The 265,905-nt window shown below is 44.0% G+C and overlaps 1 protein-coding gene across 1 annotated transcript; it reads right to left on the reverse strand.

Moving 5' to 3' along the window:
- Positions 1 to 92,821: 92,821 nt before the first annotated feature.
- TRAPPC8 (trafficking protein particle complex subunit 8) lies at positions 92,822 to 239,256 on the reverse strand. The gene is given in 30 exon segments (XM_040354114.1): positions 92,822 to 93,729; positions 96,088 to 96,177; positions 98,012 to 98,157; positions 98,272 to 98,373; positions 99,495 to 99,590; positions 99,592 to 99,669; positions 100,748 to 100,806; positions 100,918 to 100,989; positions 105,842 to 105,938; positions 107,339 to 107,486; positions 111,721 to 112,163; positions 117,993 to 118,150; positions 119,597 to 119,720; positions 119,890 to 119,964; positions 121,468 to 121,625; positions 123,961 to 124,155; positions 150,987 to 151,095; positions 153,965 to 154,189; positions 159,508 to 159,639; positions 168,385 to 168,490; positions 172,738 to 172,838; positions 173,026 to 173,176; positions 177,313 to 177,428; positions 179,942 to 180,192; positions 187,778 to 187,868; positions 190,318 to 190,471; positions 192,254 to 192,428; positions 196,184 to 196,273; positions 222,899 to 223,093; positions 238,956 to 239,256. Coding segments are annotated over 30 exon segments (4,329 nt in total). The 5' UTR covers positions 239,113 to 239,256; the 3' UTR covers positions 92,822 to 93,494.
- Between the last annotated feature and the right edge of the window lie 26,649 nt (positions 239,257 to 265,905).

Consider the following 265,905-nt stretch of genomic DNA (forward strand, 5'->3'; position numbering starts at 1 on the left):
TGCACCAGGGGACACAAGCCGGCGTACTTTACGTTGGACGTGTCTGGCTGGGCGTAGGTTACGTTCACGGCGTACGCAGTGATCTGGCGTAGTTTAGGCAGTTGTTCCAACCTGGTTGTGAGCATGCGCAGGGGGATGCGTCCACGTTTCGGCGCATGCGCAGTTCGTGATACGTATCTGTCTGGCGCTCGGCCCATCATTTGCACGGGGTCACGCCTCATTTGCATGGCTCACGCCCACTTCCACCTACGCCTTTGAAACCCAGCGCAGTTTTGGGAGCACTGGCTTTGTGAATTCCATGCTTGCCGAGCTTGGAAACTCCCCTGAATTTTGATTCGCCCCTCCAATGGACAAAACATTTCATTTGATATGAACGGGAAGTGCTCGTGGATTCAAAGCTTACAGACTTGCGTCTCCCATAGCTGTTATGAAAACACACGTTACACCTTTTGCAGGGATAGTAGCCATTAAGGTGCTCAAAAAAGACAGGTCTCACTGGGGGGTCAACTACATTGGGAGCAATGGCTCCACTTAGATATTGCACACCACGGTAGATGACTCCAGCTCTATCGGGCAAAACAGGACCGAGAAATCTGTCGTTTTTGAGGACCTTCCAATGTCGAGAAATTATGTCTTTGATCTGTTTGTGTTGTCTCGAGAAAGACGTTATAAATGACCATTTATGTCTGTCATTAGATCTTTTGCTATTCTGATCAGAAAGCAACACCTTTCTATCCAATAACGACACTTTTATAATTTCCTCCTCTATATCTACAGGATTATAGCCTTTCTCCTCAAAACGTAATTTGAGGACAGAGGCTTGGTGCCTGTAGTCCTCTATATCAATACAGTTCCAACGTAATCTCAAGAACTGGCCACGAGGGACGGATTTTAGCCAGGAGGCATGGTGACAACTGTCTACCGGGATATATCCGTTCCTATCCGTAGGTTTGAAAAAGTTTTTGTGACCAGCTGTTGATTTCTAATTGAGATTTCGAGGTCCAGGAAATGAATTGAGGTAGTACTGGCATCATACTTCAATTCGATACCTCTATTGTTGTTATTGAGTATAGTCATAAACTCGCTCAAAGATGCTGTGTCACCTTGCCATAGGAGGAGGACGTCGTCAATGTAGCGTGCCCACAGAACCAATTCGGGCCTGTTGAGGGCATAGACGATGTCCTCCTCCCATTGGGCCATAAAGAGATTGGCCAGGCTGGGGGCAAATTTTCCCCCCATAGCAACTCCTCTCTCTTGCAGGTAGACATTGTAAGGTCCTCAAAAATGACAGACACTGTTTTGCCCGATAGAGCTGGAGTCATGTACCGTGGTGTGCAATCTCTAAGTGGAGCCATTGCTCCCAATGTCGTTGACCCCCCAGTGAGACCTGTCTTTTTTGAGCACCTTAATGGCTACTATCCCTGCAAAAGGTGTTACGTGTGTATTCATAACAGCTGTGGGAGACGCAAGTCTGCAAGCTTTGAATCCAAAAGCACTTCGTGTTCATATCAAATTAAATGTTTTGTCACCTGTTCCACCCAATACATTGTTTATCTTATCACTTGCCCGTGCAAGAAGCAATACGTTGGCTGTACCATTAGGACATTTTCAATAAGAGTTAATGAACATATAGCAGCCATAAAGGAAAAGATAATCACAGTGTATCGAGGCATTTCATCGAATGCCACCAAAAAAAAACCCTTGGTTCAAAATTTCAGATCATTGACAGATTCACGCCCCTTTGGAGGGGCGAATCAAAAATCAGGGAAGTTTCCAAGCTCGAAATGTTCTGGATATACCAGTTAAAAACATATGTGCCCCATGGAATGAACATAGAATGGGACGTGAATGCCTTCATTAATCAATCTTAGAAGTTTACCTCACGCCCACTCTTCTGCTCACTATCTAGTGATCGTTCTCTCTATACTACTGGGTTTTTTCTATCATTTGTTATCATTATATTGTGTTGATAACAGCTCTATAGGTGTTGCTGCCACCTACTGGTTAGTTTACAAGTAGCCAGGTGATTATCACGCATACATGACTCCTATTATATTGAGTGATGTATGAACTGTGAATTCCATTTTGATTTTATAGTTTGCATGGCTGGTGTAATAGATTAATTCTTACTGGCTCCCAGTTGATGGTGGCCTCACATGTGCATTCTCTGACCAGAAGTGCATTCTTTGATCAAAAGTGCCGGAGTTAAAAACCTGGAGTTTGCTATCAACTGCTTCTGTTTGCAAGGGTGGATTTTTTTCCCCTCTTTTTCTCTGACACTTTTTAAACAGCTTTTTTTCTTTTTCCTCTCTGCTAATTAAGGGGAGGGTTTAATTGTTCACAGGTGTGGGTTTGTTCACAGGTGAGTATAAAGTGGCTGTACCAGCTCCCAGAGGAGCTGGCTCCCAGTTGATGGTGGCCTCACATGTGCATTCTCTGACCAGAAGTGCATTCTTTGATCAAAAGTGCCGGAGTTAAAAACCTGGAGTTTGCTATCAACTGCTTCTGTTTGCAAGGGTGGATTTTTTCCCCCTCTTTTTCTCTGACACTTTTTAAACAGCTTTTTTTCTTTTTCCTCTCTGCTAATTAAGGGGAGGGTTTAATTGTTCACAGGTGTGGGTTTGTTCACAGGTCTTCACAGGTGAGTATAAAGTGGCTGTACCAGCTCCCAGAGGAGCTGGCTCCCAGTTGATGGTGGCCTCACATGTGCATTCTCTGACCAGAAGTGCATTCTTTGATCAAAAGTGCCGGAGTTAAAAACCTGGAGTTTGAAACAGGAGGTAAGACAGGAGTCTTCATTATTTTTTCCAATCACCGATACAGAACAAGCTTGCAGCTAATAAAGTTGGAACTCTTGATATACCGAGAGCCCCCGGCGGCAACTCTGTATTCCCCGGTTTGGCGCCCCCCCCCGATACACCATTCACCTGCCAGCTGCACATCAATCCCCCCTGACACCAGCAGGACCCCCCTCTTCCCTAGGACCAGAACTGCATCCCGGCAGCTACCGGCGTACGCTTCCTAGGAGTAGGACGTGTGGCCCACGGGATGTAGATAGGTAGGGCCCCTTCCCCCTCCCTTTATCGCCGCGACCGAGTGGCTCCCCACTCTTCCCCTCCAGATACCAGCCTGCTACCCCCTTGTAATTGGGTCACCTACCACCATCTCCTAACTCAATAACTACCAGTTGTCTATCCCCCCCCTGCCCCCCCCCGTGGAGGTCACCACCTTGGCTCTTTGCAGCCGGAGTGGTGGCCATCTTGCAACACCCTAGCCCCACTCCCCCTCTCTCAAATACCATTTGTACTTGATCCAGGGTTCGCCCGATCGCCTCTCAAGGGGTCAGGAAGGAATTTTTTTCCCTGTCGTAGCATATTGGCGTAGCACAACCAGGGTTTTTTTGCCTTCCTCTGGACCAAGTCAGGATCGAGGATTAAGTTAATCCTTGATTAATCCCCCCTCCCTCCTCCCCCTGGTGTTTGGCGACTATGGTTAATCTGCAATATTCTGCAGAAACCATTGGGGATCTGAGACAATTTGCCGCAATACTACCAGCCATCACTAAAAAAGCCCTAAGAACTGAGCGACTTTTGAGAATCGATCGACGATCGACTATCAAAAATCTCAGCCGTTTACCCCAGCCTAAGCATATATCGTGTGCTTTGATCAACACAAGATCGGCAGTAAAACACCGACTGGAAATCCATGATTTCATTCTACAATATGATTTAGACTGCCTCTTTATTACAGAGAGCTGGCTTACAGCTGACTGTTACACCATTCTCGGAGAACTGGTGCCAGAAAACTATTGTATCATAACTGAAAACAGAATAGGGCAAAGAGGAGGAGGACTGGCGGTGATCCATAAGACTCATCTTGCAATCACTAAACCTGTCCTTTAAAACCCTCTTCCATTTATGGAAACCCTTACCCTGCAACTACAAACAAACTCCCAGGAGACCGTCCGGATTCTACTCTGCTATAGGCCACCTGGCCCAAAATCGCAGTTTCTCCCATCAGTGACGGACTTTATCTCCACCTATAGCCTTAACAGCAAACACCTTTTGCTGCTCGGGGACTTCAATCTCTGGGCCAACTCCCCGCAAGACCCCGTTGCCGACGCCTGCATTGATCACTTCGAAGGATTAGGGCTACAACAACTAGTATGTGAGCCCACACATGCTTCAGGTCACACACTCGATCTTATTTTCAGACAAGATCTGGAAATAAAAATCTTGGAAAATGAACCATTGCCATGGACAGATCACCATGCAATTAAATTCATTATTTCCGATTTCCCACCCTTAACTAAAACATCAAATCTAGTGACAACACACTGGACTAGATGTCAGAAGAAGCTCCACTCGGAACTCTTCAAAACCACGTTAAGGAAAAAAATAAATACAATTCAGCCTCATCAAACGGCTGAAGAAACGCTGGATACCATAAACACAGCCCTATTACAGTCAGCCGACTTAATAGCGCCGAAACGTAAAACCCGCATCCGGAAAAATAACTCCAGCTGGTTCAACAACCAACTGGCATTACTGAAGCAAGAGCGTAGAAGGGCGGAAGCCGCCTGGAAAAGAAGCTCTTCAGATGAGAACCTTATCGTCTACAAAGCAACAACAAGAAAATACCACAAAGAAATCTACGAAGCCAAGAAAAACTATTTTTCCGAGGCTATCAACAGCGCCCTTAATCGCCCACGCGAACTCTTTAAATTGGTCACTCAGACCATGAATCCAAGATGTCTTGAAGCCCCCAATTCGGACAAGAATTTTGCAGTGAATTGTCGGATTACTTCATTAATAAAATCGAGGAGATCCGACAAAGCATTCAGCAAAATAATTCCCCCCTCAACTCTCCCCGTAATGATTCACACAATACCTGCAGTAATTCACCACAACCAGGTAAGTTCACGCTGGAACCTATCTCTATCCATGCCACTAAAAATATCATCGGTACTCTGCGTAACAGCACCGCGCCGAATGATATCATCCCCACTAAACTGCTGAAGGAATGCGCCGACATCCTGGCACCTCCTATCACGCAGCTTATCAACCAATCCTTCAGGGAAGGCATAGTGCCCTCCCAGTTGAAGGAGGGTATAATTCGACCCATCTTGAAGAAACCCAACCTGGACCCCAAGGACCCACTCCACCGTCGTCCAATAACAGGTCTAAATGTACTCTCAAAGGTAATGGAAAAAGTAGTGGTACAACAGCTGCAACATCATCTAGATACCCACAACCTACTTGACCCATTTCAATCGGGATTCCGGCCTGGACACGGGACAGAAACCGCATTGCTCAAAATATGGGACGACGCTCTCGAGGCCGCAGATGAAGGAGAATCTTGTCTTCTGGTTCTGTTGGACCTGAGCGCAGCCTTCGACACAGTAGACCACAAGCTTTTATTGACTCGGCTAGCTGAAGTAGCCAGAGTCACAGAAGGCGATTTATCTTGGTTCTCCTCTTTTTTGGAAAACCGATCGCAAATAGTGAAGTTAGGACCTTTCACTTCTGAGAAACGCACGGTATCATCCTCAAGGATCCCCCCTGTCGCCGGTGTTATTCAACATCTATCTTCGCCCTCTTTTTGAGATTATTAGCAGTCAAAAACTGCTCTACCACTCATATGCAGACGACACGCAACTATATTTCCGCATTTGCAATAAAAAGGATCATCACCTCAATCTAGAGACATGCCTCTCTTTGATAGAGGACTGGATGACAAAGAGTTATCTTAAACTCAACGGAGAGAAAACAGAACTTCTCCTGTTTCACGCCAAGCGTATGAATCAACCTACAACAACTTGGACCCCCCCGCCCATTCTGGGCAAAATCATCACCCCTAGCGCCAAAGTCAAAAGTCTCGGGGTCATCTTTGACTCTCACATGACATTGGACGCACAAATAGGGTCAGTAGTCAGCGGTTCTCACCATCTGCTGTGCCTACTACGCAGACTTACTCCTTTTATTCCCAAGGAAGACATAGCGGTCGTGGTGGGAGCTATTATAAACTCAAGATTGGACTATGCAAATGCCCTTTACCTCGGACTCCCCAAGTACCAAATCGCTCGTCTACAAGTCGTTCAAAATACGGCCGCTAGACTTGTGACTGGGAAAAAACCTTGGGAATCAATCTCACCTTCACTGAGAGCCCTTCACTGGTTACCAGTAAAAGACAGAATCACTTTTAAAGCACTCTGTCTAACGCATAGATGTATCTATGGGAATGCTCCCCATTATCTATGCGAAAAAATAAAAGCTCATAAACCCAATCGCGTTCTGCGTTCCACCAATCAAAATTTCCTCCAGATACCCAAAGCCAGATACAAATCCAAAGGAGAAAGGAGATTCGCGGTCCAAGGGCCTAGACTATGGAACGCTTTACCAACCAGCATTCGGTTGGAGGAGAATCACTTAGCATTCAGGAGAAAGATCAAGACTCATCTCTTTTGATACCAAAGGAGACAGGAACAACAAGCGCCCAGAGGCGATTAAATTCGCATGTGCTGCGCTATATAAGTTTTCATTCATTCATTCATTCATTCATTACTTAGATACATCACTCCAACATTGGTAATGTCTATCAATATGCCCACATGATCCAGGCCCGTCCAATAGTTCTGCCCTCCCCCCCCCCCTCCATCTGACCTATCCGGCATATGTCTGGCGCTATGCAGAAGGGAGTTGTCTTTGCTGTACACGACCCGCCGGCTTAGACGTATTTCGGGGTGTGTCTTTCTATCCTAGCCTATTGAGACATGAGCTTGAGCTGTGATTGCCGCCAGCGGTGATGCGATGATTCATGGGGCGGTGTCTACACTACGAGCTCCGATGTGATGGGCTGAACTCGATGACAGATTGACGCCGAGCATCGATGGGCAGGCACTCTGACCCAATGAAGCTGAGCCTCTCGTTATCATATCCTGATTGGCTATTTGCACACATGCCTCCAAGAATGGTTGCCAAGACTTTTGATGACACATCCGGCTTGATAAGCTGTGAGTGGTTATCCAGAAGGAGGCTTGAGGTGCAAACTGACTCCACATGTCAGGAAGTAAATGTCAGAAGGAGGCTTGAGGTGCAAACTGACTCCACATGTCAGGAAGTAAATGTCAGAAGGAGGCTTGAGGTGCAAACTGACTCCACATGTCAGAAAATAAATGTCAGAAGGAGGCTTAAGGTGCAAACTGACTCCACATGTCAGGAAGTAAATGTCAGAAGGAGGCTTGAGGTGCAAACTGACTCCACATGTCAGGAAGTAAATGATCAATTAGACAATTATCAGTGCAATAGTATTTAAGCGCAGAAGCAGCAGGCTGAGATACACCCCTGTAGAAGTCCTGTAGGACGAAATGCATAGGGTTCTATGCTTTGTTGCTTATCCTGCGCCTTTTTTATCAGTGATCACCATTGTAACTATCGCTGGATTTTTACAACCATTTATATTTTATCCTTGTTTTTATCTTTGTTCTTTTTGCCTTGTGTTTCATTTTAATAATCCCTTGGGTTTACTTTTTTGACCTACACTATGTGGAGGCCTTTTTTTGTTGTTCCTTTTTATGCCATATCATAAATCCCTGGAGGGATAATACTTATTTTTGGATCCTTGCTATCCATAGCACGGCTAGGGGTTATTTGCCTTCTATTTGATCAACCAGGGAGAGAGGATTAGCTAATCTTCCTTCCCTTTGCCAGTGAGAACCCTCCCTGATAAAACATCTGTCTCCCCCCCCCCCCTCGGCGTTCGCCGACCATGGTTAATCTGAGATACTCTGCAGAAACCATTTGGGGGTCTAAAGCCATTTGCCGCAATATTGCCAGCCATCACCAAAAAAGCTCTAAGAATAGAACAACTGTTGAGAATCGATCAACGATCAACTGTCAAAAATTGCAGCCACTTACCCCAGCCTAAGCACATATCATGTGCTTTGATCAACACAAGATCGGCAGTAAAACACTGACTAGAAATCCATGATTTCATCACACAATACGATTTAGACTGCCTCTTTATCACAGAAAGCTGGCTTACAGCCAACTGTAACACCATTCTGGGAGAACTGGTGCCTGAAAACTATTGTATTATAACTGAAAACAGAGTTGGGCAAAGAGGAGGAGGCCTGGCGGTGATCCACAAAACTCACCTCGCGATCACTAAACCAGTCCTTCAAAACCCTCTTCCATTCATGGAAACCCTCACTCTGCAACTGCAAACCAATCCCCAGGAATCCATTCATATTCTACTCTACTATAGACCACCGGGTCCAAAATCGCAGCTTCTCTCACCTTTGACAGAGTTCATTTCCACGTATACCCTAAACAGCAAACATCTTCTGCTGCTCAGGGATTTTAACCTCTGGGCCAACTCCTCACAGGATCCCGTTGCCGACGCCTGCATCGACCATTTGGAACGATTAGGGCTGCAACAACTAGTAAGTGGGCCCACACATGCGTCAGGGCATACGCTCATTTTCAGACAAGATCTGGAAATAAACAATCTGAAAAATGAGCCGTTACCATAGACTGACCACTATGTAATTAAATTCATAATTACCAAAAACGCCCCCTTAACAAAAAGGTTAAAACCGGTGACAACGCACTGGACCAGATCTCTGAAGAAGCTCCATTCGGAACTCTTCAAAACTACATTAGGGAACAAAATAAAAACAATCCAATTACATCAAACTGCCACAGAAACTCTGGATGCCATCAACACAGCTCTACTACAGTCAGCCGACATAGTAGCGCCAAAACGCAAAACCTGCATCCGGAAAAACAACTTCAGCTGTCGTTGCTGAAGCAACAGCGCAGAAGAGCGGAAGCCGCCTGGAAAAGAAGCTCTTCAGAGGAAGACGACGCCATTTACAAGGCAATAACAAAAAAATATCACAAAGAAATCTTTAAAGCCAAAAAATTTTTTTTTTTCCAATGCCATCACCAATGCCCTAAACCGCCCTCGTGAACTCTTCAAGCTGGTCACCCAGACCATGAATGCAGTCTGTCTTGAAGCCCCCAATTCTGATCCCCAAGAATTTTGCAATGAATTATCGGATTACTTTGTTAACAAAATTGAAGAAATCCGTAAGCATTCAGCGAAACAGTACCCCCTTTAACCCCCCCCCTCAATCACTCGCCCAATACCCACATAAACTCACCGCAATCAACAAAGTTCACGCTTAAACTCATCCTCATCGAGGCCACCAACAATATCATTGGTACTCTGCGAGACAGCACAGCGCCTTATGATACCATTCCCACCAAACTGCTGAAGGAATGTGCCGATATCCTGGGACCACCTATCACGCAGCTTATAAACCAGTCCTTCAAGGAAGGCATGGTGCCCTCCCAATTGAAACAGGGCATAATAAAACCCATCTTAAAGAAACCCACCCTTGACCCCGAAAGACCCAAAACATTGTCGTCCCATAACAGGCCTAAACGTCTTCTCCATGGAGAAAGTAGTGGCACAACAGCTGCAACAGCATCTAGATACCCATAATTTGCTCGATCTTTTTCAATCAGGTTTCCGTCCCGGTCACGGGACAGAAACAGCACTGCTTAAAATATGGGATGATGTTCTCAAGGCCACAGACGAAGGAGAATCTTGTCTTCAAGTACTGTTGGACCTAAGCGCAGCTTTCGACACGGCAGACCACAAACTACTACTGACTCGGCTAGCTGAAGTAGCCAGAGTCGCGAAATGTGATCTATCCTGGTTCTCCTCCTTTTTGGAAAACCGATCACAAATAGTGAAATTGGGACCTTTCACTTCTGAAAAACGCACAGTGTCATGCAGGGTCCCGCAAGGATACCCCCTGTCGCCGGTACTGTTCAATATCTACCTCCGCCCTCTCTTTGAAATCATCAGTAGCCAAAAGCTACTTTACCACTCTTTTTGCAGATGACACACAACTGTACTTTCGCATCTGCAACAAAAAGGATCATCATCTAGGGCTAGAGAAATCCCTCTCTTTGATAGAAAACTGGATGACAAAGAGTTATCTTAAACTCAATGGATCGAAAACAGAACTGCTCCTGTTTCATGCCAATCGAAAGAATCAACTTGCAACAACTTGGACACCCCCGCCCATTCTGGGCCAAATCATCACCCCTAGCACCAAAGTCAAAAGTCTCGGTGTCATCTTCGACACTTACATGACAATGGATGCACAAATAGGGTCAGTAGTCAGCGGATCGCACCATCTGCTGCGCCTACTACGCAGACTTATTCCATTTATTCCTAAAGAGGACATAGCAGTCGTGGTGGGAACAATTGTTATCTCCAGACTGGACTATGCAAATGCCCTCTACCTCGGACTCCCAAAGTACCAGATCACCCGACTGCAAGTCGTTCAAAATACGGCTGCTAGACTGGTGACTGGGGAAAAAACATGGGAATCAATCTCTCCTTCACTGAGAACCCTTCATTGGTTGCCAGTGAAAGACAGAATTACTTTCAAAGCACTCTGGGCCAGATTCTCATAGAATCGGCGTTGGCGTAGTGTAAGCCATTTACACCACGCCACCGCAACTTACTGGAGCAAGTGCCGTATTCTCCAAGCACTTGCTCCGTAATTTGCGGCGGCGTAGTGTAAATGGCCCGGCGTATGGCCGCATAATTCGAAGGGGGCGGCTTGTATTCAAATTAAGCGTGCCCCCGCGCCGATCGAACTGCACATGCGCCTGCCCAGTGCGCATGCTCCAGCTCACGACGGAAAACGTCAATGACGCCGACGTGAGCGTCATTGACGTAAAGTCGTATTCAAGAACGACTTAGTAAAACGACGTAACCGATGGAAAAAGACGACGCTGACCCGACGCCATACTTAACATGGCATACGGCGGACTGGCGTAAGGTTACCCCTCATATAGCAGGGGTAAACTTACGCTTACGGAAACGACGACGACGCGGCGTTCGGGAAATTAGTTCGGGAATCGGCGTATCAGGCTCATTTGCATAGTCAAATGAGAACTGAACGCAAACGCCACCTAGCGGCCAGCGTCGAATTACATCTAAGATCCGACGGTGTAAGTGACTTACACCTGTCGGATCTACGCCGTATCTATGCGAAAATGATTCTAGGAATCATGAGCATAGATACCCGGGGCCAAAAACAGAGATGCGACGGTGTTTCCTGAGATACACCGCCGTATCTCTTCTGAGAATCTGGCCCTCTGTCTGACGCATAAATGTGTTCAAGGAAATGCCTCCCAATATCTATGCGAAAAACTAAAAGCTCACAACTCCAATCGCGTTCTGCGATCCACCAATCAAAATCTACTCCAAATACCAAAAAACAGATACAAGTCCAAGGGAGAACGAAGATTTGCGCTCCAGGGCCCCAGACTATGGAACGCTTTACCAACCAGCATTCGGTTGGAGGAGAATCACTTGACCTTTAGGAGAATGATCAAAACCCAACCCACCCATCAGAGGCGATTTAGTTTGCATGTGCAGCGCTATATAAGTTTTTCACTCACTCACTCACTCACTCACAACATTGAGCTACTGGGAACCAGTGATTGAGTTTGGAGCTTTTGAATTTCTGGAAAATATCGGGGAACAGATGGAAGGAACTTCCGGATTATACCAGAGATGACCTTTGGAGGTGCTGGAGATACTATCACTCTTACCTTTGCCTATTTGACCCATTTCTGAGAGGTTTTGGGTCCACGCCACACGGTAAGGCCTCGTACACACCATCGAACATGTCCGATGAAAACGGTCCGCAGACCGTTTTCATCGGACATCTCCACTGGGAGATTTTGGTCTGATGGCTGTACACACCATCAAACCGAAATCCCCGCGGACAGACAGCGCGGTGACGTGGCGGTGACGTTGACGCCACCACGTCACCAAACCAGGAAGTACAATACTTCCACGCATGCATCGAATCCATTTGATGCATGCGGGAGATATCTGTCCGCTGGTTAGGTGTACTAACCAGCGGACATGTCGGACGGACGGGTTTCCAGCCGACAAGTTTTAAAGCATGCTTTAAAATTTGTCTGCTGGAAAAACCTGTCTGCTAGGCTGTACACACGGTCGGATCAGTCCGCTGAAACTGGTCCACGGACCAGTTTCAGCAGACATGTTCGATCGTGTGTACAGGGCCTAAGAGTACCCATCTTATACCTTTTCTTGATTTATGTTTATTTACATGTTGGTTTTATCATCAAGATTGCCATCATCATCACTGTTCCATGCCTCATATCTCACCTTGCTGGCGAGGATTACACCTGATTGACATCATTAACCGTTTACATGCACCCTTTTCTGAAGTGAGTCATGACCAATTTTTATAATACTTTTTAATATTGGAATACATTTATTGTCACTTGGTTTTTCACGCATATTTACCTGCTGCCTCAAGTATATTGTTTACACACTATTTATATATTTTGTGCATATTTGGTCACACCTTTTTTGTACATGTTCACATCATGACCACACAGGTCTAGATTTATTCATTAGCGCAGCATAATTTTATATTTTACTTTTCTCACATATTATCTGTATGTTGTGTGCTGCCCTCATTGTCTTTAGCAGCGCGGTTTTCTCTCCCCTATTTTATGTGTGATAGAATGAATGTGATTATGAATATGAATAACTGATATAATTAAATCCTGCAGTAAGCACAAGTTTAAATGTAAAAGATACTGAAAATACCTATATATAGCTAGTGGAAATTATTGTAATTAGAGAAAGGCCAAAGTTCCCTCACTAACTATGTGGTGTACTGTACTCATATATTCATATGGTTAGTGTCATAGACGAAAGGCTAGAAAATAAATCGTTTAATTGTAGTGCACAACAATGTGGGTATAGCAAGAGTAAGTGTGGTTGTAAGTAAGTGAACATACTTTATTATAATTTAAGAAGTAAAAAGTTTGTTTAGACTGCAAAGATATTCAAAGGCCAACTACTCCTTTGGTTTATTAACCAGCAGGCCCACACTTGCCGTAGGGCACACCAGACATTTGCCTGGTGGGCCAGGACCACTGAGATGTATATTGGGGTGGACTGGGCCTCAGGGTGGCAATTGTCCCCCGAACCACTCTGATGCTCCAAAATAAGGCTGCAGTACTAGTCCCAGCTGAGGCCTGGGTTTTGCTGGTTCCACCGTTGGCCGCCACTGACCACGGTGTGGTTGCTAGGACCACCTAGTGTCTAGCAACCAGTGAATGTCACATAAATCAGAGAGAGGCCCCAGCATTCGGAGCAGAGAAGGATGTAACTTCTTCCTCCTCCTCATCCTAGTGATCAGCTCCACACACCCCCTCCAGCCTCTGTGGCAGCAGCCCTACTGCTCAGAAAGGGAAAGGAAGTTGATTTGAGAGTCTGAGGTGAGGCCAGGGGTGGGACCTGTTGGGCTGTCATGAGGGTGCTGAGCAGAGATGCAGGGACATAGAGGATAGCCGTTGAGCTGATGCTGGATGACAGATGACACCCTTGGAGGGAAAAAAAGGGGAGGAGCAGGTCACATCCTTAGATCTCAGGGGTTTGTGCTAGGACTTGTAGTCCTTCACTTCTAGGGGATGTGACCCCCCCGAAAGTGAAGGACTACCAATCCCAACTTGAGCCCTTCACCCAAATAACTGAGGACCTGACACCCCCCACCCAAATCAAAGAGATGCCGGCTACAACAAAGGGAACGACCCCAGGCACCCCGCAAGAGATATGGGGCAATAGCCCCAGGCGCCCAAGCTTGTGTCCCCCCTGCTAGACAAGGCAGTTCTACTTGGCTCCAGGACACAGGGCTGGTTCACACCATGTTCAGGGAGGGACAGTAGGCTGGTAACCTAGGCAACCCATTGGAGGGGGAATAAAGATGTATTAGGCTACGCACATCACATAGGATAAGCAACATGTAGCCAGATACTGTCTTTATAATTCTTCTCTGTTGCTGTGCTGGTCTACCGCCCACCAATAAGCCTGCAGGGGTCTTGGTCCTCCTCTCACAGTAAGGTTTTGTTTTAAAAAAAAAATGGGCTGCTCAGTCTAAAATACTCAGGCCTATTTTTTGTCCCAGTCCGGGCCTGCCAGCAAGTGTAAGTTCATTTCCCATAACACCATAGACTCCTGGACACACCCAGGAAAAATATATTTCTCTGTTTTCCTCCCTCAACAGCTTAGAGAGGCCACACCTGATGAGACAGAGGTAGAGGGACAAGTGACCTGCAGCCAAATGAGCAGTCCTCCACTGTCGGAATCAGTGTGTGCACAGCCAGGCAGGATTCTAATAGTAAGCAGCTTCACCAAAAGACCCAGTGTTCAGTACTCAGTACTACAGAGCTCTAGTGGCTTGGCCCTTGCCCATGGACCCATGACCCCTCCAGCTGTTTGCCTATGTTACCACAGTTTGTTTTTCAAAAGATATGGTTTGAGATTTATATTCTGAAATTCTGTACAGGGCAGTGTTGAAGTTCTCACTCATTGGTGATTGCTGTGAAAATGTGATATCTTTATTTCACAAATTAACATGTAACACAAGGCGAACCAATGATACTGGTATCAAAATATATTATGGGTTTCTAAAGAGAGCACAGCAGAAGAGCTTTGCTTTTAGACTCTCTCTAAATGAAATTTAAAAGGTCCTCATCTGAACAGGGCAGCCAGGAAGGGGAAAGGATTGTGGACGAGTTGCACATCTGATTCATTTAGTTGTATGTAGATTTGAGCTTGAGCTATTGAACACTGTAAACAACAGGTGTTTCTTTTTTAGTAAAGCAGTTAAAGATAGCTTGACAATTGTGGAAAGGAATTTGGATCCCAACCTGCTAGCTGTAAATGTGGATGTAAAATATAGATACTTATCTATAATTTTAATAATTTAATTTTTTAGTCCTTAACATAACAGGAATATATATATATATATATATATATATATATATATATATATATATATATATATATATATATATATATATATATATATATATATATATATATATATATATATATATATATATATATATAATATTCTTTTAAAGCCTGTTAATTTGCTAATTTTCTATTATATAAAAATCTGATGTGATGTGTTGTGATGTGATGTGTTAGTAAACTGAAGTGCACACACTACCATGCAATTATTATTGAAACTGTATCTAACCAACTGGAAACCTTGTAGCATATGGAGAATTTCATGTACCTTCGTATTTAGTGGTTACACGCTCTGTTTACCAGCAAAAGCAGGTGGATATTCAACAGCATGCTGACCTGTTACCATACTGGGAGCTCTACTATTGAGTTCACATGAACAGTGTTTTAATCTTTTAAATCTAATTGTTGGAATTTTTTTCTCAATTACTGCAAATTACCAGACTATGTGCCATTGCAAATTTTGTAATTTGGCATTAGTTTTAATGTATTTCTAAGTTCTGAAATATAGTATATGTAGTTAAAAAAATAAAAATTGTACCATTGCTATATGTTAAAGGAAAGCTCTACCTAAACAGGTGTCCCCAGAGGAATATTTTTCTATTTCTTTAAGATCCCTCTATTCATATGACAAATATAACATTTGGAAACTTTCTATGGCAATGACAGTTATCACTCAAACATTAAAGAGGATTAATATCCCCAGCTGGAACAGAGACAGTCATGAAAACCCAAGATTCTATCCTATCCCCACTTCACACTTTTTTTTAAAAAAAATGGGTTTTACGTATACTTTAAAGTTTAAACAATTTAAGTTAAAATATTAACAGCTGTCTTTGTATTAAATACTTGTAGAATTGCACAGTGTCAAATATGTTTACTATACTAAACTAAGTTATCTGGCATGGAAGCCTACACCACAAACTTGTAACATAATTGCAGATCTTTTGGTAAGATAGGTCACATACAGTATATGCCCTTCAACTGCTGTTTTTCTCGTACTCATTAAAACTTAAAAAACTGTTTTAAATGTTACTCATGTACCATGGAAAATTCATGTGTTAGATTAGAATCTTAAATAGGAAAAATAATTCAGCGCTGAAAAATATGTAACAGTAAATAATGGTTGCAAGCCAGCACTCAAGGTAAATACATATAAAATCCCTCAAGAAATATAACAATAAAAGCAGTGCAGCGCAACCTAAAATGTAAATTTTGGTGTCATCCTACCTTGCGCTGATGAAGTCCCACCTACGGACGTGACGCGTACAAGGGGGAGGAGTCACGACAGACGTCGCCCACAGCCATTGCTGTTGCAATTGTTTTCTATGCTGTCTGTAAGCACTCGCATTTGAATGCCATCTTTGTGAGTAGTTTCGCTTTTGTTTTATCTTTGCAATTAAACACTCCTTATACAGAGAGCACTAGATTGTCTTCATTTATGTTTCATATGCACGTCGGCAGTGCCGGCCTAAGACATTGTGCTGCCTGGTACCAAGAATGAAATGCTGCCCCCCCCCCCCAAAAAATAAAAAATTACACCCACCAAAATGCCCACACATCCATTATTTTATATCATGATAACTAAAGTGGACCTATCATGGCTCTATACATGTATATAGGAGTATAAAAAGGACCTGTTATGGCTCTATTCATGCAATTAACCCCACAGTGGAGCAAAGAGCGGAACGGGAGGAGCGGTCGGGCAGTAATTAGCCCCACAGTGGAGTGGAGAGTGGAGCTGGTGGAATGGGATGGCGTGCGGGCAGGAAATTTGCTGCCCCCCTGAAAGTGCTGCCTGGTACAATGGTACCATCGGGTCCCATGGTAGGGCCGGCCCTGCACGTCGGAGACAAAGCTCAGGACCTTGATCGACACCTTTGGTATGCTGATCGATTGGATGTTCTAAGTAGTTATACTGGGAATGATTTACATGCCATGTGACCTATTATAGGTCGAATCAGTGAGGTGAGAGGCCACTCTGTGTGCGGTGGAGGGATTTCTGGCCACGTTTGATCCAAATTGCATGCCATCATTTTCATTGTGCCTTTTCACAATCACTTGTGGATTGTTTCTTCTCATGGACATTATTTATTAGTGTTTATATTTACAGTTTAGGTTGCGCTGCACTTCTTTTATTGTTAGATTAGAATCTTCACAGCCTTTTAACTGTAAATGTACCTGTTGGTCTGGAGTTTTCCTTTTTCTTTTCTAAGGCAGGCCATAGATTATGCAATTTTCTTTGATTCTACCATGAGTAGAAGCAAAGAAAATTGATTGATTAATCCTGTCATCAACACAGTGCTGAGGGGGAATCCCTCCCACAGTGCTATTGTGTTCTGCTGGTGGGGAGCCTTGCCTGCCAGCAGAACACAATGATTAGTTTTTCCGTCTACAGCTGTTGACACTAATAGTTTGGCTCGACAGGCTGGTTGTACACAAGTCGAGTGATAGATCGATTTGAGTACAACCAGGGTGCTTGTACATGGATCAAAATTTGGCCGGTCCCTGCTAAACTGACCAAACTTTAATCCATGAATTCACAAGAAAGATAGGCATTGTATTTCCGAGTGGAACCCTCAGTTAGGTGAAGAGGGCAAGCTGCAGCATTTCCACTTTGGAGAACATAGGTACATTGTTTAATTGTAATCTTCACTTCCTTCCATAAAGATCTTAACTTGGGGCAGTATCAGAAGATATGAGATATTGTACTCACTGCTTAGCAACAGAGCCAGGAGAGCCAGGACATTCTGGTCCATTTTGTGCAACACATAAGGAACCCAGTACCATCTGGACAAAATCTTATATCTTGTTATATACAGTATACTGCTGAAGAGGTTACCAATGTTTTCTCAGATGCCCACCTAGCCAGTTGTCCCCTGGATCCTGTTCCCTTGCTACTAATATGGTCACCCTCTTCTATCCTGTGCTCTCTCACTAACATCTTCAATCTCTTCCTCTCTACTGGCACCTTCCCATCACCTCTACATCATGAAGACAAAATAGCCCTAAGGCTGACGCTGCGCTAAATATTGAAAAAGTGATAACATTTATGAGAAACAGCAGCAAGCACAAAAGTTCAGTACAAAAAACTAAAATACGATATAAAACACAGAGGAGTGCAGCGCTAATAGTGAATTAAAAAAATTGCATAAACAACAAATCAGTGGTAAACCTGAATGGAATAAAACTGTACAAAAGTGAGTAAATTGATGATAAACACTCTAAAAGAAAAAAAAACACAAAAAAAACAAAAAATTAAAAAAGAAAAAAATGAGTGTTAGGAATAGAAAACTAAGGCAGTGTCCCATTCATGAAAAGTCCATGTGAAGAGTTAACTTCAAAGGTGATATAAGTGATTCCAGAGAGAACAATGAATGAACACCAATCTTCCCAGAAGAACCAGAGTTTGTGTCTTCAAACACCCAAAAGTGTGGTTGCCTGCTTACCAGAAAAAACGACTGTGTGAACCAGTCTCATCAAACACTGGGATATGGGTCTCCCAAAAACCAATCAGGTCGGCAGCTAATACATCCAGGGATAGCTCAAAGGATAAAAGACAAGTAGCCAGATTCAGAGAGGTTTACGCCAGCGTATCAGTAGATACGCCGTCGTAACTCTGAATCTGCGCCGTCGTAAATTTAAGTGTGTGCCGTCGTATCTTAGCTGTCTATTTAGGCCAGCCGCTAGGGGCGTGTACGCTGATTTACGCCTAGAATGCCTAAATCAGCAAGATACGCCTATTCACGAACGTCGCAGTAAAGATACGCCGTTTACGTAAGGCGTTTTCAGGCTTAAAGTTAGTCCACCAAAAAGATGGCGCAGCCAATGTTAAGTATGGACGTCGGTCCTGCGTCAAATTTTTAAATTTTTACGTTGTTTGCGTAAGTCGTCCGTGAATGGGGCTGGGCGCAATTTACGTTCATGTTGAAACCAATAAGTCTTTGCGGCGTAATTTGGAGCATGCGCACTAGGATATGTCCACGGACGGCGCATGCGCCGTTCGTTCAAAATGTCAATCACGTTGGGTCACGATTAATTAGCATAAAACACACCCATCTTTTCACAATTTGAATTAGGCGCGCTTAGGCCGGCACATTTACACTACGCCGCCGTAACTTAGGACGCAAGTGCTTTGTGAATACAGCACTTGCCTCTCCTACTTGCGGCGTAGCGTATATGAGATACTGCCTAACGTTAGGCTGATCTACTTGAATCCAGCTAAAGATCTTTCATAGCGCAATAAGTTGATAAAAAAGCATTTAATGAAAGAAGTAATGCACTTACATCAATGATGAGTAATCCAGCATGTCAATAAATATATAAATCTGCGGCATCTCCATCTGCTCACTCTCGCTTCCTATGTGTCTGTAACACCGCCGTCTCAATGGACAGAATGCAATGACGTCACCAGCACCCTACGCACGTTTCGTCTCAAGAGGACTTCTACGGGGGATTGGCTGAATACAGGCGTCATCGCGAGAGGTGTTTATATACGCCCCCAGACTCCATCTTGAGTAATGGCAATACAAGGGGTAAATTAGAAAAAAACGGCTCTACCATCTAAAGTAGTGGCCGCTGGGAAAATAGAGGATGGTAGAGGAGAATAAAAGCAGAGCCATCTTGTGGCACATAAAATGAAGACTAACAGCGATAGCAGACACACAGAGAAGGAGAGCAAGTAATTGGAATAATGGAGACTCCAACAAATAAAAAAAATAAAAATAAAAATACTATAAAATTGACAATATCAATATATTAATAAAAATAATCAATAATGCTGAATATAGAATAGATTAAAAATTAATTCTCTTGGAGTATTAAATAAGAAAGAGACAGCTTTTCTGGTGCCCTCAGCACCACGAATTCCTATTATGTACTACCTGCCCAAGGTGCATAAAAACTCCACCCACCCGCCAGGGCGCCCAATTATCAGTGGTTTGGATTCAGTAACGGCACGTTTGGGAAAATATATTGACGAGTTTTTACAACCTCTGGTCATCACTACACCATCCTATTTGCGGGACACAACACAAGTGATTAATTTGCTCAATGATTGTGGTTGGAAGGATGGTTATATCCTCGCAACTGCGGATGTAAATTCCTTATATACGATCATTTCGCATGACGATGGACTAGAGGCTGTTCGTTTTTATATTCAACAAGATTCCACTCTTTCTATTATCCAAAGAGATTTCATTATTAATTTGTTGATTTTTGCAACCACTCATAATTATTTTTGGTTCGGTAAGAATTTTTATTTACAAACAAGAGGCGTGGCTATGGGGGCTAAATTTGCCCCGAGCCTAGCGAACCTTTTTTTAGCTTTTTGGGAGAGGGATCTAATAGACACCAACCCCCCCAACGAGCTGAGGTTGTGGAAAAGATACATCGATGATGTTTTGATAATTTGGGAAGGAGATCTCCCTTCTTTGGAAAGTTTTTTTGCCAGATTAAATGGGAATAACAAGGGCATAATTTTAACGTATGAGGCCAGCAATTCTGAGATTCATTTTTTAGATCTAAACATTTTGGTTCATGATGGAGTTGTTAAAACCACAACCCATTTCAAACCGACAGATCGCAATGCCTATATTCCTCTGAATAGTTGCCATCATGCCCAATGGCTTAAGGCCATACCTAAGGGCCAACTCCAAAGGATTAGGCGAAATTGCACATCATCAGAAGATTATTTTCAACAGGCTGACATTTTAAGAATTAAGTTTTTGGAAAAAGGTTATGACCAAGCCACTATTGACGATACCATTCAACAAGTGGGGACAATTGATAGAAATCAATTACTTTGCACCAAAAATGCTCCGAGAAAAAATATAGATCCAAAATTTAGTTATGCCATGATCACTGGTTACTCCAATCAGCACTTTTCTGTTAAAAAAATCTTAAAGAAACATTGGAAGATTTTAAAAAATGATCGCATTTTGGGGGCAGTTATTCCGGATCAACCAGTTGTCATCTTTAGAGGAGCACCCCCATTGCGTTTAAAAGTTGCCCCGAATGTAATTGACCCGCCAAACACAATAGGGTTTTTCCAAGACATGAAAGGTTTTTACCCTTGCAGAAAGTGCAATATTTGTAAAATAAATTCTTTCCGCGGACGTAAGCTTTTGTCTTTTCAGTCCACTCAGACCAAAAGGACATATAATATAGACTCATTTATCACTTGTACTAGTGATCATGTAGTCTATCTTATACAATGCCCTTGTTCTAAACAATATATAGGACGTACAAAACGGGCATTACATGTCAGATTGGAAGAACATGTTGGAAACGTAGGGCGAGGATTTTCTAAACACAATCTGTCTAAACATTATGCCAAATACCACAATAAACAGATTGCAGGGTCTCTATTTCTTCCTATCGAAAAACTTAATGCTCCCTGGAGAGGAACAAATAAAGTACGTTCTATATCCAAATGTGAAACTCAATGGATTTTTAATATGAAAAGTTTTGTCCCCTTTGGGTTGAACGTAGAGTGGGATATAAATTGTTTCCTCAGTAACACATAGCTTCTCCCTTTTTTTACCGTATTTTTATAATATTTTTACAATATTTTTTAATATTTTATATATTTTAATAATTGAGACATATATATAAATGTTTTAATTAATTAATTTTATTCAATTAAAGATATTATTATAGATTTCATACTGTTACATTAAGATATTCAGGTTTTTAATGCTCTTGTATTAATGGACTTCTATTTGTCTAGTCCATTTTACATTTTGCACACTATGTCCCATTCGTTTCCTATATGCCGTGTTTCAGTGTGTGGTAAGACTCTTCTCCTATTTTTCCACAAGATGGCAGTCATCTGCATCTTGATTCGATTCTCCATCAGTTCCTTTTTAGTGTGTATACAGCTATTTCCGCTTGCCCTTAGCGTTCGCCCACAACCAAAATGGCGGCCGGACACTATATAGTGCTCTAGCGTTGGCCGGCGCGCTATTGGTCCATCCCCGACGACGTCTTACGACGAAACGTGCGTAGGAGTGGCCTAAAGCGTACCTTGTCATCGCTTGTACGGAGAGAGTTATACACACTGAACACAGCCACCAGGATTCGATTGTCAGTTCGCGTTGCATGCGCTGGGATTTGTGACAAGCCTGTCTATATCGTCTGAATTGTAAGTGTTACCATCCCCTCAATAAATCAACCTTACATACAGTACTTCACTATGGAGCTTTTTCTCGTTTCTTCTCTTTGAATATATGAGCGTATCCTTATTCCATCTGGAGCTTTGGAGCAGTAGATGATCCGATTATTTGATCTGTGTAACCTGTTGTCATATAGTCCACTTGAGAGGACTCTAAAAGATCTCTGGGCTTTATCTGACCGCAATCACGGTCAGTTAATCTGGTAAGCAGATTGGAATACCATCACACGGGTGTTTTACTTGGTGGAAGACTAAGAAATAAGAATTTGCCTTTTTTACCATTGGACTCTTTCTTCACTGATTCATATTTGCTCTTTTTGTCACTTCACACTTAATTTCTGATTGGTGAAGGATCAGTACATTCACTTTTGGATTTTTTTATGAACTATTTTTATCATATCTAATTTGTTTATTCAGTCACTGATTATTTTTCATAACTGTATTGTTCATTCACAATTTGTTTCATTCACATTAGCGCTGTACCTTCTTTTTGGTTGTAATTTTTTTTGCTTTGGGTATTTAGAGCAATAGGTACCAGCTGCTTTTGTCACTCATTATTTTCACAATTTTTCATCACGTATTAGCGCAGTGTTTTCCTTTGGTTTTTTCCTTAGGATTTTTTTACATTTGTTTTTTTTCTATACCACAACATTGCTGCTTACTGTCCATCATGGATATTTTTGAATTTCGCACTCAATATAAATTGAACTCTGAAGGTGTGTTCGATGGTGTCAGTGCCATCCAGACGGATGAAATAGGAGGAATTTTTTTGCGATTGAAAAATTTACTTGTTTCAGAGTTACACACCGGTTGGGACATAGCCTATCTTGAGCAATATGTGTCCCAAAAAATGGTACCGCGAAGCTTAAGATGGGAAGTTAGCCCACAGAAGGGGGAAACTGACCTTGATGGTTGGCATGTATATTTCAATGATACAGGTGTCAGATTTTTAGAGTTTTTGATTGATAAGAAAAAGGGGAAACTTAGATCACTTAATGAAGAGGTCATTTTATTGAAGGAGAAGCTTATCCCTTTTAAAGAACTCGACACTTATAAATATAAATCCGATACCTTGAAAACTTATTTAGAGAAGGAAGATCATGAACAGAAATTAAAAAAGAAGAAAAAATACAATCGAGATTTTCTCGATTACTCCAACGGTTTGGTTTTCAAATGGCAGGCCAAGTTAGTCGAGGAAATGGAGGCCTCCTCTGCCCCTATTTTACCTTCGTGGATTGGCACCCCGGTGGTATTACCTTCTGAACAGGGAGATCAACGTTCAACGGTCTGTCCTGCCATGGACATGGCAGGACCGGCTGTTTTCAACCCTCCAACTCAGATTCCACCGGGTTACACCACGGTGAGACCTAAAAATAATAAAGGGAAAAAAAAGAAACCTGGCCCTCAATATGACCACGCACACTACAGTGAGAGCCCTCGGGCCACTCATGTTCGAGGACCACCGAACAGTGATAGAGGATATTATGTGGAAAGGGGCAATGGTCGCCGTGGTCCTTCTGACCATGATGATTATCAGCGCAATAGAGGACATACAGATTATCGTGACGACCATGGCTCCTTTTATGGTAGACAGCCGGAATACAATCATCCTAGAGATGACCATAGGGACCACTCTAGGGATCGCAATTCCAGGTTTTATCCTAGGGATAATAGAATCACCACGCATAATAGATTCTCACCTCTTATGCACCATCAAAGAGTTGAATCGACAATAGATCCAACCATTTCTAGACACCCGGTTCAATATATCAATCACTCCACCAGATTCAGACGTGAACATGACTCACCGTCTATGCTGAATAGAAATGAGTCTGTTCATTTTTTTCCCAGGGCCAACGCCACCCCCAAAAGGGCTCACGACGACAGAGGGGCCTCAGAGGGGGGAGGCGCATCAGGGCCAAAGAGAAGAAAACAGTGAATATCAGCGGGGTGTTTAATTTGAGTTCAGCCCAATTAACTACAGGCGAACAGTCAGTGTTAAGCCATGGCCTCAAGTTTGCACCCCCACGAGCATTGAATAAATTTGAGACCTTTATCGATGCACACAAACTGATACGCAAATTGAATATAAAACGACATTTTATGCTCAATCCACATGGGAGTTCAGTTACAACTCAACTTGTTTCCCATAACACCGGACTTCAGCCTAGGACTTCTATTTTGAACGATAGTATTGTTCCAATTAGGCATTCACGTTTATCTAACGCGTCTGTGTTTAACCCTCCAGGATTTATTGCCCCATCCATTCAAACTTTTAAAGAGCTAGTTATGAAGGATATAATTGACCTTAAAATCCCGAGGATTAAAAATAATACTGAATTTCACAGCAATTTAAAATCAATTTGTGCACGTAATGACATCGTCATACGTCCGGCGGACAAAGGCGGTGGAGTCGTGATATTAAATAAAGCTGACTATATTTCTGAGATGGAAAGGTTGTTGTCTGATACTGCTACTTATAGCAAGCTCGCCATCAACCCCACAGTTAAATTTAAAAAGGAACTTAAAACTTTGATTAATGAGGGTTATTCTCTTGGAGTATTAAATAAGAAAGAGACAGCTTTTCTGGTGCCCTCAGCACCACGAATTCCTATTATGTACTACCTGCCCAAGGTGCATAAAAACTCCACCCACCCGCCAGGGCGCCCAATTATCAGTGGTTTGGATTCAGTAACGGCACGTTTGGGAAAATATATTGACGAGTTTTTACAACCTCTGGTCATCACTACACCATCCTATTTGCGGGACACAACACAAGTGATTAATTTGCTCAATGATTGTGGTTGGAAGGATGGTTATATCCTCGCAACTGCGGATGTAAATTCCTTATATACGATCATTTCGCATGACGATGGACTAGAGGCTGTTCGTTTTTATATTCAACAAGATTCCACTCTTTCTATTATCCAAAGAGATTTCATTATTAATTTGTTGATTTTTGCAACCACTCATAATTATTTTTGGTTCGGTAAGAATTTTTATTTACAAACAAGAGGCGTGGCTATGGGGGCTAAATTTGCCCCGAGCCTAGCGAACCTTTTTTTAGCTTTTTGGGAGAGGGATCTAATAGACACCAACCCCCCCAACGAGCTGAGGTTGTGGAAAAGATACATCGATGATGTTTTGATAATTTGGGAAGGAGATCTCCCTTCTTTGGAAAGTTTTTTTGCCAGATTAAATGGGAATAACAAGGGCATAATTTTAACGTATGAGGCCAGCAATTCTGAGATTCATTTTTTAGATCTAAACATTTTGGTTCATGATGGAGTTGTTAAAACCACAACCCATTTCAAACCGACAGATCGCAATGCCTATATTCCTCTGAATAGTTGCCATCATGCCCAATGGCTTAAGGCCATACCTAAGGGCCAACTCCAAAGGATTAGGCGAAATTGCACATCATCAGAAGATTATTTTCAACAGGCTGACATTTTAAGAATTAAGTTTTTGGAAAAAGGTTATGACCAAGCCACTATTGACGATACCATTCAACAAGTGGGGACAATTGATAGAAATCAATTACTTTGCACCAAAAATGCTCCGAGAAAAAATATAGATCCAAAATTTAGTTATGCCATGATCACTGGTTACTCCAATCAGCACTTTTCTGTTAAAAAAATCTTAAAGAAACATTGGAAGATTTTAAAAAATGATCGCATTTTGGGGGCAGTTATTCCGGATCAACCAGTTGTCATCTTTAGAGGAGCACCCCCATTGCGTTTAAAAGTTGCCCCGAATGTAATTGACCCGCCAAACACAATAGGGTTTTTCCAAGACATGAAAGGTTTTTACCCTTGCAGAAAGTGCAATATTTGTAAAATAAATTCTTTCCGCGGACGTAAGCTTTTGTCTTTTCAGTCCACTCAGACCAAAAGGACATATAATATAGACTCATTTATCACTTGTACTAGTGATCATGTAGTCTATCTTATACAATGCCCTTGTTCTAAACAATATATAGGACGTACAAAACGGGCATTACATGTCAGATTGGAAGAACATGTTGGAAACGTAGGGCGAGGATTTTCTAAACACAATCTGTCTAAACATTATGCCAAATACCACAATAAACAGATTGCAGGGTCTCTATTTCTTCCTATCGAAAAACTTAATGCTCCCTGGAGAGGAACAAATAAAGTACGTTCTATATCCAAATGTGAAACTCAATGGATTTTTAATATGAAAAGTTTTGTCCCCTTTGGGTTGAACGTAGAGTGGGATATAAATTGTTTCCTCAGTAACACATAGCTTCTCCCTTTTTTTACCGTATTTTTATAATATTTTTACAATATTTTTTAATATTTTATATATTTTAATAATTGAGACATATATATAAATGTTTTAATTAATTAATTTTATTCAATTAAAGATATTATTATAGATTTCATACTGTTACATTAAGATATTCAGGTTTTTAATGCTCTTGTATTAATGGACTTCTATTTGTCTAGTCCATTTTACATTTTGCACACTATGTCCCATTCGTTTCCTATATGCCGTGTTTCAGTGTGTGGTAAGACTCTTCTCCTATTTTTCCACAAGATGGCAGTCATCTGCATCTTGATTCGATTCTCCATCAGTTCCTTTTTAGTGTGTATACAGCTATTTCCGCTTGCCCTTAGCGTTCGCCCACAACCAAAATGGCGGCCGGACACTATATAGTGCTCTAGCGTTGGCCGGCGCGCTATTGGTCCATCCCCGACGACGTCTTACGACGAAACGTGCGTAGGAGTGGCCTAAAGCGTACCTTGTCATCGCTTGTACGGAGAGAGTTATACACACTGAACACAGCCACCAGGATTCGATTGTCAGTTCGCGTTGCATGCGCTGGGATTTGTGACAAGCCTGTCTATATCGTCTGAATTGTAAGTGTTACCATCCCCTCAATAAATCAACCTTACATACAGTACTTCACTATGGAGCTTTTTCTCGTTTCTTCTCTTTGAATATATGAGCGTATCCTTATTCCATCTGGAGCTTTGGAGCAGTAGATGATCCGATTATTTGATCTGTGTAACCTGTTGTCATATAGTCCACTTGAGAGGACTCTAAAAGATCTCTGGGCTTTATCTGACCGCAATCACGGTCAGTTAATCTGGTAAGCAGATTGGAATACCATCACACGGGTGTTTTACTTGGTGGAAGACTAAGAAATAAGAATTTGCCTTTTTTACCATTGGACTCTTTCTTCACTGATTCATATTTGCTCTTTTTGTCACTTCACACTTAATTTCTGATTGGTGAAGGATCAGTACATTCACTTTTGGATTTTTTTATGAACTATTTTTATCATATCTAATTTGTTTATTCAGTCACTGATTATTTTTCATAACTGTATTGTTCATTCACAATTTGTTTCATTCACATTAGCGCTGTACCTTCTTTTTGGTTGTAATTTTTTTTGCTTTGGGTATTTAGAGCAATAGGTACCAGCTGCTTTTGTCACTCATTATTTTCACAATTTTTCATCACGTATTAGCGCAGTGTTTTCCTTTGGTTTTTTCCTTAGGATTTTTTTACATTTGTTTTTTTTCTATACCACAACATTGCTGCTTACTGTCCATCATGGATATTTTTGAATTTCGCACTCAATATAAATTGAACTCTGAAGGTGTGTTCGATGGTGTCAGTGCCATCCAGACGGATGAAATAGGAGGAATTTTTTTGCGATTGAAAAATTTACTTGTTTCAGAGTTACACACCGGTTGGGACATAGCCTATCTTGAGCAATATGTGTCCCAAAAAATGGTACCGCGAAGCTTAAGATGGGAAGTTAGCCCACAGAAGGGGGAAACTGACCTTGATGGTTGGCATGTATATTTCAATGATACAGGTGTCAGATTTTTAGAGTTTTTGATTGATAAGAAAAAGGGGAAACTTAGATCACTTAATGAAGAGGTCATTTTATTGAAGGAGAAGCTTATCCCTTTTAAAGAACTCGACACTTATAAATATAAATCCGATACCTTGAAAACTTATTTAGAGAAGGAAGATCATGAACAGAAATTAAAAAAGAAGAAAAAATACAATCGAGATTTTCTCGATTACTCCAACGGTTTGGTTTTCAAATGGCAGGCCAAGTTAGTCGAGGAAATGGAGGCCTCCTCTGCCCCTATTTTACCTTCGTGGATTGGCACCCAGGTGGTATTACCTTCTGAACAGGGAGATCAACGTTCAACGGTCTGTCCTGCCATGGACATGGCAGGACCGGCTGTTTTCAACCCTCCAACTCAGATTCCACCGGGTTACACCACGGTGAGACCTAAAAATAATAAAGGGAAAAAAAAGAAACCTGGCCCTCAATATGACCACGCACACTACAGTGAGAGCCCTCGGGCCACTCATGTTCGAGGACCACCGAACAGTGATAGAGGATATTATGTGGAAAGGGGCAATGGTCGCCGTGGTCCTTCTGACCATGATGATTATCAGCGCAATAGAGGACATACAGATTATCGTGACGACCATGGCTCCTTTTATGGTAGACAGCCGGAATACAATCATCCTAGAGATGACCATAGGGACCACTCTAGGGATCGCAATTCCAGGTTTTATCCTAGGGATAATAGAATCACCACGCATAATAGATTCTCACCTCTTATGCACCATCAAAGAGTTGAATCGACAATAGATCCAACCATTTCTAGACACCCGGTTCAATATATCAATCACTCCACCAGATTCAGACGTGAACATGACTCACCGTCTATGCTGAATAGAAATGAGTCTGTTCATTTTTTTCCCAGGGCCAACGCCACCCCCAAAAGGGCTCACGACGACAGAGGGGCCTCAGAGGGGGGAGGCGCATCAGGGCCAAAGAGAAGAAAACAGTGAATATCAGCGGGGTGTTTAATTTGAGTTCAGCCCAATTAACTACAGGCGAACAGTCAGTGTTAAGCCATGGCCTCAAGTTTGCACCCCCACGAGCATTGAATAAATTTGAGACCTTTATCGATGCACACAAACTGATACGCAAATTGAATATAAAACGACATTTTATGCTCAATCCACATGGGAGTTCAGTTACAACTCAACTTGTTTCCCATAACACCGGACTTCAGCCTAGGACTTCTATTTTGAACGATAGTATTGTTCCAATTAGGCATTCACGTTTATCTAACGCGTCTGTGTTTAACCCTCCAGGATTTATTGCCCCATCCATTCAAACTTTTAAAGAGCTAGTTATGAAGGATATAATTGACCTTAAAATCCCGAGGATTAAAAATAATACTGAATTTCACAGCAATTTAAAATCAATTTGTGCACGTAATGACATCGTCATACGTCCGGCGGACAAAGGCGGTGGAGTCGTGATATTAAATAAAGCTGACTATATTTCTGAGATGGAAAGGTTGTTGTCTGATACTGCTACTTATAGCAAGCTCGCCATCAACCCCACAGTTAAATTTAAAAAGGAACTTAAAACTTTGATTAATGAGGGTTATTCTCTTGGAGTATTAAATAAGAAAGAGACAGCTTTTCTGGTGCCCTCAGCACCACGAATTCCTATTATGTACTACCTGCCCAAGGTGCATAAAAACTCCACCCACCCGCCAGGGCGCCCAATTATCAGTGGTTTGGATTCAGTAACGGCACGTTTGGGAAAATATATTGACGAGTTTTTACAACCTCTGGTCATCACTACACCATCCTATTTGCGGGACACAACACAAGTGATTAATTTGCTCAATGATTGTGGTTGGAAGGATGGTTATATCCTCGCAACTGCGGATGTAAATTCCTTATATACGATCATTTCGCATGACGATGGACTAGAGGCTGTTCGTTTTTATATTCAACAAGATTCCACTCTTTCTATTATCCAAAGAGATTTCATTATTAATTTGTTGATTTTTGCAACCACTCATAATTATTTTTGGTTCGGTAAGAATTTTTATTTACAAACAAGAGGCGTGGCTATGGGGGCTAAATTTGCCCCGAGCCTAGCGAACCTTTTTTTAGCTTTTTGGGAGAGGGATCTAATAGACACCAACCCCCCCAACGAGCTGAGGTTGTGGAAAAGATACATCGATGATGTTTTGATAATTTGGGAAGGAGATCTCCCTTCTTTGGAAAGTTTTTTTGCCAGATTAAATGGGAATAACAAGGGCATAATTTTAACGTATGAGGCCAGCAATTCTGAGATTCATTTTTTAGATCTAAACATTTTGGTTCATGATGGAGTTGTTAAAACCACAACCCATTTCAAACCGACAGATCGCAATGCCTATATTCCTCTGAATAGTTGCCATCATGCCCAATGGCTTAAGGCCATACCTAAGGGCCAACTCCAAAGGATTAGGCGAAATTGCACATCATCAGAAGATTATTTTCAACAGGCTGACATTTTAAGAATTAAGTTTTTGGAAAAAGGTTATGACCAAGCCACTATTGACGATACCATTCAACAAGTGGGGACAATTGATAGAAATCAATTACTTTGCACCAAAAATGCTCCGAGAAAAAATATAGATCCAAAATTTAGTTATGCCATGATCACTGGTTACTCCAATCAGCACTTTTCTGTTAAAAAAATCTTAAAGAAACATTGGAAGATTTTAAAAAATGATCGCATTTTGGGGGCAGTTATTCCGGATCAACCAGTTGTCATCTTTAGAGGAGCACCCCCATTGCGTTTAAAAGTTGCCCCGAATGTAATTGACCCGCCAAACACAATAGGGTTTTTCCAAGACATGAAAGGTTTTTACCCTTGCAGAAAGTGCAATATTTGTAAAATAAATTCTTTCCGCGGACGTAAGCTTTTGTCTTTTCAGTCCACTCAGACCAAAAGGACATATAATATAGACTCATTTATCACTTGTACTAGTGATCATGTAGTCTATCTTATACAATGCCCTTGTTCTAAACAATATATAGGACGTACAAAACGGGCATTACATGTCAGATTGGAAGAACATGTTGGAAACGTAGGGCGAGGATTTTCTAAACACAATCTGTCTAAACATTATGCCAAATACCACAATAAACAGATTGCAGGGTCTCTATTTCTTCCTATCGAAAAACTTAATGCTCCCTGGAGAGGAACAAATAAAGTACGTTCTATATCCAAATGTGAAACTCAATGGATTTTTAATATGAAAAGTTTTGTCCCCTTTGGGTTGAACGTAGAGTGGGATATAAATTGTTTCCTCAGTAACACATAGCTTCTCCCTTTTTTTACCGTATTTTTATAATATTTTTACAATATTTTTTAATATTTTATATATTTTAATAATTGAGACATATATATAAATGTTTTAATTAATTAATTTTATTCAATTAAAGATATTATTATAGATTTCATACTGTTACATTAAGATATTCAGGTTTTTAATGCTCTTGTATTAATGGACTTCTATTTGTCTAGTCCATTTTACATTTTGCACACTATGTCCCATTCGTTTCCTATATGCCGTGTTTCAGTGTGTGGTAAGACTCTTCTCCTATTTTTCCACAAGATGGCAGTCATCTGCATCTTGATTCGATTCTCCATCAGTTCCTTTTTAGTGTGTATACAGCTATTTCCGCTTGCCCTTAGCGTTCGCCCACAACCAAAATGGCGGCCGGACACTATATAGTGCTCTAGCGTTGGCCGGCGCGCTATTGGTCCATCCCCGACGACGTCTTACGACGAAACGTGCGTAGGAGTGGCCTAAAGCGTACCTTGTCATCGCTTGTACGGAGAGAGTTATACACACTGAACACAGCCACCAGGATTCGATTGTCAGTTCGCGTTGCATGCGCTGGGATTTGTGACAAGCCTGTCTATATCGTCTGAATTGTAAGTGTTACCATCCCCTCAATAAATCAACCTTACATACAGTACTTCACTATGGAGCTTTTTCTCGTTTCTTCTCTTTGAATATATGAGCGTATCCTTATTCCATCTGGAGCTTTGGAGCAGTAGATGATCCGATTATTTGATCTGTGTAACCTGTTGTCATATAGTCCACTTGAGAGGACTCTAAAAGATCTCTGGGCTTTATCTGACCGCAATCACGGTCAGTTAATCTGGTAAGCAGATTGGAATACCATCACACGGGTGTTTTACTTGGTGGAAGACTAAGAAATAAGAATTTGCCTTTTTTACCATTGGACTCTTTCTTCACTGATTCATATTTGCTCTTTTTGTCACTTCACACTTAATTTCTGATTGGTGAAGGATCAGTACATTCACTTTTGGATTTTTTTATGAACTATTTTTATCATATCTAATTTGTTTATTCAGTCACTGATTATTTTTCATAACTGTATTGTTCATTCACAATTTGTTTCATTCACATTAGCGCTGTACCTTCTTTTTGGTTGTAATTTTTTTTGCTTTGGGTATTTAGAGCAATAGGTACCAGCTGCTTTTGTCACTCATTATTTTCACAATTTTTCATCACGTATTAGCGCAGTGTTTTCCTTTGGTTTTTTCCTTAGGATTTTTTTACACATACAGTATATGCCCTTCAACTGCTGTTTTTCTCGTACTCATTAAAACTTAAAAAACTGTTTTAAATGTTACTCATGTACCATGGAAAATTCATGTGTTAGATTAGAATCTTAAATAGGAAAAATAATTCAGCGCTGAAAAATATGTAACAGTAAATAATGGTTGCAAGCCAGCACTCAAGGTAAATACATATAAAATCCCTCAAGAAATATAACAATAAAAGCAGTGCAGCGCAACCTAAAATGTAAATTTTGGTGTCATCCTACCTTGCGCTGATGAAGTCCCACCTACGGACGTGACGCGTACAAGGGGGAGGAGTCACGACAGACGTCGCCCACAGCCATTGCTGTTGCAATTGTTTTCTATGCTGTCTGTAAGCACTCGCATTTGAATGCCATCTTTGTGAGTAGTTTCGCTTTTGTTTTATCTTTGCAATTAAACACTCCTTATACAGAGAGCACTAGATTGTCTTCATTTATGTTTCATATGCACGTCGGCAGTGCCGGCCTAAGACATTGTGCTGCCTGGTACCAAGAATGAAATGCTGCCCCCCCCCCCCCAAAAAATAAAAAATTACACCCACCAAAATGCCCACACATCCATTATTTTATATCATGATAACTAAAGTGGACCTATCATGGCTCTATACATGTATATAGGAGTATAAAAAGGACCTGTTATGGCTCTATTCATGCAATTAACCCCACAGTGGAGCAAAGAGCGGAACGGGAGGAGCGGTCGGGCAGTAATTAGCCCCACAGTGGAGTGGAGAGTGGAGCTGGTGGAATGGGATGGCGTGCGGGCAGGAAATTTGCTGCCCCCCTGAAAGTGCTGCCTGGTACAATGGTACCATCGGGTCCCATGGTAGGGCCGGCCCTGCACGTCGGAGACAAAGCTCAGGACCTTGATCGACACCTTTGGTATGCTGATCGATTGGATGTTCTAAGTAGTTATACTGGGAATGATTTACATGCCATGTGACCTATTATAGGTCGAATCAGTGAGGTGAGAGGCCACTCTGTGTGCGGTGGAGGGATTTCTGGCCACGTTTGATCCAAATTGCATGCCATCATTTTCATTGTGCCTTTTCACAATCACTTGTGGATTGTTTCTTCTCATGGACATTATTTATTAGTGTTTATATTTACAGTTTAGGTTGCGCTGCACTTCTTTTATTGTTAGATTAGAATCTTCACAGCCTTTTAACTGTAAATGTACCTGTTGGTCTGGAGTTTTCCTTTTTCTTTTCTAAGGCAGGCCATAGATTATGCAATTTTCTTTGATTCTACCATGAGTAGAAGCAAAGAAAATTGATTGATTAATCCTGTCATCAACACAGTGCTGAGGGGGAATCCCTCCCACAGTGCTATTGTGTTCTGCTGGTGGGGAGCCTTGCCTGCCAGCAGAACACAATGATTAGTTTTTCCGTCTACAGCTGTTGACACTAATAGTTTGGCTCGACAGGCTGGTTGTACACAAGTCGAGTGATAGATCGATTTGAGTACAACCAGGGTGCTTGTACATGGATCAAAATTTGGCCGGTCCCTGCTAAACTGACCAAACTTTAATCCATGAATTCACAAGAAAGATAGGCATTGTATTTCCGAGTGGAACCCTCAGTTAGGTGAAGAGGGCAAGCTGCAGCATTTCCACTTTGGAGAACATAGGTACATTGTTTAATTGTAATCTTCACTTCCTTCCATAAAGATCTTAACTTGGGGCAGTATCAGAAGATATGAGATATTGTACTCACTGCTTAGCAACAGAGCCAGGAGAGCCAGGACATTCTGGTCCATTTTGTGCAACACATAAGGAACCCAGTACCATCTGGACAAAATCTTATATCTTGTTATATACAGTATACTGCTGAAGAGGTTACCAATGTTTTCTCAGATGCCCACCTAGCCAGTTGTCCCCTGGATCCTGTTCCCTTGCTACTAATATGGTCACCCTCTTCTATCCTGTGCTCTCTCACTAACATCTTCAATCTCTTCCTCTCTACTGGCACCTTCCCATCACCTCTACATCATGAAGACAAAATAGCCCTAAGGCTGACGCTGCGCTAAATATTGAAAAAGTGATAACATTTATGAGAAACAGCAGCAAGCACAAAAGTTCAGTACAAAAAACTAAAATACGATATAAAACACAGAGGAGTGCAGCGCTAATAGTGAATTAAAAAAATTGCATAAACAACAAATCAGTGGTAAACCTGAATGGAATAAAACTGTACAAAAGTGAGTAAATTGATGATAAACACTCTAAAAGAAAAAAAAACACAAAAAAAACAAAAAATTAAAAAAGAAAAAAATGAGTGTTAGGAATAGAAAACTAAGGCAGTGTCCCATTCATGAAAAGTCCATGTGAAGAGTTAACTTCAAAGGTGATATAAGTGATTCCAGAGAGAACAATGAATGAACACCAATCTTCCCAGAAGAACCAGAGTTTGTGTCTTCAAACACCCAAAAGTGTGGTTGCCTGCTTACCAGAAAAAACGACTGTGTGAACCAGTCTCATCAAACACTGGGATATGGGTCTCCCAAAAACCAATCAGGTCGGCAGCTAATACATCCAGGGATAGCTCAAAGGATAAAAGACAAGTAGCCAGATTCAGAGAGGTTTACGCCAGCGTATCAGTAGATACGCCGTCGTAACTCTGAATCTGCGCCGTCGTAAATTTAAGTGTGTGCCGTCGTATCTTAGCTGTCTATTTAGGCCAGCCGCTAGGGGCGTGTACGCTGATTTACGCCTAGAATGCCTAAATCAGCAAGATACGCCTATTCACGAACGTCGCAGTAAAGATACGCCGTTTACGTAAGGCGTTTTCAGGCTTAAAGTTAGTCCACCAAAAAGATGGCGCAGCCAATGTTAAGTATGGACGTCGGTCCTGCGTCAAATTTTTAAATTTTTACGTTGTTTGCGTAAGTCGTCCGTGAATGGGGCTGGGCGCAATTTACGTTCATGTTGAAACCAATAAGTCTTTGCGGCGTAATTTGGAGCATGCGCACTAGGATATGTCCACGGACGGCGCATGCGCCGTTCGTTCAAAATGTCAATCACGTTGGGTCACGATTAATTAGCATAAAACACACCCATCTTTTCACAATTTGAATTAGGCGCGCTTAGGCCGGCACATTTACACTACGCCGCCGTAACTTAGGACGCAAGTGCTTTGTGAATACAGCACTTGCCTCTCCTACTTGCGGCGTAGCGTATATGAGATACTGCCTAACGTTAGGCTGATCTACTTGAATCCAGCTAAAGATCTTTCATAGCGCAATAAGTTGATAAAAAAGCATTTAATGAAAGAAGTAATGCACTTACATCAATGATGAGTAATCCAGCATGTCAATAAATATATAAATCTGCGGCATCTCCATCTGCTCACTCTCGCTTCCTATGTGTCTGTAACACCGCCGTCTCAATGGACAGAATGCAATGACGTCACCAGCACCCTACGCACGTTTCGTCTCAAGAGGACTTCTACGGGGGATTGGCTGAATACAGGCGTCATCGCGAGAGGTGTTTATATACGCCCCCAGACTCCATCTTGAGTAATGGCAATACAAGGGGTAAATTAGAAAAAAACGGCTCTACCATCTAAAGTAGTGGCCGCTGGGAAAATAGAGGATGGTAGAGGAGAATAAAAGCAGAGCCATCTTGTGGCACATAAAATGAAGACTAACAGCGATAGCAGACACACAGAGAAGGAGAGCAAGTAATTGGAATAATGGAGACTCCAACAAATAAAAAAAATAAAAATACTATAAAATTGACAATATCAATATATTAATAAAAATAATCAATAATGCTGAATATAGAATAGATTAAAAATTAATCTAAATGAGAAACATTGAAATAAATTGAATATATCAAATCTAAAAAAATGTATCTCTTGATGGAAAGCGGGGGCTGCACAAGTTAACAAGCAGATACTTGGTTGCTAGGATGCAGGGCAGTCCTAGCAGCCAATCACCAGCTTGCAGCTCCCGCCCTCTGGTCAAACCTCTTGTGCCTCCCATCCTCCTCCCTGTCTGTGTAAGATAAGACAGGAAGGGGGGGGGTGTGATGTGGTTTAGGACATTAATGGGATTGCTGAAAACTGTAGGGGGATTTAAGGGGGGAGCTCAGTTAAGGGGGTGCTAAGGACAGTTAGGGGGAACTCAGGACAGATTTAGGGAGGGCCCAGGACAGTTAAGGGGATGCTCAGGACAGTTAAGGTGGAACTCAGGACAGTAAGGGGGCTCAGGACAGTTAAGGGGGGCTTAGGACAGTTAAGGGGGTTCAGGACAGTAATAGGGGGGTTCAGGACAGTAATAGGGGGGCTCAGGACAGTAATGGGGGGCTCAGGACAGTAATTGTGGGGCTTAGGACAGTAAAGTGGGGCTTAGGACAGTAATGAGGGACTGAGGACAGTAAGGGGGGCTTAGGACATAATTGGGGTTCCTGATGACTGTAATGGAGAGGCTGAGGACAGTAATATGGGGGGGTGAGGACAGTAATGTAATGGGGGGCTGAGGACAGTAATGTAATGGGGGGGGGTTGAGGACAGTAATGTAATGGGGGGGTTGAGGACAGTAATGTAATGGGGGGGGGCTGAGGACAGTAATGTGAAGGGAATTTTGATGTGAAGGGGAGTGACTGTGATGTGAAGTGAGGACTGAGGATGTGGATGTAAAAACAGGATTGTAATATAAGGCTCAATTCAGATCTGTGCATATGCATTTGCATGCGCACATCGTGGGTAGGGCAGCCCATTCAATTTAATGGGCTGCCCTACCCATGAGAAATGTAGGGAAATAAGTCCCAACCCTTTCAGATAAGATGCAGAACCATGTGATTTGGTGCTCACCAAAAATGTGCTGTAGATGCCGATGTACGGGTGTGCCATTAAGACTTAATGGCACCCCCACGACTCTGCTAAAGAGTAGGCATTTCTCTGTGGGTCGAGAACGCATGCAATTTTGCACGTTTCCCAGCCACAGAGATGTCAACCTAGCCTTAGAAGAGAGGGATCCGAGTTATCGCACAAACATGCAATTCAGATTCCTGCTGGAAGAAAATTTTACTAACTGGACCTTGGCAAATTTTATTTCAATACCCTTGTACTTGACCTTTCTGAAGTTTTTGATACTGTTGAGCACCCGATCCTCCTCAATAAGCTCCACTCCCTTGGCCTCCAAGTTTCTGCTCCTCCTATCTATCACAGCGCTCCTTCAGTGTTACTTACAACTCTGTCTCCTCCTCTCTGCTTCCTTTTCTGTAGGGGTTTGCCCAAGCTCTGTTCTTGGACCCATTCTCTTCTCTATCTACACATCTTATCTTGGTCACTTGGTCACTCCCCACTTCAATCTGCTAGTCTCCTCTTGTATTACTAACTTTCTTACTGACATATCAACATGGATCCTAACTCGGTTTGCGAGTGTTGTCTCGCAAAATGAGCAGGATTCAGGCCAAAGCAGTACCGCGTTTGGCCTGAGGTGGGGGATCCCAGCTGTTCGGCGCTGTCCGGAAATCCTCAGAAAGACAGGAAAATACTCAATTCCCAAGCCTTTCTGAGGTTTGCAAGGTCAGCCAAGCTGTCCTCGGGCCTTTCCAGCTGTTTCCAAGGCTCTCCGGTGCCCCCCACCTCTGGCCGCATGTGGTATTGCATGGCATTGAAGTCAATGCGGAACTAATTATTTTCATTTCCATTGACTTCAATGGGGTAACTCGCATTGATATGCAAGTATTATGGATTACGAGCATTCTACTGGAACGCATTATGCTTGTAATCCAAGGTTCCACTGTACTAAAAACATACAAAGCTATTCACAACTCTGCTCCAAGCTACAGCACAAATCTTGTCTCAAAATATCACCCAAACCTTGGGTTGCCACCTCATCCCTTTAAAACTGAATACATATTAATTAATTGATTTGGGTCATAATTAAACTCACTTAGTGCCCTATCTGCATAAAATTTGCCTCAGAACACGTGTAATTTATATGTGTTCGGTTTTAAAGGGATGAGGTGGCAACCTTACCCAAACCATCCTCCCTGCTTCTCCCAAGACCTCCTGCTCTCTAGCTCTCTTGTCTCCTCCACCCATGCTCATCTCCAGGACTTTTCCACAGCCTCTCCCATCTTCTGGAACTCTCTGCCTCAATCTGTCTAGTTATCTTCTACCTGCCTTTAGGTAATCCCTGAAAACTCCTCTCCCGGGGAAGCCTATCCCACCTCCATCTAACAACTGAACTGTTAATCCCTCCATCAGCCCATCCCTCACAGCTATTACCTTTATTACCACTTGCTTCACCCTATTAGAATGTCAACTTTTATGAGCAGGGCCCACTTAACCCTCTTGTATTTTATTGCATTGCAACTGAACTGTCTCCCTGTATATTGCAATGCGCTGTGCAAACTAAATCCTCTATAATAATTAAAAAAGGATATTAAAGTATATTATATATTTATCTATTCTATATAAACACTTCAGTGATGTCTTATCAATGCACTGCAGAACAGTGTGAAATGTTTTTTTTTCCTATTTTTGGCAGATGTGATTTTTACATCCAAAATAATTTTTTTACCTTGTAAAAGGTTTCATCGGGTTTAAAGATCGGATAGGAATTTGTGCCTTAATGGGGTTGTAAAGGTTTGTTTTTTATTTTCTAAATAGGTTCCTTTAAGCTAGTGCATTGTTGGTTCACTTACCTTTTCCTTAGATTTCTCTTCTAAATTTTTTTTTCTTTATCTGAATTTCTCACTTCCTGTTTCTCCTCAGAAAGCTTTCCCCCATCATCCGAGTGGTGGTTAGTCAGCCAGAACAGCTTACTGAACAGCTTACTGAGGAGGAACAGGAAGTGAGAAATTTGAAGGAAAAGGTAAGTGAACCAACAATGCACTAGCTTAAAGGAACCTATTTAGAAAATAAAAACGAACCTTTACAACCCCTTTAACAATACATGAACATTTTCCCTAAAGTACTCCAGGCATTAAAATACCCAAAACATATTCCTGAATAGGATCTTATTATTGCATCTGCTAATAACACTTTTCGCATGCCCTGTGCTTCATGCATTGGGCCCTTTGTGCAATAGTTAAGGCAGCTGTTGATTGCAATAGCGTTGTTATAAATAGTCAGAAGAGTGGCAACAACAATGAAGGATGACGATCCATTTAGAAGGACACAGTTTCTAAACATGCATACGAGGAAAGGGGAGAACTACAGATGCAGAGATGTGCCTACCTACAGGCTATTGTCCCTGGCTCGTGAATCCTTCCTAGATTTCTTTAACAACTATAATACTTCTTTTGCTGGTACATACAATGAGCATCACCTTGAGACTCTGCTTTTTTGGAATCCTAAGTGTAATACTCTAAAAGGCACTTATCTGTAATATATATATATATATATATATATATATATATATATATATATATATATATATATATATATATATATATAGTTTGTACATATAGAAATATTGGCATGAGCATGAAAAAATACATGAAATACATGAAAAAATGCATGTTGTAGATGCTGCACATCCCATGGATGTTTAGATATGTATAGTTATTTTTGTAGATAAAAACAATAATTAAAACTATTAGGTGTCCCTTAGCTTTATGGTGTGCTGTATTATGAACATCCTCTGCAATCATAAATTAAATGCTATTGAACTGCTTTCTGAGTCTAATTAAAGATGATGCTTACCTTAAGGTGAATGTTTTCATTTGATGCTCCTAGGAATGTGTCACAGGTGAGATGGAGCACAGGTCCAAGCGGCTGGTGAAAAGAGCTGTGCAGGGGGGTCCTATGATATGCTGTGCAGAGAGGGTCTTATGTAGGGAATTCTGAAACAAGCTCACTGCTATCTGTGCATATGAGCAGATACATCAGGACTGGCTGCTCTGCTTCAAGCGATGAGAGGAGGATGCTTTGTGCCTGTGTCTTAGCGACTTGTTGCGCTCTCCTATACTGTTAATTCACCAATGCAGAAATCAGAAGGATAACATATCAAAAAACAATAAAGCAATTGTTAAGCAGTCATTTAAAGGAAGGAAAAGAAGAGGCTTTCAGTATTGATTTCCTTTAATTTATTCTCTGTTAAAGTGAAGCTTCCAACCCTTTCACAAAATCACCAATTAGCATGCACCCTTGCAATTATTGTGTTCCTGGCAGTGGCGAACGAGGATATCTAGCACTGGGGGGGGGTGCTCGTTTTTTTTTTTTTAATTAAAATGTTGGGAATTATTAAAGTGGTCCAAGCTCATATCCGCCACACTACAGATTTCCCCTAACATTCATAAAAATCCCCTCCCAACCCCCCCACCCCCAGCACAGACCCCTCAGTACAAACTGACCCCCCCCATACAACACACCAGCACAGACCCCTCAATACAGAAACCCCTCCCTAGTATAGACCCCCCCAGTACAGACACCCTTTCCTAGCACAGACCTCTCAGTATAAACACCCCTTCCCACCACAGACCTACCAGTAGAGCTGCATGATTCTAGAGAAAATGAGAATCATCATTTTTTTGCTTAGAATAAAGATCACGATTCTGAAGAACTTTTTAATTTGAAAGATTTATAACCCCTGAACATTAGGTTATCAAACAAGATGGCAATAAAATAAACATAATACTCTTTGCTTCAATCAAACAAGATGACAATAAAGTACGACATAATACTCTTTGCTTTAATCAAATTTAAAGAAAAATATTGTAATGTGTAAAGAAATAGAAAAAAAATAATTACCATTACGTTATATTAGGGTCTTTAATTTTAAGAACTCGCCGATACGAATTACCGATACCTACCGCAACCTTTTTGTTTATACTTCAGCTGTCAGCAATGGTACAAAGCGCTGAAAAGTATTTTTTACAAATTTTGTGCTTTTTTCAATGTAAAACGTGTAACTATATGTAAAAAAAATTGATGAACCAAAAAAAAAAGTTTTAATTATTAACAGTTTTATAAATAGAAGTAAATAAAAAGGAAGGAAAATAATAATTAAATGGAGAATAAGGAATGAATAAGGCCGATTAGAGTAAATTAAGGGTTAATAAGGGGTTAAACATAAGAACAATTCAATAAAAACCAAAAGAAAAAAAATTACAGAAACCCCTTCCCAGTACAGACCCCTCAGTAGAGAAACCCCTCTGTACAGATACTTTAGTAGACCTCAGACCAACCGACCTGAATGAAAGAAAAAGGTTATGGCAGCCTCTGACCCCTTTTTCCCATGGGAAAGTGGCGGAAGGGGTTTTTAATTAATACTATTAAATTAGGATAGTAAAGGATAGGGCAGTATTATCCCCTCAGGCGGTTTTGGCGGGCTCATGGGTTGCTGGGGAGAAAAGGTTCACTGACCTCTGTGACTTAGGAGCCCGCTCAAAACCAGGCCACTGATAGGTCAAATCCTGCTGCCAGGCAGAAATGAAAAAGACCGCCAAAAAGTAGCCTGAACTCGCCTGAACCGGCTGGGAGTTAGGGCTATAAATACGGAGGTCCGTGGCTCACAGCTCAGTCGCTCCAGAGGACGGAAGAGCTGTGGTGTTCTCCGAGTTCTCTCGTTTGAACAAGCAGTGTCCCCTGGAGCAGGAAGATGAGCCTCATCCGTCAGCTGCTGGAACGGGCCGGAGAAGACGACGGAGATTCGTGGATCCGGCGCTGCCTGAACTTACCTCGGTCGGCGGGTCAAGAGGCTCCGGTGGGAGCTGCAACTGCTGACACATCGCCGGTGATGTTACGGACGACGGTGGAGCAGCGCGCCGACAGCATCCGGGGGTCCGAGCCGGAGGAAGAGGAAGCCGGAGGATCCGCAGCAGTTCCGGGTCGTCGGCGAAGGAAGAGTCCCACCCCCGTCCGCGTCACGGAGACGCCAAAGAGGAGGCGCACTCCGCGCCAAGGGTACTCCCCTTCCCCTCCCCGAGCTCCAAGAGCTAACAGAGCTGGTCCTTCTCAGGACCGAGTGACACGATCGGGAGGCGGAGCGAGAGGCGGGGCTAGGCGAGGAGCAAGAGGCGGTGCTAGAGGCGCATCAGCCGGAGGTATTTTTGTTTCCCCCAACAGGTCACAAGGAGCAAGCAGGATCAGCGCTGCAGGGGCGGCTGGAGGTGGTTCTCAAGACGCAGACAGGCAGGATGGAGGCTCGGAAAGCGGGGCTACACAGCAGACAAGTTATCGTCAAGAATCAGCGACAGACAACAGACCAGTGCCTCTGCTAGATACTAGGGACGGCCAGTCATCTGCTTCAATCACCCAGCAAGGTATGCATGAATCATCCTCTGGGGTACTACTTGCCAACATTGCTGAGCTTTTATCTAAACTTGCCAGGGACATGCATTCCTCACATAACAGCGTTTCTATTGATTCTCCTCACTTAGATGTGTGGGCACCATCTGGTGGTGCATTAGCTAATTGCAGCCAAACTTTAAAAATTACTGATAACCCTCAGAATGAGGTATTTTCACGCAGCATTGAGAATCCAGGTTATTCAGCTATGCGAACGCAAAATCTACCTGAAACCTGTTTGAAAGCACCGATGCCTTGCGAGGTTAACCCTTTAGGTTTCCATTTGCCTAATTCAGTTAAGGAGAAAATCTGGCGGGGAGAATTTATAGATATACTATCCCTACTCCCGTCAGCTAAAGATTTTGTGAATAAATCAGAGAAAAAAGACGAGGATGACAGACGCAGGCCGGTACAAAAATCTTTTAACAATTGGCTGCAAGCATTTTGTATTTTCTCGGGTATCATTTGCGAGAAGTTCCCCGAGAAGAGTCCCGGCCTCTTTCAACATCTGGACATTGTCATTGAAGCATTTAGAAATTTCGGTGGTGTAGCATGGTTCAGCTATGATGAAACATTTCGTCAGAAATTATCCGTGCACCCATCTCTTAAGTGGGGAGTCAAAGATGTTGGCCTATGGCTAAATCTTTTTCTGCCACAAAGGCAAGCATTTCCCAGACCTGTCATTGGTCCACAAGTCGCAGGTAACTCAGGATACAAAAAAGGCTTGTGTTTCAATTTCAACGATAGCCAGTGCAGATGGCCAAATTCATGTAAATACAGGCATGAATGTGCTTTCTGCGGTGGTTCACACGCAGTATCCAAATGTTTCAAAAAAATGGCAGCAACAAGCCAGTCAGGGAACTTTTCAAAAAGCAGTCACGCCGGTGAAGCTTCTAAATATGTTGCCATGGCTCAAGGAGTACCCAAACCGACAGAAAGCGCGCCTTCTCATTGAAGGTTTTAGTGAGGGTTTTATGTTGCCCATATTTTCTGGACAAGGATGTGCATTAGTCAATAATCTCAAATCGGTTAGTGAATTCCCCAAGATAGTGCTTGAAAAAATTAATCTCGAGGTTATTCAAGGGCGGGTGGAAGGTCCATTTTCCACCCCTCCTTTTGAAAACTTTAGGATTTCCCCTCTAGGTATAGTCCCAAAGAAGGATATAGGTTCATTCAGGCTAATTCATCACTTGTCTTTCCCCAAAGGCAAATCCCTGAATGATGAGATTGAGGATGAATTGTCATCTGTATCTTATGCCACGTTTGATGACGCTCTTGTTAAGTTGAGACGCCTGGGTAAGGGCTCTCTCTTGGCAAAAGCCGATATTAAATCTGCTTTTCGGTTATTACCTATCAACCCGGCATGCTTTAATTCCCTGGGGTTTTTCTTTAATAATGGGTTTTATTTTGACAAATGCCTGCCCATGGGTTGTTCTCTGTCATGTTTCTACTTTGAAACATTTTCTTCCTTTCTAGAATGGGTAGTATCTTTTGAATTAAGCTCTGATTCCCTCATCCATTACCTGGATGATTTTCTGTTCTTTGGCCCCCCAAATTCTTCCAAGTGTGAAGAATTGTTGGGAACATTTTTTAAGTTTTGTCAACATTTTGGTGTCCCGCTTGCTATGGATAAGACAGTATTACCATCCACATGCCTGGAATTCCTGGGTATCGTTATTGATACGGAACTCATGGAATTCAGGCTTCCTGAATTGAAATTGGAAAAAATAAAATTTTTAATTTTATCTTTGATTAGAAGGAAGAAGCCCCTTTTAAAAGAAGTTCAGTCCTTATTAGGTCTTCTAGCTTTCGCAACTAGGATTCTCCCGATTGGTAGAGTCTTCTCAAGAAGACTCTATCTGTCCATTTCCGGATTAAAATCCCCATTCTCACATGTTCGGTTGTCACATGACGTAAAGGAAGACTTACTGGTTTGGTTACAGTTTTTATATAATTTTAATGGTAAAGCAATTTGGCAGGAGGAGTTCATTTTGGACAAGGAATTTTGTCTGTTCACAGACGCCGCAGGCTCAGTGGGTTTTGCCGCCATTTGGCGAAATCACTGGTGTGCTGGTCGTTGGGACTCCTCTTGGCAAGCTAAGAATCTTTTGAAAAATATTGTTTTGTTAGAATTATTCCCAATTTTAGTGGCCCTGGAGATCTGGGGACCTTTCTTTAAAAACAGGAGAATTTTAGTTCGAACTGACAATAAGGGCGTGATGTACGCCATAAACTGTCTATCATCGAAGTCTCCGCCAGTCATTGCTCTGTTAAGATTTATGGTCTTCAAGTGTTTAAACCTTAATGTTTGGATAAAGGCAATACATGTAGCAGGTAAGGACAATGACTTGGCGGATGCTTTGTCTCGTTCACAGATGGAGCGTTTCTTCCGGCTGCTCCCAGAGGCGGACAAGGTGGGAACGTTATGTCCACCTTTCCTATGGGGCTTGGTTTAGGACCTATGTCACAGTTCATTATTAACTCAGTGGCCCCATCTACCTGGGCGGGATATCAATCCGCTTGGTGGTTATATATAAGTTTTTTGAATATGACGCAAGAATCCCTTCACATATTCAATGAAGATAGAGCGTTACGTTTTTTACAATTTCTCTTCGCTAAACAGTATTCCTGGTCTTACGTCTCAAAAACATTGTCGGGTATATCTTTCTTCCTTAAACTTAACGGACTCCCTTCCTTCATGCATTATTTTACTGTTAAACAGGCCTTAAAAGGTTACAAGAAGGAACATTTTTGGCTGGATACTCGAAAGCCTATTACCCCAAAAATTTTAAGAGAATTGTGTATAGCTACGGGTAAAGTCTGTTTTTCGCATTTCGAGTCTGTACTTTTTCAAGCGATTTTCTCCCTAATGTTTTTTGCAGCACTGAGAGTGTCCGAGCTGGTCGCTATCACAGCGACGGATGTGGTGCTTACAGATAGGTCGGTTAGAATTTTAATCGGGAAATCGAAAACTGATCAATTCGGAAAGGGATCTTGGTTACAACTTGAAGCATGGGTCGGTTCACCCACATGTCCTGTGCATCTGATTACTGAATTCTCGGCCATCAGGCCTACGGGGTCTGGTAAGTTTTTTGTCCATGGTTCAGGCAGGCCATTGACAAAATTTCAGCTGACCAGTGTTCTCAAGAAATGTCTGAAATCATTGAACTTAGATCAAGCAGGTTTTACATCACATTCATTCCGAATAGGTGCGGCCACTGAGGCATCAAGGTTGGGTTTGGATGTTAACAGAATTAAGAACATTGGTAGGTGGAAATCAGATAGCTATCGGCTTTATGTCCGCCCTAACATTTCTTTTTAATCTTTTTAGGGCGTATTAAAATTGTCTGGATCGTGGGACATTCTTTCATCCATTGGGCCCACCTCAGAGCACAGAAAAGGTGTTATACTGTCAATCTGGGTCTAGATACAAACAAGTACAAGTTATTTTGGGGCGGTAAACGTGGTATGCTATGGTCAAATCTGAACTCAGAGTTATCTCGACTTATGTGTCGCTTCCCTCCCCCGGATGTAGTAATCATTCACCTTGGGGGGAATGACGTCGGCCAGCGCAAGACGCTGGACATTATTTTTAGCATTAGGGACGATCTCCTTAGGTTTCATCTCCTTTTTCCAACAGCTAAAATCGTTTTTTCTGAAATAATTCAACGTTTAGTTTGGCTTCCCCCTTTTTCTAGGCGTCCTTTGGAAAAAATTAGGAAGAGAATAAATAGAGCAGTTTCTAAATTACTGGTTGAGTCAGGGATTTTTTCATTTCGGCACACTGAACTGGAAGGGGGCTATGCCGGGCTGTATAGGTCGGATGGTGTGCATTTATCCGATATCGGCCTTGACATTTTTAATGCAGACCTGGGTTCTTGCGTGGAGGCGGCCGCTTAGTGGGGTTGGTGCCAGGTGGTTTTATACCACCTGCCTTTTGGGTAGTTTGCAGCCTGGGCCGTAGTGGCTAGGATTGCTAAAGCTGTACTGATTTCTATATATTAAATTACCAATTACCATATTTATATTATTTATTTATATATTTAATATTTATTTATTTATTATTCAATAAAACAACAATAAACATCCGCGGCCGTTATTATCCAGCAAGTGGTCTGTGTCAATTCTTTTATCTTAAGTTTAAGGTAAACTGTCTCCATCATTACCGTCTGCTTTCCCATGAAAGAAAAAGGTTATGGCAGCCTCTGACCCCTTTTTCCCATGGGAAAGTGGCGGAAGGGGTTTTTAATTAATACTATTAAATTAGGATAGTAAAGGATAGGGCAGTATTATCCCCTCAGGCGGTTTTGGCGGGCTCATGGGTTGCTGGGGAGAAAAGGTTCACTGACCTCTGTGACTTAGGAGCCCGCTCAAAACCAGGCCACTGATAGGTCAAATCCTGCTGCCAGGCAGAAATGAAAAAGACCGCCAAAAAGTAGCCTGAACTCGCCTGAACCGGCTGGGAGTTAGGGCTATAAATACGGAGGTCCGTGGCTCACAGCTCAGTCGCTCCAGAGGACGGAAGAGCTGTGGTGTTCTCCCCACCCCCCCCTCCCCTTTGTTCATTATGTCGCGGATGTTTTTGTGTGTTGGGGTCACCTTTGCTTATGCATAGGGGGACGTCTTGATGGTTATAAGTTTATGATTTCAATAAATAAAATTAAAAAAAAAAAAAAAAAATATATATATATAAATGATTATAGGAGGTTGGATGTGGAAAAGATTGGTTGGGTAGTTTGCAGCCTGGGCCGTAGTGGCTAGGATTGCTAAAGCTGTACTGATTTCTATATATTAAATTACCAATTACCATATTTATATTATTTATTTATATATTTAATATTTATTTATTTATTATTCAATAAAACAACAATAAACATCCGCGGCCGTTATTATCCAGCAAGTGGTCTGTGTCAATTCTTTTATCTTAAGTTTAAGGTAAACTGTCTCCATCATTACCGTCTGCTTTCCCATATACCAATCTTCTCGACATGATGTGCCTTTGAATGTCTCCTCCAGTACTACAAGCTGGTTGACACAGCTTAAGCTGAAATTCCCTTAGTGGGTGGCCTTGCAGGCCCTGCTCTGTCTAGCTTTTGTTGGAAAAACCTGCTGGAAAATTTTAAACCAAACAGTGGTTGCATCTAATCAGCTGGCACTACCACAGGGAAGATTCATTCATCGGCAGGCTGATTGAAAAAACTATTAGTATGTGGTCAGCCTAAACCAGTACAGAACAGCCAAACTTTGATCCATGCATGGGCACCCTGTGTATACACAAGCAACCAGCTTAGCTATAGCTGGCAACACTAATCATTGTGTTCTACCAGTAGGGAAGGCTCCTCGCTGGCGGAATGCAACAGCACTGTGGGAGGGATTCCTCCATCAACACTTACTGTGTTGATTGGGCAATTGAGTAATTTTCTTCTCTTCCACCCTCGGTGGAAGGATGGAAAATTGCACAATCTATGGCCTACCTAACAGTGAGCAGAATAAGGTAAGCTTATTTGGCATTATGGGAGGCAAGCTTATGGGTGGGGCCTACCGCCCTGCACATAGTGGCACCATTCCTCGTGTATGTACCCACTAATGTCTGGGACAATGCGGGGTTGCAGTCACATGCACATCAACATTAAGGTGGAATCCTGACTTAGAAATGAGCCATACACCTTACACAGCTGTGTAACAACATATAGATCCCTTCTGTGAAACACTCTGTCCCATGTCACTGCACACCGTGTATTCTGAATGTAGCATTTAGAGGGGGACATCGCTGAGCTTGTGCATTGCTCCACCTGTCCAGATTTTTGCCACCTCACTGACAGAATGAGGTCTCGCCGTGCACTAAGCGCAGACCTCATGCGTGCACTTGATTAACTCCTACAGCTCTCCCGTACCATGCGACTAGGTCTATGGGGTCTCCATAACGCGGGTTCGATCCTGATTGCTTTTGTGGAACCGAATGCTGTGGACGGAGCCAGTGCACTGACTCACTACCATCAACAACTCTCTGTCTCTGCTATTTCATTCCCATCAGTTCATGGTTACCCGTAGCAACTCCACACTTCCTGCAAACGCCTTTACTGAGTTAACCCTTTGTGACGGCCTTCCGTTCCTTCCTCTTCACCCCTATATGTACTTATAGACAGTGTTCATCTTTCTTTAAAAAAGTAATTTAGTTACAATTACAAGTTACTTGTCCGAAAAATTAATTGAGTTAGTGACTCAGTTACTTTATTGGCAAAGTAACTAGTTACTCGGCAAAGTTTTTTTTTTTATATTCTACCAGGCCTAAGGCCTTACTAAGCCAGGACGGTATGTACAGTAGCTGCCACAAGGCCCACAACCACCTGACCCACATTAAGTACCCAAGAAACTTATACTGTTTCAAATTTCACCCTAAAAAATCTTGCACCACAGGCTGATACACATGCATCCCACAACATTGCCATTGTCATCTCCAACCAGTGCAAGTGCACACTCCAAGATCTGGACTGATGCGCCTAGAATCTAAAACGATAAATTCTTAATCCCAATATGTCAATGCCTCCAAATCCTGGAGGTATGGACTAAAAGCTTGAGCACAGAACACTACAGTCCATAAAGGAACCCTAAAGGAACCCTATAATTCATAAAAGATACAGGCTAATATTGATGAATTATATCCCCTCAAAAATATTACTTTGCCTAATTGTAAAGCTTAAAATACTGCAATTATCTGTCTATAAATATATAACAGGCTTATACACAGATAAATTGAGTCCTTTAAGCTTTACAATTACAAGCAATATCAGCAGCAGTCACAGTGTCAGCTCAGCCAGTAGCACAAAGTTCATATTTTGCCACACCAGACCTAAAGCCTTAGGCTAAGGCCTTAGGCCTGGTGTGGCGAAATATGAACTTTGTGCTACTGGCTGAGCTGACAGTGACTGCTGCTGATATTGCTTGTAATTGTAAAGCTTAAAGGACTCCAATTATCTGTCTATAAGCCTGTTAGACTCCAATTATCTGTCTATAAATATATAACAGGCTTATAGACAGATAATTGGAGTCTTTTAAGCTTTACAAGCAAGCAACAATATCAGCACAGCAGTCAGTCGGTCAGCTCAGGCAGCCCAGTAGCACAAAGTTCATTTACCAATCACCACCACCAGACCAGGTAGGCCTTAGACTAGGCCGCTCCCCCCCCCTTTTCCAATCGGCTCCTCACCTGGCTGCGCAGGGGGCAGGGGCCACAGTGGGTCAGTCGGTGCTGCTGTCTGTCTGCTGGCTTGCGCAGGGCAGGGCCACAGTCGGTGTTGGTGAGGTGAGTGTGACTGATGGCATTGGCTGCTGGCTTGCTGGCCGCGGTCCGGACAGGTGGTGGTGGAGCTGAGCCTCCGTGGGGGACGGGGGAGATGTCGGCGGCTCCCGAGTCCCGACACAGTGACACTGACACCGTCCGTCAGTCACACGACACGAGTCACGTCTGCAGGCGGTCGTGGGCGGAATACTCCAGGGGCGCGTGCATGCGCCGCACCAGCGTCACCCACCCACTAGTCAGTCCGACACTCACATGACCCGCCGGCGACCAATCAAGTGAAGAACATGGGGGGTTATCCTCAAAAGAGATACTCCGACTTAACTGCTGTTCAGTCTGTGTGTAACTTTGGAAACGATCCTCAAAAGGCTTTTTCCAAAGTTACACAGAAGATCCGGCATGTGTAATTGAATTACACTGCCTAATTTTAGGATGCAGTACCGCATCCGCCGCTGGGGGCATTTCGAGTCGAAATGCCGTTGCTAGTATGCAAATTAGCACTTAAGGCGATCCACAAAGCTTTCTAGCTTCCTTTTTGCGCCGTAAGTGTTATTTTGCAAGTGTAAAATTAGGGCTCGTTCTACAAAGTGTAAAGTTAGTCACACCTTGTAAAGGCCCATTCCAGCGACGGCATTTGGTATGCTTTCCCGAGGGAGAACTCCACGGCAATTTGTAAAAAACAAAACCGGCATGGGTTCCCCCCCAGGAGCATACCAGGCCCTTAGGTCTGGCATGGGTTGTAAGGAGACCCCCCCACGCCGAAAAATTGACGTAGGGGGTCCCCCTACAATCCATACCAGACCCGTATCCAAAGCACGCTACCCGGCCGGCCAGGAAGGGAGTGGGGACGAGCGAGCGCCCCCCCCCTCCTGAGCCGTGCCAGGCCGCGTGCCCTCAACATGGGGGGGTTGGGTGCTCTGGGGCAGGGGGGCGCACTGCGGGCCCCCCCACCCCAGAGCACCCTGTCCCCATGTTGATGAGGACAGGACCTCTTCCCGACAACCCTTGCCATTGGTTGTCGGGGTATGCGGGCGGAGGCTTATCGGAATCTGGGAGTCCCCTTTAATAAGGGGGCCCCCAGATACCGGCCCCCCACCCTAAGTGAATGGATATGGGGTACATCGTACCCCTATCCATTCACCTGTAGGCAAAAAGTAAAATGTAGTAAACACACAACACAAGGCTTTTTAAAATAGTTTATTATTCTGCTCCGGAGGCCCCCCCTGTCTTCGTTATTAGCTCAATTACCAGGGGGGGCTTCTTCTTCCGCTCTCCGGGGGTCTTCTCCGCTCTCCGGGGGGGTTTCTTCTTCCGCTCTCCGGGGGGGGGGCTTCTCCGGACTCCGGGGGTCTTCTTCCATCTTCTCCCCTCTTCCGCTCTTGACTCGGCGAACCCCGGTTCTTCTGCAGCTCTCCGGTGCCTTCTTCTTCAGCGCTGGCTGCCTGCTATGTTTGTGTGTTAGCTCGATTTCAAACAGGCAGCCAGCGCGGTCTTCTGTGGCGTCAGGGTCTTCTCTTCCTTTCTTCCGATGTTGCCTCGTCGCCTGTTGTCGCTGTAATGATGGAAGCGCGCCTTGCATCACATTTATATAGGCATCACCGTCCCATCATGCTCCGGCAGGTACCCACGTGGTGGGTGCCTACCCACGTGCACCCACCACGTGGGTACCTACCGGAGCATGATGGGACGGTGATGCCTATATAAATGTGATGCAAGGCGCGCTTCCATCATTACAGCGACAACAGGCGACGAGGCAACATCGGAAGAACAGAAGACCAGAAGAGAAGATGACGCCACAGAAGACCGCGCCGGCTGCCTGTTTGAAATCGAGCTAACACACAAACATAGCAGGCAGCCAGCGCTGAAGAAGAAGGCACCGGAGAGCTGAAGAAGAACCGGGGTTCGCCGAGTCAAGAGCGGAAGAGGGGAGAAGATGGAAGAAGCCCCCCGGAGTCCGGAGAAGACCCCCGGAGAGCGGAGAAGACCCCCGGAGAGCGGAGAAGACCCCCGGAGAGTGGAAGAAGAAGCCCCCCCTGGTAATTGAGCTAATAACGAAGACAGGGGGGGCCTCCGGAGCAGAATAATAAACTATTTTAAAAAGCCTTGTGTTGTGTGTTTACTACATTTTACTTTTTGCCTACAGGTGAATGGATAGGGGTACGATGTACCCCATATCCATTCACTTAGGGTGGGGGGCCGGTATCTGGGGGCCCCCTTATTAAAGGGGACTCCCAGATTCCGATAAGCCTCCGCCCGCAGACCCCGACAACCAATGGCAAGGGTTGTCGGGAAGAGGTCCTGTCCTCATCAACATGGGGACAGGGTGCTCTGGGGTGGGGGGGCCCGCAGTGCGCCCCCCCTGCCCCAGAGCACCCAACCCCCCCATGTTGAGGGCACGCGGCCTGGCACGGCTCAGGAGGGGGGGGGCGCTCGCTCGTCCCCACTCCCTTCCTGGCCGGCCGGGTAGCGTGCTTTGGATACGGGTCTGGTATGGATTGTAGGGGGACCCCCTACGTCAATTTTTCGGCGTGGGGGGGTCTCCTTACAACCCATGCCAGACCTAAGGGCCTGGTATGCTCCTGGGGGGGGAACCCATGCCGTTTTTTTCTTTGAAAATGGGCATGGAGTTCTCCCTCAGGAATGCATGCCGCTGTCATTTTTTTTATCCCCGACGCAACTTTAAGCCGTCGCGATCCTCAAAACTCGGCGTAACGTAACTTCGCGCATGCGCAGTACGGCCGGCGCGCATGCGCAGTACGGCCGGCGCGGGAGCGCGCCTCATTTAAATGGGACTCGCCCCATTTGAATAGGAACGCCTTGCGCCGGCGGAATTTTAGTTACACAGCCTGAAATTTCTAGATAAGTGCTTTGTGGATCAGGCACTTAGGTAGAAACTTTAAGGCAGTGTAACTTAAATTGGATTTTTTAAGTTACGTCAGGTTTTTGTGGATCTGGCCCATGATGTGCAGTGCTGCATCATGTGATGTGACCCACCCAATCAAAATGCAATCACAGGCCACTGGCCAGCTCCATCCCGCCGGCCCTGAGAAGTTAGAACAGACATGACCCCGGACTGCCCCCACCTGCACGCTCAATGTAACTCGGTAACACCGCCAATGTAATGGCAACGGCATTGCCGATGGGGTAAAAGTAATCAAGTAGATTACTAGTTACCCCTTGGAGGCCAATCGGCATCACTGCATCCAATTCGCAATAGCAGGAGATTTTGACTGGCTCTCTATGGAGCCGGTTCACAAATCTCCGCAGCGGCTCAGATGTGTTTTACAGAAAAAAAAATTTGGGCTGAAATGGGACCTGAAACGGTAAACCAGCACGCACTGAACCCCTGCTGTGAGCCGCATCATTAAAACAAGTTTTATTTCTATTTTCATTTTGATTATGTTATGTGGCCAATGTAGGTGTTTCTTGAAGTGCTTATTTTAGCTATTGCAGCTTTCACAGTTCTAACTATGCCAAGAGCATTTGGTGTTTTATTTTTTGTGGCATGTGACTTTACATTATTCCATACCGTCATTGACAAGAGAAATACAGTAAATCATGTCAGCTGCTTACCATAATACATGAAGACTCTGTCTATGAACAGAATGAACAATGACTGTGTAATGCACAAAAAAAAGGAGTGTGATCTCAGCATTCACTTCACATATTCTGTGGAATCTGAAGTATGGAGGCTGACAACAGCATTAATTCTATTGGGCCAGATTCACGTAGCGCAGCGGATCTATAGATCCGCTCGTTCTACGTGAATTAAGATCCGCTCCCGCAAGTTTAGGAGGCAAGTGGCTAATTCACAAACAACTTACCTCCAAACTTGCGACGGCGGATCCTAAATCCCCCGGCGGAATTCAAATTCCGCGGCTAGGGGAGTGTACTATTTAAATCAGGCACGTTCCCACGCCGATTTAAATGCGCAGGCGCCGTCCGGGGAATTTCCCGGTGTGCATTGCTCCCACTGACGTCACTAGGACGTCAGTGGTTGCGACGTGAGCGGGACTTGCGACGCGCGTGTTCGTGAATCGGCGTACGCAAACGACGTAGGAAAATTCAAATTTGACGCGGGAACGCCGGCTATACTTAACATTGGCTGCGCCTTATAAAAGAAGGGGTAAGTATACGACGGAAAACCGCTACGGAAACGACGTAAGAACACTGCGACGGGTCCGCGAACGTTCGTGAATTTGCGTATCTCGCTGATTTACATATTATTTATCGTAAATCAGCGCCATTTTTAAATTGAAAAAAAGATCCGACAGTGCAACACATTGTAACACTGTCGGATCTAGCCCATCTATGCGTAACTGATTCTATGAATCAGGCACATAGATAGGACCAGTTTACGTCAGAGATACGATGGTGTATCTGTAGATACACAGTCGTATCTCTTTGTGAATCTGGCCTATTATCTCTAATCAGCCAGTTCTGACGACCACATAACAAATGGGCATTCTAAAGCACACTCGCTGAATTGCCATCTTTAGCTTGAAATCATAGCTTTAAATGAAATGAAAAGAAAGTTTATATTGCTCCTAATGTACATATTAGTTATAAAAAATATGTTTTGTTGCCTGCTTCTCATGTTTGTGTGGCGATAAAGATGTATCAATTTTGATAATGATCATTAGGGATGAATATCTCCATGAAAATTCTGCAAAAATCAGAAGACTTTTACCATTTTGACAAAATGTATTGGAGTGAATAGGGTAGAGAAAAATACAGCTAAATTCAGGGTTAAAATGTTAGAAAAAAACTTGCCCTGCTCCAAAAAACTCTTGTTAAGAGTAGGGGTGGGGGCAATGGGGCAATTGCTCCCCCCGAGAAATTAGGTACAGGTGAGCGGCGGGTGAGTGAGCGGACAGCACGGCGGGCAGGCAGGAAGGCTCGGTGGGTGAGCGGGCGGGCAGCTTAGTGGGAGAGCCAGTCGGCAGGTGAGCGGGCGGCTGGCCAATCAGCAGGCCGGCGGGCGGGGGAGCAGAGAGATGATATCATCTCTCACCGCCCGGCGCCCACCCTGGCATTACATCATCTCTCTGCTGCCTGACTTCACTCTGGGACACAGGAAGTGACAATCCCCACCTTAGCAGGAAAGTGACAATTGTAGCAGGCAAGTGACAATCCGCAAAATTGGCAGGTGACGTGGCAAGTGACAATCCGCTACATGTGGTAGGTAATGTGGCAAGTGACAATCCGCAAAATTGGCAGGTGACGTGGCAAGTGACAATCTGCATCTGGTGACAGGTGACGTAGCAAGTGACAATCTGTAACGTGTGGCAGGTAACTTGGCAAAAAAACAAGAAGAGAGGCGCCTCTGAGAATGTATCATAAGAATAATTTAATAAACAACAATATCCACTCACATGGAGAACAGGTAAGTTGCATTCAAATCCGGTTGCTGGGCTGAAGAGATGAAAGTGGGACTGCAAGTCACAGCAAGTCCTGTAAAGCTGGCACCACATCAGATCCGTGCAGGATGGAGTGGGATGGCTGAGCACAGCATGGTTTTCTTCAGTGATCCAGACTTGGGCATATCCTAGTCTATCAGGAAAAATCCATCTGATAAGAATATGGGTTCCAGGTAAAAAGTGTAGTGGAGAGTGACAAGAGTCAGTGGTTATGGCAAGCCGCACTGTGGCTTTGGTGTGCACTCTGTCTCTGTAGATTGAAAAGTAAACACGGCCGTGTATTCAAAGTGAGACTAGAGGAGCATCACAGTACGGCGCCCGGCAATGACATCACACACATGCGACATGTTTCGAAGCTAGCAAGCCATTGATGGAAAAAAGGCTGCACCTCTTTTTCAAGCATAGTATCCCTTAAGTCTTCACTGTGCACTAAAATACAGGAGACCAACTATAAGGTACTGACAAGGTGGTACCTGACACCCAGCAGACTACACACTATTTTCCCCGATACACCGGAACACTGTTGGTGGTGTGGTAAAGACAGAGGAACAATCCTACATATTTTCTGGGCTTGCCCTAAACTGACAGCTTTTTGGACAACTGTCTGTACCGTTTGCCCAAAATTTACCGACTTTCAGATCCCTAATGACCCAGCATTATTTCTATTACATGTCTCCACTCTATTGCCTAGGACCTATAAAAAGTCTATACTCCACCACTTACTGAATGCAGTTAAATCTTGCATCCCCATGCTCCACTGACCACAGCACTTTGGCTGAGGAAGGTGGAAGACATAAACAGAATGGAGGACCTGATTCTGACGGCACATGATAGACACAAGATTTATAAGAAGACTTGGACTCTTTGAAAACCTGTTCATACATTCAGAAGAGGGGAAATCGCTATACAGGACCTAAACCCCTGTGACAAAGGGGTAACTCGAAGTGTCATTCCCCACCCCCTCTTTACCCCACCTCCCTCCCCATCCTTCTTTTCCTACTAATGCCTCGTACACACGATCAGGCTTTTGCCCAGCCAAAAGCACATCAGAATTCCGACGGAATTCCATCGGAGTAAAAATAGAACATGTTCTATATTTAAACTCTGATGGAATTCATCTGAATTTCTCCGATGGGGCACACACGCGGTAGGAATTTCTGATGGAAAAAGTCTGTCTGTCTTTTTCCATCAGAAATTCCGATCGTGTGTACAAGGCATAATTCTTTCTCATCTGTTTATATCTTCTTTTGTTTCATTTATTGTTTTAGTATTATAAGGAATGGAGAATGTGGTTCCAGATCTCTTACAATTGCTAGTGTGGATGCTCCACACCATCACAACCCAGTGGCAATAAGCGGATCGGAAAGGTCAGTTACGGCAGAGGTCGTCAACCCCCGGCCTGCAGCCCAAAGCCGGGCCACACCGCCTCTCTAGCCGGGCCGCAACGCAAGAGACACTGTCCGGGCCGTACCACCGCTATATCCGGGCCACGGAGGAGACCGTCAAGAATGCAGCTGCCCGAGCAGAGAGATGACGCCATCTCTCTGCGCTACGCAGAGGCACGCCACTGTCCCACCCTAACATACAGGGCTGCAAGGCTACGCGCGGCCACCCGATGAGAGAGAATGACGTCATCTCTCCACCCACCCTCCCTATGCATTCCTGCAATCTCTAACGGCTCCCTCTCACATTCCTGTGCTGAGACTGTAAGTACAGTGGGCACTGCAGAGGGACTTGTACTGTATATTTTTTTTATACTATCGCACTGCGATATGCAAACTGTTTGGGGGTGTTGTTAACTTTTAACGGACACTCCCAGCAGTTTGCAGAGGGCAATGTGAACTGCCGCCGCAAAACCTGTGATACGGGAACCCGCAATGGATTTGCAGGGTTCCCGCACTAACCGCTAACGCAACACATTGCGATTCCTCTTACTGGGCCTTGGAAAAATATTCTTTCACAAACCGGTCCTTGGTGCCAAAAAGGTTGGGGACCACTGAGTTACGGGACTTTCAACATACTGACTAACTGATGTAATGCACATTCCCATTTACTGTATCATGCTATTAGGAGGCTGCGACCTCCACGGCTACTGTTATTTTTTATGGCCCTTGTTCATTCCTGTAAATTCTAATAAAAATTCTAATTGAAAAAATATATATATAGAATCAGGCCCTGTGGTTATATATTTTCTATTGCGCTGCCTGAACTTGAGCTATTGTGTATTTTTGTAATATGTTCAATTACAATTCTGTGTGGAGTACTCTCTCCCTCCCAAGTCTCCTTGGCTATGTCCAAAAGTCCCCTGGAGTGTCTCCTATATATAACTCAAATAGGCAAAAACCAAGGAACCTCTTAAATGGTAAAAATACTGTAAGGTATTAGGCAGTCCCAATTCATGTAATCTTTATCTCTTGTTCAGCATACTCTGAGGCCGGGTTCACACCAGTGTAGCAGGAACTCATTTCCCGCTCTTGTTTTTTTTGTGTGCTTTGGAGCGTTTTTGCATGTTATGAATAGGGCAGCCCATTTACTTGAAAACTTAACGAATGTCCCAAAGTAGCTGCAAAACTTTTTTTTGGAGTGGAGCACAGCATGTTTGTAGTGCCTTTGCCACATGACAAAGCATGCAGCAAATGCACGTCTGCTACCAATGCTTGGGATGTCATTAACAATTAATGGCACTGAAAGCATGAAGTGTGTTTGCAGCACATTTCCAAAATGTGTAGAAAAACAAGTTTTATAAGCAATTTGTCACATTCAAGTATTAATGGAGCCTTAGAGATTTATTGAAACATTCCACCACCCCAAAATTCCTGAAGCTGACATAGAAGACTGCAAAGGCAGGGGTAGAAGTCAGCAGTGGCAGTTCTCATGTCTTTGACCTGACAATTTCCTTTTATCTTCCCCATAAACACATAAGCTGCATGTAAAGACCTTGGGGCAGATCCAAAAAGCACTTACGCCGGCGTATCTCGAGATGCACGGCGTAAGTGTAAATATGCGCCGTATCCACAAAACGTGATACGCCTGAAAAATAGGTTTTTCCGACCAACGTAATTTTTCTGTGCCGGCGCATCGTGGGCGCAAATATACGCTGGACGCAGCATTGTTTTGCTATGCAAATGAGGGAGATACAGCGAGCCACGAATGTACGCGCGCCCGACGCATAGGTCATACGTCCGGTCCAAAGTTACCCCTCATAAAAGCGGCTTTAACTTTGCACCAGACGTGTGCAGATCAGCTTCAGCAGCACCGTTAGGGACCAGCTGAGCATCCACACTTGCAGGACAACAATCTGTATGCCAACATGCCACTGAAAACTGAGCATGTGCAAAGCTGCCAACACTGCTCTGCAAAATCCCCAGCTGCAGCGGGGACATAGACAGGAGTGGGAGACAGAGAACAGCAGAACAACCAGGTTTTTTCCAGAATACAGAAAACAAATCCCATAGTGATTTTAATTATGTGGGTTTAATGACACTTTCAGCTTGGTTAAGATAAAAGGATACAGAAACAGTCCCATGCAGCAGTGTGCATTTTTGTTGGTTTGGGTGGAGTTTGGAGGAATTAAATGATCAGAGCGTCTGAGGTTTTTACTGCTGTCAAAAAAAGAGATTTTTAATACAGCTTACCTGTAAAATCTTTTTCTTGGAGTACATCACGGGACACAGAGCGGCATTCATTACTATATGGGTTATATGGAGTACCTTCAGGTGATGGACACTGGCAATCTCAAACAGGAAATGCCCCTCCCTATATAACCCCCTCCCATAGGAGGAGTACCTCAGTTTTGTAGCAAGCAGTATGCCTCCCAAAATGGTCCTCAAAAGAGGGGTGGGAGCTCTGTGTCCTGTGATGTACTCCAAGAAAAAGATTTTACAGGTAAGCTGTATTAAAAATCTCTTTTTCTTTATCGTTACATCACGGGACACAGAGCGGCATTCATTACTATATGGGATGTCCCAAAGCAATGATTACAATGAGGGGAGGGAGAACATCTCCAAGACAAAAGGATTTAATTTAGAGAATACTCAAATCATAATAAATCCAACTTAGTTGAGAAAAATAATCTTAAATTTTAAATTTAACTCAAAAAAGAGGAGCCCCCGGAATCCGAGGGTCTCAAACTGCAGCCTGCAGCACTGCCTGCCCAAAGGCTGTATCAGAATTCCTTCTTACGTCCAACTGGTAGAATTTTGTAAACGTGTGGACAGAAGACCAGGTTGCCGCCTTGCAAACTTGAGCCATAGAGATCTGGTGGTGTGCTGCCCAGGAGGCGCCCATGGCCCTAGTAGAATGAGCCTTTAATGATACTGGAGGAGGCAACCCTTTCAAGCCGTAGGCCTGAGTGATTAATTGCTTAATCCACCTAGAAATGGTGGACTTTGCAGCTGCCTGCCCCTTCTTGGGCCCATCCGGTAATATGAACAGCACATCTGTTTTCCGGATCTTCTTTGTAGCTTTAAGATAGGCCTTCATGGCCCTGACGATATCCAAGGTATGCAGCAACCCTTCCTTTCTGGAAGTAGGTTTAGGGAAGAAGGATGGTAATACCAAATCCTGGTTCAAATGAAAACTGGATATAACCTTCGGTAGGAAGGAAGGATGAGGGCGGAGAACGACCCTGTCCTTATGAAAAATAAGATATGGTTCCTTACAGGATAAGGCCGCCAGTTCCGATACTCTTCTTGCGGAAACTATGGCGACCAAAAATACTAACTTAAGAAAAAAGGGGTTAAAACTGCGCCATAGCACCCAGACTCATGAGCTATAGAGTCAGTTAAGTAAAATAAACATCAGGGTTTGGAAAAAAGAAAGTCTATAAAATTTTCCAGGGATTCCACAATACATCAGGGTTTGGAAGAAAGAAAGTCTATAAAATTTTCCAGGGATTCCACAATGCTGATGTATGGACTAGTGGATCCCACCCGGATGATCCACAATTATTCCGTGTGTAACTTGGTTACCAGAGTCATGAGCTGCTTACCAGATCATAGACTTAAATCAGCGGTCGACTGTGACCCAGCCGCGGCCTTTGAGGAAAGCAAGGGGGGGGGGGGGAGCCCACTTCCTAGGTATATCAATCTCTCCCTCAAGACACAGAGTTATGAGCGACGGTCCACCGTGATACACAGCACTCAAAGTGTGAAATCCCACCACCGGTAATAGGAGCAGCTTACCAGAACGTCAGTCATAAACCACAGTCGGCTGTGACCCAGCCGCGGCCTTTGGGGAGATCCACTCCCTTGATGGAAGCACCACTTGCACCCTCGGTAATGTACAATGGTGTCACCACAATGAAGGTATATTTTAGGTACGTTTGACACCCCCAAAGTCCAGTTCATTTGACTACTGTGATCGCTCCATACCATACTCGGGTGCAGTCCAGCTTACCATGCCCTGGCTAACTTGAAAGAGGTGGCCTAGGGCTCAGTTGACTTGGACTCAGGCATAGAACACATGTGGGTGATCCAAGGTATGCAGCAACCCTTCCTTTCTGGAAGTAGGTTTAGGGAAGAAGGATGGTAATACCAAATCCTGGTTCAAATGAAAACTGGATATAACCTTCGGTAGGAAGGAAGGATAAGGGCGGAGAACGACCCTGTCCTTATGAAAAATAAGATATGGTTCCTTACAGGATAAGGCCGCCAGTTCCGATACTCTTCTTGCGGAAACTATGGCGACCAAAAATACTAACTTCCTTGTCAGTAAAACCAAAGGAATTTCAGCCAACGGCTCAAACGGTTGTTTCTGTAAAGTTGACAGAACAAGGTTTAAATCCCACGGGCAAAGCGGGGATTTAACTGGAGGTTTAATACGTAAGACCCCTTGAAGGAAGGTCTTAACCAGCGAGTGGGTGGCCAGCGGCCGCTGAAACCACACTGACAGAGCTGAAATCTGTCCTTTGATTGTGCTTAATGCCAATCCTTTATCCACTCCTAGCTGGAGAAAACTTAAAACTCTATCAATGGTGAATTTGCGAGGAAGCCATAGCTTGGACTCACACCAGCCTACATAGGCCTTCCAGACCCTGTGATAAATCACCCTAGAGACCGGTTTCCTGGCTCTGATTAGGGTAGAGATTACTTTCTGAGACAGACCTCTACCCCTGAGAATCAGGGATTCAGCTTCCAGGCCGTCAAATTTAGATGCCGTAAGGCAGGGTGGAGGATCGGACCTTGCGATAGCAGGTCTGGCCGTAGAGGAAGAGTCCAAGGGTCTCCCACTACCATCTTTAAGATTAGTGAGTACCATGCCCTTCTGGGCCATGCTGGAGCTACCAGGATGACTGGTATGTGCTCCACCCTGATCCTGCGCAGCAGGCGGGGTAGTAACTGAAGCGGGGGAAACGCATAAAGAAGTTTGAACTGATGCCAAGGGCAAACCAGTGCATCGGTTCCGCAGGCCATCGGATCCCTTGAGCGGGACATGAACCTGTCTAGCTTCTTGTTGAGTCTCGATGCCATGACATCCACGTCCGGCACTCCCCATCTTTGGCAGAGTGCTTGAAAGATTTGTGGATGCAGAGACCATTTCCCCGGCCATAGAGTCTGGCGGCTTAAGAAGTCCGCCTGAAAGTTGTCCACTCCGGGAATGAATATTGCCGATATGCAGGGCACATGAGCCTCTGCCCATAGGAGAATCAAGCTTACCTCTCTCTGAGCGGCTTGACTCCTGGTTCCCCCTTGGTGATTTATGTATGCCACGGCCGTGGCATTGTCTGATTGAATTCTCACCGGGAACCCCTGCAATTTTGACGTCCAAGCCCTGAGGGCTAGTCGAGCAGCTCTGAGCTCCAAGATGTTGATGGGCAACTGCTCCTCTAGCTTTGCCCAAGTACCTTGGCGAGTGCAACCATCCAAAATTGCTCCCCAGCCTGTCAGGCTGGCGTCTGTGGTCACTATCTTCCAAGCCACTGGGCTGAAAGATCTCCCCTTCAGTAGGTTCTGAGGATCTAACCACCAACACAGACTTTGTCGGACTCTTGATGAGAGCGGCAACGGGATATCCAAGGCCTGTGGCCTTCTGCTCCATGCTGACAGGATGGCTGCCTGCAGGATGCGAGTGTGACTCTGGGCGTATGGTACCGCCTCGAATGTGGCCACCATCTTGCCTAGTAACCTCATACATAGGCGAATAGTCGGTTCCTTTTTGCTTAGAACCAGTAGGATTAATTCCTTGATGGCTTTGACCTTCCTCAGAGGTAGAAACACTCTCTGTTGTTCTGTGTCTAATCTCATGCCGAGATATTCCAACTGCCTTGTGGGCAGGAAAGCTGACTTTTCTCGATTTAGGACCCAGCCGAACTTCTCGAGGTATTGGCCCGTGAGGGCCACTGCTCGCTCCAAGCCGGGAGACGAGTGATCTATGACTAGGAGGTCGTCCAGGTATGCTAGGATCGTGACCCCTTGGATCCTTAGTTTGGCTAGGATTGGAGCTAGGACCTTCGTGAACACCCGGGTGGCCGTAGCCAACCCGAAGGGAAGCGCCACGAATTGGAAGTGACGCGAAGCCACCATGAAGCGTAGATATTTTTGATGTGGCTGATAAATTGGAACATGAAGGTAGGCATCCTTTATGTCTATGGACGCCATGAAGTCGTCCTTTTGGAGTGTGGCAGCTGCTGACCGCACGGATTCCATCCGAAATGAGCGGATCTTTAGGTATGCATTTACCATCTTTAGGTCCAAAATTGGCCTGACATCTCCATTGGACTTCGGGATGATGAATAGGTTGGAGTAGAAACCTAGTCCCTGTTCCAGGACTGGTACCTCTACTATTACTTCCTGGGAAAGTAGATGATTTAATGCCGACATTAATGCGGCTCCCTTCTCCGGATCGTTTGGAATCCTCGACTCCTGGAAATGAGGAGGAGGAAACTTTAGGAAATCTAATTTGTAGCCCGTGGCCACGGAAGACCGTACCCACTCGTCGGGAATGCTGGCTTCCCAAACCTCTGAAAAGAGTCGCAGCCTTCCCCCCACCTTCGTGGGTGGGGGTGCCCCTTCATAAGGGCTTGGGGGCTGGTTTTGCTGGTTTGCGAAACCACTGCTGTCTGCCTCTAGCAGCCTGTCCTTGAGACTTGCTGTTGAAGCCGAAGTTTGCTTTCGCAGGAGGCCGTCGATACTGTTTGGCATTAGAGGGCCCCTGCCCAGGGGAGTACTGTCGTTTAAACGCAGGCCCCTGAAACTTCTTCTTAGTTGGCAAGAGAGTACTTTTGCCGTTTGAAATGGTCTGAATGTATTTATCCAGGTCTTCTCCGAAGAGTCGTTCTCCATAGAAGGGAAACCCTACCAGGAGCTTCTTGCATGGGGGCTCGGCCTCCCAGCTCTTTAACCATAAGAGTCTTCTCATATGGATAAGGGATAACGATAAACGTGACGCTTGCTGGATAGAATCCTTAATTGCGTCTACTGTAAAACATATGGCCCTAGGGACATCCGAAAATTCTTCTGCCTGCTGGGCAGGAATAAGTTTAAGCATCTGCTTAATTTGATCCGATGATGCTTGAGCAACCCCAATCGCAGCCACAGCTGGCTGTACTACTGCCCCTGCAGTAGTGAAGGAGTTCTTAAGTAGTGCTTCCAAGCGTTTATCAACTGGATCCTTGAACACCTGTATGTTTTCTACAGGGCATGTTAACGATTTGTTAACACATGAGATGGCTGCGTCCACTGCAGGAGTAGCCCATTTCTTGGAAAATTTATCTTCCATAGGATATAGGGCAGAGAATCTTTTAGGTGGTAAGAAGATTTTATCTGGCTTGTTCCAATCTTGGAACAAAACTCCCTCTAATAGAGGGTGGATCGGAAACACTGCATGGCTTTGAGGCGCCCTCAGCGAGCCCAAAGCTGAAACCGTCGATACCTGGAGATCTGGTACTGGCAAGTTGAATGCATTATGGACCAAGTCCGTTAAGGCTTGAATCCACCAGCCCTCCCCTTGGGAGACTGCTCCAGACTCCTCTGTATCCGGATCTTCGATCCCTGAACCTACTTGGTCCTTGTCCAAGAGATCGTCCAATTCCCCTGAGGAAAGGACCTCCTCTTCTGAGGGTCCACGCTCGGGCGATGGAGATCTAGTCCGTTTACTGCCCCGCATAGCTGTGGCTATCATTTTTCCCATTCTTTTCTCCATCTCTCTTAAAGAGGTGAGTAATACCTCGTCCGTGACCATCTTAGGGTTGGACTGACCCGCGCCAGCTCCAGCCCCAGATCCCGATGGCCCCAAGGCTCCCTGTGGGGAAAGCAGCGGCATAGCTTTGTCCGAGACCTCAGACTCTCTGGGGGAATCCCCACCTCTTGTACCCTCTGACCCGGATGCCATGGTACAATACCGAGGTACACCTGCTACCTATTGGTACTTGGAACTATAAAAGTTAATTGCCCAAACACCTGTTTGGGGGATAAAAAATGCTTCCTCTCCCCTAGATGACTTTTTTTTTTTTTTGTTTCAAATCCAGGAAAGAAAAATCATTCTGTCCCCCTGAGTAGTATTGCAAGAAAAACTATGAGATAGAAAGAAACAGCCTATTTCTAGGCTTGAAAACAGTCTTCTGAAGACTGCAATATTCTTTTTGGCCACTGTGTGTCCTCGGCGCCCCGTGCTGCCGCTCTGGTCTTTCCTCCCCAGTTCCAATGTATCGAATGCTGTTTGGAACGAAAAGGAAGGGCCGCCCCTTCCTTAAACCACTGACCCGCCCTTCCCCCCTCAGCTAAACGGCGCGAATTGCGCCTATAACACGTGAACGCGCGCGCCCGCCGATAGGGGGGGGGTTGGGGGGAAGGGAGCCTCTCTGCTCCAGCTGGAACCACGAGGAGGTCAGCGTTTTGCCTGCTTTGCAGGCTCTGAGGAGGAAGACTGATGGAGCATCGCCTGGAGGCTTGCAGGTAAGCATAGCTCTCTGACACACACATACACTTTATATTACACAGGCCCTACTCAAATGCTTTTCCAACACTACAAGGGAGGTCACTTCTTATGGGGAAAAAATACACATAGAGCCATCCTATCATTAAGATATGTGACTAGTTTGCCAGATGCAGCGCATAACTTTAGGCATGTCCCCTGTGACCCCCCAGAAAAAACCTGCTAAGAACCAAGTTCCGCAAGTTTTCCCCTCACTTACCTGCTCCATGCCGCAGGACTTTGCCAAGCAAGAGGCCCAATCTTCCCCCATCTCCGTGGGGATGTCTAGACCTTCAGGCCCTGGGTTCCTATGAAGGATCCACTGTCCTGGGCCCATATAGCACTCTGGCAACAGAAACATTAGGCACCCAAAGGTTTCTAAGTTCTGGGCCCAGGGTCCAGCTCTCTAAAAAGAAAAGCATTATGGGCTATACCCCAAGGGTTTGGGGTCCGGTTACTGACCACTTTAGCGCTGAGGCCTTTGGACAGAACCGGTTAGCTCACCTAATCCCAAGGATGCAGAGGCAAGCTAAACCATGACCAACACCTAAGACACTGGCGTAAAAACTGAGGTACTCCTCCTATGGGAGGGGGTTATATAGGGAGGGGCATTTCCTGTTTGAGATTGCCAGTGTCCATCACCTGAAGGTACTCCATATAACCCATATAGTAATGAATGCCGCTCTGTGTCCCGTGATGTAACGATAAAGAAAATCTCCAGTTAGGAGATTCGTCCTCTCCATTTGACCTGGGTGTCATTATTACTGGAACTTAAAATGAGAGACATACCTCCCAACCATACCGGATTCCCTGTGACTGTGGGATTTCAATAAAATCTAGTCTTCCCATGGATTGAGGCTGCAGTCCACAGCCCAGTGCTGGATAGAGTTCCAACACTTGACTCCATTAATGTACCTGTAGCTGAAAGGGAAAAGCTAAAAAAAAGAATCAGATTTTCATTCCTTTTTTTTTACAAATAAATATCTGAAAAGTGTGGCGTGCATTTGTATTCAGCCCCCTTTACTCTGATACCCCTAACTAAAGTCTAGTGGACCAAATTGCCTTCAGAAGTCACCTAATTGGTAAACAGAGTCCATCTGTTCTGTGAAGCCCTTAGAGATTTGAGAACCTTAGTGAACAAACAGCATCATGAAGGCCAAGAAACACACCAGACAGGTCAGGGATAAAGTTGTGGAGAAGTTTAAAGCAGGGTTAGGTTATAAAAAAATATCCCAAGCTTTAAACATCTCACAGAGCACTGTTCAATCCATCATCTGAAAATGGAAAGAGTATGGCAAACTGCAAACCTACCAAGACGTGTCCGTCCACCTAAACTGACAGCCTGGACAAGGAGAGCATTCATCAGAGAAGCAACTAAGAGGCCCACAGTAACTCTGGAGGAGCGCTAGAGATCCACAGCTTAGGTGGGAAAATCTGTCCACAGGACAACTATCAAACGTGCACTCCACAAATCTGGCCTTTACCAAACAGTAGCAAGAAGAAAGCCATTGTTAAAAGTAAGCCAAAAAATGTGTACAAACGGTCCACCACAACAAGTGCATATATCTGTAATTATTCCAAAATTAAACATAAGTCCTTTCAGAACATTCCTTCATTAACCAAGAAAGCAGGAAGCACTTCACCAAAACACCACAGTGTATGTATGTCCCTTCTGATCTGGGATTCTATAGCCAGTTTTAGCTCAAGACTCAATTATCAGCATAGCTATAGCCAGGTTAGTCATTCAGTAGTGTCTTCTGTAGTGTACAGGTCCGGTTGCATGACTGATTAGATGCTACTAGGGACTAAGGGCCAAATCCACAGCCCCGCAGCGCAACGTAACTTAAGTGATTTAAGTTACACTGCCGCAAATTTCCTACGTTAGGTATCGATCCACAACACACTTACCTGGAAATTTGCGGCGGTGTAACTCAAATCCGTCCGGCGCCAGGCGTGCCGAATCTAATGGGGCGAGTCCCATTTAAATTAGGCGCGCTCCCGCGCCGGACGTAATGCGCATGCTCCGTCGGGTAACTTACCCGACGTGCATTGCGCTAACTGACGTCGCTCCGACGTCATTTGCTTAGACGGTAACATAAATGGCGTCCAGCGCCATTCACGGACGTCTTACGCAAACGACGTAGAGTTTGAATTTTCGACGCGGGAACGACGGCCATACTTAATAGGGCTTAGTCAAATAGGACTCAGCCCTATTTTTACACGGCGTAACTCGACGTAAACGACGTAGCATTAGAGCGACAGGCCCGTCGGAGCGTTCGTGGATCGCCGTAAGTGTTCATTTGCATATTCTAGGCCGGCCGCAATGGCCTCGCCACCTAGCGGCCGGCCTAGAATTGCATCCTTAAGATCCGACAGTGTAATTCAATTACACATGTCGGATCTTCTGTCTATCTCTTGGAAATCAGTTCCAAAGATAGAAACAGGGATACGACGGCGTATCAGTAGATACGCCGGCGTATCCCTTTTGTGGATTACCCCCTAAGTGCAGAGTAGATGGGCTGAGTCTGTATTTCAAGTCCTACATCACAGTTACTGTTGGTGAAATCTGCATTTCAGTCTGGTTGGACAGTGGCTAGAGGGTATATTCATCACCACATATTTTGTCTTCAGGTCTCTGACACCAAGACAAACTCTACATCACAGTCACCCTCAGGGGCCTTTGCAACTGGGCATTGCTGCAACATCCATCTGGAGGTATGTGTCTATTCCACAAGGATTCTTGTTGGGCCCTTTGCTGTTTGTACATTGGATGTATGTATTATTATTTATATGTTTTTGTATATACAGTGGCAAAATAATTATTTGATCCTGTGCAGATTTTGTAAGTTTGCCCACTCACAAAGAAATTAAGGGTCTATAATTGTTATGATAGAGACAGAATATCAACCAAAAATTTGGAAAAAACACATGATAAAAATGTTATAAATTTAGTTGCCGTTCAGTGAGTATAAAAAAGTATTTGATCCCCTATCAACCGACAATAATATGGCTCCCACAGACTGGCTACAGTATGTGCTCATGTGGTACACAGATCAGTCCTGTCAATTTAAGAAGGTGCTCCAAATGAGAATTTGTTTTGTGTATAAAAGACACCTGTCCACAGAATCTCTTTCTTCGATTTAAACCCACTGTCATGGGCAAGACCAAAGAGCTGTCAAAAGATGTCAGGGACAAGATTGTACACCTTCACAATGCTGGAATGGAATAGGCTAAAAGACCATCAGGCAGAAGCTTGGTGAGAAGGAGACAATTGTTGGACCGATAATTCTCAAATGTAAGAAATACAAAATAACCCTCAATTGCCCTCCGTCTGGAGCTCCATGCAAGCTTTTGTCTCATGGGGTAAGGACGATCATGAGAAAAGTGAGGGATCAGCCCATAACTACAAGGGAGGAGCTTGCAGTTGGAACCACAGTCACCAAATAAACCATTGGTAACACAATATGCCATCCTTGATTGAAATCCTGCAGCACCCACAATTTCCCTCTCCTCAAGAAGGCACATGTACAGGCCGTCTGAAGTTTGCCAATGAACATCTAAATGATTCAGAGAAGGATTGGGAGAAAGTGATGTGGTCAGATGAGACCAAAATTCAGCTATTTGGCATTAACTAGACTCGTTGTGTTTGAAGGAAGAAAAATGCTGACTATGACCCTAAGAATACCATCGCTACAGTCAAGCACGGAGGTAAAAACATTATGCTTTTCAGCAGTTTCTCTGATGAAGGTACAGGCTAACTTTTCTGCATTGAGGGGCCAATGGATGGGGCCATGTATAGTAAACTCTTGTATGAGAACCTTCTTACCTCAGTCAGAACACTGAAGATGGGTCATGCATGGGTCTTCCAGCATGACAATGACCCAAAACATATGGCAGCAAAGGAATGGCTCAAAAAGAAGCACATTACGGTTATGGAGTGGATTAGCCAGTCTCCAGGCCTTAATCCCATAGAAAATTTATGGAGGGAGCTGAAACTTCGAGTTGCCAAGCGACAGCCAAGAAACATTAAGGATTTAGAGAAGATCTGTAAAGAAAAGTGAACCAAAATCCCTCTTGAGATGTGTACCAACCTGGTAACCAACTACACGAAACGTCTTACCTCTGTGATTGCCAACAAGGGTTTCTACACCAAGTACCAAGTCATGTTTTGCTTGGGGATCAAAGTTGTTAGGGTTGATTTATTAAGAACCAGGAAATGTTCACTTGGCAAGCCGAAGCTGCCTTCATTTAAAGGAAAAACCATATTTTTTTTTAAATCCATCTGCACAGGATTAGGTATTCAAAATAAATGCTGTTTCATATTGCTAAGTCAACATTTTCTAAATCGACCCCACTGAATGCACTACTGTATTTAAGGCAAAGCTTAAAGTGGTTATAAAGGTAAAACATTTCTCTGTGCGGCCCCCCTCCAGCCCTCCCCTATACTTACCTGAGCCTGGTTTAAATTGAGCATTGTACTTGAGAGCAGCAGCTTCTTCTCTCTTCAATGGATAGAGATTCAGCAGCAGAAGTCATTGGCTGCTGCCGTCAATCTCAGCCAGTGAGCCGAGAACAGGCGGAGGAAGCCTGCATGAGTGCCCCCTATACCTCATAGCAAGTGGCTTGCTATGGTGGCCATTCAGCAGGGGGAGGAGCCAGGAGCGCTGGCGGGAGACCCAAGAAGAGGAGGATCTGGGCTGCTCTTTGCAAAACCATTGCATAGAGCAGGTAAGTATAACATGTTTGATTTGTTTTTTGGTTTAAATTATCCTTTAGAATCACTTTTAATGCAAAAGTTAACTAAAAGTATACATTGAGAATTTGATGTCCCTGATGTTGTCTGTGAAAAGTTGTACTATTCTGCAACACCACATACAAACTAAATACATCAACATAGAATGCCGTTTAAAAGATTGGCATTTATTCATGTTGCCTTCAAAGGCACATTAAAATGACCCACTCCCAACTGTGTGGAATTTAAAAAAAAATGTGTTGCTTTGTTAAATGCCCACCATGACAGTGCCCAGCCCCCTCTTTTCTGACATTGGTTTCTCTATTACCTTTAAAAATTTACAGAATTTATTAGCAAGATGAAGTGATTCTCTCACGAAACTAGTCGGGCAGACCGAGCGGCACACTGGGATCACCCCCTGGACTGCTCCATGATTCCTAACTGACGGGTTTATCTGCATGTAACCGGCCGGTACTGCAGATTTAAGGCTGTTATCCAACTGCAAAAGTGTGAGTTTTTAACCCATACGAATTTGTAACAATAACATTTTTAAAGTTTTTTTTACACTATCAAGGCATTCCTTGTCTCTTTTCCATGTGCATGTGAATACCACTATGGGAGTAACTGAGTAAGGAGATGATCCATGCCAGGTTGTCTACATCCCAATGAGCCCAGCAGTTTGCTAATACTACATGCAATTTGGGGTCCCCTGTAACTAAGGGACCAACTCAATCTGGTAAGCAGATTTGTGTGCTTTTTGGTGGAGGCCTCCATTGGATTATCACCTATCAACAAACGCCATATATGTATTGCACAAGATCACATCATTTAGGACTTTTTTCACCCTGGTGAAGGAGGATCTGAACTTTTCTTCTCTCCCTTTTTTTTTTGGTTTCAGAATATTTGGACATCATTTTCTTTTATGGTATTTCTTTTTTGTCAATTTCATTAGCCCTCCTTTTTTTTGGATAAATATGGGCTTTTTTTTATGTATAAGGACACATTCACGAATTCACACGACTTATAGTCATTTATATGGTTTTGGGCATTCATGAGTATTTTCTTCTATTCACAATATATGCATAGGTTCTTTTTTTTTTTTTTTTTTTTTAATTCTATATTTTTATTTTTATTTTGTTTCTTTTCAAAAACAAAAACAATGAGCAAGAAAGTGATATAGAAAACATAAGAAAAGGACTAGGCACAGTCCTATACATCAACATATATATGGATATTACATTTGTTCTCTCTCTTCAACTTTATTTTCTATTCATAAATTACTTTCCGAAGGAGATTATAATATCTATATCACTGATAATTTCAGACCATTCCCCTAAGAGAGATATAATAAACAAAAATACTCACTACTTTTAACTAAATTTCCAACTTCCCCAAGTATTCCATCTCCGCCCTAATTATCCATATATTCTCTATATAATGGACTAATTCCCTCAGTATCCCTGTCACGCTTCCTTCCTCATTTTAAACCCCTCCTTTCCCTCCCCTCTTATCCCCACCTCTAGACCCCCATCTCCACCTCATCTCCTCCTCCGGCCGTGGATATCCATAGACCGGGGAGAAAAAAAAAATATATATATAACTATAATAATTATATTAGAGGAGAGAAAAAAAAAAAGAAGAAAAACATACATCGACCCTCCCCCCCCTCCGCTGTCTCCCCCCGAACGCAATATAATCTCTCTTATATTTCCCTTCTTTCTTCCATCTGTTAATCTTTATCCTTATTCCCCTAATAACTTTTTGCCTTCCTCCGATTGTACAAATAATTCCCAGGGTGCCCATATCATTTTAATTTGCTCTTTCTTATCTATTGTTATTGGGAGGAGTTTCTCCATTATCCCTATTTTCCTTACTTTTTTCAGCCACATAGATATTGGAGGTGCCATGGAGTCTTTCCATTTTGTTGCGATACAACTTTTTGCCGCATTTATCAAATGACATATCATTAATCCCATATATCCTACCGGAGGAATTTCAGTATGATGTAAAAGGAAAAACGAGGGGTCATCTGGAATCTAGTATTCCGTAAATTCTTGTGTAATTCTCCGTACCGTTTCCCAGAATTGTCGTATTATTGGACATCCCCAGAATGTATGCAACATTGTCCCTTTCTCCCCACAACCTCTCCAACATCTATCTGACATTTCAGGAAAAAATATATTTAGACGCGCTGGCGTATAATACCATCTTGTTAATATTTTATAATTTAATTCTTGTATTTTCGTACATCTTGAAGATTTTAGTGCTAAATTTATAATATTTTGGCTTTGTATTGGGGAGAAGGTTTCTCCTAAATCTCTCTCCCATTTGACCAGGCTCGACATTCTAAAGTCTTCTGGTGGTGCAGTCAGCAGTGTATACATTTTAGCGACCATATGGGCTAATGGTTCCTTTCCTCCACAGTACTCCTCAAATTTTGTGAGCGCCCGTTTGTACTTTTCTGCACCACCCAGAGTCTCCAGAAAATGTCGTACCTGTCGCGCTTGCCATATCGGTATCCCACAACTCCCTCCCCCTTGTACTATTTCTCCTATTGTCATCCACCCACTTTCTCCCAAAAAGTGGGAGGCTTGAAATCTACCATTTTCTTTTAATTTCTTAAATATTTGAGAATCCATGCCTGGCTGAAATTCTGGATTTCCTATTATCGGATAGAGGGGGGAGTTTTTAGTCGAGAAATTCGAGTTATGACATACTTTATTTCCAGTCCATAAAGTTGGGCCTATCGTTGGATGGGTTTTAACTGTAAGGCCCCATACTCACGACCAAACATGTTTGCTGAAACTGGCCCGCGGACCAGTTTCAGCATACATGTTTGGTCGTGTGTAGTTACGAGCGTACAGAATTTCACCGTACATTTGCCCGCCGGGCCGTTTTTCAGCAGACATTTATTTCCAAACTTGTTTTAAAACCGTCCGCTCAAATCCTGTCCGAACGTACATGTTTGGTGGTGAGTACACAAAACCAACGTACAAAAACCCCGCGCATGCTCAGACTAAATGAGGCCACGGGAGCGCTCGTTCAGGTAAAACTCACGTTTCTTTGGGATATGGCACATTCGTCAATAGAAAGATTAATTCTAGCAATAGAACACTGAAGCAAAACACACAATAACCAATGCTTGATGCCGTCGTTTTATTCATTCTTCTCTTGCTATAACTAATCAGTTATTTAGCTCATGTTATTTCAACTGAGTTGTTCCATACTGAAAAGTGACATTTGTTAGCTGTGATGTAGTAAGATTTTTGCAAACTTTTATTGGCCCGACGTATCATATTTTTAGTGGTCCTCCACATTTCAAATTTTTTGCTTTTAATGTTTAATGGTTATCTTTCCCACTTTCTTTAGGTGTTTATAGTTATGTCACCATTTAGAATATTTTAATAGGAAATAGTTTTGATTTAGCTTTTGTTTGTATATTTAACATGATTTTTTTGAAGGTTGTTTAAATTGTCTACCATGTTGGCACACCAAATGACCCCCCCCCCCCACATGAGTTAGTGAATAGTTTAGATTAAACATTTTATTTGTTTGTAATGTTTGATGCCTAAAATAATACCCACAGTATTACAAACAATAGGCACGTTTTTCAAATCAACAAAAAGGCTTTTATTTGAGCAAATTATAAAAAGGATCAAAAACAGAATGGCAGCACTTGAACAGCTAGCAACATACATGCAAACTTGCATTTCAAACATGGTGAAGGATAAACTAGCCAACCTCAGGAAGCACACAAAATAAAATCTGAAGCAGCAGCACATAACCAAAGGAACCCAAGCTGTGGTAGTCCAAACAAGATGCCATTTGTGGGGGATCAAATGGAAGGCAGGGCATCAACGTCTCCTCTTCCTTGCAACCTTCCTTCCAGGCTGCCTTCCAGCGGGTCTTCCCTGGGCCCTTGCAGGTGGGGATGATGTGGCAGCAGGAGTATGATGTTCAGCAAGCCGGGCCGGGTCACATAGCCCAGTGTCTGGGGTCAGCAGCTCCCTCTGCATCCACCAAAGGGCCTGGTTGATGATGCCCTTGGCCAATTGCCTCTGCTCCTCCGTGCCTTTATTGAGGTCATGTGCCACGGAGGCACTGTAGGCCTCAGTGGGGTTGAGGGGGGCCCTCATGATGGCACTCGCCTCCTGAATCATTTTCAGGCTGGCTTCCTCCACTGCCCCCAATTTCTTCTTACGGCCTGGTGGCCTAATATAAAGGGGAGGAGCCTGGCTGGTGGTGCTTGTCCTGGGGAGCTGCTGAACGCCACTGGGCCCGGCCTCCTCCTGGCTGCCACTGACCCCTTCGTCCTGGCTGACAGTGAGGAGAGGATCTGCCACCTCCTGGCTGGTCTCTTCTTCCTGTGTAAAAAAAAGGGACATGTTGTAATATATTTAGGAATATACTCACTCACATTTTCATGCTTGAATCTTATTTTTTGCCTTGAATTTAAACTTGAAAACAGACTCACCCTCTGACCCCTGCAGTTGTCATCCCTGACACCTATTTGTTTGCCCACGATTTTAGATTTTTACTTCCCAGCTTGTATTTTATTAACCAATATCAAGTCAAGAATCAAACAATAATTAAGATTATTACATAACTAGTTATGAAACTACTATACCTCATCATCGTAGAGGCGCAGATCTGCCTCTCTGTCAGCCAGGCCCTCTTCATCCGACTCTGCAGGGCTGTGGTGATCTGGGGAAGTCCCGCTGGGAGGTAGCGTGGAGGAAAGGTTGGGATTCAGACTTGACATTGATGCCCTGCCTTCCAGTTGATCCCGCAAAAATGACATCTGGTTGTAATACCACAGCTTGGGTTCCTTTGGTGGTCTTGCTGCTGCTCCAGATCTTAGCTGCTTTTGGTGAGCTTTGTACGCTCTCCTATATGTGCCCCTGAGGTTGGCAAGTTTATCCTTCACCATGTTGGCACTGCATTCTGGCACCCATGTCCTCATGTATGCTGCTAGCTGTTCAAGTGCTGCCGCTCGTACGTCCTTGTTATGATAATGGTCCTGCTTTGAATCCCACAGGATGGGCATTTCCCTGAATTTATCCAGCAAATGCTGGATAATGTCTTGGCTCTGCAGGAGATCCATTGGGAAATTAGGATTTACTCTTTTTTTTTCTAGATTGAAAAAATAAAAAGAAACCAAAAACACAATTAAAAAAAGCCTCAGCATTTACATTGATAGAATATGTTGTTTAAAAAGTAGTACCTATATAGAAATACAAACACAGTGTCTCTTGTTTAGAAAATGCTGGCCAGCTCTGCCCCATTGGTTGGTTTTAGATAACATTTTTTTTATACATGCCGCCCCTTTGGTTACATTGCAGGAAATAATATAAATCTACAACCATACACAATTATTACAAATGACAGCATTCATCAAGCCACTATTGCATGTGTAGATATCCTGCCCCTCAGCATTGATTACATGAAAGAAACTTCCTAATGACCTCTGTCCAACCAACACAGAACAATACTTGGCCTGATCTGAATACACCCTACATAATTGATAATGAGTCACAGCATTTTTGATCTCTCTATTTTGTGATGTCTACAAAAGCATTTGGGTATGAAAATCACATTCTGGTATCCAAGAGACATAATAGCTTAATAAAACTGTGCAACCAACAGACCAAACCCCCATCCCATTGCTCTACATTTTAGAGCCCGCTGCTGATCCCATGTTTAAATTTCTTACCTGCCTCTCTCACAATCCTCGTTTCTTCCGCTCGCTGAATTAACACGTAACCTACGTAATCACGTCAAGCGCCTTTTATACACTCCGCGTATGTATGAAACGCCGCCCTCGTCACCTTTGCCATGCCCCTAATCAATTGAAAAAGTAAATATGGCGTTAACTGTGTAGGTTCTGGAATCGCGCGAATATTCTCCGCGTAACGTACGTCAATACGTTGTTGGCATTCGCGACACTCCGCATATGCAATAATCCCCGCCCTCATCTCCGCCCCTGACGGGACATTTCCTCGTTTCCACGCCCCTAATCTCTGTGGGAAGGAAAGATGGCGATGTCACACGAGCGGGCACGGAGCTCTCATGGCGCAAGTGAAGGGACAGAGGCTGGACCGTCCCGATCCAGGCCTAAAAGATATAAAGCCACTAATATGGCGTTCGAAGAAATGGTGGAGTTGGTTTACATCATGAGGAGGAAGGATTATGATGGTGAATGTGGGCCCTACAAAACACCGAACCGTAGGAAGTCACACATAATGGACAAGGTGGCAAGGAGAATGAGGAGAATGTTTGGTGTCACCAGGTCAAAGGAGCAACTACGGAAGCGTTGGTCCGATTTAAAATTGAGGGAGCCACATCACATGAAGAAGATACTAAAAATTCTGCGTAAAAGTAAGTCCATATTATTTAAGGGGGGGGGGGGAAATGTCTGCAATAATGTGTTGACATGTATTTTTTCACATCTGCCTCCTTGGCCTGCTTGTACTTTTGAACACGTGTAGATACTGTATTGTGTTTATGTCAAATAACAACCTTAAACAAATTTTGTGAAATAGTAAACACGCGTAATATGACATTGTTTAGCAAAAATGTGACGTTACTCCAGGAACAACACACCTGGACATGGCTGACTGGCCCCAAACTTGGTTTTCCAACATTGTTGACTAGCAAAATCACAGAAATTAAATTGAGTGAATGTGACAGGCAAACAAGATTCATTCTCCAAAATGCAAATAAAGCTGATGTTTTAACATCTTGAAATGCAAAGCACCTGTGTCTCAAAAATCTAAGTATATTTATTTGGAGGGTCGACGAGAATTAATGTTTTGGGGTGACATCCATTTGTGTCACTTCTTTGCAAAAAAGGGGCAGGATCAGAGCTTGGCCTAGAACTACGCCAAAAATGGAGGATTGCTGAAAGAATAAACAACCAAAAATCATCATAAATGTATCGTCTATGCATTGTGTGCGATTTATGATATCCAATATCTGTGTGCTGATGAGTATACCTTTTGTTTTTTATTATTTCTTATAGGGGAAAGAAGACGCCAGCAATTGGAGGAGGCAGAGAGGGCCAGACACCCGGAAAATCAAACACCTCCACATGTTGAGCAGGAGGAGGCTGGGGAAGGAAGAGAGGAGGATGTGGAAGGAGAAGAGGATGTGGAAGGAGAAGAGGATGTGGAAGGAGAAGAGGATGTGGAAGGAGAAGAGGATGTGGAAGGAGAAGAGGAAGGAAGAAAGGAGGAAGGAAGAGAGGAGGAAGAAGTTATTTTGGACTTAGAATTTATATCAGATGAAGGGCAAGTGGCGGAAGAACAATTTGGCGAATTGCAAGAAGGTGGATTGATGGATGAAGGAGGAGTCGAAGATGATGGGGAGGTGGTGGAAGAAGGAGGAGTGATAGAAGATGATGGGGAGGTGGTGGAAGAAGGAGGAGTGATAGAAGATGAAGAAATTGGGGATGTGGAAATTATCAGGCCATCAGGTCAGTGTCACCCCTATATTAATAGGGCCAAACATATGCAGATAGGCTGGAAATTATTTACATATTTTGAATGCCAATTTGTTTCTTTTTAGGGGATCAAGATGGAGTAGCACATTTTTCACGTGCAAGTGCTTCTATCATTATACAGCAACTAATGGAGTGCAGCACGGAAATGGACATTATGCAGGAAAGGATGCTAGTCATGGAGCAGAATGTGCGAAATGTCATTTCAGAGTGTAGCACGGAAATGGAGAACATGCGACAAAGGATGCTAGTCATCAACCAAAATTACAAAAATATCATGGACATGATGGGCCGTGTCAAAGACTGAACCACAGAAGCCCATCCCCCGCCCATCCCCCGCCCACAAAACCCTTTTTAATTTTTGTACTTTATAATACGCCAAAATTTCTAAATGCACACACAGTGTGCCAATATGTGCTAGCTGCCATCACAGACTATCTATTGTCTGTGCTTTGTGGGTACAAACCCCTCCTCGATCCTCAAGTAGTTGAGAGGAAGGGTTTGCTCCCACAAAACACAGACATTGATCACCCATGATGTCAGATAGCACATGTGGCCATTTGTCTGTTTAACCAATGACATTTGGCGAGTTTGCACTGAATGTGTGCATTTAGAAATTTTGGCGTGTTCCAGTGTGAAAGCACACCATCCATATGACTGACTGCTGTTATTTTTTTTAATTTTTGTTTGGTGTTGATCTTTTTTGGTTTGTAAATGTTTCCAGTTTCAGATCACAAAACGAACAATAAATCTCACCTAAAGAAAGAAGTTAACTAATTTTGGTAACAAATTCAAAAATTTTTGTGTTGTGTTAAAATGTTGTTGAAAAAATTAGACACAAACAAATGACAAGCCCAAAAATTCTTGCGTATAGTTTCAGTGAAATTATTCTTACATTGTGTTTCGATCATTATTATTGATAATCACTGTCAATAAAGACAAAAAAATAAATAATTAAAAGCCAATATTTTGTCTCAAGAATTTGCAGGAAATGTTTTCTGCCTAAAAATACACATTTCTTGTTAAAAAATGAATAAACTAAAAAAAAAAATATGAGACATCAAAAGCAGAAAAATGAGTGGCTTCTTATTTCTAGACTGAATACCCAGTTTGTAGATGAGTGAATAATGTGCAAATGTGGTTAGTTAATACATCTGAGTAAGTAAATTTGGCACTAGAAGTGCACGATTTTTGGAGATAACCTGGAAGACAGAAAAATAGAGAAAAAGCAGTAATGACAAACAACTGTATAAAGTCCAATGGTCTAATTATTTATTAGTTGTGAGAATATTCCTTTCTTTGGGGGCCGAATTAGAAAGAAATATGATCTGGCATAGCAATGGCCCCCCGACCCATGAAGTACTCAACATATTTGTCGCGTACCTCACGAGCAGATTGGGGGGCCAAGCCACCGCGACCAGTGTCCAGGCCAGGAATGTTCTCTGAGGGTAGTCCTGCCTCAGAGCCCATGGAGGCTAGGTACGTCTGGGAGTGCCTGCGTAGAAAATTGTGCAAAATGCAGCAGGCAAATATAATGGTGTTCAATTTATATTCCGCCAAATGTATCGATGTCAGGAACAGGCGGAACCGGTTGCTGAGGATCCCAAAGGCATTCTCGACTACCCTCCGAGCCCTGGACAACCGAAAATTAAACACACTCCTCTCTAAGGTGAGGGTCCTCTGGGGAAAAGGCCGCATTAGGTGAGGTCCAAGGCCGAAAGCCTCGTCCGCTAGGAACACAAACGGAAGTCCTTCCACATTATCTTCATCTGGTGGCAATGCCAGACCACCAGTTTGGAGACGATCATAGAAATCAGTCCGTGCGAACACTCCCCCATCTGACATCCGGCCGTTCTTCCCCACGTCCACATATAGAAACTCATACTGTGCCGACACCACCGCCATCAACACGATACTATGATAACCCTTGTAATTATAATAGTAGGACCCCGAGTGGGGTGGGGGCACAATGCGGACGTGTTTCCCATCTATTGCTCCACCGCAGTTAGGAAAATCCCACCGCTCGGCAAATTGGGAAGCCACAGACTGCCATTCCTGTGGTGTGGAGGGTAGCTGTGGGGACAAACAAAAAAAGAGATTTAGTACTTTGGCACATAAACATTGCAAACATAATCCTACAAGCATCCTTGTGCAACTTTACATTTTTAAAATAGCATTTGCAAATTATGAAGGGAGAATTTCGGGGCACAAATATATAGGCCCACTTAATTAATAAGAGACTCCACAGCCCTCTGATGGGGACAAAAAAACTTTGAAGGGGGGGTGGGGGGTGTTAAAACTGTTTTTAGAAAAAAAAAAAAAAAAGTGGCATGGTGGGGGTTGGCCCGAAGATAGCATGCTGGACAGGTTAATATTGGGTAAGATCAAAATATGCAGGTAGGCCAAAATAAAAAGAACATGTAAAAGCTGATATCAACATGCATAGTGAGAAAAGGGAACGTTAGTTAAACACACAGCATATCTGGGAAATAAAATAAAAAGTTAGTTTGCCACATTATTAAAGACACATTGTGAGGTTAAAATGAGGAAACTTACCTTCATATACTCCTCGTGCATAACTTTAATGATGGCAGCACACGTGTCCGGTATGATGACCCCAAGCGCCTGCGGAGAGATGCCTGTCGAGAACTTGAGGTCCTGCAGGCTCCTCCCAGTCGCCAGGTACCGCAACGTGGCAATAAGCCTCTGCTCGGCCGTGATGGCTTGGCGCATCACAGTGTCCTGCCTCGTGATATAGGGGGACAGAAGATCCAGCAGACTGTTGAATACGGGGTCCGTCATGCGGAGAAAATTCCTATAGTCATTAGGATTATTCTCCTGGAGTTCCCTAAGCAGAGGCATATGTGAGAACTGGTCACGCTGGCGCAACCAATTCTTGGTCCAGAAACGCCTCCGCCCCCTGTTTCTGGCCAAAGTACTGGAATAATGAACATATCCAGCAGCCATCCCATAAACAGCACCAACTCGCGAAAATTGACGCTGCTGCTCCATCATGGCTTCAAACCGGCCGGCTGGTCAGTCAAGAACACACTCCAACAGAAAGCACAATCAAATCCAGCGGTACCTGCAAAGAACGCACGACACACAGATACGAACGCACAGTACGAATCTGCTAAGCAGAACGAACTGCACGCCTGTACCCGAATGCCAACTACGTACCCACAAGCACACGCACTGAACGAGAAAATACTACCTGCTAAAGCCTGGAGACCGAGAAGCGCGAATCAGCTCTAACCAAACCTTCACTAACACGAGCAAAGCCGTAACTAGCAAAAGCGGAACAGAGGGCGTCGCCATTGACTTTGGCCTTTCCCTTTATAGTGACGTCAAACGTGGATTACGTGCACGCGTTCAGGTCCGCAGGGAAATATCGTCCGCTGGTGTGTACAAGCCAGCGGGCCAAATGAAAAAACAGCCTTGTACGCCGGAAACAGCCCGTCGGACATTTCGAACGGACATGTTTGCTCGTGAGTACTCGGCCTAAGGGGTAATGCTGAATAACACCATATAGCCCTATTCAACGGTACAGGGCACATTTGTTGCTCTATAGTGATCCACAATTTATAATCCCCATGTCTACTCCAATCTGCTATCCTTCCCAATTGAACTGCTTGATAATATTTTAGCATATCCGGTGCTGATATTCCTCCAGCCTTCTTGGGCAGGATCAATAGTTTCCTACCGATCCTTGGTGTTTTACTCCCCTATATAAATTTTGTGAATAAAGCCCGGACTTGATTGAAGTACGACATGGGGATCTGAATTGGTAGAGCTTGAAAGAGATAGAGAAATTTTGGCACTACACTCATTTTTAAAATATTAGATCTCCCAAACCAAGAGTGCATTCCTCTACTCCATCCATCTAGCATTGTTCTAACTGTACCCAGTAGTGGTTTAAAGTTTAACTCAAAAATATCCTTTAAATCTGGTGGCATTTGTGTCCCCAAATAGTTCAATGCCCTTGTCGTCCACTTAAACTTAAAGCTATATTCTAAACTGTTTTTAATCGACTCCGGCAGAGCGACCCCCATCGCTTCAGATTTACTATAGTTTATTTTGAAATTTGACATCTTCCCGTAAAGTTCTACTTCTTTCATTAAATTTGGAAGGGATATCTGTGGTTTTACCAGGGAGAAGAGCATGTCATCCGCGTAAGCCGATACTTTGTATTCCCTTCCTCCTAGTTGAATACCCACTATATCTCTGTTCTGTCGAATCTTATTTAATAGTGGTTCTAACGTCAGGGCGAATAGTAAAGGCGACAGGGGGCAGCCCTGCCTAGTACCATTTGTAATTGCCAGAGGCTCAGAGTATACACCATTCACTTTTACCAAGGCTCTGGGTCCCGCATACACCCCCTCTATCCATTGTGACATCCGTTCTCCCAACCTCATTTGTTTTACTGTTCCCAGCATAAACTCCCAATTCACTCTGTCGAATGCTTTCTCTGCGTCTGAATTCAGGAAAACACTCGATATCTTATTTTTGTTAGCTTGATTTATTAAATTTAACACTTTAATGGTACTATCTCTCGCTTCTCTAGTTGGTATAAACCCAACTTGATCTAAGTGTACCAGTTTTGATAGATAGGGCTGTATGCGGGATGCCAAAATCTTTGTCAAAATTTTAATGTCTACATTTATCAATGATATTGGTCTATAACTAGTACATGCCCCTGGGTCCTTCCCTTCTTTTGGGATAACCGTGATATGTGCTAATAACGCCTCCGACGGTAACAAACTAGTTTGTCCTATTGTATTAAATAATTTAGTCATATAGGTCCCCAGTAGTGTACTAAAACTTTTGTAATATTGTATAGTGAACCCATCTGGGCCAGGGGCTTTACCATGTTTTATTGTTTTCATTATTGATTGCACTTCCTCCATAGTAATTGGTTTTTCTAGGTCCCTTCGTTCTGGGGATGTTAGTCTAGTCAGACCTGCTGAGGATATATATTTCTCCACAGACCCAGGGGGGTTCTCCTTCCCTTTTAGATTATATAACGAGGCATAGTATTTCCTAAATTCCTGTGCTATTCTTTTGAAAGATGAAGTTTTTGATCTTCTTTAGTTTTAATAAATGGGATATATGACCGTGACTGTAATTTTTTCAGTTTTTTTGCTAGTAACTTCCCACATTTATCACCTGAGTCATACGTCATCTTCTCTGCATATTGTAAAACCCCTTCAGCCTTATATCTAAGGAGATCCGCTACCTGTCTTCTTAAATGTGTTAGTTCAGTTCCTATACCAGTTTCTGTCTTTTTTTATGTTGTATTTCCAATCTCTGTATCTTTTCTAATATTTATTTTATTTGTTTTTCTCTTGCTTTCTTTACTCGGGAACCATGTTTAATTAGAACCCCTCGGATCACTGATTCATAGGCTTCCCAAACTATACCTGGATCATTTTCTTCAGTATCATTTATCTGAAAGTACCACCCTATTTCTTTTTTTACATCTTCAATTATGTAGGGATTCTGTAGTAGACTCTCATTTAATTTCCATCTCCATTCTGACGTCTGAGTTCCCTCTCCCCAGGTTAGAGTATCTACTGATACTCCGGCGTACTTTCAAATTTGCCGCGTCGTATCTTTAGATTGAAATCTCAAACCAAGATACGACGGCTTCTGCCTTCGATCCGACAGGCGTACGGCTTCGTACGCCTTCGGATCGTAGGTGTAATACTTCGGCGCCCGCTGGGTGGAGTTTGCGTAGTTTTCCGCATCGGGTATGCTAATTAGCGGTTTACGGCGATCCACGAAGGTACACGCGGTCGTCGCATTCCCTTACGTCGTTGCTAGTCGACTTTTCCCGGCGTATAGTTACAGCTGCTATTTCTTGGCTTATATTTAGACTTGCCATGTTAAAGTATGGCCGTCGTTCCAGCATCGAATTTAAAATTTTTTTTTGCGTAAGACGTCCGTGAATAGGAAAGGACGTAACGCACGTCGCCGTTCAAAAAATGACGTCGGTGCGACGTCATTTAGCGCAAAGCGGGAAATTTCAAAACGGAGCATGCGCAGTACGTTCGGCGCGGGAAGGCGCCTAATTTAAATGACACACGCCCCATTTGAATTAGGCAGGCTTGCGCCAGACGGATTTACGCTACGCCGCCACAAGTTTACAGGCAAGTGCTTTGTGAATCAAGCACTTACCCGTAAAACTTGCGGCGGTGTAACGTAAATGCGATACGTTACGCCGCCGGAATTCTACCTGAATCTGGCCCTGTGAATCAAACAATTTCCCAGCTTTTTTTTTTATAAGGTACGTGAAGAACCTTAATGGCATTTTACGTTCATGAAAGTTGCATTAAGATGTTAATTCCCACGTCTATTTTTGAAAAACCAACTCTGTATACAGTACATACCATAAATCCTGCAGTCTTCTGCCAGGTCACAGGTATTCTTCCTTCCCTGTAGGTGGGCTGTCCTGAATACTGCAGAGAATGGTGCCATGTGACATCACTGGCAAATGCACTCTGAAGGTCCGGCCTACCTTACCGTAACTTCAAAGCTTTGTCCCGGAACCGAGGGCTCCCATGCGCATGCGTGACGTCATAGAGGCTTCAGCCAATCACAGCGCCGGAGCTCACGAACCTGGAAGAAGCCCTCTCAGTAGTTACTTTACAGCGCTAAAGGGCTTTGTTCCAAGGTGAGTATTTCATAATATGCTAGAATGCGATGCATACTAGCACATTATGCCATTGCCTTCCGGCTTTTTTTTTTTTTTTTTAACATCCGTGGTTTACAACCACTTTAACCTCTTTCTGTAATCCAACTGTTTAGAGACAATGCATGCAGACATTTTACACTCCAGTCACAAACCTTTGCTGTACACACTTCAATTGACGATCTGTTTAAAGTGGAGTTCCACCCATAAATATAACATTACATCAGTAGTTTTAAAAAATGTCATTAGTCCTTTAAGAAAAAAATATATTTTTTTAGATGCCTTCAAAGTGTTGTTGCTAGGCAGAATAGTTAATCTTCCCTCTTCCTGCACCTAGGTGCTTAACCTACACCGCACAGACTCCTGGGAATGTAGTGGGTGTAACTTTCCAGGAGTCTGTGCACTCCCCAGTCTCGAAGAATCATGTGACTTGGACAGTACAGGTGCTGAAACCTGATCTGAAACCTATTACACTGCTTGTGCAGCACTGAGCATGTGCGAGATCTGCAAGGCTGAAATCCAGGAAGTCATACAGTCTGGCTTCATGATGCCCACACTTAAGATGGCCCCAGTCAATTTCTATTTTATAAAGTGTCTAAATGCTGAAACAACCTAACAAAACGGACCTTAGTTTACAGACTAACTTTACTAGAATACATTAAGCTTGTGTATTACAGGGGTATTTATATTTAAAAAGTGAAATTGTGGCCAGAACTCCGCTTTAACCTCACTGGCCTATAAGTGTCTAACAACAACTACGGGCCCCAACATTGCTAGCAGAAGACAATTTCTACCCTCAAACTGGAATCATCTACTACACAGGATTGTAAAACACAATCTCTCAAGTTAAGGAAGCACTCTACCTTTGGATGTCATTATTAAATCAAAAAATGTATTTCAGTTATAGCCAACAGTGGTCCAGAGGGAGCTGATGAGTTAAGTTTTCCCCCCTTTCAACCAGTGTTGCATTCTTTTTTTTAATTATTATTCAATAAATGTTTATTATTGTTACGCGTATCAAAAAGTAAAACAATAAAACAACGTGTATCGCATAGCATATTAAATACACGACCATTTTTTTTTTTAACATTGTGGAAATAAGTAAGTATTTGGTATTGTACTATTTTGAGTATTTGGTATTGTACTATTTTGAGTATTTGGTAGAGTTCACTATTTTTACGCTCTTTTTGAGACTGTGTACTGTATGTTGATTCAACTGTTATTTGGCACATGTGCTTAACAGCTTACTATAGAATAATGCCACTAAAGAATTATGTCTCTTGTGTTTATTATCCTATAGCAGTGATGGCTACAGTTATAATTGAAATATACTATAACTATGGCCAAAGTGCTCTTATGCATTTTAAATCCCAAAGATGTCCAAACCAAAATATACATGTACATGCTCTAAACCATCTTCTTTTAGTGATGGTACATCAACTCTAAGAGAACACAAAGCTATTTCCTGCAGGCTGCTTCCAGCCATTTAGTGAAGTGAATACAGTTTACACTTCCATACATCACATATGTATATAAAGCAGAAGTAATGTGTGTGTCTCTGAAGGACATAAGAATCACGAATGACAGCATGATTTGAAAGCAAGGTCAACGTTCCACAGCTATAAATTATCTAATGTATATTATACAGTCATTTTTATGAATGTCCCCTATACATACTGGATGCAGCAAAATGTGTTCTTTCATATGTTCTTGTGCTGTAGTTTGAAGAAAATATAGGTACAGTGGTGGGAAAATAATTATTTGATGCCCTGCAGATTTTATAAGTTTGCCCACTTACAAAGAAATAAAAGGGGTTTATCATGGGTATATTTTAAATGATAGACAGAATATCAACCAAAAATCCAGATAAAAAAAACACAATACAAATGTTATAAATTGAGTTGCAGTTCAGTGAGTAAAATAAATATTTGATACCCAAGCAAAACATGAATTAGTACTTGGAGAAACCCTTGTTAGCAAGCACAGAGGTAAGACATTTCTTGTAGTTAGTGACTAGGTTTGCACACATCTCAGGAGGGATTTTAGTCCAGTCTTTTTACAGAACTTCTTCAAATCCTTAATGTTTCTTGGCAACTAGAAGTTTCAGCTTCCTCCATAAATTTTCAATAGGATTAAGGTCTGGAGACTGTCTAGGCCACTCCATGACCCTAATGTTCTTGAGTCACTCCTTTGTTGCCTTGGCGGTATGTTTTGGGTCATTGTCATGCTGAAAGACCCATCCATGATCCATCTTTAGTGTTCTGGAAGTAGGTTTTCATCCAAAGTATTACAATACATGGCCCCATCCATTGGCCCCTCAATGTGGCAAATTCGGTCTGTACCTTTAGCAGAAAAAAACAAACAAAGCATAATGTTTCCACCTCCGTGCTTGACTGCAGGGATGGAGTTCTTAGGGTCATAGTCAGCATTTTTCTTCTTTAAAGCATGGTGCGTCCCCCTCCTCAAGAAGGCACATGCACAGTCATGCCAATGAACATCTAAATGATTCAGAGATGGATTGGGAGAAAGTGCTGTGGTCAGATGAGCTCCTTTGCATTAACTCAATTCGCCGTGTTTGGAGGAAGAAAAATGCTGGCTATGACCCCAAGAACACCATCCCTACAGTCAAGCACGGAGGTGGAAACAAGATGCTTTAGGGAAGTTTCTCTGCTAAAGGTACAGGTCTACTTTGCCGCATTGAAGGGCCAATGGACAGGCCATGTACTATAAAATCTTGGATAAGAACCTTCTTCCCTCAGGCAGAACGCTGAAAATGGGTCATGGATGGGTCTTTCAGCATTACAATGACCCAAAACATGCCAGGGCAACAAAGGATTGGCTCAAGAACATTAAGGTCATGGAGTGGCCTAGCCAGTCTCCAGACCGTAATCCTATAGAAAATGATTGAGGGAGCTGAAACTTCGAGTTGCCATAAGACAGCCAATAAACCTTAAAGGAACACTAAAGGTTTGTTTTTTATTAGATCAATTGATTGCTGTAAGCTAGAGCATTTAAATATCACTTACCTCGTTTTTCCTTTTGACCTCCAAAATACAGCAATCCAGGTTTGAAAATGCCATTTCCTGTCACTCCTCTTCTTGCTTTCCACCAGCATCTGAGCTGTTTTGCATGGTGGAAAGCAGAATGTGCTCACCCCCTCCCTATGACTACAGCCCTGCGTGAAGATGCTCTCTTATCCCTCACAGGCATGGAGGCTAAGCCTAATGGGAACTGTAGTTCCCATTAGGCCGTGATGTAGCAAGAATGAATGCGCACCGCAAACCAGGAGGAATAATGATTCAGGAGGCGATTCAGTTCGCATGTGTTGCGCTTTACAAGTTTCTCACTCACTCAGTGACAGAGGTGAATAAAACAGCTCAATTTCAACAGGTATCAAACTAGTTCTAATGCAAAACATTACTTTTTACTTTATCAGCTACTGTCAGACTTTAATTTAAGAGGGAAATACTTTTGTCTTTACAACCCCTTTAAGGGGGTTGTAAAGGCAGAAGTTTTTTTTTTATATCTTAATGCATTCTAATAAGGCACTTTTCAGGCATTGCCTGCTCCCGGCAGAGTGGGGGAAGTCGTCCCCACTGGGAGAAGACAGTGATGATCACTAGCGCCTATAGAAGCCGCTAGTGATAATCGTAAGTGGCTAAAAAAGCCGCTAGTGATAATCGCAAGTGAATGTGGCAGGCTGGTTGTACCTAAGTTTATGGGTCAATCAACTTGGTACATTAAGCCTCCCCACACACGGCCAAGATTCAAACCGCCCATGGCCAGCCTTAGAGAGGCAGTATAGGAAAGCTGTAGTAACATTATGGGATGAAAAAAGGAATTAGTCTTCTTGGAAAAAGCAGTAGCTGACTCACAGCCCAGACAATGTGCAAAACCAGTAGAGGTTAAAATGTCTCCAGTGGGTTCAAATGGAGGTTTCTGAAGTGCATAAAGAAACTAGATTCAGATCCCATAGGCTGGGGAAGCTTCATGGAAGACTCTATGGTGCAATTTGTGTAAGCATCCATAAAGGTTAACAAACATCTCTTTGGCCTGGGAAGTGGGGAGCACTTTTATGCCAAACCTTGCAGGTGGACAGGAAACTGAGCTTAAAGAGAAACTGCAGTCTGCTCACATAATTTGTAATAAAAACATATTTGCCATTCTGAAGCTTCCCTCCAACCACTTTGCATATTATTTTATATATACTGCGATTCTGTACTTGCCAAATATGCTGCAGGAATCTCCCTACACCAAGTCTGGCTGCAGGCATTTTAATTGTGGACAACTGAAGCTGATGCCTATTGACTTCCTGAATTTACACAGACACGCAGAGGCACCCCTCCAGCTCTGCAGCTTTCATTGGCCCTCTTATGACCCCTCCCTTCCTGGCAAACTCTCACGAGAGTAGGAGAAAGCTGTGCATGATGTCATAAGCCTAGGCCAATGACTAAACAAGAAACAGGAAGTGGGTTGTATAAGGTATAATAGATGGAAAGTTGAAAAAATTACTGAAGATCCGCTTTAAGACCCCTTTTACACTGAGGCAGTTTTCAGGCATTTTAGCGGCAGAAATAGCACCTATAAAGCGCTTCCCAGGCCACCTGAGTGCTTTCACACTGGGGCGGTGCTCTTGTGGGACGTTGGCAGGACTTTTTCTAACAGCATCTTTTGGGTGGTTTGGGAGCGCTGTATTCAGCGCTCCCAAAACGCCCCTACCCAGTGTAATGAATGGGCAGCGCTTCCGAAGCTCTGCAACATGGGTGTTTTTAACCCCTTTTTTGGGGTTAAAGAGCCCCCTTGAATGAGGGGTCTAAAGGGAGCATGTTGGAGTGAGAAACAAAATAAATGTTTAAGTCAGTGAATGAAAAGACTTTGCAGCTTGAAACTTAGGCTGCTTCCTCAGTCCAGCACTTTAACCCAGGTGCCCACGCATGTGTACTGACACGAGAGCCACACAAGAGCAAAAACGAGAAGCTTTAAGCAGACTGTCACATTTGACCCATGCATTCTATAATAAAGGCAGTGATGACAGCAGTGGAGAGATGTCTTTAAAGAACATGTAAGCAGCTAGTTATGGTTGGACAGGGTACAGTGACAGCCAGGATGGGGTATTTCCAGATTTTTTGTAAATGAAGTCACAGAATAAATGAGACTTTGTGGCATGCTTTGGTCTATAACAACCAGAGCAGCAATAAAACTTGCCACAGCACCCATCAATTTCACTAATTTAAAGGTAGAGAGCACCAACTAAATAAAAACTTCTATTGTTTAGGTGTATTAGCTAGACAGAAAGCAGTCTTACAGGATTCCTTATTTTAGAGATGGCATAACATCCACATCTAATAATGGATATGGGTATAAGGGTTCTGGCTGAACCAGAGAAGTTCAGCATGTATGTGTTGAATTCAGCAAAGGGAGGGGGCAGGGAAAGCCTTTAGTCCTCACCAGCTGAGACACGAACCTCTCCATAAGGCCATTCCTTCACACGAGTACCAAATATACCTATGTATAGTAGTTTGCTTGCATATGTAGAACTCCTCCTCTTCTACCTTAGTTGTGAAAGCCAAACAAAACAAAGCTGTGGTTAACCACTTCAGCCCCGGGCCATTTGGCTGGCCAAAGACCAGAGCACTTTTTGCGATTCGGCACTGCGTCGCTTTAACCGACAATTGCGTGGTCGTGCGACGTGTTTTCCAAACAAAATTGACGTCCTTTTTTCCCCACAAATAGAGCTTTCTTTTGGTGGTATTTGATCATCTTTTTTTTGCACTATAAACAAAAATAGGAACAATTTTGGAAAAAAAGCAAAATTCTTTACTTTTTGCTATAATAAATATTCCCCAAAAATATATTTAAAAAATATATTTTTTTTTCTCAGTTTAGGCCGATACGTATTATTCTACATATTTTTGGTAAAAAAAAAAAAATAGTTTATTAAAATTGGTTTGCGCATAAGTTATAGCGTCTACAAAATAGAGGATAGTTTTATGGCATTTTTATAAAAACATTTTTTTACTATCAATGGCGGCGATCAGCGATTTTTATCATGACTGCGAAATTATGGCGGACATATCAGACACTTTTTGGACCATTCACATTTATTCAGCGATTAGTGGGGTTAACCAGTAGGGGGCGGGGAAGGAGTTAACTTTAGTGACTTTAGTGCAACACTACGACGCATGTCCAAAATTGTTTCTGGGCATGCGTCGGAATTTTTTGCGTCGGAATTGCTACAGACGATCGGATTTGAGAACCAGCTCTGAATCTTTTGTTGGCGGAAATTCCGACAGCAAAAGTCTGATAGAGCATCGGACTTTTGCTGTTGGGATTTCCGATCGTGTGTACGGGGCAATACAGTCTGTTATTATTAGTGATAAAAATTATGTTTTTTATATTATAAGGTAGTGCAACAAACATATACAGTCAGGTCCATAAATATTGGGACATTGACACAATTCTAGTCTTTTTGGCTCTATAAACCACCACAATGGATTTGAAATGAAACGAACAAGATGTGCTTTAACTGCAGACTTTCAGCTTTAATTTGAGAGTATTTACATCAGGTAAATATGTATATGTGCCTCCCACTTTTTAAGGGATCAAAGGTAATGGGACATTTGGCTGCTCAGCTGTTCCATGGCCAGGTGTGTGCTATTCCCTCATTATCCCATTTACAAGGAGCAGATAAAAGGTCCAGAGTTAATTTTAAGTGTGCTATATGCATTTGGAATCTATTGCTGTCAACTCTCAATATGAGATCCAAAGAGCTGTCACCATCAGTGGAGCAACCCATCATTAGGCTGAAAAAAACAAAACAAACCCATCAGAGAGATAGCAAAAACATTAGGTGTGGCCAAATCAACTGTTTGGAACATCCTTAAAAAGAAAGAACGCACCGGTGAGCTCAGCAACACCAAAAGACCCGGAAGACCACGGAAAACAACTGTGATGGAAGACCGAAGAATTCTTTGCCTGGTGAAGAAAATACCATTCACAACAGTTGGCCAGATCAAGAACACTCTCCAGGAGGTAGGTGTATGTGTGTCAAAGTCAACAATCAAGAGAAGACTTCACCAGAGTAAATACAGACGGTTCACCACAAGATGTAAACCATTGGTGAGCCTCAAAAACAGGAAGGCCAGATTAGAGTTTGCCAAACAATATCTAAAAAAGCCTTTACAGTTCTCGAACAACATCCTATGGACAGATGAGACCTAGATCAACTTGTACCAGAGTGATGGGAAGAGAAGAGTATGGAGAAGGAAAGGAACTGCTCATGATCCAAAGCATACCACCTCATCAGTGAAGCATAGAGGTGGTAGTGTCATGGTGTGGGCATGTATGGCTGCCAATGGAACTGGTTCTCTTGTAATTATTGATGATGTGTCTGCTGACAAAAGCAGTAGGATGAATTCTAAAGTGTTTCGGGCAATATTATCTGCTCATATTCAGCCAAATGCTTCAGAACTCATTGGACGGCGCTTCACAGTGCAGATGGACAATGACCCGAAGCATATTGCAAAAGCAACCAAATAGTTTAAAGGGAAAGAAGTGGAATATTATGCAATGGCCAAGTCAATCACCCAACCTGAATCCGATTGAGCATGCATTCATGCCCCCATTCGACTGTTTCCAAGTCTTTTATGTAACAAGTTTAACATGTACACAATAAAATATTTGTTTTTCACATTACACAAATTAGAATGTCTCATGCTGTGCCTTCAAAGTTCATCCTATATTCGTACAAGTATGCTTGTTGGTTCTTTCTCCGATGTGCAACTTAAGTTTTGAGTGCCGAGCTATTACAGCTCTGACCCTACCTTTCTGTACAGTTAAAACCCATTCAGTGGCATTCAAAAAACTTGGAGACTGTTGTCTGTGGAATGATCCTTCACGGATCTAAAAATGCTCACCACTCCTTTATCCCCCTTGACATTTAGGAAAAGATGTAAGACAAGGATGATTGTGTTTGGTGTAGAAAAATGTGCTTATGTACCCTGACTATTCCTGCATTACCACCCTAGCAAACAAATGACCAATGACAGGAAAAAGCTCCTCCATTCCCACCCCTGGCACAGCCCACATTGCTACGCAAGTTCTTTACCTAATGAGAGTCTTAGATAAAGAGAGGCCAAATGCATCACCTCTACCAATCCCCACAGCGCTGAACCTCCTGGAGGATGTAAACACTACAAATGAGATAACAGAAGTGCTGATGAAGTTAACTTGTTCTGCTAACCCCCACAATCCTCTTTAAACAGACCACCATTATTTCTAAAACATAACATGCATTAAAAGAAATAAGACAACATTTTTAAAAATATTACATTTGTTTACTCACAGACTTGTTAAAACTTTGAATGTTTTATATACATTATTTTATACTGTTAACATAATTAAGCAACAATATATATTATGGCCCTGGATAACAGCCTATTATATGCAAGAAAAGTCTTTGAACAGCAAATATGGCGTATGTTTTATTCTATTTACAATACATTTGTTATAAATATAATACATCATTTATGGAAAAGCAGACTTTAAATCATACTGATGTAATCAACTGAAATTTTAAAGTTATGTAATAAAGGGAATAACTCAACTTGAAAGACAATGTAATGGAAGTGTAAAATAGTGCATTCTGTACTGAGATGAATTAAACTGTTAACAAATGCAATGCAAACGTCCATTAGATTTAGCTTTTGTCTACACACAGAGTGTATTTAAATTTTAAAACACTCCAAAACAAAGTCTAGCTACTTCTCGAGGGGGAAAAAGCTGTGAAACCAAAAGTGCAAATGACATTAATATCTTACATGAAGGTGTGCAAGGACACTACACAGTTTGAAAGCAAAGATAATGCTGTAAGCACATAGTAACCAAATCAAATATTTTAATTTAGTACAAGGAACGTTTTATTTCCTTGGAAATATTTAAAATGAGTTAACTGTACAAAGCAGGGAAGTGATGTATCAGTTCCAAGTGTCTTGCATAAAGGAATATTAGTCAACAGTCTTCATGAAATTCCTATGGGATCTCTGGTGCAGTAGATACTGTAGAGGAAAGAGCGGCTACCCCGAGCCTGGGGAAATCTAATGGTACACTTCCTCCAATCCTTAGTTGTAGATCACTCAGACATTATTGATGACAATCAGGGCCGGCATCGAGTTTTGTTGATTGGTTTCAAAGAGTGTGACTTGGTTGGCCAGCTTTGCAAACACTCTTGGAGTCCCGAGATTGTAGATTCCAGAGTGCACAAAACACGCTTTCAACTGCAGACTGAACACTTCGTGGCTTTTCAGCAGAAGTTTGTACTGAGTTTGCCCCAACCAGGTGAAAGATCCATGGATTTCTAACGCTTCGGGACTGTAAACCAAGTTAAAAATAATTAATAAGACCCTTAGATTTTTTAGAACGTAAACTATAGTACAAGTTTTTTGTAGAAAGACAACTAAAAACACAAGACCCTTTTAAAGTTCTGCTTTAAAACCCTGATGCATAAATTAAATTGATTCTAAAAAGGTAATTGTTTTTCTTAAAATAAAAAAGAAGAAGAAAGAAGAAAAAAAGAAGAAAGAAAGACAAAAGAAGAAGAAAGAAAGAAGGAAAGAAAAACGGAAGAAGGAAGAAGAGGTTATACTTGCCTGCTCTGTGCAACGATATTGTCCCTAACCTCTTCTGTGGCTGTCCACTGCTTCCTGCAGGTTCCCCCATAGCAAGAAGTGTACAATGGGGGCACCATTGTGGGCATGCCCTCGAACGTGCATAACATGCATGAAGGTAAAGAAACCTTCAGTGTGTAGCGACCCCCCAAATATTAACCCAAGCTCCTTCTCGATCCAGCGATGTGCGCGGGAGCTGAGCTTCTCCTGGATCACTCATCTCATTGCCTGAGACAGCAGTGGGAGCCATTGAGCTAATGAGAAGATTGCGAGGGTGCAGGGATGAAGCCACTGCTCTATGTGTCTTATAGAAGAACGGGGAAGCTGTGTTTACACACAGCTCTCCCAGTTCTTCAGCTCCAGGGACCGATCGCGGGACTCCAGCGGCGATCGTGTCCGCGGGTCCCGCAGCTTCGGTTTACAACCCCTTTACCTCAGACTATTAGGAATGGTGTTTGGCTTAAAAGGTGGGTGCCTGTACTGTAACGCAGCCCTCAAAAAATCCACTCGCCTGCTCGCATTTTGCGAGTGGATTCAGAGGTCTGGCGAGGAAGGGCTGCCTGGGAGTTGGGGGGGGGAGCCGTCAGCCTGTGTCAATTGGGAGTCCTTCTCCCAGCGACCACGGAGGCCGGAGGGGGAAGAGAGAGAGAGCCAATAGGTGTTCAGAGCGCAGCGGGGGGGAACAGTGATAACAGCTTTCATTTCACTAGCCGTGTTCCCCGCGGCTCGCTGTCAGATACAGCCCCGCCCCCTGGTCCCGGGACTTTGACTGACAGATCACCCGTCACTGGGATTGGACAGGTGATCTGTCTATCAAAGTTTCCCGGCCAGGGGGCAGGGCTGTATATGACATTGCGCGGCTGGAACACGGCTATTGAAATGAAAGCTGTTATCACTGTGTTCCCCTGCTGCACTCTGATCACCTGGGCGGCTCTCCTGTTCCTCTCCTCGGCTGCACAGGTAGGCTGCAAGGTGGACACAAGGCTATATGGTGGGCACTGGGCACGCGGCTGCATTGGTGGGCACTGATACAGTTGTTGTTAATATTTATTTTAATAACTTAATTCTGCATAATACATTTGAGTGTAATTTTATGAGAGCGTGTTTAGGGGCCGAATTAGGGGCGGGCTGGGTGGGACAACTGGTGGCCAGTAACTCTTGAGGCCTGGCTAGTAGCTCAGGACTTGAAATGTTGAGCCCTGCTGTAACGTATATGTGCAGAGCCTAGCTCATAGAAAGCAATAGGACATTGTAGTTTAGTAAACCTAGACCTAGGTAGTTAGCCACTTTATTCATTTCAATGACTTGAAACAACATGCTAAACAGAACACTGCCTAAAACTGAGTAGGCTGGGATACAAACAGCAGAGCTTCTGCATCTGTATTCTCCATCAGGGAGGAGGAGATTTTTGACAATTTTAAATAAAGTTACACTATAAGGCAATAATTCACCAGGAACTAAACCTAGGTGATTAATAAATATGTATTCGACTTGTCAAGGAAATCAATTAAAATGCAAAACCTAACAATACATTTCAGTTTTTTTTGTTCCCTTTTATTCTGTTAAATGTATAATCGGTTTGATGGACCACTTAATCTTTTTAATGCCATCACTCTTCTATTTTTCATTTTTGCATAAAAAAAAAAAAAGAAGCAGATTCTGCAAAGTGTTGTCCTGTGCAGATTTATCTCAAGCAATGTTATCTGCCCAGCTTAGTTCAGCTCTGTGGACTACAGAACATCACCCCCATGTTATGGAGATTATTAGAGTTATAGATGCTCTGTAGTCTTAAGACAATACTGTTCTAGGGAGACAACAGTGCCACTTCCATAGATGCAGTACAGTAACTGAGTGTCGTCATCCTAGGACAGGAAGTGTTACTGGCAGTATCAGGGAGTGAATATAAAGGAAAGCCTTAAAAAGAAAACTAATGCAGACACCAGATAAAAAGTATGGGCAAAGTGCAGAATATTAAATTTTTCTTCTTGAGTTTAGATACACTTTAACACAATTATTTTAAAACTTCCTGAAAAGGCATTACATAAAACAGTGAAACACTTACCTTGTGGTTTTGTGTCTAAGATCAATTATTACATCAACTTCTGCCTGAGAGCTATTGGTGAGCACAAGTGTGACTGGAACTAAACAAAGACTGTAGGGACAGACAAAAAAAAAATCCAGATGAATAAAATGTTACAAAGGCTTTGTGTTAAATATAATCTGTACCAATTAAAATGCATTATATGTCTTTATATAGGCCCGGATTCACATACATCGGTGCATATTTATGCAGCCGTAGCGTATCTTTTTTACGCTACGCCGACGCAGCGCAGAGAGGCAAGCACTGGATTCACAAAGCCAGTGCTGCCAAATCTGCGCTGGGTTTCTTAGGCGTAAGTCGTCGTAAGTAGGAGTGGGCGTGAGCCATGCTAATGAGGCGTGACCCCATGTAAATGATGGGCCGAGCGCCAGATAGATACGAAAAACGAACGGCGCATGCGCCGTCCCGTGGACGCATCCCAGTGCGCATGCTCAGGATCACGTTGGAACAAATGCCTAAGATACGATGGATCACTGCCTACGACGTGAACGTAACCTATGCCCAGCCATATTCACGTACAACGTAAACGACGTAAAATACGACAGCTTGTGTTCCCTGGTCCATACCTTTGCATGGGTTGCGCCTCATATATAGGGAATAACTTTACGCCGGACGTACGACTTACGCAAACCGCGTATATTATGCGCCGGGCGCACGTACATTCGTGAATTGACGTATCTCCCTCATTTCCATTTTTGAATAGGAAATTAATGGGAGCGCCAGATGCGTCCAGCGTAAATATGCGCCCACGATACGCCGGCGTAGGCAAGTTACGTTGGTTGGATAAAACCTATTTTTAGGAGTATCTCAGTTTGTGGGCACGGCGCATAGATACGACGGCGCATATTTACACTTACGCGGCGTATCTCGAGATACGTCGGCATAAGTGCTTTGTGAATCCGGGCCATAGTGTTTTGCTATAGGTGGTGCAATAAATTGGTGATATAATGCATACATTATAAAGCTGGCACTGGTAACTTTGATGTGGAACAATCACGGGTTGTTTAAAGCAGACCTATGCTTTAAAAGGAAAAATAAATAAAAATATGAGCAGATAGGTTTTTTTATTGTCGGAAACATTACATGGCTGTATAAAATGCATTTACAACAATTTTTAATTTTCGGCTCTGAATGCAGCTGCATTGTTTTTAATTGCGCACATTCACACAGGTGCATAAACATGCATTCAGATCCTTTACACAGAATCCAAAAGTTTGCATCTGAGGAAATCCGCATACAAGTATGCCATTGAAAGAAAAAAAATATATATTTATGCATTTTTTCACTGATTATTACACAGGAACTTTAGTTCCTTATCAGTATTTTTTTACGGCAGTGTTACAGCTCTGTTAAATAGGCCCTAAAATAAAATCAAGGTTATACTTGCCTGCTCTGTGCAACAGTATTGTACAGAGCAGCCCGTGACCTTCTCATTTTCTGTCCCCCCACCGGCGCTTTTTGCTCCTCCTTCCTGCAGATACCACCTCAGCAAGCCAGGTGCTTTGGGGTTCCCGTACGGGTGTGTTCATCCATACATATGCACGTACACACAGCACCGGTAAGCCACGCTGCCGCTTCCTCCTCAAATGAGTGTCCCCGTTAGGGAGATTCACCCATTTGTCCTGTTTATCATTGAAAATAAAAGTAAAAGAAAATCCCACGTTTTGGGATGTCCCCAGAAAAGTAATAGATGGGAATTCTTCCAATGAGGACACTAGTTCCTGTGACCTGGGGGTCCCCAAGGAATTCCCTTTACTGCAGACTTCCTGTTTGGTTATGGGACATGAAGTAAAAGGGAAATCTCCATAATGGCAAGAATTTCAAACTGTGGTGCCTAGGAAAGCAGTTGTGAGCTAAGCGCACCAAGAACAATTATTTCACATACCTTTTTTGGTGGAACGGATGATTAAAAGATTCGGGGTAATGAAGGCTTGTTTTTATTAGATTGGAAAGCTGCTCTGGTGATGGACGCACTGGTACAGGTGTATTCTCAGACTTGGTAAATTTTAACAGTACCATCTCCGACTGTTCCTATATTAATAGTTATAAAAGAACAAAGAGGGTATGTTTTTCAGCTATCAAGGCTCAGAACTCAAACAGAAATTTGAGGAAATAAGACGACCTAAGAAAAAATGAAAGAATCACCTGTTTTTGAGGGAATGACAATGCTTCTGTTCCAACAGCATGCAAAGTCACATGATGTTGACCTTCCAAAATTAATTGCTTGTTATCTTCAATAACATATGCCTGAAAGATAAAATGAAGGCAAAAGAGGTCATGTTTGTTGCTACGACCACAGGCAGGGTACCCTGAACAAGTGCTTCTTAAAGGGTCAGCACCTAGTAAACTGAAAACCTGGGAAATACAAAAACTATGAATACATGTAATCTATAGAGGTTGATTCAATGAAAAGTGCATGTCCAAGCAAGCACCCCTGGTCAGCCTGCCTCTCTGCTCCTGCCGCTTCATCTTCTGCCCGTCACACACACCCCCCTCTGGTCCGCAGTTTCATCTACACGCCTCCTCTCCTGGTCAGCCTGACACTCTGGTCTCCGGTCCTTCCTCTTCTGTCAGTCTCAGTGGGGTGTCACTGCCCCCAGTCACTCCCTTTGCCGATGTACCATGCCTGCCGCCGCTCACGGTCCCGGGATAACCTGCCGTCTCTCTGCGTCTGCCCTGTACCTCCGCGCCTCTCCAACGAATGCAACACCACCACCTGGTGCTCAAAACAGGATTGCATTGCACCTGCAGATTACCTGCACTAAGCCATAGACTTCTGTTATTACCGGCAGATTTGGTGCACTTTACCTGCTGGATATAATAGAAGTCTATGGCAAAGAGGAAAGACCATCAGTGTGAAATCAGCCTTAGGCCCCTTTCACGCAATCTGTCCAACCCAATCGGACCCTCCATTTACCTCTATGGAGCGAACCGCAAAAAAAAAAAGAATCAAAATCAAAACAATCAAAAGGGGATCCATCCCCTTCCGTCTGGGCGGATTGGAGGGCCCATAGGGTAGAGTGGGCTGTGTCCATGTCTGCTCTGCATATGCAGAGTGCACACGGACCTATCATCCACCCGCTCACTCTTCAAAAGGTTCGGCACCCCTGCTCTAAAGCATGAAAATGGCCAATGTATGAATGTTAATGTTCCATGTTTACCCAATTAATGGCTACTTAATATCCCAGTATGAGAATTTTTAAGGCGACTAAACACACTAAAATTCATGAAGGATTGTTTATACTGACATTTATTAATTATACATTTTATACCACATTTACTGATTAAAGTTGTACCAATTTTGTATTCACAAGAAGATCAGACATACTTCTAAATTTCTCATAGAAGCCTGCCATTTTGTTGCTTACCTTCCACAAAACAATTAAATGAAGATTCACTTCACTGCAATTTTGTATCAACCTGACTGCTTCATCAGGGATCGATTTTGAATGCCCATCTGTATGCGAATGCTTTTTTTTTCTTATATTGCAACAGGCAACTATGGAAAAAGAAGTCTGCGCATGGGGTGGTCGAACTAATTATCTGCAAAACACAATTTCAACCAAGGTTTACATTTTACATTTCATCTTAAGAAATCAGAAACAAGATACTAAACAAAAAAAAGGAAGAAAAACAGGTGGTTTGATGTTATTGACATAGTTGAGAAGAGAGTAACTTGCACTTATTGTAACACTGGCACCCGCGATCGCTTGTTACAGAGCGAGGACCGGGAGCTGTGTGTGTAAACACACAGCTTCCGGTCCTGTCAAGGAGAGAAATGCTGATCTTCTGTTCATACAATGTATGAACAGAAGATCAGTCATTTCCCCATGTCAGTCCACCCCCCCTACAGTTATAACACACCCAGGGAACATACTTAACCCCTTCCCCGCCCCCTAGTGTTAACCCCTTCACTGCCAGTGGCATTTTTATAGTAATCCAATGCATTTTTATAGCACTGATCGCTATAAAAATGCCAATGGTCCCAAAAATGTGTCAAAAGTGTTCGCCATAATGTCGCAGTACCGAAAAAAAATCGCTGATCGCTGCCATTACTAGTAAAAAAAATATTAATAAAAATGCCATAAAAATACCCCCTATTTTGTAAACGCTATAACATTTGCGCAAACCAATCAATAAACGCTTATTGCGATTTTTTTTTTTACAAAAAATATGTAGAAGAATACGTATTGGCCTAAACTATATATTTTTGGGGGATATTTATTATAGCAAAAAGTAAAAAATATTATTTTTTTTCAAAATTGTTGCTCTATTTTTGTTTACAGTGCAAAAACTAAAAACCGCAGAGGTAATCAAATACCACCAAAAGAAAGCTCTATTTGTGGGGAAAAAGGGTCGCCAATTTTGTTTGGGAGCCACGTCGCACGACCGCACAATTATCAGTTAAAGCGACGCAGTCCTGAATCACAAAAAGTGCTCTGGTCTTTGACCAGCAATATGGTCCGGGGGTTAAGTGGTTAAGGTGGTGCTATCCCCTTTTAAAAACAGATGGACTATTCTCTTTTGAAAACTGCTAATGATTTACAACAAAAAGATACTGCATAATATTTATACTGTATATGATATAGCCAAGGCAAGGAGTAAAATAAATCAACCATACCTGTTCATCTCCAAAGACAATGTCCCCAAACGTGTATCTGTCCAATGATTTCTCATCATCTAAAGTGATTATATAGAGGCAAAGAAAGTTGTTAACATTTATACTTGGTCAAAAACAGAGCTAATTATTTGCATCAACTAAGAGTATCCAAATAGATTTGTAAGCTTTACCTAGGGAGGAGAATTTGCATCGAACAGCTTTGAAGCACATTTTGGCCCTTTCTCTGCTGGTTACTTTAGTGTCTAAAAAAGGAAATTAAAATATTGAATTACTTTCTTTCACATACAAAAAGTCATAGGGTTCAGTTATGTAATCTTCAAATCCAATCTATATTTATCCCAATCAAACCCTTTAGTTTAATTAGCACTATGTACATGCAGAATAAACCTTTTCCCCCTGCGCCCGCCCGCCCGCTGCAAGCTAGCACTGAGACAATTTACAGCTGACCTTCAGGCAGAATACAAAAGGACACCACTTAACGCTGTTATGTATGCAAGAAAAAAAATCTACAATGTATTTTTCCTTTTAAGTACATAAATCTCTACATATTAATTATAATGATTTACACTTCTCTTTTAAGCACCTTTCACAGTTCCTCCATCAGCCTATAAATGATGAAACTTTCTTCAGAGGAAGAACTTTGGACTAAACTCTACACCAGAACAATGAAGAGGACATTAAGGCCTCATGTACACAGGACGTTTGTAAACGTGTCCAAAGCTTTTACATGCATTAAGCTTTTGGGAATTAAATCTTTTTCATTGGCCAGAATAAATCATTTATTTTGCCCATTACAATAAATTAATGCTCAAGCACTTGCTTTTAGGCATGTTTAGCTGCTTTTAGTATCGTCAAGCATATTTTTCTACTCATACTCTGCTGCTCCTGGACACACTGGCAGTGTTTTAGTTTTTTTCCTACCTCTAAAAGCTCCTGCCACTAAATGCCAATATAAATGCCTATGTGTGCATGGACACATAGAATAACATGGAGGGGCATTTAGAGGCAGGGGAAAAAACAAACCAAAAATAAAAAAACGTCAGATGCCCCTAGAGGCAGCTGTAAAAACTTACAGTGTGCATGAGGCCTTAGAATTAAGGATAAGCTCGGGATTGGTTTGAATTTGGATTCTGGACAGAACCAGGAAGAAAGCTGTCACTCCTGCCCACTGCCACCCAACCTACTGAGGCCAGGACATTCCGGACCCTGTGCATACATAAAGGGGCAGGGTTGCTCTTGACTTCATTGACCTAATATGGGCCATATTAAGTCAATAGTAAACAACAATGTTTCATATGGCTCTCCCTTATCCCATAAATCTATGAAAATACTCAGTGTATAATATATATATATATATATATATATATATATATATATATATATATATATATATATATATATATATATATATATATATATATATATATATATATATATATACCGTATATACTTGAGTATAAGCCGAGTTGCCCCCCTCGGCTTATACTCAAGTCACCTTTTTGCGCCTGATCTCCCAGGTTTGGGGGACCCGGTACCGGTCGGCCATAGGTCCCCTGGACCCGAAACTTGGCACACATATAGCCCCACTCGTCTTCTACAAGTGTGCAAAGTTTGCTGTCTGGGGGACCTCTGGTTGGGAAGCACCGATTTTTCAAAGCCGGGCACCCCTTCTATATACTCCCATGTTAAACGCAAGTCTAGGCATGGACACAGTGAGGCATGGACACAGTGAGGCATGGACACAGTGAGGCATGGACACAGTGAGGCATGGACACAGTGAGGCAAGCACATGGACACAGTGAAGCATGCAGATGGACACCCTAGGCTTATACTTGAGTCAATACGGTTTCCCAGTTTTTTGTGGTAAAATTAGGTGCCTCGGCTTATATTCAAGTCGGCTTAAACTCGAGTATATAAAACACTTCTATATATGCGATACCACAATTCTTACATCCCTGCATACAACATCAAAATGTCCAATACTTTCAGTTCATAAAGTCCCATAAATTCTTTATATATCCAAACACTGTCTTCCTCTACTCCGTGCTCAATGTATTATCAATCAACACCTGCATGCAAGTGGCTCCCACAGCCTATGCTTTTATTCACACACCTCACATAATGGACTAATACATAAGTAATTTGGTCTAAATGAGCTTTTTCCTCATGGGGTACACAGATATGGTGCCCGCATTCTTCCTGGAATCTCTCTCAGGTAGGTCTTCTTCCCTTTATTAAACACCCAGTGTCTTTCTTTTTCTGAGACCGCTGATCTCTATCTTCTTTGCTGACAATATACAAAACAAATAGGTTTCCCACAAACTACAAAACAAGTAATGCCAACGACATGCATGGCATTTGGCTGCAATAATCACTTTTTCAGAAGATGTGGAAAACTATTTTTCAGAAGAATGACAGCGAAGGAGATAGAGACCAGGTATTTACTAAAGGGAAGAAGACCTACTTGAGAGAGATTCCAGGAGGAAAGTGGGCACCATACCTGTCTGTGTACCCCATGGGGGAAAAGCTCATTTAGACCAAATTACTTATGTGAGATGACTAGTATTTGGGGAATGGCCATAACTGCTGAGCTTGCCAAGTATGGGTTCTGTGCAATAAAGAAAGTTGTGTTTGAATCTTTCCTATATATCTCTGGGCTGCATATGAAAATGACACAATTTTTCATGAAGTTGGCTTTACTGTTTGAGCGTTTGCTGAACACTCCAATTAGAGGGGTTAAAAGCGTGATCGTGTCAACTTGGCTATCCTAAGATTTTATTTCTATCACGGCTTGTGGGACTTCTCTTTGACTGTTCATATTGGTCATCTCTTTTCTCGGTCTTAGGACAATTTATGGACACTTTTTTGTTTTGTCTGTTTATATGTCATGGTTTTTCACTTTACAAAACTTTTTGGTCATTTTACATTAAAAAACAGTGTCACAATTATAAAAAAAAAAAAAAAAAAAAAAAAAACAATGCGCTACTAGGTGTGACCAGAAAAATTATGTATAAACAAAAACGGTGAATAAAGCTGCCACTCCCTGTAGTGTCCCCAAAACATGTAAAAATAGAAATATGGGACAGCACTAAATTTATTGACATATTCAGTTATCTAACAAAAGTGAGTACACCCCTCACATTTTTGTAAATATTTTATTATGTCTTTTCATATGAAAACACTGAAGAAATTACACTTTGCTACAATGTAAAGTAGTGAGTGTACAGCTTGTCTAACAGTGAAAATTTGCTGTCCCCTCAAAATAACTCAACACACAGCTATTAATGTCTAAACCGTCGAGTACACCCCTAAGTGAAAATGTCTGAATTGGGCCCAATTAGCCATTTTCCCTTCACAGTGTCATGCGACTCGTTCGTGTTACAAGGTCTCAGGTGTGAATGGGGAGTAGGTGTGTTAAATTTGGTGTTATCGCTCTCACTCTCTCATACTGGTCATTGGAAGTTCATGGCAAAGAACTCTCTGGGGATCTGAAAAAAATTATTGTTGCTCTACATAAAGATGGCCTAGGCTACATGAACATTGCAAAGACCCTAAAAATTTGCTGCAGCATGGTGGCCAAAACCATACAGTGGTTTAACAGGACAGGTTTCACTCAAAACCATGGTCGAACAAAGCAGTTGAGTGCATGTGCTCAGTGTCATATTCAGAGGTTGTCTTTGGGAAATAAATGTACGAGTCCTGACAGCATTGCTGCAGAGGTTGAAGGGGTTGGGGGGGGGGCAGCCTGTCAGTGCTCAGACCATACGCCGCACACTGCAAAAATTGGTCTGCATGGCTGTCATCCCCGAAGGAAGCCTCCTCTAAAGATGATGCACAAGAAAGCCCACAGTTTGCTGAATACAAGCAGACTAAGGATATGGATTACTGGAACCATGTCCTGTGGTCTGATGACCCAATTAGCCATTTTCCCTCCCTGGTGTCATGTGACTCGTTAGTGTTACAAGGTCTCAGGTGTGAATGGAGAGCAGGTGTTGAAAATTTGCCTTTCTAAAGAAGCTGAGGGTACAGGTGATGAACTGGCCAAGCATGTTTCCAGACCTAAACCCTATTGAGCATCTGTGGGGCTTCCTCAAAGTGAAGGTGGAGGAGCGCTAGATCTCGAACCTCAACCAGCTCCGTAATGTCATCATAAAGGAGTGTAAGAGAACTCCAGAGACAACCTGTGAAGCTCTGGTAACTCCATTCCCAAGAAAGTTAAGGCAGTGCTAAAAAATAATGGTGGCCACACAAAATTTTGACACTTTGGGCCCAATTTGGGCATTTACACTTAGGGGTGTACTCACTTGTTTGTGTACATCATCTGGTTATATACGTTTGCACATTTGTGTATATATATATATATATATATATATATATATATATATATATATATATATATATATATATATATATTTATATAGTGTTGATTTTCACTATGGGTCACAATTATTTTGTATCACTTCATTATATTGTAATTTTTTTGCTGCTTCAAAGGACATAGATGACAGTAGATGCGCTGCACTGATTGGTTGACACTAATTTACTTATGTGTTGGGTCCATTATGTCAGGTGAGCGCATAAAAGCATAGGCGGTGGGAACCACTTGCATGCAGGTATGGATTAATAATAACATTGAGCACGGAGTAGAGGAAGACACTGTTTCGATATATAAAGAATTTTTGGGACTATGCAATGAAAGTATTGGACAATTGATGATAAATGCAGGAATGTAAGGATTGTGGTATTTATATTTTGTACACCGAGTATTCACATAGATGTATGGGATAAGAAAGTGCCACATGATACATTGTAGATTTCTAGATCTGTTGATGCGGGAACGCATAACAATGTGAGAAACACCCTTGTGGCTCAAATTGTAATTAAGTAAATCAGATCCCCCCAGGGTGGGATCACACAGTGGTTTAGTATTTGAGGGATTTCACTGTATTCAGATATATTTAGAGTGGTGGCACAGAAGTTTCACTAGTCTTACATATTAGGTCAATGATAATAATAGTTCTATTACGGTTTGAAAATAATGTACATATAAGTTTAGCAAGTAAAGCAAAAAGAAGACTGACAAGAAAAAACAACCTTTGTCTGCAGTGGGATTTACAGACTTCTGCAGTTTCCAGTTCTTACTGCTGCTTGACACTTGAACTATATGAAATTCTTTCACACCCGCTTCACTCTAGAACGAAAACAATAATCAATCAAGTAAACCTACTCTGCTTGCTTTTAGACAATCCCTGAAAACTCTTCTTCTTTTTCTCTGCTTTGAGAGTTAATGCCTACCATGATTAACCCTGCCTGTAGTATTGTGGCAGAATTCATTACTAGTTGTAAACCTCTTTGTAGGACTCTCTGTCTTAGAAAGAGTAAAATATGTAAGAGCCCTTTCACACTGAGAAACAGGCAGCGTTAGCGTTAAAGTGCCGCTAATTTTTAAAATTTTTATAATTTAACCCCTGCTAGTAGCCAAAGAAAGGGTTAAATACGCCCATGTAGCGCTGCTGCAGAATCGCTTTGGCAGCAGTACCCATTCATTTCAATGGACAGGGGCTGCTTAGGAGCGGCATATACACTACTCCTCCACCACCCCAAACATGCTGCTTGCAGGACTTTTTTTTTTTTTACATCCTTCCAGTGCAGCGCCACAGTGTGAAAGCACTCGGGCTTTCACATTGGGGTGGCAGGGGGAGGCGTTTTTCAGGTGCTTTTTTAGCCTGAATAAAGCGAAACGCCTGAAACGTGTGAAAGGGGTCTAAAAGCTGAGTTTGTTAGTATTTTTTAACCTTGTGTATGTTTTGTGAGATAAACATCCAAAGCTATGGCAAATATTGTGGATTTTTAGCTCTAAAAAATAATGTTTGTATGTTTTTTTTTAACTCCATGTTTTATATGTTTTTTTGTGTGCCCCAAAATATCACCACCACCCACATTTTCCAGTTGGTATATCAGCCTTTTTTGGGGATGAGCACAGAGAGCGTATTCAAACACACTCTTGTATATTATATCTAAAAGCTGAGTTTCTGCTAAAGAATTACATTGAGGAGGAAAAGGGAGGGGAAACGCGGTATGCCCCCCTCGCTTAGTGGGGACAGGTTGAGTTTCCTCTCATCTGAAATTGTTCAGAGTAGCTCTGTCTGTGGCCTGCAGAAAACACCTAAAAAGGTGAGAACTACATTTGTTTGTTTTGTTTTTTAATGCATTTTCTTTTAGGATAGCTGTGTGAATAGGAATTCAAACATATTTGATTTGATGAAATAGAAATACACTTTAAAATACTAGTATGTTCTGACACTATATGGTGTTTTCTCTAAAGACTAGTTGTTTTTGTTTGGTGCAAAACATGTAAAGAAAGTGATCTATTTTTTATAAAACGGCTAGTAGCATCACCATTAATACAATACAACACTAAACATTTACATTGAATTGTAATTCCTCCTCCCCACCCCCTCAAACCCAAGGAGATTTTTCAGAATCTTGGAATCGTGCAAACTTCACGTTTGATTTATAAACTTGAAACAAAGCAGCAATAAAATCAAGTGTTTTCCCCAAAAAGGTGGACCAATGTGTATAGCTGCTTACCATGTGCATGTTCTCCACATCTACAAATACAAGCATATTTGCAGATTTGCTTTCTTCATCTTCCAGTGCATTACTCCTAGAGACAGACGCCCGCACATTCAGGGACTTACTGGTACATATAACTGCAGTATGCCTTAAGACACGATGTCTAAAAAAACAAAAACACAATAAATTAAAACAATTTCTAAGACTTTCGAAACCTCTCCTATGCGACTACTAATACAAAATTGGTGTAACAAAACCAAATAAACTATTCCTGTGAACATCAAAAGTAAACTATGACCCCCTAACTACTGGGTATTATAGCATGCAGATAACTGCCCCACACTGTATTCAATTCCAATGTAAGGTGAATGAAAAACGGTCTTCAGTTTAGTTTTCAGACTATTGTTCATGCACCTCTGACATGTTTCACTTACATTGAGCTTAATTGTAAAGGTCTACTACTGGCCTACAAATAATAGAGGTCTACTACTGGCCTACAAATAATAGAGGTCTACTACTGGCCTACTAATAATAGAGGTCTACTACTGGCCTACTAATCATAGAGGTGTACCACTGGCCTACTAATAGAACAGGTCTACTACTGGCCTACTAATAATACAGGTCTACCACTGGCCTACTAATCATAGAGGTCTACCACTGGCCTACTAATAATAGAGGTCTACCAATGGCCTACTAATAATAGAGGTCTACCAATGGCCTACTAATAATAGAGGTCTACCAATGGCCTACTAATAATACAGGTCTACTATCGGCCTACTAATAGAACAGGTCTACCACTGGCCTACTAATAGAACAGGTCTACCACTGGCCTACTAATAGAACAGGTCTACCACTGGCCTACTAATAATAGAGGTCTACCAATGGCCTACTAATAATAGAGGTCTACCAATGGCCTACTAATAATAGAGGTCTACCAATGGCCTACTAATAATACAGGTCTACTATTGGCCTACTAATAGAACAGGTCTACCACTGGCCTACTAATACAGGTCTACTACTGGCCTACTAATAATACAGGTCTACCACTAGCCTACCAATCATAGAGGTCTACCACTAGTCTACTAATAATACAGGTCTACTACTGGCCTACTAATAATACAGGTCTACCACTGGCCTACTAATAATACAAGTCTACTACTGGCCTACTAATCATAGAGGTCTACTACTGGCCTACTAATACTACAGGTCTACTACTGGCCTACTAATCATAGAGGTCTACTACTGGCTTACTAATAAAAATCGAATTTTTGATATTTTGCTTTACAAACAAAAAAATGCTTTACTTTCAACCTGGCATCTAACGTTTTATCGCCTCTGTGACCAGCCAGCCACACTTTTGGATTGTTTCTTGGGCATGCTGGTAAAAACAGTAAGCTCCTAATGCAATCTCTGTGTGTGTGTATATATATGTGTGTGTGTGTATATATATATATATATATATATATATATATATGTGTGTGTGTGTGTGTGTGTGTGTGTGTATGTGTATATATATATATATATATATATATATATATATATATATATATATTATATATATACAGTGATGAAAATAAGTATTTGAACACCCTGCTATTTTGCAAGTTCTCCCACTTGGAAATCATGGAGGGGTCTGAAATTTTTATCGTAGGTGCATGTCCACTGTGAGAGACATAATCAAAAAAAAAAAAATCCAGAAATCACAATGTATGATTTTTTTAACTATTTATTTGTATGATACAGCTGCAAATAAGTATTTGAACACCTGAGAAAATCAATGTTAATATTTGGTACAGTAGCCTTTGTTTGCAATTACAGAGGTCAAACGTTTCTTGTAGTTTTTCACCAGGTTTGCACACACTGGAGGAGGGATTTTGGCCCACTCCTCCACACAGATCTTCTCTAGATCAGTCAGGTTTCTGGGCTGTCGCTGAGAAACACGGAGTTTGAGCTCCCTCCAAAGATTCTCTATTGGGTTTAGGTCTGGAGACTGGCTAGGCCACGCCAGAACCTTGATATGCTTCTTACAAAGCCACTCCTTGGTTATCCTGGCTGTGTGCTTCGGGTCATTGTCATGTTGGAAGACCCAGCCTCGACCCATCTTCAAAGCTCTAACTGAGGGAAGGAGGTTGTTGCCCAAAATCTCGCAATACATGGCCCCGGTCATCCTCTCCTTAATACAGTGCAGTCGCCCTGTCCCATGTGCAGAAAAACACCCCCAAAGCATGATGCTACCACCCCCATGCTTCACAGTAGGGATGGTGTTCTTGGGATGGTACTCATCATTCTTCTTCCTCCAAACACGGTTAGTGGAATTATGACCAAAAAGTTCTATTTTGGTCTCATCTGACCACATGACTTTCTCCCATGACTCCTCTGGATCATCCAAATGGTCATTGGCAAACTTAAGACGGGCCTTGACATGTGCTGGTTTAAGCAGGGGAACCTTCCGTGCCATGCATGATTTCAAACCATGACGTCTTAGTGTATTACCAACAGTAACCTTGGAAACGGTGGTCCCTGCTCTTTTCAGGTCATTGACCAGCTCCTCCCGTGTAGTCCTTGGCTGATTTCTCACCTTTCTTAGGATCATTGAGACCCCACGAGGTGAGATTTTGCATGGAGCCCCAGTCCGAGGGAGATTGGCAGTCATGTTTAGCTTCTTCCATTTTCTAATGATTGCTCCAACAGTGGACCTTTTTTCACCAAGCTGCTTGGCAATTTCCCCGTAGCCCTTTCCAGCCTTGTGGAGGTGTACAATTTTGTCTCTAGTGTCTTTGGACAGCTCTTTGGTCTTGGCCATGTTAGTAGTTGGATTCTTACTGATTGTATGGGGTGGACAGGTGTCTTTATGCAGCTAATGACCTCAAACAGGTGCATCTAATTTAGGATAATAAATGGAGTGGAGGTGGACATTTTAAAGGCAGACTAACAGGTCTTTGAGGGTCAGAATTCTAGCTGATAGACAGGTGTTCAAATACTTATTTGCAGCTGTATCATACAAATAAATGGTTAAAAAATCATAAATTGTGATTTCTGGAATTTTTTTTTTGATTATGTCTCTCACAGTGGACATGCACCTACGATGACAATTTCAGACCCCTCCATGATTTCCAAGTGGGAGAACTTGCAAAATAGCAGGGTGTTCAAATACTTATTTTCCTCACTATATATATATATATATATATATATATATATATATATATATATATATATATACACACATATATATACACTCACATATATATATATACACACACACACACACACACACACACACACACAGAGATTGCATTAGGAGCTTACTGTTTTTACCAGCATGCCCAAGAAACAATCCAAATGTGTGGCTGGCTGGTCACAGAGGCGATAAAACGTTAGATGCCAGGTTGAAAGTAAAGAATTTTTTTTTTGTAAAGCAAAATATCAAAAATTCGATTTTTATTAGTAAGCCAGTATTAGACCTCTATGATTAGTAGGCCAGTAGTAGACCTGTAGTATTAGTAGGCCAGTAGTAGACCTCTATGATTAGTAGGCCTCTATGATTAGTAGGCCAGTAGTAGACCTGTATTATTAGTAGGCCAGTGGTAGACCTGTATTATTAGTAGGCCAGTAGTAGACTTGTATTATTAGTAGGCCAGTGGTAGACCTGTATTATTAGTAGGCCAGTGGTAGACCTGTATTATTAGTAGGCCAGTGGTAGACCTGTATTATTAGTAGGCCAGTAGTAGACTTGTATTATTAGTAGGCCAGTAGTAGACCTGTATTATAAGTAGGCCAATGGTAGACCTGTATTATTAGTAGACCAGTAGTAGACCTGTATTATTAGTAGACCAGTGGTAGACCTCTATGATTGGTAGGCTAGTGGTAGACCTGTATTAGTAGGCCAGTAGTAGACCTCTATGATTAGTAGGCCAGTGGTAGACTTGTATTATTAGTAGGCCAGTAGTAGACCTGTATTAATAGTAGGCCAGTGGTGGACCTGTTCTATTGGCTCAAGACTGCCCCCTGCTCACTGGCTGTGGTTGACAGAAACAGGAGCCAAGGAGAGCAAGCCATTGCTCTCAGGCACAGTGTTGGATCAAGATTGGGCTCAAGTAAGCATTAGGGCGGACTGGGGGGAGCTTTCTGCAGAATGTTATATATATATATATAAAAAACATTCTGCAGAAAGCTCCCCCCAATTTCAATCAGTCTATGGCTGGCTTTTAGGCAGCAGCAGGATCTGAAAATAGCTTGATAAGGTTTACAAAATAGATGCCCTGCGTATGGAGGACCTCACACAAGATACATAAACATGAATGCTGGCACCAATTCACTGTAATTACAGATAGTTTAGCCTTTAAGGAATAAACAGGGAAACATGATATGGTTGATTACTTAGCAAATCTGGAACCTACCGCATTTTTGATTGTTTTTCTGTGCTTTCATAGTAGAACAAGAAATTTATCTCATGGACTCCTTCTTGATCAGGCCCTCTTAACCACAGCGGGAGCTGTACTGATGCACCAGGAGCTAAAACAGAGTCTGTGAGTGGAATTTCTACAACCCCCGGTTGTTTCCCACTACCAAAACCAAAGTCTACTGGAGTAATAGAGGATGTCAACAAAGAGCACCCAGAGGTAGAGTCTGTAACAACAGTTTTATAGGCACTGCAGTTCACTGAGGCTGCAGGACTTAGTGGTGTTAGTGCTTCTGTATTGCTTCCAAATGTAAAGAACTCAGGCCTCTTGGACACAACCCTGAGCCCCGTCAGTGGGCACTTGCTCACATTCACAAATTCCACATGTGCTTTTCTGATTTCTCCACACAGTAGCCCGGTAGGAAAATTGATAAAAAACACCTGTTGGGGGAAAAAAAAAAAAAAATACATGTAAATACCAACATTAACAATTACAGTACCAAGTAAATCTTCCTCCTAAAGTATAACTTCAAGCAATACTTTTTTTCCCCAGATGTGGATAGACTGGTGAGAGATTAGAAGCACTGTTTTTTATTGCTGTTTGCGTTTCCGATATGGAGAATCAACTTTCTCTATTTGTCCTCATCGCCAATGTCACTGGGAGTGAAAGCAATAAAAAAATCCCAAATTTTTCGCTGCCACCAGAACAGTATAATGAGGGAAAAAAGTATTTGATCCCCTGCTGGTTTTGTACATTTGCCCACTGACAAAGAAATTATCAGTCTATAATTTTAATGGTAGGTTTATTTTAACAGTGAGAGACCGAATAACAAAAACATCCAGAAAAACGCATTTCAAAAAAGTTATAAATTGATTTGTATTTTAGTAAGTGAAATAAGTATTTGCCCCCCTATCAATTAGCAAGATTTCTGGCTTCCAGGTGTTATCTATACAGGTAACGAGTTGAGATTAGAAACACTCTTAAAGTGAGTGCTCCTAATCTCAGCTTGTTATATAAAAAAAAACTGTCCACAGAAGCAATCAGATTCAAATCTCTCTACAATGGCCAAGACCAAAGAGCTGTCCAAGGATGTCAGGGACAAGATTGTAGAATCTACACAAGGCGGGAATGGGCTACAAGACCTTTGCCAAGCAGCTTGGTGAGAGGGGTGACAACAGTTGGTGGATTGTTCGCAAATGGAAGAAACACAAAATATCTCTCAATCTCCCTCGGTCTGGGGCTCCATGCAAGATCTCACCTCATTTCAAGCTTAAAGGATCATGAAAAGGGTGAGGAATCAGCCCAGAACTACATCCTGCCAATGATCTCAAGGCAGCTGGAACCATAGTCACCAAGAAAACAATTGGTAACACACTATGTCGTAAAAAGGACTGAACTCTTGCAGCGCCTGCAAGATCCCCCTGCTCAAGAAAGCACATGTTCAGGCCCGTCTGAAGTTTGTGAATGAACATCTGAATGATTCAGAGGGTAACTGGGTGCAAGTGTTGTGGTCAGACAATGCATAAACATATGGTTGCAACATTACCATGCTGGCTGTGGAGCTAGCTTGGGCATTGATGGATCACTGTGTCAAACTCTGTGGAAATCCAGGGAAGGGTGCCGACCATCAATGCCGCAAAACAAAGTAGACTCCAGAGCGTTGCAAGCCGGACCCGCCGGTGTGTGTGGATGGCGTCACTGGAGCTGAAAGCGGAACACAATGCTCAAAGGGGAAAGGTGGGCGTGGAGGGAGGTGTCACTCAAGTTGTGGACGGAACTGGAGTGTCCGGGAGAGGAAGCAACTGCGGCCAGCATGGAACTCATGCGTCCCTGTTGCTGTGACTACCGGTTTTGCGCACATGCACTTTGTCAAGCCAAGGCAATAGTGGCTAACAGAGGCTTTTAAAACCCAATGTGAGTGCGGGTCACTGGCTGAAGAAGGAACCAATCAGTAGTTCCGAAACGTGTCCCATTTGATGACCTATTTCCTATTTGCGGTCCACGCTGGTTGTTGCCCCCTTCTGCTGGTGTAGTTTCCAGAATCCTTGTTCCACGCTGACCTAGATGGTGCGACTGCTTCACCAGTATTCTCAGAGGATATTATATTTTGGGGATATTAAAAGTTTTTATTTCTGTACTTGGAGGCACCTTTTTCTTGTATATGTTTTCTATTAGAGATTGCTTTCCTCTTTGCGGCCTGAAGTGTTTGAAGATCACATCCTCTGAATACCCTTATCCAATGCAGACATTATTTGCTAGGTCCTGACATTCGGAGCGCCCTTGTTACATGTTTAGCGGGACTGGGCAAAGCCTGAGGGAAAGTTATAACCAGTTAACCCATCAGTGCCCATACCATTAAAAACAGCATATAAGCTGTTGTGTACATTTTATATAAAAAGAATAAAAAGATAAAAATAAATGATATCTATATACACATAGACACTATCCCTATTCCCTATGACCCTCGGAGGCCAGGGTGTGATGTTATGATATCACGTCTGGGCCGGCAGAAGTAAACATTGTCAGGGATGCGGCTGGAAAGTTTATTTTTTGATCTTGGTCTCGGTTTCCAGCCTGAAAGAGAGATGTGGGGTCTTATTGACCCCACATCTTACCATAAAGAGGACCTGTCCCTCACTATTCCTATTACAAGGGATGTTTACATTCCTTGTAAAAGGGATAAAAGTGATCAAAAAATGTAAAATGTGAGGCATCGCTGCGTTTTTTTGGAGCAAGAGCAACAATTCTAGCCCAGGACCTCCTCTGTAACTCTAAAATCAAAAAATTGACCTATGAAGATTTTTAAGTACCAAAGTTTAGTGCCATTCCACAAGTATGTGCAATGTTAAAGCATTACATGTTCGGTATCTATTTACTCGGGGTAACGTCATCTTTCACATTTAACTTTACGGTTTCCTTTTTTAAATTCATATAATTGGAAAAAACCCATTTGAAAAATTGTGTTTTTTGCGAAATTGCAACGTTCATTATTTAGGAATATGAACTAGAAAGATGGCGTTGTTAGCAGGACTAAATACAATTGCTTTACAATACCATCATTTTAAAATCCCCTCAATTAATGAAAAAATAGCTGCGAGATTGAACTCGGCTGTCATGTGTAAAAAAAGGCATTAAATTGCTTCTTTCTAGATGAATCCTTAACATTTTCCTGGCCATATGGACAATGCCTACCTACGCTCCCACAGCATTTGCCTATTTTCAAATGAGCTATTCTTGTGAAAACAACATATCCAGTATGTGGATCCAAGTATCCTTCTTGACCTGCCAGGCACCCCTCCTTATGAGTCCGCACTGCAGCACCGCAGGATCTGACTCGTCCTACCCCCCTCCCCCTGCCAGGCCCTGGACTGTCCTGCTGCTGCTCCCCACATGTGTCAGAGCCCAGCCCTCGCCTTATACAGAGGGGGGTGAAGGAGGGAAGCACACAGCCCCGTAATAGGGGGACAACACGGCCCACTGAGCGCCGCACACAGCGAACCAGGAAAACCATTCAAAGGGGGCCAGAGAAAGTAATATATATATATATATATATATATATATATATATATATATATATATATATATATAAAATATTTGGGCGTTAAGGTCCTGAAGTGGCCTAGCCAGTCTCCAGACCTTAACCCCATAGAAAAGTTAAAAAGGGAGCTGAAAGTTACGAGTTACCAAATGTCAGCCTCGAAACCTAAATGACTTGTAGAGGATCTGCAAAGAGGAGTGGGACAAAATCCCTCCTTAGTTGTGTGCAAACCTGGTAACCAACTACAAGAAATGTCTGACCCTTGTAATTGCCATCAAGGGTTTTGACACCAAGTACTAAGTCATGTCTTGCAAAGGGGTCAAATACTTATTTCACTCATGAAAATACAAATTAATTTATAACTTTTTTGAAATGCGTTTTCTGGATTTTTTTGGGTTGTTATTCTGTGTCTTAGGCCCCATACTCACGAGCAAACATGTCTGCTGAAACTGGCCCGCAGGCCAGTTTCAGCAGACATGTTTGGTCGTGTGTGGGCGCGAGCGGGCCGAATTCCAGCAAACATTTGCCCGCCGGGCCTTTTCCCAGCAGACAAATATTCCTGGACTTGTTTTAAAACAGCCCGCTGGAATTCAGCCCGCTCGGACATGTACGGTCGTCAGTACAGACCTACCGTACATGTCCAGGCGCCCGCCGTCCCTCGCATGCGTCGAATGACTTCGACGCATGCGTGGAAGCATTTTAAAGGCGGGCCGCCCACGTCGCCGCGTCATTGTCGCGGCGACACCGCGTCATCGACGCGGCGACACCGCGGACACGCCCCGCGTATTGTTTACGCGCGGACTTCTGTACGATGGTGTGTACAACCATCGTACAGAAGCCCTCTGGCAGACATGTATGGTGAAAACGGTCCGACGGACCGCTTTCACCATACATGTTTGGTCGTGAGTACCCGGCCTTACTGTTAAAATAAACCTACAGTAAAAATTATAGACTGATCATTTCTTTTTTCAGTGGGCAAACTTACAAAATCAGCACAGGGGGACAAATACTTTCCCCCCCCCCCCCACTGTAGAAGGGAATTATTGTCCCTGTGACTACTGAGAGTGAAGGGAAATCTCCCTTTCCCTATGAGACATACGGCAAAAGAAAAGAAAGACACTGGTTTTACCTCTCTCCTACTTTATCCAAAATAAAAATAAATTATATATATATATTCATTGTAAAATCCCTTTGAAAAAGTCCATTAAGGGACATACCTGATAATAAGAAACCTAGAGCTATACTGCTGCCCACAGGTGAAATGGACTCTGGGCACTTAGAAAACTGAAGGTCAGCTCCTTGAGGCTATAAACCCTATCGCAACATACCTGTTCAGCAAGCACTCTAAGAGAGAGAACAATAGCATACAAGGGGAAGGATCTGTGTTCTTCAATGGACTCTGAGAAAGGGATTTTAGGGCTAGTAAAAACCTGAATATGTCTATTGCCCATTGAGGGACACAGCTTTCTAGTACAAAACCTAGGCACATCCAAAAATCAGTCCAAACAGGTTATACTCAGCCAAACACAGGCTAACCATTCCAATAAGAGAAAAAAATAAAAATGAAGCCACGTGCATTCATTTGCTGCTTGCATAACGCATTGACTAAAAAAAACTATCATTTGCAGAGGCAGCTACATCGACATTGTAGACCTTGGAGAACATTTGTACAGAAGACTAGGTCACAGTTTAGGCTGCATTCACACCTCAACGCGGCGTATGTTACCGCGATTTGCCGCGACAAATTGCGGCGTTTTGTCCCGCGATTTGTCGCAGCGTTTTTTAAGCATAACATATGCCGGAGGGGTGATCAACATTGTCGGCTATGCCGAACGCCGAAAGCCGCCTGAAAAAAAGGTCCGGGACTTGTTTTGAGCTTCAGGCGTACGGCGTTTCGGCGTGGAGATGTGAACCATCCCCATAGCCGACAATGTTAAATCACCCCTCCAGCGTATTGCAGGCTGCAATAGCGTCGCGCTACAGGCGACAATACGCCTAGGTGTGAATGGAGCCTTAGAGATCTGCGACACAGAGACATTGTGACAAAAAGTGCTACAAAACACTCAATGCCCTAGTGGGGTGAGCTTTATTGGGAAAAGAGACACTCATCTCACAGTCCATAAGTCTGTATAATAACATATCTATTCCACTTAGAAGTAGTTGATCTAGAAGCTGAAGAACCTTTTAGAACCACCTGGAATAACAAAAAGGAAGTCAGTCTGTGTAAATGAAGCAGCGGCAAAAAGGTAAAACCTGACAGCCTTCACCACATCCAGTCAATGAAGAGATCTTGCATTCCATTCCCTTCACTTTAATGCAGTCAAGTCAGTAGGACAGGTGATGCTGCTAAACTGGCAATGCAATTCTGCCCAATTATCTAGTGAAAAAGCAGCTGGAAATGCCCTCAAAAACATGACTTAAGTAAAAGGCATAGCTTTCTGACACAAACATTGTTATAATGATTGTTTATGAGAATTAGCATTGCAGTTTACAATTTACTTCCTGCAGCAAATCTTTAGAAAGTTTGATTACAATTTTAAAAATGTTTTTGGAGTGGAAATTTGAATCTACTATACTTCCCTGTGATGAAAGCACATTATTTTTTCATAACGGCAGAAAAATAAACTTTAAGTTCTTATTCAGTTTCTTTCACAGACTGTGATTTATTATTGAGTGCAGAGATGAATCAGCGCTTCAGCATTACCCTAGATTCTCTCACTTCTAAACTCACCTCCAATAAAGGCATTTGTGGGACTATAATTGGATCTAAGCGACGATCGGGCCCATACTGAATGGAGGTTTTCTCTTCCTTTGTACTATTCAATCGAGGGCCTTGAATCTCTAAGTCCTGACGTCCTCTCACTGACATTCCGTTAGAAATAAATTTTCCTAAAAAGATAATAAAACACAATGCCACACTTGATATACTGATATTCTACAGTCACAATATGTTCTATACCTCCTGTGGTCCTCTGCATAACATTAAAATGTTAATATTCAGTGAACGTAGAACCCTACTTAAGTCAACCATAGAAGGTTTGCATTTTGGCCAGTTCAGCAGAGACCAGCCAAGATTTGAACCATGTATGGGGAAGGCTGAATGCACCCAAGTTGATCAAATCGATCAACTTGGGTACAATCAGCCTGTCAAATGTTGCATGCGATTATTGCTAGAAGCTATTATACAGGCTAGCGGTAACTGTTCTCCCGACAGGGACAGCTCCTACCGCCAGGAGAACAGCTCCGTAGAAGGGATTACACTCAATCAAGCGATTTTCTTTCCAGCCTGGTGGTTGCAGGAAAGAAAATCGTTCCATCTATGGCTGGCTTTCGTGTAGCCAGTAACCTAGTTTTTTTTTTAAATGGTCCCCCAGCAGGAGTTCAAAACAAGAAGGCAGCTCTGGTGAAAATACTTATTTCCTCTTGTGTGCCTTCCCCTGCAGCTATTCTGTTGAGCTATTAGTGCAAGGTGTCATGGACATGAATCCTGAGGGGGCTTAGTTCACGCAATAGCACACAGAGCAGCACTTATACCATCATGGTGGGAGGGATGAGCCTGGAGTTGAGATTTAGGCAAACGATCTTGCTCTGATCTTTAGCCTAAATCTTATGCATGTTCTGACCTTATGAAAGCCAGTACTTGCACAGGTTAAACATGCTTTCCTCCATGAGATAATGCATTGGCCTGGCAATTGGTTGCTAGGGCAGCAAACACCAAATTATGAAAGGAAAAGAGAATATAATGTACGGCGTTTTCCTGCAAGTTCAACGTTTTTTTGCAGGCTTTGTAATCAGATCTTGGTACAATAGTAAAGATAAAAAGGCGAGCACCTTGGGTGACTGTGGCAATACTTAAGAGCTAGTAAGGTGCAACCCTGCCTGGAAACAGGTTTACCTTACCATTACAACTATTTGTAGTCAACATCGAAATTTCTCCAAATAGGCACAAACATTAATGGGACAATTTAAAAGATAAGCATGTAACCAATAAAGTCTCAGGTTGCAACCCTCCGCTCATAACAATTCGTAAATGAAGAAATGAAGTTTTTATTGCTACTAAATGATTTGTTAATTACCCTTAAAATTATTAGTGTTTCATCTTTATCACCTTGCTCCCAAAACAATTGTACAAGATAGTAGTGGGGTACTGGTACAAAGCATCATTCAAATAATTTCCTCATGTGAAGAGGTGATCACATTAGACAGTACAACATTTGGCAAAAAGGCAAAAAAAAGTCAAATCTGTGAAAGAATTTGCCAGGTTTAAGCATCACCAGTAACCACAAAACTAACATCCTAATTCTTAAACAACAGATTAGGAAACAATATGCTCACCAGCCGGTACACTGTTCAGAGGGTTGACGCCATCCAAGTTCGCACTTTGAATGGTGCTGAGGTTGTAAACGATCCCAAGAATATGCAGCTCCCCAGTTTGAAGAGGAAACAATTTTAGTCGAGCCTATGAAGGGAAACAATTCCAAGTAGTAAACAATTAAACATGTGACCAATATTTGTTATACAGTAGATATTGCACATACTTTGCATAGAAATCTGTGTTACCCGTTGAATTCCTACTACATTTGTTTGCTATGCATGTTAGATTCACCAATCTATAACATTAGACTCACGATTTTAGTTTCTTCGCTGTTGATTAAAAATTCACTTATCTCTTCTGTGCCAATGACATCGCTGAAATGTTTTCCCTAAAATACAAAGAACATTACATTTGAGAATAAGGATTGACATAAACAACGCCCACCAAAAAGTCACTGAATGCCAGTCATGCTAATGTACGGCTATCAATGTGGGCACAGCAACTACACTGGTGTAACATGATGACATTTCTTTTTCAGTACAGCTGTGCTCATAATGTAATATTGCTACTGAGAGCTAGATAATTGCTTCCATTGGGGCCTTGGAAATAACTGAATGCTTTGGATCTTGGATTTTTGTTTTTTTAACCACTTCAGGCCCGGAAGATTTGGCTGCTCAATGACCGGGCCATTTTTTGCAATACGGCACTGCGTTGCTTTAACTGACAATTGCGTGGTCATGCGACGCTGTACCCAAACAAAATTAACGTAATTTTTTTTACACAAATAGAGCTTTCTTTTGGTGGCATTTATTATTTTTATTTTTTGCACTATAAACTAAAAAAAGAGCGTCAATTTAAAAAAGAAACACAATATTTTGTACGTTTTGCTATAATAAATATAGCCAATTATTTTTTTTAAAAAGCCAATTTTTTCCTCAGTTTAGGCATATATGTATTCTTCTACATATTTTTTGGTAATAAAAAAAATCACAATAAGCGTATATTGATTGGTTTGTGCAAAAGTTATAGCATCTACAAAATAGGGGATAGATTTATGGCATTTTTATTATTATTTTTTTTATTAGGAATGGCTGTGATCAGCGATTTTTATCGGGACTGTGACATTATGGCAGACATATCGGACACTTTTGACCAATTTTTGGGACCACTGGCAATTATACAGCGATCAGTGATATAAAAATGCCCTGATTACTGTGTAAATGTCACAGGCTTGGAAGGGGTTAACACTAGGGGGCGCTCAGGGAGTTAACTGTTACCTAGTGTGTGTTCTAACTGTAGGGGGATGGGACTGACTAGAGGAGATGGCAGATCGTTGTTCCTAGCTAGTAGGAACTCACAATCTGCCTCCCCACACAGAACAGAGATTTGTGTGTTTACACACACACACACGTCCTTGTTCTGGCTCCCGTGCCTACAGCCACGCACATCGGAACCCCCACAGTGCAGCAGGCGCCTGCTATCCCGCTTAAAGGAGCCGACGTACAGCTATGACGGTTTGCAGGATCGTGCGGACCTGCCACAGTATAATGACAGCAGCTGGGCGGCAATTGGTTAAAACCATTCATGACACCTGTGTTTTAGAAGTTCATCCCTGAATGCACAGAGCACTAAATGCTGGTACTTCCATGACAGGCTGCCTGCAGCCGGGCTGGACTTTGCACCTGTCCCTCCCAGGCATACTAAAAGCATCAGGAGGGACACCTTGCAGCTGGAGCGCCCTGTGTAAAAGGCTTAACAAATCTGAAATTTGAACATGTTCCTGCAAAAAAAGCTTAAGCAACAACCAATGACGCCATGTCTAAAATTCCCAACAAAAACATGAAATTTAAAACTGTCTAACTGAGGAAAAAAAACAAAAACAAAGCAATACCTTTGATAGCAGATCTTTGTCATTGCTAAGCGCCTCTTTGAGTTCCTCATTTTCATCACTAAAGTCTTTTGGCTGAAATTTCCACAGTAGAGATAAATCGGTCAATAAAAGGGGAACCTTCAGAGGGTTCTTAAAAGACACTTCCACAGTTATTGGCTCTGTTAGGACAGGAATAAGTATCATTAGATGTCACTTGAGAAGAGAAACTAAATATCAGATATTCTCACCACTACAGCTTCAATTTCCAAACCCAACAATACTTCTTTTAAACCATTGTGGACCCCCGGAAACATTTTATACTTCATTTGTCTTTTCTCCAAAGGGCATAACATATAAACAAATCTCTAAATGTAGTATTGGCACTAAAATATTAAACAGTGTTACTTAACCCAGTAATATGAAAATAGTTCATCTGCCCCCCACAGTGCCCACAGCTAATAAATCTTCTTTTTACATTAAAATACTGCCACTATATACCTTTTTGGCTGATCTGTATACCACGGTCACGTGATAAACTGCAGTTTGTCCAGAGCTGTGTGTTCAGGTAGGAGGAGATTTCCACTATAGCCTGTATACACGCCCACATGTGTGATGTTAATATCACGTGACCTGGCTAAGGAAATGTTCTCTCCAGCATAAAAAGACACAACTGATCATGTGCAGGTTGGCAACCCTGCCTGTGTTAGCTGGCCTTCCCCAGATAGACAGTGCAGGAGGGAAGGATCTATGGATACATTTTTACATCTATGAATACATTTTTACACAATACAGAGGATTAACCTCTTAAGTTCCACAGTGAATATAACAAGCATGCTATTCTGCATATACAGACAGATTTTACTGTGGTGGATTTAGTAACACTTTAAAATTAAAATTGACTAAGTATTGTTTGTAATTCAGCTGATTTTGAAGAGAATTCCATGAGAGATAAAAATGCCCTTATTGCATGGAACTTCTCCAAAAGGCAGGAAAGGAAGGGGTCTCACTCATATACTGCTTTTAAAAAACAGCAAAATTCTCATTCCACTCTGCACCGATTGGAGGTGGGGGGTGTTTCTTTAACCACTTGTCCACCGGGCCTATTTTAGCACTTCTCTCCTTCATGTAAAAATCAAATTTTTTTGCTAGAAAATTAATCAGAACCCCCCAAACATTATATATATATTTTTTTAGAAGACACCCTAGGGAATAAAATGGCGGTCATTGCCACTTTTTTTTTTTCGAACGGTATTTGCGTAATAATTAGATAGTAAATAGATACCCAACATGTCACGCTTTAAAATTGCGCACACTCATGGAATGGCACCAAACTTTGGTACTTAAAAATCTCCATAGGCGACGCTTTAATTTTTTTTACAGGTTAGTATTTTCGAGTTACAGAGGAGGTCCAATGCTAGAATTGTTGCACACGCTCTAACGCACACGTCGATACCTCACATGTGGGGTTTGAACGGCATTTACATATGTGGGCGGGACTTACATGCGCGTTCGCTTCTGATCGCGAGCTACCGGGGACAGGGGCGGTTTAAAATTTATTTTTTTATTTTTACACTTTTATTTTTTTGATCTGGTTTACAGGCGTGCAGAACAAAGTGCACTCCTGTGACCCACAGGAGGAGAAGCATTACCAAAAGAGTTTTGGCCATAGTTCTCCTTTAATCACTTCAAAACCAGGCTAATTCTGACATCTCCGTCATACATGTAAAAATCTGCATTTTTTTTCCCTAGAAAATTACAGAACCCCCAAATATTAAATATATTTTATTTAGCCATGGTTCACATTGATGCTACTTTGAAATCGTGCTACTTTACTTGAAGTAGCGCGATTTCAAAGTAGCAAGGTCAGCGCGATTTCAGGTGCTACTTGATAGACATTTGTGTGGCTTCATACACAGATGTCTATTGAAATCGAACCTGAAATCGGCAAAAGTAGTGCAGGAACTACTTTTGCAAATCGGTGCCTCTGTGTCGCACCGATTGGAACATTGCCGTCAATAGGCTGCGACTTGTCTTGCGATTTGATCTCTCAAATCGCATGACAAATTGCTCCAATGTGAACCTAGGCTTAAGCAGAGGCCCTGGAGAATAAAATGGGTCTCGTCTTCCACTGCTTGTAAAAGTGATCACATGGCATAATAGCCAAATCGGATGATTAAAAAAAAAAAAAAAAAGAGAATTGCCTGCAAAAAAAAAAACAACAACAACAGCAGCTGTAACCATGCTCCTGGTATAACCACCTCAATACATGACCGAATAAAAAAATAAAAGCTAGCCAGGTAAATCTAAAGTTTTCTTTAGATTTACCAACTGCAATATAGTGCATGGCTCTACCTGACTGGATAAGAATTAACCACATAGTTTAAGTAAGCCCTTACATTGCATAGTTGTGGGTATATCAAAAGAAGAGAGTGTACAGAAAATATCTGATTGCAGCATTTGTAGTAAACTTTACAGAAAAAAAAGCAGCTTTGTAATATACAAGTCTGAAGTTACCTTGTACAACAGCCAACGGGAATTTGGAGTTCTCTGAATTGCTACTTAAACAATACTGTGTTGGTTGGAAGTTAGGTGGGGGGACACCTCTATTGATAACAGCTACCACTTGTTCCTCTAGCTCCTTCCATTGCTGCGAGGACTCGCTGTCATACTCTTGGTCAAGACTCACATGAGTGGCAGCTTGTTTTTCACCTATGAACAATAGAAATATCAACCAAAAGCACATTCATCAAATCGTAAACTACACCAATTACTATTATTATCATTTGCATTTCAAGTCTCAACGTTTTCAGGTCTTCTATGACCTACCTCAGTGGTGTTTAAAAATGGCTTCACTCAATAAATTGTAGCTATGTTCACTATGAATACCCAATCATGTGCAGATGAAATGAATAAGAATTGTAATTATCACATGATTAGATGGTTGAATAAATGAAGAGAATCTCATTTTCTTTAGTAAACCAGCCTCATTAGGATATTGTATCAATATGCAAAAAGCATGATCATATAAAACACAAAATGTATAACATTAAGACTAAGTACAGTTCTCAATGCATTATTTATTTTCAGATATTTATATAGTGACATCTCTATACATACCGTACAATCACATCAGTTCTTGTCCTCAAGGAGCTTAGCATCTAAGTCTCTATCTCACATGTGCAAATATACAAGGGTCAATTAAAATAGCTGCCAATTAACCTACCAGCATGTCTGTGGCTTGTAGGAGGAAATCTACAGTCAGGTCCATAAATATTGGGACATCGACACAATTCTAAACTTTTTGGCTCTATACACCACCACAATGGATTTAAAAAAGAAACAAACAATATTTGCTTTAACTGCAGACTTTCAGCTTTAATTTGAGGGTATTTATATCCAGATCAGGTGAACGGTGTGGGAATTACAACAGTTTGTATATGTGCCTCACACTTTTTAGGGGACCAAAAGTAATGGGACAATTGGCTGCTCAACTGTTCCATGGCCAGGTGTGTGTTATTCCCTCATTATCCCATTTACAAGGAGCAGATAAAAGGTCCAGAGTTCATTTCAAGTTTGCCATTTGCATTTGGAATCTGTTGCTGTCAACTCTCAATATGAGATCCAAAGAGCTGTCGCTATCAGTGAAGCAAGCCATCATTAGGCTAAAAAAAACAAAACAAACCTATCAGAGAGATAGCAAAAACATTAGGTGTGGCCAAATCAACTGTCTAGAATAACCTTAAAAAGAAAAAAAGCACCGGTGAGCTCAGCAACACCAAAAGACCCGCAAGACCACGGAAAACAACTGTGGTGGATGACCGAAGAATACTTTCCCTATGCTTTTGCCAGGATGGAGGAGGTCTGACAAGCGTTAGGCAAAAGCCTTAGAAATGACAAAAGTTCAAATCTCAGTCTAGACAGACAGAGGATGGTCTAATATGCCAACTTGATCCAGTTAACCACTTAGTCACCGCCTTATAGCCGAAATACAAGGTTCCTTACCTCTGGGAGGACGCCAATAGACGTCCTCCCCGAGAATCGTGCCCGAGCGGGCGCGCACCCGCAATTAACGGTGGTCCACGGGACCCGCAGCAACAAGGATCGCGGTGAAGAGCCAATGAAAGCGACTCTTTAGCACGTGATCGCGCCGTCCAATGAGGGTGCAATCACAAATGTAAACAAACATGGCAAACAGGTCATCTCCAGGTCATCTCTCTTCTCTCCTCACACCGTTGCAGCATGAGAGAAGAGGAGAGGAGAGAGATAAGATACAAAACGTGAGTGCTAAGCAGTGCCCAATAGTGCCCCATTTGTCACATCTCTGCCCCATCTGTGCCCCACCAGTGCCATCTGTGCCCCACCAGTGTCATCTGTGCCATCTGTGCCCCACCAGTGCCGCCTGTGCCCCACCAGTGCCGCCTGTGACCCACCAGTGCCATCTGAGCCACGCCAGTGTCATCTGAGCCACACCAGTGCCATCTGAGCCACACCAGTGCCATCTGCTGCCCACCAGTGCTCATCTGCTGCCCACCAGTGCTCATCTGCTGCCCACCAGTGCTCATCTGCTGCCTACCAGTGCCCCACAAGTGCCGCCTGTGCCCCACCAGTGCCACCTGTGCCCATCAGTGCCACCTGTGCCCATCAGCGCCCCACCAGTGCCGCCTGTGCCCCACCAGTGCCATCTGTGCCCACCAGTGCCATCTGTGCCCACCAGTTCCACCTGCACCACTGCAGTGCCGCCTGTGCCCACCAGTGCCGCCTGCTAATCAGTGACCCTAGAGCCACAGCAGTGCAACCAGAGCCACACCAGTTCACACCAGTGCCACCTTTGCCCATCAGTTCCACCTGCGCCACTGCAGTGCCACATCAGCGCCACCAGTGTTCTGCAGTGCATCCTCACTAGCCACCAGTATGGCAACAAAATATTTTACCACCGAGCAGGCCTACCAGCAACTATGCATGACTGATGAGAGCAGCGGGGAGCTCTCTCTTGTCTGATTCGGATTCGGCCTATGAGCCCATTTCAAGAAGCGGGTCTGATACGGAATCAGAGGAGGAACGTGTGCCTGTTAAAAGAAGACGTTCTGGCGTGGAGCAGCAGCAGCCTACTACTAGCAGCGCAGTGCCGTCCACCCCGCGAGCAGTGCCGTCCACCCCGCGAGCAGTGCCGTCTACCCCGCGAGCAGTGCAACAGAGGCCAGGCACCAGTAGGGTGTCCTCTCCACCCCAAAGGGATAGGGGCCATGCCAGCCTTCCCCCTATGGCCTTCAAAACCCCCTGTGGCTGCCTTTTAATTCCGGAGCAACAAATATCCCCCCTTTCACCACCCAGCCAGGTGTCCAGGTGAACACCGATAATTTTGCAATGCTTGATTTTTTTAAATTAAATTTTTACAGAAGAATTGCTTTTATCCATTGTGGCCCAGTGCAACCTCTACGCTCAGCAGTTCATAGTAAACAACCCTGGTTCCAGTTATGCCCGCCCCTTTGAGTGGAGAGAACTCACCGTAGAGGAGTTCAAAATATTTTTAGGCCTAACTTTCAATATGGGTCTCTCAAAAAAAAACAGAAAAAAACAAACAAACAATCGTACTCCTATTGGTCTACCAAAGCCATCCACCACATGCCAGTCTTCTCATCCCGTATGCCCAGATCCCGATACTTTATGATTCTGCGGTTCCTCCACTATAATGATAACACCAAGTGCCCTCCCCGAAATGACCCTGCTTTTGACAAATTATTTAAAATTCGGCCACTCCTACATTTTTTCTCTGAAAAATTACCCCAGTTATATAACCCTGAACGGAATAAAGGGATTTTTAATACAGCTTACCTGTAAAATCCTTTTCTTGGAGTACATCACGGGACACAGAGCGGCATATTCATTACTATGTGGGTTATATGGAGTACCTTCAGGTGATGGACACTGGCAATCTCAAACAGGAAGTGCCCCTCCCTATATAACCCCCTCCCATAGGAGGAGTACCTCAGTTTTGTAGCAAGCAGTATGCCTCCCAAAATGTTCCCCAAAAGAGGGGTGGGAGCTCTGTGTCCCGTGATGTACTCCAAGAAAAGGATTTTACAGGTAAGCTGTATTAAAAATCCCTTTTTCTTTCTCGTACATCACGGGACACAGAGCGGCATATTCATTACTATGTGGGATGTCCCAAAGCAATGCTTTACTGAGGGGAGGGAGAAATCTTCCCAAGACACACGGATTTAATTCAGAGATACTCTCAAATAATAATAAATCCAACTTAGTCGAGAAAAATTAAACTTAAATTTAAATTTTAACTCAAGGGTGCCCCTGATTCTGAGGGTCTTAAATCGCAGCCTGCAGCACTGCCTGCCCAAAGGCTGTATCTGTATTCCTTCTTACGTCCAACTGGTAGAACCTTGTAAACGTGTGGACAGAAGACCAGGTTGCCCACCTTGCAAACTTGAGCCATAGAGATCTGGTGGTGTGCTGCCCAGGAAGCGCCCATGGCCCTAGTAGAATGAGCCTTTAATGATACCGGAGGAGGCAACCCTTTCAAGCCGTAGGCCTGAGTGATTAACTGTTTAATCCCCCTCGAGATGGTGGATTTTTGCAGCTGCCTGCCCCTTTTTTGGGCCCATCTGGTAAAATGAACAACACGTCTGTTTTCCGGATCTTCTCTGCAGCTTTAATATAGGCCTTCATGGCCCTGACAATATCCAAGGCATGCAGCAACCCTTCCTTTATGGAAGTAGGTTTAGGAAGAAGGATGGTAATACCAAATCCCGGTTTAGATGAAAACTGGATATAACCTTTGGTAGGAAGGAAGGATGAGGGCGGAGAACGACCTTGTCCCTTATGAAAAAATAAGATATGGTTCCTTACAGGATAAGGCTGCCAGTTCCGATACTCTTCTGGCGGAAACTATGGCGACCAAAAATACTAACTTCCTTGTCAGTAAAACCAAAGGAATTTCAGCCAACGGCTCAAAAGGTTGTTTCTGTAACTTGACAGAACAAGATTTAAATCCCACGAACAAAGCGGGGATTTAACTGGAGGATTAATACGTAAGACCCCTTGAATGAAGGTCTTAACCAGCGAGTGGGTGGCCAGCGGCCGCTGAAACCACATTGACAAGCGGAATCTGTCCTTTGACTGTGCTTAATGCCAGTCCTTTATCCACTCCTAGCTGGAAAAAACTTAATACTCTATCGATGGTAATTTTGCGAGAAAGCCATCGCTTGGACTCACACCAGCCTACATAGGCCTTCCAGACCCTGTAATAAATCACCCTAGAGACCGGTTTCCTGGCTCTGATTAGGGTAGAGATGCCGTAAGGCAGGGTGGAGGATCGGACCCTGCGATAGCAGGTCTGGCCGTAGAGGAAGAGTCCAAGGATCTCCCACTACCATCTTCAGGATTAGTGAATACCATGCCCTTCTGGGCCATGCTGGAGCTACCAGGATAACTGGTATGTGCTCCACCCTGATCCTGCGCAGCAGGCGGGGTAGTAACTGGAGCGGGGGAAATGCATAAAGAAGTTTGAACTGATGCCAAGGGCAAACTAACGCATCGGTTCCGCAGGCCCTGGGATCCCTTGTGCGGGACATGAACCTGTCTAGCTTCTTGTTCAGTCTCGATGCCATGATATCCACGTCCGGCACTCCCCATCTCTGGCAGAGTGTCTGAAAAACCTGTGGATGCAGAGACCACTCCCCCGACTTAAGAAGTCCGCCTGTAGGTTGTCCACTCCGGGAATGAATATAGCCGATATGCAGGGCACATGGGCTTCTGCCCACAAAAGAATTAAGCTCACTTCTCTCTGAGCGGCTTGACTCTTGGTTCCCCCTTGGTGATTTATATACGCCACCGCCGTGGCATTGTCTGATTGTATTCTCACCGGGAACCCCTGTAGTTTGGACGTCCAAGCCCTGAGGGCCAGTCGAGCAGCTCTGAGCTCCAAGATATTGATGGGCAACTGCTTCTCCGCCGCTGCCCAAGTGCCCTGGCGGGTGCAACCATCCAAAATTGCTCCCCAGCCCATCAGGCTGGCGTCTGTGGTTACTATCTTCCAGGTCACAGGACTGAAAGTCTTTCCCTTCAGGAGATTCTGAGGGTTTAACCACCAAGATAAACTTTGTCGTACCCTTGGTGAGAGTGGCAAAGGAATATCTAAGGCATGAGGCCTCTTGCTCCATACTGACAGGATGGCTGCCTGCAGGATGCGAGTGTGGCTTTGAGCGTATGGAACCGCCTCGAATGTGGCCACCATCTTGCCTAGTAGCCGCATACATAGGCGAACAGTTGGCCTTCTCTTGCTTAGAACTATTTGTATTAGCTCCTTGATGGCCTTGACCTTTACTAAGGGCAGAAACACCTTCTGTTGTTCTGTATCCAATCTCATACCGAGGTATTCCAGCTGCCTTGTGGGCAGGAATGCTGACTTGTCCCGATTCAGGACCCAGCCGAACCTTTCGAGGTACTGAACTGTGAGGGCCACTGCTCGCTCCAGGCCAGGAGACGAGTGGTCTACGACCAAGAGGTCGTCCAGGTAAGCCAAGACCGTGACCCCTTGGGTCCTTAGATTGGCTAGGATTGGAGCTAGGACCTTCGTGAATACCCGGGGGGCCGTAGCCAACCCGAAAGGGAGCGCCATAAATTGGAAATGACGTTGAGCCACCGAGAAGCGTAGAAATACTTGATGTGGCTGAAAAATTGGCACATGAAGGTAAGCATCCTTTATGTCTATGGACGCCATAAAGTCGTCCTTCTGGAGCACGGCAACAGCTGACCGAATAGTTTCCATCCGGAATGAGCGGACCTTTAGGTACGCATTTACTTCCTTTAAGTCCAAAATTGGCCTGACATCGCCGTTGGGCTTTGGGATGATAAACAGGTTGGAGTAGAACCCCAATCCCTGTTCCCGGACTGGTACTTCTACTATCACTTTCTGGCATAGCAGATGATTCAATGCCGCTATCAATGCGGCTTTTTTCACAGGGTCGCCTGGTACTCTTGACTCCTGGAAATGAGGAGGAGGGATTTTTAGAAACTCTAGTCTGTAACCTGCGGCCACAGTAGACCGGACCCATTCGTCGGGGATGTTGGCTTCCCAAACCTCTGCAAAGAGGTGAAGCCTTCCCCCCACCCTCATGGGTGGGGGCGCCCCTTCATAAGGCAGACTTAGGGGCTGGCTTAGCTGGTTTGCGATACCAAGGCTTCTTGCCGCCAGAGGCCTGTCCCTGCGATTTGCTGTTAAAGTTTGATCGAACAGGAGGCCGTCGGTACTGCCTGGAATTTGAGGGCCCCGGAGCCGGAGAAAGCTGCCTTTTAAACGTAGGCCCCCGAAACTTCTTTTTGACTGGTAAAAGCGTACTCTTACCACTCGAAATAGTCTGAATGTATTTATCCAGATCTTCTCCGAAGAGTCGCCCTCCATGGAAGGGAAAACCTGCCAGAAGCTTTTTGCACGGGGGCTCGGCCGCCCAGTTCTTTAACCATAAGAGTCTTCTCATATGCACTAAAAATAGTGATAAACGAGACGCTTGCTGAATAGAGTCCTTTATAGCATCCACCGCAAAGCATAGAGCTCTGGGTATATCAGATAGCTCCTCTGCCTGCTGGGCAGGGATGTCCTTAAGCATCTGTTTAGTCTGGTCCTTTAAAGCTTGACAGACTCCGATAGCAGCAACTGCTGGCTGTACCACTGCCCCTGCCGTAGCAAAGGAAGCTTTTAAAAGAGTTTCCAAACGTTTATCAACCGGGTCTTTAAACATTTGAATGTTTTCTACCGGGCAAGTTAGTGATTTATTCACACACGAGATGGCAGCGTCCACAACTGGGAGCGCCCATTTTTTGGCAAACTTCTCTTCCAACGGGTAGATAACAGAAATTTTTTTAGGCGGCAGAAAAATTCTGTCTGGTCGTACCCAATCCTGGAAAATTAATTCCTCCAACAGAGGATGGACCGGAAAAACTGCGTTGTTCAAGGGCGCCTTTAAGGAGCCCAAAGAGGAAACTACCGGACCTCGGAGCTCCGGTAAAGGCAACTTAAATGCTGAGTGAACCATGTCTGTCAAAGACTGGACCCACAGACTCTCCGCTTGGGAGGCTGAGAATGGTTCCTCAACAGTAGATTCCTCAATTTCTGAACCCTCTGGATTCTCGTCCAGTAGGTCCTCCTGAAATTCTAATTCCTCCGGTGAGAGAATTTCAGCATCTGAGGATACCAATTTAGGCGAAGGGGATCTAGTCCGTTTCTTGCCTGGTAAAGACTTAGCGAACATAGCCGCCAACCTTTCCTCTAGCCCTCCCAAAGAGGCAGCTAGCATTTCCTCTGTGACAAACACAGGGTTGGGTGGATCTGGGCCAGCCGCCGCACCAGACCCCCCTATTGGCTCAACCAAGGCGGCCCCAACTTGGCTACTAGGTGGGGAGAGTACTGGCATAGCCTGACTCGTGTCCTCAGAATCCGAGGGGGAGCCCTTTTGTTTTTTGGCATTTTTTGCCCCTTTCGATCCTGAGCCTTTAGGAGCCATAGTACAATACCGAGGTACCCCTGCATGCAACAACTGACTGTTTGCAGCTAGGAATAATTAAGAGGTTTAGGGAACAGCAGGATTACTAGTGTCCAAAACCCCCTGGTGAGGCCGGGTATGTTTATCAAAATAAAGGAAATAAAAATCCCCTTTTTTTTTTTTGTTTTTTTTTTTATATATCTTTTTTTTTTTTTTTTTTTTATATATTTTTTTTTTTTTTTTTTTTTTACAACATACGGCCCCACCAAATCTCTTTGCCAGCCTCCAACCTGCTGCAAAGGGGAATTTTTTTGGCTTAATAGAAACAAATAGGCCAAGCCTAGGATGTACTACCCCTTTCTTGCCACCGGGGGTCACCGGAGTGCCGCTCTGCGTCCTCTCTCCTCCAGGTCAGCTCAGACTGAGCCAGAACGTGCCTGTCTGTTTTTTAACAGAGGCGAAGGCACACCTCTTCCTGCGCGCTCCCCGCCCCCCCCCCCCTCCCGGACGGAGCGAAAATTTTCTATTTTGGCGTGCCCGCGCACGCGCCTGTCAGGGGAGAGAGACACATGAGACGCATCCAGGCGGCCCACAGAAGCAGGGAGAGAGGATCATGCCGATGGCTGCAGGGCGGCAAATTTGAACCCCCGGACAGGTAGGACAACAACAGAGACTCTCAGGACCCAGTTTTTTAGTCCAGAATAGGTCTGCAAACATGACCCTATCTGACCAGCAGGGCAGCAGGTAGCCAGCAAAGGAGTCACTTGGACAGGGGAACCAGAGATGGGGGGGGAAAAAACAGATCATCCTGTCTACACACAGACATAGTGACCAAGGTGCCCATGCAGAGCATATCCAGGCTACCCCCCCTTTTTGATCACCCCTGGGGAGCCCGCTGTCGAACCAAGTTCCGCAGGCTCCCCACTTACCTGCTCCATGCCGCAGGACGTTTGCGAGCAAACATAGTCCAATCTTCTCCCATCTCCGTGGGTAGTGTAGTAGACCATCAGGCACTGGGGTCCTAGAAGGAACCGCTGTCCTGGACCTATATAGCACCCCGGCAAGCAGGATACTTTTGGCTTTGGAAAAAAAAGCTCCAAGTCCTGGGCCCGGGGTCCAGCCCTCCAGAGAGGGCATTATAGGCAAAACCCCACGGATTTTGGGGCCCGGGTACTGTCCACTTCGGCACTGAGGCACTCTGGACAGATCCGGTTAGCCTGCCAAAATCCTAAGGATATGGAGGCAAGCTATTCCGTGACCAACACCTAAGACACTGGCGAAAAAACTGAGGTACTCCTCCTATGGGAGGGGGTTATATAGGGAGGGGCACTTCCTGTTTGAGATTGCCAGTGTCCATCACCTGAAGGTACTCCATATAACCCACATAGTAATGAATATGCCGCTCTGTGTCCCGTGATGTACGAGAAAGAAATATCCATAGATGAGTCCCTTGTCAAATTCTCCGGCAGGCTGGGCATCAAACAGTTCATCCCCAGCAAAAGGGCCCAATATGGGGTTAAAATGTACAAACTTTGCGACCGAGACACGGGGTACATCTACTCCTTCCTGGTTTACGAAGGGAAGGACTCCCAACTGCATCCCCCCGAATGCCCAGAATACTTAAGAACCAGTGGAAAAGTGGTCTGGGAGCTTATCTATCCACTCCTTGGAAAGGGATACCACCTTTATGTGGACAATTTTTATACCAGCTTGCCCCCGTTTTGCAATCTTCACCGGAGAGACAGCCCAGCATGTGGCACAGTAAGAACCAACAGAAAGGGCTTCCCACAAAAATTGGTCAATCAAAAGCTAAGACGAGGGGAGACGACATCTTTGCGGAACCAGGAGCTATTGGCTGTCAAGTGGAGGGACAGACGAGACGTCCACATGCTTACCACCATCCACGACGACACCTACGTGGAAGTCCCCAAAATAAACGGCCCAATCCTAAAACCATTGTGTGTCTACGATTATAATTTGTTTATGAGAGGAGTGGACTTCAACGATCAGATGATTGAACCCTACCTTCCCTCAAGAAAATCCCATCACTGGTATAAGAAAGTGTCCATTTATTTTTTCAGTTTGGCCTTCTATAACACTTATGTAATTTACAAAAAATCAACACAGAATCCCGTACCCTATCTTTACTATCAAGAAGAAGTCATCACCGCCCTTTTGTACCCTGAAAGCCCACCAGAAAATATTCGCTCTGATTGCGTGACCAGACTCCACGAACGCTACTTTTCTGAGAAAATCCCTCCCAGTGAAATAGGCACAAGATGTCAGAAGAGATGCCAGGTGTGCTCCAGAGGCGGAGTCAGAAGAGACACTACAGTTTATTGTCCCGATTGTCCTTCCCAACCAGGCCTCTGTTTGGGTGTATGCTTCCGCCGTTACCATACTTTCCATAATTATTAGGTAGTTCTCATTTCCTGTCATTTTCCTCCACACCCCTTATGCCACTGCACTGTACATACCTCTGCCTTCTCCGGGAACCGACCCTGGACTGTTATATGACCACGCTTTTGCCGAACGCTAAAAATACCTCTGCCTTCACTGGAACTGACCCTGGCTTGTTATACGACCATGCTTCTGCCTAACACTTAACTGTACCTACCTCTGCCTGCTCTGGAATTGACCCTGGCCTGTTATACGACCACGCTTCTGCCCAACGCTTAACTGTACCTACCTCTGCCTGCTCTGGAACAGACCCCGGACTGTTTGACCATGTTTTTTGCCTGCCTCTTGGATTGATCTTTTACCCTGCTATGCTAGTGGGAACACAGGGGTCTCACATATGTGAGGGGCTCCAGAATTGTTTTTCTGGATGGAAAAACTAATTTTTTAGTTATCTCATTCCCGGATTAGGGTCTGGTTGCCCGGTGGCTTCTAAGAGATTTGGGTGGGAGAAGCCTCTACCCCTGTTCCCATTCTTTCCTGGCCTGCTACTTGGACCATGTTCCTGCTTACTACCAGGACCAATATTTTGGCACTGCTGGCAATGTTTCTACTTGCACTGGCCCTGGACTGTATATGGACAGTATCCCCGCCTGTACTGACTATGGACAATATTCCTGCCTGCTGCCTGGACAATTCCATTCACTGTCGCTGACCACGTCCCTGGCCTGGATCAGGGCTCCCCTCCTGTGGACAATTGCACTACTAAAACCACAGGTAATCTTTTTTTTTTTTTACCCATTACTCAGCAGAATGTATTTTAGGGTGTAATTCCTGGTATGTACATGCTGTGTTAGAAATATAAAGGGGCCTTCAAAAATGTGATCGATTGTAAGGAAATTGGTGCTTCTTGGATGTTGGGTCTCTATGTGGCCAGGCTGTTAAAAAAGCTCACACATGTGGTATCGCCATACTCAGGAGCAGCAGAATATATTTTGGGGTGTAATTTTTGCTATGTGCATGCTATGTGTTGGAAATATCCTATAAATGGACAACTTTGTGTAAAAAAAATGTGTTTTCATTTTTTTCCACATTTTCCAAAAACATCTGCAAAAAAAATGAACTGTTCAAAAGACTCATTATGCCTCATAGATTATACGTTGGGGTGTTAGCTTTCCAAAATTGGGTCACTTTGTGGGCGTTTCCATTGTCCTGGTGCTCCAGGGCCTTCAAAAATGTAATTGGTGGTTGAGAGATTAGATGTGTAATTTATGCTCCTATAAGGCTTGAAGTTGGTACTTTAGTGTTGGGCCTCTGTATGTGGCCAGGCTGTGTAAAAGTCTCACACATGTGGTATCGCCATACTCCGAAGGAGCAGCAGAATATATTTTGGGGTGTCATTTGTGGAATATACATGCCATGTGAGAGAAATAACCTGTTATAATGACAATATGGTGTGAAAAAAAAATCTTAATTTTGCAAAGAATTGTGGGAAAAAATTACAACTTCAAAAAACCAACTATGCCTCTTACTAACTACCTTGGAATATCTACTTTCCAAAAATGGGTCATTTGGGGGGGTATTTGTACTTTACTGGCTTGTTAGGGTCTCAAGAAATGGGAGAAGCTGTCAGTACATCAGGTATGATCAAATTGATCAATTTTCAGTAATTGGTACTATAGCTTGTAGACCCTATAACTTTCACCCAGACTAAATAATATCCAAAATGTTATTTTTATTTTTTACCAAAGATATGCAGCAGTATACACTTTAGGCCAAATTTATAAAGAAAAATTTCTTTCTTGCAAAATTTTATGATAGAAATTAAGAAAAATTCAGGATCAGAGGATGACGTGGTGCACGTGAAGCACGCACGTTGGAGGGAGGAGCTGCCCGTGAGACGGATCCGACCTGGACACGGCTGCGGGTGATGGAGGGACCTAGACCCGGTGGAGCTCCTGGGAAGACGGACGAGATGAGGCGAGGGAGTCCGCCGTGCAGTTAGTCCGCTCACCCCGCAGCCAACATCACCCCCCGTTGACTCCTTCGTCCTCCGACCCCCCCTCGCGCCCTCGCACGCTCCCAGCGGCAGGAGAAAAGAGCGGTGGATCAGCTGGGAAGCTTCCAGCTGCGGCGAGCGGGCTGGCTGCCCGCCCCCCCCCCCCCGCTTTTCGTGCATAGATTCCAGTCCATCACAGCACCAGGGGGAGAAGGGGGAAAAGAAAAAAAAAAAGAAAAAAAAGAGAACAGAGAAGCACATCCAGAGAAACGGCAGGAGGTAATATTAACCCTTTTTCTTCATGTCAAAAACAGTATGTGGACCTTGTGAAAAACGAAGACTGGGTAAGAAAGCGGAGTTTTTTTTTATTTATTTTTTTATATACCTTATGTGCAATACTCTAAGTGTCATAAGTGGACATATGAAAGTTATATATTTTTTTTTTTTTTCACTCCCTATATGCTCCCAATTTCCTCAAGCACCTATGGTCTTCTTGATTTTAGTCTCATACCTGGTGGATATATTTACTGATACTGACTGGAGGGGGAGGGGTGGAAATGCATGAGATACTCCCGCTCCACAGCACTTGCCGCTATTAATTCTTGTTTGTGTACGGGTCTCTAGGGGGCAGTGCTGGGGTCTACAGGCAAAAAATATTGGACGACCGCTCTCTAAGGGCCTTACCTACCCCGACAGGCGATACTAGTCAAATAAGAGGCACTATCCCCGCCTCCGCAGGGCTAGGTTGAATCATAGGAAGGCCGGATCGGAGCACCAGGGGAACATTGGAGTTGCAGCCACCACCACTGGCCTAACCTAGTTTTTTTTTTTTCTTCCTTTCTTTGCTGGGTGAGCTGAGGTCGCTAGAGGGCATAGCGTGCAGCAGGCCCACTTTACCTAAAATTTTTCTGTACCCCAAAACGGTTTCTAATGGTTTTGAGGGTAAAAATTCCCTTAAATCAGTGGGTACGCAACTCTTCCCATGCACCCACCCCAACGTTCTGGGTAGGTCACGGAAACTTTCAAAAATCTCTAGAAATCCTGGGAGTTATTATTCTTGTCGTTTCTCAGAAACTACTAATATCCCCCCCTAGTACTCACAACGTCCGTCTCAGCAAGTTTGGAAAAAGAGAAAAAAATAAACAGCGTCAAAGGGAGGGAAAAAAAGGAAGAAGGAAAAGAGAGAGGGGGGGGGTGGAGGCCTGCCCCTCTCTGCTCAAACTGGGGAAACGTATTAGAACGACAAAGAAATACAATATGAACAAGTCAACAAGGGGGGCTGCCCCGAAAATCCCCAAAGAGACTTCCTCCGTGAGTACGATCAGACACTACATGACCTCGGACGGGAGTTCAAAGAGCCCAGGCCCGACAAAAAAAGCTGAAAAAACTGGGACTACTAAAAAGGGAGTGGGGGGATTGCCATCCCCAATTGCCGATATTTCAACAGACTCTGAACATGTATCTAACCAAATGGATGACCCCAGCCTGGGCTCCCATGCTCCCACCATAGGTGAAATGGATGTAATGTTAAAAAGGGTGGAGAATGTAATAAGAGAGGAAATTAGTACACTAAGAACTGACCTATTCCATATGTTAGAACGAATAGAGGAAGCGGAGAAAAGAATAGAAAAGCAAGACCTTGATCTTAACGAATTAAAAAACCAACACTTGACTATGAAACAAAACCAGAGATGGCTGCAATACCGATTAGAAGATCAAGAGAACCGTAATAGAAGGCAAAACTTAAGAATACGATCAATTAAGGAGGAGAAGGGTGAAGACTTGAGAAAAATCCTTAATGATCTGTTTCTCCCCCTCCTGGATAACGGCTCGGAAGGTCCCCTTAAATTCGAACGGGTCCACCGTGTGGGGAAGATCAGAGAGGGAGGAGGAAATTGGCACAGGGACATCATTGCTAGGTTCAGATATTTCGAACATAAAGAGGAGATCTGGTTAAAACTGAGAAGAAAGTCTCCCTTATCTTATGCAGGCACGGAGATTCAGATCTTCACGGATTTGGCATGGGAAACCCTGTCTAGAAGAAGACTCCAAAAACCCTTACTAGAGCAGATGCGTCTGCATAACATAAATTACAAATGGGGCTTCCCGGCTTGTCTGATAGGCCAGAAAGAAGGGGTGTCAGCAAAATTAACTTTTCCCGAGGACCTGGTAGGGTTCTGCCGCAAATTGGATATGCCTACAGTGGACTTACCCGGATGGGTTGAATAGTTAGCGGATAATTGCTTGGCCCTCGGGGTGAAATCTCGAGGTGCTCCCGGGCGCTGGGGGGGCCGGGGGGGGGGGGAGGGGACGACTAGGGTAGGAAACGGGGAGGTCGGATCTGTTACCCCAACCATATAAGATCAAATCCCCTGGAAAGTCCTGGGGAAGATGGATGGGAGGGTCGCAGGGGTGCTCCACCTCATCCACAAGAACCGACGGGTAGAGGGTACCAAGGATCCCTACGGTTCAGAGGCGATGTATAGGCCTGGGCAAGGGGGGGGGGAGGGGGGAAGGTGAGGAGGAATGTATATGCCACGGAGGGTGGGGGGAGGAGGGTGTGGGGGGGTAAGGGTGAAGGGAATAGGGATTTTGGCTCCCAAGGAATCTCAGAGACAGTTTAGCACGAAATGATCTTGTTATAAAATAATGACAGAAGTAAAATTTTTATCCTACAATGTTAAGGGATTAAATTCCGCCGTCAAAAGACTTAAGGTCCTTGCAGAGATCGAACAATTAAGAGCGGATGTAGTATTTGTTCAGGAATCTCATTTAACCATTGACGCGAATATCAAGCTTTTCTCCCCAGCATATCCCACCTGGTTCTATGGCGACTCCATCTCGAAACGTGCTAGGGGCGTGGCAATCGGGTTCACAAGGGGGTTTGGATTCACTTTAGAGGGAAGGATGACAGACCCAGAAGGGAGATTTTTATTCCTAAGGGTAAGGATTGACAACATTGTCTATACCTTAGCAAATATATACGCCCCAAATGTTCACCAAACCCAATACCTAGAGAAAATTCTGGGAAAGTTGAAGGATTTCGCAAAGGGATACACCATCCTGATGGGCGACTTTAATTTCGTTTTGGACCCGAAAGAAGACAGTACGTTCCGTGGGAGGGAGACAAGAAACGGGCTTCTACAAAGAATTAAACAGAAGATTCATGACCACCAACTTGTTGATGTATGGCGGATTTTTCATCCAAAAGCTCACGATTTCACGTTTTACTCTGCCCCCCACGGAACATACTCCAGAATTGACTACATCTTGGCGGACCATAGGTTGCTGGACTCTATAACAGAGACGGACATAGGAATTATGACGGTGTCAGATCATGCACCAATTTCTATGAAAATTAAACTCTTCACACAAAAGAGACAGAGGCCGGTGTGGCGTCTAGACGATAGTCTGTTACGAGATGAAGGAGGGGCAAGTAGGGTAGAGGCGGAATTGAAACAATTTTTTCATATCAACGATACAGAAGGGATAAACAGCGCAACCCTTTGGGAGACACACAAAGCGTACATTAGAGGAATTCTAATTGCGGAGGCCACCAAAAAAAAAAAAGAGATGAAAAGTAATGCTAACATCCTGATTAAAGATATAGAGATTCTAGAACGGGAACATAAAGAGCAGGGATTAAAAGAAACATATCTAAATTTAATTATTAAGAGAGATGCCCTCAAGGAGATTACGGAACAGGAAGCGAGAAATAAACTTAACTGTATCTCCAAAGAGAGATACCTATGGGGCAACAAACCAAGCAGGCTATTAGCCAAAATGGCTCAAAAAAAGAAAGCTAGAAACTACATCGATAAAATCAAAAGGAAAGACGGGAAAATGGTTTATGCAACCAGAGAAATTGCGGATTCATTCAAAAATTATTACGAGGAACTTTATACATTAAAAAACCAAAGGTGCCAGGCAGGGGAAAAAGAGGGGAAGATCCGAGACTTCCTAGACAGGGCAGGACTACCCAGATTAGAGGAGATGGATAGCTTAAATATGGACCGCCCCATAACTGAAGAAGAAATAAAAGTAGCTCTAAACACCACTGCTGGCGGAAAAAGTCCGGGACCGGACGGTTTTTCCTCCCTGTATTATAAAAGATATAGCAACATCTTGATACCGTGGATGTGCAAATATTTCAATGGGCTCGGGTCTGAATACGAAATCAGTAGGGAAGCCACGGCGGCAGTGGTCGCAATAATTTTGAAGGAAGGGAAAGATAGCTCTCTCTGTTCGGCATACAGACCTATCTCTCTTCTAAACATAGATACCAAGCTTTTTGCTAAGATTCTTGCGGGGCGACTGAAAGAGGCTATGCACGTCTTGGTTCACCCCGATCAGGTAGGCTTTGTGCCCAACAGAGAGGGCAAAGATAACAGCCTAAGGGCAATCCTCTTGCAGCAGTCCATAAGGCAGAATGTGCCCCCAGGTCTATTTCTGTCAGTCGATGCTGAAAAAGCTTTTGACAGGGTAGACTGGGGGCTCATGATGGAGACTCTAAAGGTTATGGGAACAGGAAACAGGATGTCCCGCTGGATTAAAACACTCTATCACCATCCCACTGCAAAAATAAAAATCAATGGAACATTATCTGATTCCTTTGAGATGAAAAACGGGACAAGGCAGGGATGTCCCCTGTCCCCTCTTCTTTTCATTCTTTCGTTAGAGCCTCTGCTGTCTACAATTCGTAACGACCCCGACATCAATGGAGTTAGAGTAGAAGGAGAGGAACATAAATTATCGGCTTTTGCCGATGATATTTTGTTCTACCTGACCAACCCGGTTAACTCTATTCCTAAGCTCTCTGAAGTGTTACAAAAATACGGCGCCTTTTCTAACTTCAAAATTAATGTAACAAAATCTGAGATTCTGAATATCAACTTAAATAAAAAAGAGGTGGGACGTGTCAAGGAGATCTGTGCGTTTCCCTGGACCAAGGAACTTAAGTACCTAGGTATCAAATTGGCCAACACAGTCCAGAAGATGTATAAAATAAACTATGTTCCCTTATTAAATGAGATCAAGAGCGAATTAAAAAGAACGGTAAATAAACCCATATCATGGATAGGACGTATTAATATGCTGAAGATGGTTGTTGTCCCAAAAATTCTTTACAAATTTTTATTAGTACCCATAGCCCTCCCTCAGCAATATTTGAGAATTCTCAATGCGCTGTTACTAAACTATGTCTGGAAAAATAAGAAGCACAGAATATCTCTCTCCATCTTAAAACAGGGAAAGCCACTCGGCGGTCTGGCAGTTCCGGATATTAAAAGCTATTATAAGGCAGCGGTCTTATCACGGGCCATAGAATGGGCACGGGATAGGAGGGACAAAAGGTGGGTTCAAATTGAGAAAGCATCAACAAGCAAATATTTGAATAATATTATTTGGATCCCTGCACAATACAGAGCACTAGATCACAAAACACAAGATTTAACACGGGACACTTTAAGAATGTGGGATAGGACCTTGACACAATTAGAGGGGAAATTCAATTCCCCATTAATGAACTTAAAAGAAAACCCTTATTTTGCACCAGGCGAAAATAAAATTGGAGGGAATTGGATCAAAGTAGACACAGTTCACTTAGGGGATATCATCAAAGACGGCGAAATAATGACCTATGAAGATTTGAGAGTCAAAACGGAATTCTGGAATCTGGATAGGTGGCATTATTCACAGATGCACCACTTTGTGCGGCACCTCCCCCGCCCATTACGGACGGAGGCGGAGCTAACTCCACTTGAGAAAATTTGCAAAACTAAGAATTCAAAGGGCACCATCACTAAACTATATGAGTTATTGGTAAAGATAGGTTCACGGAGCGAAACACCCTTTATAGGTAAATGGGAAAGAGAGTTAGGAATCACAAGAGGGACAAATTGTTTTAAGAGAATTATGCACCTTACCCATGCATCCGCAATTGATATACGAACTGCTGAAACAAATTACAAGTGTATCTCAGGGTGGTATATCACCCCGGATAAAGCAAATAAATACAAAGCGGATCAGACCGCAGAGTGTTGGCGGGGCTGTTCTGAAAGAGGCACGATGGCCCACCTTTGGTGGTTATGCCCAAAAATACAAACCTACTGGGACATAATCTTGAGTCAAATTAAGGTTATTACGGGCGAAGAATTAAAGAGAGACCCTTGGGTTGTGCTCTTTCATTGCAGCCAAGAGGGAAAAAAAAAATATAAGCAGTCTTTACTTCCTCATCTTCTAAACGCTGCAAAGAAACTTATACCCAAAATGTGGCAGGAGACGGAAAGTCCACACGTCTGGAACTGGATAGACGAAGTGGAGGAAACTTATAGGCTGGAAGAGTTAAAGGTCAGTCATCTAGAGATGATTGGGGATCATAGGGAGAAATGGGAAAAATGGAGAGATTATAAAAGAACTTGGAGTTACGCAGAGAGAGTAAGGTTAAACTATTAACAAGTCATATGCAGAAGCATGACAACAGTAGCCTCTTCTTTTATGGTCATTTCCTTGAGGAAATCACATATTATTTACGACTGATAAATGCTAGAGAGTGATCTAGTATCCTGAGGGATAAGTTTGAGATTCCTGGGAGCCAAGGGGTGGGGGGGGGGGGGTGTAAATAATTTAGTGCCATAATAGCAACGCTAATGTAATAAGCTATCCTTTTCTTTCTTCATTTGCGAGTTGGCCTAAATGAATAAAAAAAAAAAAATAAAAAAAAATATATAATACACAAGGAACATAGAATGTATACCACATATGATGCAACCCACTAACTGAGACGTAAGAAGCATCAAATCATGAGCTGGTCTCTAGGAATGGACAAAAGCTGAGGTGGTACAAAAAAAAAAAAAAAAAAAAAAAAAAATGAAGAAAAATTCATTTTTTTAACAAAATTTTCGTTCTTTTTTTAATTTATAGCGAAAAAAATAAAAACCGCAGAGGTGATCAAATACCACCAAAAGAAAGCTCTATTTGTGGGAAAAAAGGGACAAAAATTTCATTTGGTTACAGTGTTGTATGACTGAGTTATTATACAACGAGCATCAACCACGCCCCACAGATACGAGACCAAAACTGTCCAGACTTTGCAACAGTCATGTGTATTGGGGCTGTCTGAGGTAGATTTAGCAGCAGAGTCTGGGATTTGAGAGCAGATAACATTTTTATATACAGCCGTGAAGTAAATATGTCATAAAAGAACATTCTAGGTTGCCATCACTGACCTTGCTATCTGAAAATGTGAATTACTTGATTGTCATGCTAAAACTTTGGCTAGAATACTTTTTGTGCCAATTAGACCCGTATAACATGGGCACGTCAGTGAAAAAAAATTATGGTTGAGGAGCGTTTTAACACACCTCAACTTCCGGTCAAAACCCAGCAATGCCTGCCAGCAGGGCCCATCCACATTGTTGTCATCACGATTCTGTGCTTTGCAGTGCAGCAAAGAAAGTAGGGATATCATGATCGGTAGGCTATCCTGTCTGCCAATGTGACCCACAGAAGTCACTGTGGCCTGGCTGCAAGGAATCCAAGTGTGGATCAGTAAAGCAGGATTCCAGTTTGAAAACCCTCTTTAAACAGGCATTTTGAGGGGCAGCATATCCCCTCCCGATTGCCTTTAAAGGCCGGCCCGCTGTAGCCGACACTGTGATCCACCATGGATTCAAATTCACAGCTATGCCCATATGAAAGCACCCCAATACAGAACAAAAGATGAGAAAAATTCTATCACTTATGTATCTCATATTTCTCTTCTCAGAGGTGTACTTTCTTTTATTATTAAGGAAAACATCAATGCATTTTAAACTGTTATTGTACTATTGGTCACTGCCTCTTTCATTTATGTCACTTGGGTAAAGGGAATGTGATTGTTTGTTACACTTTACTCTGCATTTCTGCTTTCTACTCTTACAGTGTATAAGGGTGTCTGTTTATGAAACTGTGAACAGCAGTGATCCAGAGAAAAAACGCTGATCTCAGCTCATAAAAGGTTTATGAAACAGAGATGATTGGGGGAGACATGTTCTCCGCCGATGATCTACCGCACACTGAGAATCCGTCACTGTCCCACACAGGAACGGCCAGTTTATGAAGCTGCAATCTCAGCACTTCACTAGCGACCCGTGTCAAAATTCACCCTCCCCCGATTCACCAGGTCAGAGCTGGTGAATCAGGGAGTGAAGAGAGAATCCTGGGGAAAGGAGGAAGATTAAAGGGGCTGTAAAGATAAAAGTTTTTTTACCTTAATGCATCCTATGTATCCTGTGTGTATATATATATATATATATATATATATATATATATATATATATATATATATATATATAAAAACAAATAAAAATATTGTAGGGTGACTATATATTAACATGAGGTGGACCTTCTGTTCGCGTGCTGAGCAGTGAAAATGTATCGCTGCTTAATAAACGACACCTGTGTGTTTCGGTGAATTTCTGAAACTGTAATCGCGTTATGTCTCACAAGATTACAGTATCGGGGGGTGTTCTCCACTGTTTGAAGCATTTGTAGATCTCTTCACTTCATAAAAGGAGAAGCGATCCACACTGCTTCATAAACTGCTATTCGGAGGGAGGAGATCTTCTCTGTGAATGAAGCCGTAGATATTTTCACTGCTTCATAAAACGGACACCAAAGTGTTTTGCAGAAATTTATGAAATCACATTTATAATATACTGTATATAAATGCACAAAAGAAACAGGTCAACCTTTTGTTACTTTGTCTCTCCATAAAAAATTCCATGACGTGCATGGAGAAAAATGTGACGCCTACGCACGTTATGCTTTTCATTTTGCAATCTTCACAAAATTAGCAAATTACTGCATCCTTGACACACAAGTATTAGAACGTGTAGCAGAATGAATGATGGACATATGGCTACTATGTAATCAGCAACATTGTAATGCTAATGGTGCAAAGGCATGCATGAACATTTTTCACACGAGGTGGCATACTGTATGATTACAGTTAGATTCTACCTTCTTTAAAATAAAATAAAAATCTAAAAAAAAAAAAAAAAAAAAAAAAAAAAAAAAACAAAAAAAAAAAAAAACATAAAACATTTTTTTTTTAATAAAAAAATAATAAAAAAAAGGGCAGTAAGGCAAGCCATACCTTTAAAGGAGGGGTGGCTTCCCTTCAGTTCACCTGCCCCTGTCTATCTATTAAAATGCATGTGCCTCCACTGTGGGGACGCTCATTGTTTAGTGTTAGGACCACAGATATTACAGGGTGCCTTGGCGCGGCTCTGTGGCTCACGCATGCGTTTGCAAATGCGTGCGGACTGAACCCCTGTTTTTAACGCATACTGTAGACAGGTTAATTGGTTTTCTGCAAGCTGGTCGGTCAGTAGGCTTGGTTTTTTCCTTGGGCATTCCCCAGGTTTTTTTTGTTATCTGCTTTAGCCTTCCAATGCTACTTACTGTTATGGCCAGCTATAAACGGGGGCAGTGGACATGTTTATGCTTCACCTGTGGTGTTTATATTGGTCCATCAGTGCACCAACACCTTTGCAGCCATTGTGCTATATGCTGGGTGCTTGGTGTGCTCTTGTACCTTTAAAGGAGGGGTGGCTTCCCTTCAGTTCACCTGCCCCTGTCTATCCATTAAAATGCATGTGCCTCCACTGTGGGGACGCTCATTGTTTAGTGTTAGGACCACAGATATTACAGGGTGCCTTGGCGCGGCTCTGTGGCTCACGCATGCGTTTGCAAATGCGTGTGGACTGAACCCCTGTTTTTAACGCATACTGTAGACAGGTTAATTGGTTTTCTGCAAGCTGGTCGGTAAGTAGGCTTGGTTTTTCCCTGGGCATTCCCCAGGTTTTTTTTTGTTATAAGCCATACATTAACCAATTTTCTTTCCTTCAACCACAGAGATTGATGGGGGAATTCCCCCAGCTGTGCTATTGTATTCTGACAGTGGGAGGTTTCCCATCGAACAGAAAACACCTGACAGGCTGGTTGTACTAAACAGTGGATCGAACGCGGTACAACCAGCCTGCCTGTACATGCTTTCGTTTTGTCTATAGCCAGTTTAAAGCGGTAAAAAAACACTCCTTTGTTTACTTGCACCTTCAGGTAGGTAGAAGGTATTCACTATTTCTGTAGCCGGTGACGTCACCTGGGCATGCCCTCTGTAGGGACAGCATAATGCAATTCATTCAGAGCGTTGTGTCATGTCTGTGGCTCCTGCGCACATGAACGAGAGTGGCGTCATCGCAGCTCGGGCATTGAAATGGCCAGAGCCCCCAAACCCGAAAGAATGACCAGGTGAAGACGGAAGCCCCGTCAGTGGTTATAGTGTGCCGCTGGAGGGCTTCAGATTAGGTATTATGCCCTTAACTTGCAGGGGGATCTTTTTTATTTCCCCCAGACTTTATTACCGCTTTAAGGTTTTGGGGCTTCACCTCTAGGAGGGACTTTGATTTTGATATCAGCTTTAGAAAGTGTCAAGTTTGCTTTAGAAGCCACCTACCCCCCTTTGCCCCATCTTACTGACATATTTAGGGTGTAGTATGGTGCCAAGCAGACCCCACTCTTACAGTTTATCACCACACTCATAATCCACTGACTCTTCCTCCATTTTTCCAATTGAAAGCTATTAACTTGGCATGGACAGGGAGCTGAAGGAAGAGTCTTCAGGGGCCTAGCATTGCACAGGCAATCAACTGATCCAGTGGCGTAGCGTGGGTTGTCAGCGCCCCGGAGCAAGGCAAGTAATTTGCACCCCCCTAACCTGCAGACTTTTAGCACTCCCCAAGTCCTGTCCCTTCCTTTCCTACAATCGTATTGACCAGCCTGATTCCTACACTGTCCACTACACTGACCAGCCTGATTTCTACACTGTCCACTAAACTAACCTACCTGATTACTACACTGACTACTACACTGACCACTATACTGACCACTATACTGACCACAACACTACACTGACCACTATACTGACCACTACACTAACCACTAAACTATACTGACCACTACACCAACCACTATACTGACCACTAGACTACATTGACCACTACACTAAACTGACCACTGTACTAACCACTAGACTACATTGACCACTACACTAACCACTACACTACACTGACCACTACACTACACTGACCACTACACCATACTAACCACTACACCGTACTAACCACTACACCGTACTAACCACTACACCGTACTAACCACTACACCAGGGATATGCAATTAGCGGACCTCCAGCTGTTGCAAAACTACAAGTCCCATCATGCTTCTGCCTTTCGTAGTCATGCTTGTGGCTGTCAGAGTCTTGCTGTGCCTCATGGGACTTGTAGTTCTGAAACAGCTGGAGGTCCGCTAATTGCATATCCATGCACTACACCGTACTAACCACTATACTGACCACTAAACTACACTAACCACTAAACTATACTGACCGCTACACCAGCCCTCAAAATTTCCACTCGCCTACTAGCATTTGGCGAGTGGATTTAAGCTGGGGGCGAGTGATGACAGGGCTGCATGACCAATCTCCCTTCAATCTGTGCCTACACTTAGAGTCCCAATGAGATTGGCGGCCGAAGAGGAAAGGTGCATGCTCGGGAAAAGTAGTCTGTTGAGCCGCGCACAGGCAGAGCAGTACACAGGTGCTCTCCTTACAATTCTCATTAAGCTATGGGACCTAACAGTATGACCTCTCTGAGCCTGCCCCCCTCCCCCGGGCCCCGACCAATGTAGCTGGAGAGCAGAAAGTAATGAGTGAGGTGGAGGATTGCAAAAATTACCACTCCGGTGCAGCACTCACTGAAAGTTGCCCTGACATGAGAGCGGCAGCCTTCTAGTTTGTGCAGTTTTCTTCTCCTTGTGCTCTATGTAAGTGTCCAACAGTTAAGCCTGAGCACTGTGAGCAGACTGGTCTCAATGTGTGCTGTGCGCTGTCAGTGTGCGCTGTGCTATGGTGCCAATGGCTGTGCAGTTGTGTGGATCTCAGCGCTGGATTGTACTCCCTCCCGCTGTGCTGCAGCTTCTCTCCTCTCTGCCAGCCTGAATAAAAGGGGGAAGTGGGGACATGCAAGCGTGGAGCCACACACACAGGCTCCTGATGATGAGATGAATGGGAGAGAGAGAGGGAGAGAGAGAGGATGGATGGGAGTTGCAGAGGAGACAGCAAGAGAATGGGGAAGAGACCCAGTTCTAGTGCCCTGTCCCTCTGGTCTGCCCCCAGTGCCCTGTCCCTCTGGTCTGCCCCCAGTGCCCTGTCCCTCTGGTCTGCCCCCAGTGCCCTGTCCCTCTGGTCTGCCCCCAGTGCCCTGTCCCATTTTGTTAAAGTTGTTGTTGGTAATATTTAATTTTGTAACTTGATTCTGCATAAAACATGGTCATTCCATGAGATAATCTACGAGGGCGTGTTTACGGGTGCAATTAGGCGCAGGGCAGTGTATGAATTAGGTGGGGCAACTGGTGGCGAGTAACTCTTGAGGCCTGGCTAGTAGCTCAGGACTTGAAATTTTGAGCCCTGCGCTACACTATCCTCACCACTTTACTACACTGCATGACTCTAGCTGCTCTTCTACTCTCTCTCTCTGGCTGCTCCATCTCCCCAAAGTGTGTCCATCCTCTCTTCCCTCCATCTCTCCCACAGGCTGCTCCCCCTCTCCATTCCTCTCTTCTCCTCCAGGCTGTGATTTTCCCTCTCCTGCATTCCTCTCACCTCAGTGGTGGAGGCTCCACCCCTGCTGCCTGTGTCCTATCCCCGGCTACGTGCTCTCCTTCCTCCCCAGCATTGGCTCAGCCTGCCTGGAAGAGTGTCAGCGGCTGCTCTCCTCCCGATCCCCGGTTCCTTGCTGGAGTATTCCGGCTCAGAGCTGCCGACTCGCCATGCTTGGCATGGCACCTGCTTTACTCTACAGCCTCTGCTCGGCGTCGTCGGCGATAATCCCCGCCATGTACCAGTCCGCCGTGTTCAGTCTCAGGCTCCCTGTGATTGGGCGTATGGGGTCATGTGCAGCGGCGGTGCTGGCCTATCCACGATCGCGGTAGATCCTGGAGTCCCGCCTCCACCCATGTTCAGTCTCCTGCACCCTGTGATCGGGCGAAGGCGGGACTCCAGGATCTACCACGATTGTGGACAGGCCAGCACCGCCGCCGCACGTGACACCATACGCCCAATCACAGGGCGCCTGAGACTGAACATGGCGGCAGAGCCGCACGCGGAGACACAGTAAAGCATAGGAGGCAGCCACTATGACACATACTGGTGGGCGCCCCCCTAAATGTTGCGCCCGGGGAGGTGGCCCCCCTGCCCCCCCACAGTTGCAATGCCAAGTCAAATTTCAATGTCCTCTGGGGGCCTGTGAACCTGGCCATGCACTATACAGTAAAAATATCTCCACAAATCTCAAGCTGCCCGATTGTTCCTTTGCTCTATGGTTAGCCAGGTGCAAAGTCCAGGAAGGAACCTATTCATGCTCCATGTAGATACTCCGCTTCAAACAATGCACTGTACCATGATATCACAAAGCCAACACGTTTATTGATGATCAACACATATTGCACCCTTCTGACTTGGGTCCGCCCCTCTCCACCTAAGGTGGATGGATGCTGTATGTGCTGTGCACCAATAAACCTGTCAAATTCATGTGACATCGTTGGAGTGCAGCCTATTGTTTGAAGCTGAATGAACTATACACAGTCAGATAACGCACACCCCTTATATAAAAATTAAAGAACTGTCCTAATACTGAAGTAATTATTTTGAATTTGTGCGCACCAGATTCTTAATTCTTGTGAGGCTCGTTGTTACTCTTTTTTTTTTCTTCTCTTTTCTTTTTGTAATGTTGTGCATTTTATTGTGAAAAACACAATAAATATACCTTTAAAATTAAATATTTAAAGCATGCCCAATTCTAATGCAGGCTAAAGTCAATATACGCATATATTATACATGTACTATTTCCAGCAGTACTTCATTTTACAAGACATCACTCTTTCTAATAAACGCCATTACTTTTCTTTGCTAACGGTATGGCTTCAGAATGCCACATTATAGATGATCACTTTTCAGATTTGCCTCCCCCTAACTCCTACATATGGGTAAGAGAACCCTTTGTTTCTATATTTCACAATTGTTTACAGAAGACATTTACTCTTTCTAATGCTTTGCTTCAGCTTGCAATTGTAAGGGAATGTGACAGAACACATTCACATTGGAGACAAGCATCCTAAATGCATTGATTTTCATCCCTGTGCTGCAAAAGACAAGGGTAATGCTTCCAATATGTCTGTACAGCATTTTAGGAGGACTTGATTTTGCTTTTCTATGAATCAGGAAATGGTTAAAATAGCGATCTTCTAACTGGAGTTACAAAAAAAGAAAAGCCTGTCAATCACTTGATAAAATCCATCACAAACTTGCGTCAACACTTGACAAGCGCCAATAACACCTACACCTACTGTGTGCGTGAACAAATAAAACTGATCTACCAAATTACTGATGCCATGCTTTTAATAGGTTATATATTGACAAAGTAGAGGGTGGCTGTATACTGACATATATTTTTAAAGTACAGAATGATTTCATTGCCTTTTAATAGATTTCTCTCCACAGTGACTCATTGTCTTGTTCAAAGAGATGTCCTTCAGCATCAGTATATACTAACCTTCAGAAGGCCGCCTATCATGACCAAAAAAAACACGCGTGTCAGAGCTATTGATGTATGGCAGCGGGAGTTGGGGTAAAGGACTTTCAGGAGATTGTTGACATACATTCTGGAAAAAGAAAAAAAAAAAAAACACGAATCATACACTGGAAAAAGAAACCTGCAAAAAATACTACAATACAAACATTTCTGGTGAGATAACATTAAGGCCTTATGCATACTGGACGTTTTTTTCAGCAGCTCCCAGGAGCGTCTGGAGGTTTTTTTCCTTCTTGCCTTTAAATGCCCCTATATGTGTGTTCATGCACACATATAGGCTTTTAGGGAAGTGTTTTTTTTTTTTTTTTTTTTTTTTTTTTAAAATGTATTTCAGAAATCAGTACAGATATCCAATATGCAAACATAAAAAATAATAAGGTGGTAGTATAAAGAGCATAAGTCAATGAAGGAATGTGGAGTATATTATAAGCAAAGGAGGAAGGCAAGCAAGATGATCTAATATTAGAGACGACTGATGATGCGGCCAGGGCAGGCTGAGCGTGATAAACGTTCAAATCGTACATCTATAGCTATTCTAGTATTATTATGTACTAAACTGGTGGATAGGAGGTGATCATGCAGGGAAGTTACGTTTTTCTTTGGTACTCCCAGGCATGTAGGTAAACAATTAGGGTGAACAAATTGAAAAAGAGAAGCGTAGAGAATGAGGAGGCGGCCGTGTTGTTTGAAGATATCAGAGCCGGGTTGTGGTCTTATGTGGAAACGAGGCGTTTTTTGGGGGGTGGGCGGGCGGGGCTCATGGGTGACTGGGTGAGATTCCCCCAAGGAGGTGACCCTCCGAGTTCGGTAATATTTTTGCAGAGGTACCATTTGTGGTAAAAGTGGGCTGTTGTCTTAGAGGAGTTTAGTGGCAGAGTTATTTAGAAGCAGGGGAAAAAAAAAAAAAAAAAAACATGGCCAGTGCATCCAGGAGCAGCAGAATTCTGGCAGGAAATATGCTTGGCACTTGTAAACGCATGTTAACGTTAGGCGTGTTTAGCACTTGAGCATTAACTAGTTTCAGTGAACAGAATAAATTATTATTATGGCCAATTAAATAAACACCCAAGCGATTGACACCTGTAAAATGCGTCTAAAACACATTACAATTTTACGAGCGCCTGGCTTTTTTTTTCTGCTAAAACGCTGCTGTCAGGAGGAAAGACTTTTAGAAGCGTTTGAAAACATAATTTGTGCACGAGGCCTTAAAAAGACACTTTCAGCTTGCCCATGTAAGGCAAATCAGCATAACCTTAAAAAAGGCAGAAATTTTATGAAGCCAAGTCACAATCAATAGGTCTCTTGCACAATGCAGCTTGAAATTTTTTTTTTTTTTTTTTTACCAATCTAAAATGCAGCCCATCATTTACAATGTGCCTGTACAGGCGCGTAAACAAGCACTGCGTATTCTTGAGTAAAAAATAAATATAGAAAAATCTGCATTGCCAGTGAGTATTTTGATCAAATACGGGCACGTGTGCATATATGAACATAAGTATTAACTGTATTGTACGCCTGAATGCGCAAATATAGGCATAAATATATGCAAAACAAATGCCTAAAATTACATCCAGAAATGCTGATGTCTAAACATCAGTACCGTGTGCAAGAGGCCATAGAATTATTTTTTCAAACTTTCACTTCTGTTGCTGTATTTTTACAAGGAAATATTTAAAGGACAGATAAAGCCAAAAACAAAGAATTTACAACTTATCCGTCCTTAAACGTGGTGGCTACTTCAGTTTTCTGTTTTCAATTTACCGTATATAGTCGAGTATAAGCCGACCCAAATAAAAGCCGAGGTACTTAATTTTCCCCAAAAAAACTAGGAAAATGTATTGACTTAAGTATAAGACTAGGGTGAGAATGCAGCAGCCACTGTAAGCAAAAAAGAGGGTCAACAATGCCCATTTTCACTCCTCACTGTGCCCACTGCAGCCTCCCTGTGCCCAACCTCACTGTGCCCGAGTCAGTGTACCTGAAATTTTTGACAGGCTGCGGGCGTCCATTCAGTGTTTAAAAGTCGAAGTCTCCTCCTGGTCCCGTTCCAGGATAGGCGTTTCCCAGCAGCCTATCAAGGACTTCTTCTCATCCTCTGACTCTGTTTCCCAGTAGACACTTTGTTCAGTGTTCCGCCTATCACGCATGTTCTCTTGTCCAAGGATGAAAAGATGTCCGTTATTGGCGGAACACTGAACACAGTGTCTGCTGGGAAACCGAGTCAGAGGATGAGAGGACGTCTGTGATAGGCAGAACACTGAACACAGTGTCTGCTAGGAAACCGAGTCAGAGGATGAGAGGACGTCCGTTATAGGCAGAACACTGAACACGGTGTCTGCTGGGAAACGCCTATCACGGAAGGGACCAGGGGGAAGCCGCGACTTTTAAACGATGGACGCTCGCAGCCCTTCAGGTACACTGACTCGAGTATAAGCCTAGGGGGGTATTTTCAGCCCTAAAAAAAGGTCTGAAAAACTCGGCTTATACTCAAGTATATACGGTAAGTACACTTTTTGCAAGTACAGAAAAATACCTGTTGACCTTGCCAGATATTGGACTATGCTTGTAAATTCCTGTGCACTGAACCGATGTCCATACAAATTACTGGTGTTTTCAGCCATCTTCTGAGAACTACAAAACACCTCATCTCTATGCAATTAAAAGTGAAGTTTGTGGTCCCAATAAGGAGAGCGGCTACAGTGACATCATCTCAGCTACATTGATACAGTGCAGTGAGAGAGTGTTGTCAGCTTAGAAAATAAGAAAGGTTACTGGCAGGGTAACCAGGTAAAAATAAATGAAAAATCCTGGAAAATATAAAACTAATGCAGCCACCACATCAAACGACTAATGAGCTGCAATATATTACGATTTTGGTTTTGGGTTGGTTTAAATTCCCTTTACCGGAGTGCTTCAAAAAATATAAAACAAACATTTACCTTATACACATAAAGATACTCCCGAAGAAAAGCGCCTTGTTGCAATGCGGGCTGCTTGCTATCATTAATCAAAATATGCCTGAAAGCAGAGACTGCATTGTCCAACTGGCGCAGTGTGACCGACTGACGACCAATGGTAAAGTTGATGTGGTCCTCCGCTAACGACCAACCTTTCCCTTTGTACACTTGCATTGCCTGACAATAACATCGCAGGGCGTGCTTTTTCTAAAAGAAAGCAGTAATGCCTATATTACTCCAAACAGCAGAATAAATATATACATATGCATGTAAAGAAACACAAATACAATTCCTTCATAGAACATCTGAAAACCAAATAAGAACAAAAAGGTGCAAATAGACAGAACAAGTCTAAAACATAGAAGAAATTATGGTCCTCATTGTAATTGCTGTATTCCTTTTATATTTTCTAGTTTTCATAACTGGACTTTTAAAAATTTTAATTGCAGTTTCTTTTAGCGTTTATTAAGGAAGTGTGCAATTCCTATGTAATGTAGACGAAAACTCACCCAAGTTTTACCGCACAATTGTAAAGTAATGAGCTGAATATCGGTGCTCAGGCTTGTTGTGTCCCATGAACATAAAAATATCAAGAAATGCCAGCAATACGATTGCTTCTTCTTATAATTCGTTATTAGGCACTAACAGCAGTGCTACATTAATAGTGCCAACGCGTTTCGGCTGGAGCCTTCCTCGTAGCATCTTGCATATCTTATACCTTATGGACCTGCTGTGGAAGCAAATATTTGTAGTAGGCAGTGCTACTACAATGATCGCCACAATCTTCTGGGTCACCCGCTCGGCACTGAAACACAATGAATTTTGTCAACAAGATGCTCTGTCAATGACGGGAAAGCAATCCTTTGCGGTCAGTAGGCAGGTCAGCTGCTTGAGACAAAATCCAGAAGACTCTAGGTCCGAATACTACCTTGTCTTTGTGTAGGATCAAAAAGGATTCTTTACAGCATGGGTTGGAAACCTTTCAGAGATTGAGATGTACCTGGACAATATGGAGGAAATTAAAGATCCCCAGGGGGTAATGCCCTTTAAAAACAAAAGGAAAACAAAACTATCAAGCCCCCAATAAAAGTTGGGATGAAAAACATAATGGGGGTTATTTACGAAAGGCAAATCCACTTTGCACTACAAGTGCAAACAACAAGAGCAAAATGCACTTGAAATTGCACTGAAAGTGCATTTGAAAGTGCAGTCGCTGTAGATCCGAGGGGGACATGCAAGGAAAATAAGAAACAGCATTTTAGCTTGCATATGACTGGATGATAAAATAAGCAGAGCTTCCCCTCATTTCAAATCTACCACTCAGATTTACAGCGACTGCACTTCCAAGTGCACTTTCAGTGCAATTTTGCAGTGCAAAGTGAATTTGCATTTCGTAAATAACCCCCACAGTGTGTCACAGTAGCATACTTTGCCCCCCTTCACAATCACCCCACACACCGCCACTGACCGCCACCCCCAGTGATATCCTCAGCCACACTTCACACCACCACCCCCCCCCCCTGCAGTGTACCCCGCCCCCGTTACAATACCCCCCCAACTATAGGGTCCTCTGCCCCCTTCACATCACCCCCCACTGTAGTGTCCGCTGCCTCTCTGCACCCCCATTGTAGTGTCCTCTGCCCCCTCCATATAACTCCCCTCCCCCATATAAGTGTTTTGGCTGGGTTTTGAGTTATTTTGAGAGGACAGCAAATTTGAACTGTTATACAAGCTGTACACTCATTAGTTTATGTTTAAGAAAAGTGTAATTTCTTCAGTGTTGTCACATGAACAGATAGAATAAAATAAGTATAAAAATGTGAGAGGTGTACTCACCTGTGTGAGATTATGTATACCCAGTTAAGTGAACAGACTCAAATACACAGACATAAAACAAATCCTACTACATAAGTTTTACATGTAGATCTGCAGTATTCATCTTTATATACTGTTTATAAAGTGAACGCCCTGTTAGAATTTTCTCTTCTTGATTCACCTGTGGGTGTGGATTCTTGCCATACACTGTGAGACAGCTAATTGGGGGAAAGGCGCCCCCCTCCACATAGGCAGAAAAAGGAAGAAACAATGCAGAGCTGTGTTTTGAATATACACCATCTCATCCTGACACAAAATTCAAGCTACTTTTATCACAGTTGACGTAGAACTTGTCAGAAATTATCAGGCTGATAACAGTAGAACGGAGCAGGAGAAAGCCAGGGACTCAGGGCTTTAAAAATAGATAAGAAAATGCTACAGATATATATGTGCCCAGCTCAAGTTTCATGTATGGGGTTTACATCCATTTTAATCCTCCAAAACCACTGGCTCTCCCCACAAGGTTTTTTCCCAAATCTCTCCTCCGTGCAGGAGATCTCTCAACCAGGATGGCACTTACCTACATATCTTCTGGGCCTGCCTGGTTTTGAAACCATTTTGGAAACAGATGTGCAACCTGGTCTACAAACTAAGACCCCGTAACACCATTCGATTTTCTGCAGATTGTTGTCTTCACATTTACCAAAACCATATAATATGAGGTCAAACCTTAAAGGGGTTGTAAAGGTAAAAAATGTTTTCCCTAAATAGCTTCCTTTACCTTAGTGCAGTCCTCCTTCACTTACCTCATCCTTCCATTTTGCTTTTAAATGTCCTTATTTCTTCTGAGAAAGCCTCACTTCCTGTTCTTCTGTCTGTAACTACACATAGTAATGCGAGGCTTTCTCCCTGGTGTGGAGAAAGCCTCTTGAGGGGGGAGGGGCAAGCAGGCAAGTCATGACACTCTCTACTTTGCAGATCGGGAAAGGAGCTGTGTGTTAGTGGGCGTCCTGACACTCCTGCTCACCCCCTCAAGAGGCTTTCTCCACACGAGGAAGAAAGCCTTGCATTACTGTGTGGAGTTACAGACAGAAGAACAGGAAGTGAGGATTTCTCAAAAGAAATAAGGACATTAAAAAGCAAAATGGAAGGATGAGGTAAGTGAAGGAGGACTGCACTAAGATAAAGGAAGCTATTTAGGGTTTTTTTTTTACCTTTACAACCCCTTTAAGTGTTTCAATTTGTATGCAATCAGGCAGGCCCTTGCACCACATGGTTTTGGTAAATCTGAAGACAAAAATCAACAGTAAATCTAATATGTATGGGGTCTACATTCAGCTGTGTGATTAGTCAGCGGTCTACCTGTTACATTTGGCTCCAATGTCACCCAAATAATATAAATGCTGTCTTAGCATCCACCTACTCAATGCAGCCAAGGCCTGAATTCTGCAATTTTTGCAGTTGATGATCTTACCACCTACGGGGGTTTGGCTCCGTAAAATCAATAAAATTTGTATAATGGAGGAGAATATGGTGTATGCTAACCACAGAAAAGAACAATTATGCAAAACTTGGTTTGCTTATACCAGTGATGGTGAACCTTGGCACTCCAGGTGTTTTGGACCTACATTTCCCATGATGCTCAACTACACTGCAGAGTGCATGAGCATCATGGGAAATGTAGTTTCAAAACATCTGGAGTGCCAAGCTTCGCCATCACTGGCTTATACCATCTCTGGAAGTTATACCGCTGACCTAGCTCACTGAACTCTAATTTGGATAAGATACTCCTCTGGCCCATGGGAGAGGGAGGGGAAACTCTGGACTTTGGTTACAGTATAAAATACAAAAAAGGTACAGCGCTAAAAATATTGAGTGATAATAACCAAATAAGTGAAAAATAGTGACAAATTCAAAAGAATGTGAATAAGATGATATAAAATAAACGTTTGAAATCAATATTATATCAATGTAAAAGTCCCAAGTAGTGAAGTGGTTAATAATTTGAAAAAAGAAGGGAGGTGCACTGAAAAAAATCTTCGTACTGCAAAGATCGCGGGTTTAATAAAGGTTGGGTTGCACTTACAGTCAAGATGAATTAAAACGGCATGGGATAGACAGAAAGTGGCGTTTTGATTCGATCCAGTCCTGTCAGCTGGTCTCCGTATGTGTGTGTGTATCTCCTAGTGAGCGTGATGACGTTCCACGCAAAATCCGGCCGTTCCTACGCACGTTTCGTCGTAAATGACATCGCAGCGATCTTTGCAGTACTTCACTATGGAGTGTTTTTGTTCATTTTTTCAATATATTTGAGCCATATTATTCCATGTGTTGGGGACTGTTGCTGAGGATCTGCCCTTTCCATTCACCTGCCGGAGAAAGTCTGATTGGGAAGACTATAATCATCCCTGTGCATAACTGACCGCTGATATAGCGGTCAGTGGATTCGGTAAGGAGACTACATCTCACTACCTGGGTGTCCCTTTTTGGTGGAAGAAGATTTTTTCAGTGCACCTCCCTTCTTTTTTCAAATTATTAACCACTTCACTACTTGGGACTTTTACATTGATATAATATTGGTTTCAAACGTTTATTCTATATCATCCTATTCACATTCTTTTGAATTTGTCACTATTTTTCACTTATTTGGTTATTATCACTCAATATTTTTAGCGCTGTACCTTTTTTGTATTTTATGTCTTTTTTACTTTGGGTATCTTGAGTAATAGGTACTGGCGGCTTCTTTAATTAGGTTAATATATATTTATTCACGCGTTAGAGCAGTGTTTTTTCCCTAGGGAAAGAATCTCTTATATACCTATTTGGTTACAGTATAGTTGTGATGTCGGAGATTCTTCTGGCGGGACCTATCCCTTAACAATACCCCCAACCTTCCACCCACACCCTGTTTTTTTTTTTGCACCCCTAGAATAGTCCAACTCCAGCGCTCTATAATAGAGATGGGAGGCCCTGCTTTCCCCTATGCACCCTATATCATATATCTAACATTTGCATTAGTTACTGATCTGCTACCATCTCAAATGAGTTGTGTATTTGTCATTCTAGAGTTTATGGTTTCTGTTCCTGGTTCTGCTCTTTTACATGCATATTTGTGCCTATGCTGTAGACGCCAGCCTTTTCGGCTCACTGTGTATTTTACTTTTAGCTTGTCCTATACTTGGATCTCTTTTGTAATCTGAAAACCTTACATTAAGAATACAAAAAATAAAAAAATCTTGCGTCACATCAATAAATAAACATGGCTTTGAAGTAACCCAGTTTAATTCTGTATTCAAAGAAAAGATTAAAACAATTAACAAGCCCTGTCCTTTTGACTGGGACATTTAATCCTGCAAGTATTTGAACTTCTGAACATTTTTAGAAGATTAAAACATTTATACACAAGACCACCGAAAACATTTTGTTTTGTTCTGGATACACACACAGACACAAACAAAACAATGTTTTCTTGGCTGTTCATGCCTTCATGTAGCAAAGAAAACCGTTTCCCTTGGTTTCCCATCCTGCTGTCACAAGGACAGGAAGTGAGAAGAAATCTTGCAAATAGAGTCACAGACAAAAATATAAAATCACCAAAATTTTAACTCTTAATACCTTTTTAAAAACTAAACATAGAAATTAAACAATAATGCATATTTTCATTTTCTGTCAAGAAATTTCAAAAATAAAGAAAATTAAGATGTACTCACCTGGCCTGCTTTACTAAAACGATGGCCTGCTAGTATCATATGGAAAGCAAACTTCCTCGCCATAGGACTCTTCATGTTAATGAAGCAATGAGCCGCTTGTTCAAGAAGTATTGCACTCCGCAAATCAGAGTCCTGTGGCAAAAAAAGGTTACCGTCAACATGTTACTGTTATTGAAAATCAACCCGAAACAAAAAGATTGTGTGATATATAAAAAAAAGGCTCTGCAATGTCTTTATGTTCATAGCAAGGATAAAGGGATTTTTAATACAGCTTACCTGTAAAATCCTTTTCTTGGAGTACATCACGGGGCACAGAGCGGCATATTCATTACTATATGGGTTATATGGAGTACCTTCAGGTGTTGACACTGGCAATCTCAAACAGGAAATGCCCCTCCCTATATAACCCCCTCCCATAGGAGGAGTACCTCAGTTTTGTAGCAAGCAGTATGCCTCCCAAAATGGTCCCCAAAAAGAGGGGGGGGAGCTCTGTGTCCCGTGATGTACTCCAAGAAAAGGATTTTACAGGTAAGCTGTATTAAAAATCCCTTTTTCTTTATCGTACATCACGGGACACAGAGCGGCATATTCATTACTATATGGGATGTCCCAAAGCAATGCTCACAATGAGGGGAGGGAGAACATCTCCAAGACAAAAGGATTTAATTTAGAGAAATACTCAAATCATAATAAATCCAACTTAGTTGAGAAAAATAATCTTAAATTTTAAATTTAACTCAAAAAAGAGGAGCCCCCGGAATCCGAGGGTCTCAAACTGCAGCCTGCAGCACTGCCTGCCCAAAGGCTGTATCAGACTTCCTTCTTACGTCCAACTGGTAGAATTTTGTAAACGTGTGGACAGAAGACCAGGTTGCCGCCTTGCAAACTTGAGCCATAGAGATCTGGTGGTGTGCTGCCCAGGAGGCGCCCATGGCCCTAGTAGAATGAGCCTTTAATGATACTGGAGGAGGCAACCCTTTCAAGCCGTAGGCCTGAGTGATTAATTGCTTAATCCACCTAGAAATGGTGGACTTTGCAGCTGCCTGCCCCTTCTTGGGCCCATCCGGTAATATGAACAGCACATCTGTTTTCCGGATCTTCTTTGTAGCTTTAAGATAGGCCTTCATGGCCCTGACGATATCCAAGGTATGCAGCAACCCTTCCTTTCTGGAAGTAGGTTTAGGGAAGAAGGATGGTAATACCAAATCCTGGTTCAAATGAAAACTGGATACAACCTTCGGTAGGAAGGAAGGATGAGGGCGGAGAACGACCCTGTCCTTATGAAAAATAAGATATGGTTCCTTACAGGATAAGGCCGCCAGTTCCGATACTCTTCTTGCGGAAACTATGGCGACCAAAAATACTAACTTTCTTGTCAGTAAAACCAAAGGAATTTCAGCCAACGGCTCAAACGGTTGTTTCTGTAAACTTGACAGAACAAGGTTTAAATCCCACGGGCAAAGCGGGGATTTAACTGGAGGTTTAATACGCAAGACCCCTTGAAGGAAGGTCTTAACCAGCAAGTGGGTGGCCAGCGGCCGCTGAAACCACACTGACAGAGCAGAAATCTGTCCTTTGATTGTGCTTAATGCCAATCCTTTATCCACTCCTAGCTGGAGAAAACTTAATACTCTATCGATGGTAAATTTGCGAGAAAGCCATCGCTTGGACTCACACCAGCCTACATAGGCCTTCCAGACCCTGTGATAAATCACCCTAGAGACCGGTTTCCTGGCTCTGATTAGGGTAGAGATTACTTTCTGAGACAGACCTCTACCCCTGAGAATCAGGGATTCAGCTTCCAGGCCGTCAAATTTAGATGCCGTAAGGCAGGGTGGAGGATCGGACCTTGCGATAGCAGGTCTGGCCGTAGAGGAAGAGTCCAAGGGTCTCCCACTACCATCCTTAAGATTAGTGAGTACCATGCCCTTCTGGGCCATGCTGGAGCTACCAGGATGACTGGTATGTGCTCCACCCGGATCCTGCGCAGCAGGCGGGGTAGTAACTGGAGCGGGGGAAACGCATAAAGAAGTTTGAACCGATGCCAAGGGCAAACCAACGCATCGGTTCCGCAGGCCATCGGATCCCTTGAGCGGGACATGAACCTGTCTAGCTTCTTGTTGAGTCTCGATGCCATGATATCCACGTCCGGCACTCCCCATCTTTGGCAGAGTGCTTGAAAGATTTGTGGATGCAGAGACCATTCCCCCGGCAAAAGAGTCTGGCGGCTTAAGAAGTCCGCCTGAAAGTTGTCCACTCCTGGAATGAATATTGCCGATATGCAGGGCACATGAGCCTCTGCCCATAGGAGAATCAAGCTCACCTCTCTCTGAGCGGCTTGACTCCTGGTACCCCCTTGGTGATTTATGTATGCCACGGCCGTGGCATTGTCTGATTGAATTCTCACCGGGAACCCCTGCAATTTTGACGTCCAAGCCCTGAGGGCTAGTCGAGCAGCTCTGAGCTCCAAGATGTTGATGGGCAACTGCTTCTCTGGCGTTGCCCAAGTACCTTGGCGAGTGCAACCATCCAAAATTGCTCCCCAGCCCGTCAGGCTGGCGTCTGTGGTCACTATCTTCCAAGCCACTGGGCTGAAAGACTTCCCCTTCAGTAGATTCTGAGGGTCTAACCACCAACACAGACTTTGTCAGACTCTTGATGAGAGCGGCAACGGGATATCCAAGGCCTGTGGCCTTCTGCTCCATGCTGACAGGATGGCTGCCTGCAGGATGCGAGTGGGGCTCTGGGCGTATGGTACCGCCTCGAATGTGGCCACCATCTTGCCTAGTAACCTCATACATAGGCGAATAGTCGGTTCCTTCTTTCTTAGAACCAGTAGGATTAATTCCTTGATGGCTTTGACCTTCCTCAGAGGTAGAAACACTCTTTGTTGTTCTGTGTCTAATCTCATGCCGAGATATTCCAACTGCCTTGTGGGCAGGAAAGCTGACTTTTCTCGATTTAGGACCCAGCCGAACTTCTCGAGGTATTGGACCGTGAGGGCCACTGCTCGCTCCAAGCCGGGAGACGAGTGATCTATGACTAGGAGGTCGTCCAGGTATGCTAGGATCGTGACCCCTTGGATCCTTAGTTTGGCTAGGATTGGAGCTAGGACCTTCGTGAACACCCGGGGGGCCGTAGCCAACCCGAAGGGAAGCGCCACGAATTGGAAGTGACGCGAAGCCACCATGAAGCGTAGATATTTTTGATGTGGCTGATAAATTGGAGGATGAAGGTAGGCATCCTTTATGTCTATGGACGCCATGAAGTCGTCCTTTTGGAGTGTGGTAGCTGCTGACCGCACGGATTCCATCCGAAATGAGCGGATCTTTAGGTAAGTATTTACCATCTTTAGGTCCAAAATTGGCCTGACATCTCCATTGGACTTCGGGATGATGAATAGGTTGGAGTAGAAACCTAGCCCCTGTTCCAGGACTGGTACCTCTACTATTACTTCCTGGGAAAGTAGATGATTTAATGCCGACATTAATGCGGCTCCTTTCTCCGGATCGTTTGGAATCCTCGACTCCTGGAAATGAAGAGGAGGAAACCTTAGGAAATCTAATTTGTAGCCCGTGGCCACGGAAGACCGTACCCACTCGTCGGGAATGCTGGCTTCCCAAACCTCTGAAAAGAGTCGCAGCCTTCACCCCACCTTCGTGGGTGGGGGCGTCCCTTCATAAGGTCGGCTTGAGGGCTGGTTTTGCTGGTTTGCGAACCCACTGCTTTCTGCCTCTAGCAGCCTGTCCTTGTGATTTGCTGTTGAAGCCGAAGTTTGCTTTCGCAGGAGGCCGTCGATACTGTTTGGCATTAGAGGGCCCCTGCCCAGGGGAGTACTGTCGTTTAAACGCAGGCCCCTGAAACTTCCTCTTAGTTGGCAAGAGAGTACTTTTGCCATTTGAAATGGTTTGAATGTATTTATCTAGGTCTTCTCCGAAGAGTCGTCCTCCATGGAAGGGGAACCCTACCAGGAGCTTCTTGCATGGGGGCTCGGCCTCCCAGCTTTTTAACCATAAGAGTCTTCTCATATGGATAAGGGATAACGATAAACGTGACGCTTGCTGGATAGAATCCTTAATTGCGTCTACTGTAAAACATATGGCCCTAGGGACATCCGAAAATTCTTCTGCCTGCTGGGCAGGAATAAGTTTAAGCATCTGCTTAACTTGATCCGATAATGCTTGAGCAACCCCAATCGCAGCCACGGCTGGCTGTACTACTGCCCCTGCAGTAGTGAAGGAGTTCTTAAGTAGTGCTTCCAAGCGTTTATCAACTGGATCCTTGAATACCTGTATGTTTTCTACAGGGCATGTTAATGATTTGTTAATACATGAGATGGCTGCGTCCACTGCAGGAGTAGCCCATTTCTTGGAAAATGTATCTTCCATAGGATATAGGGCAGAGAATCTTTTAGGTGGTAAGAAGATTTTATCTGGCTTGTTCCAATCTTGGAACAAAACTCCCTCTAGTAGAGGGTGGATCGGAAATACTGCATTGCTTTGAGGCGCCCTCAGTGAGCCCAAAGCTGAAACCGTAGACACCTGGAGATCTGGTACTGGCAAGTTGAATGCATTATGGACCAAGTCCGTTAAGGCTTGAATCCACCAGCTCTCCCCTTGGGAGACTGCTCCAGACTCCTCTGTATCCGGATCTTCGATCCCTGAACCTACTTGGTCCTTGTCCAAGAGGTCGTCCAATTCCCATGAGGAAAGGACCTCCTCTTCTGAGGGTCCGCGCTCGGGCGACGGAGATCTAATCCGTTTACTGCCCCGCATAGCTGTGGCTATCATTTTTCCCATTCTTTTCTCCATCTCTCTTAAAGAGGTGAGTAATACCTTGTCCGTGACCATCTTAGGGTTGGACTGACCCGCGCCAGCTCCAGCCCCAGATCCCGATGGCCCCAAGGCTCCCTGTGGGGAAAGCAGCGGCATAACTTTGTCCGAGACCTCAGACTCTCTGGGGGAATCCCCACCTCTTGTACCCTCTGACCCGGATGCCATGGTACAATACCGAGGTACACCTGCTACCTATTGGTATTTGGAACTATAAAAGTTAATTGCCCAAACACCTGTTTGGGGGATAAAAAATGCTTCCTCTCCCCTAGATGACTTTTCTTTTTTTTTTTTTTTTTTCGTTTTTGTTTCAAATCCAGGAAAGAAAAAACATTCTGTCCCCCTGAGTAGTATTGCAAAGAAAAACTATGAGATGGAAAAGAAACAGCCTATTTCTAGGCTTGAAAAACAGTCTTCTGAAGACTGCAATATCCTTTCTGGCCACTGTGTGTCCTCGGCGCCCCGTGCTGCCGCTCTGGTCTTTCTTCCTCAGTTCCAAAGTATTGAATGGAACAAACAAGGAAGGGCCGCCCCTTCCTTAAGCCACTGACCCGCCCTTCCCCCCCCAGCAATCTCAAACAGGAAATGCCCCTCCCGACAGGGGGGGGGGGGGTTTGGGAGGAAGGGACCTCTCTGTTCCAGCAAACTGCAGCCTGCAGCCTGGAACCATGAGGAGGTCAGCGTTTTGCCTGCTTTGCAGGCTCTGAGGAGGAAGACTGAATGGAGCATCGCCTGGAGGCTTGCAGGTAAGCACAGCTCTCCGACACACACATATACTTTTATATCACACAGGCCCCACTCAATGCTTTTCCAACACTACAAGGGAGGTCACATCTTATGGGGAATAATACATATAGAGCCATCCTATCTTTATGATATGTGACTAGTTTGCCAGATGCAGTGCATAACTTTAGGCATGTCCCCTGTGACCCCCCAGAAAAAAACCTGCTAAGAACCAAGTTCCGCAAGTTTTCCCCTCACTTACCTGCTCCATGCCGCAGGACTTTGCCAAGCAAGAGGCCCAATCTTCCCCCATCTCCGTGGGGATGTCTAGACCTTCAGGCCCTGGGTTCCTATGAAGGATCCACTGTCCTGGGCCCATATAGCACCCTGGCAACAGAAAACATTAGGCACCCAAAGGTTTCTAAGTTCTGGGCCCAGGGTCCAGCTCTCTAAAAAGAAAAGCATTATGGGCTATACCCCAAGGGTTTGGGGTCCGGTTACTGACCACTTTAGCGCTGAGGCTTTTTTGGACAGAACCGGTAGCTCACCTAATCCCAAGGATGCGGAGGCAAGCTAAACCATGACTAACACCTAAGACACTGGCGTAAAAACTGAGGTACTCCTCCTATGGGAGGGGGTTATATAGGGAGGGGCATTTCCTGTTTGAGATTGCCAGTGTCAACACCTGAAGGTACTCCATATAACCCATATAGTAATGAATATGCCGCTCTGTGTCCCGTGATGTACGATAAAGAAAAGGAGAGCTTTTTTTAAAATACATTGTTACTTTTCTTCATATTTTTGTAGGCATTAATTTTTTTTTTTTTTTTTTTAAATATAATTTTTATTGCATAACACCAAGGGGAGAGGTCCCAACATTACAGTCAGTTTAGTCATATTGAACTGGTTACAGACACATCAATAGCACATTTTGCATAACTGGATATTTGCACAACTGTACAATATCAAATAGAGGTGCATAAACATCTAGGGAGTTGCACCATCCATGGAGCTGGAGAAACCCTTTTAAAGAAGATGTCTAAAAGGTGCAGGACCCCTCCACCTTCTTTTCACTTTTCCTTATAGAGTCCCAGAGCGGGCAAAGTATAGATAGAGAAAAAAGATAGAGAATAGGAAGGAATAGGGGGGAGCAGACACACGGGGAGGGATAAATCCAGGGAGTGGGGGCTGGAGCTGGAAGCAACTCGGGCGTCTAGTGGCTATACACAGCCGAGTTACTGTCGCAGAAGGGCCATCCCTTCATCAGAAAAAATAAATACGTTCCAAACGTTCCAGGTCTCCGAGTATTTCTCACGACTATGCTGCGCAGTTAGAACCAAATCCTCCATCTTTCTCATCTCCTCCACCTTCCTCAGCCAGCATAAAATGGTCGGGGGGCCTTCCGTTTCCAGAGAAGAGGGATGCAGGCCTTGGCGGCATTTAGTAAATGTCGCAGGAGCGACTTCTTGTAAGATTTGAAGGGTATCGAAGAGTGGTGAAGGAGGAAGAACGCCGCATCGTCAGAAACCTCATAACCCGTGAAGGTCTGAGTTATGGGGCGCACCTCCCCCAGAAGCCCCTCAAGCCCAGACAGGACCAGAAAACATGTAGAAGTGAGCCCACCTCCTTCCCGCACTGCCAGCAGCCGTCTGAGGCGGTCGGGAAACACCTACGCAGTTTTGCCGGCGTAAAAAAACACCAGGACAGGATTTTGTAATTTGACGCTTGGATTTTGGCACATAGATGTTTCAAGTGCACAACTGATTATGTGCTGTTGTTGCGCCGCTGAGAAACTTTGATCTAAGTCCCTCTCCCACTTCTCCATGAAAGGTAGTTGGGGCTGCGTGGGTGGTGTGTTAATCAGGGAGCACATCTTCGAGAGTGTCTGCGACACTGGCCCAGTTTCAGAAAAAAGTTCCTCAAACGTTGTCAACTGGCGCGTGAAAGCCTGAGGATCAGGGACAGAATGCAAGAAGTGGTGTAGTTTCACTGCACTCCAAAAGGGGAGCCGAAAGGCCCCTGTCTCCACTGTCAGATCCAAAATGGTCAGCCATCTATTCGTCAACACGAACTTGGAGGCACTCTCGCTACCCGCAGTCCTTAAGGCGGCGAACTCCGCTGAACGCAAACCCGGTGTAAAGTTGGGGTTACCCAAAATCGGATTGAGAGGAGAGGAGTTTGATGTGAGGGACAATCGCATGGCCGCCCTGTTGCCATGATGCAAGGTGGACCCTATCGTCGGGTGCGATTTCAGTCCCGTTTGGAGGTTGTCGTGGCACCAAAGCGCGCTCCCCAGGGGCACCCCGGCCTGTGACTGCTCGAGGTGCACCCACAATTTAGTAGCTCTGTTGCGTCGCCATTCCAAAATCCAGCCCAAATGAGTGGCTAGGTAGTATTGCCTGACGTTGGGCAGGGTGAGGGCTCCGAACCGCTTGGGAAGTGAGAGCAAATGGCGTCGCAAGTGTGGCTTCTTTAGAGCGGTGTGTTTACCGCTCCTGCCCATTTAAATCAATGGGACAGCGCGGCTATACCGCTGGCAATGTGCTACTGCAGCAGCGCATTGTGGAGGGGTTTTAAGCCTTTCTCGGCAGCTAGCGTGGAGTAAAACCGCCACAAATCCGCCCAAAGCATCGGCGGTAAAAAAAGAGTTTTATCGTTAACGCTATGGGCGACTCAGTGTGAAAGGGGTCTTAGACTCCCACAGCTGGTACAAGTGACTCCCATAGCCCACCCTGAAACTACAGAGGCTTATGGGACATGCAGTATCAGGACTGGCAAAGGAAGGAAACAGGAAGTCAGAGAACTATGAAATTCAGCCAAGAGGAGGGACCACAGACACAGAAACCTGCTGTATACAGCTAAAGATGATATGTTACACACAAACTGACACTGGGGTTGTGATTAATTTACATGCGCAATCTGGTATCTTTTGCCTGACGAAGAGGTCCTGCGTGACCTCGAAACGTTGCTTTTTCTGGATCGCTAACATGCATTAAATTTTTGGACGTTTTTTTAAATGATCCTTGGTGTGCTGGCGAATATGTGTATATAATTTACATGCGCAACGCATCTGTTGTCTGAGGGAAGAAAATCGGAAGTTTTTCTTTAAGAGATTGTAAAGTCTTTTTTTTTAAATAACAGGTTTATACTTACCTGCTCTGTACAATTGTATTACACAGAGTGGCCCTGAACCTCCTCTTCTGGGCCCCCCCTGCGAGTGATGCGGGCTTCTTCCTCTTTTGTGTCTGCCGTCTAATAGAAAGCTGCTTGTGTTTTGTCATTTATATCTACTTTAACAGAATTGAATCAAACATTTACATACCTCACTTGTAAGACGAATTAGGAGGGCAGCAGATTCTGAATACTTTCCTTGGCTTTTTAAAATTTCAGCACTTAGTAAGACACACCTTTCTGCAAGAACCATACTCCTACAGTAAAAGAAAATATAAACATTTTCAGTAATTCACAAACAATCTGTAAAACTTTAGATTTGTTTGCATTTCTGAAATATAATATGCAAAGCATAAGCATATATTAGAGACCATTTTGTGAGTGAGCAAACTTGACTTCTGGTTTCCACAGCACGATTTAATAAAAAGGAACGCATTTGGCAACACCGATCTTGGTGTAATTAAATGCTTTTAGGGGCAGAAGAGGAATCTGGGGTCTTGTTGACCCCATCTCTCTCTCTATAACAGTGGTTCTCAACCTTACTATTGCCGTGACCCTTAATAAAATTTCCCAAGTTGTGGGGACCCACTAACAGTAAAATTATTTTCGTAGCGTGGGTTGTCAGCATCCAAGGCAAGACAAGTAATTTGCATCCCTAACTCACGAACAATTAGTGCTCCCTGAGTCCTTTCCACTTGTACAGTATTAAAACCCCTTATGGTACATTTTAGTATGTACCACTCTTTCTAGCTCTCTCAGGAGATAGGGTCTCCTCCAGCCCCTTCTACTTCACATTCCTCACCAGTCAGCTGACCTCTAGTCTCTGCCCCCCAGCCATGCCATGATCTGAATGGGTGGCTGTGAAGAGGCTGAGTGGGCGGCTGCGAGCTCCAGAGACAGCCCAGGTGGGCTTCCACAGGCTCCAGGGACAGCCCAGGTGGGCTTCCACAGGCTCCAGGGACAGCCCAGGTGGGCTTCCACAGGCTCCAGGGACAGCCCAGGTGGGCTTCCACAGGCTCCAGGGACAGCCCAGGTGGGCTTCCACAGGCTCCAGGGACAGCCCAGGTGGACTTCCACAGGCTCCAGGGACAGCCCTGCTGGGCAGCCGCAAAAAGGCTGGGAGAGTGGTATGGGCTTCAGGAACAGCCCAAGATTTGGTGACCCCTGGCAAATCGTAATTTGACCCCCGTGGGGGTCCCGACCCCTAGGTTGAGAACCACTGCTCTATAACGAGTACCTGTCACTGCCTATTGCTGTCACAATCCGATTGTTTTTCCCTCCACAAACACTTGCCATTTACGTTAATCAAAAGGTTTTCCTTAGAAATGCTGTGTGACGATTAAGGACTTTCCACATTATAGATTAATCATTTACTCCCTCTAATTAGCTCTCCCGTGCAGTCTGTAATTCCCCTGAACAATCATGACAAACTTTAGGTAAAGCACGTAAAGCCTACATTGTCTGTGCCAAGATTACCTATATACAAATCCAACCATCTGTAGGGTGGGAGATGATATATTGGCCATTGTACCCTGCAAAAGAATATTGCACTTCATAAGCATATACTTTTGCTCAAACTCTTATATTGTTGGTCACAAACCCTTTCTGCCTAACTAAATACCCAAGCACTACTCCATTAGTTGCATATAAATATAGGGAAAATCTGCGGTTAAATCAAGGAGCCTCTGCAAGACCCATTTCACATGGGGAGGACACCTCCAGGAGTCCACACTATCAGTAGAGAATCTGTCCGCTGACCCCCACTGAGCAGGCAGATGGGCTCCACTTATGCAGAGCAAACACAGAGACAGCCCACTGTCCTAAATGGGAAGCTGGATGTAAGCCTCTTGGGGAAAAATAAAATAAAAAAAGATCTAATGCAATTTTTACACGCTTGTATTTAAATATACAAATCAATAGATTTTTAAAGAACCATATGGCCTGCGAAGGCCCAAAACACTCACGCATGGGCAATACATTTTTGTTCTAAAAGGGACTGGTATTTGTAATCAGCTTGTGAAATTCCTCAGAAGTGACTTCAGTGGCAAACTAAGTATAAAGAACTCAAGCATTGCTCTCTGGCAAACCTAATCCAAATAAGTTTTCCCAGAAGTAAAAAAAAAAAAAAAAAATTCAAATACCATTTACAAACTACAATACCCAGTAGATCGTTAAAGCCCTTTTGACACCAGTGGACCAATCGGGTCTACCTGTCCATTTTTCAGATGGACCCGATCTGACCACCCATTGTTCTCTATGGGGCGGCAGAATTCAGCTGTATGATCTGGCCCACTAAAAACAGACGTATGGGGATATGTTCTCCATCCGCTTGGAAGATCGGATGAAAATCTGCATAATGGAGCGGACATGGATCTGTCATCCGCCTACTGAGCGGGGAACAGCAGAGAGACAAAGAAATCATTTCAGAACTTTTTCCACCTTTAATGTGACCTATAAACTGTACAACTCAATGAAAAAGCAAACTTTTGTGGGCGGGAGTGTAAAACTAAAATAATGTGGTTGCATAAGTATGCATAAGTGTGCACACCATCTTATAACTGGGGATGTAGCTGTGTTCAGAATTAAGCATAGACATTCAAACTCATGTTAAATAGGAGTCAGTACACACCTACCATCATTTTAATTAAAGAATCTCTAATTAACCCCAAATAAAGTTCAGCAGTTCTAGTAGGTCTTTCCTGACAATTTCTTAGTCGCATCCTACAGCAAAAGCCATGGTCCGCAAAGAGATTCCAAAAGCATCAGAGGGGACAGGAGAAAAGTACAAAAGAATTTCCATGACATTAGATATACCATGGAACAGTGAAGATCGTCATCATCTAGTTGAGAAAATATGGCACAACAGTGACATTACATTACCAAGAACTCGACATCCCTCCAAAATTTATGAAAAGAGGAGAAGAAAACTGGTCAGGGAGACTAACAAGAGGCCTACAGCAACATTACAGGGAAAATGTGTTATGGTCTGACGAAACCAATGTTCAACTTTTTGCCCATAATTCTAAAATATATGTTTGGTGCAAATACAACGCTGAACATTACCAAAGAACACCGGGCCAGATCCACAAAAGGGTTACGAGGGCGTATCTGCTGATACGCCGTCGTATCCCTGTTTCTATCTATGCGGCTGATTCATAGAATCAGTTACGCATAGATATCCCTAAGATCCGGCAGGTGTAATAGTTTTACACTGTCGGATCTTAGGATGCAGTACCGCGGCCACCGCTGGGGGCATTTCTCGTCGTAAACCAGCGTCGGGTATGCAAATTAGCACTTACGGAGATCCACGAAGGTTTTTCCCTTCGTGAAGTCGCCGTAAGTGTTAGTTTGCCGTCGCAAAGATAGGGTACCTTTTACAAAGTGTAAAGTTGGTACACCATGTAAAAGTATACCCGTGTCGCTGTAAAAAAAATTTTTTTCAATTTTTTATTTTTCCCGCCGCAACTCTTTTTTACCCGTCGCGATTCACAAAACCTCGGCGCAACGTAACTTCGCGCAAAGCACGTCGGGGAAAATAGCGTCGGGAGCATGCGCAGTACGTCCGGCGTGGGAGCGCGCCTAATTTAAATGGGACTCGCCCCATTTGAATTGGCCCGCCTTGCGCCGGACTGATTTAGGATACACCGCCGCAAATTTCCAGGTAAGTGCTTTGTGGATCGGGCACTAACTTGGGCAATTTGCGGCGGTGTAACTTAAATCGGAAAAGTTACGTTGCGCCCGCTGGTTGTGAATCTGGCCCACCATACCCACAGTGAAGCATGGTGGTGGCAGCATCATGCTTTGGGGCTGTTGTTCTTCAGCTGGAACAGGTTTCAAATACCAATCAATATTGGCACAAAACCTTCCGTCTTCTGCTAGAAAGCTGAACACGAAGAGGAACATCATCTTTCAGCATGATGACCCAAAGCATACATCCAAATCAACAAAGGAATGGCTTCATCAAAAGAAGATTAAAGTTTTGGAATGGCCCAGCCAGAGCCCAGACCTGAACCCGATTAAAAATCTGTGGGGTGATCTGAAGAGGGCTGTGCACAGGAGATGCCCTCGCAATCTGAGAGACAGAGAGTTTTTGCAAATAAGAGAGCTGTAATAAAATCAAAAGGGGCTTCAACAAAGTATTAGTTTAAGGGTGTGCACACTTATGCAACCATATTATTGTACGTTATTATTTTTACTTCCCCCGTCTAAAGGATTTCAGTTTGTTGTTCAAGTGAGTTGTACAGTTTATAGGTCACATTAAAGGTGGAAAAAGTTCTGAAATTATTTATCTTTGTGTCATTTTTTTTTACATTACAGAAAAGTGGAAGTAAACCCATGAATTTAACAGTTTAAAAAAACAGTTGCATTTCCGGAAATGTAGCCGTCACATTGGTTGTGCTCTCAACCAAAAAAAAGTAATGGTTCAAGTATTATTCCACGCTTACTTAGGAGCAGACAGTTTGCATGTGTATTGATTACATGCCCAGCAAAGTGATTTTCTTACTTGCATATATCTCTGTATGTCTGTATTGCTGTGTCCATGTAATGAGCAGGGTATGGTCTGGGAGCACCAGGCTGTAGAAAAGCAGACACTGCAGCCATTTCCTGGAACACATGCACACGTGACAGATTAAACACAATAGACAGAGGGGAAACAAAGCAGGAAATATGATCTGAATTATCTATAAGACAGGAAAAGAAAGATAAATCACAAAAAACTTTCCATATTCTATTAATCCAAAATAATTTATATCAATGGCTATTAAAATAGTCCGTACAGCATAGTACATACCAGAGCCCCAGCAGCATAAAGCATTGCCTGGTCACCTAGAAAGTCCTTTTTTGCAGTGTGATAGCAGCTGTATGCCAGATCATAATGCTGCACCAAAAAACACAGATCAGCCATTTTCCTTATCTGAAGTTCAGGTGCCTCAGGTGGATATCTGAAACAAATACAAAAAACACTTCAATTAGGAGGGTCAGGCCTTTCAAAATGTTTAGACACAAGACCAGGTTACATGAAAGTGAAAACATTGCAGTGTATTAGGAGTGAAGTTATCATGACAGCCTGTAATAAGTTCACTGCAAACCCCATTAAAAGATAACTTGGGTAAAAGAGTAACTTGCTCAGTAAAGCAGAGTTCCACCCAAAAGTGGAAAGTCTGCTTTAAGTACGCTTCGCTCCCTGCCATGCCACAATTGGCATGTTATTGTTTTTTGGGGGGGGGGGGGGGGGGTTGGTACCTGGTTTTGAGAGTGACTTCCTGTCTCACTTCCTTTTTCACCTTAATGCATGAGGATGCATTAAGGTGAAAAAACAGGAGGGTTGACAACCCCTTTAATGACTAACTGCATTAAAGTGTGAAAAACAGCAATGAAAGTTCACTAACACATCTTTTGCTTGTCCTTCCTTTATTTGTACAAATCATAAAACAGCATCATAGCTGGTACAGCAAAACATAGGGCAAATGACTAGTCACCAGTATCTGATCTCTCTCAACTACTGACTTACAGTGCCTTGTTCTGCATTGAGTCTATGTGGAGGTGGACATTTTGGTAAAGGCAGGGGTTTGCTTCTAGAGGTAGACCGATATATCGGCCGATATTTGGCCATTTTTGATAAATCGGCATCGGCCGATTATTATCAAAATTAGGCCGATATTTTACAACTCAGCGATTCTGGCAACATCAAGCGCCGCGCTGAGTGTGAAACTGACAAGTAAAAGAGAGGAGAGAGGGAGGAGCCGTCAGCTCGATGTTGGGGTTGGGTGAGACCTGGCCTTGACCCAGCAGCTATATTACACCAGCCAATGGGATGGTATCCGGGTGGGCCGCTACGTGTATGTGGCCCCACCCCTTTTCTAAAGCAGCCCAATCATTGGCTGGTGTAATTTAGCTGCTGGTTCCCGTCCACCCCCGACATCGCGCTGACAGCTCCTCTCTCTCTCCTCTCTGTTAGTTTCACACAGTTACACTTGGCTTAGTGTGAAACCTGCCAGTGCCACCGCAAATCAGTGCCACCAGCCAGTGTCAATCAGTGCCACCAGCCAGTGTCAATCAGTGCCACCAGCCAGTGTCAATCAGTGCCACCAGCCAGTGTCAATCAGTGCCACCAGCCAGTGTCAATCAGTGCCACCAGCCAGTGTCAATCAGTGCCACCAGCCAGTGTCAATCAGTGCCACCAGCCAGTGCCAATCAGTGCCACCAGCCAGTGCCAATCAGTGCCACCAGCCAGTGCCAATCAGTGCCACCAGCCAGTGCCAATCAGTGCCACCAGCCAGTGCCAATCAGTGCCACCAGCCAGTGCCAATCAGTGCCACCAGCCAGTGCCAAACAGTGCCACCAGCCAGTGCCAAACAGTGCCACCAGCCAGTGCCAAACAGTGCCATCTGTCAGTGCCTCCCGCCAGTGCCAACCACTGCCAGTGTCACCTGCCACTGCCTGCCAGTGCCACCCCCAATCAGTGTCACCTGCCAGTGCCAACCAGTTCCAATTGCCAGTGCCACTGCCAATCCGTGCCAGCTGCCAGTGCCATCTGTCATTTCCAAACCAGTGCCAGTGTCATCTGTCAGTGCCACCTGCCAATGCCAACCAGTGCCACCAACCAGTGCCACCTGTACTGAAGACATCAAGTGTGTGCTAGAGTGACAGGAGTAAGCAGGAAGGAGTTGAGTGGGTGAGGTTGTGTTTTTTTTTTTTTTAAATCGTCCTAAAATATCGACCACAAAAATCGGCATCATATATCGACCACCCAAATTTCTAAATATCGGCATCGGCCAGATAAAAACCCATATCGGTATACCTCCAATTGCTTCCTCACGTAACCACCTCTAAAAACACAGAGCAGGACAGTAGAGACATTACCAAATCTCATGGGACTAGAAGTCACACAAAGAAATTCCCTGGGTCCCACAATCCTTAGATCTCACATTCACATTGCATTAAAATAACAAATGTTCACTTTTTAGGTTCAGGTTTGATTTAAATGGACTATTCATGGAGTTCATGATCTAATTAAAGAATCAAAAGAACAATGATGGTCCTATCAGGTCCCCCATCGGCGCTCCTGGCTCTTCCTCCCTGCTGAGTGACCCCATAGACAGCAAGCTGCTTGCTACGGAGGCACTTATGTAGGCTCGCTCCCGAGCAGCTCTCTGCTTGTCAATTGACACACAGTGTGGCTCAGCCTCGCCGCCTCTTTACTGGCTGTGATTGAAAGCAGTAGGAGCCAATGGCTATCATGCACTGTGCTGGATTACCATTGCGCTCTGGTAAGTATAAGGGGGGCTGGGGTGGGGAAGCTGCACACAGGTTTTTTTTTTACCAAAATGCATAGAATTAACCTTCTGCCACTTAAAAAGTTTAATTTCAGACATGATATATTTTTACATTGTTGCATTGGCCTTACATTTTGCTGTAAAGCTGACCTGATCACTTTTCCAAAACAGCTGACAGCAGAAAACAGTACAAAGATCATGTCTGCAGCTGATCTTGTAATACCCACTTGTTGACAAAACATTTATATACATTTGTCGGTCAGAAAGTGGTTAAGTGATTTTTTTTTTTTTTTTTTTATTTGTGGGCAGTGGGGCACTACAATAATGCTGCCTGTCTAAATGACACCTCATGATTGTCAACTGTAGACAGGTATACAAGTGTGGCAGTGCACTGCAGTTCATTCTAAATGGCACCCAAAAAGCGCATACAGTTTAAGCAGTAAAAATAGATGCTATAAAGCCCCGCAGAACTCGGATGTTTCTGAGCTGTCAAAAATAAAGTAGGTGTGTCAATCCATAATCCGAAAATGGAAAGCGTATGGCACAACTGCAAACCTACCAAGACATGGCCGTCTACCTAAACTGACTGGCCGGGCAAGGAGAGCATTAATCAGAGAAGCAGCCAAAAGGCCCATGGTAACTCTGGAGGAGCTGCAGAGATCCACAGCTCAGGTGGGAGACTCTGTCCACAGGACAACCATTAGTCGTGCACTCCACAAACCTGGCCTTTATGGAAGAGTGTCAAGAAGAAAGCCATCATTAAAGAAAGCCATAAGAGGTCCTGGTTTGCAGTTTGCGAGAAGCCATGTGGGGGACACAGCAAACGTGTGGAAGAAGGTGCTCTGGTCAGAGGAGACTAAAATTGTACTTTGTGGCCTAAAAGCAAAATACTATGTGTGGAGAATAACTAACACTAGACATCACTCAAAACACACCATCCCCACCGTGAAACATGGTGGTGGCAACATTGTGTTGTGGGAAGATTTTTTTCAGCAGGGACAAGGAAGCTGGTCAGAGTTGATGGGAAGATGGATGGAGCCAAATACAAAGCAATCTTAGACGAAAAGCTGTTAGAGTCTGTAAAAGACTTGAGACTGGGCCAGAGATTCACCTTCCAGCAGGCCAACAACCCTAAACATACAACCAGAGCTACAATGGAATCGTTTAGACCAAAGCATATTCATGTGTTAGAATAGCCCAGTCAAAATCCAGACCTAAATCCAATTGAGAATCCGTGGCAAGACTTAAAAATTGCTGTTCACAGACGCTCCCCATCCAATCTGACAGAGCTTAAAGTGGATGTAAACCCACATTTTTTTTATTTATTTTTTTTGATGTGACAATGTACAGTATAAGATTTCCTATCATCTGTGCCCAGTCTTGCCACACATAGTTAATCCAGCTCTGAGCAATTCTCTTTTATTGTTCAGTGAAATAAAACGGACGTGTTCCATAGGAAACAATGTTAAATGGACTGTAGTGCAAATCTGCAAATTGCAAAAAGCACTAAAACTGCATAGATGTGAATCCAGCCTTACTACATGTTTTCTTTTTCCCATGTTGCCAGTTTCACCATACTCTTCTTTTCAATAAAGCCTCAGAAACACTTCACATAGACAGTTTTATTGGAGGACAGGAAGATTTAGCTGCAGGTCGCACTGCACATAGGGCAACATGTAGAGGACAGAACAACATACACATTTGTTCCAACTGTGTATGCAGCCATTTGCCTGCAGTTCCGCTTTAAAATGCAAACAAACAAAAGACCACAATAACATTTGCAACAAACAATCTATACTTACAATAATCCTGAGGTATTCTTTAGCTCATTAATGCTTTTCTCTGGTACTTTACTACCACTGAACCATTTCTTTGTGGCAGAAAACAATGATCGACTCAGTCCCTTCCTGGATATTAACTGGAACAACAAAATGCAGAAACTGTCATTACAATGTCATATTACTTGTTTATATTACTTCTGGAAAACAAGCAAAAGAAAACTAAACAAGCATGTAATCACATTTCTAACAACGTATAATACTTTTTTAGGATGACCTGTGTTGCCTCACTGCAAACCAACAACCATTGTTTATTGTCTCAAAAACTGATTCCTATGTATAAAGAAAAAAGATTTTGAGATGTTAATTAACCACTTTAGCCCCGAGCCTGTTTTTCAGATTCGGTGTTTACGAGACTAAAACATTTTTTTTTGCTATAAAATTACTTAAAACCCCCAAACATTATATATATATTTTTTTCTAACACCCTAGAGAATAAAATGGCAGTCATTGCAATACTTTTTGTCACACCGTATTTGCGCAGCGGTCTTACAAGCGCACTTTTTTTTGGAAAAAAATCACTTTTTTAAATTAAAAAATAAGACAACAATAAATTTGGCCCAATTTTTTTTACATATTGTGAAAGATAATGTTACGCCGAGTAAAATGATACCCAACATGTCACGCTTACAAATTGCGCCCGCTCGTGGCATGGCGTCAAACTTTTGCCCTTAAAAATCTCGATAGGCGACGTTTAAAAAATTCTACAGGTTGCATTTTTTGAGTTACAGAGGAGGCCTAGGGCTAGAATTATTGCTCTCGCTCCAACGATCGCGGCGATACCTCACTTGTGTGGTTTGAACGCCGTTTTCATATGCGGGCGCTACTCGCGTATGCGTTCGCTTCTGCGTGCGAGCTCGTCGGGCTTTACAAATTTTTTGGGGGGGTTTTCGGATTTATTTTTATTTATTTTACAATTTTAAAACACTGAAATAAAAAAAAAATTATCACTTTTATTCCTATTACAAGGAATGTAAACATCCCTTGTAATAGAAAAAAGCATGACAGGTCCTCTTAAATATGAGATCTGGGGTCAAAAAGACCTCAGATGTCATATTTAGGCTTAAATGCAAAAAAAAAAAATTGGAAAATGTCATTTTTTCAAATGACAAAAATAAAAAAATGTTGCTTTAAGAGGCTGGGCGGGACTGACGTTTTGACGTCACTTCCGCCCAGCAGAGCTATGGGGACGGGTGAAGGAGATTTTTCCTTCACTCGTAACCCCGCTCAGCTGCCGAACGGTCCCGATCTCCTGCGCCGCTACCGACGGCTACGGTAAATGGCGGAGGACGCGGCGGGCCCCTCTCCCGCCACCGATAATGGCGATCTTGCGGCGAATTTGCCGCGGAGACCGCCGTTATCGTTTACACAGCCGCCCACTGAAGAGATGAATATCTCGGTTGTGGCAGCAGCTGCTGCCGTTACCGAGATATTCATCTTTAAAGTGCCGACGTAGAACGACGGTGGGCGGTCGGTAACTAGTTAAAAGGGGTTGTAAAAGTTTGTTTTTTATTTTCTAAATAGGTTCCTTTAAGCTAGTGCATTGTTGATTCACTTACCTTTTCCTTCAATTTCCCTTCTAAATGTGTTTTTTCTTTGTTTTCTTTGTCTGAATTTCTCTCTTCCTCAGTAAGCTGTTCTGGCTGACTTTCCAACGCTCAGATGATGGGGGCAAGCTTACCGAGGAGAAAGAGGAAGTGAGAAATTCAGACAAAGAAAAAAAAACATTTAGAAGAGAAATTGAAGGAAAAGGTAAGTGAACCAACAATGCACTAGCTGCCTTAAAGGAACCTTTACAACCCCTTTAAGACTTGAAAAAGACTTTCTTGCGCCAATGAATATGTAGACATTTGCAATAAAAAACATCTATGTTAGACTATCCTAAAGTCCTTAGATGAAGGACTTGCAGTTCCCAATCTCAAGTTAACCTGTGTCTCATCTTCACCCACTGAGTTTGTTCAGACTATCGGGATTCACATCATTGAGGGTAACACCCTTTCCCCATTACAAACCAAATTTTAGCTACCAAACTAAAGGACATTCAGATATTTTCTGCTATGACATGCTTCCCAGCCATAAGTCTCACCTCTCCCAACATAACTACCTGATAACTCTCTGGATCTTCTCTTGGAAACATCGGATTCACCCAAATTGATATACTCACGTTGTACTGTATTGTTATTTTCAGAATTCAATGGCCCTGAGATCCCAGTGGGATAAAGACCCAGATAGTCCACAAAGAAAGTTATCCAAGATGGTGAGCTAAACTTACACATCTTCATATATTACATTGCACCTACTTGTCAGCCACCTACTATCCCCCACTGGAGGACTGAAGGTAATATAGCTTTACCATTCAATTCGTTTACAAAACACAGGGGATGCCCTTCTAAATGTAAAAATTTGGGACAGATGGGATCTCCAGGGCTCTTCTTGCAATCCACCGCCAAACGTCCAGGATTTGAAGCGTACCTTCCCAGGTCGAAAACGTACCTTCCCAATACCCTCCAGGGCGGTTCCAGAGTCAACCTAAAGATTAACACTTGCAGAAAAACCCCATGCAAAAAGGAACAGGAATCTCCAATAAGCTGACCTGATCGTTAAGCTGACGGACAGTCTTTTCTATATGAGGTATGAGTCCACGGAAGGTAAACTCCTGTATAAACTGCCTAATGCGATCGTGATCAGTAAGAGTCAAACAACTGCCATGGGGAGTTCCTGATGCGTTCTTCTTCGTTTCACTGACTGAACTCTGCATTCTTTCATTATCCAGTCCATCAAAGCTACCTCCAGCATCATTGATCTGGTCAAGTGGATGAGTCTTAAAATTGTTTGATAAACCGTCTGTAATGAAGGAAAAAACATCTATAGCAAACAAGTATAAATTATAGTGCATTAAGGGGTTTATAAGAAATATTGAAAAAACTATTAAATTGCTGAAAACTGGGGAATATATACATAGTATATATAGTATACAGTAGAACCTTGGATTATGAGCATAATGCGTTCCAGGAGAATGCTCGTAATCCAAAGTACTCGCATATCAAAGTTTCCCCACTGAAGTCAATGGAAACGAAAATAATTTGTTGCGCATTGACTTCAATGGCATGCAATACTGCATGTGGCCAGAGGTGGAGGGGTGCCGGAGAGCCTCGGAAACGCTCAGAAAGGGCAGAGGAAATTAAGTACTTCCGAGATTTTCCAAGCATTTCCGAACGGCTCCGATCGGCTCCCCCCCCCCACCTCAGGCCAAACACGGGTGCACACTGCTTTGGCTTGAATCCTGCTTGTTTTGCGAGACAACACTCGCAAACCGAGTCAGGATTTTTTAAAATACAGTGCTCTAATTGCGAAACGCTCGTTAACCGCGTTACTCACAATCTGAGGTTCCACTGTATTACAAAATGCAGATCCTTTTATTTAAACTGAATAACTCATTGAAATTACAAATTTAGGAAAAATAATGCAAATTCTGACCTTTATATGTTTTTCAGATACATTCTCTAACACAGTGTTTCTCAACTCCAGTCCTCGGGGCGCACCAACAGGTCATGTTTTCAGGATTTCCCTCAGATCAAACTGCTGTGGTAATTACTAAGGCAGTGAAACTGAAAAAATCACCTGTGCACAATAATGGAAAGCCTGAAAACATGACCTGTTGGTGCGCCCCGAGGACTGGAGTTGAGAAACACTGCTCTAACATGATGTTATATTAGGTGGCTGATAAAGTATTGTGTGACACCACATTTACTACAAGAGGTTCAACCTTAATGTTGCTCATCAGATACAACAACCTGTATGTTTTGTGTAAATGGGGGAGAAGTGGGAAGGAAAATTTGCGCTCAGTGAAAAAATGAGTGAAACAATAAATCAATTAAGTGAAAATTAACCCATTAGGGTCTTCCTGCTGCTAAACTCTACAACCTTGATATCAAGTGCAAAATAGAATATATAAAAACAGTGTAGCGCTGGATAAAGGATTAAACCTTAAGTAAAATAAATACAAATCAATAAAAGTTAAAATACAAACACTCTCTTTTAATGAGAGATAAAATAATCCTTGCAAGGAAAAAAGCAACAGCTCTGTTTTGCGTCAGTCAGCCTGGGGATTTCGTGCATGCGCGGTGCGTGACGCCCAGCGATCGTTTTGTCACACTGACGTCATCAGGCCCCTGATGACGTCAGTGTGACGAAACGATCGTCGAGCGTCACGCACACGCACCGCGCATGCACGAAATCTCCAGGCTGACTGACGCCAAACAGAGCTGTTGCTTTTTTCCTTGCAAGGATTATTTTCTCTCTCATTGAAAGAGAGTGTTTGTATTTTAACTTTGTGTTAAATAAACCGTCCCCCTTTCCAAAACGCCTACACTATGATTTTTTTTTCTTTTTTTGTTTCCATTGCGGCTTATTTTCTATCTCACTATTGAGTGTGTGCTCTCACATTCCACCACACTCCTGTGACAACCCTGGAAGGACACCCTCGGAAGGACCTGCTAATTGTGGATCGGAGTTGATCGGTGAGTGAAAGACTGAGGAACGATTCCGCAGGATTCATCCATCTACTAGCCTGTTTTGACCCCCCTGAGAAGGGCGGTCACTGGCTTTCTGGTAAGCCTTCAATTTATCTTCAGGTGATGGGCTGGCTGCACCTAATGGAATCATTTTTTGTACATTGGATGTTCACAACTTCACTTTGAACTCACTGAAGCTCTCTTACTTTGGATTTTCACCTGTGGATCTATTAGATAATTTTGATTCGTGGACTAATTGTTCACGTGCAATCGTCTTTAGAACATTTATTGATTTGTATTTATTTTACTTAAGGTTTAATCCTTTATCTAGCGCTACGCTGTTTTTATATAACCTGTATGTTTTGTTTTCTCAAATCTCTTCAACTTCACGGATTTGATGTCATGTTATATGATGTGGCGGGCTTCTCGAAGGGCAGATCATTTAAGTGTATGAAAAGAAACCACTGCGAATACATAAAGTCTTAGTTCCAATTGCAGGAAATCCTTGGCCTTCCTAAAGGAAATACATGCCCCATCATTGGAAGATCGTCAAATCCCAGAAAACACAATTTTGTGTGTACAAATTCATGCACTCAATATATTTACATTAAGGTTAGATTACCAGCATAATTTTTTTGCTATGACATGCCTAGAATGAAGGCACCCCAAATAGTTTGCATGAACCCTACAGCAGTATTAAATCCAAAAGCAAACTTTTATTACACTGCAGTTTACCAATTCGTTACCATTTTTTTAGGGTTTCTTTTTTCTATTTCCATCTGGTGATCCAGCCAGCAAGTTCCCCAGCAGAATGCATCAGTTTACATGGATGAGACAAACTAATTACAGTGAGGGGAAAAAAAGTATTTGATCTCCTGACGATTTTGCATGTTTACCCACTGACAAAGAAAATGATCAGTCTATAATTTTAATGATAGGTTTATTTTAACAGTGAGAGACAGAATAACAAAAATATCCAGAAAAAAGCATTAAAAAAAAAAAAAGTTATAAATTGATTTGCATTTTAATGAATTTAAAGTGGAGGTTCACCCTAAAACAATTATATAACATTACATCCAGCATACTAACGACATGTACAGTATGCTGGTATTTTATTTTATTTTTTTCGCCGTACATACCGTTTAATCGTTTTTTCCCCCTGGCTTCCGGGTTCTGATTCCCGAGGTACTGGGCGTTCCTATTGAGAGCTTAGATGATTGACGTCTGGTGAAAAACTTCCCATGGCGCATAAAGCGCATCACCAGTTTTCCGTAAATAGCCGACCTGCGAGTCGGCTCTATATGGCGCCTGCGCAGTCAGCTATACACGGCGGGCGCAGGCGCCGTATAGCGCCGACTCGCAGGTCGGCTATTTACCGAAAACTGGTGACGTGCTTTATGCGCCATGGGAAGTTTTTCACCAGACGTCAATCATCTAAGCTCTCAATAGGAACGCCCAGTCCCGCGGGAATCAGAACCCGGGAGCCAGGGGGAAAAAAACAATTAAACGGTATGTACGGAGAAAAATAAAATACCAGCATACTGTACATGTCGTTAGTATGCTGGATGTAATGTTATATAATTGTTTTAGGGTGAACCTCCACTTTAATAAGTATTTGACCCCTTTGAAAAACATGACTTGGTTCTTGTAGACCATGGGTCTTCAAACTTTGGCCCTCCAGTTGTTCAGGAACTACAATTCCCATCATGCCTAATCATGTCTGTAAATGTCAGAATTTTACAATGCCTCATGGGATGTGTAGTTCCGCAACAGCTGGTGGGCCGTAGTTTGAGGATCCCTGTTGTAGACCATCCCAGCCTTGTGTAGGTTCTACAATCTTGTCCCTGGCATCCTGGTAGAGAGATTGGAATCTGATCGATTGCTTCTGTGGATAGGTATTTTTTTTTTATACAGGTAACAAGCTGAGATTAGGAACACTCCCTTTCAGAGAGAGTGCTCCTAATCTCAGCTAGGTACCTGTATAGAAGACACCTGGGAGCCAGAAATCCTGCTGATTGATAGGGGATTAAAGCGGGGGTTCACCCTATCGACGGGAAAAAAAATATTTTTTTTTCTTTTACCTTTAAATCAGGCATTGTAGCGCGAGCTACAGTATGCCTGTCCCGAATTTTTTCCCCCCATACTCACCTTGTAGTCGTCCATCGAAGATACCGGGGAATGGGCGTGCCTCTGGAGACGGAGGATGATTGACGGCCGGCTCTGGCGCGTCACGCTTCTCCGGAAATAGCCGAAATAGGCTTGGTCTTCACGACGCGTGCGCATAGCCTGTGCGCACGCGCCGTGAAGAGCCGAGACCTACTCCGGCTGTCTTCGGGGAGAGTGACGTGCCAGGGCCGGCCGTCAATCATCCTCCCTCTCCATAGGCACGCCCATTCCCCGCGGGAGCCGGAATCTACGATGGACGACTACGAGGTGAGTACGGGGTTAAAAAAATCGGGACAGGCATACTGTAGCTCGCGCTACAATGCCTGTCTCGATGGTAAAATCAACTACGAGAGGGTGAACTACCGCTTTAAATACTTATTTCACTAATTAAAATGCAAATCAATTTATAACTTTTCTTTTTCTGGATATTTTATTTTGTTCTTCTGTCTCTCACTGTTAAAATAAACCTAAAATTACAGCCTGATCATTTCTTTGTCAGTGGGCAAATGTACAAAATTAGCAGGGGATCAAATACTTTTTTTCCCTCACTGGAACACTGGCAGGGGTGATTAAAATATTTAGATCATATTTGTTAATGCAAAACCTTTATCCCAAAAAACTGTTCGATGTAGCCGACGATAAAATGTGAACTGGAATTTGGCTTCAATCTGTTAGTGTATTTAAATCTGCTAATACATTTAAACACTACCCTGTCCCCAAGACGAATAACGGTGCTCTCTGCTGTGCCTCCTGTGCTCAATATTTCAGAGTTGTCGCTCACCAATACAGGTGTGTTACTGGCCAGATCACCAGGCGAAAACAGAGGGGAAAAAGACAAAGATGTCCAATTATTGGTAAGCTACGTAACATTTTTGATTTTGGGTTTCACCACTTGCCTACAAGGCACTCCCCCCCTTCCTGTTCAGGCCAATTTTCAGGTTCCAGCACTGTCGCGTTCTGAATGACAATTGTGTGGTCATGCAACACTGTACCAAAACAAAAATGTTATATATTTTTTTGAGACAAATAAGGCTTTCATTTGGTAACATTTAATCGCTACTACGGTTTTTATTCATTACTAAACAAATGAAAAAAAAAATCGAAAAGAAAAAATAAGTTTCTCTTAGTTTCTGTCAAAAAGCCAGCGACAAGGGGTCAATCAAGCGAAAAAAATGGAAAAGTAGTCACTACACAGGAACCAGCATGAGGGATGAACAGCAACAACCTCTTAACACCAAAAAACATTGGGCTCCACCAGTCATGAAATATAAGAAAAGTCGCCACATAGCATAAAATCCTTAAGCTAGGGTTTTATTGAGTAAAGTAAAACACGTACATCAATATAGATGAACATAGAAACTGTAAAACTAAGTGATCACAAAGAGTTTGAAAAGAGCGCAATACTATGGAGTTAGCACGATACGACATGATGCGTTTTGTCCACTACCCCAGATGACGTCTTAGTGGACGAAGCGCGTCGGATCGTATCGTGCTAGCTCCGTGGTATTGCACTCTCTTAAAACTCTTTGCGATCACATCATTTTACAGGGCCTATATTCATCTACATTGATGTAAGTGTTTTACTTTACTCAATAAAACCCTAGCTTAAGAATTTTATGTTATGTGGCGACTTCTCTTTTTTCATGACTGGTGGAGCCCAATGCTTTTTGGTGTTGGGACAGTGTTGCTGATCATCCCTCATGCTGGTTCCTGTGAAGTGACTACTTTTAAAAAAAATTAGCTTGATTGACCTCTTGCCACTGACTGGGGGTCCATAGGATTTGTTAAGCATACCCAATTATCTCATTTGGTGGTGGCTACACAGTGGATGGGGAATTCTTTTCATGCCGTTTTTTCCACCCTGTGTGGATTTGCCAGTTATCGCCTCTCCTCACGTGCTGTCAGCGCAAGGAGAAGATTGCCAATAAGCAGAGAATCCTGTTGAAAATTGTAATCGGCTGTGACTGGACACAGCTGATCACATAGTAAAGAGCTGCTGTGATTGGCTCTTTACACAGAGATGTGATCAGTAGGGATGAGCTTCGAGTTTGAGTCAAACTCATGTTCGACTCGAACATTGCCTGTTCGGCGAACAACGAACAATTTGGGGCGTTCGCGGCAAATTCGAAAAGCCGCGGAACACCCTGTTAAAGTCTATAGGAGAAATCTAAAGTGCTAATTTTAAAGGCTAATATGCAAGTTATTGTCCTAAAAAGTGTTTGGGGACCTGGGACCTGCCCCAGGGGACATGTATCAATGCAAAAAAAAAAAGTTTTAGAAATGGCTGTTTTTTCGGGGAGCAGTGAATTTAATAATGCTTAAAGTGAAACAATAAACGTGAAATATTCCTTTAAATTTCGTACCTGGGGGGGGTGTAAAGTATGTCTGTGAAATAGCATGTTTCCCGTACTTAGAACAGTACCCTGCACAAAGTGTAATTTCTGAAGGAAAAAAAAGTAATTTAAAACTACTCGCGGCTATAATGAATTGTCGGCTCCCAACAATTCAGAGAGAATTCATTCATTAAAAAATAAAAAAAAGCGTGGGGGTCCCCCCAAATTCAATTACCAGGCCCTTTGGGTCTGGTATGGATATTAAGGGGAACCCCGCCGTCAATTAAAAAAAATGACTTGGGGGTTCCCCCCAAATATCCATTCCAGACCCCAACAACCACCAGCCAGGGTTGTGGGGATGAGTCCCTTGTCTGGTCTGGATTTTTGGGGGAACTCCGCGCCATCTTTTTTTAAATTTGGGGTGGAGTTCCCCTTAAAATCCACACCAGACCTGAAGGGATATTTGGGGGGAACCCCACGTCATTCTTTTTTTATAAATTGACGGCGGGGTTCCCCTTAATATCCATACCAGACCTGAAGGGACTGGTAATTGAATTTGGGGGGACCCCCACTTTTTTTTTTATGAATGAATTCTCTATGAATTGCTGGGAGCTGACAATTCATTATAGCCACGAGTCATTTTTAAATTACTTTTTTTCCTTCAGAAATGACACTTTGTGCAGGGTACTGTTCCAAGTACGGGAAACATGCGCTATTTCACAGGCATATTTTACACCCCCCCCCAGGTATGAAATTTAAAGGAATTTTTCACTTTTATTGTTTCACTTTAGGCATTATTAAATTCACTGCTCCCCAAAAAAACGGCAGTTTTTAAAACTTTTTTTGCATTGATATGTGTCCCCTGGGGCAGGACCCGGGTCCCCAAACACTTTTTGGGACAATAACTTGCATATTAGCCTTTAAAATTAGCACTTTAGATTTCAAACGTTCGAGTCCCATAGACTTTAATGGGGTTCTAAAGTTCACGTGAACATTTGGTGTGTTCGCAGGTTCTGGTGTGAACCGAACAGGGGGGTGTTCGGCTCATCCCTAGTGATCAGCTGCGCCTGAAGGATGTAGCGATCACAGATCACTGCTCATGCGCGCAGGAAGCACGCCATAGCCTCACAGCAAAGTGCGACCATAGACGTCATTCGGCTATAGCATGGTCGTGAAGAGGTTAATACTGTTTTAAAGAGCCTCAACACACAAAATGCACTTGTATTACTTCTGGGAAACAACACCAAAATGCACATATATTATGCGGTAAAACGTGTATTTTAATGTGCAGTAGCGCACAAAGATTTAAATTCAGCCTAAGGTGCTTTTTTTTATCACTCCAAGTTCTTTAAACTAGAGAAACATCTTATTCAAACGTTTACATTTAAAAATATATTTTTTTATATATATTGCAACCTTTCACAGAGTGTTCCAAACCATCCACAGAAATTACATGGTCTGAATTCTTGTTTGGTAAAGCAGTACTGGAACTATCTTCATAGGCATCCTAGGAGGGGGGAAATAAAACATTTTAAAATAGGGTTTAATATGGAACAAAGCATCAAAAACATTGACGTTATTTAAAGCCACATTCACACCTGTAAATTGGCCTGACAGCATTTACATGTGAGAACCCCAGTGGGGAGATCTTGGCGATTAGATGCGGGATGGAGCTCCATTGATTGAGGCAATGGGATGCTGCCAACTCCTGTAGCCAATTTCAGCCACTCACAAATAACTGCTATACAGCGATCACCTGCCAGGGATTGGTCGTGCCTGCTGAGGTTCTCAAAGGTAAACACTGTCAAGGCAATTCACAAATGTGAACTAGAGAAATCCTATCATACAAACTTTTACAAAAGGAGAGAACTATCAATAGCTCTGATGAGTGACAATGTGAAAAGAGCAAGGTTATAGATTAAGGGTAGACATACATAACAGTCAGATACAATAGCTGGGACAAGTAGGGCTTCTCCAGGGGTGCAATATTAAACCATCCATTCCATCAAACTGGATGCATGACCCCTGACCCTCTGTCTGGACAGTGTGCTGATCACGTGCACCCTACCAAAAAAAAAACCTCTAGCAATACACACCAAACTGAGCATGCGCAGAATGCCTACGAAGTGGTGGGGGAGCGATGGTTTCTCATACCGGATGGTTGGTATGAGGCACTATCGCTCATGCGCCAGTGGACTGAGCCGGGCTGGGTGACAACACACGCTGACCTTGGCTAGTGTCGGCGTTTGGGTTGGCACATGCTCATATAAAGCCCCCGGGGGTTAAAGAGGACCCACTAGACAGCAGCGGTAGTCGCCTTTCGCAGGTGTGTTGAGTAGGATCTCGATTGCTGGTATGCTTTATATATGCAGTGTGTTGATCACCATCTATCCAGATGCCTGCACTAGTCTTGTATCTAGCCATTGAAGTGGGACTTTGGGTCTCCTTTATTTCCCATGTAGGTCTGAATATACTGTGGAGGCCTTAAAGAGGAGTTCCACCCAAATTTGGAACTTCCTCTTAACCCACTCCTCTCCCCCTTACATGCCACATTTGGCATGTAATTTTTTTGGGGGGGGGAGTGGGGGCTTCAGCACGAGTGGGACTTCCTGTCCCACTTCCTTCTTCCTGTAGGCGACTAAGCTTAATCGCCTTCAGGAAGTGGCTGCTGTAGGCGATCGCCTAGGACACGTCACAGGTCCTAGGCGATCTCCTGGCCAATTACACTACACGGCACGGCGCCGGGCCGCGTCGCTGGAGCAGGTAAGTGCCTGTTTATTAAAAGCCAGCAGCTACACTTTTTGTTGCTGCTGACTTTTAATAAACATACAAATGGCTGGAACTCCCCTTTAAGTACTTTTATGGTCTTGACATTCCAAGTTTGTGCGGCCACTAGGTCATATGTTGCACTACCATTGAGTTTTGTGGTCTGTAGGTCTCTTATTGTGAAAAAAATGCATAACATTTTTAGGTGAGCTGTGAGCATATGATCCAAGTCTATCTACACATCATTGTGGCGCTAGGAACTTGTGGCAATTATCCATACATTCCCTTTTAGATATATCTACTTTAGGACATCATTGCGATCTACCAAGAACATTATCGGAGATTCTCCTTAATTTCCCTGCTCAGCAAGAGTTTTTGTCAAGAGAAGTGTGGAGTCCTTTTTTTACTTTAGTATGCAAGTATAGCAGAACACTTTTGCAATTTAAATTACTTTGGTTACAATTTTGCCCTCCACCAGTACGATTTAGCAGCATTTTTTACATTGTGGTCCTCGCCTGTATGCACGTCCCTGCATCTTCTTTAGTACCTATAAATAAGCCATCCTGTGTTGTGCCTACTCTCCTATTTAAGTACTCAAATTTTGTAAGTGATACACATCCTTGATTCTGTTTTTTTACCAATGTGTGCTGTTATACTGATATGTGTATATGTATTACTGTATTTCTATCTATCTAGTAATTATACTTTGGCTCCTGAAGAAGCATTTATTCATGAAACATGTTGAGCTACATCAAGCTTCCCTCCTAGACACCAAGTTAAATCTGGTCTCCAACGCACTCCAAGTATTCTTCGGGGCCACATTTCTACAATAGGGTCCATTGGGCCCACACCAAGCAACAATATATAAGCTTGATGTTTTTGATATATTGATTCTCTTATACTGAGTTTTTACTTGTTGTTTAGTTGAATAAAATTGTAATTTTAACATATATGGTGCCTACAAAGTACATGGCACAGTGTAATTTTTTTGTGCACCTCAAGTACCACCCTGGATTGTTGTACTGGTATTTAATCAATTAAGTCCAAGAAGGTGCATGACATTTCTTGGCCTTAGCTCTATTTACATCTGACAATTTTATTGCACTCCGGGAAGACAGCCTATATTGCTGGAACCCTAAGCATCTTCAACATTACAGTACTGTAGAGTCGGTGCAGCCTTGAAAACCTACTTGATATTGCATGGTGTTTTTCTGGATGTACTGGCTCCAGGGATCGGGTATTTGCTCATCTGTTCCTTTAAGAGACGTTCGCGAATTAATCTTTAGTAAGTAGCATCCTTGAGTCCCATACCTTTGTATCATTTCTTCATATATTGTATCAGCCCTTAGGAAAAACAGACAATAGTAAAAACAAAACTAAAAGAAAGACATGACAAATTAAAGGCCCATTACAAAACAATTACCATTTCCCAAGAAAATAGAATTTTTAGTGGTCCTATCCATGGGCTTTGGGCTTGTGTTGAGGTCATTAATTTGACACGAGTTTGATATGCTTCCACCAACATTCAGAATTCATTGACAGTTGTATTTATCATTTTGACATCTAATGTGCTGGGCTACATACATTTACACTGTATCATCAAATATAATGAAATCCACCAATGATAAAGACATAAAAGTCCCATAAAAGTGCACACTTGTGCAATAATGTGTCAAAAGTCACTAGTTCTAAAGTGTTGCTGTGATTCTCACACCAGGATGGGTCTGCGCCACCAAACAGATATCGCAGAAGGCTTATCGTAGGAAAATGACTACGATTATAGAGAATTCCTATAGCGCTCTAAACAGTAGTGGGCAATACTCCTCCAGGCAGTATCACTTTAAACCTCCATCACCACTGGTTACTCCAAACAGATATATTATATGTCACTTGAATAAACATGTCTATAAGGGGTGTCTGAATGCTCGGTATGTTTTTGGAGCCCATCTATGCATATAGGGGCATTTGAGTTGTTTCAAGCAGGTTTACCATTCTTATACTCTTGTATGGGAACATAAAACCCATTTGACCAAAAGCAAAGTCCATTACACATGAGCCTATATAGTTTAACGTGTTTAAGACCCCTTTCACACTGAGGCAGTTTTCGCACTAGAAATAGCACCTAAGTGCCTGAAAACTGCCTCCCATTCATTACAATGGGTACTTTCACACCCGGGAGGTGCACTTGTGGGACCATTCAGAACAGCCCTGCAAGGATCCATCCTTCGGTTAATTTGGGAGCAATATATACAGTGCTCCCAAAACGCTCCTGCCTGCTCATTGCAATAAATGGGCAACGCTTCAGAAGCGCAGAAATACGGGAGTTTTTAACACCTTCTTTGGGGTTAGAAGCGCCCACTAGCGGTCGTAAAGCGCAACAGCTTTAAAACGCTGCTAAAACTGCATTTAAACTCTGCTAAAACTAGTGGCACTTTAGGGCTAATGCGGCTCCAGTGTGAAAGGGGTCTAAGACTCAATGGGGTCGATTTACTAAAACTGGAGAGTGCAAAATCGGTTCATGGTAGCCAATCAGCATCCAACTTCAGCTTGCTAAATTAAAGCGTTCTGCCCAAAAAAAAAAAAATAGGTAAAAGCCAGGAGCTACACATACTGCAGCTGCTGGCTTTTAATAATAGGACACTTACCTGTCCTGGAGTCCAGCGATGTCGGCACCCGCAGCTGTTGGGTGCTGCCGCCGCCATTGTGGGTAAGGGATCCCGGCAGTGTAGCCTTTCAACTTTGCCCTGGGAACCCTACTGCGCATGCAATAGGCCCCTACTCCTCTCTCCTGTTAGACCAGTGGCCGGGAGAGGAGGAGAGAGCCCTGCGATGATGTGGTCCGGACTCCCAGAAGTGGGAAAGGATACCTGTCAAAGAAAGGTACTCTGTCCTCCGCCCCCCCCCCCCCCCCCCCCCCCAAAGGTGCCAATTGTTTGCTTTGACAAAATAAAAATCCGATTGGTTTCTATGCAGAGCTGCAACATTTTGCATTCTCCAATTTTAGTAAATGAACTCCAATGTCTACAGTACACACATCCAAAAATTGAAAGGTCATCAATAACTACTGTGAAGTTATATTAAACACATATCTCTTCGTAAGTAATAGATTAAACTATTGCAACTTACCTTTTCTCATCATCACTACTGACATCATGCAGCAGAACATAATACTTCAAAGTGTTGGGTGTAAACCACTTGGGATAGTTATAGTCATTACTGTGTTGAATCCGATGTTGCTCTTGAGATAACTTGAGAAACTGCTCCACAGGTTCTGGTTCATGTGAAGAAACTACCAACATACCTGAATGGTTTGTTAAGTAAACACTTGAAGCTGAAATGTAATCTGCTTATATTCTGCCTTCTGTTGAAAAAGATCAAAACACTCCCATAGACACACTCTTAAACCTTGTGGACAGCTTTCCCAAAAAAGTTGAAGTTGTTAAAGCTGCAAAGGAAGGGCCAACTCAATCTTGGACCCTATGGACTAGAGCCCCATACACATTATTAGATTTTCTGCAGATTTATGTCTTCAGATTTACCAAAACCATATAATATGAGATCAAACCTTAGAAGTTTCAATTTATATGCAATCAGACAGGCCCTTGCACTACATGGTTTTAGTAAAACCTAAAGAAAATCCAATAGTGTGTATGGGGCTTTAGACTGGGATGCCATTAAAAAGTTTGTGTGCGTGTAAAGGCAGGCATCTCAGTACTTTTGGTAAAAAGAATAAGAGTAAAATAAATAAATAAAAATTAGGCACAATTGGGCTTTTGGTGCAGTGCACACATACAGACAGTAAGGCTCTGGTTCACAGCTTTGCAGGTGTGATGGAGCGCCCATGCATTTTTGTGCGTTTCCGCATGTTGCATTATTACAGTATGCAAGAAAGCCTTAACTTTCAAGACAGATTTCCTATTGACTGACATTAGCTTCATTCGACATGATTTGGACAAATTTAGGTCACACTTGACAGAGGCGGAGATCAGATCTGCCAGCTTTACAGAGGCAAGTGAAAGCCTGCAGGAGAAAAATCTAATCTGTACTGAAACTTGATTATTCCGTAATATTCTGAGAGTCCCAGGACTGCCAGAAAGGGCGGAGGGCCCTAGGCAGGCCGAAATTTGCTAAAATCTTTTTAACCACCCTCCTGGGCCTTGCATGTCGTCTTGCCCACAATTGTAGTATAATTGGCGCACTGTATTATCCCTACAGTTCCAGAGGCACCACCGCACCCATTTCTCTTTTGGTTACTTAGCTACAGGGATTGTGACATGCTATTTGCTGAACAAACAGGATCTAAACTTAGGCAAAAGAGAGATTTTAATAACTATTCTCTGCAAATCCAACAGTGTTGATGCTCCTTTACAGAAGTCTGTAAATGCTTCAGGGATAAGCGTCGGAAGTACAGCCCACTGGACCCCAACAAACTGGGGACCCAGGTTGGCGAAACGATCCACTTCTTTGACAATCAGGAAGCTGCCTCTATCTGGCTTGATATTCGGTCATGTGCGGGATCTGGGCTTCCTCTACTTAGGGCTCTCATGTCCTTAATTATTGGGTCACGTTGCAAGTATTTGTGCCTCCTGGTGTCTGTTTTTCTTATGTTTTCAGTTGAAATAGTTTGTGGTATATATTTAATTGAGAGTTTTCAAAATGTCAGGTATGCATGAGGCTTTGAAGGTTTACATTGAGTTTTATCTTTGTTGTAAAGCCACTTTGCATTTGCGATAGAATTAAAATTGTTATTGCTGTCATGTAGGCCTGTGGTTGGGTTTTTTCAATCCTCAAGCCTTCCCTGTAATAAATTAAATGAACTGTGACTGTTTTTGTTCTGGTGTCGGGTCAAGGCCTCTATACAGTTGGGCTCTTGTTTTTCGGACCAGCTGTATTCAGGTAGTGTTAGAACGTTTAGCACCAAGGAAGTTTTTGTGTTGTTTCGGTTGTTTTTCTGTTTCGGTGTGTTGGCTCGTGCTCATTTTTCAGCCCATAAGGGTTTATCATCTATTCTTCACTGGGGTGTGTCCCCCTGTTAGCTATCACTTCATGGCTTCACAAAACCCCATGTGTTGGAATATTCAGGGCTTTAACTCAAAATGGCCCTTAACGTTTTAATATGTCAAACTTCATGCCCCACATTTTATTGTTTCAAGAGACATCTCATGGGTAGCAAAACTCTGGCTCTAAAAACAAAAACCGTGGGTGCAGAGTGCTTTCCATGCTACGTACTCCAGTTTCTCTAGAAGGGTCTCAGTCCGCATCAGTAAGTCTCTTCCTTGTGTCATTGAAGGTTTCCACACCGACTCCTACGGCAAATGCCATAGTTTTCAGCTTATGGAATCAGACACACGTTTTAATTTATTTGTATATAGCTCCTTTTTTTTCAGACGGCCTCCTTTATGCTGTTCTTAAGAAGCATAGGCTATGGCTGCCGACCAATGCAAAGGACTGGCGATGGAAACACCCCTCCTGTAGAACTTATTCTTGCTTTAGGGCTCTTTCACATGGAGCGGATCCGTATTGATCCGCTCCGTTAGCCCGTTTGGCTCAGCGGGGATTCCTCCGTAAATCCCCGCTGAGCTGTCGGCGGACAGGGCGGTCCCCGCACACAATGCAGAGACCGCCCTGTCTCTCCTCCGCTTTCCCCTATGGGGAATCGGATGAATACGGACCGTGTGTCCGTATTCATCCGATCCGTTCCGCCGGAAGAAAAATAGGGTTTTCTTCCGTCCGCAAAAGCGGATCTTTGCAGACGCGGATGGTTGCGGACGTTAGCGGATGCATCATCCGCTAACGTCTGCAATCCCATAGGGATACATTACAAGTCCGTAAACGGACTTGTAATAAACGGACCGTTTGTCCGTAGGTGTGAAAGGGCCCTTATTACTCTGCAGAAAACCTCCTCTCATATAGACCCAGCTTTACCCAGTCTCCCTCTCCTAGCTTGTGGGGCGCATTTAAAGTAGAACTATAGGCAAAACTTTATTTTCCAATTCGAATAGAGCAAGGGAAGGTTATAGCCAGTCAGATTTTTTTCCCACCATTTTCTTCCCCAATTTTGGAGATTACCATTGACTTCCTGTCCCATAGCCAAATAGGAAGTATATCTCCAAAAACTTAAAAAAAAAAAAAAAAAGTGTTTTGCCTTTAGTTCTACTTTAAGGCCCCATACACACAGGAGGATTTATCCGCGGATACGGTCCAGCGGACCGTTTCCACGGATAAATCCTCTCGAGGATTTCCGCGGATTTCCATCCGATGGAGTATACTCACCATCGAATCGAAATCCGCGCCGAAATCCTCTGGCGATGACGTGTCGCGCCGTCGCAGCGATTATGACGCGGCTACGTGCGCGACGCTGTCATATAAGGAATTCCACGCATGCGTTGAATCATTACGACGCATGCGGGGGATCCCTTCGGACGGATGGATCCGGTGAGTCTGTACAGACCAGCGGATCCATCCGTTGGGATGGATTCCAGCGGATAAATTTGATAGCATGTCATCAAATATTCATCCGCTGGAAATCCATCCCAGGGGATAAATATCCGCGGAAACAGATCCGCTGGAGTGTACACACCATAGGATCCATCCGCTGAAACCCATTCGCTGGGATTTTTCAGCGGATGGATTCTATCGTGTGTATGGGGCCTAAGGCATTTACCAGGGGTCAGTATATTCCCTTAATAGCAGTTATTAGGTCTCAACAAGCATCTGTTACACAGCACCTACAATAGGGGGTGGATGCACAGGCTGTCACCTTCGCATCCTCCCCTTCTGCTATTAATTTTGACCTTCCTTTGTTTGTGAAGAGAGTTGCATTTTGAGGTCACAAGATTATATATATATATATATATATATATATATATATATATATATATATATATATATATATATATATATACACACACACACACACATATACACACACACACACACACACACACACATAGTCCGCTACATTTTATTTTCTTTCTAATATTTATACATTTGTGGCACTGCACCCAGTTGATCACTTCCCATACACTGCTAAATAAATCAGACTGAAAAGGATACAGGCTAAATAGTGGTTTAAGAATTCATGATCCGAGGCTGGCATGGACTGGAAAAAACTCTCTCGGTAGGACTCAAACCATGGCGTAGTTGCTGAAAATATAGAAATACCCACATAAAGACCCCACATTAAATGTCATAACACCTGAATAGATTGGGACATTAGTAGGGTGTTGATACAGACTAAAGCTGGGTATACACTAGTGGATTTCTGAACATTTGTACAAAAATTCTCAGTATATTTGACAACTTGATGAATGTAATTTGAAAGTGCTTCAAAATTTCATTCACTTTTAACATCTGATTTAGGAGTAAATTGACTTTACTGAACAAAAACCACATTCACAGTTAGAAATTTGTTCATTGGAGAAAAAATGTCATTTGACCGCACTAACAATTTGAAAATCATACAAACATGCTTTTAAAAAAAAAACGAAAACCTACTAGTGTAAAACCAGCTTGAGTGGATTAAAAAAGACAAATTGACCAGATAAACAAACACTGCAAAATGTAGAACATTTGTTGTTATGGTTCAAAAAAACAAACAGGGAAATCTGTATTAACCAACATATATATGATCAAGTCACCATGGTTAGCAGTACTGAATAAATAATAAACCTAATTTGGTAATTATTTTACAAAACACGGAAAAAAAAAACAGTTTGATAACAAGCAAATCAGATGGCAGTAATCATATAGTTTTAGCTAAAGTAATTTTTGTTTGTAGCAAACAGATCACTACATTCAGGCCTCATGCACACTTAACATTTACAGCTTCTGTTTTCAGACTTTTTTTCTGCATCCAGTAAACTCCCCAGCATGTTACACTATGTATCCCTGCACACATAGGCTGTTATCAGCATTTTTTGGCAGGGGCGTTTTCTGGCTGGAAAAAAAAAAAACAGAACTTGTGGGTTTGAAGAGTTTTTCAGCTGTAAAAACGATCCAACTGTGAAAAAAACTGACAAAACGCAAAAAAACGCAGCTACTTTGTGTTTGAGCGTTTTTGGGCCATAAGCTTTTGTATAGTTTTGCTAAAAAACGCTACTGTAAATATGCTGCAAAACTCATTCTACAGCTAATGCTACTGGCGTTTTTAAAAACGTCCAGTGTGCATGAGACCTTACAATCTAAAAGATTTTGAATCTATAGCCCCTTGCACACGGGGGGGGGGGGGGGGGGGGGGGGGGGGGGGTCATCTAGCTGGCTGCATTCCAGTCATTCACTTTCCACATAGGGGCCTAAACAAGTTAGATCCTCTGCAAAGTTTTTATTGCTGTGTCACTGCTGAGTAGATTCACTCTTCTATTTGTGTGTCACAAAGGCTGCATTCACACCTGAGCGTAGGTCGTTCAGTCGTGTTTTGTCGCGCGTATTCATGCTTATTTGCGCATTTGCAAACAGCGTCGTCCGACGTTTTTTATTTTAGCCAATAGGAAAAATTATCATCTTTTCATCACTTGTTGCTATGCTGGTAGACTTTTTTTATCTTCTGCCTGGGTGAAATGTTCTATCGATTAAAGCGTCAAAACGCCCGTAGCAAACGCTCGTTGTCGCGCTAGTTGCTTGAATCGAGCGTTTCTATTACTTTCTATGGGAAATGGAAACGCTCAAAAACGCCCAAACCGCCCGAAAAAAGGGTCTGGAACTTGTTTGAGCTTCAGGCGTTCGGCGTTTTGGAGTGGAGATGTGAACCATCTCCATAGGGAATAATGTATTTTTTTCCCCTCTAGCGTTTTTGAGCGTAGCGCTTCAGGCGACAAAACGTTTAGGTGTGAATGCAGCCTTAAAGAAGAAATCCAGCCTGAGCTCAAGGTGATGAAACAAAGAAAAGAAGCAAGATTAGAAGAAAAAAAAAAAAAAAAAAAAAAACACACCACAACTGAAGATGTATAACTTTTCATTTTTTTTTCTCCACATTTGTCCGCTCTACTCTACAAAGACACTTGATCAGACAAAAAAAAAAAAAAAAATGACCCGCATTCATACAGCATACTAGTTGCGATTTGTCCAAGTTATACTGTAGGACTGTTATTTACTTAAAGAAAAATGTTAAAAGTTATTTCCACACTATAATATCCCCTGATGAACTAGCTATTTCAGGCCATTGAAAGAAATAACCTTGGGGCAAGCAGTGAACATGTACATAGAAAATGAGTTTCTGAGCATCTCTGATTTGTTGTCATAAATCTCACAAGTTTATTTAGAAGATGTACACAACATTAAAATCTATTCGCGTGAACACAAGGAAAAGCCTCAGGTTTTACTACTATTGGCTTACTTAGGATCCCTTTCACATTAAAGGCGTTTTTCAGGTGTTTTAGCGCTAAAAAGAGCGCCTGAAAACTGCCTCCCATGCCACCACTGTATGAAAGCCCGAGTGCTTTCACACTGGGGCGATGTGCTTGCAGGACCTTAGAAAAAGTTCTACAAGCAGCATCTTTGGAGCGGTTTGAGCGGACTATTTACATCGCTCCTAAACTACCCCTGCCCATTGAATTGAATGGGTTTCCGAGTCATAAAGATAACTTCACCTTTTGGAAAAAAAAATTAAATGCACATATTTTTGCAGGATAAATATGTGCATTTATTGTTTTTTCCCTGAGGAGCCTGGAAAGTATTGCACCCGTGATCAAAGGTGCAATTCCAGGCTCCTGCAGACAAGCCCTGCAGCTTTCAGTCATACCTCCAATATGGGATGACTGTTTACAAGCTGTAAGACTTGTTAAAGCGGATGTGCCACGGGAAAAATATATTAAAAGCCAGCAGCTACAAATACTGCAGCTGCTGACTTTTAATATTAGGACACTTACCTGTCCTGGAGTCCAGCGCCGATCGCAGCAGATGACGAGTGATCGCTCGTCACTCTGCTGCTCCCCCCGCCATCCACGGTGAGGGAACCAGGAAGTGAAGCGCTGCGGCTTCACTGCCCGGTTCCCTACAGCGCATGCGCGAGTCGCGCCGCGCCCGCCGATTGGCTCCCGCTGTGTGCTGGGAGCCGAGTGTTCTCAGCACACAACGGGGGGGGGCGACGGGATATGACGGAATGCCCGTCTTTTGCCCGTGAATGCCGGGCCGGAAGTGGGTGCAAATACCTGTCTTTAGACAGGTATCTGCACCCCCCTCCCCCCTGAAAGGTGTCAAATGTGACACCGGAGGGGGGAGGGTTCCGATCAGCGGGACTCCACTTTAGGGTGGAGAACCGCTTTAAAGCAGAGTTCCACCCAAAAATGGAACTTCTGCTTTTCAAAACCCTCCCCCCTCCAGTGTCACATTTGCCACCTTTCATGGGGGTGCAGATACCGGTCTAAGACCGGTATTTGCACCCACTTCCGGGCATAGACTCCCATGGGAGTCACGCCACTTCCCCGGGAAACGCTTCACTTCCCGATTCCCTCACTGAGGATGTCGGTGGGGGCACCCGAGAGACGAGCGAGCGCAGAGACATCGCGGGCGCGCTGGACAGGTAAGTGTCCATTTTTCAGCAGCTGCAGTATTTGTAGCTGCTGGCTTTAAAAAAAAAAAAAAATATGGGTGGACCTCCGCTTTAATGAACGAGGCCACTCAACAGCTGTCCATTCAGAAATGCAAGTCCTCTGCCGCAATGGCTGACCATAGCTATAGCTCAAGCATTCACAGGAAATGATGCGGCCGGGTGGGCGGAACCCCACGCAGCCACATTATTTTCCATTAGTGGCAGCGGGCAAAGGAAGAAGATTCCACCGCTCACCATCACAGGGAGGGGGAGAGACAACAGCTACTGGAACAGGTTACATGTTTCACCCTAAATACGTGTGGAATATGTAACGTGTTCCAAAAGGTAAACCTAGCGTGCAGCGACTGCAGAGCCTTGCCAGCACGAGTAGAGGAAAAGCAGATAAACTGCACTTCCTGGTTATGTGATGAGCTGTGATTGAACACAGCTAATAACACGCGTGGGCACGCGCTAGCGGCATATCCTGCTGGACATAACATGACGCGGGTAGGAAGGGGTTAAAGTCACAAGACTTCTATATACTGCTGATGAGAAAAGGTATTTAGCAGCCTATATTTACTAAAATAATTGCATTTCCATGTTCTGTGTACGGTGGGAGACCAGATATAGTGAATGCAGGTTCCTGGGTTTAGCAACACTTTAAATACTACTTTTGCTGGGTATTTACATAAATGGTTTAAGGCTTCAGATACATTTTAAAGGGGGGGGGGGCTTGTCAAGACAGAAATATGAGAGCTGCCACTGCTGACTTTTTGATATAAATGCAAGCTCCAGGGCTGTCATCCTCGTTCATCATTTGGGGAGTCACTAACCCCAAATATGAATGAAGCAATTAGCGAAATTACAGGGCATCCGCTTTGCACATTCTTGTTCTTGGTCAGCGACTTAATTAGTGAACAAGGGTTCATAAAGTGCATTTCAACCCAAAACAAAAAGGTTAAAATTCAAATCTACCAGTCCTTGGATGTGGTGGCTGCTTTATTTCCCTTTTTTAGCCCCCCCCCCCTTTATTTTCACATGGTAATCCAGGAAACAACACATTTCTTGTCCCTGGGTGGCTACGCTAACTCCTTCACTGTATCTGTAGAGGGAGCCACAGATGTCACCCAGACTGCTCTATTGATTTGGATGATTAACAGGTCTTCTGTTCATCTCCATTACATGGAGGAAGAGAATTAACAATTTATAGAAGACTGCTTAACCACTTAAGGACCGCCTAACGCCGATATACGTCGGGAGAATGGCACGGCTGGGCACAATCACGTAAGGGTAAGTCCCCTTTAAGTGCCCAGCCGTGGGTCGTGCACACGCCTGCGACCCGGTCCGAAGCTCCATGACTGCGGCCACAGGAACCGCGGACCCGATCGCCGCCAGTGTCCCGCGAACGGTTACCGGAGCTGAAGAACGGGGAGAGGTGTGTGTAAACACACCTTCCCCGTTCTTCATTGTGGCAGTGATTGTCTGTTCCCTGATATAGGGAACAACGATCAATGACGTCACATGTCCAGCCCCGCCCCCTACAGTTAGAAACACATGAGGTCACACTTAACCCTACAGCACCCCCTAGTGGTTAACGTCTAAACTGCAATTGTCATTTTCACAGTAACCAGTGCATTTTGTATATAAATTTTTTTTTTTTATATTTTTTGGGGATATTTATTATAGCAAAAAGTAAAAAATATTGATTTTTTTTCAAAATTGTCGCTCTATTTTTGTTTATAGCATAGAAAATAAAAACCGCAGAGGTGATCAAATACCACCAAAAGAAAGCTCTATTTTTGGGGAAAAAAGGACGCCAATTTTGTTTGGGAGCCACGTCGCACAACCGCGCAATTGCCAGTTAAAGCAACGCAGTGCCGAATCGCAAAAAGGGGCAAGGTCCTTTAGCTGCATAATGGTCCGGGTCTTAAGCGGTTAAAAGACGGCTGAAAACCTGAAATAACTCTTTGGCACTGGTTTTAGCAGAGGTGTTTCAGAGAGGAATCGCTTCTGGGTAACGGGTGGCATAGTCCATTATTACCAAGATGTGCTGGTGCCCTCTAGTGGACTTCAGTAAGGGGCCAACCAAGTCCATGGCGGTCCTCTCAAAAGGGGCCTCGATAAGGGGCAGGGGTACCAACGGACTGCGGAAATGTGGCATGGGTGCAGTAATCTGACACACTGGACAGGAAGATCAGTACAATTCCACTTCCTTAGTGATCCCAGGCCAATAAAACCTCTGGGTGATCCTCTCCCGTGTTTTTTCTGCTCCCAAATGTCCCCCAAGAATGTGCCCATGGGCCAGTTCCAAAACAATCTTGCGGTACGGTTTAGGCACTACCAGTTGCTCAATGGTGTCCTCTATCCTCTGTGACACTCGATATAACAGGTCCCTTTCAATATTGAAGTAAGGGAGGGCAACCCTCTCGTCGGGGTTAACTAACTCCCCATCTATCTTCACTACATTCTCCCGGGCTCTTAGCAATGTGGGGTCCCTCAATTGCTCAGTGACAAAATGTTCTCTGTGCACCTCGAGGTCATCAAACCCTATCGGCCGCTGTTCCTCTTCTGAAGTAGCAGGCTTCTCCCTAGGGACTGGTGTTTCCCCTGCTAAGACTGAGAATGGAAACTCAGGAGAATCCTCACAGTTAGAGGTTTTTGGAGTAGATGGTTCAGGCTCAGAAGAACCACCTACTGGGGAATCTGGGCAGTCCTAGAGTTCCCAGAATTTTGGGAAATCCCTTCCCACAATGGCGTCATGTGGCAGTTTGGGAACTAAACCCACCTGGTGACACAAGTTACAGAGGGAGGTTTCAAAGGAAACCGTAGTCACCAGATATTCTCGAGTGTCCCCATGTATACAAACTACAGCCATTTTCCTAGGATGTAAGGTTTTTCCCACCACTAGATCACTTTTCACTAAGGTGACCAGGCTACCTGAATCCAACAATACCACAACATCTTTACCATCTAAGCACATTCTATATAAAGGTTTCTCATTTTCCTTTTCTGCAGTGCATGTGGTTGCAAAAAGGGACTGTCGTCTCTGTCAGAAAGTCACACTGCATGGGTTCATCACCCGCTGGGCAAACCTCTGCTACATGTCCCTCTTCCCGGCAACGGTAACAAATCAACCTTCTGGTCCTCTCCTGTGGGATGGGTCTTCCAGGCCGCTCTCGCCAAACATTAGCAGTAGTCCTGATAATTCCTCTAGTTGCTCCTTGGTCCCTCTCTCCACCCCCATCCCTTGGTGCAGTCTTACCTATAGGTGGGGAGGGTCTGGTCTTGGGGTGAAAAGTCTGTGCATCTCTGGTGGAAGAGGACAAATTCTCTGTTAGGTACCTTTCGACCAGGTCTACAAGTTTGTCTGCGGTTTCCGGACCACCATGGTTCACCCATTTCTGCAGGGTGTTAGGAAGAGACCTAAGAAATATGTCCATGACTACTCGCTCCAAAATTTTTGGTCCGGACAGAGTTTCTGGCTGCAACCATTTCTTAGCCAAATGGATGAGGTCATACATCTGTGATCGAGGTGGCTTCCTCTGCTGATAACTCCAATTGTGGACCTGCTGAGCACGGACATCCAGGGTTACACCGAAACGTGCCAATATTTCCTCTTTTAACCGATCATAGTTTTTAGCGTCTGCCAGCTCCAAATAAAAATATGCCTTTTGGGCTTCTCCAGATAATAGGGGGGCCACTAGTCCAGCCCACTGTTCTTCTTTAGGCCAACTCTCTCTTTCCGCTGCTCTCTCAAACGTGGTCAGAAACATCTCGGGGTCCTCATCTGCAGTCATCTTTGGCAATAAGTGTCTTACCCGAAAAGTCGGTATGTTACTGGCCTGACTCCCAGCATCGGCCTGCTGTCTCTGAAGCTGTTTCACGATGGCCTCAATTTGCTGCTGGTGTCTCTGTTCCAAGCCTGCAATACTCTCTCGTTGAGCTGCAATGTTCTCTTGGTAAACCTGTTGTTGAGCTGCAAGGCTCTCTTGGTGAGCCTGTTGTTGAGCTGCAAGGCTCTCTTGGTAAACCTGTTGTTGAGCTGCAAGGCTCTCTTGGTAAACCTGTTGTTGAGCTGCAAGGCTCTCTTGGTAAACCTGTTGTTGAGCTGCCATGCTCTCTTGGCGAGCCTGTTGTTGAGCTGAGTGAGCCTGTTGTTGAGCTGCATGAGCCTGTTCAGCTGCCATGCTCTCTTGGTGAGCCTGTTGTTGAGCTGCGTGAGCCTGTTGTTGAGCTGCAAGGCTCCGCTGCAAACCTGCATTGGTTTGCTGCTGATTTGCACTATATCCAGCTGTTTCAGTATCTCCTCCATTTTGGGTTTACTTTAACTGCCCGCGGCACTCCACCATGTGTAAGGGGTTAGCTTGGTAGCGGGGGGGGGGTGTGACCCCCTGGATGGGTTCACTACACACGGAACGATACAGAGAAACAGCCGAAGACGGTTGAAAACAAAGAATTTGGTTTATTCTTCCATCTTGCTGGAAATAAGTGCAAGCATCCAAACAGCATAAACAAAATCAAACATAAAATAAACCCTGGCCACTTGGGGCATCTACCTTCACCACACAGGAACCTATCTATGGAGTCTGGCACAGTCTACTGCTGGGCCGACACTGCTGGTCATACAGCAGAAAAACAAAAGTCTTTTTGATTTTTATCACACAGAAAAATCAACAGCACCTCACCTCTTCAGAAGTATTTTTGTTCACTGCTCTCCTTCACTCAAAAGGCCTCAGGATGCAGCAATCAGTAGTAATCCTCTGGATTACTTATAGAGGCCTTAATTGTCTCATTCTGAACAGCTGAAGCTTTCCAACGCCCTTAAATCTTTCTGGCTGCTTCTGCAGCCGACACCTGATAATAATTGGTATATTGTCTAAACAAGGCAGAAATGTATCTCCCGTCTGTGACAACACCCACAGATTTACCTGACTTCCTGTCACAATATATATATATATATAAAAATAATATATATATAAAAATAATATCTCTATCTATCTTCTGCTGTTTATTGCTGTATGGGGCCCCATTGGGGACAGCCAAACCACATTTCTTTGTACAGTCAACAAGACAAGTTTGTTGGTTGAGAAGCTGTGGGAAGAGCCACACATGATCCTTATGACGGGATACACTTTGACCAATTAATTCAGATATGCAATTACTGTATTTATTGGCGTATAACACTCACTTTATACCCTGAAAATAGAGGGTAAACTGTGCCTGCGAGTTATACGCAGGGGGCTGTGGAAAGTTTTTTTCCTATGCCTCCTCAGTAAGGTGTTCAGTAAGCTGTTCTAAATGACTTTCCACCTCTCGGATGATGGTGGAAAGCTTACTGAGGAGAAACAGGAAGTGAGAAATTCAAACAAAAAAAAAAAACATTTAGAAGGGAAATCGAAGGAAAAGGTAAGTGAACGAACAATGCACTAGCTTAAAGTAACCTATTTAGAAAATAAAAGACGAACCTTTACAACCCCTTTAAAGTTAGGGGGCGTGTTATACGCCGATAAATGTGGCATATTAGTTACCATTGCCCAAGCACAAGTTCACTTTAGATCTATGAGCGGTATGCTACCTCTATAAAGCACCCCGATTGACTGATCCCAGGGAAAGAATTCATAATCGTCCAAAACAATCAGAACCTTTCCTCAACAAGATAAGTCAGATCACTGGTGCATGCTCAGTGCAAAAATATTCACGCTTAAGCCGGGTAACACACTATGGGAAAATCAGATGATTTTCCATGAAGGTGCCTATCATCAAGTAAGCGACGATGGTTATAACTTATGAATTCTCCAAGACTATGTTAAGCTAATGTGAATGAATTAAATGGTGATGCGTTTTCTATATCCATATTCATGTGTTGCATACAATTTTACTGACATCACGGTCATAAGGCCAATTTTAAACCACCAAAACACATGTACATCTACAAAACGCAACAAAAAATTAGAAGCACATTTTCAGAATGCAAGGTTAGTAGAATTACATAAAAATTCAGATCACAGATAACCATCACCAGAATTTGTTTTTGACATTTGAATTGTTGACAATTAGAAAAATGCACAACTAGATCAGGGGGTAGCTAGATAGTCCTAATACAATGGTAAGGGGGGAAATAAGAGGACTGAAAAATGAATGAGGATTAGGGAGGAGTCATTGTTTTCAGCTCTAGTTGTAATACTACCTGAATAATACTTGGACTTGTTGAGCTCCATCAATGTGTCTTTCCAATTATTGTACCAAGGGACACTAGCTTTAAGAGAGCGATCTGACAGAGAGAATACGGCATTATTTAACCAAATAGAATAAACATTACTTTAATCAAGGGCTGCAGATATGTCCTAAACATTTCAGAAGAATACACAGATGTAATTGCACCGAGATAGTGTTTTATATCTATTGTTGATAGCTAATCTATTTTGCATTAAAAGAGAATACATCAAGGGTTAAATCATCAAAGCAGTGGTAAACTCACAAATTAAAACAAGTGTGGAAAAAGAACATTTATACTCACCTAGGTAGATGCACCATTCTGTCCCCCTCCAGCTCTGCAGTGAGAACTGAGCAATCAAACACCACTGATCGCTCATTTCTCCCTCTGGTGTCATGCGTCACCAGTGCTACAGCAACTACAGTTATAAAACAAGGCCTGGATTCTTTCATTTGAATTTAGTATTGATGTTAGCCCCTTAATAAATGGAGTGTGAAAATGTTCCCAAGATAGCGCCAGGGTGTGGTGTAGCCTGCTGAAGTGGTTGTAAACCTCAGACCTCATGAAAAGTAAACAAAGCATATCCTTCTATAGTTTGTACTTGCATCAACCCAGAGCACTGCGTGTTTTCAATCTCATTCCTCTGCTATCTGCATGAGTCATTTGGACAGGGAAGGCTTGTGATTGACAGCTTTAGCTGTGCATGTTTCCCTATGAGACTGTGTACACAGGCACTTATATAGCACCATTTATTTACATACACACATACACAATGTGTGTGTGTGTGTGTGTGTGTGTGTGTGTGTGTGTGTGTGTGTGTGTGTGTGTGTGTGTGTGTGTGTGTGTGTGTGTGTGTGAGAGAGAGTGTGAGAGAGTGAAAGGGTTTACAACCACTTTAGGGCTCTTTCACACAGGGACCCTCCACTTCACTTACTGATCTTGTTTTGAACAGGATGATTGTCGTTTTCTTTTTTTGTTTTGTTTTTACATCTTTGCCCATTCAGCTTATGCCCAGCAGACATGGGCCGACCCCATGATAGCTATATAGGCGGTCAGATATAAATGGATTTTTTTTTTCTGGACCTGGACATATTTGGAGGTCGGCGGGTGTAAATGGACACAAATCCGCTTCCATCCGACTGCCCATAGAGCAGCATGGAGCTCCACCTGAAAAACCGATAGGCAGACCTGATCAGAAAGCCCACATGAAACCTGGTGAGAAAATGTTTATGTTGTGTATAGTGGAGAGTTTACTTCCATTTTAATGATCATTTAAAGTCAACTGTCAGCATGGCAAAAATATTAGACTGACATTACATGGTGCTTGCAGAGAAAGCAGTTCATGTAAATTACAGGAAAACCAAAACTCGATGCATTCTGTATGCAAGTATTTTCAAATGAAGACCATGTCAGATCTATGGCCCAAAATGTAAACAGCTTGTGTAAATGACCTACACACATTTATTTTTTTCATTCGGCAGACTGAAGCAAAAACAAAAAAAAAAACGAGAGAGATTCCTCCAGCCACACAAATAAGGTGAATGGAGGACTCCCTCACCACTGCTAGGACACTGTTCCTACAGCAGCCCCCGCTGTTGTCAGAATACACTGATCAAAATTTGCATATTCCTTCGACTTTTGTCAAGCAGGAATGATCACTCACTGATCAAAATTTGTCCAGTCTCTGCTGAAGTTCAATCAATGTACCGCCAGCTTAAGAAAGGGTAAGTTCACCTTTCCTAACATGTTACACCCATATTTAGGGTGCAACATGTGGCCGCAAAGGCTGCCGGACCTTGTCTTGCAAATACAGAGAGCCGTGATTGAGTGACGCAGCCGATTGGGCGGAGCCCCGCATGTTCATGTTTTGTCCAAAAAAAATGTAACCACAGACGTGTGGGCCTTTGCTTGAGTCACTCATTCACAGCACTCTGTGAATGGAAAACTACAAGGTGCAGCAGTCTTTGCAGCTGCCGTCTTGTAATTTTCATTGAACTACAAGGGCGCTGTGGTAGTTCATTCATTTTTTCCTGTCAGCATGTATCAGCTTTCTTGTACGAGGAACCAGCAAGCAGATAGACAGATCTGCTGATCGTTGGTGCAATGCTTTTACAGGCTCCTGCAACAAAAATAATAAATGCACATTTTTTTACCTGCAAATGGGCAAAAGTAGAGCAGGAACTACTTTTGCAAATTGGTGCAGCGCCACATAAATCGGTGTCGCACCAATTGGAACAGTGCCATTGCCTCCAATAGGCTGTGATTTGATCTCTCAAATCACATGACAAATCGCTCCAATGTGAACCTAGGCTTAAACACACTACGGGATTGATTTACTAAAACTGGAGAGTGAAAAATGTGGTGCAGCTCTGCATAGAAACCAATCAACTTCCAGCTTTTGTCAAATCTTAAAGCGGGGGTTCACCCTAAAAAAATAAATTTATTTATCTACCATACAAACGAGCATACTAGCGTCAGCTACAGTATGCCTTTTTTTTTGCGCTGTACTTACGGTTTAATCCGTAACTTTCGCTTCAGACTCCGGCCGGGAAATGGGCGTTCCTATGAAGAGGGGTACAGCTATGGCGCGTGATGCCTTCCGAAAAAAGCCGAAATAGGACGTGGACATATACGGCGCCTGCGCAGTCAGCTCCTAGTCGGTGCGCAGGCGCCGTATAGCGCCGTGAAGAGCTGAGTCCTACTATTTTCGGAACGTGTGACGCGCCATAGCCGGCCGTCAATCATGTTCCACTCTTCATAGGAACGCCCATTCCCCGCTGGTGTCTGAAACAAAACTTACGGATTAAACCGTAAGTACAGCGCAAAAAAAAAAAGGCATACTGTAGCTGATGCTATTATGCTAGTTTGGATGGAACAAAGTTGTGTTTTTGGGTGACCCTCCGCTTTAATTGAACAAGCTGAAGATTGGCTAGCATGCAGAGCGGCACCAGATTTTGCACTCTCCAGTTTTAGTAAATCAATCCCCATGCACTCTGGATTGCTGTGATAATGACAGATCTTCTGCCATGTCTAGATGTACAAATGTACACACAAAAGCTGCTTTCTCTGCATACAAAGACATGTTCAAGCAGCCTGTTGTGTTATGGTCATCCTCAGCATCTTACCATATTGACAGGTTCATGATTAGTTTGAAGGCAACTACACAAAAGGAAATTTAAAAAGTAGAAAACAAGTATGGAAAATAAACTTCATAAAACAAATACTGATGTGAAAACATAAGATATACTGGTAACCTTCAGCTTTTCTACTAATGTATACCAAACCTATAAATAACTCACCAAATCCAAATGGTAAGCAAAAGAAACACAAAAATATTAAAAATGTCATGAAGAAAATTTAGTTGCCATTTACAACTAAATGGAAACAAACAAATCTACATGCAAGAAATAAAAACATAAAAAAAAAAAAATATGAAAATTCCTGCCAGCTGTTAGAAATGGTGACTTTTAATTCAGTCAGTATGTGAAAAATGTGTTTATGAGATCTCTAGGGTTTCTTCTGGGACACTTCAAATTGTAGTACATAGCTTTGTCATACCAATCATTGCATCACAGCCTTACTATATTACAAATCCCATAACAGCAGATGTTTACCAAGAGCTCCTTAAACACTTTCATACCAGGCACTTTTACCCCCTTCCTACCCAGGCCAATTTCCAGCTTTCAGCACTCTCACACCTTTGAATGAGAATTGCGTGGTCATGCAACACTGTACCAATATGAAATTATCATTTTTCACACAAATAGAGGGAAGGAAGGAGGACAGAAAGTTTTCTTAGTTTCGGTTATAAAATTTTGCAAATAAATAATCGTTCTTCATCTATTTAGGCCAAACTGTATTCTGTTAAATGTCCTTGGTGAAAATAACCCAAATCAGTGTATATTATTTAGTCTGTAGGAAAGTCCACAAACTATGGAATATATCTGAAAATCAATCATTCCTGATGTACTGACAGCTTCTCATTTCTTGAGGCCGAAAATCCAGGACAGTACAAATAGCCAAATTACCCCTTTTTGGAAAGTAGACAGATCAAGGTATTTAGTAAGAGGCATAGCGAGTAATCTTTTGTCACAAATCTTGATTTATATTTATAAATTACTGTATGATTTTGATTTTGTAAATGTATGAGCTAAAGAGTTCTCTTTTTGGATTTATACATGAAATTTTTGATTGTAAACCTGTGATCAACCATTGATGATTTGTTGACAGTGCACCCTGTGGCTTTCCAACTAGGAGCCATATGTGTCAAGTACCGCTTCTTCACCGGCCCTTTCTGGATGTTGTTGATGTCTGTAATGGTCCCATCTCAACCAATCACAAGAGGGCTCCTCCATCCACTGCCGGGGGAGAGTAGCACCTTTGTGCCCGCCCCAGGGCATTTATGCCCTAGAGGCTCTCCCCTACCCGGCAGTGGTGACTTTATCTCCCTTTCAACTGTCAGACTTTCTTATCTGTCAGTTCTGAAATACCCAGGCATAGTGAATATCTTTGCCCCATCCTCAGGAGTTTGCCCTCGCTTCATGAAGCGTTCCTCCAATGGTCCCATTTTATTTGCCCTGCATTTATCCTTTGATTCCCTTATTTCTCCGGGTTCCCTGGTTCAATGATGCCCCGAAACTGCAATTTTATTGCTTTGTCTAAACCTATGGACTATTAGGCTCTCTGGAGTGGGTAGTAATTTCCGCCCCTTCTGTGCGGACACTTCTTTATTTTTCCCTGTCCGGTCGTTGAGCGCACTTCATTCGCGTCGCTGTGACGCGCACAGTGGGTGGCTCCACTGTGTGTATTGCGTTCATGTTCAGTCATCTGACATCTCGTGCACCTGATTGGGTGCGCTGTCGTCACATGACCTTTCGGGATTCTGTGATCACACTAGACGCCGTGGGTCATGTGCTGTGTGACGCGCAGGAGGCGCGTCACCAGCGGCATGTCCACGGTGTCGTGCCCTGATTGATCAGAGCTCGGCCACCTGACGCTGACGTCAGTAGTGGGCGCGCTGTTTGCACGCCAAACATGGGGGATTTGGAGGATAGGAATCACTCTAGTTGAGCCCCAATGTCTATTCACTGCTCCACTTACAACCAATTATCCCATTCAAGGAACAGCTGCTACATCGCCGGAGTGAATGGATCATCCACACCTGAGGTCCATCATCCTCAAAGTAAGTATAAAGGGAAGTCAGGGGGGGTTTCCTGTCAGCATTCACTTTCCTCCCTTCCCCTGTTGGAGCTGGAGGTTATTTTGTCTTCTGGTCAAGTTTGGTTTCTTTGACTGGAATGGTTGTTCACCTTTATTTGAGCTGATGCACTGGGAGTGGTAAGTACACTTTAGGGAGATTGTTTCTATTTTTGGTCTCACTTTTTAGTGAAGAATCTAATACCCTCCCTGTACATATTTACCTAAATCTCTCCCCAGCCATTACACCTTCTATTGTTCTATGACTGCTGACTCCTTTGTGGAGACTTATGTTACTCCACCCCCCCATGGTTATGGAGTCCTCTGGATTGGGGGATCGTTATGGACATTAAGTACACCATCTGGTTTGGTTGCCCTGATTGCGGCTCACACACAAGCTCCATGGGGATGATCTAGGCGCTCTGTGTCTGGAAAGGGGTGAGTTCCACTTTCCTTTTACATATTGAGCTTTCCATCTCTCCCCCCTCTTCTCTACATGCTGCAAATGTCAAAAAACAAATCTTTGGTCACAGGTATATACTTTATATGTATGTTATTATATACCCTTCTTTTGTTTTAGGAAAAACTCTTGCTGCTTTCTATTCCCTGAAGAAAGATGTATTATTGAGACATCTGAAACGCGTCGGATAAATGATCACCTATACCCTTAGCCTAGTCCTGGGGTGTGTGGTGATCCTCTAGCAGTAACAATTTTCTCTATCCTGGAATCTTTCATTTTTTTAAATAATGTTGTCACTATGAAATGTTTATGCTGTAAATTAATGTATTAAAATTTATATATTTTTATGACCTAGTTGTCACAATATTTTTTTGGTTGCCCGAAAAATCTCACCTCACTTAGAGGTATTCATCTTTTTCAATTGATACAGAGATGTTGGCAACCTCATGCCTCCATACATGAGCCAAATTCTTTCATTGTCACAAATCTTTGGAAAATTAAGTAAAACATTTTTTTTCACAATAGTTTTTTTTTACATACCGTCAACAATGCAGTACAGCATCATTATATAACTGGTGTCAGTACTGACAGTATGGCTGTGACTGGCCCTGTCTGTACCATGTGATCACCATGACCAATCACAGCTAGCAACACAATTGTCATGTAATCTGCTGGGATTGGTCACAGCGATAACATGGTACCGGTAGGGGGGCCAGTACACTGATCAGTCCTCGGCTGTGTCCGGTGAACACAGCTGGTGACAGATTGCGCTGCAGCGTGGCTCCATGGCTGCGCATGAGGTGCATTCCAGTAGGACGTCATATGATGTCCACCCGCAACGACAAAGGTCCCGCCTAGCTGGGCAGGGAGTGGTTAAAGAGGTTCTAAAGTCAAGACAAGTTTTTCCTTAATGAATTTCCAGTGGAGCTCTAAAGGTGGTTGGAGAATTTTGGAAGAGATCAGTTTTGACAAAAATGCCGCTTTGACCTTCCTTTGGAATAAAAGGGGTCAAATCCCTCTGGTGAGCAGCAATTTGTTTTTTATAGAAAACTGTGGCAAGTATGTTGTGAAGTAAGGAAGATTACACACACCATTCACTTTCAGAAGTGTGACACGATTGGTGCGATTATCATGAACACCTTGGGGTTGATTTACTAAAACTGGAGAGTACAAAATCTGGTACAACTGTGCATGGTAGCCAATCGGCTTCTAACTTCAACTTGTTCAATGAAGTTTTAACATAAACTTGGAAGCGGATTGGCTTCTATGCAGAGCTGCACCAAATTTTACACTCTCCAGTTTCAGTAAACCAACCCATGTGCTTGCACTATAAAGCACTTTACTAAGCATAATAAGCACCATTGTAATTTGGCACAGTTGGTTGGCATTTGATGCACTTATGTGGAGCACTGTTTGAATTGTTTTGAGAAAGTCTGAGTGCTGGTCATTTTCAAATGTATTTGGGATAAGGTGTGCTAACATCACCGTAGATCTAGCAGCTAGATATGGCGGGGGGTCCAATCTCTGGATTATTTTAGAATATATGATTTAAGGCAGAAGTATTTTATAGGCTGTACTTTTTCATTTGGATTAAAGCGGTAGTAAACCCGCTACCGTTTTTTTTTTAACACCTGAAAAGCAAAAGCCATAATGAGCTAGTATGCACCACATACTAGCTCATTGTGAAATACTTACCTTGAAACGAGGTGTGAGGAACTTACCTGGTCAATGCCGAGGGAGATGTCATCTTGCCTCGGCATGTCTTCCGGGTATCGCCGCTCCAGCGCTGTGATTGGCTGGAGCGGCGATGTCACTCCCGCGCATGCGCACGGGAGACTTCTCCCCGGCAAGGTCCGGCGGCTGCCGGGAGTTTAGCCGAGGATCTCCAAAGCTTATGCGCCGCTGCAGTCAGCGGCACATTGCGAGGGGAATATCTCCTGGACCATACAGGTTTAGGAGATATTCTTTATACCTACATGTAAGCCTTATTATAGGCTTACCTGTAGGTTAAAGTGGCAGTATAGAGTTTACTACCACTTTAAGAGTACATAAGGTTTCATTGCACAACTGCACAGTTTACACATTATTTTTGGATGAAGAGTTTGGCATTTTATTTGATTTTTGCACATCAAAAATCATTTTAATACATATTAATAAAAACTGCACCTCCAGAACAAGTTTTCTCTAACAAGTTATGTCGGGTCAAAGTCATTTCCCTTTACTCCCTTTGCTGGGGACAACCAATCATCAGACAGCAAGTGAAGGAAACTCTTCAACAGCAACACAGACAAAAGGTACAAACAACTTTCTTTAAAGTTCTGTTTAATGAAAACCTACCTGCCGGTCTAATGGTCTTTTCACATAGATGTCCAGCCCAGATCCACCTGTTGGATTTTCAGGCAGATCTGAACAGAAGCTCTATTCAAGTCCATGAGCAGGCAGATGTAACCAAGTGCATCTTTTCCGGTGACCAAAGACCAAGTCTGTCTTTGTCAGAAAAGAAACGTTTTTTTTCTCCAGTTTTTTTTGGACCTAAAATGTGAGGCAGTTGGATGTAAATGAACAAATGTCTGTTTACATCTGCTTGCCTATAGACCCAACATGGGTCTGTTAAGTCGGGAAGAAGAAAACAAACACAGATGTCACAAACGTAACATCTGTATTGTTCAGGTGATCAGAATGGACACGGACGGGGTCCAATAATTACAAAGAATCAGAGTTGGTTCACACTGGGGCGACTCGTCAGGCGACTCAGCCGCCTGAAAAGTCGCGTCCCATTCTATTCAATAGAACCGTTCTAATAGGAGCGACACAAGTCGCTCAGACTTAGAAAAAGGTTCTTGTATCACTTTGGGAGCGACTTGCATTGACTTCTATACAGAAGTCATTTTGCAAGTCGCCTCTGAAGTCGTCTTCAGGACGCCTTGCCGAGTTGCCCCCAAAGCCGTGCCGCCCCAGTGTGAACCTGCAATCACTCATCTCCGATTGGCAATAGAAACCCTGAACAATTGTTTAGTAAATCGCTTCTTTATCTCTGCCTTTCCTGCCCTGTCAGCTACTTCCCTCCAGGAAACCCAATCTGTTGGCCCAATTCTGTTGGCTCAGGTCATCAGCACCAGTCTATTTTGCTCAATTGCTCCACCCAATCTGCTGTGAGCGCACCTAACTTTCAGCCAGTGGGGCGTTTTCCCAGTTAGACCCCATTCACACCTAGGCGTTTTTACGCCTGTAGCGCTACGCCGCTGCCGCCAGAGGGCTGAAAACAGATGTCCCTCTATGGAGATGGTTCACATCTCCACGCCGAACGCCGGACGCCTGTCGCCTGCCGCGTGAAAAAAGTTCCCGGACCTGTTTTTCAGGCGTCTTCAAGCGTTCGGCTAGGAGATGGCAATCATCTCCATAGAGGGGGTCATCTTGGGGCACATCTAGGCGGACAATACCGGCGTTTTGTCGCCGCAAATCGCGGTACAAAACGCCGCTATTTTTACAGCGATTTGCGGCGACAAAACGCAGCGATTTCGTCCGTCTAGATGTGAATGCAGCCTTAGTGTCACTGACACTCCCCCATGCATGTATAGTGACAGCACTTGTCTAGAGTAAGAGACTGGTGTCCAGAGACGAGCACTGTCAGGTAAAACCAAGGGGCTGTTCATCTCCTGCAGAGCAGTGTGGTCAAATAGTGCAGGGCAACCATGCTAGTCCAGCATCCACACCAGCTATCCAAACACGACAAAGTACTACATAATCAGAAAATGAAGGGAAATCGTTTGCAGGTTTGTGCACTGAGTGACATTTATGCTACTTTTACATTGTCTCACCCTCTAAATACACCTCTATGTTAGGCCATGCACATAGAGGCATTTACAGGCTTATTAGGAGAGGAGCTTTTGGGCAGAAAAAGAGCTTAAGGGTCCTAAAAGTATGTAAACACGCCTTACCACTAGTCTTGTCTAGTGCTTGAGCATTCATTTCAATGGCCAGAATACATTTATATTATGGCCAATGGAATGAACGCCCAAATGCATTTGCAAAATGCAGTTTTGGGTGCTTTTTTAAGGCGTTCAAAGGAGCTGGGCAAACAGCATGTATACCACAGCCTTTCTCAACTAGGTTTCAGAGAAACCACATTTCCTCCTGAAGTTGCTAGTAGTTCTGTGAGCAATAAGAAATGGAGAAAAGATCTCCAAGCAAAGCTCACCACTGCAAGGGCGATTTTCCACTGTTATATCCGTGGAAAACACCTGACCATTAATATTAACGCACACCACAATATTCACAGTTTTTATGGTTTTGCAGTTATCTACTTAAATTGTAAAGGGTAACTCCACTTCCTCAGGGCAAAAAAATGTATACAAAATAACAAATCTAGTACAGCAATACCTTGGATTACGACCCCCCCCCCTAAATTCCAGGACGTCATTTGACGTCCTACAGTAGGGAAGTGGTTAAACAATGATCTGGTGTAGGCGTTATTTAAAATGATGTACAAATTACTGAAAATGTCAATTAACTGTGAGCTGTAATCATATCTGACAGGGGCTATAAAGCTTATAAAGGCTCATCCATATACACATCTGATATCACTTAGTGCTGTACTGAGAAACATTTGAACACAAAATCTGCCCCATTACCAAAGTATAATATAGTATTTGCATTCTTTAGCACATCAGAAAAGAACACATTTTCATGCAGCGCAAACAACATTCCTACACCACAACAAAATGCAAGGGGTTATATCACAAAAGTAGGATGCTTCCAAAACACATGAAAAAGCAGGTCATACAAACTAAGAATATGAACAAGGTTTTTTTGTTTGTGCATTTTTTATTTCAATGTGCTAAAAAAGGCACAAAAGTGCTAAAACACCAAGGGGTTGATTTACTAAAGGCAAACAGTCTGTGCACTGTCATAGATCTGGGAGGAAGCTCTGAAATGAAGGAAAAAAGCTCTACCGATTTCTATAATCCAATAATGTGCAAACATTTTTCCTTGTGTGTTACCCTCAGATATAGAGCAAGTGTACTTGTAGTGCACAATTTTGCCTTTAGTAAATTGGCCATGCAGTTCAGAGAATGATAGCAGTATTAAACCCAAAACCAAAAAATGTAATATATTGAAGATTATTTATTATTAGAAAATGCATTAAAGCAGGGCTCAACAAAATCCGGGCGCCCGGTCGCAATTGCGACAAGAAATTGTGACCTGGCCCCCGCCGGTAATTGAGGCCGCGGCCTTCTGCAGGCGTAAGCTTCCTTCTGTGATCTGGCGCCATCTTGTGGTAGCCGTTGGCATTACAAGTAAAACAGCAGGTCTAATGTGCCATCTCCTTCCCTCTTATTAGAACCCCCAAACATATATATATATATATATTTTTTATTCTAATACCCTAGAGAATAAAATGGCGGTCGTTGCAATACTTTCTGTCACACCGTATTTGCGCAGCGGTCTTACAAGCGCACTTTTATAGGGGAAAAAATACACTTTTTTAAATAAAAAAATAAGACAACAGTAAAGTTAGCTCAATTTTTTTTATATTGTGAAAGATAATGTTACGCCGAGTAAATTGATACCCAACATGTCATGCTTCAAAATTGTGTCCGCTAGTGAAATGACGACAAACTTTTACCCTTTAAAATCTCCATAGGCGACGTTTAAAAAAATTCTATAGGTTGTATGTTTTGAATTAGAGGAGTTCTAGGGCTAGAATTATTGCTCTCGCTCTACCAATCGCGGCGATACCTCACATGTGTGGTTTGAATACCGTTTACATATGCGGGCGCTACTCACGTATGCATTCGCTTCTGCACGCGAGCTTGGTGGGACGGGGCGCGTTTTCTGGCTCCTAACTTTTTTAGCTGCCTCCTAGATTCCAAGCAAATTTGTCAAACCCTGCATTAAAGTGATATAAAAGTCTAAATTTTTAGAGGTAGTAAACAGTATTTTGTAAAAAGCCACTCACAGGCAGGGCTATTATAACAGAAGAGACCCCAGAGGTCACAAATGACCCCAATGCCTGTCAGTGAATAATGCTTACAAGATGGTGGATGAAGCAGGCATGTAGCAGGTAAGTGAATCCAGAAGATGTTCCAGTGGCAGGGCAGTCCCAGTCTGATGATAAAGCTTCCAGGGAAGTCCACAAGATAACAGCCAATTTGTGCTGTGAGTGTTTAGGGAACACAATGGTGATGGAGCCTGGGGATGATGTCAGAGGAAGCGAGACAAAAACCAGCGTTTCGGAACAGCTCATTGGTTCCTTCTTCAGCCGGGTCACTTGGCTGAAGAAGAAACCAATGAGCTGTTCCGAAACGTGTCCCGCCTCTATGACACACTTCCTGCCCTCTTTCTGTTTTCTGTTCCATGCTGGTTTTTGTCTCGCTTCCTCTGACATCATCCCCAGGCTTCATCACCATTGTGTTCCCTAAACACTCACAGCACAAATTGGCTGTTATCTTGTGGACTTCCCTGGAAGCTTTATCATCAGACTGGGACTGCCCTGCCACTGGAACATCTTCTGGACACACTTACCTGCTACATGCCTGCTTCATCCACCATCTTGTAAGTGTTTTTAAACCCTAGTTTAGGGGATATTAAAAGTTTTATATTTCTGCACTTAGAGGCGCCTTGTTTGTTTTTCTGTTCCCATTAGAGATTGCTTGTCTCCCTGAGTGCTGCCTAAAGTGTGTGAAGATCTGCTACCCTCTCCAACACAGATTTTATCTGTCAGGATTCAAATTCTTGGAGCGCCCTGGATATACACATTTTTCTGTCAGTGAATAATGAGATCTGATATGCGCATACAGCTCGGCATGCCAGTGCAGTGACTTCCTTGCGGGAATGACGTCACCGCAGCCCGACCATTCAAGCAGCTGAAGATTTGGAACCCAGAAGGAAGACTGAGTTAACATGGAAGTGCCATGGACCAGAGAGAGCCATGACAGCCCAGTACTGGACAGCTCCATCTGTAGGCAAGTCTCTTATGCTGTACTAGTAAGCATTGCATATACTAGTACACTATATCAGGGCTTGACAAATTTGCTTGGAATCTAGGAGCCAGCTAAAAAAGTTAGGAGCCAGGTTTTTTTTTTTTTTTTTTTAACGACAAAGCTTTATTTTCAATATAAAAATGTATGGCATGGCACAGTGGTGACAATTGATGGCACAGTGGCTGTGTTTGATGGCATGGAACAGTGGCTGCGTTTGATGGCATGGCACAGTGGCTGCGTTTGATGGCATGGCACAGTGGCTGCGTTTGATGGCATGGAACAGTGGTGACAATTGATGGCACAGTGGCTGCGTTTGATGGCATGGCACAGTGGCTGCGTTTGATGGCATGGCACAGTGGCTGCGTTTGATGGCATGGCACAGTGGCTGCGTTTGATGGCATGGCACAGTGGCTGCGTTTGATGGCATGGCACAGTGGCTGCGTTTGATGGCATGGCACAGTGGCTGCGTTTGATGGCATGGCACAGTGGCTGCGTTTGATGGCATGGCACAGTGGCTGCGTTTGATGGCATGGCACAGTGGCTGCGTTCGATGGCATGGCACAGTGGCTGCGTTTGATGGCATGGCACAGTGGCTGCGTTTGATGGCATGGCACAGTGGCTGCGTTTGATGGCATGGCACAGTGGCTGCGTTTGATGGCATGGCACAGTGGTGACAATTGATGGGCACAGTGGCTGCGTTTGGCATGGCACAGTGGTGACAATTGATGGCACAGTGACTGCGTTTGATGGCATGGAACAGTGGTGACAATTGATGGCATGGCACAGTGGTGACAATTGATGGCACAGTGGCTGCGCTTGATGGCATGGCACAGTGGCTGCGTTTGATGGCATGGCACAGTGGTGACAATTGATGGCACAGTGGCTGCGTTTGATGGCATTGCACAGTGGTGACAATTGATGGCACAGTGGCTACGTTTGATGGCATGGCACAGTGGTGACAATTGATGGCACAGTGGCTGCGTTTGATGGCATGGCACAGTGGTGGACAATTGATGGGCACAGTGGCTGCGTTTGGCATTGCACAGTGGTGACAATTGATGGCACAGTGGCTACGTTTGATGGCATGGCACAGTGGTGACAATTGATGGCACAGTGGCTACGTTTGATGGCATGGCACAGTGGTGACAATTGATGGCACAGTGGCTGCGTTTGATGGCATGGCACAGTGGTGACAATTGATGGGCACAGTGGCTGCGTTTGGCATGGCACAGTGGTGACAATTGATGGCACAGTGGCTACGTTTGATGGCATGGCACAGTGGTGACAATTGATGGCACAGTGGCTACGTTTGATGGCATGGCACAGTGGTGACAATTGATGGCACAGTGGCTACGTTTAATGGCATGGCACAGTGGTGACAATTGATGGGCACAGTGGCTTCAAAGTGAACAATATTAACATGCCTGTGCTGTGCCCTAACTTTGCTAGTGTGAACCATAAGTGCAAAAATCCTATATAGTTATGCCATAACTATATAGGATTTTTGTGTGGTTCACACTAGCAACACTGAGTTCACACTAGCAACACTAATAACTGTTCCGGTTTTAAAAGTATTGTCTTCTTTTTTTTTTTTTCTTACCTTTAACCTTGTTCTCACAGAGCGCGAACAGCATGGGCAGCTCCGTTCCTGTGACTCCCCGTGGCACCGCCCCCTCAGAGAAAATTCCCCAATCCCCGGGACGAGAGGCGGCCGGAGGCGGAGCGCCCGCGGCCGGAGGCGGAGCGCCCGCAGCCTCTGCTTTTAGCATCGGCTGCATGATACACATTGACTCGCCGTGGCACCGCCCCCTCTGAGAAATTCCCCAATCCCCGGGGCGAGAGGCGGCCGGAGGCGGAGCGCCCGCAACCGCTGCTTGTATCATCGGCTTCATTATCCATACCGCCCGATGCATAGGCCGCAAAGCCGCGGCCTCAATTAGCGGCATGACCCGATCGCGGTTGTGGGGGGGGATGCGCGGCGACGCTCTCAGGATACCCCAGCTCTGCTGCCATGGGCGCCAGGTCAAAAATTCTAGGCGCAACGGCGACCTGGCGCCCGGAATTTGTCGAACACTGCACTATATGAATTAAACCTGCCGGGAGCACTTTTTCAGTCTCCTTATGAGACTTTACTACCACTTTATAGTTACAATAAGGGTCAACAGATATCGTTTTTTCTGAGCAGGTACTGATTTTTCTGCCTTTCAGGCCGATAGCCGATATCAGATGCTGGTATTCTATACATTACTGTCACCTGCCACCCAGAGCAAGCGCGTCACCTGCCACCCAGAGCAAGCGCGTCACCTGCCACCCAGAGCAAGCGCGTCACCTGCAGCTTGATCAGAAGTTCTTCCTCCCAATGTCTTCTGGGACATATGACAGGTCCTAGAAGACTTCGGGACTAGTCACAGCTGGGTGCTTATAGTAGAGATACCGTCACCCCGCGGGAGGACACGGGGAGACTAGTGCGTGCCAGTGCACCGCTGGATCGTGGGACAGGCGAGTGGCTGTTTATTAAAAATCAGCAGCTACACTTTTTGGAGCTGCCGACTTTTAAAAAAAACAAAAATATGACTGCAACTGCGCTTTAAGTTAATTTATACATCCTGATGAACCAGGGGGGGGTTTATTTAAACCTTTTTCTCCTCCAAATCTTGCAGAACTACAATTCCAGCACAAGTGTTATTTTATTTATTTTTTTAACCCAAAGGGTACACCACTTTCAGGGATTTCACCATCATCTAAAAAAGGGCAACTGAATAATGGGAACCCCATTCATATATTATTACACAATGCACAGTGTAAGAATAATAATGTCTAGACCGGTACTTTGCTCAGTTACTAAATCTTCTAAAGAACCTGCATGCATTACAGTTCTACACAAAAGCACAACACATTTTTGAACTTATGAAATGTAAAACAGTCCCAGCATCAAAAATGCAATGCTACTGAATACTAACATTCTACTAAAATATAAAAAAATTCTAAAAGAAGGTAATGACTTCTTACAAAACTAAGGCCTCTCTAACACTGCCCACCCAAAAGCATACCATACAGCCGTGCTGCAGCTGAAACATTTTGCGCTGCAGAAAATTTAACATGGTAAGTTGAGATGACAGGTGGCACCATTTTACTTATTTAAGTGAAATAAATCACCCTGCAAATGCCAAACACTTGGCTCATGATTGCTGTACATTAGTCCCAATGAAAACTGCCAATCGTTTTTCAGAGAATGAGCAAAATACGAACTAAACCTTTGACGAGTCATGGTAAACCTGCATGCCAACTACTGGAATTCACAGAAAAACTAAATATAGTGGTAACTGAATGGTGCAAATTGCTTCAGTTAGACCCTGGACTTCACCAGGTTCACTGTGTCGTACAATAGATGTAGGAGTTCAAAACTGCACATTGTGGAGCTTGCCTTACAGCCAAACACACGTCCACACACACAGACTCCGAGCCACGCAACGCCCACACAGACTCCGAGCCACGCAACGCCCACACAGACTCCGAGCCACGCAACGCCCACACAGACTCCGAGCCACGCAACGCCCACACAGACTCCGAGCCACGCAACGCCCACACAGACTCCGAGCCACGCAACGCCCACACAGACTCCGAGCCACACAACGCCCACACAGACTCCGAGCCACACAACGCCCACACAGACTCCGAGCCACAGAGCCTGGCAACATCCAGGATTTTATTAGTCAGCAAAAAGTGGCAGAGCTTGATGCGCAACGTCCACACACACCGAGACGCGCAATGTCCGGCCACAAAAGACACACACAGCATACATCCACAAGTATTTTTTTAGCCAGTGAAAAGTAGCAGAGTTTGACTTTTTTTTTTTTATATATGAAAAAGGCAGAGATGATAGGATTTCATCACAGGCTACTTTTATGCCTGTATAAATGAAATTGTACAATATATAAAATGTCCCCCTTGTGATTTTCAGAGTTGGGAACCTCTGTGGGAGCTGAAAGAAGAAGAGTCACACTGAGCACAAAGATTAAAGCCCAACTCAAGCCAAAATGCTATTTTTTGTTTTGGGTAGAGAGGAAAAGAGACCTTCAAAAATGGGGAGATCTCTCCAATGGGAGCAGAGATTAGTTGAGTAAATCAGATTTATATTCCTTCATGGCATGTCACCGCCAAAGGAAGTGATAGAAAATATTTCCAACAATACCAAAAAAAAAAAAAAAAAAAGGAAAAGAAAAGATAGCAATAAAACCAAAGGGACATGCAAAATCTTCCCTATTGTGTGCAAATAGTAAACATGTTTTGGCTGAAGTCAAGATTTAATGCTTTGAAAAAATAAAGGAGAAACTGCAAACAAAATAGCTAGCATGTTGCATATTAATTGCCAATAGAGCTCAATGCTTACCACTGATATTAAGGTCATAATCGCCCGCAGTAATCACATTTGGTACCAAACTTTCAGCAGGTTGGCTGGATGAGACAACATCATTCAGAAGTTTGCGGACTGCTGCTTGTAAAGGTGCTTGAGTAACGATGTTGTTGACAGTAATTTTTAGGTTTTTTATGACATGAAGTTGATTGTTGGGATCCCGCATATGAACTGAAAAGGAAAAATAGTCCTTTAAAAACATTCTACTGTACTTTTCAATGATGTAAAATCACATTTACTATACAGTGAAAATAATACAAAACCATGGGGATAGCACATAACAAAACACTGGCTAATAAAGAACAAAAAAAACCTCCAATGGCAGGGGACTTTATAGGCACATCAGACAAAGATTCTTCAGAGACACATGTACATATAAAAATAAAAAATAAACCAAGATAAAACCTGTATCTAATAGGGCTGCGCATCTTCACCGGTCTCACGATTCGATGCGCATGGCTCTCCCCCCCAAAATACTAAAGGAGATGATCAGAGACTGCAGACGTGGTACAGGAGATGATCAGAGACTGCGGACATAGTACAGGAGATAATCAGAGACTGCGGACATAGTACAAGAGATGATCAGAGACTGCGGACATAGTACAAGAGATGATCAGAGACTGCGGACATAGTACAAGAGATGATCAGAGACTGCGGACATAGTACAAGAGATGATCAGAGACTGCGGACATAGTACAAGAGATGATCAGAGACTGCAGACATAGTACAGAAGATATTCAGAGACTGCGGACATAGTACAGGAGATAATCAGAGACTGCGGACATAGTACAGGAGATAATCAGAGACTGCGGACATAGTACAGGAGATATTCAGAGACTGCGGACATAGTACAAGAGATGATCAGAGACTGCGGACATAGTACAAGAGATGATCAGAGACTGCGGACATAGTACAAGAGATGATCAGAGACTGCAGACATAGTACAGGAGATATTCAGAGACTGCAGACATAGTACAAGAGATGATCAGAGACTGCGGACATAGTACAAGAGATGATCAGAGACTGCAGACATAGTACAGGAGATATTCAGAGACTGCGGACATAGTACAAGAGATGATCAGAGACTGCGGACATAGTACAGGAGATGATCAGAGACTGCAGACATGGTACAGGAGATGATCAGAGACTGCGGACATGTTACAGGAGATGATCAGAGACTAAACATCGATTGTCACGGTCGCATGCATCGGTGCCGCATCGGGGACACCCGAATCGCGATGCACCGATTAAATTGGACACCCCTAGTATCTAATGAAGATATAAGTAATTAAAAGAATGGCTTATACACATATGTTGGCAGCACATGAAATTGCTACAGAGAACCTTAAATATGGATTGAATATACAATGAAACATCCATAGGAGGCTGTGTGGGCCCTTCTCTGATGCCCCTAGTGGCCTCCGGACTGCCTGCAGCGCTTGCGACTACAGGGGATATAAAAAGTCTACACACCCCTGTTAAAATGTCAGGTTTCTGTGGTGTAAAAAAAAATAGACAAAGATAAATAATTTCAGAACTTTAATCTTTTACTGGTGAAGCCATTCCTTTGTTGATTTGGATGTATGCTTTGGGTCATTGTCATGCTAAAAGATGAAGTTCCTCTTTATGTTCAGCTTTCTAGCAGAAGCCTGAAGGTCTTGTGCCAATATTGACTGGTATTTGGAACTGTTCATAATTCCCTCTAACGTGACTAAGGCCCCTGTTCCAGCTGAAGAAAAACAGCCCAAAGCATGATGCTGCCACCACCATGCTTCACGGTGAGTATGATGTTCTTTTGGTGATGTGTAGTGTTGTTTTTGCACCAAACATATCTTTTGGAATTATGGCCAAAAAGTTCAACCTTGGTTTCATCAGACCATAAAACATTTTTTGGGAGACTTTAGTTTTGTTTTTGCAAAATTTAGCCAGGCTTGGAGGTTTTTCTTCACTTACATCTTGCCACTCTACCCCATAGCCCAGACATATGAAGAATAGAGGAGATTGTTGTCACATGTACCACACAGCCAGTACTTGCCAGATATTCCTGCAGCTCCTGTAATGTTGCAGTAGGCCTCTTGGCATCCTCCCTGACCAGTTTTCATCTCGTCTTTCCATCAATTTTGGAGGGACATCCAGTTCTTGGTGTGTCACTGTTGTGTTGTACCCTTCTCCTGACTGATACCATGTAACAAGGAGATCACTTTGATGCATTGAAAGCTCTCTGTAGACCATGGCTTTTGTGGTAGGATGCGACCAAGAAAATGTCTGGAAAGACCTACTAGAACAGCTGAACTTTATTTGGGGTTAATCAGAGGCATCTTAAATGATGGCAGATGTGTATTGCGTTGGAATGTCATTACTTAATTCTGAGCTACATCCCCAGTTATAAGAGGGTGTAAACACTTATGCAACCACATTATTTGTCTTTTTTTTTTGTTTACTCCCCCCAAAAGATTTCAGTTTGTTGTACAGTTTACAGGTCACATTAAAAGTAGAAAAAGTTCTGAAATTGTTTATCTTTGTCTCATTTTTTTTAAACCACAGAAAGCGGCCATTTTAACAGAGATGCGTAGACTTTATATATCCACTGTACTTAGACACATGCTTGTGGCACCACAACCTTTTGCTTTTATATCCTTTTGGCTTATCCATTGAACAGGGGCATTTGTGGCCTGGTCCGTATTCACACAATGTGTGCACTTCTTGCATGCTGGTTATATAGATATGTACTGTATATTTACTGTCGTTTTTGTATTATAGGATACCTATATTTGTACCTTTTGTGCATCCCTGAAAACCCATAATTTTGAAACGCGTTGGATGTCTCATTGTATATGCAATCCATGTTTAGAATGTTACTAAACCCACAACAGTAAAATCAGTCTGTATATGCAGAACAGCATGCTTGCTATACTCATTGAGGAACTTTATGGGGTTAATTTTCTACATTGTGTAAAAAGGCTGTTTTATCCTGTATGCACAGATCCTTCCCCTCCTGCACTGTCTATCTTGAGAAAGCCAGCTAATACAGGCAGGGTAGTCAACCTGCACATGCTCCATTGTGTCTTTTATGCTGTATTGTAGAGAATATTTCCTTGTTGAGCCAAACTAGCCAGGTCATATATTGACATCACACATGTGGGCATGTGTACAGGCTGCAGTGGAACTCTACTCCTACCTGAACTCTCAGCACTGGAGAAACTGTGCAGTTTATCATTGACAGCGATATACAGATCAGCCAAAAAGGTATATATAGTGGCAATATTTTAATGTAAAGAGAAGATTTATAAGCTGTGGGCACTGTGTTGGGGCAGAGGAACTATTTTCATATTACTGGTTTTAGAAACACGTTGAGGTTCTCGGTAGCAATTTTCTGTGCTGTCAACAGATGTGTATAGGCCATTCTTTTAACCACTTTTAAATAGATAAAAATGGTCTCTGCGGCAGATACGTCGCAAGATCACTTTTATCGGTGGCAGGAGAGAGGCCCCCCCCCTCCCACCGCTCTCCGGTGCCCACCAGAGCCGTCGGCAGCGGCGGAGGTGATCCGGTCCTGTCCCTGCCTGTGTATGGAGACGAGTGAGGGGAAGATGGCCCCCACCGTCTCCATAACACTGCAGGGCGGAAGCGACTTCAAATCGTCACTTCCGCCCATACATCTTAAAGGGACATTTTTTTCAAATGACAATTTTTTTTTTTATTGCATTTAAGTCCAAATATGAGATCTAAGGTCTTTTTGACAGGATGTTTACATTCCTTGTAATAGGAATAAAAGTGACCCAACTTTTTTTTTTTTTTTTTAAACAGTTTTAAAATCAATAAAGTAAAATAAATAAGAAAAAAACTATTTTTTTTAAAGCGCCCCGTCCCAACAAACTCATGCGCAGAAGCGAACGCATCTGTGAGCAGCGCCCGCATATGAAAACGGTGTTCAAACCACACAAGAGGCATCGCCGCGATCGTTAGAGCGAGAGCAATAATTCTATCCCTAGACCTCCTGTGTAACTCAAAACATGCAACCTGTAGAATTTGTTAAACGTCACCTATGGAGATTTTTAAAGGGTAAAAGTTTGACGCCATTCCACAAGCGGAAGCAATTTTGAAGCGTGACATGTTGGGTATCAATTTACTTGGCGTAACATTACCTTTCACAATATAACTGTTGTCTTATTTTTAAGTTCAAAAAGTGAATTTGTTCCAAAAAAAGTGCACTTGTAAGACCGCTGCGCAAATACGGTGTGACAAAAAAGTATTGCAATGACCACCATTTTATTCTCTAGGGTGTTAGAAAAAAAAGTATAATGTTTGGGGGTTCCAAGTAATTTTCTAGCAAAAAAAAACAACTTGTTTTTAACTTATAAACACAGGCCCAGATTCTCAACCAAGATACGACGGCGTATCTCCAAATACGCCGTCGTATCTCTGCGTTGATCTGTCGCATCTATGCAACTGATTCTTAGAATCAATTACGCATAGATATCCATTAGATCCGACAGGCGTAAGTCTCCTACGCCGTCGGATCTTAAGTGCATTTTTTTTTGGGCCGCTAGGTGGCGCTTCCGTCGAAATCCGCGTCGAGTATGCAAATTAGCTAGATACGCGAATTCCTGAACGTACGTGCGGCCGACGCAGTAAAGTTACGACGTTTACGTTAGGCTTTTCCCGGCGTATAGTTGCCCCTGCTATATGAGGCGCAGCCAATGTTAAGTATGGCCGTCGTTCCCGCCAGGGCTGTGGAGTCGGTAGATAAATGTTCCGACTCCGACTCCTCAGTTTTATGTACTTCCCACTCCCCGACTCCGACTCCTCTGTATTAATATGCGAATGTATTTTATACATTCCTTGAGGGAAAGGAACGCAACCTACCACAGGACTACTGGCTGGGAAGCCAACAGTCTACTGTATTGCACAGTTTAAGCAAAAGACAAACACAATGAAAACAACGTTTTTTATTCTAAAACATGATTTTCCTAGGAGAATCCCATAGTCATGTTTAAAGTTTAAGCTAACAATCGGAGTTTACAAGTTTTTATAGCCTTCGCTAAATGACAGCAGTTTTTCCAATAGTTTACAGCTTCAGTCTTGAACTATTGGCCCTCCATTCCCTTCACTTATACAAGTGTCTCACTCTCTAGTCCTGCAAAAAACATATTTATTTAATCCCTTATCAGTGAGAGGCTAGGTTACACATGGACGCTGCGTTCCCTGTAAAAGCAGAACACAACACTATGGAAAGTATAAGTATTGCAGCTCCTAATTGTGTGTTGCGTGCCATATAGTGAAGCACATGAAAAGCATGCTTCTTCACGGTCACTTAACGTGTTCGTTTTGCGGTTACGTGAGGCACTGCATGCATTGGTCTTTATTCTTACAGTAGAGAAGTCATTAATTATAACTTTTTGTGAATTGGGACATTTAAACTTGCTTTTTTTTATTTTTATTCCAATCTAAATTTAGTAGGAGTCGGAGTCGGAGTCGGTGCATTGTTTGCCGACTCCGACTCCAGGTACCCAAAATTTCCCCCGACTCAGACTCCTCGACTCCGACTCCACAGCCCTGGTTCCCGAGCCCAAATTTGAAAAAGTTACATTGTTTGCGTAAGTCGTCCGTGAATGGGGCTGGACGTCATTTACGTTCACGTCGAAACCAATGACGTACTTGCGACGTCATTTGGAGCAATGCACACTGGGATATTTTACGGACGGCGCATGCGCAGTTCGTTCAGGTCGGGGACGCGCTTCATTTAAATGATACACGCCCCCTACCCGCCGAACTTGAATTCCGCTGCGTGATTTACGCTACGCCGTCGCAACTTTACAGGCAAGTGCTTTGTGAATAAAGCACTTGCCTGAAAAACTTGCAGCGGTGTAACGTAAATCGGATATGTTACGCAACCGCATAGATACGCCATTCTACAAGAATCTGGCCTACAGAGTCTAAAAAACAGGCTCGGTCCTTAAGTGGTTAATCACCTATATTTTCATTAGACATTACACGTTTTATCTTGGTGGTTAATAAAATGTGTTTTTTTTATATATGTGCCTATAAAGTCCACTTGCTTAGGAGGTTATTTCTCTGTTCACATTGGGATGATGGCGCCCTCACAGCTCTCTACCATATCTACTTCTGTAGAATAGAAAATTCCGCGCCAAATATAAATAAGTACTAAATTAAACTAAATAAGCTGCTCCTCAAAGAACAATACTGAATTGTGATAATGAAAATGGAAGGTAGAGGGCCCCCCTGAAGACGAGTAATCGAAACGGACGTTGGAGGCAGTCCTGGTCACGAGACGCCCCCCCGCTCTGGTGAAGCTGACAGGAAGGAGTTTATGGTGGAACTACGGCGGTGGTATCCGATCCTGATAAACCAAGTTTTGAACCGCAGATTGGCGGTGACAGGCCTGCAGTCCCAGTGCCGGGTAGGCACTTTTAAAGTAAGAGGCCATTTGGCTTTCCGTTGTTTTTAGTTGTTTTTATTATTAAAATGTTATTACGCTATCGGCGTCTACCGGTTCTCTTTTTTTGCATATCATCCTTATCTGGAACGCCTGGAAACGAGATTCAATAGTCCATATCCATGTGTGTGTAGGCACAATCCTGCACTAGCCCGTATGACCATCTTTTTAAGTAAAGTGGTCAACAGGCTCTGGTAAGAGCACTTTATATACAAAGCACCTTGGGTGGAAACAAGTGAAATTTGAAAAGTATGGTGGTGGCATTTTCTACTTTTCTCCACTAGGAAGATCACAGCAATTGTCAAGATTCGTTTGGCTTTCTATGCATGCTATTGGGACTCTATTTTTTTATTTTTTTGGTGTTTAACACAGTGAACCTCAGTGTTTTTTGCTTACACTGCAGAGGAATCTGCGTATTCATGCACATCTGTGTGGGACATTTCTGCTGTATATTGATTTATATTGTTTCAGCAATCACTGTTCACATATGCTTTTGGAAACGTATTTTATTATTAATTGTTGCACGTTGTTGTGTGGTATTCCACATTTCACAATCACTATTGTGTGGTTGAGCGCCCTCTACCTTCCATTTTCATATCTACTTCTGGCTCATAAAGAGAATAGAATAATATGAGAATGTGAAAGGGAAAATCAGGCTGATCAGGACAGACGTTTTCCTTTCCAAGGTGCCCTGAGAAGATGAAATGGAGAAATGTAACTGGGTACCAATAATGTCAGAATCCTGCATATATTATTATGTTACTTCCGTATACCAAAGTATATCTATTTACACATAATAGTACATGTCCAGAATTTGGGGCTGACGTTCTACCTAAATGAAGCAGATAGGTAAGGAGTAGGGATGAGCTCTGGTGTGTTCGCACAGTCCACGTGCAGAGCCCGCCAGGAAGTCTGCACTGCGCTGCCCTAACCACAGGCAGGGAGACATTTCCCGATGCTCGGCTGCAGAATCGGCAAATGTCTCCCTGCCTGTGATTAGCTCAGCGCCGTGCAGACTTCCTAGCGGGCTCTGCACGTGGAGTGTGCGAACACGCCGGAGCTCATCCCTAGTAAGGAGAAGGTAATCTGTGTACCCCAGCTGTGGCGACCCTACAAATCCCACCATACATTTGCCTGTTGGGTGTTATGCCAGTAGCAGTTTTCTGCAGGAAGCCTGTAGTGGGTTGAGCCTGCTGAATCTCTCCCACAGCTCTGCACAGGCTATTACCACACATCTGTGATGTCACTGCTACTCTTACAAGGTAATATCTGGGTTTGCAAAAGAATTTGTTACACACAAAGTGGATTTATATATTTTTCTGGATATTGAGGAATTTATTTAAAATTAAGCTTTTTGTGTCTAGAGGGTATATTTGGGTTGTAAACCCCCACATATACCCAGTTAGGTGACTGCCCTCAGGTGATACAGATATTAAACAAATCTTCCTACATAAGTTGTACCCGTTTATCTACGACCATCTTTCTGCTCCATAAATTCAAAGTGCAGGATTTATTTAGGATTTCTCTGCCCTGAAAAGCAGGGGGCGGCTGAAGCTACATCAGTGAGAGCTGCTCTTCGGGGGGGGGGGGGGGGGGGGGGCTGGCACTGGGACGCAGCACACAGGAACAGAGCTAATGGTGTCAATCATTGGCTGTGCCATCCCCTCCCCATTGTTCTCATGCTGATAGCAGAGGAAGAAGGCAGCGGGCAGAAATGATACCAAGGCTCCTTTCACCACCCAGGGCGCGTCCGTTTTGACATACTCTGCTTGTTCAGGGGGATCGATGCGTTGATCTCCGCTGAGCAGGCGGATGACAGGTCCATCTCCACTCACTGTGCTGAGACAGACCTGTCAGAGTCCCACTCTCTTCTATGGGGAGAGCGGATGAAAACAGACCGCCTGTCCATTTTCATCCGATCGACAGATGGAATGTAGGACCTCCATCCATCTGGATTTGGCAGACCAGATTGGATAGCAGCAGATGTAAGCGGACATGTCATCGCTGACTTCCTTCGCTCCATAGAGGTGAATTGAGGGTCTGATCAGGTCCACATAAAAAAAAAAAAAACAGGCGGACCTGATCAGACAGCATGTGTGAAAGGGGACTGCTCTGGATTGAGACAAGTACACACTATAGAGGGATATGCTTTGTTCATATTTCATGTCTGAGGTTTACAGAACTAGCAGAACTAAACCCTCCTATCCGTTCCAGCCAATGAAGCTGCCATCTTAGCCTTGGTTTTGTTTCGCTTTAAAATAGCACGAGGGAACACAGGGGCGTGAAGTCACTATTTGAACTGAAAGCTGTGATGTGTACCAATAAAGGCACATAGCAATCTGAGTACACGTTATACAGAAAACCTAGGACATCTCACTGTGGAACTCAAACATTACAATCTGTAATTAGCATAGCAATTGTCATACAGGAGTTCCATCTGAAACCTCCATTACCTGTTTATCCTGCTAGTACATCACTTATCTCATTTCTTTAGTATAGTGACACGGCAGGTTGTTTGCAGTAAAATAATGCAGCTTTGTCACAATGTGGATAGGGGAACTTTTGGGACATATTTTAAAGGGTCTTTAAAGAGATCCTGTCATTACCAACATTCCAACCAGACATACCTAGAAAAGAAGAGCATTTATCTCTCAGTGCCAGAACAGCTTCCTTCATAAGAAATCCCTGACTGAAGTCCAAATGGGAAACAGACAGTGTTGATCTTCTTGGTCTCCTGCAGCTCTCTATTGTTCCTCCCATCAAGCTTCATACAGGGCCTTCTTCCTGTAATGCCAGGAGGTCAGCAGGAGAAACCACTGCAGGAGACCAGAATGACCATCTCTCCCGAAAGTGTCTGTTTCCCAATGGACTACAGCCAGGGATTTCTGGTGAACAGAGCGCCGCTCTGGAGGAGCAGACAGTGAGAGAGGTAGTCACTTCTTTCCCAGGTATGCCTGTAGGCAATGTTTACGGTCATTCATTGACAGGATCACTTTAAAGCAGAACTAAGCTAGGAGCACTTACCATAATGTGCAAGTATATAAGGCACATTACGGAAAACGTACCTCTTAGCTTGCCCTCCTTCACGATGTAGGTCTGCGCTACCCATCTTCCCCTACTTCATCCAGACCTACTGTACGCCTCTTTTTCTTTGGCCAATGGGAGGCAGGCATTGACCACTTTTTTTTTTTGTTAATGGCTTTTACTGCTCTGCAGAAACTCTATAAACTAGCACATTTCTTGGGGGTGCATTTGGTTTCACTTTAAAGGGGTTGTAAAGGAAAAAAATGTGCAGTGCAGTCCTCCTTCACTTACCTCATCCTTCAATTTTGCTTTTAAATGTCCTTATTTCTTCTGAGAAATCCTCACTTCCTGTTCTTCTGTCTGTAACTACACACAGTAATGCAAGGCTTTCTCCCTGGTGTGGAGAAAGCCTCTTGAGGGGGTGAGCAGGAGTGTCAGGACGCCCTCTAACACACAGCTCCTTTCTCTATCTGCAAAGTAGAGAGTGTCCTGACTTGCCTGCTCGCCCCCTCCCCCCTCAAGAGGCTTTCTCCACACCAGAGAGAAAGCCTCGCATTACTGTGTGGAGTTACAGACAGAAGAACAGGAAGTGAGGATTTCTCAGAAGAAATAAGGACATTTAAAAGCAAAATCGAAGGATGAGGTATGTGAAGGAGGACTGTGCTGAGGTAAAGGAAGCTATTTAGGGGGAAAAAAATCCTTTACAACCCCTTTAATGCAAGGTCCAACAAATCCCAGGTGCCAGGTTTCCATGGCAACAAGAAATTGCATCCTGGCACCTGGCCTGCTGTCACACACCCCGTGATGTATCCCAGGCCCAGGATCAGCATAGCGGTTGCGGTCGAGTAGAGGGCACACATTTGCGCTCCCCTCCTCCTTGTTGCTGAGCCCGAAGTGACGTGTCTGTCGTCACTTCCGGGTCCCTGTTGACCACTTCAGCTCCAGAAGGTACCCCCTTAATGACCAGGCCATTTTTTGTGATACAGCACTGCGTTACTTTAACTGACAATTGCGCGGGTGTGTGACGAAAGTAAATTCCAATACGTGTAAATTAATTGATTTGAAGAGTTAAAGCATCTACAAACTTTGGTATATTTTTATTGATTTTCTTTTACAAGTAATGGTGGCGGTCAGTGCTTAACCACTTAAGGACCGGGCCTCTTTTTCAGATGTGTTGCTTACAAGTTAAAAATAATTTTTATTTGCTAGAAAATTACTTAGAACCCCCAAACATTATACATTCTTTCTAACACACTGGAGAATAAAATGGCGGTTGTTGCAATACTTTATGTCACACCGTATTTGCGCAGTGGTCTTACAATTGCACTTTTTTGGAAAAAAATACACTTTTTTTAATTAAAAAATAAGACAACAGTAAAGTTAGCCCATTTTTTTTTTTATATTGTGAAAGATAATGTCACGCCGAGTAAATTGATAACCAACATGTCACGCTTCAAAATTGCGCCCGTTCGTGGAATGGCGACAAACTTTTTCCCTTAAAAATCTTCATAGGCGACATTTAAAAAATTCTACAGGTTGCATGTTTTGAGTTACAGAGAAGGTCCAAGGCTAGAATTATTGCTCTTACTCTGACGATCGCAGTGATACCTCACATGTGCGGTTTAAACACCTTTTTCCTATGCGGGCGCAGCTTACGTATGTGTTCACTTCTGCACGCAAGCTCGTCGGGACAGGGCGCTTTAAAAAAAAATTTTGTTTGTCCTTATTTATTTTACTTTAAAAAATAAATAAAAATGTGTGTGACTTTTATTCCTATTACAAGGAATGTAAACATCCCTTGTAATAGAAAAAAAGCATGACAGGTCCTCTTAAATATGAGATCTGATGTCAAAAAGACCTCACATCTCATATTCACACTAAAATGCAATAATAATAAAAAAAAAAAAATTGTCATTTGAAAAATGGCCGCAGAGACCACCATTATCCTAAACCGGACCGCCGCCTGAAGACGAGGATGTCAGGGTTGTGGCAGCTAGCTGCTGCCATAACAGAGATATTCCGCTTCAAAGTGCCGAACGGAAATAGTCGTGCGGCGGTCCGGAAGTGGTTAATAGCGGACTGCGATTGGGGCAAGGCATGCGTAGAATGATCTTGTCCCTAAATCTTTTGGAACAAGCAGAGGTCATTGTACACGATTTCTGCCGACTGCCCATCTTTACATCTCAGCCCCGCTGCATGCTTGTGAGCATCGGCACCAAAGTTCACATGCCATACGATAAAATACAGTCACACTGCAGACGTAGATTGTTCTGGATTGGGTAGCTGGAGGCGATTGTAGCCGTATTTGTGCGCTTGCAAAAAAGAGCAACTGAATTCTGTCCATAATACTTATTTTATTTGCACCGACAACCAACCTACAGGGCAAGCTTTTGGGATGTACCCCCTTCTCCAATGTTCAAGAGTACTGGTAAAAGCCAAAGCTGGTGCTATAAATGTGGGCGTTAGTGAAAATGAGAAAAGGAATCATGGACAGAACTTCATTTTTGTTTACGTAGCTAAATACTATTTCTAGATTGTAAGCTCTAAGGAGCAGGGCCTCCGATTCCTCCTGTATTGTATTGTATCTGTTCTGTCCGACCTCATGTTGTAAAGCGCTGTGTAAACTGTTGGCGCCATATAAATCCTGTATAATAAATCCTGCGGCCCATAATGGAGCAGTGTGTATGAGCGCACAGCGTACAATATCTCTGTGTACGAATATTATGTACACAACAATTGTACGCCTGTGTGTATCAGCCCGCCACCCCTTCTGAAAAGCAATCCACAGTGGACTGCATTTCAGGAGTAGACTCCGCGCCCTCAGAGTGCTGACCCACCTCGCCAGCTGCAGGCTGGTTGTGGCATGGCCGCATTCAGTTGAATAATTTGCAGGTGGCGGCGGTATCACCTGCAGAAAGCGATGTCCCGTTTCATTTTTGCTGCGATGTGTGCAGCCCTGAGCGGCCTGGTTTAGGTGGAGGCTGTTATAACTGCGGCTCAATCGCCTGCTGTTACCGCCCTGAGGTTACCCGGGGCGAATGAGCCCCAATTGTGGCTGGACAGCGCGGTCCGCAGAAAGCATGGAGATCAATGTAAACAAAGGCATCAGAAATACAAGGAAAGTATATAGTGAATGCGGTCATCACAGGTAATCATCACCTACATTTCCCATCATTGGACACTCACTCTGACCTCTGACCCACAACTGGGGTCAGTCCCTGATTGTAGAACTAGGAACACACAGGTGCCCCCCCATTCCTCCTCCATGTAGATGACAGCCCCCCCCCCATTCCTCCTCCATGTAGATGACAGCCCCCCCCCCCATTCCTCATCCATGTAGATGACAGCCCCCCATTCCTCCTCCATGTAGATGACAGCCCCCCATTCCTTCTCCATGTAGATGACAGCCCCCCATTCCTCCTCCATGTAGATAACAGCCCCCCCCTTTCCTCCTCCATGTAGATGACAGACCCCCCCTTTCCTCCTCCATGTAGATGACAGACCCCCCCCCCTTTCCTCCTCCATGTAGCTGACAGACCCCCCCCCCATTCCTCATCCATGTAGATGACAGCCCCCCATTCCTCCTCCATGTAGATGACAGCCCCCCATTCCTCCTCCATGTAGATGACAGCCCCCCATTCCTTCTCCATGTAGATGACAGCCCCCCCATTCCTCCTCCATGTAGATAACAGTCCCCCCATTCCTCCTCCATGTAGATAACAGTCCCCCCCATTCCTCCTCCATGTAGATAACAGTCCCCCCCATTCCTCCTCCATGTAGATAACAGTCCCCCCCATTCCTCCTCCATGTAGATAACAGTCCCCCCCATTCCTCCTCCATGTAGATAACAGTCCCCCCCATTCCTCCTCCATGTAGATAACAGTCCCCCCCCATTCCTCCTCCATGTAGATAACAGTCCCCCCCATTCCTCCTCCATGTAGATAACAGTCCCCCCCATTCCTCCTCCATGTAGATAACAGTCCCCCCCATTCCTTCTCCATGTAGATAACAGTCCCCCCATTCCTCCTCCATGTAGATAACAGTCCCCCCCATTCCTCCTCCATGTAGATAACAGTCCCCCCCATTCCTCCTCCATGTAGATAACAGTCCCCCCCATTCCTCCTCCATGTAGATAACAGTCCCCCCCCCATTCCTCCTCCATGTAGATGACAGTCCCCCCCCATTCCTCCTCCATGTAGATGACAGTCCCCCCCCCATTCCTCCTCCATGTAGATGACAGTCCCCCCATTCCTCCTCCATGTAGATGACAGTCCCCCCATTCCTCCTCCATGTAGATGACAGCCCCCCCCATTCCTCCTCCATGTAGATGACAGTCCCCCCCCCCATTCCTCCTCCATGTAGATGACAGTCCCCCCCCCATTCCTCCTCCATGTAGATGACAGTCCCCCCATTCCTCCTCCATGTAGATGACAGTCCCCCCATTCCTCCTCCATGTAGATGACAGCCCCCCCCATTCCTCCTCCATGTAGAAAACAGCCCCCCCATTCCTCCTCCATGTAGATGACAGCCCCCCCATTCCTCCTCCATGTAGATGACAGCCCCCCCATTCCTCCTCCATGTAGATGACAGCCCCCCCATTCCTCCTCCATGTAGATGACAGCCCCCCCCCTCCTCCTCCATGTAGATGACAGCCCCCCCATTCCTCCTCCATGTAGATGACAGCCCCCCCATTCCTCCTCCATGTAGATGACAGCCCCCCCATTCCTCCTCCATGTAGATGACAGTCCCCCCATTCCTCCTCCATGTAGATGACAGCCCCCCCCATTCCTCCTCCATGTAGATGACAGCCCCCCCCATTCCTCCTCCATGTAGATGACAGCCCCCCCCATTCCTCCTCCATGTAGATGACAGCCCCCCCCATTCCTCCTCCATGTAGAAAACAGCCCCCCCATTCCTCCTCCATGTAGATGACAGCCCCCCCATTCCTCCTCCATGTAGATGACAGCCCCCCCATTCCTCCTCCATGTAGATGACAGCCCCCCCATTCCTCCTCCATGTAGATGACAGCCCCCCCATTCCTCCTCCATGTAGATGACAGCCCCCCCATTCCTCCTCCATGTAGATGACAGCCCCCCCATTCCTCCTCCATGTAGATGACAGCCCCCCCATTCCTCCTCCATGTAGATGACAGCACCCCCCATTCCTCCTCCATGTAGATGACAGCCCCCCCATTCCTCCTCCATGTAGATGACAGCCCCCCCATTCCTCCTCCATGTAGATGACAGCCCCCCCATTCCTCCTCCATGTAGATGACAGCCCCCCATTCCTCCTCCATGTAGATGACAGTCCCCCCCCCCATTCCTCCTCCATGTAGATGACAGTCCCCCCCCCCATTCCTCCTCCATGTAGATGACAGTCCCCCCCCCATTCCTCCTCCATGTAGATGACAGTCCCCCCCCATTCCTCCTCCATGTAGATGACAGTCCCCCTCATTCCTCCTCCATGAAGATGACACCCCCCCCATTCCTCCTCCATGTAGATGACACCCCCCCATTCCTCCTCCATGTAGATGACACCCCCCCCATTCCTCCTCCATGTAGATGACACCCCCCCCATTCCTCCTCCATGTAGATGACACCCCCCCATTCCTCCATGTAGATGACACCCCCCCCATTCCTCCTCCATGTAGATGACACCCCCCCATTCCTCCTCCATGTAGATGACACCCCCCCCCATTCCTCCTCCATGTAGATGACACCCCCCCCCCCCATTCCTCCTCCATGTAGATGACACCCCCCCCCCATTCCTCCTCCATGTAGATGACACCCCCCCCCCATTCCTCCTCCATGTAGATGACACCCCCCCCATTCCTCCTCCATGTAGATGACACCCCCCCCCCATTCCTCCTCCATGTAGATGACACCCCCCCCCCATTCCTCCTCCATGTAGATGACAGCCCCCCCCCATTCCTCCTCCATGTAGATGACAGCCCCCCCCCATTCCTCCTCCATGTAGATGACAGCCCCCCCCATTCCTCCTCCATGTAGATGACAGCTACCCCCATTCCTCCTCCATGTAGATGACAGCTACCCCCATTCCTCCTCCATGTAGATGACAGCTACCCCCATTCCTCCTCCATGTAGATGACAGCTACCCCCATTCCTCCTCCATGTAGATGACAGCACCCCCATTCCTCCTCCATGTAGATGACAGCACCCCCATTCCTCCTCCATGTAGATGACAGCCCCCCCATTCCTCCTCCATGTAGAGGACAGCACCCCCCCCCTTCCTCCTCCATGTAGATGACAGCCCCCCATTCCTCCTCCATGTAGAGGACAGCACCCCCCCATTCCTCCTCCATGTAGATGACAGCCCCCCCCATTCCTCCTCCATGTAGATGACAGCCCCCCCATTCCTCCTCCATGTAGATGACAGCCCCCCCATTCCTCCTCCATGTAGATGACAGCCCCCCATTCCTCCTCCATGTAGATGACAGCCCCCCATTCCTCCTCCATGTAGATGACAGTTTCCCCCCCCCTTTCTCCTCCATGTAGATGACAGTCCCCCCATCCCCCATGACACAGGACTCACCCTCAGTGCTGAGCCTGCAGAAGGGCCGGACCAGCTCACAGAAGGACAGCTGATTCTTCCTGGCCAGTCTCTCGGCCTCGTCACTGCACAGGGCCGCCACCTGAGGGATGAACGAGTCCTGGAGGAACTCCTGTACGGAGAGCAGGCACTGCGCCATCCCGCACACACCGACACTCAACACCCGGGGCTTAGGGCCTCAGCATGGCCTCGGTGACCGGAGACAAGGGTCGCTGTGTACGGCCAGTGTACGGCGCCGCTTCCTCCTCCCTCACACGCTCCGCCCCGCTCCCGTCAGCCGGTTTCAGCCTGTCACGTGACTTCCGCGCCTGTCAGCAGAGCAAGGAGGAGGAGGTGGGCTCCCGGGCGCCACCATGCGCCCATCCCGGGGTACTGCCTAGTGTCACTGCTGTCACATGATGCTGCTTACCCTTCACATCAGAGAGCTCCCTCCTTCACCTAAGAGTCACCCTTCACATCAGAGAGCTCCCTCCTTCACCCAAGAGTCACCCTTCACATCAGAGAGCCCCCTCCTTCACCCAAGAGTCACCCTTCACATCAGAGAGCCCCTTCCTTCACCCAAGAGTCATCCTTCACATCAGAGAGCCCCCTCCTTCACCCAAGAGTCACCCTTCACATCAGAGAGCTCCCTCCTTCACCCAAGAGTCACCCTTCACATCAGAGAGCTCCCTCCTTCACCCAATAGTCATCCTTCACATCAGAGAGCCCCATCCCTCACCTAAGAGTCACCCTTCACATCAGAGAGCTCCCTCCTTCACCCAAGAGTCACCCTTCACATCAGAGAGCTCTCTCCTTCACCCAAGAGTCATCCTTCACATCAGAGAGCTCCCTCCTTCACCTAAGAGTCACCCTTCACATCAGAGAGCTCCCTCCTTTACCCAAGAGTCACCCTTCACATCAGAGAGCCCCCTCCTTCACCCAAGAGTCACCCTTCACATCAGAGAGCCCCATCCCTCACCCAAGAGTCGCCCTTTACATCAGAGAGCTCCCTCCTTCACCCGAGAGTCACCCTTTACATCAGAGAGCTCCCTCCTTCACCCGAGAGTCACCCTTCGCATCAGAGAGCTCCCTCCTTCACCCAAGAGTCATCCTTCACATCAGAGAGCTCCCTCCTTCACCCAAGAGTCATCCTTCGCATCAGAGAGCCCCATCCCTCACCTAAGAGTCACCCTTCACATCAGAGAGCCCCATCCCTCACCTAAGAGTCACCCTTCACATCAGAGAGCCCCTTCCTTCACCTAAGAGTCACCCTTCACATCAGAGAGCCCCTTCCTTCACCCAAGAGTCACCCTTCACATCAGAGAGCTCCCTCCTTCACCCGAGAGTCACCCTTCGCATCAGAGAGCTCCCTCCTTCACCCAAGAGTCATCCTTCACATCAGAGAGCCCCATCCCTCACCTAAGAGTCATCCTTCACATCAGAGAGCCCATTCCTTCACCCAAGAGTCACCCTTCACATCAGAGAGCCCCTTCCTTCACCCAAGAGTCACCCTTCACATCAGAGAGCTCCCTCCTTCACCCGAGAGTCACCCTTCGCATCAGAGAGCTCCCTCCTTCACCCAAGAGTCATCCTTCACATCAGAGAGCTCCGCCCTTCACCCAAGAGTCATCCTTCACATCCGAGAGCCCCTTCCTTCACCTAAGAGTCACCCTTCACATCAGAGAGCCCCTTCCTTCACCCAAGAGTCACCCTTCACATCAGAGCGCTCCCTCCTTCACCCGAGAGTCACCCTTCGCATCAGAGAGCTCCTTCCTTCACCCAAGAGTCATCCTTCACATCAGAGAGCCCCATCCCTCACCTAAGAGTCATCCTTCACATCAGAGAGCCCATTCCTTCACCCAAGAGTCACCCTTCACATCAGAGAGCCCCTTCCTTCACCCAAGAGTCACCCTTCACATCAGAGAGCTCCCTCCTTCACCCGAGAGTCATCCTTCGCATCAGAGAGCTCCCTCCTTCACCCAAGAGTCACCCTTCACATCAGAGAGCTCCATCCCTCACCTAAGAGTCACCCTTCACATCAGAGAGCTCCCTCCTTCACCCAAGAGTCACCCTTCACATCAGAGAGCTCCCTCCTTCACCCAAGAGTCACCCTTCACATCAGAGAGCCCCATCCCTCACCTAAGAGTCACCCTTCACATCAGAGAGCCCCATCCCTCACCTAAGAGTCACCCTTCACACCAGAGAGCCCCTTCCTTCACCCAAGAGTCACCCTTCACATCAGAGAGCTCCATCCCTCACCTAAGAGTCATCCTTCACATCAGAGAGCCCCATCCCTCACCTAAGAGTCACCCTTCACATCAGAGAGCCCCTTCCTTCACCCAAGAGTCACCCTTCACATCGGAGAGCCCCATCCCTCACCTAAGAGTCACCCTTCACATCAGTCACCTTTCACATCAGAACCCCCTCTTTCATATCTAAGATTCTCCCTTCACATCAGAGACCAGAGCCCTCTCCTTTACCTAAGAGTGACCCTTCACATAAGACCCCCCCCCCATCACATCAGACCCCCCATAACATCAGACCCCCCATAACATCAGACCCCCCATAACATCAGACCCCCCATAACATCAGAGCCCCCATAACATAAGACCCACATAACATCAGAGCCCCTCCTTCACATCAGAATTCTCCCATCCCATCATAGTCCTCCTTCACATCAGAACACCATCCTACATATCATAGTCCTCTTTGACACCAGAGCCCACATCACATCGCACCACAGCCCTCTCCTTCCCAGATAGAAAGGATAACTTGTTAAAAATGTGTGGCAGTGTTGAATTGTAAGTCTGGTAACTTGCTGCACAATTTAACAGGCAAGTTGTACACTTGCAGAGCACTTGAAGCACAAGGTCTAGTTGAAGCTTTTCCAATTTTTAGTAACTTTGCCTGGCAAGTCTTTAGCAAGGGCAACATTGCAGTGGTGAGCCTACAGCAGGAGCTCTGCAAGTCTACAGCATGAACATTCAGCCATAGTGACCCCTGTGGTGGGATGACTATAGCAGAACATATCTGAACCAGAACTTGCAGCAGACTGGTCGAAAGTCTGCATAGAAAGTTAATTTGGAGTCATGCAATCAGGGGTCAAGTCCTGGGGAAAAAAGTGTGGGAACTCCCACCCAAGATCCACTCCCCCATCAAAAAAAAAATAATTATACGCTCATATGCATATATATTTCACAGAAAATACTGCTACTGGCCTGGCTGGTCTCGATACTGGCCTGACTGGTCTCTGTGCTGGCTTGGCTAGTCTCAGGGTGCTGGCTGGCTGGCCTCAGGATACTCGGTACTGGCTTGGCTGGTCTCGGTACTGGCCTGACTGGTCTCGGTGCTGGCTTGGCTAGTCTCAGGGTGCTGGCTGGCTGGCCTCAGGGTACTCGGTGCTGGCCTGGCTGGTCTCGGTGCTGGCTTGGCTAGTCTCAGGGTGCTGGCTGGCTGGCTGGCCTCAGGGTACTCGGTGCTGGCCTGGCTGGTCTTGGTACTGGCCTGACTGGTCTCTGTGCTGGCTTGGCTAGTCTCAGAGTGCTGGCTGGCAGGCTGGCCTCAGGGTACTCGGTGCTGGCCTGGCTGGTCTCGGTACTGGCCTGACTGGTCTCTGTGCTGGCTTGGCTAGTCTCAGAGTGCTGGCTGGCTGGCCTCAGGGTACTCGGTGCTGGCCTGGCTGGTCTCGGTACTGGCCTGACTGGTCTCTGTGCTGGCTTGGCTAGTCTCAGAGTGCTGGCTGGCTGGCCTCAGGGTACTCGGTGCTGGCCTGGCTGGTCATATAAATATATATTATAGCAGGGTACAAAAAGGGCTTTTTTTACAGCTCACTGCACACACAGTGTCAGGGCAGAGTGCGTGTGACGGTGTGAGGAGATGCGGGCTCACCCTAGCGTTGCTGTATGACTCTGCCTCCGTGTGATGTCCGTGTGATGTCACAAGCAACCGGCCGCGTACTGATGGACAGGTGGCAGGCGAGGTCACAGCCTGGAGGAGGAGCCCTGAGTCTGCTCGGCTCAGTTCGCCTTTTTTTTTTCTTTTTAAATAACAAACATGTTTTACTTACCTCCTCTGTGTAATGGTTTTGTACAGAGCAGCCCAGATCCTCCTTTTCTCGGTCCCTCTTCGCTGCTCCTGGCCCCTCCCTCCTGTGGAGTGGCCCCCACAGCAAGCAGCTTGCTATGGGGGCACCCAAGCCGAGCTGCAGCTCTATGTGTCCATTCAGATACGGAGCTGCAGCCTGGCCCGCCCCCTCTCTCTCCTCATTGGCTCACTGACTTTGATTGCCAATGGTGCTGCTGCTGTGTCTCAGCCAATCAGGAGGGAGAGTTCCGGATGGCCGAGGGACTCATGGACATTGCTGGATAGAGAAGGAGCTCAGGTAAGTATTGGGGGGTGGGTGGCTGCTACACACAGAAGGTTTTTTTATCTTAATGCATAGAATGCAACAAGATAAAAAAAACGTCTGCCTTATAACTCCTTTAACTAACTTTTGTATAATTCTCCCTTAAGAGGGGCATGGCAAGGGGTGTGCCCTATGCCTACATACATTTACTAATAGGTGTTCCTGTTCCTCCTTCCCATCTCTTAAAATTGGGAGGTATGTATTTAGGGCTTATTCGCATTAGCTGCCTGATAAAAATGAGCCATCCTATCATGTGGGCTTTGGTCCGTTGTGTACAGCAGTCAGCGCCGATCCTAGGGTCACAGGCGCCTGGGTGCTGAAATATTTCTGGCGCCCCCACAGGGGTGTGGTCATTTTACTAACCCCTCCCCTTTACAAATGTTTCTATGGCAACGACTCAACCACAGAGATGCTCCGCCACAAAGTCTTCATCAACCTGGGATCCTTAAATGATCTCTTAACAATAAACAAAATACATGGAGAGAAGCAGAGTACTTTATTGGGATCTGGAGGGGGCCTCTCTGATGGACACAGATTAGAGAGTCTGTTAGGGAGACCCCCAGACATACTACAGACATGATACAGGAAATGGTCAGAGACTGCAGACATGATACAGGAAATGGTCAGAGACTGCAGACATGATATTGGAGATGATTAGAGACTGCAGACATGATACAGGAAATGGCCAGAGACTGCAGACATGATACAGGAAATCGTCAGAGACTGCAGACATGATATAGGAGATGATTAGAGACTGCAGACATGATACAGGAAATGGTCAGAGATTGCAGACATGATATAGGAGATGATTAGAGACTGCAGACATGATACAGGAAATGGTCAGAGACTGCAGACATGATATAGGAGATGATTAGAGACTGCAGACATGATACAGGAAATGGTCAGAGATTGCAGACATGATACAGGAAATGGCCAGAGACTGCAGACATGATACAGGAAATGGCCAGAGACTGCAGACATGATACAGGAAATGGCCAGAGACTGCAGACATGATACAGGAAATGGTCAGAGACTGCAGACATGATATAGGAGATGATTAGAGACTGCAGACATAGTACAGGAGATGGTCAGAGACTGCAGACAATAGTACAGAAGATGGTCCATTAGACCCCTTTCACACTGGAGGGTTTTTTCAGGCGATTTAGCGTTAAAAATAGCGCCTAAAAAAGCCTCATCTGCAATCCCAGTGTGAGAGCCCGGGTGCTTTCACACTGAAGCGTTGAGCTTGCAGGACGTCCAAAAATTTCCTGCAAGTAGCTTCTTTGAGGCACTTTCGTGTGTGTATACACATCAGCGCCCCCACCTCTGCAGGCGCCTGGGTGCAAAGCACCCTGCCTAGGATCGGCTCTGACAGCAGTTGCCACGCCTTGTTACATCACAAAGCACTGTTTGCTTTTTTTATTACTTTATTTAAAAGTCACAAATGAGATGTAATTCCTTCCTATGTGACTGACGGTGAGTTTTCTATGTGCCGTCGTGGTGAACATGCGCTAATCTGTATAGAATAATGGAAGTCACCCCACATGGTATGAACGGAGGAAGAAGGCGAGAGTGGGGGGATGGAGGTAGGGTTGCCACCTGTCCGGGATTCACCCGGACAGTTCAGGTTTTGAATTAATGTGTCCGGGTTTCAGGCAGACTGAAACCTGACACATATTCAGACTGGGCTGTGGCTCCCTATATAACCAAGATAGTCACACACATCTGTTGCTGTCCGGGGGCTGTGGGTGGCTGTCTGAGGGCAGGTTCGGCATCACTGGGGGGGGGCAGGGCAATGATGTCATTAAGAGTAATTTGGCTGCACCCACTGTTCGCTGCAGCAGGCTATGCGCACCGCATTATTACTCTCCTTGGGGCACCCAAAGGTGTCCCAGACCACAAAAGTGTTTGGGTTTTGCTTGAAAAAAATTCCTGATAGCCGCATCTTTACCGCGGTATAGGAGCGGTGTGTTCACCGCTCCTATACCGCGCCTTCCCATTGAAATCAATGGGAAAGCGCGGTATTAACCCTTTTTCGGCCGCTATCGGGTTGGTTAAAACCTCACCGCTAGCGCCCGAATATCGCGGTAAATACGACGGTATAGCCGCGCTACATATAGCGCGGCTATACCGTCACCGCGGCTGCACGCCTCAGTGTGAAAGCAGCCTAAGTGTGACATGACTTCTGGGTTGGGGGCCTGAGATCTGACTAGTCAGAGATGGGAAGATCAAACAAGTTCTGACCAGTATGGGGGAGGAGATTATATACAATACATGGAGGTATTTTGCAGCTGTCCATAGAGTAATGTAAAACTTTTATTTAGAGTCTTATTAATACATCCATGGAAGGCAGAGAGAACCTTTGTCACCTGAGCCAGCATCCCTCCTTTCATACACAAACAGAGCCGAGACTCCACTCTGCCCTTACTTTGCCCCACACAGCCTATTGCTCCTGCCAGCACTCAAGATGTCACTCCACGAAACTAACAACACGCCCCCTGATCACATGGCACTCGGGACACACATCTCTGGTCACATGGGAAGGTGCGCGTCCTGCTATTTGCTTCCTTTCAACTAAGACGATAGGGAGGACTTTTCAGAGCACACCGGAAGTTGGTATGTTGAAAAATGTTGTCCTTTCCGGTGTTTCAATGGAGAGAGTTGTGTGTGGAATGGAGGGGGGAGGGGACACGGTACTGCCAGTGACTGAGGAAGACTGCATGTCCATGATGGACTACAAGCAGCAGGCAGGGGTGTGCTGGAACTATTAGTTCCCCATTGGGGACAGGTTGTTTCTAGGTCCTCTTCCAGGTTGAGCCCTTCCACTGGCTTCTTGTAGACACAGAAGGACTCCTAGATCTCCCATTGTATGATTTCTGACCCCATCCTCTCCTTATTGTGGGGTGACAAGACATCCCCGGATTGCAGTGGCATGGGAAGGGCATCTGGTACTCTTGCCTGGGTGCATCATTTGGGGGGGGTGCAAAACCATTACTGTGCCCCCCCCTAAGTGTACTGTGTTGCCCCCTCACCCAGTGACTCCTGTGGTTCAGCCTGTCCCCCATGATCCCTCTGGAGAGGGTGGCTCATGTGTGTGTGTGTGTGAGAACAGCGAAGAGGCGGTGCAGAGCGTACGGCTGCTATTGGAGAAGCTTTTGGCAGGGGATACTGAGGAGTGTCGGGAACAGTACATGCTCCGATGGATTATCATGGAGGCCAGCAAAATCAACTGGTCTACACTGTTCATATAGAGAGGGGGGGGTGTGAGTAGTGCAGGAATCAGGTAGGTCAGTGTAGTGGTCAGTATAGGAATCGAATAGGTTAGTGCAGTGGTTAGGTATGCCCGTGTAGGAATCAAGTTGGTCAGTACGACTGTACTAGTGGAAGGGACTTAGGGAGTGCTAAAAGTCTGGTGGGGGGGGGGCAAATTTCCCAGGCACTGACAACCCACACTACACCACTGACTGCATATATAATTAGAGGAAAATGTGCCTATACAATAGTTTACAATTTGCCAAGAAAAAAAAAATATGTCTACGGATTTTATTTTAAAAATCTGGTGACCTTACCTTATTGTAATGTATAGAGCAGGGGTATGCAACCTCGGCCCTCCAGATGTTTTTAAACTACAAGTCCCATGAGAAATTGCAAGACCCTGACAATCACAGGCATGATGGGGTTTGTAGTTTCACCACAGCCCTCGCTTCCTGTGCCAGTGACCCCCCCCCCCTGGTCATGCCCTGACATTGTGGATCTTCCAGGGACAATAGTGAAGGGTAATCTCCCCAATGGGGCCCTGAACAGCACTACTACCCCCTCCCTGTGTAGAAAATATAAAGAGACCCTGTCACCATTGAATAATATGGCAGGGAAAGCGCTGACACATCCAGGATTTCACAGGTTATCTTGCAGTGTTTTTCCTTCCCATAAATCCATTTCTCTTCCCTTGTGATGTGACGTTGAACTTGCTGGAAGATGTGATTCTTCCTGTGGTGAAAAATCTCTCTATAGATCTTTTCTCTGTGGTGACTCAGAATGATGGTCACAGTGATGTTGGCGCAGGTCAGAGGGGAGACCCCCCAACTTGGACACAATCTATAGAATGTCATACCAGGGACAGTTTAGAGCGGAGACAACAAACGGCATGTTTGTGGGGTAGGGGAACTGGGATGTGAACCAGAGACCCCAGTGCTGCAAGGCAGATGTGCTGAGCCACTCTTCTGCCCTTACTACGCGAGGAAGAGTCTCTTCCCTACCATGGCCCCCTTACATGCCATAGCTCTCTCTTATGAGGTTTAACTTTTTTTTTCTCTGTTCTGGCCCAGCTCCTCCACTCCTACATAATATTTAGCTGTGGGGGAGGAGTAAAGGGGGAATACTACAGAGCAATGGCTGCCAAATCCTGACCTCCCTCCAGACCGCACTTTCTAAAAGTTCCACCTAAAATTTCAGCCAATCAGGATACTTAGAGCAATGCAGAGCCACACGCCTCCCTTCCCCTGCGGGGTTCTATGCCAGCACGGCATCAGAGTGGGGGGTGGTGTTTGAAGGATTCCCCTCCCTCATCACTCACTGGTAGTTATTAGGGCTCGTTCAGATGGACGCTGAGCCCCGTCCAGCGTGCTGAGCCACTGTCATCCGCATCGACTTCTCAGCTGCACACAAGCAACCTATAGAAGTGGATGAAGATGAAGCAGCTTCACAGACACAGTCACCTGTCAAATTGTAACATGCATGCAGGAGAGGGTGCACAGATCTGAACACAGACAGCTCCCCCATGCATGTCACATATTGACGGTTGACTATGTCTGTGCAGTAGCTGCATCTGTATCCACTTCTATAGGCTGAGTGCACGCAACTCCGAGGTGGATGCTGATGACTGGCTCAGCACACAGGGCGGGTCTCAGCACCCATCTGAAAGAGAACTAAAGGTGCACCCACTGCTAACAAATAAAAGGAAACCCTTACCATCTGAATGATGGCTGCTATGGTCTGGCAACTCAGTGCTGGACCTTCAGAGGGTGGGGAATGGCTATACCAAACTGTTAAATGTTCTTGCCTTTACTTAGAAATACATAGTGATTTACATGTACATCATGGAATTTGTAAATTGTCACAGACTGCCAAGCTGGCTGTACTGCTGGGTCTAAGGTGCTGTCCCCTGAACTAAGGTACAGACCACCACTGACACTAATGATTTTGGGGAGCATTCGCACCTGGAGCTATTGGCTCCCGCTGCTGTCAGTTACACCCAGTGAGGAGGGAATGAAGGGTGGGGGCGAGCTGCGCTCTGTGTGTCAATGAACACACAGAGCGTGGCTCGGGTGTGACCCCGCACAAGTGTCCCCATGGCAGGCAGCTTACTATGGGGATGTTCGGTGTGTTGGCAGAGCCATTAGTGTTGGCGGGGGACCCAAGGAAAGGAGGATCAGGGCTACTCCATGCAAAACCTTACACGCTTGTTATTTTTACCACTTGCCTACTGGGCAATTTTGCCCCCTTCCTGCTCAGGCCAATTTTCAGGGCTGTCGCACTTTGAATGACAATTGTGTGGTCATGCTACACTGTACCCATATGAAATTGTTATCATTACATTTTTTGCTAAATAAACAGAAATAAAAAGAGCCAAAAAGGTACAAAACCCTTCATTGATCTGCGCTGGAGAGATGGCACTGGTAGGCAGCACTGATAGGTGACACTGATGAGGAAGCACTAGTGGGGCCTGATTGGCAGCACTGTTGGGACTGCACTGATAATTGGTTATTGGCTCTCCTCACATTGTCAGCTTGAGGAAAGGAATTCCTATAACCGCCTTGTGTTTACATTGTGATTGGACACAGCTGATCACGTGGTAAAGGGCCTCTGTGATAGTCCTAAGGAGACAGCTATCACAGGAGGATGTCGTATGACATCCTTCCAGAACTGGCCGGCCACGATACAGCCTTCATTTGGCAATAGCGTGGTTGTGAAATAGTTAAAGAAAAATAAATGCATGGGTTTACGATCACTTTAATTGCCATCACAGCCCCTTCAAAGCTTGTTTAGTGTAACTTCCAGCAAGAACTGCTGGAGTCCTAGGGATGCACTAGGAACCCCTTACCAGGGATGCACAGTCTTTACCAATGGGCTGCAGATCGGGCTCTCAGGTGCTGGGCACTTGCTTTTATGAATGAATAAATAGGCTAATAATAACTCTTTTTGATGGAGTTTAGTTATTTTATTTGTATATCTTCTCCACACAGAAATGGGGGCTCTTCTGTTGTATAGATGTAGCGCCTGTGTACTTTCAGTACATGTGCTATGTTAAATTTAGAGGGGGATGAGAGAGTTACTTTGCTCCATGTTGATTTGGTTAAATTGGGTTTCTGCCAGGCTGGGCTGTCATGTGGGTTCATTCTGTGTTCCAAAGATACATTTCCATCTTTGGATAACAGGTGGCGCCAGAGGAGGTCAGGCAGAGGCGCCTTTCTCCAGCAGCCAATCAGAGGAGTGTTTACCTCGCGGGGCATGCTGGGGGAGGGTATTTCTTGGGCAGACGCCATTTTGTGGGGTTCGTTCGTCTTGGCCTGTTCCGGGTGCGGCACCCACCTTTAGGGTGTGCGCACATCACGGGTCCCGGCGAGATGGCCTACCAGGCCGGGGCGCACGTGCTACGCGGAGTTACCAGTTCTGGGCCCTCATGGCCCGAAGCAACTAAAGCTGCAAAGGGGCCCCAGTGACTTGCTGGGTCCCCACATTCTGTGGAGGAGATCCCAAACGAGTTGTGCTGTTCGGTTGGGGAGTCGGTCTGAGGTGAGCCCGGAGGCAGGTGATCCAATAGGGCTTAGACGATCCATCGGGGATCTGGGTAGCCGGACACTGAGAAGTTGTATACTGCAATTTGTCAGTCGGTGACCCCAAAATCAAGAAGTCTACCTGAGGGAGATTCAGGCAAATTATATTCGCTGAGAGGATTCGCTCTATTATCTATGTTCCTGAGTAGAGGGTCTGTGGCAGAGGTTCCACTCCTATTTCTAATTCCATTAGAGCCAAGTTGTGGCAGAGACTTGTTCCTTCTCAAAGGTTCCGAGTGATACTCTGGCTGCCAGGTCGGTGTGAGAGGCATGTCCAGGTACACTATACCCACTCCGGCTGGAGTGGCGACGTGAGTTAAAGTCCCATTGGAGGCAGGACTGCTTCCGTTATCCATAGGCCTGAATCAACTTTTCCCCATCTACCTCAAGTTAACTGTTTGCCATGTTGGGCGAGAAATAAAAGCACAGAAAACGACACCCTGCTGTTTGGACATTCCGTTACTGCATCATCATCATCCCTAGACACATCACAGAGGTAACATAACATGCCGTCCCAATCTAACCAGTGGCTCCTGAGGGGGTAGCGCTACACGGATGATGTATTTTATTGAGTTATCCAAGTGATTAATGATTTTATTGCATTTCAGATCATAAAGAGTGAGGATTTGTGCATTGCACACAAGTTGCAAGCAATGGAGGATACAATGAAAAGAAAACCATTAGAGAAACCGTGAATAAAGCTCTTTTGTATTTGGTTTGCATTGTCCGCTTTTTTTTTTTTCCTTTCTCAACAGATTCTAAAACTGTGCCAATGTTCAGATTCCTGCATCCGGTCCTCCCTGCATGTTCAATTTTGACATGCAGCGGTGTCTCCATGCAGCTTCTGTCTTCACCTCTATAGGCTACCTGCAATAACAGGGGGGGGGGGGGGAGACTGCAAGCAGTAGGGGTGTCATTGCCTGTCTGAGTAAAGACTAAGTATGTAGATTGCATACCTGGCTGATCCCTGTGGAAGCGATTTAGTAGCCACCGCCACTACAGTGATCCTCACTGTCGTTAGGATCCTATGCTAAGCGGCTGCATAGAGAACACAGGGGGGGGGGGGGGGGGGGTTGCTCACTCAGCATGGCTGCCATTCAGGGAACACCTTTTATTGTTCTCCAAAAATACAAAGCCTTCTCCTATTGGACAAGTTGATGATTATAGTATCACTGCCCTGCCTCTCTCCACCTCATCCAAAGGAGAATCTCCAGAGAAGATTTTGCATTCATTGAGCCGTATGGAATATGAACACCTAGGGCACCTGTGTAAAAAAAAAATCAATATCTGGAATTCAGCTTGAAAGTGGTTGTAAGCCTCAGACTTTAAATATGAACAAAGCCTATCCCTCTACATACCTCCCAACTTTTTGAGATGGAAATGAGGGACACCTATCAACAAAAGTAGGCAGGCATAGGACACACCCCTTGTCACGCCCCCTTAACCACTTCAAAACCGCACGTTGTCATATGATGTCCAAAAAGGGGATCTGTTATCCCGGGTGGACGTCATATGACGTCCTGTACTTTGTGCGGGGATATCTGAATGATGCCTGCACCTAGAGGCATCATTCAGATATCATTTTCTTCTGGCGGCGATCCTGCGCACCGTAAGAACGATCATATATTCTGCCACTTGATCGTTCTTATAGGTGGCGAGAGGGGACATCCCCCCCTCCCGCCGACATCTGGTGCTTCTCCGGGCTCTCCCGTCCCATCAGGGCCTAGAGAGATGATCGCCGTCCGCCGGATGTGCAGCATAGAGATGACTGGTGACCAGATGACCGTCGGAGGCCCGGGCGCGATGTGATGATGTCACGCCCGGGTACCCGTAAGTAAACAAACCGCAATTGCGGCTAGTAAGAATGAGATCTGTGAATTTTTTTTCACGATCTCATTCTTTCCAGCCTGGAGGAGAGATGTGGGGTCTTATTGACCCCACATCTCTCCTTAAAGAGGACCTGTCACACACTTTTCCTATTACAAGGGATGTTTACATTCCTTGTAATAGGAATAAAAGCGATCGAAAAAAACGTGTAAAAAATAAATAAGTATAATAAAAAATAAACGCCCCTGTCCCCGGTAGCTCGCGCCCAGAAGCGAACGCACACGTAACTCCCGCCCACGTATGTAAACGTTGTTCAAACCACACATGTAAGGTGTTGCCGCGTGCGTTAGAGCGTGTGCAACAATTCTAGCACTAGACCTCCTCTGTAACTCTAAACTGGTAACCTGTAAAAAAAATTAAAGTGCTGCCTATGGAGATTTTTAAGTAACAAAGTTTAGCGCCATTCCATTCCTTTCACATTATACAAAAAAATGGGCTAACTTTACTGTTTTGTTATTTTTTAATTCATGAAACCATTTTTTTTACAAAAAAAGGCGTTTGAAAAATTATTGCGCAAATACTGTGCAAGATAATTGCAATGACCGCCATTTTATTCCCTTGGGTGTCTGCTAAAAAACATATATAATGTTTGGGGGTTCTGAGTAATTTTCTAGCAAAAGAATGATGATTTGTACATGTAGGAGAGAAGTGCCAGTATGGGGGTGGGTTTTAAAGCCCGGTATTGAAGTGGTTAAAGAAGAATTGTACAAAAAAACAAGATTGGTTAAACCCACAAGTGCTTTTATTACCACTACTTTTCCTTTATATTGGCTTTTGGAATTTACAAATGCAGCAATTAAGAAGTCAGATGAAAGGTTTGGCGCTGGAAAACACTTTTTGATAGATAAAAAGTGCATTTTATATACAACTATCCGGTATATAGATCAGACCAAAATGAGGGACAAATGAGGAGGAATCGGGGACAGTCCCTTGAAATCAGGGACAGTTGGGAGCTATGCCTCTATATAGTATGTACTTTCTGTCTGCTGCTTCATTCCTCTGCTATCAGCGTGAATCACTTTTGACAAGTTTTCCTGACACCAAGAAAAAAAAGGTGACCTACAGCAGAGTGCCATCCTTCAGCTCTGTGAAGGGGGGGGGGTTCTCTTCCCTCCAATCAACTCCCAGAGCTCTCCTTACTGAGCTTTGTAGTGTGTCATTTCTTCTCTCGATTCCTTTTTTTGAACTCTGACAAGCTTTATCAAAAGCTGTTTCAGGTCCAGGTGTGGGCTGCTCGGATCCACTCGCTCTCCTATCCAACCTGGGGGCTTACATGGGGACAGATCTGAACCACACACTTAATTCCCGATCTATTCAAAGCTTTATTTTGGGTATATAAACTTATTTGTGAAAGCAAGTGGGCAGGTATTATATGGCCCCTTTAACCAGTAAAAATAATACATGTTGACAAAAGGCGTATACATTTTAACATATTCATATTTCATTATAATCTTCTACAACACTAGTGTTTTTTTTTTTTTTTACTTTTCTGTGAGAAGTTATGCCATTATCTCTTATAAGCTAGCTGCATTCCCACACTACTATGTCCAGCTTAATTATCTCAGTTACATTGTTCAAGGACACAAGAAGAACAGAGAAAGGCTGGGAAACAGACAGAGCAAAACAGAGAAACTTAAAGATTAAAGGGGTTGTAAAGGAATATTTTTTTCCCCTAAATAGCTTCCTTTACCTTGGTGCAGTCCTCCTTCACTTATCTCATCCTTCCATTTTACTTTTAAATGCCCTTATTTCTTCTGAGAAATCCTCACTTAGTGTTCTTCTGTCTGTAACTCCACACCGTAATGCGAGGCTTTCTTCCTGTTGTGTAGAAAGCCTCTTGAGGGGGAGGGGGCGAGCAGGAGTGTCAAGACACCCACTAACACACAGCTCCTTTCACTATCTGCAAAGTAGAGAGTGTCCTGACTTGCCTGCTCGCCCCCTTACAAATTACATTAATTTGCTGGATGATCAGAAGCCAGTGTAGGGATTGGCAGAGAGGGGTAGCAGACACTAAGTGGTTGGTTGGTAAGGTAGGTGAGTCTGGCAGCAGCATTTATGATAAAGAGGGGATAGCCTATGGAGAGGTAGGCCTATGAGAAGGGAGTTGCAATACTCAAGGCGAGAGATAACAAAAGAGTGAATGAGTAGCTTGGTGGTTTCATTCGTTAAAAAGGGGTGAATTTTAGAGATGTTATTTAGGTGAAGTCTACAAGCTTTTGACAGCAATTGAATTTGGGGACAAATGGACAGGTCAGAGTCTAAGATTATACATAGTACCCTGGCCTGTGTGTGGGGGGGGGGGGGGGGGTGATGGTTGCACTATTGATTTTGATGGAAAAGTCAGAGGAGGGCACAAGCGGTGGGGAATAGTACCAGCTCAGTTTTAGAGAGATTTGTACTCTGTACTGTGTTGGTATAAGGCCCCATGCACACGAGACGCCGGTGTAAACTCTGCTGAACACATGTTTTTAAAGGCTGAAACCGGCATTTAGAAACGCGTGTAATGCCACGATTGCAGCCGCGTTTAGCGGCGTTTTTACCGTGTTTGCGTCTATAAGCGTTTAGTTTAGAAACATAAGACCCTCCCTAAGCTCAAAAAACAGTATTATTTAACCATTTCAGCCATTTTGTGAGACCAGAGTGAATCGCAGCAGCTGAGAGAGCAGCAGTGTACTTGTATTTAACGTGTCACTTGCCACATCACCTGCTACAAGCTGTGGATTGTCCACTTGACACGTCACCTGCCACGTTACCTGCCACAAGTTGTGTATTGTCCACCGGCCACGTTACCTGCCACAAGTTGTGTATTGTCCACCGGCCACGTTACCTGCCACAAGTTGTGAATTGTCCACTTGTCACAAGCTGTGGATTGTCCACTTGCCACATCACCTGCCACAAGTTGTGGGTTGTCCACAATGCAATGCAAGCAATTAGTTTTTTTTTTATATATATATATTTTTTTTATGGTTTTTCATCATTTGCCATAATTTTTGAGATTTCTAATGTAAAAAAATTGGTCACCTTTGAAAATGCTTCTAAACGAAAACGCGGCAAAATGTCGGTACCGCGTTTAGCCACGTTTTGCGTCCGAAATGTGAAAAACGTTTGCGTTTGAACCCATTTTTTTGCTTCTGGAAAAACGAGGTTGAACGCAACTGCCTAAAAATGCCAAAAAACGAGAGTGTGTGCATGGACACATAGGATAACATTGAATGCGTTCAGGGGCAGTTAAAAAAGTGTCCAATTGCCTTGCCGATTGGTAAGTATGGGGTCTTTTCTTTCTCTGTAAGGCCCTTCTTACCATTTGTCCATTATTTATTCATCTGTAATGCCCCGTACACACGATTGGAATTTCCGATGAAAAAAGTAATTTTTTTCGTCGTATATTCCGACCGTGTGTGGGCCCCATCTGACTTTTTTCCATCGGAGTTTAGAAATAGAACAGTTCTGATCGTCTGTGTGGAACTCCAACGGAGAAAAAAAATGCATGCTCAGAATCAAGTCGACGCATGTTCGGAAGCATTTATTTTTCTCGGCTCGTCGTAGTGTTTTACGTCACCGCGTTTTGGACGGTCGGAATTTTGGTCTGACAGTGTGTATGCAAGATAGCTTGAACGGAATTTCAACTGAAAATTCCAACGGATTTTATCCTATCGGAAATTCTGATCGTGTGTACAGGGCATTACGCATGAATAAATAATGGACAAATGGTAAGAGGGGACTTACAGAGAAAGAAAAGACCCCATACTTGCCAATCGGCAAGGCCTGTGGCCATGTCCATCGAGGATAGCAGCAATATATGCTTGGGAAGGGAGCTGAGCCAACCAAAAAATATACATATTATATTATAGCTCATTTTTAAGATGCAAAACAAAAAGTAGTTTTATTTAATTTCAAAACTCCTGGAAGACAGTGGTAGGGAGGTGAGGACACCCGTTACTGGCTTGCAGACTCAATAGCACAGAAACGAGTGCCTAGTACCCAAAAGGGTCTTGAACCTGATTCCAGCCATCTGTACCTTCTTATTAGCAGCCATCTCCATTAGCAACCAAATACTTTGCAGCAGCAGTAGTCTCAATGATCCTCTCTTAAAGCGGATGTCTGCTGAAAAATAAATATTAAAAGCCAGCAGCTACAAATACTGCAGCTGCTGACTTTTAATATCAGCACACTTAGGCCCCGTACACACGACCGAACATCAGTTTCAGCGGACATGTTCGGTCGTCTGTACGTCCGACCGGACAATTTTCTGGCGGATCGGACAGGTTTCCAGCGGACAAATGTTTCTTAGCATGCTAAGAAACATGTCCGCTAGAAGCCTGTCCGTCGGACATGTTCGGTCGTCTGTACAGACTCACCGGACATGTCCGATCGGCCGCCATCCCTCGCATGCGTCAAAGTGATTCGACGCATGTGTGGAAGCATTAAACTTCCAGGGCCGCGCACGTCGCTGCGTCATCGTGTACGCGCGGATTTCTGTCTGATGGTGTGTACAACCATCAGACAGAAATCTCCGGGCGGACATGTCCGCTGAAAACGGTCCAAGGGACCGTTTTCAGCGGACAGTCCGTCCGTGTGTATGAGGCCTTACCTGTCCTGGAGTCCAGCGCCGTCCGCAGCAGAGGACAAGCTAGCACTCTGCTGCCCCCACCATCCTCGGTTCTCTACCGCGCGAGTCGCGATGCGCCGTCTGACTGGCTCCCACTGTGTTCTGGGAGCCGAATGTTCCCAGAACACAACGGGGGGAGGACAGGAACTGACGTTCTGCCCGCAGTCTACCCGCAGACTGTGTGGCCGGAAGTGGGTGCAAATACCTGTCTTTAACTCCGCTTTAATGCTTCCCTAGGCTCTCCACAGGATCCTCACCTAGGACCTCGTGTCACATTGACCTGACGTCACCTGTCCTCGGCCAGGCCCCCAAATCACACAGCCCCAAGCACGGGACACAACAGGCAGACTTCTGCTCCAAGCACACGTACAGGCTTCAGACCTCACGCCTAATCATTTAGCTGCTCCTCGTACACCCACGCCAAGCCAGAGCCTGGGGGGAAGAGAGCAATCACTTGGCCCTCCCCAAATTATCATACTCTTCACCAAAATGCACCAGTGGCCATAAACCACCTACTTTTTCACCAGTAGAAGTATGAACAATCATCTATTAGTTTTACTGTTGTTTCTCCTACTAAAACCAGAGGTACCAGTGACACCTACTGGCAGAAGGGAGAAGTCACAGCTTCCTTGGGTTTAGGGAAAAATTAAAAGATCACATAGACCAGAGCTTTTTTTCTCAGAAAATAGGTGAAGGAACTCAACCACGACCCGTTCAGATTTCACAAACAGTAGGAGGGTCTTAAAGGGGCATTAAAGCGGTGGTTCCCCCTTAAAAACAACTTTTTTTTTCCACTGCCCCCCCCACATTCCATCACGATTAAGGCACATATTTTTTTTTTCCTGCTGTACATACCTTACTACAGCATATTCACCCGTGCATCCGGGTTGCGAGTCCCGCGGGAGTGGGCGTTCCTCACATGGTGTTGATTGACGTTTTCCCCAAAAACGAGCTCTCCCCCCGTCGCGTAAGCCGCGTCACGGTTGGCGAAAGGAGCCGAACGGCGAGTCGGCGCTATACAGGAAAAAAAAAATATGTGCCTTAATCGTGATGGAATGTGGGGGGGCAGTGGAAAAAAAAAGTTGTTTTTAAGGGGGAACCACCGCTTTAAATACCAGAATTGCATTACATACAGAGTGCAGAGTTCAGGGGGTTACAAAGATGTCACTTGTAAACACAGAAACCAGACTTGTTTTCAAGTGATTGTGGTGAGTAGGCACCCTGAAAAAAAGCCCTGACGTAGACTATAAATCAACAAGGTTGTCTACCATCCATCAGAACAAAATTTTATAAGATGTGGTGGCTGCATTAGTTTTATTATTTTAGTTTTTTTCCCCTCTGTTTTCACCCAGTGATTTCGGCCAGTAATGCCTGTTTTTTTGTTTTTATTTAACCCAGTGTGCTGAACTAAAAAAAACTGTCCAAGCACAAGCAATGTTAGTGCAGCAATTGCCCCTGCTGATTGCCAGCACTGATCTCATGCCAGATACTGGTTTTCCAGCATGCCGATTCAACAGAAGCTGGCTGTTAGACTGGCTTCTGTAGAACAGACAGCTGTACACATTGGCTGGATGTCAGAGCGTTCCTGCTGGACTGTCCAAATTTGGCCGATTTTTGGCCCGTGTATACAAGGCTTAACACACCTCCTGTATTAGAGTGCCTAAGCACAGGGTCACCTTAGGAAAGAGCATTGTTAATATGGGGGGAGGGGAAGCGTTGGATAAACTAGCAGCTTTAGATGCACTAACAGACTGAAGCCAAACTCCAGCTAACACTTTATAAGCACTTACAACAACAGTTTTTTTTTTTTTTTTCCTTTTTGTGATGTAGGTTTTACATAAATAAAAGCTGTTTATTGTAAGCTCCTGTCAGTAGTAATTGGTTCATCTTATCCTCTAACTGCTACAGTACATCTTCAGGACAGCACGGTATGCCGAACCTTCAGAGTGTATGTGCCACTGATGTCAGAGGCTGCTTGCAGGGTGGCTAGCTCCTAAATGGTGCACGTTTAGGAGATATTCCCTTTTTCCTACGCATTATTATAGGCTTACCTGTAGGTAAAAATAACAAAGCAGGGTTTACAACTGCTTTAACCGCTTGCCGCCCGGCGCACACAGATATACGTCTGCAGAATGGCACAGGCAGAAGGACGTATATATACACGTCCCCTTTAAGAAGCGTTTTTTTGTGGATGCGCGCGCGCCGCGATCTCCGTGAGCCCGACTGCGGGTCCCGCAGACTCGATCGCCGCGGGCATACCTGCGATCGTCTCACGGAGAGATAGAAAGGGGAGATGTTCGTGTAAACACAACATCTTCCCATTCTGCCTAGTGACACTGTCACTGATTGTGTTCCCTGTCTTTGGGAACAACGATCAGTCACATGTCGCATCCCCTGACAGTAAGAATCACACCTTAGGTAACACTTAACCCCTGCAGCACCACCTAGTGGTTAACCCCTTCACTGCCCGTGTCATTTTCACAGTAATCAGTGCATTTTTATAGCACTGATCGCCGAAAAAAAGGCAATGGTCCCAAAAATGTGTCAAAAGTGTCCGATGTGTCCGCCATAATGTCGCAGTCACGATAAAAATCGCTGATCGCCGCCATTACTAGGGAAAAAAAATATTAATAAAAATGCTATAAAAATACCCCCTATTTTGTAGCCTCTATAACTTTTGCGCAAACCGATCAATAAACGCTTATTGCGATTTTTTTTTTTACCAAAAATAGAAGAATACGTATCGGCCGAAACTGAGGAAATTTTATATATATATATATAATATATATATATATATATATATATATATTTATTTATTTATTTTTTTTGGGGGGGGGGGATATTATTATAGCAAAAAGCTCTATTTTTGTTTATAGCGCAAAAAAAAAAAAACTGAGAGGTGATCAAATACCACCAAAACAAAGCTCCATTTGTGGGAAAAAAAGGACGTAAATTTTGTTTGGGAGCCACGTCGCACGACCGCGCAATTGTCAGTTAAAGTGACGCAGTGCCGAATTGCAAAAAGTGGCCTGGTCATTTAGCAACAAAATGGTCCGGTGCTTAAGTGGTTAATACTGCTTTAATTTCCAGCCTCACTCCTTTTAATGTAGGCCTTTGTTTCATTTGAGTTTAGGGCAAAATCATTTGGCTGGAGCTGAAGGACTGGTTCTGAAAATGATACTGCTGCTGTATATTATGAGACAAGATACTGAAAAGTCTTCTTTAAATGAATTATATTCTATATAAACCCTCAGGAATCATGTACATGGACAGCTTGAGACTTGCAACATGTTCTAGTGCAATTTTTCTTGCAAGGGGAAGCCACAGATGAGGCACACAGCCAGCCACATAAGTGGATGGCTGCAGGGCTAGGGCAAAGGGTGGGCAGGAGGAGAAGCTGCCCTGGGCACAGCAGAGCAAGGAGGCAGAGAATGAACACAGGGACATACACCCATTCTACAACATGCCTTAGTAGTGGGGGAAGGGCGGAGTTCTGCATCCTTGCCCCCGGGCGCTGGGTGGCCCTGTCCAGGGACTGGATGGCTGTATGCAACTGTACTCAGTCTTACGCTTAAGTGTTCACGCAGTGGCATAAGCACGCACGTGCGCCTATTACATCATTCTTGCATATGTATATTTTAATTGATATTTTTAGAGTGGAAGATTAGAACACCTATCTGATTTTATTGCTATCTGTGCCCCATGTTCGCACCATATGCATTTTTTAGTGCGTTTTGCAGAAATGCACTACAGTCCATCTAACAAGGTTTCCTATGGTATGCGTTCACATCTATGAGTTTTGCAGCCGGTGCGTTTTGGAAAGGGTCTGGGACTTTTTTTCCCCCCATTTTGCGTGTAATAGACCTTAATGGAGTCTAACCAGAAATGCAAGTGTTGCAATTTTTGATTCGTTTTGTATTTGTTTTTTCTCCCTTTAAAAAAATGGCTGCAAACCCGATAATCTGATCGTTAGTGCATAGCTTTTGAGAGCCGATCACGACAGTTCATGCGAAAATATCCGAAGGGACAAGCCCCAAAAAAAACGATACCAGAATGAACGATTTTCATTTTTTTTTTCAGTACAGTATTCGTCAGTGAAAAAATCGAGTGACCAAGACCGTGCATGCGTGGAAATGAAAGAATACATTACAATACAATTAATTTCATCATTGCGGGATGCTGTATTTTGTCTTGCAGGATTTTCTGTAACTCTATTACTCTATACTCTAAAGCAGGGGTCTCCAAACTGCGGCCCGAGGGCCACATGTGGCCCTTTGCTAGCCTTTATCTGGCCCTTGGGGCACAATTCTTCCCACTGACATGAGGCAGTATTTCTCCCATTGACACCAACAATGGGGCACTATACTATCCACTGATACCAATGATGGGATACTATTCCTCCTACTAATAAGGGGAATACTCCTCTTCCTATTGACCACCAACCCTGAGGCCATATATATTCTCACTGATGCCGGGCCCGTGACATTTTCTTCCCTTGCTGGCCCCAATCCGGCCCTCCTAAAGTCTAAAGGGCAATAAAGTGGCCCTTTGTTTGAAAAGTTTGGAGACCCCTGCTCTAAAGCCTTGTACACACGGTATGATTGTTGGCCAACTGATCAACTGATTTTTTTGTCAAAAGGGCGTGTGCCAGGATCTTGTCTTGCAAACTAACGGTACACAATTGTCGTGCCACAAACACGAATGTAGTGACGTACTTTGAGGAATTTCAGCTCTTGAGCGCCACCCTTTTGGCCCCTTCTGCTAATTTTGTGTTTGGTGAGCATTGATTCCGATCATGCGTGTTTGTACTTTTTGCCTTTTGTGTGACGGATTTGTGTACTGACCATACGTAAATCTAAAGTGTAAATCGAAAATTTACTAGCCTGTCATCCAACATTTGTTGGCGGAAAATTGAACAATTGTCAAAAGGAGCGTACTAATGGTCAGATTTTAGGACAACAGTCCACCAACAGACAATCCCTGCCAACAATCGTACCGTGTGTACGAGGCTCAACTCCGATATTCTTATCCTGTGTACCAGGCTTAACCACTTAAAGACCTTGGGTGTTTTTCAGATTTGGTGTTTGCAAGACTAAAACAGTTTTTTTTACTTAAAACCCCGAAACATTTATATATATTTTTTTTTTCTAACACCCTAGAGAATAAAATATGGGTCATTGCAATACTTTTTGTCACATCGTATTTGCGCAGAGGTCTAACAAGCGCACCTTTTTTTGGAAAAAAAATCTCTTTTTTGATTAAAAAATAAGTCAACAATAAATTTGGCCCAATTTTTTTAGATATTGTGAAAGATAATGTTACGATGAGTAAAATGATACCGAACATGTCACGCTTAAAAATTGCGCCCGCTCGTGGCATGGCGTCAAACTTTTACCCTTAAAAATCTCGATAGGCGATGTTTAAAAAATTCTATAGGTTGCATTTTTTGAGTTACAGAGGAGGTCTAGGGCTAGAATTATTGCTCTTGTTCTAACGATAGCGGAGATACCTCACTTGTGTGATTTGAACACCGATTTCATATGCAGGCACTACTCGCGTATGCGTTCGCTTCTGCGCGCGAGCTCGTCGGGACGGGGCGCTTTAAAAAAAAAATGTTTTGTTTTCTTATTTATTTTTATTTATTTTATTACTTTTTACACTGAAAAAAAAAAAAAAAACAATTTGATCACTTTTATTCCTATGAGGCTGGGTTCACACTACTACACTACTTTCATCCTACTTTGCTCTGTGTTCAATGTTTCCCTATGAGAGCGTCTTGTAGCGTCCTACACAAGTCAGTCCGACTTTGAAAATGCTCCCTGTACTACTTTTGGTCCTACTTCAGGCCTATTGAATATCATTGAAGTCGGACCAAAGTAGTATCCTGTTCATGAAAGTAGGATGGATGTAGGACCAATGTAGGATAAATGTAGGACCAATGTAGCAGAGCAAAGTAGGATGAAAGTAGTGTAGTAGTGTGAACCCAGCCTTATAAGGAATGTAAACATCCCTTGTAATAGAAAAAAGCATGACAGGTCCTCTTAAATATGAGATCTGGGGTCAAAAAGACCTCTGATCTCATATTTAGACTAAAATGCAAAAAAAAAAAAAAAGTTGAAGCTGTCATTTTTTTTAAATGACAAATTTTTTTTTTTCTTTAAGACGCTGGGCGGGAATGACGTTTTGACGTCACTTTCGCCCAGCAGAGATATGGGGACGGGTGAAGGACATTTTTCCCTCACTCGCACCCCCAGTCAGCTGTCGAATGGACCCGATCTCCGCCACTACCGACAATAAGCGGCGGAGGGCGCGGGAGAGCGGCGGGAGGGGGGCCCCCTCTCCCACCACCAATAACGGCGATCTCGCTGCGAATCCGCTGCGAAGACTGCCGTTATCGTGTACAGGACCCTTAGCACTAAAGATGGATACCTCGGTTGTGGCAGCAGCTGCTGCCGTTACCGAGATATCCATCTTTAAAATTTGGACGTATATATACAGTGCAGGGTCTGGAAGTGAAGGCTTTCCATGAAGGAAGTTCAGGAGGCATGGAGCTCGCTCCTGGTATGGTGGTGTGTACAGTAGAAGAGTTGTTCTGTATATGAAGCGAACTGCAACCTTCTCTCAAAACCACATTCTCCCAGTAGCCTTTCACTAAAATAGCCATGACAAAAGGGGCTTAGCTTGTACAAAGGGCATCATTGTTCAAGGGGGCCTCAGGCCACATTGCATCTGATAACACTGCCTCCTTTTGTCTCCATATGAACCTAAACGGGTGGAACCTGCAAATCATTTTGGGTGCTTGGTTTAAGAAATCAACTCATTTACACTGTAGCAGCCCCTCCCAGCTCGGGAACTAATGCAACAATGTTTTTTAATGACATGGAGAAATGTCAGTAGCTCTGTTCTTAGATACTATGGGATATCATAAATTTAGTTTGTACATCTTGCCAACCGCAATACATATATACATGTTATGGTTTGCAAGTGATTTGCCGCGGTTAGGGTTGTTGCCTATCCAGGATTCACCCAGACAGTCTGGGTTTTGAATTATTAGCTAGATTCAGGTACCCTTTCCTAACTTTGCGGCGGCGTAGCTTATCGTGTTTAGGCTACGCCGCCGTAAGTTAGCGAGGCAAGTACCTTATTTATCGGCGTATATCGCGCACTATTTTCCCCTTAAAAAAGGGGGAAATTGTGGGTGCGCGATATACGCCGATAGCCGCTTCCCGCGCTCAGTTTGAAATCCTGTGCCGACATATAGCGAGTGCAGTACACTCGGGTACATTCGGCTAGGCTCGGTTTCGCTCGCGCATAAACGTCACAGAGCGTGAGCGCGAGCGACGCCGAGCCTTGCCGAATGTACCCGAGTGTACTGCACTCGGTATATGTCGGCGGAGGCGTTCGAACTGAGCGCGGGAAGCGGGGACTCGACTTGAGGCGCGCGCTAGAGAAGCCGGGAGGACACCATCGAGGCCGCAGACGGACGCCGGACCGGACGATGGACGCTGGGAAGACACCAAAACTGTAAGTAATAAAATCATATAACATTTTTTTTACAGGAATTTCGGGGGCAACTTTAGGGGTGCGCGCGGTATACGCGGGAGCGCGTTATACCGCGATAAATACGGTACTTGATTCTCAAAGTACTTGCCTGCTAAGTTACGGCGGCGTAGCCTAAAGCGGGCGGGCGTAAGGGCGCCTAATTCAAATTTGTCTAAGGGGGCGTGTTTTATGTTAATGGGGCTTGACCTGACGTTTTTGGCGTTTTTCTTTAACTGCGCATGCGCCGGGAGCCTACTTTTCCCAGTGTGCATTGCGGCTAAGTACGCCGCACGGGCCTATTGATTTTGACGTGGACGTAAACGATGTAAATCCCTATTCATGGACGACTTACGCAAACGACGTAAAAATTTCGAATTTCGACGCGGGAACGGCGGCCATACTTAACATTACTATTCCATCTATTTGATGGAATAACTTTAGGCGGCCTATCTCTTACGTAAACAGCGTAAATGTACTGTGGCGGCCGGGCGTACGTTCGTGAATAGGCGTATCTACTGATTTGCATATTCTACGCCGACCTCAATGGAAGCGCCACCTAGAGGCCAGCAGAAATATTGCAACCTAAGATAGGATGGCGCAAGCCGTCGTATCTTAGATATGTTTAAGCGTATCTCTGTTTGAGAATACACTTAAACATAGGCCGGCGCAGATTCTGAGTTAGGTCGGCTTATCTGTAGATAAGCCGGCCTAACTCTTTCTGAATCTAGCTATATGTGTCTGGGTTTCAGTTCGCCTGACACACGGACACATTATTCAGACCAAGCTGTGGCTCCCCAAGGAACTGAGATAGTCGCACACAAATCTGTTCCTGTCCAGCAGCTGCAGGTTGCTGTCGGGGGGCAAGTTCAGCATCACTGGGAGGCTGGGCATTGATGCCAGCAAAGGCAAAAGCTATGCGTGCTGCTTTACTACTTTCCTTGGGGCACCCAGAGGTGTCTCGGGTCTTTTATAATCCTATCGTGTATACTACGAAAAAAATCAAATTTTCCCTGTGCTGCTAAAGTGTTTGGGCCCTTTCACACGGGACGGATCCGTGATGATCCGCCCAGTGAACCTCCGCTTGCTCAGCGGGGATCACACTGAGCATGCAGATGACAGGGTGGTCCCCGCACACTGTGCAGGGACCGCCCTGTCAGATCTCTGCTCTCCCCTATGGGGAGATCGGATAAACACGGACCGTCTGTCTGTGTTTACCCGATCTGATCGGCAGACGGATGGAAAAATAGGAATCGGAGCATAAGGGAACTGGATGAGATCGGGTGTCAGCGGATGTTCATCCGCTGACACCCGCTATCTCATAGGGATCAATGTATGTGCTTTTTTTATCAGTAAACGGATGGTTGAAAAAGCGGACATATGGTCCACTGGTGTGAAAGGGGCCTTAGGGTTTGGCTTAAAGAAAAGGTGACAGCCCTAACCAGAGTTATGGCTGTAGCTATCAGCCATAACCCCTGTAATTATTTTTTTTCAGCCAGCGGCTGGCATTCCCATAAAAGTGGTGGCTCATTACCCACGGGAGGGAACATTCGTTTTCACCGCCGCGCCTGAGAAACGATCTGACGGTGCGGCTGGCCGGTCACAGAGGCAAACAGAGACCAGATTGTCTTTGATCAGCTCTATGGCCTTGGAGGACCAGAGGGATGTCATGACATCACT

This window comes from Rana temporaria, chromosome 5, assembly GCF_905171775.1.
Source record: "Rana temporaria chromosome 5, aRanTem1.1, whole genome shotgun sequence".
NCBI classification, from domain to species: Eukaryota; Metazoa; Chordata; class Amphibia; order Anura; family Ranidae; genus Rana; species Rana temporaria.